Below are 288,358 nucleotides of genomic sequence, written 5' to 3' on the forward strand. Positions count from 1 at the left end.
CTTGGTTCCAGAGACCTAGCCTCAACCCTAGACAACTACAAGCAGATAATGAATGCCAAGAATAGGAAAATAGTTTTGCTTAGGGAGATGCCCCTAAACCCTTATCCAATACTAAGTGGTCAGGCCTGAAACCATATGCATACAATTAATGTTATACAGACTGAGTAGGCCGGTTCTAGTATGTACTTAGAAATATATGTACACACACACACACACACACACACACACACACACACACACATATGTATATCAACAATTAAAGAAATGGAGGCCATGAATTTGAGAGAGAGAGAGAGAGAGAGAGAGAGAGAGAGAGAGAGAATGAACTAGAAAGCACAATGGGGGTGAGTAGGAAGGATTAGAGGGAGGAAAGGAAAAGTGGAAACAATGTAATCATATTTTGATTTTAAGAATTAAAATTATTAATTCTTCCTTTAGGTGATGCTTGGAATAAAACTTTCTAGTTATATCTGTACTACCAGACTTTGTTTTTCCTCAAGAAAGACATGTAACAATGGTGGTAGAAGTAATTATTGTATATAACTACCAACTCACCTTTTTAAAATATGAGATATTAATCTTGAAATGGTGGGATAAGCCTTTAATTCCAGCATTTCGGAGGCAGAGACAGGTAGATTTTTGTGAGTTCAAGGCCAGCCTGGTCTAGATAGAAAGTTTCAGGAAAGTGAAGACTACATAGAGACCCTGTCACAGACAGACAGACAGACAGACAGACAGACAGATTCAATGGTGAGTATGATTGACTAATTTAGAAGAAAAAACAAATGCCTCTATTTATATACAGATTTTTGTAAAGCAAATATCCTTTCACAGAAAGAGAGATAAGTGATTAATGTCTTGAGCAATAAATAGTCCAAGAGTCAGGTTGGGCTCAGGCCAGAGATGCACGATGAGTTAATGAGAGACCTCCAAGAGACTACTTTACCCCATTCATGGTAATTTTTGTCCTCTTATACATAAGATGAAGGGGCTGGCTTAGATAAAGTCAAAGATTTAGTCTCACTCTGGCATTCTATTTTAAGACCCTGACCCTCAGTCAGTGTTACTTCAAATCCTCTCAAGTGACACACCAAGATGCAGATCGATGCAAAAGCAAGAGGTGTATTTTCCAGCACATCTGGATCAAGCTTCAATTAGTCCCTCAAGGAGAGTGACTAGAAGACAACACCAAATGGCTATTACAAACAGTTTTTATACTTTTTAGAGGCACGGGTTATATCAACAAGGGTACAGTTCAAACTAATTGGCTAAGTGTATTGACCTTTAAATCTATTGGCTAGCAAGCATGGGCAGATCATGACACACATTTGAACTCTACCTGGGATATTCCAGAGGGTCAGGTGACTATCAGTCTGTACATTCTGTGTTTTTTCTGAGAATTTCTTTTCTCAAGAATGTTACTGTGGGTGGAGAATGGAACTTGGTCTAGCCTAGACCCCGGGGTGGGAGGGGGAAGCTATAAGGAGGGTGTGGGACTGGAAAAAGCCCTTAGGGTCCCTCACTATTAGAAGACAATAGTGCTGAGCATAATGTGGACTTTGGAAGCCCTGGCAAAGAGGTTTTACAGGAGAAGAATTTTAGTAATTGGCCTAGAGACCGACCATTTTTGTGATATTTTTTTTCAAAGAATGTGGCAGGTTTTTGCCCTTGTCCTAAGAATCTGCCAGAGGCTCAATTCTCTGGACTAATATCATTGACAGAGGAAATGTCAAGACAGCCTCATATTGATCTTTCACTTGGTTATTAGTAATCTCTCTTATAAAGATCTACAATGAAAGGAGGAAGAGAAATAATTGCAAAATATACACTTAGAGGAGAAAAGGAACATCAGGGAAGGTGATGTTGGAGCCAAGTTCTGTGTTCACAGAGATGAGAAGTTTAAAGAAAAGCCTGATGTTAATGGAATAAAGGCAGTGGTGTTCTCAAGAAGAGACCCTACCCGGCTAGTCCTGACAATTGTGAAATGGAAAGCTTGTGCAGCAAAGAAGTCATCAGCAAGTCAAAGAGGATGGAAATGTCTGGGGTGGGTGGGGGAAGGGTCCAGCCCCAGCAAGAAGAAGAACTTGGCAGCTTCAGCTATGTTGTTCTGGATTTAGAGTCAAGAAGGATATGGGGAAGGGGTTGTGGAATCTTTCTCCATATCTAAGGAAAGCTGTCAGAACTACTGTTGTGGCAGGGGAGTCTTAATGGAGCTCCCGAAAGGCCATTTTATGACGCTGTCAGTGATTTTATTGGAGACCCCAATATATTGAGTGATGTTAGAGCCATGAGGTCTCTGCTGAGGAGAGCTGCATATATAATGTGAACCAGCCCAAGAGAGAGAAGTATCTCTAAACTAGTCAGAAAAGCTGGAAACGAAGAGCCATCTAGTAAGCCTTTAATATCAGGCATGAAGTTGCAAGGTTTATTTGGAATTTGCCCTGCTGGTTTTTCGTTTTGCTTTATTCCAGTATTTCTTCATTATATTCCCTTTGGAATGGTAATATATATTCTGTGTATGTTGGAAGTATATAACTTGACTTTGCTTTTACAGGGGTTACAATTAAGACAGTGTTTTGGGTCTCAGAAGAGATTTTGGACTTTAAAATAGTATTGAGAGTTTGATGGGTGCCAGGAGCCACCTAGAAGAAAATCTAGCAGGTGATCTTCCTAAAATGGTTTCACCATGGACTTTGAGTCATGATGAATGAGCCCTTCAAGACAAGGCTGAAGGGACTACAATTTAGGAAAGATTTCCTGCTACTAATGTACCTTTATTATTATATTAAATATATATAACAATCACTAGGTGTTAGTGGAGCAGATTTCTGAAGGTCAACAAAGATGTACTGTCTTATAGTGTTCCTATATTGATTTCCTAATTCTTTTTTTTTTTTTGGAGAATTTTTTATTGGATATTTTCTTTATTTACATTTCAAATGTTATTCCCTTTCCTGGTTTCCCTTCTGAAAAACACCTTCCCCCTATCCCTTCCCTCCTCTTGCTCACCAACCCACCCACTCCTGCTTCCTGGCCCTGGCATTCCCCCACACTGGGGCATAGAGCCTTCTTAGGACAAACGGCCTCTCCTCCATTGATGACCGACTACCCATCCTCTGCTACATATACAGCTGGAGCCATGAGTCCCACCATGTGTGCTCTTTGGTTGGGTGGTTTAGTCCCTGGGAGCTCTGGGGGTACTGGCTAGTTCATATTGTTGTTCCTCCTATGCAGCTGCAAACCCCTTCAGCTCCTTGGGTCCTTTCTCTAGCTCATTCATTGGGGACCCTATGCTCAGTCCAATGGATGGCTGTGAGCATCCACCTCTGTATTTGTGAGGCACTGGCGGAGCCTCTCAGGAGAGAGCTTTATCAGGCTCCTGTCAGCAAGCACTTGTCATCCACAATAGTGTCTGGGTTTGGTGATTGTAAGTGGGATGGATCCCCAAGTGAGTCAGTCCCTAGGTGGTCATTTCTTCAGTCTCTACTCCACACTTTGTCTTTGTAACTCCTTCCATGGGTGTTTTGTTACCCCCTTCTAAGATGGATAGAAATATCCACACTATGGTCTTCCTTCTTCTTGAGTTTCATGTGATTTGTGAATTGTATCTTGGGTATTCCAAGCTTCTGGGCTTCTGGGCTAATATCCACTTATCAGTGACTAATGACTTGTTTTGTGATTGGGTTACCTCACTCAGGATGATATCCTCCAGATACATCCATTTGCCTAAGAATTTCATAAATTCATTGTCTTTAATAGCTGAGTAGTACTCCATTGTGTAAATGTACCACATTTTCTGTATCCATTCTTCCGTTGAGGGGCATCTGAGTTCTTTCCAGCTTCTGGCTATTATAAATAAGGCTGCTATGAACATAGTGGAGCATGTGTCCTTATTCCATGTTGGAGCATCTTCTGAGTATATGCCCAGGGTATTGCTGGGTCCTCAGGTTGTACTATATCCAATTTCCTGAGGATCTGCCAAAGTGATTTCCAGGGTGGTTGTACCAGCTTGCAGTCCCACCAGCAATAGAGGAGTGTTCCTCTTTTTCCACATCCTCATCAGCATCTGCTGTCACCTGAATTTTTGATCTTAGCCATTCTGACTGGTGTGAGGTGGAATCTCAGGGTTATTTTGATTTGATGACTAAGGATGTTAAACATTTTTTTAGGTACTTCTCAGTTATTCGGTATTCCTCAGTTGAGAATTTTTTGTTTAGTTTTGTATCCCAATTTTTAATAGGGTATTTTTTTTCCTCTGGAGTTTAACTTCTTGAATTCTTTGTATATATTGGCTATTAGCCCTCTATCAGATGTAGGATTGGTGAAGATCTCTTCCCAATCTGTTGGTGGCCTTTTTGTATTCTTGACAGTGTCCTTTGCCTTACAGAAGCTTTGCAATTTTAGGAGGTCCCATTTGTTGATTCTTGATCTTACAGCACAAGTCATTGGTGTTCTGTTCTGGAATTTTTCTCCTGTGCCCATATGTTTGAGGCTCTTCTCACTTTCTCTTCTATAAGTTTCAGTGTATCTGGTTTTATGTGAAGGTCCTTGATCCACTTGGAGTTGAACTTTGTACAAGGAGATAAGAATGGGTTGATTTGCCTTTTTCTACACGCTAACCGCCAGCTGAGCCAGCACCATTTGTTGAAAATGCTGCCTTTTTCCACTGGATGGTTTTAGCTCCTTTGTCAAAGATCAAGTGACCATAAGTGTGTGGGTTCATTTCTGGGACTGTATTGGTACAGTGACAGGCAGGTAGATTTCTTAATTCTTAATGCTGATCCTTTAAGAATTACTAAAATTATACTAATAATTTTTAAGCTCTTTATAGTAGGACTGTTATTAAAATCCTCTCTGATATGAAAACTGCAATTAGAACTCTGCCAGTATTTAAATGTCAAGAGTTAATTGCTTCTGAGATAGAAAGCAGGCATTTACAACGCAGAACATATTCCAAGAGGCTGTAAAACAATTGTAGGTGCAAGGACAGAAGATAAAATATTGACTGGGTTTATTTATACAAAACTTCAATATTAACTTAGTCACAAAATTATAGTTTTTAACTCTTGTTGAAACTGTGGAGCTAGTGACAGATAATGGATGTCTAACTAGATAATTATTCTTAATGAAAATACATGTAAACATCTCTGTTGTGAACTTCTTATGCAATTTATTATTTGAGTTTATGTGTAAATTTTTAGTGAGTTTTTTTTTTTAAATAGGCTGCTTGGAAAAAACATGTGATCTATTCACCCAGAAAAAGTACAAAAACCTAGGAATGATTACATTGCATTGTGTTATGTTACAGAAGAAGGAGTTAGACAAGGCGTTAGAAGTAGAGGAAGATTAGGAAGAGGAAGGAGAAGGATAGCAGAGTAGAGTAACTTAGAAATTTATAGATTATAAAGTCTGATAGGTTCCCCCTTTTATTTTTTCTTAGAAATATAGATTATAATCCTTTTTAAAAGTGTCTCTTTTTTTTTTCTGTTCCTGCAAGTGACTTTCCCTAGATGAAGGGAAGTAAGTAAACTCTCAACCTTAGGGCTGGGTGATGAGTGGAAGACCTGTGGAGGACCTAAGGATCTCTTTACCGAATTTCCCCAACCCCCAGCCACTCACCGACCTTCCCCACCCCCCACAACAGCGATAGATGTTAATTCAACCAGAGACCTGAAGTTTCTGGGTTCAGAATAACTTAGAATGAAGATAGGTAAACATTATTATTATAATAAAAGCAAGTGTAATCTCTTGCAAGACCAAGTTTTGTTCCCACCAACTCTCTTTCCCCTCAGCTACCTTCAAGAGAGAGCCAGAGCTCCCAGGACTGGCCTCTGGCATATGGGGAATTTTGAAATTGGACTAAATACACTGTGTATTTTGAAATTGGACTAAATACACTGTGTGCTATGGATATAAGCTTATGGGGGCCAGGGAGTGGAATGTGGTGGTTCGAATGAGAAAGCTCCCCATAGCCTCATATGTTTCAATATCAGTCACTGGAATGGTTTGGGAAAAACTGGGAGGTATGGCCTTGTTGGAGGAGGTGTGTCATGACAGGTATCCCCACTTTCTCCCCACCTCTCTCTCTGTTGTCTTTGTGTCTCTGTGTCTGTCTCTTTCTCTTGGCTTGCAATTTGCTGATCATATGTGAGTTTTCAGCTACTTCTTCAGCACCATGCCTGTCTGCCTGCTGCCATACTCCCTGCCATGATGATAATGGCTTAACTCCTGAATTAAATGCTTTTTTTTCTATAAATGTTCCTGGTTATAGTGTTTCATCACAGAACAGTAACTAAGATAAATACTTTATCAATGATGGCCCCCACCTTTCCCAGCGTTCAAGGACATGAGTCTGGAAGTGTGTGTGTGTGTGTGTGTGTGTGTGTGTGTGTGTGTGTGTGTGTGTGATCTATGGAGTATAGACAAAGGTGTTAAATCCTTTAGAGCTGGGGTCACCAGCATTTGTGAATCACATGACATGGATGCTGGAAACCAAACTTAGAGTCTCTGCGAAAGCAATATACAGTCTTAACTAGTAAGCTATCTTTAGCTCCCTGCCTCAAGTACTTGTGTCATTATTGTCTTAAAAAACAAACAAACCCCATAGACATCATTTAGGCTGTGGTAAAGCACAGTAACATTACTCATAAGGATGGGTTTAATGGCCTACAAGCAATACTCAAGCTTTAGGGGAAGGGTCTGGGATAAGCCAAGCATAAATTCTGGGAGTTATGTGTGCAACCTGCCTTATCAGACAGCAAAGGATCACTAGGTTGTAAAACTACATCCATTCCTGGCATCCTAGGAGGAACAACTAAACATCTCATTTCTTTTTACTTTCTTTTTTTTTTCCCCGTTGGTTTTTGAGACAGGGTTTCTCTGTGTAGCTCTGGCTGGCCTCGAACTCGGAAATCCACCTGCCTCTGCCTCTCAAGTGCTGGGATGATTAAAGGCATGCACCACCACTGCCTAGCTTAACATCTCATTTGATTGAAGAGGTTAGCTGTGTGTTTAACTTTCCTGGCTTGTCCAGTGCTTATCTGTGTGCACAATGCCTTTTGCCCTCTAAATTTACCGACAGATTATGATCAAATAATCCTCTCTTTCCAAGGAAGCTATATTTTCCCATGGTCTCCTGTTGTTCTCTCCTCTATGGTCTAACTGTTGTATCCTCCCAGAATTACCATGTTGAAATGCCAACCTCACCATGTTATTAGGAGTTGGGGGAGCCTTGTGGGAGTGGATCACAAATTCTGCTCTCTGAAGAAACTTGGTGTTTTCATAAACTAGTCTGAGGCCCAGGAAGATTTACTCACCTTTTCTACCACTTAAGAGCACACTGAAAAGACACCTTTTATAAACCAGGAATGAAGCCCTCACCAGAGTTAGATATTTCATTATAAGACATCCTTGACGTAAATGATTCTTAACCTGATAGAGCAGTGCTAGCCAACAGGAATATAGTGTTAGCGATAGACATTTATGTGACGAGAATTTCTAGTTGCTACACTCAACAAAAGGAACAGGGCTGGGGATGTAGCTTAGTGGTAGTGCAGCTGAGTGGTCATGCAGGCTCAGTAGTAGAGCACTTACCTAGCGTGTGTAAGGCCGTGGATCCAATCCTCATCACTAAACTATGAAAATAAAAGTAAAAAATACACAGATGAAGTTGCTTTCAAAATACATTTCACTTAACCCACTATATTAAAAGAACACTCTTAATGTCTAACGAGTATAAAGCCAATACAAACCATTTTACGTTCTTATTTGAAAAAACACCAAGCCTTTCAAACCCAATATATTTCACATAACACATTTCAGTTTGTCCTTGGCACATTTCTAGATGTATATGTGGCTAGTTTGTGCCTAGTGTTTAGGACCATGTGCCTTCAGATCCACAGAGTCTCTGGATGTATTCTTCCAGAATAAATAGACTAAGCTCACGCTATTTTGGAAATCTTGCCAGGGCTCTTAGAACAGTTGCTGCAGTCTGTCCCTTAGAGCTGAGGTGAGGATCCTTGCTCTTATAACTCCTTAGACTTGGGAAGGATCCCGAGTTCCTGTCTCCAGCAAGTTGCCTTTGTTCTGGTAGCACACACAGGGGGACATGCTACCTACCTGTGTTAAAGTATGTCTTCCTTTTGTCTCTGGGATCTTGGCACTGACATCCTATACCACAAAGAACCCTCTTTCTTTTTACTTCCCTTCCAGTTGCCACAGGGATGCAGGAGGAAATTCATGGGAATAACCAGAACCACAGTTAATAGAGCCTTCTCACTTTAGCTGCCAGAGATAAACTGCAGGGCCTGTATCAGAGACACTTTGTGTTTCTGACAGGGGTTTATGGATCAGCAAGAAAGAGGATTTGTACTTAAGTATCAGGATATTCTCATGCTCTGCTAGTCATATTATTTACTCTTTTATCTCAGACATTGCCCTTCTCCTAGTCATTCGTCCTCTGTATCTTGACAAACTGCCTGCAAGAAATTAACAGGCATGCAAACCCTGGATGAGCAAAATTGATTCTCCTGTAATCTGTTCGTGAGGAGATCAGGACGTGGTTGAAGGGATTTTAATTTCAGAGCCGAAGTTGCTAGTCTGTCTTTTTGTCAGGCAATTAGTTCCACTGGCTGGGCATGAATGCTATGACTCAAAGTGCCAAGGGGACCAGGCATGGATGCTGCAGGAGCCTGCTCTGCTTCTTCCAACTTTGCCCATGCCAGCTTTTTTTTTTTTGTCTCTAGTTTATTTTGGGTAAGATTCTCAGATTCTCTCCTCAGCACCAGGCTATGTGGCTTTGTAAGGGCACTATGAGTCCCATGGTCAAAGGACACGCCTAGAAGCAAAGTTGTGTGCAAAGGCTCTAGACAAGTGCCTAAAGGAGACAGACAAGCCCTAGCAGGGTTATTGCTTATGAGTCTTATTAAAATCACAACATGTTATTTTAATTTTCAGCAATTTGAGGTGACAATTAGTCCTATCTTACATTGCTGAATTTGAAGGTGAGGGCCAGGGAGAGGCTACAATTTGTTAGTATCAGCTCTGTAAGAAATGTATGCTGCATTCACACATGGGTGCTCTTATTCCTGAACTATATTGGACACTCAGTAACTCACCGAAACCATTGCCTCTGGGACTCTGGAAATGAGCAATGTTTCTACAACTATATCTCAGCAAGATGCTTTTGACCATTGAGCAGGGACCAGTTTTACTTCCTCTAGTGTCCTCCAAGACCTAGATGCAGCTGGCCCATCGAGGCACAACAACACATAGACACCCCTATTTTCCCAGTGACCAAAGTGCAGCACCCCCTTTGATTCTCAAGATGACCATGAGAGGCATCTATGAAAGGCATTGTCCTTCTTTATATAGGTAGCAGAATCAAAGGCAGGGGTGGGCCTTATAATCCTAAAAGTAATCTAAATAAAGTTTGAAGCTGTTGCTTTAATTGTGTCAGGGCAACAACTTACCTGTAAGCTCCTGCAATCCAGTCTCTTTCCTGCATGTCTGTGTATCCACTCCTCTTCTTATAAGATGTGAACTATTTTTAAGATTACAGAAATTCCAAACCCACAATGCTGTCCCAGAGTCAAGTAGGGACCAATGAGTAGCAATGTCAAAGAAAACCACTTTCAAGCAACAATAGGGGTAAGCGAGCAAATGAGTGAATAACACAGTAGAAATATTTTCTTCAAATAGGCTGAGCTAATTATGGGGATCCATATAGGCTGAGCTAGTTATGAAGGTCTACTGTACATTGAACAAGTAGTTTTTAGGATAGAGGATACTATTTTTCAAAATGAACCATCCAAAAGAGCAAAACAACTCATTGCTTAAAGATATCAAAATGCAATTTTAAATGTCATGTATATAATATGTCAAGCTTAGAAGGTTAGTCATTGATTACCACAATTGACAATAATTTAATGAGGCAAGAGCAATGTTTGTATCAATATGGCATTTAAATAGCCCAAAGTAACTGTAATGTAGATAATAAACTAATTTAATTTACTAAGAACATTACATTTTCTTTGTACCATTTTTCAAGAAGCTTAAAATGTGTCTTGGAGCTTAAAATGCTTCTCTGAGTTAATAGCATGGCATTTAGCTATGCCAGGACCTTGGCAGTGCTTCTTCCTAAAGGAATAGAGAAATCAAAGGTTTGATATATTCAAGTTTTTATTATGATGTACAGCGTACAAAGCACTCTAAGTTCCTCTCTCTTGCCTGGGGATTGCCTCACTTATATTTTTAGGAAACTTAAAGAGGAGGAAGAAGAGAAAGGGGAGGAGGAAGAGGATGAGGAGGACAGAGACCATAAATATTGACTTATTGTCCTAAATTTTCCATGAAGCACAGAGTATCTTCAGAGTTAGGTACCAGAACCAGCTTCTCAGGGTGTGGACAATGTCCCTTCTATCAGTTCAGCACACTTACCCGGGATGAAGGTGGCTCTCATGCACTTGACATCCTCCAGGTCATATCTTAACCAATCTCATCTGGGGCAATGTCTGTCCCTCACGAAGACAGACTTCATACAGTTCAGGCATGGGGATCCCACGCACAGAGCTGAACACTTATTCTCCAATGGGGTGTCTGTCAGAGCTAGAACCCAAAAACAGTCATGACTGCCACACAGGCCTGCTCTCTAAGGCTCCTGGTCTACTGGAAACTCAGAACAATAGGCTGGCCGTGATGATAGACAGGGCTAGCCTTTGAATAAATGTATCCTAATGGTTGATGGCCTCCAGACTGTGGGACTATCAACAGGCAGTAATTCCCTGGGCTCCAGAGATGGGACTACTGGCAGAATGTTAGGTTACAAGGGTATGACTTTGAAGGGATATTGGGATTCTGGACTCTTTCTCCTTTCTGACTGTCATGAGGTGAGCAGTCCTCTTCTCCTGTGTGTCCCTTTCGCCATGCTATCAGAGGCCCAAAGCAATAGGTCCAAACATCTGTGGAATGAGACCTCTGGAGCAGGGAGCCCAAACACACCTTTCTTAGTTGCAAGTTGATCCTGTTATGTATTTTGTCAGCAAAAGAGCAGATTAACACAGTGATTAGTCAGTACTATATTGGGGCTAAGTAAACTGTTATGTTATTTAAACTTGGGGATTTAAAGACTCCCTAGGAAAATAACAGTAGGTAATATCAGAAAGTCTAAGTTAACATTGATTCAGGCACTAAGAGAGGGAAAGAAGGAAGCATAAGAAAGACTTCAGGGTTTAACTGAATAGTCTTAAGAGGCGTAATTTCCTTAAGAGGGAAATGCATTGTAAATGACTGAATTGGAAATTATAGCTTCTCCATTTAAGGTACTTACAAGCTACTCATTGCTGCTGTCTCAGACAATGTAATAGACCAAGTACATCACTAATTAAGTAGAGATGATATAGATAAATACAATGTCCAGCATCACAGAGTATCTTAGTAGGTATGGAAGATATATAGTTAACTTTTATTCACAGAAAGTTCTAGTAGGAATTACTGTAATATTAGCTGTCTATAGCCAGTCAATAATGTGCTATGAAGGTTGTGTCAAGGAATTCAGATTTGATTTTGTGGACAATGAGATGCCACTGAAGCATTTTATGTAGAGGAGATGGAATTACATTTGTAGTAGAAAGTCACTCTGTAAGAATTACAGAGAGGCAAGGCAATAAGTTAGGTATCAGTGAAGAGAAGGGGCAGGCATGGAGGCTGACCTCAGACTTGGGTAGCCAGTAAAGGATGTTATTAGTCTAGACAGGAAACAGAGAAGGCTAGATCTGGGGAGGAGTGATTAATTTAACTTTGCTTTGAGGTATCCAAATAAAAGTTGATGAAGAAATTCTAATATAAGATCTACAGCTCAAAGCACAAAATTGGTTTGCAGAGATTGTATTTTTGAATTCACCATGTCGGAAACAATTGAGGTCATGGGAACAGTTGGGTCCCTGAGGGAGCGAGTACAGAGAGACATGCTGTGACAGTCAAGAAGCATACCCAGAGAATCTTGATGGTGATGAGGCCAGCCTAGGAAGAGGAAGGCAGAAGGAGAACCTGGGGGTGGTGGTGGGTCTAAGAACTGAGACTATTTTAACAGTAGAAGATCATCACATGAACTGCCTCTGAATAAGTAGAGAGTTGCAAGTGTTGGTATGTTATAGAGAGGCCATTAGCAATTTGATAGAAGGCTCCTCTAGAATAATGCTGGGGATGGAGGGTGAAGGGTACTGGAGTAAGGAGAGGATAGGAGTAGAAGATGAAATGACACAAGATATCGAGAAGTCTATCAGGAACTTGGAGGTGAGAGAGTTTAAGACCTGAGGTCCTCTCTGTATTACTCCACCGCTGTGCCATGTTGCTCTCATAAAGACATCGATGCATTATTTGAAGCATGTTGAAGGTTCATCTGGGTCTTTTCTGTCTTTACCTCTTTACCATTCCAGGCATAGATCTTGTGCACAGAAAGATTCTGTTGATGTTTGCTTAATGACTTCCTAGCTTTCAGATTTCAGACTCAAGGCCGAAGTAAATGTGATATATATATGATTTTTGTAGGTTTTCCTATTTGACAATTCTTTTTTTAAAAAAAGATTTATTTATTTTATGCATATGAATACACCATTGCTCTTTTCAGACACACCAGAAAAGGGCATCAGATCTCATTACAGATGGTTGTGAGCCACCATGTGGTTGCTGGGAATTGAGCTCAGGACCTCTGGAAGAGCAGTCAGGGCTCTTAACCGCTGAGCCATCTCTCCAGCCCTTGACAATTGATTCTTAATGAAAAGGTCTCAGTTACACTTAAGAAAATGATGAAAAGTCTATGACTTAACCAAACCTCATATTTTTAGGAACCTGTGTGAATTGTGGAGAGCTCTGCTTTCAAATAGAACCAACAAAACAAAGGAAATGCATTTTAATAAAAAATTTTATTATGATTATTTACATCAGTTCCTTGATATGCATATAAATGTAAACTTTTATTGTTGGCGATATTTCACATATGGGTTATTTAAACTCAGAGTTGATAGTGTCATTTGAGTGTACAGGTAGTGAGAAATTTTATATTCACAGAATATACACACATGTGCATCCAGAGGTCGTTCCGTTTCAAGCCAGCGGTATGGACACTGTCCCGTTGACCCTGCTTCTGCTCCTCAGGTGCACGCTGACATCTGTCAGGTCCTCCACATGCTCCTCACTCTTCTTCTCCTTCAGGCTGTTGATAAATCTCAGTGTAATTTCATCCCACTCCTCCGGCAGTAGCATCAGGAGAAACCCGATACAGATGATGATGGTGGCAGCCAGGCGGACTACATTGAATATTACTTCTTGCTTAAGGAGATCTACAGCTAGGGAAGGAAAATATTACACGGGTCAAACCCTAGGACTGTACAGGAACCTCGCTGAAAAGCAGGGCTACATCTCAAGTCTCGCAAACACCATAATGGCTCTCTATCGCTCTCGATGCCCCCTTCCCGTTCCTTTGCTGTAAATCACACTTGCCCTTCAAGGCTCTGCTTAGAGGCTGTGTAATTGGACTTAGGGACCTCTTCGGTTTTCTCACTAAGCACTTACTTTTCCAGGTCAGCATACATTCATCTGTCTTCAAACACACTGGACCATTGCTGTTTTGTTTTTAATGACTCAAACCTGTCCTTTTCTGATCTTTTAAAAGTGCTGTCAGGTTTCAGGTTTGTTTGTTTATTTATTTATTTATTAGGTATTTTCTTCATTTACATTTCCAATGCTATCCCAAAAGTCCCCCATACCCTCCCCCCCAGCTCCCCTACCCACCCATCCCCACTTCTTGGCCCTGGCGTTCCCCTGTACTGAGGCATATAAAGTTTGCAAGACCAAGGGGCCTCTCTTTCCAATGATGGCCGACTAGGCCATCTTCTGCTACATATGCAGCTACAGACATGAGCTCCAGGGGATTTCAGGGTTTAATTGAGGAACAATTCATATAATTTAAAATCAACAACATTATGAAGTGAGTTTAGTACACTCACAATGTGGTGTGACCATTTTCCCCACCATAAGATTCCCTTGTCTCCTTCCATCCCACCCGTTCAGCTAACTTGTCCTTCAGACCTCTGGACACAGGGCTACGGTAAGAAGCCTTTTATAAAGAGCGCCACACCTCCAAGCCCTCAGCGCATTCGGTGCGCACATCTGAAATCGATTGTTTTTCCTGTGTTAGAATGATTCAGTTCCTCTGGTTTCCCACGCTGTGCGGTTTCCATGGTCTTGATGGTGGAAAGAAACTATGTCTCATTCAAGATCTGACACCAGTGTCAGCCCGGTTGCTGATATATGCTAAGCCATCAGAAGTTATTTGTTGAACAGATGAATCCGTGGATGAGTAAGTGAACTTCCTTGACAACCTCATTTCTCTCTGATTTTGTTTTCCTCTGAACATCGTATAGCCAGCTGTTGGACTTTATCTCACACAATTTTACACCTAATAATAAACTTCTTTGCAGAGGTCCTAGCTGTTTTGTGTATGCCTACCGTCTTTACTAATCTTATCTGTAACTGTCTTAAGGAAACAGTAATTAATTTCTTTTCTTGTACACAGTCCTGCTGACCACACAGTAAGTGCTCAATAAACACTGGCTAATTGTTTTGAAGGAAAAAAAAAAACCCAGAAGAAATGATTTCTTGACAGCTGGGATCACAGAATCTTAAAGTTGAAATGGCTGAACCGTCTGTCACCCAGAGGACTAATTTCTATGACTAGTTTCACTAGAAACTTCTTAGAAAAATATTAATAGCTTTTCCTCTTATCCTTGAAGCAAGACAAATTGCTTTTCCTGGAGGGTCACCTGCTCGGTCCCCTCTCCCCCAGAAGCACCCACAGCTCCCCAGGGATCATCTGGCGGGGAGCCAGTACCCGGTATGATGCTTGCACTTTCATTACTGACGACTTCGCAGTTGTGCGCTCAGATGCCTTTTGTTTCCATAGGACTTCCTCTAAAAATACCACAAAATTAGGTTGTCAGGGAAGTCACATGAAACCCAAATGATACATTTGGTATTTAATTCTAAAAGCACGTCCAAAAAACGAAACAAAACAAAAAAGCAAAAAACAAACAAACAAAAAAACCTCAAAAAACTAAACAGTGCCTTTGTAGCTGCAGATTTTAAATCCGGGGAGGCAAACTCTGTTGTTTGCAACCTTGTGATATTTAAAAACATCTTCTAAAGAAAGGGATGTAATTCTCGATTGTTAGAAGAAACAAGTCAGAGCATAAAGCAAACACACAGACCATGTTGTACCAGTACCTGCGTTTCCAGGGACGCTGAGCACTGTCCCAATGGAGATGAGGATTGGGTATGTCAGTACCACTCCAACATTGACCAGGATGTTGAATGCTGGAAAAAGAGGAGGGCAGACAGGATGAAGGGATTGGCTCACTGGTCTCTCAATCCATAAGAACCAGCACCTTTGCTAAACATGCTTTCTCAAGGGCCTGCACCTTTGTTCAATTAATCTCATTTTAGTGATGGATGGCTTGCTCTAGTCAGTTCAGTTCTTTGGTCCTCCTGTGCCACTCTGCCTGGGCTTTTGCCAGCCGGCTGACAGAGGAGTATGGGAGAGGCAAAGTCATCATTCTTCCACACCACATGTTAGCGCTGGAAGGGCAGTCTGGGGCTAGCCAGAGGCTGAAAACTGGGGACGGATCGAGCTTTGAGGCTCCTTTCTTGCTTACTTTGCTATTTGAGTCACATCCTGGGCACAGGCTCTGGTGCTAATGTCTAAGATAAGGTCTGTCCAAGGACAGCAGATCCTGTGTGTCCCTCCCCCATCCCCACCCTTTTCTTTCAAGGTCACGTGGGCAAGTAAAGCTGGGCTCAGTGATTCTCTGGAGTCTGGCGACTCTTTTTCCACCCCCATTGTGCAGAGGTCAACAGAGGTCAGGCCCACAGACTACACTGGTAGAGTAAGCTGGTGCTCTTTAATTGATACGTTTGGATTTCTTTCGTTAAAAGACCATTATTTAAAATAAACATCTAACCCGTTCAAAATAGACTATCAGTTTAATAGAGTTAAATTAAACTTTTCAGAGGTCGTAGAGATGAGTGTTCATACATACAAAAGTCTGTTTAATCTGAGATGGTCTCTATGAACATGGCTGAAGCATGTTGCCCATATTTTTGAAGATTCTAGACTCAAAGAATGTTCTAGAACTATTCCAATGAGGAGGGTGTATGTTTTTCTGTTGTCACCTATAATTAAGCTCACCAACTTAGTTATTCAGAGTCATTTGTTCCTGGAGATTGGAGGCAATGGGCTTGACCCTCCAAGACTCACAAGCACATAGCACCCACAGTTAAGACAGGGGCCTTCCTCAGCTTGTAAGGCTAAATGTGAATGAATATTCCAGCACCTTGAATCTTTCCTTAATCTCATAGAGTCGAATAGGTAAAATTCCAACAAGTTAGCAATTTACTGAATAAATCAAAGCTCTGCTGAATCTCCCATTTGTCATTTTATTGATTGGACTGCATTTTGGCAGACTGAGAGAACAGAGTGATGTTTTAAAACTGAGTCTTCCTTACTCAACAAGAGCTCAGATGGTTTCCATGAAATGTGTTGTCTATTTTCCTTAGTCCTTTAGGTGGAATAGTCTTTGATAACCCAAGGAAAATAATTTCTAATTCAATGTGTTCTCTATAGCATGGGCTCCAGCCTGAGTTTAAATGCAATTCAGATATGTCAGATAAATGTTTCAGACTGGCCTGTATTCAGACTAAGAGAACTCCCTGGAGGGCAGGTCATAGCCATAGCTGCAGGAGATGTGGAGTTCTGAGCACACACTGGTCTTTGTCTATCAGCTCTGCCTCTTAGACTAGTTCCAGCTAACTCACATGTCATTCCCATGGAGAAGAGAGGGTTGGGAATAAAAACACTAGCAGTGAAGCAGTAATGATCCCCAAATCCTGGAGAACATCGCTCAGGGAAGAGGCTGTCTCTTCAATTTGTCACAGCTCTGTTTGGGCACAATGGGCTCTGATGTGCACTGGTGGGCCTAACGGGGCAGCTGCAGTGGCAGCTGGAACCATGCCTGGTGGAGTGTGGAAACACACTGCTTGGAGAATCTTGGGTCTGACTGCCATGGGCAGCCCAGCCTGAGATGGCTTACATTAGCTGTGTCAGTGACTCTTATTGGTGGAGGGCTACTTTTCAGGGGGGCATGAATTCCATGCACATGGAAGTGGCCAAAGGGAAGTGACATTTTGGTTATGATTGGCTCCAGCTAGACTATTTCTGGCCAGGAAATGATCAGAGCAGTTTTAATTAGTATACTTTGATCTTATGGCAACACTACCAACTTCCAAATATACTATTGATTTTCACTCAACTTAGAGGTAATGAGAGATGATAACCATACAGTTTTGGCCTTGGGAAGCAGAACTCCAGGGACCAACATTTAATGCTTGATCTTTTTCTTGAATGTTTTCAGTTTAAGGACCTTCCCTGAGGGATCTAGACTGAAGTGGAAAAAGATGAGCCAATCGATGATCTTGCTGGAATCAGGACTTTTTTTTTTCCCTTGGAACTGCAGTATTGCTACTGTTTCCAGAGTCACGTTGGCTTAGAAGGTCAGGAGAAGGGCAATGCTGGCCCTGCAGGGCTAGTACATTGGGTAAATGTGGAACAAAAGAGTGATTGACACTGGGCAGTATATGCAAGAAGCAGAATGAAGCTGGCTTTATTCAGAATAAGCTCTGGGAATTGGGGTTTGCCGTTTTCAATAGCTTGGGAGGAGGAACAGGGTCCTCTTACATCAAGTACAGGTAGATGAACATCTGGAAAGTGGGAGCTGGGAGTTCAGCTCCAGAGTTTTAGGACACCTAAGGAAAGACTCTGGGTGACCTTTATTTGGCTTTCAAATGGGCACATTCTGCTTAGCCAGGGCCACCAAGCTCAGCACATGCTACGTTCTTTCTCTCCTGAAAGGGGATTCCTGGTGGATTCTCCATGCTCAGTAGAGTGGGCTGTTCCGTATGCAGGTATGAGCCTGTCATGTCCAGCTCTAAGATAAAGTAGATTTTAAACCGAGCCCTCTCAATGTGGTGCTTCAACTTCTTCATGATCTTCATCTCTCTTGAATTTTGTTCCCTTCCCTCCTGTCCCCTTGGCTCCTCTTCACTTCTTTGCTTCATGTCCATCTCAGCTGATCTCAGTGCTCTAGCTACTTTGAGCATTTGAATGCATCGGCCATTATTACTTCTGCCTGTCATACTATGCGCATAGGAAGAGTAATAAGTCACACACCACATTATGAAGACTAGATGAGGCTACCTAAAGGCCAGTGTTTTGACAGAGTGACCTGAGTTTCTAACTGGATACTTTAATTCACAGCAGCCACTCTGTGATGGATAGCTCTGAGATAATCACGCAAGAGCCTACCAAGAATCGTCCACACATTCAGTGACCATAACCAATGTAGTCTGGATCTGTGGAGCACAAGAGCAGCAAGTGAAGTCATCGCACTATAACCATCTGTTCAAGTGGAAGATCAAGTGACATGGAGAGTGGCAGGCACTTACCTAGCCATAGTCCCGCCATCCCACAGAGGCAGCCCCAGGGCAGCGCTGCGAAGGAGGACCAGTGCTCCACTTTGGTGAAATACAGGATGATGGGAGTGAAGGAGATAAAGATCAAATTGAAGAACCCCAAGGTGGAGACAAAGTGTGCAGCTTCACCGAAGTTGGCACTGCCCAGAAACATCTTAAACAGAACCTGGAAAGGAGAGAAACTCTTGAGAATCTTTGCTGCAGGACAAAAGTGAATTCTACTGAACTTACCGGCCTAGAGTTTAGGCTCCATGTCATCTGCCCTACTACCTCTGTATTACTAAATGGGATAGGGTGACAAAGAATTAAAATGCCCTACATTGTTCACAAGGTATAGGGACTGCCATGAAATTTATTTCTTGTGGTGTTATAAGTCTCTGGGGTTACTCAACACTATGACAACAAAATCATCAAGGTGGGCACAGGGTGAAGGACGAATGAAGGTTATATGAGCCCACACAAATCGAGTGCTGATATGCCATCAATTAATTCTCCCTTGCAACCATGGGATTCTTTGCATCTTTATTATGACAGATGCTGAGAACTAAGTGTTATTAGATTGCTAAGGCAAATACTGAGGCCTTAGATTTGTCGGCACTCTTCTCCCCAAGTTTAAGATGCCTTTACAAGAACTGTGTTACTCTCTGGATTAAAATGAATTTATTTTTCTGGGTTATAAGTTCATGTGTAGAGGCAGAAGATAGGTAGATGTGAAGGGATGCCATGAACTCACAGAATGGGCAGAAGGGGGGAGCCAAACCTGGTCTGTATTCTTGGCTTCTTAACCCCCTTTCCTCTTGCTAACCCACTAACAAGTATTGTCAAATGCAGCAGCAGATTGTCACTGCCTGGAATTAGGCTTCAGAAAAGAAAGAACTTTTATGTATGTTCATGACCATCATCACTCCTAGAATGAATGCATTTTGTAGTCTGGTAAGGAAAATTCTCTCTATACCAGCCATCCTGCTTTCACAGTAATTTTAGTACTGCTTTGGCTTTTAACGTCATATATGTGTGTGGCTTTTCTCTTAGAAGACTTAATCTTGCTGGTCTTTGGTCCCATCAACCATTTTAGTAGTGTTTCCATGGGGTGGGCTAGGCACTCATGGTAAATGAATGAACACTTGTCAAGCTTGTCACACAGAATCGGTGGGACCACTCCCTCAATTTATAAATGTGGAATCAGACTTTGTGTGCCTGGGCCACAGTGGTGGTGGGTAGGCAAGCCTCCAAGAGGGATGCAAAAGCCCATTTCTATCTTTTAGAATTTGTTCCATCCTTGCTTTTCATTTTATAGAAACTCTAGGAGAGGTGAAATTGGAATTGCCCTTTAGATACATCAGAAAGTTAGCTTTTAAAGAAGTTGAACTTTGGGAAAATAACCTTTTAGATTTGCTGTCGAAGACCTTGCTTCTGAAGTTATGTGTGGTGACCCCAGTGACATTTTCTTGAATGACAGGGAATCCAGGGGAGAAATTACACCAAGTACATACAGTGGTATAGAGAGTGTTTTCATTTTGGTAATGGCTTGGGTTCTGTGTAGTGTGGGCCCCCTATGTTGCAAAACTCACACTCTCAAATGATAGGTTATTATTTTTAATACCTCTATGGAGTCAAAATAATTACCATATACTCAAATAAAAAAAATGAAGAGGGGAGGAGTCACTTTCCTTACATTTTTGCTGTAAATGTCTGATAACTGGGGGTTGCCTTGGCTCCAGGCCAAGGCTGTAACCATGGCTACCTTACTAAGGCCTTGGAGAGTTATAAAATCTTTCAAAGCTTCAGTTCTCTCTTCCAGAAAGTACAAGGATCCATGGCATGTAAGGACATGTCAACAGGGTGAAATTTTCTGTTAGATGCCCAGCACACAAGTATTTTTTTTTAAAAGACACATTATTATTTAACACGCCTGCATTTTTCTAAGATTTTCATTGCTCTTCTTTATTTTGTTGCTTAATCCTAAACTATGAGTGACAGCTGACTATAGAGGAAGATACAGACCTACCTTATACAGTGCAGATGTGGAGGCTGAGCCTACGGCAAATGCCACACCGATGATGGAATCAGCGTGGAAATTATCCGCATACGCCATCATGACAATGCCCGTAATTGCCATTATTGCTGCGACAATCTGTCAAATGGAATGGAAGGAAACAAGAAAAAGTTATGATTTCTTATCCCAGATCAACCCATGTAAGCCCCATGAAAGCTGCTAAATCCTTCTTTGAGGCTAATTACCTCCTCCTTCATCAGTGTTAATATTTAAGAAGGGTCAGTATCCTTGTGATGTCCTTTATCCCTCTGGCTCCTCCATGGCCCACAGAGCCAACTAGCCAGTTGCCATAGGGGCTCATAGAGCCTAAGTGACAACCAGGGAGCCTGTATGGGTCTGACTTAGGTCCTCTGCATATATGGTGTGGAAGTGTAGCTTGGTGTTATTGTGGGAGCAGGGGCTATCTCTGAGTCTTTTGCTGAGTTTTGGGACCCTTTCCCTCCTACTGGGTTGCCTCGTGCAACGTTAATATGAGGGTCTGGGCCTAGTCTTATTGTAACTTTATATGCTGTGTTTGCTTGATAGCCCTGGGAGGCCTGTTCTTTTCTGAAGGGAAATAGAGAAGGAAGAGGGGGAGGAGGAAGAGGAGGAAGAAGAGGAGGAGGAGGAGGAAGGAAGAAGGGATGTGTGGAGGGGCTGGGAGGAGAGGAGGGAGGGGAAACTTTGGTGGGAGGGAGAAGGGAAAAATAGTAAAACATAAAATAAAGAAGGGTCAAAAGTATCAAAAAGAGACCAGTCTGCTCATGCCACAGACACGGTGGGTAGGGGAGTGGGGGGGGGAGGGTATGGGGGACTTTTTGGATAGCATTGGAAATGTAAATGAGGAAAATACCTAATAAAAATATATAAAAAAAAACAAAGAAAAAAGCTGTGCTGATTAATGACAAGCAACTTAGAATTTGTTTTATTCATCTTCCTTGACATTAATATCCTTGTTGGTGAAATGGATTTTCCAGGAAGCCATATCTAAGTATTTTCATGTATATTGAGTTCTTCAGACAATTCTGCACACATTTTAACCAGTTCGTTGGGGCTATGTGTGTCTATAGACATGCACACCATACTAAGACTTGATGAGGGAGATGTAATTTTGATAGAGCTGAGAGGAAAACCCTTGATGAAGGGCAGCAAGACCTCCCAGCAACATAGAGAGGAGCAAGCTAGGTCCGGATTGTTTGGGATGTCCTGTGATTCCTCTAACTACCTGTCTCTACATGCAAATTCATTCATTTCAAAAAAGATAAACCACAGAAAAGGAATTCCATTTAATTATGTTTTATTTTATTACCTTGCTAGAGCATTCTTTATCTTTACAAATAGAAATAGTAATAATTTGACCAAGGCTGTAACGATTGGTTGTAATGAGGTACAATACTGTTATGTTCAAGAGCTCATTCTACATGACCTGCTGTCTTGCACCTGCTTCATCAATTCTCCTGCCCTCGTGCCATTGGAAAGCACTTCAAAATTACTGCCAACAGTAAAACAAGAACCTCTCAATAGGAAGGATGGCTTTTCCTCACTGACTTTAAATTCAAGATGAGATCCCGTAAGAGATTAATTGTAGGAAGACTCAGTTCTGAGCATTTCAAAACCAGTGCCTCTGAATCTAGCTTTTAAACATCGGGGACATTCCAGGCCATTTTGAGTGCTATTAGTGCATGACTTATGATAACAAGGTGTGAGCCAAGACCTGAGGGCAGATTAGAGTGTGCTCCTGATGGCGTGTAACCCAACGATGCTTTTGTTTATGACCATCAGTGACAAGCACATGGTGGCCCCAGAATGGATCTACATTTAAGAACAAAACTCAGCAGGAATCCTTGGGAACAGACCCTATGTGTCAGCAGAAGTAGATCACCTTCATAACAAGTTACTGGGGAGATGAGCAAATGTTGACTATTTTTGCACTGCCAGGTGTCACCTGCCCATGTGTGTGTGTGTGTGTGTGTGTGTGTGTGTGTAAGATTTAAGGCATACAGTGGAAGGTGCTGGGCAGTTTTACATGTAAGAAATAATAGTAATAATGTAAATAAACCCAGGAGGGAGCCATCTGTATCTGAGAATTCTGCAAGGCAATGATTTGCTTTGACTGAGGATTTATCATTCAGCAAGGCACTCTACCCATTTTGGGCAGCCTCATTTCTGAGAAATAAAAAGGTGTATTGGTCAACTGCATTCTGATTTGATTTTGTGTTTAAATCATCTTTGCTACCTAATGGGTTCATAGGCAGAAAGAGTTCCCTCAGAACACTAATCTTGGAAGATTAAAAAAAAAAAGTTGCTGGCCAACTACCAGTTCTATTTTTTGATCAAGTAATTATATAAATACTTCAAACAGGGTTAATAAAATCGTGTTAATCCTAAGGAACTTGAGCAGGATTAGCTGTGTTTAGAAGGTAACTTTGGTATTTAGGCCATTGAGTGTTATATATAATTCTGGATGAAGGAAGCTAGAAAAAAAAATGTACTGCCAACAAGCAAAAACAATACAAAGCCCAAATCCAAAACAACCCTTGTCCAGAAACTGATGGACAGATGGTGCAATATTTTCAGGGCAAGCAGACATGGTGGCTCCTCCCTGTCTGCATTACCCAGAAGTTAAAAAAAAAAAAAGGTGTGAAGAGATTGCTATTGTATGTTTTCTCAAGGCAAGACTCAGATATGGCTAAAAATGACATAATTTTAAAGCAATTGGAAATTATAGTCATAGCAAGCCTCTTCAAGAGCTTGTGAAAATATTCACCTGAACTCTTCGAATTGACTTGACAATTACACCAGCATCTGTTTCAATTGCTTGCATGGGAAGAAGTGGCTTTCCCATTAGGGGGCCAGATAACACTTAGTTAAGGTCTGCGAGCATAAAAATCTGAGTATTAGGAGGTATTAGAAAACTCTTACCCACAAGAAAGGCAGTGATTTATAGGACATATAATATGTTCCTTTCAAGGAGATAAATGTCTTAATTTAAAATTTATAATAATCTGAACAGACAAAGTCTCTACTGTACATTCTAAGAAATTCTGTTTCTGATGGATACATCTGGAAGTTGAGAAATGGATCTCAACTTATCTTGAACATGTAGGAATGCCTTGGGTAGAAAGTCTATTTGGAACATTTCTTTAGATGGCCCTAGAATGGCTGTATTTAGCATGGCACCGCTGCTTTAAACTTCAAAGAGTAAACCATTCATATAACAAACACCCTGAGCACAGATCTAAGCCACACACATTTTTAGAATCAGTCTTCAAAGGCTTGGCCACTCATTCAATGGAAACAGAGAAGGACACTACTTAGCCCATTGGTCATGCACCCTCAGGAAGCCTGCATCTTAATCAAGCTCTCCTACAAGCTCATGAATATTGTGACCACGAAGGAAAACTGGGACACTCTACCTCCCATGAGAACCTCCTTGGGTGGGGAAAAAAAAAGCAGCATCTGGTGGGGCTACCAGTTGGCTTCTGAAAGCTTCTTCTGACAGATGACTCGAGGTTCAGTTTCCTAACCAACTACAAGTACCTAAGTAAGACAAGCAAAGCCATCATCATCCTTGGAATGTGGTTTGGGTGGGACTGTTAGGTAACACTGTGACCACAAAACTGACAGTGCTGTCATCTGGAACGTCCCAAAGCTCTCTATTCTCTTATGCCTGGTGCAGCTCCTTCACTTGAGTGCCCCAGGAAATGGATTCAGTCACCACATTTTCCCAGCATGCCAGCCAAGGGACATATCTTCTGAGGCAGCTAGCTACCTCTTTCTGTCCTTCAGAGAGCACTTAGCATTCACTCTCAGGGGACATTTGTAGAGGGCTATTAGACTATATGTGAGCCTGTTTCTAAAGCTAAGATGCTTGACACACTGAACCCATCTGCAGGAGAATCAAGCTTCTTTTACCTTTCAAAAAACTCACTGAGGTCTAGAGAAGCAACTCAATTTTGGCTGTTGGTGTTTTGGTGTATCTATACATTTTCCTTTTTCTGTGCAGGCCTTCAAAAGGCACAAGGATATGATTCTCCTTGTATTATCCGATACTCTGTGTTTCCCATTCACAAACAGTGCCCAGAATTATTTTCTGCCTAGCAATATCATCCACATTAGGGTCCAAGTCATCAGAAGGAACCTTTAGTCCACTCTTTTGCTATAAACTTCCTTATACGACCTTTACTGGTCTAAAAAAGAAACTGCAGCCTTAACACAGTTCTTTGCGGGCAATTCTGCCGTTTTGCAGTTTTATGAGTGTGGGAGAACCTCACTGGTTCACAGTGAATCCCTGGTTCCTAATCCTAGAACAAAGGTATTAAACTACATTGTTGACAGTGGCTGCCCTCAAGCTCAAGGTTATATGCCATGGTCTCAACTCTGCCGTCGAGAGCTGCATGACTTCCGAGAGCTGCATGACTTCAGCGTTTGGGCAGATTCGGGTCTATTTTCAAGGAACCACAGAATCCTTAAACAACTCTGAGTTAAGTTTAAAATTATGTAAAGAACTATCTCTTTTATTCTGAACTATAAATAGAACAAGAGATGAAAGATGAGAAATAAAAGAAGTCTAGGGATCTATAGCTATCAAGAAGAGGCAAGAAGTCCATAGGACACTTAAGGACTTAAGGGTTCTGCACCCCTGAATTTCAAATCCCTCCATGACTGTTTTTTATCTGTATAAAATCCACTTAAAAGTGAGATCACAAGAAGACCTGAATAGGAAAGAGGGAGGGGGGATCCCAGAAAGAAGGATTGACAACTGCATGGATGGACACAGTGCACACTGAGTTAACGATTAAGGATGCAGGCCTTGTGAGAATCAAATCTGACAGTGATCAGAACTTTGCTTTCTCCTTTCTTGGCTCCATTCATAAGGCTTTGTTCTGCCAAGCGGGGCCTAATGAGGATGAACCTACTGGTTATCTGATGTGGCTGGCCCTGGGAAGCGAGTCTGCACTGTGTCTGGACGAGCAGCTACCAAAAGCAGATGTAAACTAAAGGTCGTCTTGAGCCTTCTCTGAATGTTCAGGATTAGCACACTCCAGTGGCAGCTCAATTCTAGTGTCCCATGTCAGAGCCATTGTGGGCCCGTTTTAATTCAAAATACAGATTAAGAAACAAAAGAGTCAGTGCAGCTGATATTCTCCAGCCAGGGACTCTTGGAAAGTCACCAAAAGAGCTGCACTATATGACACAAGCTGTTTGGGAATAACATTATGCAGGGAGTATTTGGCTGTCACAGGGGCATATGTTGGAGAAACCTAAATTCATTCTGTCTATCTATTTGCTAAGAAGACTTGGAATCTGTTCAAGTGTCTGTCAACCACCAATTTTCTAAAATCTCTCCATTTCACTAATTTGAAAATGAAAAAATTGAAATAATGGTACAAAATGTAAGAGGGGATCAAGATGTCAAAGAAAGGCTTCAACATTAGTAGTTAATTCTCATTGAAATAAACAGGCACCAGTGACAGGGAGGGACTCTCTCAGTTAGAAGGGCATTCCTCTCTGTGTTCTTTGCGTCTGTGGTGCTGGTGACAGAGCTCAGGCTTTCCTACATACTAGACAGCACTTTCTAGGGGAGCAACTGCAGTGGTGTTTGTGTGATTTTAAGAAATCTAGTTAAGTGCATGGGATCTCAGAGGTAGGAAAACAACCACATTCAAGGCTGCAAGAGGTAGATTGTGGCTTTCTAATATTTTTGGAAGTATCAAGTTTACAAATTTCCACAGGATAAATAGAAATTACCTGTAAACAACTACTCCTAAAAGAGATGTTTAACATCTCATGGAATACCAATAAGTTGGATGACATGACTTTATAATAGAAAAATAATGAATAATATTTTTTCCTTTTAGGTGTACTTTAATCAATAGTCCAAAGAAACCAAGTATTAACAAATGATCCACAATGGTTAATCTATTATTATAGAAATATTATCCATTTGTGATCCAGATATGCTTATGCTTATTGATATTACCTCAATTTGAAGTATCTTTTTCTTCTTTGTGGGTGTCAAATATAAGGCTATACAATGGTCTATGTACATTATAAAAAGAAACGAAGAAAAAATGAAAGAAGGAAGTTTCTTATTTTATTTCTTATTAAATCTGTTTTTTCACTGTTCGTGTCAAGCTTCCACTCTGAATTTCTGAGCAGTGTCTCTCAAACTCAATCAGAGTTTTTGCAATTGCATGCTTACTTTCTTCTCTAAAGGGATAGAATCTTTCTATCACCAAGACTGGGCTTGAACTCCTGGTCTCAAGTATTCCTCCTGCTTCAGCCTTTGGAGGGACTGCTCCTTCAGGCTGCATCAGTGCACCCAGCTCTTAATTTTCTTTGAAAAAGAAAGCCTTTCAGCCAATGGTTGTCAGGCATGTTCTCTTCTCGTAGATGTCACTTTTAGCATTAGGAGAGAGGCAAGGACCTAGACATACTGTCAACAAGAACAAGATTTGGGTAGAAAAATACATTTCAAACCCCATCTTAGCTCTTCCGGAGGAGCATGCAGTGCATGATCTCGGTACTGCACAAGCAACACCCTCATGTGGTTTTCCTTGTAAAGCGTTATTGCCTTGATGTGGACAGGGTGGGGGTGGTGGTGGTTCCAGATATGAATGGGGTCTAGCTCCTGAAATCCACACAGATCCTGAGAAATCTGTTTCTAACATGGAATAACCACACAAAAATTCTATGTATCAGATATAATTATATTTTAAAAAATCACATATATTTATTTAAAAATCCGTGCTCGTACTAAAAGAAATAAACTCAAAACTGAGGTGTTAGGCACATGTTTAACATAGTTCAGTTAAGGATTTGCACCCCAAAGTACAAGTTGTTGCTTTTCTTTCCATTCCTAGATTAGTCACACTAGATATATGGCCACTTTTAATAGCATTCTGCCATTACCAGTGACTTTAATTACTGTTTGGCAATCTTTATCTACTTACACCAATATTAATTAAATCCATCTGGGTAAGGGCAGGCTGGGGGTTGTTCCAAAATATGTTGATTGACACAAGCAAATCACAATCTTTGCTGTGGCTTATTCTCTCAGACCCTTCTTTGCTGAGGACAAGGAATGGACTCGATAATAATTCTACAAGTTAATTCTAAATTAGGATCTCAATTTCTCAGTCTGGTTCAGGGCCTACTGCTGTAATCAACTGACTCCCCAGCAGAAACAGCCCTTTCTCCTCTCACGATGCTGTCACTGCCGGGCTTTCCTAACACATCTTCCAATTGCAATTTGTACTCAGAACCAGTGGGGCAAGTTTTAGAGAAACTCCAGGAAACAGCAGTGCGGTGATAAGATTTAGGAAGCAGGGAGGCACCGCGCATGGAATTAAGTGTGCCATTACCCGCACGCCCATGAACCTGTCCTTCAGCACAATCCAGGACAGCAAGAAGACAAAGGCTTTGTTGCAACAGAACAGAGCAGAGACATCAGTGGCCGTCAGCTTCTTTAAAGCCAGCAAATACAGGTAATTTGTCAAAGTCCACAGAATAGAAAAAGGAGCAGTTCTTTTAAGAAAGAGCTTCAGTGTCAGGCCATCTTCACCAAAAATCCGACTGCATTCCCTAGGAAAGAAAGAGAGGTTGATACACAGGCACTATTGCAGACCCGTCCCAACTGGCTGACTTGCCATGACCATTGTTAGGCAAGGGCACAAACACTGGGTGGGGTCCATCAGGCAACTCTGGAATCTGCTGAACCCTGGTTTGTCACCTGTCACCTTTAGGAAGTACCTCAGGCGGTCCTTGGAAAGAGCCCCCAGCTGCTCCACCAAGAACAGGACACTTTGCTCATCATATCCTTCTGAGTTGACCAGCCACTCTGCAGCCTTTGAAGGTCCTGGGAGAAGCCTGGAGAAACTCCAACATGGGCAGTCGACCAAAGTCACTAGCTACTGACAAAGCTTGAAGCTTCCCACGTGCAAAGGGGACGGGACCAAGGTGGCTGCTGTAGTGTAACTGGGCTGCGTGGGTGGCTCCCAGAAGCCTGTGGACAGGGAGCTTTTGTGTGTCCATCAAGCCTCCCACGCTTTGCGATTTAATTATTTCTGGGATACTGCTTCTTTGTAAGATCTCTCTTCAGTGACAAAGTTTAGTTTTCTTAAGGCAGAACAAAGAAAGTTTCTGTGACAACCCTAAAAAGTTAAGTGTGAGGCTCAGGGTGTACCTAAATGCTCACAAGCAGCGTCCAGTTTGAATTCAGTACATGAAAGTAGTCACTTCCTTCAGTGAAACCTTTGATTTGTTTGATTTATGATTAAATTGGCTACTCATCTTTTGGGGCCACTTTAATAAGTCATATTCAGACAGGAGCAGCAGTGGGGTGGTGACAGTGCCTAGCTTCTGTGGTCTGAAATGACTCCCTTTGGAAGTATACTGTAATTGCAATCACAAATATGAACACATAATATTTACTGGACAGTCATCATTTGCCAGCATGATATTTTTAAAAGTAGTATAAATATCTTGTTCAAAGCAACACTTTGCTAATATTTGGGCATATTTACAGGAGAATGCATTTTTATGGCTTAGACAGTACAAACAGTAGTTCAGCTTTTACTGAAGAGAGATCACTGTCCTGAAAGCACTTAACATAAGCTAAGTTTATGTTAAGGGATTTCTACAAATGAAGTAGCCTCCTGTTTGGGGATGCTGGAATGAAAGAGTGAGAAGGGCTCTAAGAACAGGGAGCTGAGCCGGAAATAACGAGTCACTGGGTAAACCCTGCTTGCATTTGAGTAGTTAAGGATGCTGGGGTTTCAGAAAGGTCAAAACTGTGTTATACACATATACACATATACACATGCATGCGTGCAAGCACACACACACACACTCTGAACCTTTGTCATGCAGGGAATTCTGTCTTGTGGGTTGTCTTTCATGTGAAATAGATCTTTAAATTGGGAGTTTTACTAAAAGGAAGATGAAATTTCCCAAAGGGAAGTTTTTACTTGACAGAGACACAACTTCACTGTAGGGAATCAATAAAGGCCAAAGCCTTCAGTAAAGCACACAGAAGTCTCACGTATCACACAGAAAAACTAATGGCCCCTTTGCAGCCCTGCAGCTGCTGGTGACAGTAAGTGGCAGCTTTGTGAAGAGGGTGAATGGCAATGCTTCCACACTGCCTCAGATGCAAGGTTTGCTCCTGGTAGGGTGGGGCATCTGCCTGGCCAGAAAGCAAGAAGGAGTTGAGAGTCCTTGGTTTATTATTTTATCCACCACCAGTAGATGCCTTTGTGAATACACATTTACCAAAGCACACGTAGAAAAACATTTATTAAATGGCTTTCTCTCTTCTTATTCCTGGCTCTGTGATGGTTCTTACCTGGAGACCATAGTCACCAGATGAGAATCTCAAGTCAAGCCAGTGGGGCGGGGAAGGAGCATAGTTCTCTAGGGATGGAGAGAGACAACTATCCAAGGGCAAAGTGGCCCACAAAGCTGATCACTAGCACAGGTTGTTCTGATCTAGCTGGTCACGTCACGCAGGTACTCAGTCTTTCCTTACTTCTCTGTCCACTCATTCCTCTCATTGCTGTCTACCTCCCCATATGAAACTGTTGTTGCAGACGACAGAAGTCTTCCTCTTATTCCTTCCCTTTCCACATTCTTAGTGACCCATGTGAAAATCTATGCAATGTAAGCCTTAGGTCTTGAGAAATGTGAACACTCAAAGAACGGGTATTTCCTAAGGAGCAATGAACAGTGTGCCTCTCTTTGGGGTGATGGGAACAGAATATCTGGATAAGAGGCAAAGTTTGGAATGAAGCCAGGGGCTGGGGAAATAATAAATTAGTTACACTCCCTGTATAGTAGCAGCTTTTAGTTATTAAGCACTGTCTGTATGTCAAGTGAGCACTTTTTATATACCAAATGGTGCTTTAAGCACATTTCATCACAGACTGCTGGATTTGACTCTCATTCTTTCTAGAGATTTTTTTTTTTTTTGCCCTGGTAATGAAGCATCTTTATTAAAGCTACAGCAAATAATTTCCTTTCTCTGTAAATTTCAAATGTACTTGAGGCACTTGAGTTCTGGCAGTATTTAATTGGAACAACAGATTCATCAAAATCCATTTCTAAGGGGACATATCTTATCACCTAGATTTGATACTTTATTGAAAATTCCTTTGATGTTAGTGATAAGAAAATAAAATCCCATGAAATTCTTCCATACTGTTGAGGAAAAAAAAATGAGAGATCGTCTGCAATGGGAAAATTCTGCCTTCAGACTTCCACACTCACTCATGCCCCCCTGTGCAGGCCTGAAAGCTTGAGAGCCCCTTTTTAGCAGATGCTGTTAATGAGTCTGCAGGGAAAAGAGATCAAAGATCCAAGAGTTTTTTGACCATGTTTCGCTCTCATTGTTCTCACTAGAGAACAGGCCTCTCACAGATAGTGTTCTCTGCTTCACAGTAAAAGTCCTTTGATTCGATTTCAGAAACTACCAGCTTTGCTCAAACTCTGCTGACAGGTGGAGGCATCTTGTCAAGGTACAGAGCCTGCAAAGCTCAGAGTTAGTCCGATAGGAGGGATGTGGGGGAGAGGCAGCTCATTCCTCAAGTCTCCTTTCAGCCTGCTGTAAATGTCTTAGCCTGGACAGAGCAGCGCAGCCTGCTTCACAGTGCTCTCACGATGCACTCCCTCCTCTTATCCTTTAATTGTTTTTATCACATGTGTTTCAAACCACAGGTGCTTTGCGGAAGAGCACAGACAGCAAGATATCTGGCACACAAACAATTATGGGGCTTTTCTTTTTTAAATAAAAGGTAATATTTATTGTTTTATTTTATTTTTTTAATTAAAAATTTAGATTTTTAAATTTTATTGTATATACATACCATGTATGTTCCTGGTACCCAAGGAGGTCAAAAGAAGGCATCAGATCCTCTGGAAGTGAAGTTATGGATGCCTGTAAGCTACCATTCGAGTTCTAGGAACTAAACCCAAGTCCTCTTCAAGAGCAACAAGTACTGTTAACCACTGGCCACTTCTCCAGCAGTCTTTTTGTTTCTTTAAATTAAACATTGATGGTCACATAGAGAGAACTAGCTCACAGTGTGATTTAACCATTCCCTCACACTTCCAGATAGGTGACAAGAAGTGGAAGTGTTTTAAAATCTAATCTCAGAATGTACCAATCATAATAGTCATTTCTGTTTGGTTGAGCACAGGGGAATAAAGAAGGCTTATTTGAGCTCCTGTGTGACACATTCATTGTCACTCTGGTGAAGATCAGGAACTGTGATCTCCTGAGGACACGGGCATGAGGACACAGGCATGAGCATTGTAGTCGCAAAGGTTGTTCTTCAGCTCTGGATTTTCCCTTTCTAACAAAGAAACTGTGTGAGTGTGCATGGGTGTGTGTGTGTGCGCGCGTGTGTGTGAATGTATGGAGAGGCAAGAAGATAGTTTTGGCTGTCATTCCCCAGTTACCATCCACCTTGTTTTTTGGGACAAGGTCTTTCACTGGTCTAGAGCTCACCAGGGAGGCTGGGCTTGTTGGCCTCTGAGTTCCAGGGTTCCTCTTGTCTCCATTTCCCCAGTGCTTGGATAACAAAATGCTCAACCAAGCTTATATATATATTTTTCCCTTTTCTTTTTTGTTCTGGTACAGAACTCAGATTCTCCTGTTTGCAAGGTAAACACTTTACCTGCTATAGTCTACAAACAAATAAGCAAAAAACCAAAAAAATAAAAAAACCCAAAAAACTAAAAGCAACCAAACAAAATAAATATGACCAAAACATTGCTTTTGCCTTCCAAGAGTGCTATACAGAGACTGACATTAGCCCTGTCAGGTTACTGAGCACTTCCAGAGACCTGACTTAGTACTAAACAAATACCAGAACCATTAGACAAGTAGGCTAGCCACCATTACACATATTTACCAAATAACACAAAGGCCCAAGTGTCCCACCAACAGAAATTGGCATCTCTTCAGGTTGCTCAGTGCTCAGCTTCCCATCTCAATAAGCAAGACAATTTCATCTGTTAAGGCATCAGAATGCTGGAAAAATTAAGCAAATGTTTGTGTAACAGCAATTAATTTTATTAATATAGGTTTTTTTTTCCCTCTAGAGTTTAGGACAGTTTGAACACATGACCTTCAGAGACAAATAAAAAAGAATCTGAATATAAATCAGGGTTCTATTCTGTACCGCTAACCTCAGGCCAGAACTTCAGCCTTTTGGAATTTGTTTCTGTTTTGTGTTAAGATGGAGATACTGACATCACCTGAATGTTTCTTACCATGATGATGGTGATGACCTGAGGTAAGGGACACAAAGTAAGGGGGCTCATCCTGCTTCCTCCCATTCATCACCAACCATAGAGCTCTCACTTCTTTATTTCCACAGTGAACTCCATTTATATCCTAAAGAGTTGAGAATTTGCACATTTGCATAAAACTTGTTTTGAAACATCTATAAATCATTGAACATGGAACCTACCTGAATTTTTTTATTGGCGACTGCTTTTCTTGAGCTGTGGCTAGATGGCCGGAATAATAGACTGGGAAAAACATAATGTTCCAGTTTGTTGAAAACCATGTCATGAAAAAGGGACAATAAAAATTCTTGTAAGTGATTTTTACAATTTGTGTGGTTCCAACCCAAGATGATGACACTGACAAGATGATCAAGAGTCCCCAGATGGTCTTCAGAACCATGGATGTGCAGGACAGGCATCGAGCCTTGAGTCCGTTTTCTTGGCTGCTGCTCTCAGGACGAGTCTGTGTCCCATCATCCCCTGAAAACGGGAGAGGAATACAGATGTGGAGGAGCAGTCAGATGTGTCAGCTTCTTTAAGAAGATGCGTGTAACTACAAGCCTGATTGACATGCCAGAGTTTGTCTTTTTTTTTTTTTTTTAGTTAGCACCAGAAGAGAACAATGATCCCCCTCCCACCCCCCCCAGCTTATACTTTTTATTTTACATTTTTGAGATTTTGCTTATTTTTATTTTATGAAATAAAAGTATGAGGTGTTTGACGTGTTTGATTTTGTAAGTATGAAGTCTACACACCATGTGCAGTGCTGGTGAAGGTTAGAAGAGGGTGTCTAATCCCTCTGGAGTCACAGAGAGTTGCAAGCCACCATGAGGATTCTAGGAATCGAATCCAGGTCTTCTGCAAGAGCAGCCGGTGCTCTTAACTGTTGAGCCACTTCTAGCACCCCACCCCCAACTCATTCTGTCTATGGACTTTGTTTTGCAGCTTCTGGTGTGGATGTGGACCCCACCAAGTAGGTAAAGATGCCCGTGCATGTGGAGACTGTTACACTGTAGGCAAGGTTTGCCTTTAAGAATATTCTACACCTCAGCTTCTAAAGACCTGTGGTGGGCCTCAACTAGCCCACGGGAATGTATTGGGGTTTGCTGCCCCTAGCAGAAGCTCTAAGGGACATCCAGAGATCTACCAGATCTCTTCCTCTTCCTCTCTGTCATTAAGACTGAAACTCTCCAATAGCCACTCTTTCAGCCTATGTTCAGGGGTGGGGGGTGGTTTGGGATAAAGTCAACTGAGCCAAACTAGCCCTGTATCCACCAACATGAAAAGTCGACAGAGGTAAATACTTGTTTTTGTACTCTACAGACATTTTTTAAAATGGTACCAGATGACTCTTAAACTGAAACCAGTGTGTCCCAAGAACAGAGCAAATGTGACTATACAAAGTCATTTCCCAACTTGTAACAAATTATTGTTCAATGTGTTTCAGGAAACACAGTAGGCTTTGTTTGAATTTTAACTTTTCCTAAGAAAATCTAGTTGCAATTTTCACATTAAAATAGTCAAAACTGTCTGGAGTTGATAGCCATCACTGCTCTTCCTTGTGATAGAAAAAAATAAGTTAGAAATGAATTCATGTACCTCGCAGGGACTAAGAAGGAGGACGGCCCCCCACCTGAGATCCTACATGGCAGCCTCTTGCAGGGACATAGAATTCTCTGCAAGATTTTCTTCTGTTTCTAGGAACTTAGCTGAGGCTTAAGGTCTATACTTGGAGTGGAAGTGTGACAGGTGGGACTTTTCTCACTCAGCCTTTCAAGAACCTGCCTGAACACGTTCCTACTACTTGATGAAGCAAAGCCCAACTCTCTCTCATACCCGTGAGGCTACAACCTTTACTGGGCTAATGCTTTCAAAAAAATGATCTTTGAAAGTAAATCCTTCACTTTGGAATATAAATGTGAACCCAGCACTTACTATGGAACTCCTTTGTCTTATAAGTAGTACCGAATTCTTGGGGTCTTGAGCAAGAGCAGGTGAAAACTGCCATTCTCTGATTTATTTATTCAATAAACTCTTTGGAGACTCTTAGATCTGGCTCTCTCCTTGGGTCTCAGGGATTCGGGGTGAAAAACTTGAGTTATAGTCTGGTGAAACACACCTGACTCAAGACGATAAGAGCCAGTTCATAGAGACAAGGTAGCATAAGGAAGAGAAACAACATGGTCGGGAGAAAGCTCCTTAATGCAGAGACACTGAAGTGAGGCAGGCAGCAGGACTTAGCTACTTCCCTTGACTATGAGCAGATATTATCACTCTTGATAACAGTTCTGCGAATGTCCTGTGACTGATGCAGAGAGGTAAAGGGAAAAGAAGGAAGATAAATAAAAATGCTGGAATCAGAGACTGTTGTGCCAGAAGGCCGGAAAAGAAACACATTTACAGACAAAAAGACCTGAGGCGTGCTCGCTTCAGCAGCACATATAGTAAAAAAAAAAAAAAAAAAAAGACCTGAGGCTTGGGTGAAAGGCTCTGCAAGTGAATATACTTCTAGGTGCCTCTGTTCTGAGCACACATTCAGTCTAGGCTTTATTCATATAAAATAATCTATTTATAAGTCAAAAGGACTCTAAAAGAGGCCTTTTAGTCATTTTCCTGCCTCTTTTTTACTTCTTACTATCTCTATTACGTTTCACAAACTGTCATTTTTTTTTTGCTCATTAAAAACAGTTTCTTAATATTCTGCTTTGTTTGTTTTCTTTAACCAGTCAGTTATTTTGAATAGTATGTTCTGCTGTTGTTTTTAATGCTGTTTGAAATTTGAAAGAGATTGTGGCATGTTGCCAGTCAAGCAAAGGGTCAAGAAAAGGTGGCTTGGGATGCAGACAGAGGAGGTACAGAGGAGCTGAGCAGGGAACCCAACTAGAGTATCTGACATCAGACAGGAGGGGGACACACTAGCCAGGCAAGATCCAGCAATGTTGGCAACTGGTGAACAAGATATGGGGAGGGAAGTGTTTGTTTTTGTTTGTTTGTTTTTTGTTTGTTTGTTTGTTTTTTGTTTTGTTTTGTTTTTTTCCTTTCTGGTAAGGTAGATGAATGGTCATTTGATGAGAAGATCAAAATGAATATGAACTTTGGGTTTTAGAGCATTCTGTGAGACAGGAAAAAAGGTGTCCAAGACTAAAAACTCACAGTCTTTAGCAGCAACTGATGAATCCAGCTGTATCTAGAAAGTTATACTTTGCTGGGAAGCCATGGATATAGCTGAGATCCATCTAGCAACCCAAGAGCTGGTGAGTTTTTGGGTGGATGTGAGGAAAGGCTGAAGGCCTTACATGACCAGAAAAATGCTAATCAGTTAAGTACCACCCAGGAACTTGGGGAGACTGGATTGGTGCCAGGGACTGGTCGTCCTGACAAGAGCAAAAGCACAGTCAGATTTTGATGAGTTTTGATTTTATATCATCCCTGAAGCCCAGAGCTGAGTTAAAAGAGGCTGGGGTTTAGCACTTGACGATGAGAAAATGAGCTACCTTGTAAATTTCATCAAATATCATCATATCAGAGTCAGAGATCACTATGCCGTAAGTTTTTTCATGACAGATTTTGGAGTTTGGTTTTCTATGACACAGTCTATCCCTGATAGATTGCATCTCCCTCTGCAGTCCTTCCTCTTCCCATTTGATGAGTCATTCATGCACTCACTCATAAGAGTCCCCAAAAGACTTCTGCCTTCTGTGCCCAAGGCAATGCTTTCCCTGGCGGTTTAGATGGCTATGCATTGCTACTGAAGAGAAGGTCACCCACATACCTGATCTGCTCTGTCTCTCCACTCTTCGACCACAAACTCCAGAGGATCCTCGGCTCTGAAGTTCAAGAATAGGAGCAGAAGAATCTTCCGTGACCGACAGAGGGGACAGTTGCCTGCTGATGCTGCTGTGTGAACTGGGGCAGTTGGGTCCTGGTTTGCATCGAGTAACTGATGATCTGGTGGTACCTGGAAAGATAGAGGGTACACCAGTTTGAGAACTTCTGAGCAGCAAAATCAGAAGTGCCTTCAAGGTGCTTGACAGTCAAGTACATGACCAAGTCAGTCTCAAAGAACTCATTTCTAAACCATAAATACACCCCCCATGAAGAAAATGCATATAGGCAGGCTCCCAGTCTCTTAGAGCCTCTTTTGATAGATTTGTTAAGTAGAGTTGAGTGTTTGGAGATGATGCTTGGGCGGGAACTTGCATTTCACATCGAAACTGTCGACAGAGCCAAACAGTTTAGTTAAGGAAAGGAAAGCATTGCGTTACATCTGCTTTCATCCCTTTCCTTCCTTAAGTGGCAAAGGTGCCAACAGCATTTCCTATCAAAGCTTACTTCATGCTTTTCTACCAGTTTCACAGCTAAAGTCCAATTTCACCCAGAGTCTTTATCCAGTGTGGTAGACAAAAACTCACACTTTATCCAGACAAAACCCCACAGCAGCCCACTCCTTTTCTGATTAGTGTTCTTTGTATCCCCAGCACAGGATGGGCTTCATGGGCTGTGCTTAGCACAGTTGTTTAGGAACTGTGCTCAAAGAGGCCCATCCCAACAATAACTGCGGCTGAACCCTCCATTCTTCAATCCCAAATGGTGCTATTAGCAACATCATGAGACAGATACAGGTGCATTACTATTGACCAGACTCCGGTCTTTATTTGAAACCCACTCGATTTTATCACTAATGTTCCTATTCTAGTATTACATCTAGGATGCTGTGTTACATCCAGTTACCACATCTCCTTAGTTGCCTGTTGTCCGTTACGGTAGATCACTTCCCCTAGTTTTAAATACTTTTGAAGGTTTTGAGGAGTGATGATAGTTTTGTAGCATTTCCCTCAAGTGAGATTTGTCCTGTGTTTTCTGCATGATAATATTGGGGATATGGGTTTGGGATACAGTGGAGAGATAGAATATCTATTTTTGATATGTTTGCTACCAGTATGCCATCTATGTCTGCTACCAGTATGATATCTTCAATAATGCTGACTTTGGACACATGGCTGAGGTAGGATTTATTATGTTTCTTTCTTTTTTTTTTTTTAAACAGAAAACATTTCTTTTAAAACTTTATTTATTTATTGTGTCTGGGTACTTTGGCTGGATGCATGCACGTTTGTGTACCACATTCATGCCTAGCTCTTGTAGAGGTAAGAAGAGGGTATTGGAACACATGGAACTGGAGTAGGTATGGTTGTGAGCTACTGTGTGGGTGCTGGGAATTGAGCCCAGGTCGTCTGGCAAAACAACCAATGCTCTTATCTGCTGAATCATCTCTCCACCCTCAATTCATCAGGCTTCTTGATTTCCCTTCTTGTACTTGATTTTCCAGGTAGTGAATAAGTCCTGTCACACTAAGGGATGAAAGGCAGAGGGTTTAGGCCACTTTATAGAGTGTTCTTTCTTGACTATTTGAAAGTCTTTCACAAATAAAACATTTCTTTCTTCATTCTTCCATTAACTTATTCAGTAATTTATACTGGTATGGACTGATATACATTTATTTTATACTTTGAGTTATAGTCAAACCTACATTGTTGATTTTTGCTCCAACTACTCAAGAGGCACTTCCAAGTCTCGCTGACATGCTTTCATTATATTGTTTATTTTTAGGCTCTGTTTAAAAATCCCTTAGTAACACAAGATTCTCTTTCTGGGCTTGCCTTTTATTGTTTCCGTCCCTCTCTTAGAAAGGATCCTTATATCCTTGAAGAATGGTGTTTAGAAGCCAGTTCTTCATTGTGAATGCGTTCATTGTTCCTGGCTTCCTATGATTTTGAGCCCTCACCTGTCAGAGCTTGAAAATATTGTGTACACATGTTAAGAATATATGTGTATGTATATGGAACCCTAGTCATACCTGTATATATGTGCCCTACAGTTTATATGGATTTTAGAATTTGAGTCAGATATTCTATGTACCACATGACCTTAAACATCATTTGTTCCTTCCATTGAGGATCTACCAAAGTGACTAGATACAGAATATCAGAATCAACTTAGACATGTATATACCAAGATGGGTGTACATCTCTCTTCACTCTTTGGACCTTTGTATTTGCTCTTCCTGGTAAGGCACGAGTTCCCTTATCACCAGTGGGAAGAAGAACATCTTTCTCTTTGTGCTGCAGTAGCCACGTCTTGATGTGTTTCTGCTAAGATGGCAGGAGATATCTAATGAAAACTGGAGTCTCGAACTACTAATGACATCCTTGTATATATTAGCTTTGGATTTCTCATGGCATATGTTAGGTGGACAACTATGGAAATCATCAGTCTTGCAGCTGAGAGGTAGCTGTGTCAAGGAAAAGGGAAGCTTGCATTCCTTAGCTCTCAAGAGCTAACAAGGATTAACCAGAAGAGTGTAAAGGCAGCCTTAACTCATTGTTTGCTTTGCTATTCAGTGATGTCCACCGACTTCATCTTGTGTTCTTTCCCTTTTATTTTTATTTTTTAATCCTGAAGAATGAATAGAGATGTCTAGAGGTTCAGTTAGCTGCATTCATCATCTATTTCTGTCTGTTCCAAGTTGGCCTGACTGAAGTGTATTCTTTAATAATGAATTTAAAATGTAGAGATACTCAAGAGATCACACACTGATATCGCTACTTAAAACAATGCCACGTGCTAAGAATTTTCAGGGTCTTGTTTTCATATCTAAAATGTTCACTGAACATTGTGCAAAGATGTTTCTAACTGAACTGTGTAAGTTTGGTGGCAAGAGACAGAGATTCACATGCACTTAATGACTGAGTCTTTTCCAAAAAAGGTTGATTCACAGATTCTCCTAGGGTCTTTCAAAATCGTCTCTTTTATCCTATGTGGTTCCATGGGGTGGGCCTCTTAATCATCTTTTAGGAAAATATTAGGTTTCCTTTTGTGCTTCTCCAGCATTTTTGATGGGAAGGAGGGAGTCTAGAAATATCCTGGGCTGCAGGGTAAGATGGAGTTGAGGCCATGATTGCCTAAATTTGGCAACATATGATAATTAGTGATTTTGTTGGTTTGTGGTTCAAGGCATCAAGCTCAAAGCATGTTAGCACAGGATCCACAACTCAGTGGTGTGTCGTCAACCCCCCCCCCAACGCCTCAGGTCTGCAAGCAATAGATTTGTAACCCACACAAACGATTTCTCTTCCTTTCTTGTTTTCCTTGGAAACATTAGATCCTGGCATCTGTGTCTCCATAGCACACAGCATAGCCAATTGCCAGCTGTCTCCTATTGCCTGCTTTGTAGAAGAGACTTGATGGGAGTTCATCTCCTAGAGACATTTTAGTTATTAATTCTAAAAAAAAAAAAAGTGAACCTTAAGGTATATGACTAGGCCTAGAGGCACACTAGGAGCTTAAGCCACAAAGCAGCCATCACCAATGTTGAAAATAAAGATACTGTCTTGTCCTACACCATCTTATACCAATCATTTAATATAAAACCAACTATGACAAAAATTCAATATTTAGAATACCACTTGAGATGCAACAAAACATCATAAATAAATCACATCTACTTTCTAAGCCACTAAGTGCCTGGTTGGAAGCAGGGTTTGCAAATGCATGCATAATATTCACTCCAATAGGCTCTGAGAATAAGCTATGTTAACGGTGCTAGGCACTAAGTCTCTCAGAGTAGGGTCAGGTCATTTGTCTACTCTCTCTTTAAGGCATGGCCATCATGGATGATTTAAAAAAATCTACCCAGGCAAGAGAATATTTTTTTCTTTAGTGATGGGGCTCTGCCTGCTCCCAAATTCAGTGGGGGCTCACCAGACAGTTAAGTACATATTATTAAGTAGGTTTGTGTCAGGGGCAAAGTCAGATAACTGAAGGATGCATTATCCTCCATGGCTACGTGGAGCTCTCAACTCAGTACTAAAGTTAGACGGGAGTGAATCTTGAACTGTGGGTTAGAGGGGAGTGAATCTTGGAACAGGGAGGCTGTATAGTTATAGCAAAAATGTCCCTGGAAAATGAACAATGCTTTACCAGACAGAGTTTTAAGCTGAGGAGCGGGCTATCTATTTAGAAGAAACTGAACACAGGAATACATGATTTGTGTACCATAGGGCCTAATAGTAAATAGCAAGACTTTGAGATAAGAGCACAAAAGACCATGGGCACTCTGGTTTTCTGCCTTTACCTGTTCCTTGAAAATGAAGTTCTGCCCAACTGGAATCAAAACAGCATGTAATAGTTAAACACGCAGGCTGTCTAAATCTAGGAAGATATGGCAGGAATCTAGATCAGCAATATCCAAGTGTAGATACTGAGCCCAAGCTGGCCATGTGAATCTCCATCCTTCTGCTTCCACTTCTGTTTGGATTACGTGGCTCACAGGAAGTACTCAGTAAGTACAGGTGATGGTGACTAAACGTGAGTAGGTACTTTTAGAACATTGACTTCATGCATTAGAATCTATTCTAAATTAGGTTAGGAAAGGGGGGAGTTTTCAGGAGTTTAGCAATTCAGGGACAGAATATCTAAGATGTCCCTGATTCAGGAACATCTGGAACAGCTATGGTACCATCTCTTCATAGTGTTAGCTTTCCTCGTAGTACCCGACTTCATTTCCTCTCATTTAACTGAGACTTGTCATGTGTGCAGAAATGGCAAGCTTTGGGGTTTTCTTTCTTACAGCTTTAAGCTTAAGAGAGAAACGTGGCTGCCTAGAGTAAAAAAAAAAATCTTGAAGAAACAGTGTATATTATACTGACTTCTCATCTAGCTCCATGGCTAGTTGTGGAAATATTGTAAAAAGCTCCCAGAAAAGACTGAAAAGTGCTAGGCAAAGGATTCCATAGGGATCTACTCTAAGGAGTTCAAAGCCAGAGGAAAAGAAGGAATCTCAGCTACTGACCAAGGGAGGGAATTGCTGAACATGTCTAATGTAAGGTGTGGTGTTTTAGATAAATGGAAAAGCCAAGGTGGTAAAGAACAACTAGAAAAAGTGAAAGGCAAAGTGCGAGGGCAGTTTCTGTGTGAGCAAAGATGATGTGGAAGATAACAGATCAAATCTGCAGTTATTGTTTAAACCAAGGACGCTACCAAGTGCCTTTATCTCCTATGGGCACAAAATCCAATGAAGCCTATGGCCTCACAAAATACTCTTCTGAGTTGCTCTGTCAACCTCATCTTAGCTTTCCCTAGATCATTAGATAGAGAGCATGTACAGATCTGGTGAGCATCAATCTTTTTCCCTCATATCCCCTCACAATCCCCTCACATCCTCTCGCGTGTTCATTATCTACCCAGAGCATTAGAATCTTTGGTGGATGATTCTTCTAACAGACTGTTTCAGATAATGTGTTAACTGAAACCAACTTCGAGATTTTCAAATAATTTTTGATGGATGGAAGAGCTGTGGTATTTTTCATGATGATGTTAACAGTCACCAAAGAAACACTGAAAACAGAAATAGAATTCTATACTTTTTTCTTGTATTTGTTGGCAGTCATCATTATCTGATGCTTTTTCTTACAGTAACATATAACATTTCGGCAAAAGACTAGGTAGAAGGCTATATTTCGTTAAGAAAATCATTTGTGTGCTAATGAGTGGCTTAAAAATGCAAAGTGCCTTTGGAGAAGAAGCAAGTTTGGTTCCCAGCACCTAGGTTAGGCAGTTCACAACTGCCTGTAACTGCAGCTCCAGGGAATTCAATGCTCTCTTTTGACCTCTGCAGGTACCAGCACACATATCTACACATACACATATACACATAATTAAAACTAAATCTTAAAAAGTAATTTGTGTTGAATTTCATAGACAAAATATATTTGACTGTAGTAGGATTATTGTCATCAATATTTGGATGGCATTTATAAAATTTTTCTGGTGTTTGCCTAAAGGTTCCCTTGTTCTTAGGTAAACACGTAGTATTAAGATTATTGAAAAGGGTTATCTCAGTAGGTGGTCCATGCACAGGTAATACTACAACTTTCCATTTTGATCTGTTTGTTTGTTTGTTTGTTTATTTATTTATCTATCTATTTATTTACTAATTATGTTTGTGGTACTCAAATCAGGATCTTGGGCACAGCAAGCCAATGCTTTACTTACCAACCACATTCCCAATACTGTGTTCTGTAAGAAACCAAAATGTTTCATCCCCAGCAATGGGATTTGTGCTTGTCACATGCTCTTCATTTCTTATAGCTGGTGATTTTTATTCACTTTACTATTATGTTTTCAACATACTATTTTTATTGATTATAAATATATTTTATTGATTTTTATTGATTATATAAATCAATATCTTGTTAAAAAATCTGCTATTTATATCTTTGTAATTTTTGTAGGTCCTATATATGCTATAGTTAAGAAATTAAAAGATGCTGGACCTCTCGAAGTGGAGTTACAGACAGTTGTGAGGTGCCATGTGGGTGCTTGGAATTGAACAAGGGTCCTCTGAAAGAAAAGCCATCTCAATCTCTGAGCCATCTCTCCAGCCCCATTTAAGAAGTTTGTGTTTAAAAAGACCTATTATTGTCTTATTCCAAATGTTAAGTGACTGAAAAGCTAGGTTTTCAAGATATGTATTTGAAAGATTTGGGTACTTGCACATTAAAAAGATACTTTTAAAATTGTTAATGGATTTTTAATTAAGTTTTATTTGCTTAAAATCTGTATGTGAAAGGAAAATCAATAGAATAGTCTCTTTATCCACATATCATCCCTAAAGCTGTGCTCATTTATTCTGCCTAGAATACTATGTATCCTGTGTATCTACAGTTGATATTAATACCAAAGAGTTAGCGCTGAAACTGATTTTTATGACAAAAAAAATGAATGTCTAGCACATAATTAACACCTATTATGTACCAAGAAGCTTCTCATACAAGATCTCCAGGCTGTTCAAGAATTCTGCAGGAAGGATTTTACTATCTCCATTTTACAGATGTGGACAGCAAATCTCTAACACCCAAAGCAAACGTTAACACTTAGTCAAAAATCACATCGTCTCTAGTATAGTTTCCATCTCAGTAAATCAGTTTTATGAAGACACTTTTACACACGAGACGCTGATGATCTTGTTGGAAAAACGATTTGAGATCCTTTTCTACCCGGGTCTTAGATCCTAGCCATTGGTAAAAGGAGACAAGTTTGGATAGAATGGAAGCTCAAAGGCGCTGCCAACACTGGTAAGATCTGGATTCTCACAAGCTAGGTTTGCTTCTGTGAATCACCTGCTAGCTTTACATTAGGTGACACACTGGCTTAGGTGACACACTGACTTTCTTCTATAGTGACTAGGCCTCTGATTCCCCTCTGCTGAAGTCTTGATTTCCTTATAACCTAAACGAGGTTGCTCATGTCACATAGGGTTATATATATGTAAAGGGACCAGCAATTCTTATGTGCCTTACTACCACTCTCATGCAATGTCCCCATTGCCCACCAACCTGGGGAAACACCTCAATATTGGCTCTAGAAAACCTCTGCTTACAAATTCCCTCCGGCACCTGCCAGAGTCAGGAGAATTGGCCCTGGGATCATGAGAGAGGGTGAGTTGACCCTGTCCCTTGAAGGCTGCAGCACTCAGGAGAGTGGTCCCTGCACCTTGCATGGGCAATACTGTAGTGCTGTACCTGATGGCAAAGTCACAGGTGAGACAGCCCCGAGGGTGTGATAAGAAAGCTGGTCCCCCCCCCCCCCCAGGGGCTGCAGCACTTGGTAGAGTAGGCCTCCTGCCTTGACTGGTCAGCACAGTGGAGCTGGTGGCTCTGGAGGTATGGGTGGAGGTCAGCCAGCCCTGATGGCATGAGAACAAGGGCATGAGAACCTGCCTCCTGCTGATGGCCACATTGGGTGACCTAGCCAGAGCAGTGCTGGGGAGCTCACCCTGGAGGTAGGATAAGGGAGAGCTGGTGGGCTGATCAGCTCTGCTACCAGATCTAGGTCTCTGAGATGGTTCGCCCCCAATTCTTTATCATCTATGAATGGTTGGGATGCCTGAAATGGCTAGTTCTGCTGATCCAAAGCTGCAGGATCTACACGATACAGGGCAACAACAGGATAACTGGGAGGAGTCCCCATGGGGATCTAATACTGATGGGGTCACAGAAGCCAGAGATCTTGAACCAGACCAATGACTCATTGCAATGAAGATTACAAGTGAAGATGAATGGAGAGAGGGGTAGACTGTGGGATACACAGTGACTCGCTATAGCTTACATGATGGAAAGTTTTCTATGCTTTGTTTTTGTTGTTGTTCATTTGTTGGTCTGTTTTTATATTGGGAGAGTTTGCAAGGGTAAAGGGTGGCTATGAGGGGATGGGGAGATGAGTGGTACTGGGTGCATGATGTGAAGCTCAAAAAGAAATCAATAAAACTTTTTAAAAATTTTAAAAATTCCCCTAGAGTTTTTTTTTTTTCCTGGAATGAATTCCCTTTCAAATAGCCCTGTCGAATTTCTTGATTGACAGATTTGACAGATGTTAATAAAGCAGCCTCCTCATTCATTATTAGTCCAAATCTCAGTTTTAAGAGAAACCTGTGATTCTTGGCCAGTTTCTGTGATGACCTGGTCATCAAAGTTGATTGTTGCTTAATGTGAGTCTATCTGTGCCTTAGCTTTCTGCTAAAAGCAGGGAAGAACAAGAAGGCACGGTGATTACCCTCATTTTGTTATGGTCCAGAAGGGGCAAAGCCAATTACAGAAGCAATTTTTGTAAAGTGAGCTAAATGCCAAGTGGGTGGAAAAGCTAGTCTCCGGGAGCCAATTCATAGTGCAGTCTCTCGCCAATGCTAATGGGCCACAAATACCTTCTCCTTTAGGAACTGGGCTTTTAAGCCAGAAGTTTATGTATTTGTTCACAGAATATATATGCCTTTCTCATTAGCAGGGGATAAAAAGGGCAGACATACCTGCTAGAGGAAGAGCTAATGTTTACACACACATCAATCACCTGAAGGGGAAGGCCATACTGAAGCCGGCAAACCAAACTGCTTAGGCAGTTCTTCTGTGGGTTAAGACATGATAGAAATAGAATTGTATTGCAGTTCTGCCACTGAGGACAACTAGAAAAGCTAAACAACCAGCATTAGGCCAAATTTATAACTGTTATGGGCACCTACACGTACCAGGTAGGTAGACAGAAATAGCCCTTGAACCCAAACTCACTTGACAAGTCCATGTCTGACACACACACAGAAACCTTGTTTTAGTTTTAGTTCCTGTTGCTATGATAAAATACAAGGCCAAAACCAACTTAAGTAGAATAGGTTCTTTCAGTTTTCTGATGCAGGTTCCAGTCCATGCTAGGGAAATCAAGCCATTAGGGGCTGATCACATTATATCGGTGGTCAGAGGAACACAACAATAAGTGTGTGCTTGCATACTTGGCTTGATTTCTTCATGTCATATAGTCCAGAATACCTTGTCCATGGTATCCTGCCACAATTAATATGGGTAAAGACCATATCAATTAACAATGTAATCAAGATAACCCACCAAAGGCATGCTCAGAAACCTGTCTCGAATGCGATTTTGGAGTTTTGTCAAGTAGCAGTTCTAACCATCACAGGAATCTTCCCCACTTAGTGAAACCCCGTATTCTCATCAAAGTAGATCTCAAACCACCTATCTGGATCCAGTGTCTACTTCATATATCACTACAAGTCATCCCCTCCAAAATTATTCCATCTCGGTCCATTTCTCATGTCGCTGAGTCTCATGAGTCTTCTAGGAACCCAAATCTGATTATTCTATTTCTGTGCTAAGTCCATTCAAATGGCAATGGGAGGTTATTTTGGTTCCATTGTTAATTGATGTGGGAAAACACATCTTAATTGTGGACAGGTCTATCCCCTGGCCAAAGAAGGAATATAGCGTAGTGGTAGAGTGCTTGCTTTATACATCGAGGGCCTGTATTTTGATCTCTGGAACCCATATGGAAAGCTGGGGTGATGGTGTCTGTTTATAAACCTAAAGAATAAAAGAGGGAATGTGGAGAAAGTCAGACTCCTGGAAGTTCATAAAGCAGCTTGCCCAGCTTACTTGGTGAAATTCTAGGCCAATCAGAAAGCCTATTTCAGATAAATGTGGAAGGCACATGGAGATTGACACCTGAGGTTGCCTTCTGACTTACACACCTGTGCTGTGCCCACATAACCTGTGCTCACCTGGGCTAAGACCCCACAGAAGCCACAAGGTAAAATGGTGGCTGTTTCCATTAGTTTTATGTTGGTGTGACACAAACTAGTGTCTTTTATGAAGAGGGACTCAGATGAAAATGCCTCCATGATATTGGCAAGTCTATGAGGCATTTTTTTTGTTTGTTTTGTTTTGTTTTGTTTTGTTTTGTTTTGTTTTTTTGAGACAGAGTTTCTCTGTGTAGCCCTGGCTGTCCTGGAACTCACTCTGTAGACCAGGGTGGTCTGGAACTCAGAAATCGGCCTGCCTCAGCCTCCCAAGTGCTGGGATTAAAGGCGTGTGCCACCACCGCCCAACTGAGGCATTTTTTGATTAATGATTTATATGGGAGGGCCCAGCCCATGTGGGCAGTGGGCCCCTGGGAAGGTGGTCTTGAGTTGTATACAAAAGCAGGCTGAGCAAGCCATAGAGCAAACCAGTAAGCAGCAAAATGCCCCCACAGACTCTGCTTTGGTTCCTGCCTCAAGGTTCTTGTCTTGAGTTCCTGCACTGCCCTCTTTCACAATAGACTGAAGCTGTAAGATGAAATAAGCCCTTTTCTCCTAGGTTGCTTATGGTCATGATGTTTATCACAGAAACAGAAACCCCAACTAAGACAGCAGGAAACTATGAAAAAAAACACCAGAAGGGTCAGGGGAAGGGAAGTATATTGTGTAAGAGTATAGAAAGCAATAGAAGAGAATAGGAGAAGGTGACTATGCACAGACAGTCTTTAATGGCGTAACAGCTACTGTCATTTTGGAAAGAGCACTGTTGGTAGAAAGGGTCACAGTTGAGCTGGTTAGAGATGAGAGGCACAAACAGGGAGTGAAAACAGCACACAGATGTGGAGAAATAGGAACCATTATTCAACAGAGCATATGGAGGTTTGAACATGTAGAAATTAAGTCAAACACAGAAATCTTATATATAAGTGGATGAAAGAGTAGATGTGTGGGTGAGTGTTGGCTGCATTGATGGACACATGAAAAGACAGCAAGTTCTAGGGAAGCTTTGTTAGAAGGGTATTTCTCATCCATAGTGCAAAAACCTTATGGAAGCCAAGTACAGTTTTGTGGTTTAACAGGAGACAAGATAGACTGTTTTTTTTTTTAACTCCTTTAACATTTTTCTACCTAGAATGCAGGGGAGCTGAGTTGGGGTTTTGTCATCTCCTGGCTCCCATAGCTATTGCAAAGCTTTCATCAAAATCTCAATCACAAAGATCATTTCTTGGCTGAAGATGAGGGGAGAAGATATTATAGGATTTGTTCTGTTCCTTTGGTAAGCAAACAGGGGTAAATTATCTCCTGGGAGTACTGTAGTCAGCCATGTGAGGCAAATTACAGCAGCTAAGCAAGTGTTAGGATTCCTAATGTGCTGTTACTGACAATGAGCGTAATATAAAGGTTTCCTTTTACAGTGTCATTATGCATGCTGTCTTCTTGAAAGCTTACATTTCTCTGCTAGAGTGAAAGATAATTCTTCTGATGTTCACACTGTCTGGAAGACAACTTAAGATTGCAACAACGGCCCTGGAATGAAATAAAAGGTACTGTTCATATTATCTTTCAAGTTTCTTGAAGCTGTCTCCTCTTCATATTCTCAATCTTCCGTCTCCCTCATTAGGCTCGTGCTGCCTTGGTTTTGAATAACCAAGTGTCCACGATTCTAGGCCTTAAGCTGTAGAGAGGAGTAGCCATCTAAGATATTAGTCAGTTTTGGAGAACAAGCAGGTCAACTCTGTCTTGTACACCTACAGCCAACAGGCTGATTTTCCTTGCTATGGTTTGGCAACACTGGTTACTTAGCCATGAACATTTACTGATGGCTTTTGTGATGGCTTGAGTGAGACTGTGACCAATAGCTTTATGCATTTGGATACTTGAGCCCCAGTTGGTGGTGCTATTTGGGGAGATTATGAAACCTTTAAGAGGTGCAGCCTTACCAGAGGAAGTGTGTCACTGAAGGTGGGCTTTGAGGGTTAATAGTTTCCTCATACTTCCTGTTCTGTCTCTTCTTCATTTGTTTTTATTTGCAAATAATTTTATAAGCGTTATTATAAAAGCCTTGTAAGTAAATAAAAACCCACACCAAAATTAACCAGACCCCAAGTCTATACAACTCCCTGCTTCCAGATCAACCTATATCTTATTTTTCTGATGTTGTGATAAGACACCATAACCAAGTCAACTTACAGAAGATTCAGTTTACTTGAGCCTTGCTTACAGTTTCAGAGGGTACAGTTCACGACCATCATGGCAGTGAGCATGGCAGCAGGTGGAAGGCATAACACTAGAATAGTGACTGAGAGCTAATATCTTGAAAAACAAGGAAAGAGGAGCATGGGGGTATACACACACACACACACACACACACACACACACACACACACAAAAGAGAGAGAGATAGAGAGACAGAGAGAAGGAAACAGAGACAGAGAGATACAGAAACAGAGACAGAGAAATACAAAGAGATACAGAGAGATACAGAGATAGATAGAGACAGACAGAGATAGAGACAGAGATAGAGACAGACAGAGACAGAGGCAGATAGAGACAGACAGAAATAGTCAAAGACAGAGACCAAGAACAAGACAGTGGCAGAGACAGAGAGGCAGGCACTGGGAATGACATAGACTTTTGAAATCTCAAATCCTCCTAGTAAAACATCTCCTCCATTAAGGCCACACCTCCCAACCCTTCCTAAATAGTTCCACCAACCAGAAGAACAAGTATTCAAATATGTGAGCCTATGGGCTACCACATAGCCAGCTTTCTGTTTCTTCAGGCCTGCCGTGCCTACCCTACTCTGGAGCCCAAAATAAACTCCTTTCTTAGGTTGTTTTTGGTCAGCATATTTTCTCATAGCAGCAGGAAAGTAACCAATATAGCTCTCTTGTGAACCCAGTATTGAACAAAGCTCTGGCCTCCCAAGACATCTTCCCATGGAAGATTACCCAGGGCTATTCTACGAATCCAAAGTCAGGATGTCATAGCTAGCTTATTTTAGCTTCTATTAAATTGCCTGTGTGCACTGCTCCTCCACCCCTCTAGCTAATCACTTACTTCATCTTCTGCCAAACTGCTTGCTTACATGAAGGCCACCCCTAAGCAGGTGACTGAGATGCCAGAATGTTGTTTCTGCCTTCAAAAGCACCATGCTCTGAATACTTGGGGCTACTCCTAGGACCCTGAATACCTGAGTATATTCCTAGCCAGCTGGAATAAAGAGTTTCAATTGGCTACGAACTGTGCTTGAATGGTCATCATTGGTAGGCTACCTGTAACATACTGGAGGTTCCACTATAATCCAAGTGACTGGACCCAGACACTTAGAGGCCCCATGATCTCCAGGAATAGAGACGAGTATGCTGACTAGAGAGGGCTCATAGGGAAAAAAAATGACCTGAGATGTTCCATAGCCACAAGAATATCCTCTTTGATCAATCACTGATGCCACTACCCAAAAGAAAAAGAAAAAGGTAAATCAAAAGTTATCTGGTCTGAACACCTCTGGAGTAAGTTTGGTCTATAAGATAGAGGAGGTTAGATAAGACTGTAGATACTGTGTCTAGGATCTGTATGAGACATCACCAGACTCCCCTGGTCTGTTCAGGTGTATGAATATGTGGTGGCCACCCCTTTTTTCTTTACTATGTGTCTATGTATGACTTTATCCCTCCTGTGTATCCTTCTGTCAATTCTGTTGGTTGGAGAAACATTGAAAATGGAAGGGGAACTGAGCCATTCTGAGACCATAGCCACAGATGCCTCTGAGGCAGTATACTGGTAGACTCACAAGGCAGGCCAGATGCCCATGCACTGTGGTACGCCACTACTAGTGATGATTATGGCCATACTACAGCTGGCTAATGCTGTTGTTGTTATAGTTCGTCCAGTGGCTCCTGAGCCACAAATGTAGCCACCAGTTCTCATAATAACCAATGGCTTTCTCTGGTATGAAACTCCCCCTCCAATCCTTGGTTTAAGTCCTGTGCCCCCGTGTTGTGGACCTGAATTTTTTAGGTGCAATCAGATCACCCTTGGAAACCCTAAGTGTCTAGCTCTTCTTTCAGCCCTGCCACAGGAAGAAGGAGATAGTTCTTGGAGCTACATACTCTGCTGCCTGACCTAAGCAGCTGGTTACACTGTGGAAGAAGAAAGCAATTCCCCAGTCCTACCTCAGGGAAAAGGAGAGGTTCAAATTCTTCCCTGACCATGGTCTATATGGTCTGTGTCACCTTTTCTCAGTGACTTGACTAATTGCATAATTGGTAGACCCAAACAATCCCGCCTCTTTTATGAGGATAAGAGCTACAGGCTCTTATCCATCTGTTGGAAAATGTTTTAAGATAAAAGGGTGTTGGAAGCTTTTTTTGTTTGTTTGTTTAAAATCAAACATTATTGGGAGGCCTAAAAGCAGCAGCTGGGAGATCTATCAGGTAACTTAAGGTAATTCTGGTCTCTAAGGGACCTGATGAATCATTTGCAGAGTTTCTGAAAGGCTCTGTGAGACATAGCAGGTATTTACTGGCACAGTCCCAGATGCCTCCGAAAATCAACCTTTTACCTCCTATGAACAGGAAATGAGACTTCTGGAAGACGGTGGGCCAATGCCTGGACTAAGTCTGCCTTTCAGCATGCTTCCTGGGGGTTCTCACCCTATTTCTCTGACCTGATTATGATGTAGGAAGGGAGGGCGAGGAAGAGCTCAGGGGAGCTGGATGCCAGTGCCCTGATCGGAAGGAAAAGAGTGAGAGAGAGAGAGAGAGAGAGAGAGAGAGAGAGAGAGAGAGAGAGAGAGAAGGAGGAGGAGGAGGAGGAGGAAGAGGAGGAGGAGGAAGAGGAGGAGGAGGAGGAAGAGAAGGGGAAGAGGAAGAGGAAGAGGAAGAGGAAGAGGAAGAAGAAGAAGAAGAAGAAGAAGAAGAAGAAGAAGAAGAAGAAGAAGAAGAAGAAGAAGAAGAAGAAGAAAAAAAGAGAGAGAGGGGGAGAGAAAACCTGAAAGAAAGGAGACACAGACCAGACATTTGGTATCTGTGTCAGTAGCCATGGTACCTTAGCTGACCATCTCAGAGTTGGCATTAGCCAGACCATGGATTCTTATTTCAGTTGGGCTAACAGTGGCACTCTGCATCCTCATTTGCATGTTCAACTAAGCTACTGGTCTCTAGGAACAAATACACCTGCCTAGAACAGGATGAGTCAATGATTTGACTTACTTGCATAAAACCAGGGAATGTGGTAGGGCAAGACAGTGCAAAGATTCCTCCATCTTGTTTTCTTGCTAAGGCCATTTCATATTTAACCAAATTTTGATCTCCTTGATGGAGAATCCCATGCAAGTTTACCCAACTCTATTTTATGAACCCAAGGTCAGGATGTCCTAGCTAACTTATTTTAGCTTCTATTAAATTGTCTATTTGTACAAATCTTCCACTCCACCTATTTGTTTATCTTAGCTTTTGACAAACTGCTTGCTTACATGAAGGTCACCCCCAAGCCAGTGATGAAATGCAAGGATGTTGTTTCTGCCTTCAGACACCTTATGTTCTGGACACTTGGCTACACCTTGGACCCTGAATATCAGAGCATAATGTTAGCCAGCTGGAATAAGGAGTTTCAATTGGCTATGAACTGTGTCTGAATGGTTACCTCTGGTGGGCTCCCTGTAACACCTTTTCTCTTGGGGAGGAAATAAAGATAATATTATATATAATGTTCATTTACTTTCATGTGTAAAGCCTTAAAAAAATCTCACTACACACGCTCAAGGACTATTTGTTAAGTGACTAATAAATAAACAAACATGATTAGAAATGTTGTAATTAAGGATAAAGACAAATATTTACTGTCATTATTATTATTACTACTATTACTATAATAATATGGATTATTATAGTATTATAATATAGAATATAATAATTATAGTAATAGTAAAAATAATAAAAAGTGTATTAATAATAATAATAATTATTATTATTACACTTTTAGCCCAGATTGGCTTTAAACTTACTGTGTAGAAGAGTCTGGCCTTGAACTCTTGATCCTTCTGCCTCTGTCTCCAAAGTACTGGGATTACAGGACTGTGCCACCATGCCTGGTATCAGTCTCCTCTTGTTTGGGATCCTTGATATCGCCATGAAAGAGTATTGGGTGCTCACTCCATATTTAGTAAATACTTGGGAAGTTGGGGTCTTAGTAGAAAAGTGAGCAAGCTCCAGATGCAATCAAGTGTCACCTCATATCTCTTTCTCTCTGAGAGGTAAGCACTGAATGAAGCTGCACAGACAGTTGCCATTAGACCCTCATGAACCTGGGAGCTAGGGTTAGTCCCAAGTGTCTAGAACACAGGGATGGCAGTGAGTATCTTTAATTCTAGCACTAAGAAGCAGAGGAAGGTATTTTTTTGACAGCTTGTGGACATTTTGTGGACAGCTTGTCCTACATAGAGAGTTTCAGGCCAGCTAGAGCTACATAGTGATGCCCTGTGTTAAAAAAAAAAGAAAGAAAAAAAGAAAGAATGAATGAATGAAAGAAAAGAAAATCTGGGCTGCAGAAGTGGGATTGTTTGACACTTATGCTTTTGACTCTTGGGAGAGCTGAGAGCATGCATGTGCTTAATCTTTTCAGGAGGACTCTGGGTTTCCTCCTTTTGGATGGAGGATGGACAAGCAAAGAGGTCTGATCAGCAGGTATGTGTAGCAGGTCTGGCTCCCAAAACCTTTTGGAAATTTTTAGTAGTGCCATAGAGAATTTATTGTATGTTTGGTTCCAGTAGTGGTTTAGGTCAAAGCGACTAGAAGTCTTATCTGTGGCAAAGGAATGAGTGCTAATCATTCCATCTGGAAGGTGGGACTTCATCTACTGTTCTTTCTCTTTCCTGCAATGTGTGGTTCATAGTCAACAAGCTTATAGGACATCCCTGGAGGTCTGGTTTCTTGAAGGATCATTTTCAACCTAAGAAGCTTGGGTAAACATCCAAGGAGATGTTTTCCTAGGACAAAATAGTCACCGGGGACTTTGTTCCATCTAAGGTTTAGCACAATGATATCTTTGCCCACCGCAGCTTCTACAGAGTTTGAATTGCAGCCCTATCTACTGAGATCATAAATTCTTTATACTGGTTTATACTGATCAGCCTGGCTTTAAGAGTCAGATGACCTGGGTGGAACGCTATCTTCACCTCTCATTGGAGAACAGGTTGTCTTCCCTCTCCTTGATTTAGGTTGTTTATTGGCAGAGGGAATGTTGTTATAAAAACTCACTAATATAGCGTGTCTGGTAATTATTTTATTTGCCCATGGACTGCTGGCTTTTTACCAGTTTTTACTAATTAAATTCTACAGAGAAATCAAGGCACAGGCAATCACTGACATGAAAACTGTTCCTTTGTTCTTTTGAATCAATTGAGAATTCTGTGCAAACGTAGACTGTGTGTTCACATCCTCCCCAGACATATGGCTTTCTAGGTGTGAATGCAACTCCACACAGAAACCAAGCTCTCTATTTTTCTCTGCTGATTGAGGTTTCACTACAGTTTAGCACCAAATCCCACTGGTGCATCCTAGTGCTGACATACTGTATATGTGTAAGAGAAAATCATGTAAAGCAAAACTAGCCTTTAAGTGAACTAAGAGATCATTGGATCAAATGGCTTTGTTATTATTTCCCAAGTGACTGGTAGAGAAGAAGCAGGGTTGATTTAAGGAGGAAGCTTTTGGTTATTACTGGAGAGGGTCCTCAGAGAAAATCTTGGGTCTTTTCCAGATGTTCTCAGCATTGACAGCCCACATCTTAATTCTGCTTTATCCATTCCCATCAAGCCCTAAAGCGGCCACTTTCTCCCAATCAGTATCACTTTTTTCCCCCTCAGTGATGACAAATGCTTATTTTATTTCATAATTGGTAGAGTTAAGTTTTTTCTCAAGGAATAAAATGGATGAAAGAGGAACAAAACCCACAGATTTAAACTAAGGCCCAGGTAGGAGAAATGGCTGTGGTGATCTGAATGAGAGCAGACACCACAGGCTCATACGTTTAAATGCTTGGTCCACAGTTGGTGGAACTATTTGGGAATGCTTAGAAGGTGTGGCCTCATTGAAAGAGGTGTGCCACTGGGAGTGGACTTTGAGGTTTCAAAGGCCCACACTGTTCTCAGCTCTCTATTTTTCTCTGCTTCCTGCTTGTGGATTGGATCTAATCCACTACACCAGTACCATGCCTGCCTGCCTGTCTGCTGCCATACTTCCTAACATGATGGTCAAGGACTCTAAGCCTCTGGAACTGTGTGTGAGTCTGCAAATTTAATACTTTATTTTATAAGTTGCCTTGGTCATGGTGTTTTGCCACAAGGAAAGAGAAGTATCTGAGACAATGGCCCAGTTGGTATGAGTTCTTGATACTGCTGTAGAGGACTGTGACTCAGTTCTCTATACCCAAACTGGGAGGCTTATCACCCACCTTTAATTCCAGTCATACGGGATCACACACCCTTTTCTGACCTCTATTGGCATTGGCATGTGTGTGGTGCACATATTGAGAAACAGGCATGCACACACACACACACACACACACACACACACACACACACACACACAAACACACCATAAACAAAAAAAATAATTAAAAGAAATAGGAAAAGTTGAAATAGAATTGGAAGCATGTAGACTTAAAAGTAGGTGTGTGTGTGTGTGTGTGTGTGTGTGTGTGTAATTCTACATCATGCAATCATTTTAATGACGAAACCAGCTGTCACAGCCGATAAAAATGGCATGTGAGTATTCTGATAAAATATCCTTGAAGGGGATATTTCAGCCAAAAACAACCCTCGAAATCAGATGGGTCATCAACCATGAGCATTTAGTTGCTCTTTCAAACACATGGTGGAGAGGGATCTGTAAGAGAGTGTGAGAAGAGGAGGCAAAGATGGGAAATCACTTCAACTTTCCTGATTCACATGTGTACAAACTTAAGAGGATCCTGTGACTTCATACCTGCTGGCATTGTTTCCAGCTCAGCAAAGCTCACCATCTCTGTTTGTACATCCAAAATAGTTTTTCACGTTTTTCACCTTCATTTCCCTTAAAAGTGGGTCTTCTCCAAGGAAGGATGTTTAGAATTAGACCCAGACACTGGGCACAACACTTTTCATAACACTTATCAAGGCAATAGAACCTTTCCTGGAGCCAAAAATGGTCACAAAAATCTCCCAAAAAGTAGGAAGAAGAGACTGAATTTCTTAAGTATAAAAGTGGCTTATAATCTGCTACACTTTAAAGAGTGTATTATCCAGAGAAAAATTCAACGGGACATGTATTAAGTTTATTAAAGCTAATCCTAAAGGCTTTCATCGGAGGATGTGGCTTTTAAAATCCATTACACACATTATGAACGGGGTCGTCTGGTAAAGCATGAAGCCTTACAGTGGCTCTCAACCTGTGAGTCGAGGCTTACATGTTTGGAGATTTTGACCCTTTCACTGGTGTCACCTAAAACCATTAACAGACACAGATTATGATTATTATTATGATTCATAGCAGTAGCAAAATTTCAGTTATGAAGTAGCTATGAAAATGATTTTATGGTTGGGGAGGTCACTATACCATGAGGAACTATATGTCTTAGAGGGCCACCATGTTAGGAAGGTTGAGAACTATTGGGAATATCATTTATTCACACAGGGTTGGATTTGACGTGTTCTTGTTTGGAAAGAATATCGTATCAGAAATTGGATTTCTGGAGCTAAGGCATGTGTCATGCAATCATGACGACTCAGAACCATGTAAAATCCCTGGTGCAGGCAGGGTCGGCAGACAGATTCGGAGGACTTTAACAATGAACAGTAGCATTCCATCTAACTGTGGATATCTCTGCTTGATTTTCCAGATATGAAACACAGAATAACTGTCATTTCCTCATAGCGAATCCCATAGGTCACATAGCATAAAGCTTACAAACTTTACCACTTTTAAGCCATGGTATCAAATGCTTTTGTACTGCTGTTGAAAAGTCACCACCACCTACCTTCAGAACTTCCATCTATTCAAACCAACACTCCATACTTGCCCACAGACTTTAACAGCATTTAACTTTATGTGCTTACAGCATCAGTGTGGCAGTGCTCATTTGGTGTGCTGCACAAAGTGTGGGGCGCTGGAGAATTTTGCAGAATTACAATGGGCAGGTGGAACTTTTAGAATGGTTAGTTTAATGCCAATGTGTCATGAGTCTGGCATAGCAAATTGTGAGTAAAGCCCTTATCCTACCTTGGACTACACTCAGAGTGTATTTGAATTTTGTATGAGGTACACACACCCTTTATGAAGAATATACCAAAAATAGATACTCAGCCACTGCAGGGAAGCACACCACAGGAACGCTGACAGATCAGCCTTCAGGGAAAGTGGAGGTGGGTTGGGTTGGGTCCTTCATCTTATCTGGGGATTAGCTCAGGTTTGCCTCTTAACTGTGTCCCCCATTGGCTGAGCATCTCAAATCTCATTTGTTCTCCATCTCATCTCTTTTCTGGCACTTTTACCCATCCTAACTTCCATGATTTTTCTTGCCTGTGTTTACTAGATTGCTACCCCTCAACTACAGTGCCTTCCTCACCTTGAGTAAGGATTAAATTTAACCTTTGTTCAACCTTACTTATAATTTGGATTTAAAAAATGCTCTGTACACTTGACTTTGAAACTCTAGCTATGGCTGGATTAAGAGCTCTATCAGTTAAGTTTGAACCCCAGAATCTATATCAAAAGTCTGGTGTGTAGCTCACACTTGTATAATCTGAAATACATTGTGCAGTCTGTGTCTGGCCAGCCAGGCTATCCATTTGGTCTGTTCCAGACAAGTGAAAGAAAGCGAGGGGAGGGGGTGGCATCTCAGCAAGGGGAATGGCAGCTGAGGTTGTTCTCTGTCCTTCACATACACACACACACACACACACACACACACACACACACACCTCTAGCCATGTATTGGAATACCAGCTAAGCCATTGTTCTTTAAGGTTCACATATAGCAAAAAGTATATAAGCTCTTATATGGACTCTATATCTAGATATTTGGATATCCTAGTCTCCAGGATATTTGGAGGCTTCACAAGGTCCCCAGGCTGTGAAATTATATCCAATCTGTAAATACTCTCACATATACTAAAAGATGATCCACAGTTCGCAGTGCATACTCTACAAAGAAGTGAGCACCAAAAAGACTTTTAGAGACTGACTGGTTTTAAATATCCAAAGCCATTTATTCTTGTATAGAAGGAAACAGAAGCACCATGAATGATGGTCACAGCAAATGTCCTTCCAGGCAAGAATATCAAAATACAACAGCAAAGATTTAGATTGGCATAGAGCTTATTATAGGAAAACTTTCAAAACAGCAATGGAGGAGTGGCCCTAGGGCCATGGTCTTTGAAGGAGGAGTGTAGTTTTCTTCTTTCAGTTTTTTTTGAAAACTAATGATTTTTTTCCTACTGTATTATAAGTTTTCTGTCTATGGGAATAGACAGCGGGACACAGAGTTATCAAGTGTTTTTTACTTCTCTCCCTAGACTTCCTGACAAACCAGCAGACAAAATTCCAAGCCCATCTGAAGACCACTGCAGCATGTGGGTTTGTATATAATAGCCACAGGTGGGAAAATGATGCATTTCTCTGCCAGCATTTCCAGCACAGGGCAGTGGTAGACTTCAAGTCCTGTATCTTGTTCTAGGACAGAAACAAAACTTCTACAAATATATGTTGGATAATTATTTGACAGAGCCCACACTAGGTTTAGATTTGTCATCTCAAAATGGGTCTAGAAGTAGGGTTTAGAGTAGTGAAATGAGACAGGGGAACAGAGAGTCTCCTCCAAGGCACAAGCATCCATGTGTGTGTCATGGATTATTTTAAAATTTCAGACATCTTTACTAAACAAAGATGCCTTAAAATGTCACCTCATTATGGCATCCAGTCCTTAGATTAACAACATGAACTTTGTTCGTTCTTTTGGAAATGTGATCATCTCAACAACTTCAACCACTCAGGCTAGCAAGATGGCTCATCTGTCAAGGGAAAGGTGCTTGGTATTCAGGCCTAGCAACCGGAGTTCAATCCTGGAGTCTACTTAAAGGTTAAAGTGGGCAAGATGTCAGCTGACTTCTACACACATAGAATATCAGGTGAACCCACATCCCTGTGTAATGCACTCTCACCACAAAAATAAATTAACAATCCAACTACTGTCTTCTTCTTAAAGATAAAGCTCTACACACTCATTTGGTTAGATTATTTTATGTTATTGTCATTTGTAATGAAAATTTGAAAGAAATATTCATTCTTAGCTATTACACTTAAGAACAGAAGTAATTTTTCTTATTTACTCATTGAACTCAAGTATAATATTTATATAGCTGCTTCAATAAAAGCAATTCTAAAATATTCCTTTACTAAATATACTAATGACCTATGAAACATGATATTTCAACTAGTATAAGGCATTGCTGTTAACAACTAAGAATTTTAATTCTCTTCCTTTAAAAATGCCTTCAATGAATTAATGTATTATACAATTCAATATTAATTATTCATTATGCAATTCAAAAGAACTAAGAGTTCCATCTTAATGCTTTAGATTCTTTGTTCTTTGGAAATAGAGACAGCCCAGACTCCCTTAGAATGTCTGGCATTCTCATAAAAATGACAATTCAATATGTAGATAAGCAAACATTTAATTTGATTTCTTTTGCATTCCTTTATTTCTCCAAGTCCAGGACTCTTACACAGAATTTTCACTTCATGTCTTTTTTTTTTCCCTCTAACAGTTAGGTAGATTACTAAAATATCATTGCAGTTAAAACCACAGAAGCCTGGGGGCTGGAAAGATGGCCCAGTGGCAAAGAGCACTAGCTGCTCGTCTAGAGGACCAGAATTGGCTTCTCATAACCAACAATGGGTGGCTCACAATTGTTTGTGACTCCCACTACATGGAATCCAAAGGCCCCTTCTGGCATCCATGGGCATTTTATAGGAGAGTTCATACTCTAAACTAATCTGAAACCTAAATAAGTAAATTCTAAGAGACTTTAAGATACTTTCTCTTTGGTGGGATCTGAAGTAATTTCCAAACTTATAACTGTATAAGTAAAATTAATTTAGACAGCTGACTTCCAATCATGGTTCATAGATACCCACTGAGAACTATGCTGTGGTGACCTTGATTGCAGGGAGCCGGGCAGAGGAGAGAACATATATGACAGGGACACAGGGATGTAGAAGACACCTTGCTTACAGAGTAGGCCTTCTCTTCAGAAGCAATTGGCCTCCCTCTTGATGCTTCCTCTGATTGGTTCTGCATCTCTGTTTAGAGCAGACATGGTGCTGCAGCTGGTGTCCTGATGCCCTTCTGAGGATGCTGCTGAGAGCTACAAGTGCTAATTTGCTGTTTCCTTGGAAACCATTTGCCACACAGTAAAACATCATTTGACCTCCACTACAATTTTTCTTTTAATCAACTGTTAGACATTGTGAGAATCTATGCAAAAAAATAAAAGGGAGAAATCAAGATCGCTTTTCTGTTAAAGTGTGAAAGGGGCCAGCATGAAGTGGTCATCCTTTCTAAAGGGCAAGATGGCCATGATACAACCAGAGTGTAGTGTGCCTGGAACATTCAGTGACGGCAACACCATGGTATCCTTTCTTCTGATGTTGATGAAAAGGATTTATATGGACCACACAGACAGATTTGAGTCACCATACACAGAAAAGAAAAACACATGTTCTCACTTAGGGAATCACAAAAATGACTGGACTGTATGCGTCAATTTACTCTCAACCAGCAAGGATGGATCTTGAGTCAGGAGGCAGGGGCAGACATGGAGAGGGCTTACACCCATGAGTGGAGAAAGATTCCTAGTGAGTGCTTACTGGACAGAGAGAAAAGCAGGCTGCTGACACCGCCCTCAGGAATACTTTTTAAGATCAATTATGTTTTTAGAGCAGTTTTAGGTTCCCAGCAAAATGGGGCAGAGGCTACAGGAATTTTCCTTGCCCTGTCCCCAGCAAGTCCCACCAATAAACATGTTTCAATTGATACAGTTACAAGAGCCATTGTTATCAGTTAAAGCTTATAATTTGCATTAACATCCCATCGCTCTCTCAATGCTAGACAATTTGAATACCTTTGCTAAGTATATAATGACATATAGCCACTCTTACAGTGTTATTTCCAATAGTTTCTGTATTGGTTACTTTTTCAGTACTGTTGGGACAAAATACACAATAGGACAACTCATGGTGAGAAAGATCCATTCAGGTTCATAGTTTCTGCTTGGTTGGAATATCATGGTGGCAAGAGGTTATGGTCAAGGTCATTTCTCACTGTATAATGGACAGGAAACAGAAATGGGAAAGGGATTGGTGGATAGGGACAACCTTTAAAAGCATATCTATAATGATCTACTTTCTTGAAGACTGTGCCTTGTAAAGTTTCCAGAATGCTCCCAAGTAGTGGCCACCAGCTGGGAGCCAGTACTCAACACATGAGCCTGTGGGGCCCAGTTCATGTTCAAATCTTAACTGTTAGAGTGAGCGGAGAAGCTCTGTGCTTTGCTTATGCATTCTTCCCCGCCCCACCTCTGAAGCAGTGTTTTACACATATATTTGAAACCACACAATCTGTGCCTCCATGATGCTGTCTCCCAACCTGACAGCTCCTTTCTTTTCACCATGGATTGGCATTCTGATGTTTGGATATGCCACCGCTTGTTTATTCTTCCTTACACTGGATATCATCTTGGCTTTTTTCTAGTTTAGGGAAATTATGAAAAAAAAAACCTGCTACAAACACAAGTGCATAAGGTTTCTGTATGGATATAAGTATTCAGCTTCTGAGGTTGAACAGCCAGGAGCATGAGTGATGTGTTGTATGGAGAGGACATGTTGGGCTTTGGTAAAACTGTCTTCCAAAGGTGTGTTACCATTAGGATCCCCCTGCAATGAATAAGAGCTCATGTGGCTTCCATACATAGCATTGCATCGTGGTATTTCATTGGCCTTATTAATATGTTTCCTCAATAACATCTGATGTGGAATGCCAAGCAGGAACTCTGCTGGTGTGTGCCTGGCACTCTCTGCTGATCATGTTTGAGGTTTGAAAAGTTCCTGAGCATAACTAGAGAGTAGACAGGACAGAGGGGTGAGTTCACATGAGCTCAGAGATAGTAACCAAGCCACATTTAAAATGCCACAGGAATTATTCCAGGAATTATAAACACATTTTTGGAAGCCCATGAGCTGTTTCAATGCCTGAGAGCAAATTTAAATAAGATCTGGAAGTTAAGAGTGGTGGAGTGGAGGTAGAGGCAAGAAGACTCCAGTATTAGAGAGGAATGTGACAAGATATGGTGATAGATCATTTCATGCAAGCCATTTGAGAATGGATGAGAGTATGTTAATAGCAAAAACCCAACCCCTAGTTATTGAAGCTCTCGATTTCAGTGTCTTTTACTGAACAATGGAAGAAAAGCTGATATGGCTGAGGAAGAGAAGCTGATATGGCTGAGGAAAAGCTGGCACAGTGCAGGTATAAGCCGGCTTAGTGATCTGTTTTTGTTTTTGTTTTGGTGTGTGTATATGTGTTAAGCTTGGGAGATTTATGAGAGAACCAACTCAGGGCTGTTGGATTAAGCAATCTGTTGCTGGCTAGATACCAATGGAATGGAGAAATATGCAAATTGTCTGCTGAGATATCTTAGCAGCTCCATGTTTGGGTGAGAGGAGCTAGCAGATAGGATTAGAAGAGGAACCCATGCTGAGTCCCAAGTCCACGAATTTAGAAACAAGGTGGAGGCGGAGCCATTCAAGGAGACCTATGCTGAACAAGTAGGCATCTGTAAGCCTGAAGTCAGGAAGGCCTCAAAGATAATAACCAAGCCACATTGGAAATGTCACAGGAATTTTTTCAGAAATTATAAACACATTCCTGGAAGCCAATGAGCTGTTTTGACGTCTGAGAACAAATTTAAGTAAGTTCTAGAAACTGGATCAGACAATTTGTGCCAACATGTACAACTATACAAGCATAGACAGTACCCAAAATCACTCGGTAATTCCTCAGCATGTGCAAACGTGAGTAAAGTCAGGGGAGATGGGGCTGCAACTCAGAGCATCCTAGCCTCACCAGGAGAAGTAAAACAGCTTTCACTTCTTGTTACTGATTTGTTAGTCTGGGTCTCACGTGACTTTAGCAGATGCTTCGAGAATACTCTGCCCTGAGCTGCCATAGAGAACCTCAATGATAGCTTCAAGTCATAGCCCTCAAATCTGAAGATGTTAAAGAGAGCAAAAGTGAGGTGCAGGTCTGTTCTCTGTAGAAAGGCAGCTTGCTTAAACCCAAGTGCTGCCCCCTCCAGGTGAAAATGGGAACAGCTGGGCAGGAACTGTTTAACAATAAGGGAGTCAGCTGTAGATGTAAACTGTACTAACATATTTAAAGATCTACTTGAAAGGACACTAGCTCACTTGAGTATGTGACTCTGGCAGGCCTTGCCCTTCCCCCCAATTCCTTTTGCTTTGCTAAAAAACATTAGATTGTATTCCTAAAGGTAGCAATTAAGGCCCATTCTCTTATTTGGCTACTTCTTCCTCCTGAAGCTGACTGTCAAGGTTCAGCTATCAAAGTACTGAAGTCTGGCAACCAAAAGCCTCCTTCAGCTCATGCAATTCACATGCCCAATTAAAGTTAAACACCTCATTCTAAGATGGGGTTTCCCCCTTTACCTTTATAAACTGCCATTTGCCCTTGGGTCACTTCTGTCTCCCCTCTGTCCAGAGACGGTTTTTTGTCATCCCCCCTCCCCCTGTACTGGCTGGTTTATGTGTCAACATGACACAGGCTGGAGTTATCATAGAGAAAGGAGCTTCAGTTGGAGAAGCGCCTCCATGGGATCCAGCTCTGGGGCATTTTCTTATAAGGGCAGAGGGCCCAATGTGGGTGGGACCATCTCTGAGCTGGTAGTCTTGGGTTCTATAAGAGAGAAAGCTGAGCAAGCCAGGGGAAGCAAGCAGTATGTAACATCCCTCCATGGCCTCTGTATTAGCTCCTGCTTCCTGACCTGCTTGAGTTCCAGTCCTGACTTCCTTGGTGATGATCTAATGTGGAAGTATAGGCTGAATAAACCCTATCCTCCCCAACTTGCTTCTTGGTCATGATGCTTGTGCAGGAATAGGAACCCTGATTAAGACACCCCCTCCCTTGCAAATACCCTTCCCCCTCTCTCTTTCTCCTCCCTTCCCCCTTCTTCCTTTCCCCCTCCCCCTCTTCCTCTGTCTCCTGTAGTTCTCTCTTATCTCTACCCTCTGTTCCTCTGGGGCAAATAAATCTCTTTTATGCTAAGAACTTGGTCTTGCAGTTCTGAGCCAGTACTGATCTCTTACACTACTTACTAGTATTTTTTTTCCCTATTTTTTTTTTTACAGTCCCAAGGCCATGGCCTCATGCCTTCTAGGAGAACATCCTATCATTGAGTGATACCCCTAAGCCATCACTTTCTACTGTTCATTGTGAAGGCACTGGAACAGAGGAACTGTCCCTGAGCTATTGAGTTTCCTGCAGCTCTGCTCTTCTTGGAGTTTACGCACTTCTTTAGAAAACTAACAGCCCAGGGAGACCACATCCCTGTAGCCATTACATGCCACTCTCCTACTATTAAGTGAGATGATGATGACTAATGTCTTTGCTTACAGATCAAAATAAACAGACAAACCTCAAAGGGGTTCATAGAAGTAATTTTTCATTTTAATGTTTTCCGAAGAAATAATCTAACAATTCTTTTATATCAGAATTCTAGGCTAAACATTGTCTAAGAATCAGGCATTGTTTCAAGTTCAGAAAATACAAAGTAAGAAGTCACCTGTATGATTTCTGTTCACAGTCTACTGACACATTTTCACAGATTGTCAGACAAAACTTTCTGCCTCATGCAGGTTAGATTTAGATTAAAAGTTGTTTATCCAACTGAAAGTTAACCAAACATTCTTTTTATTGTTTATAAGGTTAGGTAACCTGATAAATCATTAGGATGACAAGACTTTCAATGAACTCTTGGGCCAGTAGAGCCCTTTATTATATTTTATGTTATACAAGGTGCTTGATTGTCTACAGACGAAAAGCAAAATATAAGCTGGCATTTGTAAACCACATCATAAGCAGACAACAAAATACAAGAATTACATCAGGAAGAGTTGACCATCCTTCTGGTCTGGGGCAGTGCCCTGAGCAGACCTTGGGCACGAACTCCACAGCCAGTCCCACAACACCCAGAAGAAGCTCCACTCCTAGGCACTCAAATTTGCCCAGGATCATAGGATCACAGGATCACAGGATCAAAGGAGCTTGGTCACACCAGGATCTCAGGGTCCCAGAGGCAACTTGGCTACAAGGAGCTCTGACACACCCAGGATCTCAGGATCACAGAATCACAGGATCACAGAGACAGCTGAACTCTGAGAGTTCTGACACAACCAGGATCATAGGGAGGACAGACTCCAGTCAGATATAGTGAGGGCAGGCAGCACTAGAGATAACCAGATGGTAAGCATAAGAACATAAGGAATAAAACCCAAGGATACTTGGCATCATCAGGACCCAATTCTCCCACCATAGCAAGTCCTGGATACACCATCACACCTGAAAAGCAAGATTGGAATCTAAAATTACTTCCCAAGATGATGATGGAGGACTTTTAAAAGGACATAAATAACTCTCTTAAAGAAATACAGGAGAACACAGGTAAACAGCTCGAAGCCCTTAAAGGGGAAACACAAAAATCCCTTAAATAATTACAGGAAAACACAATCAAACAGGTGAAATAAATGAATAAAACCATCCAAGATCTAAAAATGGAAATAGAATCAATAAAGAAATCACAAAGGGAGACAACCCTGGAGTTAGAAAACCTAAGAAAGAGATTAGGAGTCACAGATGCAAGCATCACCAACAGAATACAAGAGATAGAAGAGAGAATCTCAGGTGCAGAAGTTACCATAGAAAACATTGACACAACAGTCAAAGAAAATGCAAAAAGCTCCTAACCCAAAACATCCAGGAAATCCAGGACACAATGAGAAGACCAAACCTAAAGAAAGAATATTAAAAGCAGCAAGGGAAAAAGGTCAAGTAACATATAAAGGCAGACCTATCAGAATTATACCAGGATTTTCAACACAGACTATGAAAGCTAGAAGATCCTGGGCAGATCTCATACAGAACGTCAGAGAACACAAATGCCAGCCCAGACTACTATACCCAACAAAACTCTTAACTACCATAAAGGAAGAAACCAAGATATTCCATGACAAAACCAAATTTACACATTATATTTTCATAAATTTAGCCCTACAAAGGATAATAGATGGAAAACACCGACACAAGGAGGGAAATCACACCCTGGGAAAAGCAAGAAAGTAATCTTTCAACAAACCCAAAAGAAGATAATCACATAATTCCATTTCTAACAACAAAAATAATAGGAATTAACAATCACTTTTCCTTAATAACTCCTAACATCAATGGACTTAATTCCCCAATAAAAAGACATAGACTAACAGACTGGATACATTAACAGGACTCAACATTTTCCTGCATACAGGAAACCCACCTCAGTAACAAAGACAGACACTACCTTAGAGCAAAAGGTTGGAAAACAATTTTCCAAGCAAATGGTCCCAAGAAATAAGCTGGGGTAGCCATTCCAATATTGAATAAAATCAACTTTCAACCAAAAGTTATCAAAAAAGATAAGGAAGGACACTTCATACTGATCAAAGGAAAAAAAATCTACCAAGAAGAATTCTCAGTTCTGAACATCTATGCTCCAAATGTAAGGGTACCCACATTCATAAAAGAAAGTTTACTAAAGCTCAAAGCACACATTGTACCCCATACAATAGTAGTGGGAGACTTCAACACCCACTCTCATCAATGGACTGATCATGGAAACAGAAACTAAACAGAGACACAGTGAAACTCACAGAAGTTATGAACCAAATGGATCTACCAGATATTTATAGAACATTTTATCCTTAAGCAAAAGAACATAACTTCTTCTCAGCATCTCATGGTACTTTCTCCAAAACTGATCATATAATCACAAAACAAGCCTCAACAGATACTACAAGATTGAAATAATTCCATGCACCCTATCAGATTACCACGGACTAAGGCTGGTCTTAAATAACAACAGAAAACTCACATACACATGGAAGCTGAACAAAACTATTCAGTGATAACTTGGTTTAGGAAGAAATAAAGACAGAAATTAAAGATTTTTTAGAATTTAATGAAAATGAAGATACATCATATCTAAACCTATGGGACACGATGAATTGGTAAGAGGAAAGCTCATAGCTCTAAGTGCTTCCAAAAAGAAACTGAAGAGAGCTTACATTAGCAGCACACCTGAAAGCTCTAGAAGAAAAAGAAGCAAATACACCCAAGAGGAGTAGACGACAGGAAATAATCAAACTCAGGGCTGAAATCAACCAAGTAGAAACAAAAAGAAATGTACAAAGAAGCAACAAAACCAGGAGCTGGTTCTCTGAGAAAATCAATAAGATAGATAAACCCTTATCCAGACTAACCAGAAGGCATAGAGACAGTATCCAAATGAATAAAATGAGAAATGAAAAGGGAAACATAACAACAGAATAAATCTTAAAATAATTATTCTGTTTGTTGAATATTAACAGTTGAAAATACTAAAAACATGTTCTACAAAAAAAGAGAAGAGCTTCCCCCTCAATCATCACATGTAAAACTTTTATTTACACAAGGAGCTATTCCCATTTGTCCCATTTGTCCTTGGACAAAGCAAGTGATCTTAGTTCCAGTTTACTGACAAGGGAATCAAAGCCTTGAGAAGGAAGTGGCTTGCTTGTGTGGGGAAACAATACATCTAAGCTCTGAAACAGTCTTTGAATGTCCAGCTCTTGGGTCTTCCCCTGAGAGGGTAGATGCTAGGATAAGAAGACCCTAAAGCTGGGCTCCTGTTTCATCTCTTCTGGATGAAGCCCTAAAGACAGAAAATAATACGGAATGTATCAAATGTTCCTCAGACCCTAATGTCATGACATGTTCTCTAATCACACTGTAAAGAGAAGTCATATCTGTGCTTCCTCACCTGCCCTATGGTGGAGAGGAGAGCTCCTCCATCCACAAAGATCGAGGGACAACAAATGGATTCTTGGGATGCTTGAGGTGGGCCCATTAGAATTTCAAGTTCATAAGTGATATAGAGACAAGCATCCCAAGGAGTCATTTGTAGGTGGAACTGCATTTCTAAGATGTTTCTGTGGGTTAGTGAGAGTAAGCAGCAGCACTGGTGGCAGTTAGTTTTCCTGATGACCAGGGTATGTGCAAGGGGCCCAGGAGTGACCTGGCATGGAGGTCTTCAAAGGACTCTTATGATAATAGCTACAAGAGGCATCGTGGCCATATGGAGGGTGGGAATAGGATTGGGGACACCTTCACTAGCCTGTGATGTGGGGAAGACGATTTTTGGGAATCCACTGAAGGACTCCACAGCCCTGTGAACTAACTACTGGGGTTATATCATTGTGTCTATATTGTAATCAAGGAAACCCAGCTGTACGCACAGGGGTATCTCCCAAATTCAGTGTTGGAGCTGGAGAAGTCTAGAGACTGGCTCATTAGATTCTTACTTTATTTCATTTTCATACAAGTCCACTACTATTCTACTGTTATTTTTATCCAGGTCTATAAACTATAAGTTCTTAATAACTGACTTACGCAGTCAAAGAGCCCCCACACAGACTGACTTTTCCTTTTCTGGATTGTGCTACAGAAGGAGACAGCTAACATTTTTTTCTCCAGTTTGGATGCATCCAGCCAGATTCCCTGTCCTACCCCCATAGGCTCTAGGGACAATTTTACAAACAACATAAATGAAAATAAAGCAATATAAAGCACTTTAAAGTAGAATCATCGGGCTTTGAATGCAGTCTCTGGCTTTATCTTAGTTTTTATCTAGTCCCTGGTGGCAGGTCTGTGGTGAAAAATGAAGAGGTAAGAAATAAAGATAATTTGGCTTTAACTTCTATAAGAAAAATATGAGTGTATAAATAGCCCACAGTCTCATGAAGTTTATATGGAAAAGATGCAAATACATGAAATGCAAATACAAATATATAAACTGTGATCCCCTGCAAGGAAGGTTTCTGCTAGGACCGCTGAACTAAAATCAGCATCAATCTTCTATGTTAATTGATTGAAGGGCTAAAAGTCACCTCCTCAAGGACTTACCACCATTAGATGACATCATTTAGACTATTCCAAATGACTGGTTTAATAACATGAACATCATTACAAATGCTTCCTGAGGAGATGAGGGCCTGAGGCCAGCTGAGCTGGTACTTTGGAGTCAAGTGAGAGGAAAGCAAGAGTCGTCTACTGCAGAGAAGGGCAGGTGACCAGAGGGAACAGAGTTTCCTCTTGTCTACACTGTTCCTCTGGATGGTGGATAGGTTTTCCAAGGAGAAGCTCTTCCCCATTTCACTGCATGGTTTGTAAAGCCATCTCTCCCAGTTAAGGAAGGGCTCATCTATCAGCTTGAGATGTAATTCTGTATCCCCATTGGAAAAGTTTCTGGTTAAACCTCAGGATTTTTGGGTTAAATCTTTAGGAATGGTAGTCTATAATTATCAAGTCCACTTACAACAGTAGATTACAAGTGTATGTTGTTAGGGTCATCTTTGTCATAGAGGATAGAAAGCAACAGTGTCCTTATTGTTTGGCCACTTGTGTCAAGCTTTAACCAAGTCAAACATGTCTCTCTGGACTTGTTAGTTTCATGAATCACTGGTGTGGTTTTTGTTGTTATTTATTTGTTTGCTTGCTTGTTTTGTTTTGTTTTGTTTTGTTTTTTGCTTTGTGTGTGTGTGTTTGATTGTAGAATGTAAACTCAGTTTGAATTAGGGACTTGCCACATGTAAATAAAGACAGTACTACCATTCCAATGGCCCTATGAATGGCTAGTGATGGTGACATTTGACCTAATCAGCTCTTACTGGCACTTAGAAAGCAATTAAAAACTGGCTCATTAGCTACATCAGAAAGCAAAGTTGCTTATACAGAATGCAACTTGACAGGAGCTAAGGAGAAAGAGCCTCACATCACCATGTTGCCTCATTAATGACACCAACAATTATCCTTCTCATTTTTCTTTCCTGAAACCATTTTCTCATTCCATTTTTACACACACACACACACACACACACACACACACACACACACACACCAAAAGAAATAAGAATCGCAGAGATCAGAGATGTCTCCCTCTCTTCTGCTTTCATGTTAATAAGGCATTTCTTTGCTTGGGAACAGTGTGAGGCTATATAGCTTCTGTGGCTTCATCATGATGTTCACTTTTTTTTTCTGCTCAGGAAAACACAGGGCCATTTCATCTGATCTAATGTTACATTTATTTGTTTTATCAGCACCAGAAAAAACCTTTGAAGTAGTCTTCATTTTGAAGCTGTTATAATTCATATGAAAATGATTTCAGGAACATATTGCCTTCTTGATGAGGGACTATATCATTTATTAGAGATATAGTAAAAGACAGGTATCAGATGACAACTGCCTACTATTAAGACTACCAGTAATAATCAACCTGCCTTAGGAAATTTGGTTTTTTAATGTTCTGGAGATTAGCATAGTCTGATTGGTCCATAGATACCTAGGAAATGGAAATGTCTTTCTGCTGATGGGGACCATTAGCATCATGAGGTTGTGAGGCATCCTCTCAATGTAGAAACTGATGGCATGACTGTTCCATGGTATGCGAAGGTTTTATTGGAGGGAGGAAGGGAGGGAGGGGGAGAAAGAGAGGGGGAGGAGGGAGGGAGAGGGAGAACAGCCAGAGACATCTGAAAGAACCCAGAGCAGAGAGAAAAAAGTGGACTGAACATTGAGCATGGCCAGCAGACTGGACATGGCCAGAGCTAACTGTAAGCAAAGGGAGAGCAGCAGAGGATAGTGAAGAAAAGAGAGAGCATAGTGAGACCAGCCGGAGCAGAAACCTAGAACAATGGGAACAGAGAACATAGAGCCAGGAGACCAGTGGCTGCATTGAAATGTATATAGCAAGTACTTGTGAGAAGGGATTGAGGGAGCCTGGAGCCAATTATGGACTTTGAGTTGCAGGCACCACAGGTGAATGTTAATTGGAGAGCCATAGGTCCCTTTTGCCAAAGGTGAAATAACTCCTTTTGGTAGTTGGGAGCTAGCTTCATAATTTCTTGAGAAGTGCTGGCTTTTATTTAAGCTCCAGTAATCCTCTTATAGTCCAGGTTGAGCTCATCTCAGAATATTTGGACTGTCTTTTGGAGTTTAGAGAACTGGAATTTCCTTTGCATATGGCACCCAAACCTTTCCTCAAGGCCAATTCTTTTCCTACCTTAAAAATCTCTCTTCTCCTTATAATATATCCCTTTCTTTGATCAAGACGAATTTCCTTCACACAGTACATCATCCAGTCTAGTTCTGAATGACAGGCATATGAGAGGAGGAAGGTTCAAATTATTCCCCAAGGGTCTCTACTGAGCAGTTCTCTAAAGGGAACTCTCTTGGCTCTCTCTCTCTCTCTCTCTCTCTCTCTCTCTCTCTCTCTCTCTCTCTCTCTCTCTCTGATATTTGCACGTGTGCATGCATGCATGTGTGTGTATTTATGTGCATGCAGTGGTGGTGTGCGTTATATTGGCATGCCATTATGTGGGTTCTGAGCTCATTGAGAAGGTGGCTATGGAAACAGGGTTGCCCACTTCCAAACCCAACCCATTTCAAACCCTAGCGTGTTTGTCTCTCCAAGCCCCTTGAATGAGCATGGTCTGCCCCCTCTAACTTTCTGGCAATAAGGGAATGGACGAGCAGAAGAGCTGGAAAGCCAGCTGTTCCAACAGAGGTCACTACTGTTTACTCTACAATATAAAAGTTCCTGCAAAGGGAAAGAGCAACAGGAAATTCAGCAAAGGGAAGTTCAGTCATGAAGAGAAAACTCGATCGGGAACTCTAGCAGACCTCCACAATCTTCCCACTTGCTGTGTGCTTGAAGCTATGAGAGCCCAATTTGGCGATGTCAACTCTATTGGTGGCCATTTGTTCTTTTACTTAGAAATCACACCCAAGGATACAGTCTGCTCTGCTCAGAACTTTCTCCTTAGGGAACTCTAGCTGGCTGCCTTAAAGGGGCTTCCCCAGTTTATTTCTGCGAATATTTTGAGTACCTGAATTGATTACATTTTGGTTACCCTCTCTTTTTCTCTCTCCTGTCCTTCCTTCTCTCCCCCTTCTTCTCTCTCTCATTACTCTTTTACTTTGGTTTGATATATACTGAATACACTCACTCTTTCAAAACAGACAGTATGGCTATTATAGATCATTTTGCGCCCATATGCACACAGTGTGCCTCTGTGCAAAGCTGAGTGAGGTAACAGGAAGAGCTTAGGTGTCTGCTTTATCGCTTCGTGCATTACTCCTTTGAGAAAGGGCTTCTTAGTGAACTTGGAGTGAGGCTGGCTAAAATCATACCCCAGGGTCCTCTGTCTTCACCCTCCATAACATCGGGGCTTATAAGAACATACATAGGTGTGTTAGTTTGCTTTCTGTTGCCTTAATGAACCATTGACCAAAACCAACTCAGAAGAAAGGATTTGTTTCAGCCTAGGTCCCAGGGACACGGAGGGAAGTTAAGACAGGAGCTCAAGGGAAGAATCAGGAGGCAAGGACTGAAACAGAAGCCGTGGAGTAACACTGCTTACTAATGTGCTCAGTTGCTTTTTATACACTGCAGGATCATCTGATCAGGGCTGGCACCACTTTAGTGAGCCGGGCCTTCCCACATTCACCATTAATCAAGAAAATGCCTCACAGACTTGCCTACTTCAATCTTCATGGAGCTGTTTTCTCAATTGAGGTTTCCTCTTTCCAGATGACCCCAGCTTTTATGTAAAGCTGACAAAACAAACAAAGGAACAAACAATTGACCATCATACATAACCACTGCTATTTCAAACACAGGTCCTCATACTTAAAACACGGAGCCATCTTTCTAGCCCATATGCGTGTTCCAGATACGTCTATTGACCCTCAGCACCACAAGCCCATGGTTTTCCTACCACTGTGGCAGCTCAAACTCTGTAAATCCCACCAAGCAGATGAGGAAACAGTAAAGAATCTAAACCTTATCCATCTACACACAGTGCTAAGTGAAACTAAATACAAAATGTCTCTGGATCTTAGAAAAAGGGGGGAAATCAGACAGTTTCAAGACAAGAAAACATACAGGTACACAGGGCCTTAATCAACTATAAAGTTAAGTATTTTCTGCCACTAATTATGAGTCAGACTGATTCTTCTGTTTATTTCTGTATTATCCCAATTGAAATAACTTGCAAAAAATCCCAGTAACAACTTTGTAAATGTGCCAAATTCTATTTCAAAGACTCAAAAACCCCACTTTTTTGCTATTCACTCAGCATTGCCCTTATTTTATGAAGAGAAGAATTGAGATTAAGAGATGTGAAATACAACAAACAAGGTTATATAGCAGTATAAGAAAATCACAATAATCCTGGTATATTGTGTTGGATAATACAATCCCCATAAATTTGGGTTTTGTACATTATTAGAAGAGTACTTAGAAAAATAATTTTATTAGCTCTTCAAAAGGGCCATTTGAGACAGTGAAGGAATCAAAGTGTGATAAATAATATTAAAATAAAAATAGAATGGACATAGACCTGATTGAAGACAGACAGTTTTGATAACAGGAAATTTATGATGTGCAGACTGTAGGAGGTTAGCTAACTTGTGAATGGATTGGTGAACAGGGCTTGAGTTTTGAGTACCAATGTTTTGTGGTCTTTTCATCAACTCATTTTTCATACTAGAAGACATTATTGCCAGAACAGAAAATCAATATTGTGTTATAGGAAGCAGATTTTACATAAACAAATACAGCAAGCATAAGAGGAAGCAAAGATGACCAGTCATGAGAGGTGAGACTTTTTCTGGTCAATAGCAGATTCACTGGCAGCATTTTAATTACTTTTTCAGAAGAAAGATGACCATGTAATAGTGATTTAAAAATAGAGGTGACCGGCAGGCCAGAAAACCAGGTAGGCTGTTTCCAAACCTTCTTCTCTCTGGGTGTTCTCCCAGACCCAATCCTTTGGTCTCTCTCACCTGCAGAACATCAGCTGCAGCCTTCCTTCCCCTCTACCCACATCTCCTGTGGATTTCACAGACCATCACCTCCTAAATGTTATCCCCCTACCCATTGTTGTATACCAGCATCTAAAACTAGTAGGTATTCTCTGTGAACATACCAGCTGAATGAGCCAATACAACAGGCAACACACAGCCATTCTCTAAAAAATCCAGAGAAGAAATAAAAACCAACGAACAACACACTGACTTAACAACAAATCTAGAAACCAACCCTAGAACTATAATCATCTCAAACCCAGATGCCTAGAAATAAAACAATCCATAACAGCCAGGGCATTATGTCTCCACTAGAGCCCAGCTATCTTACCACAGCAGACCCTGAACATCCAAACATAGCTGAAGCACAAGAAAAAGACCTTAAAACCAACTATATGAAGATGATAGAGACCCTTAAAGGGGAAATGAAAAAAATCCTTAAAGAAACCCAGGAAAACAGAAACAAACAATTGGAGGCAATGAATAAATACCTTAAAGAAAGCCAAGAAAAAAAGAAATAGTTGAAGGAAATAAACAAAACTTCTCAAGACCTGATATGGAAATAGAAGCACTGAGGGAAATCTGGATATGAAAATTTTAGGAATGTAAACAGGAAGTACAGAAGCAAGATTCACCAACAGAATACAAGAGATGGAAGATAAACTCTCAGGCATTGAGATATGTAAGAATGGATACATTAGTCAAAGAAAACGTTGAATCTAAAAAAATTCCTGACACAAAATATCTGGAAAATCTGTGACACTGTGAAAAGCACAAACTCAAGAATAATAGGAATAAAGGAAGGAGAAGAATCCCAAGTCAAAGGCCCAGAAAATATTTTCAACAAAAGTCATAGAAGAAATTTTTTCCTAACCTAAAGCCTATCAAGGTACAAGAAGGTACAAAACATCAAATAGACTGGACCAGAAAAGAAATTCTTCTTGGCATAAAATAATAAAAGCACTAAGCATATAGAACAAAGAAAAATATTAAAAGCTTCAAGGGATTCAAGCTACTCCTGGAGACCCGTTGATGCCTGTGGTGTCTGGTCTCTGAGGACCAGTTTGCTGTCTATGAAACCATGTTGATGTCCACAGTCATTGTTGCTATTAGAAATCATGTGGAGGTATATAATCTCTGCTGTTGCTGGCTGCTATGGGCAAGGAAACTTCTTTTGCAGTGGTATTGATGACGGCAGACTTATAACTGAGAGTGAGAGACATCGAAGGCTTATGTGACAACCTCCTCCAGACCCCCATCCAAGGGAAAAAACAGTCTAGACAGGTTATTAAGACTCCTTAAAAATTGTGATAAAGATGCTGAAGTATAGACTTCACAGTTAATGACTTCTCTTGGGGGTGGGGAAGGACTCAATTTTCCTAAAAGGGATTGGTCACTGGGAGTTTGACCAGGCTTCAATGAGTACATGGGCAACACAAATTGGACTTGGTGGGGAGAGCACAAGGGTGGAAGGGTAGACCTGGGAGAAATGGAAAGTTAGTGTGATTAGCATGCATTGTATGAAATTCCCAAGTAGTTATTAAAAATATTGTGTTGAGGGTAAAAAAAAAACTGCAAGGGAAAAAGATCAAGTAACATAAAAATACATACGTATTAGGATTACACCTGGTTTCCCAATTGGGAGACTAAAAACCAGAAAGGCCTGGACAATATGTGCTACAGGCTCTAAAAGCCCACAGATACCAGCCCAGACTACTATACCAAGCAAAGCTTTTAATCACCATAAATGAAGAAAATATGATCTTCTATGATGCAGTCAAGTTTAGACAATATATGTCTTCAAATCCAGCTCTACAGAAAGCACTAGAAGGAAAACACTAATGTACGGAGGTAAGCTACACCCATAAAATATAGGAAATAAATAATCTCATACTAGCTAAACCAAAAGAAGACACACACACACACACACACACACACACACACACACACACACACACGCACACACACCTCACCATTACTACCACCACCACCACCACCACCACCACCACTAACAACAACAACAATAACAACAACATAAGAATTAACAACCATTGGGAATTGATTTCTCTCAATATCAGTGGTCTCAATTTTCCAACAGAAAGAAACAGGCTAACAGCGTAAGACTCTGACAAACCTTAACTTACTGGGGACCCCCTGAGTGAACAATGCAGAGTCGGGAACTGGTGCAAAAGCAAGAGGAATTTCATTGTTCCAGCATGCTGGGGTTGTCCTGCACACAAAGGAGAGAGAATGACCAGGTGTGGTCCATTCAGAGAGTTTTTATACAGTTTTCAGAGCAGCAGCCATTAGGCACAATGTGATTGGCAGAAAAAAATGTGACTTTTAGGGAATGAGGTGGCAAGGACTTCCCTTGTCTGCAGGTGTCCACCCTGTGGAATGTGTCTTCGTGCCCTGGGCCTCCCCCACCCTCAGGTGGCAGTTGGTCAGTCCCCTCTGCCCCCTGTAGTCTGAGGAATGTAATTGGCCTCTCCCTTCTGAAGGGTAGCGGTGCCTAAATCTCCATGACCTTTCTCTTCCAGGAAGGGAGGGGTCTGGTGGAATTTTCCAAAGGTCCTGCACTGACCTCTTCAACAGAATGGATGCAAAGCCAGAATCCATCCTCTCCTATATCCAAGAAACACACCTCAGCATCATGGATAGACATTACACCAGGGTAAAGAGTTGGAAAAGATATACCAAACAAATGGACCTAAGAAGCAAGATGGTATGGCCATTTTAATACCTAAAAAAGGAAAAGAAAATAGACTTCAGACCAAAACTAATCAGAAGGTATGGGGAAGGACACTACATATACACCAAAGAAAAGGATTCACCAAGAAGACATTTTAATTCTTAACATCCATGCTCAAAGGGCACTCAAGTTTATAAAAGAGGTGCTACTGTAGCTTAAGTCACATATTGACCCTTGCACACTGAGAGTGGAAGATTTCAAAACTCCACTCTCACCAAGGGTCAGGTCATGTAGACAAAAACTAAACAGAGAAATGCTGGAGCTAACTGACTGGCTTTTGCATCAGTTCCTGACTCTGCATTGTTCACTCAGGGGGTCCCCAGTAAGTTAAGGCTTGTCAGAGTCTTACACTGTTAGCCTGTTTCTTTTTGTTGGAAAATTGAAACCACTGATATTGAGAGAAATCAATTCCCAATGGTTGTTAATTCTTATGCTGTTGTTGTTGTTAGTGGTGGTGGTGGTGGTAATGGAAAGGTGTGTGTGTGTGTGTGTGTGTGTGTGTGTGTGTGTGTGTGTGTATGTGTGTGTATGTATGTGTGTGTTTGACCTAATGGACCTAACAGATGTTTATAGAACATTTTACCCAAACACAAAAGAATATACTTTCTTTTTTGAACCTCATGGAACTTTCCTCAAAATTGACCACATACTCAATCACAAAGTCCCAACATATATAAGAAAATTGAAATTAAGTCCCAGCATCCTGACCACCAGAGATTATAGCTGGATATCACTAGCAACAGAAACAACAGAAAGCTAACAAATGTGTGGAAACTGAATAGTCCTCTACTGAAGGAAAAATATGTTAAGACAGAAATAAAGAAAGAAATTAAAAACTTCTAGAATTAAATAAAGATGAGTACACAGCATAGCTACAGTAATGGGACACAATGCAAGCTTTGCTAAGAGGAAAGTTCATAGCACTAAATACTTACATTAAAAAATTTGAAGTGGTTTCATACTAGCAACTTAATAGCACACCTGAAAGCCCTAGAATAAAGGGAAGTAAACACACTCAAGACAAATAAATGGCAAAAAAGAATCAAACTAAGGGCTGAAATCAATAATATAGAAACAGAGAGAATAATACATAGAGTCAATTAAACAAAGAGTTGTTTCTGAGAAAAACTCAACAAGATAGGCAAAATCTTATCCAAACTAATTAAAAGACAGAGAAAGAATATCCAAATTAACAAAATCAGTAATGAAAAGAAAAAGGAGGCATAACAACAGAAGCTGAGGAAATCCAGAGACTCCTAAGGTCATAGTTTAAAAACCTGTACTCCACTAAGCTGGAAAATTATAACTGATGATTTCTTAATTCCTAAAGATAATTTTGTAAGAGTTCAATGGGAGGAGAGGCCCTTGGTCCTGTGAAGGCTTGATGCCCCAGTGTATGGAAATGCCAGGGTGGGGAGGCAGGAGTGGGTGAGAGAACACCCTCATAGAAGCAGGGGGAGGAAGGATGGAATAGGGGATTTCCTGGGGAAACTGGGAAAGGGGATAACATTTGAAATGTAAATAAATAAAATATCTGACTAAAAAAATGAAAAAAAGAATTTTTAAATTATACTAATAATTATTAAGCCCTTTATAATAGGACTACTATTAAAGCTCTTTCTGATATGAAAACTGCAATTAGAACTCTGTCAGTCTTCATGCATAATGAATTAATTGCTTCTAAGATAGAGAACAGGCATTTTCAACTTAGAATACATTCCTTAGAGCTGTAAGATAATTAACCAAAAGTCATAAAAGGGAACTAACGACTTATTGTAAGGGCAAGGACAGAAGATAAAATATCGACTAGGCATATCTATACAAAACTTCAATGCTAACTTAGTTAGAAGAACAATTTTTAACTTTCAATGAACCCATGGAGCTAGTGACAGAAAATAAATGTCTAGTTAGATAACTACTCCTAATAGAAACACATGTAGACATCTCTGTTGTAAACTTCTTATTCAACTTATGACTTGAATATATGTTAAACTCGTGGTAACCTTTTGAATTAGATAGCATGTGAGGGTTCATAATCAGCCCAAATCTATAAATACGCATCCACTGCATAGACACAAATGCAGTCTCTATTCCTGTAATGTCTACATGTCTGGACTTCCTGACCCCAGCACTTCAGTAGAGCTTAATTACCTAGTTTTGTCTTATTATTTCGCCCCACAGTTGTCCATTAAGAAGTAAAATAGCAATAAATCCACTTTCTAGGGTGAAATGGGAAGGCGATTTTCAACCTTGTCGAGACGAACTTTTAATTAACCTCAGCTGCCAGTACCATTTCTTTCTTTGCTTTACTGTCACCATTGGTCACAAAGGCGGCAGTACTTACTGAAGAGTGAATGTGGGCGAAATTGACAGCTTCCTTGGGGGCTGGTTTCACAACGAACACAAACAATGGAGTTCTTTGCTCTTAAATCATTTTGATTTTTTTCTGCAAAATTAAAGATGTTTTGAATATTTAAAAGCACCCTAGTAATGGTGATCATTATATTTCATAAGATGTAGATTTTTTTTTCCTTCACTGGCTAACACCTCCCAAATCCACCCTTATCTTAGAAACTAATGAGCTCAGAATTGCTGTCAGCCATGGAACAGGTGTAGGGTCACTGACAATGTCTTTGAGTGTGTGTACTTTGTTGTAATTCCTACTGGCATTACCAGAAAACTTTCATCCTTTGATAATCTCTTTGAGTCTGCACATCGTTTAAGGACTATCTGAGCAAGCAAAGAGCATTGTGGGGGCTGTCTGAATGTTCTCATTAACACTGACAAAGATTCTCAGTCTGGCCAAATTTTAGTCAAGGCTCCTGGAGCTTGTCTGTACTTTAGGGTAAGATTAAGTTTTAACAGGAAACCTCCCAGGTTCTTTCAGCACAAGTCAGCTGTTCTCTGTATCTGACCATCCCGATAGAATGCTTCAGCCTTCGTCATTCCCACCTGGTATCTGATCACTACTTTCAGCCAGAGTCCTGTCAGATCACCTTAGCAGAAACACTGCAATATTTACTCTTAGAGATTTTCCATTCTTGACTCCCCCTCCATCCCCTGGGTAGCATTCAATCCCTACTTACCCATTTTGTGTTCAAAATTGAGTCCAGCTCTACATAGAGGTCTCCATTCCCTTACTGTAACAGTGCTAGATAAAATCTGATTTTAACCTGCTATCTGGGTGTGATTTTAATTTGTTAACACTTTCTGTTGAAGTATAACAAAACACAATGTTCTATGGGTATCAACAGCCCTGCAAAAAGTTCTGCACTTGATCTTAGCCAAAAGCCTGAGAAGCGATCCTGTAAAAGTTCTGAAGACAATCCTTGAGCGTTGTTCGAAAAATGGGTATAACCTCATCCCTCATGACAGTCAACACAGAGGAAGTTACAGTAAGGAGAACTCAGACATCCGCAAGTGAGCTGGAGAGTGACTTTTATGACTTAGGCATTTAACTTTTCATGTATCTGTAAGGTAGACAGATGTGAATTTTTGTCTCCAAATTAGTCCCTATGATCTCTTTCAATAAAGGTCCTATAAAAATCCAAACACAACATGACAGCAGTACGTACTGTGATTTATTGCTTATTTTTTGTTTTGTTTTAAAATGCTGGCATGTATTTTGGAGATAGGATCTAGCTTTGTAGCCCATGCTAGCTTCACATTTGTTACATAGTCCAGGATGCCACCAAACTTGTGAACCTCCTGCCTCAACGTATAAAGTGCTGGGACCACAGGGGAGTGCCACCAACTTCGTTAGTATGTCTGAAGTCTTAGGTTTGGTAACACATACTGATTTTCAATGTGAAAACCACGTGTATAAATCAGTAGTGCCCTCTTAGAGGGCATATTTGGGAAGCATTCTGAGATGGTGTCTAGACTCCATGGGCAGGGAGTTAGACATGCCAGGTGCAAACATGGGAGAAGAGGGATTCCTGGTACTTCAGCCTCTTCCTAACATAACATGTTCTTTGTCCTTCTCTCAATCTTCCGTTAAGAATACAAGCATAGTCTATTACCTTTTGTTTTTAAAAAGGTAGTTTTTTTAAAAGCATGTTTGCTTTTCTTCCCCACCCCTGCCCAGAAAAACAAAATCTACATTCCCTATGTCCAGAAAAACAAAATCTACATTCCCTATGACCTCCTCAGCACAGCCTGCACCTTCAGCCCCATCTGAATGCTCAGGCACAGTATGCATGGGATCATCTTCTACCAGCGAAGACTCAAATTTAACTTGGTAAATTTTTGTTTGCTAAATCTGTGAACTGTAGCTTTCACTCACACTTCTAGAGCCACTTGCTCTCCTTCCTCTTTGCTCCCTAAATGCCCAAGCATTTCACCCCCTCCTCCATCCCTCAGGCTACAACTGCATGGCCACGCTGCAGATGTCTTCCTGATTATTGACTGTAAACCAGCAACTCACTGGGTGCTTCTTGGACTTTTTCTGTCCCACCGTGGATCACAACTGCAGTTACTCTCTATTTGCCTTGCTCATGAGAGGGGCCCTGTGTGAGTTTCTTCTTGCTGTTGTAACAAATGGCTGAAATTTAGGGAGCTAAAATAGCTTATCTGGCAGAATGGCTAGTGGCAACTGTCACCTTTTGTAGGCTCCAGAGAGGAAGTAGTTCCTTCTTTCTTCAGAATTTAGAAGTCGTCTGCATTTTTGGTGGGTAGGGGCTCAAAACTGGGTAATCTCCCTGCTTTCATCAACATATCTTTTTCTGACTTCTGTCTCCCTCTTGAAGGAAATTTGTGGTTAGATCAAGCACACCCAAATACTCCAGGATAAGCTCTGCACAAAATCCTTCATTCATTCACGTTTACAAAGTCCCACTTGCTATGTAATGTAATATGCTTACAACTCCATGGGTTGTACATGGGCATCATGGAGGGATGATCATCCTGCCTCTAATGGCATTTTGTTAATTATACCATCGTACCGGGTGCTGTCATAGAACAGGCGCTAGATCTCTTTTGTTGCCTTACTTAGAAGCAAATAACACACCTTGGCATGATTTACTATAGAACCAAAAGGTACAGATAGTTTATCCATGGCCTCCTGGACTTCCTCTGGTTTCTCCTACAGTCCTTTCTAGTTTGCTTTCTAGGCACCTCTCGTCTAAAAGCCAGGTCCAGAACCCCTTTTCATGTTTAACCTCACTCTCTCCTATATGATCACCCAGGCCTGGGGCTTCAGCACTGACTTCAGCACTGTCTACTGCTGAGATTCGAAATGTCTCCAGCCATGATTTCACCTATAGCTTCTCCAAATCACATGTCTAGCTGCTGGCTTGATGTCCTTACCTGAATGTCTAATACAATTCCCAAATTTCCTGTGTCCTAGACAAACCTGTTGATCTTCTGATCCCCAACTGTGTTTCTTCTCTCAGGTATCTGCATCTCAACAAAGGACCGTGTCACCAGCCAGTTGACATTTTTCTCCCAGACATCCCACATCTTACTCACTGCATGTTCTGTTGTTTCTGTTGAAGCTGTACCCCAATCTATCTACTTCCCCTCACCTATGTCCAATGCCCAATCCATACCTCCTTCACCACTAGCTATCACTACCTGCTGACAGGTCTCTTTGCTTCCAGATCTTCATCACACTCACACTTATTCTCCACCCAGAAGCTGATGTGGTCTTTTTGCGTATCTTGTGGATTTCTTTTGCTTTTCCTTTTCCCATCTCCATGTAAAGTTCTGGACATAAGTAAGTTTTTAAATGGCTGAGCCTTAGCATATGCTCCTTCCTGTCTGACCATGTCTGACCTTCCTGTCTTCCATGGTGCCTCCCCGTAGAGGGGGAGCTGCACGCTCTGCACTCTCTGCAGTCTCAGAGCAAAGAGTCCCTTGTGGGGACCTTGGAAAGAAGTTTCAAGAGGAAAAAACAGATCTATTTGTTGTTAACTCTGAGCCCTAACATAAATCTTCAATAAATAATAAGAAACTCCATGAGCAGGCTTGCTAGCATTCTGAGCTTTTGTGTAGGTCCTACAGTTTCCTCAGCCATATTTAAAGCTAGTGCCTCCCTCTGGAAGCTGAAATCCAATCATGAGGAAGAATGCAACACCAGTGGTTTCAAAGCCCGTTTCTTCAGTTCGATTGGCTTCTTTCAGCAGAGGACAAGTTTGCCTTTAGAGATTCTAGCCACTTTTGTAGACAACTTTGGTTGTTGCAAATGTATGGGATGGATATTCCAACATGCAGCCATGGATGCTGATAAATATCCCATGATACAAAGGACAATGAGCTCGTCCACAAGTTAGACTTGCAAAATGCCAATAGAGCAGAGACCAAGGAAACCCTAACCCACACTACAGTGTACACACTATCCTCCAGGTTCCAGCTCTAATTCTGAGTATAAGAAGAGAAAAATTCAGTGCTATTGAGCCAGCTTGCTGACAGTTCATCTTGCAAATGATTTTTATGTAGAACGGTTTAACCAACTGCTTCATTTCTTTTGTATCTAGACCTGGGGCATGCCATGGGGGATTTTCTTCTTTTCCTCTAACCATTTTTCATCCCATTGACTTCCTTTACTTTGCAGCTAGTGCCTTCAGACTCTTGGAAGGCTGTATCCTTGCTATCAAAAAACAAAAACAAAAACAAAACCCAGGTACATATTCCTTAGAAAGTTCCATATCACCAAATTCACAAGGCCATTTACAAGTATTTCTTTAAAAGGCCTTTTAAGGCTACTACTAAATAAATTATATGTTCAATGTACTGGAACATTAGAGAAAAAGAATGAAATTCTTGTCATAAAGGGCTCACAATTACTTGCTGAGCCTGATAAAACAAGGCCTAAATGGTTACTTCAGTGTGGTAAGCACTGTCTGGTCTCATGGGGAAGAGAATCCACAAGGGACAATATTTCAGAAGAGCAGGTTGAACCTCCTTCCAGCACTGAAGAAGCAAGGACCTACAAGCATGGGGGACCATCACTCACTTTATCACTAAATGAGTCCTGTCACCATCTGCTCTTGGGTCTGTGTCCAACCTTGGCAGAGCTGCTCAGATCTGGCCCTTCAGTTTACCTCCCATCATTATACGTTTTGATTTCTTTAAATTCCTGGGAACAGAAGATTGCCTAGCTTGCTACTCAAGTGTGGCCTAGGTCCTTGGAAATACTTATTTTGACAAATGGCATGGAACAGCTGTTATCTGCTGCTACTTGTCCAAGAAAGGCTGTACAGAGAGGGTCAAATGTATCAGGGCTGGGGGCACAGCTGGTTAGTGACAGCTTTTGTGAGGCTACTGTAACAAAGGCCTACTGAGTAGTTTCAACAATAGAAGTGCATTGCTTTGCAATCCTGGAGTTTTGAGTCTGAAACCAGAGTATCAATAGAACTGGCTCCTCTGAGAGGTCTGAAGAATCCTGTTCACAGTTACCAGGATTCTATGGTCGGTTGGAAATCTGTGATGCTTTTAAAGAAGCATCCCTCCAAGTTCTGCCTTCATCTTTACACAGGCTCATGCCTGTGTGAATCCCCCTGCTCTGCCAGTTTCATAGGGTACACGCCAGAGTAGATGACTCTCCTCCCCCACACTGCTCTGGTCATCTCAACCTGTTAGAGATGTCAATAGCTTTGCTTCAAATATGCCTGTGCATCAAGGTTCAGGGAATTGGGACTTCAGCATGTGAGTTCTTGGAAGTCACAAATCAGCCCATCAAAGGAAGCTAGTGAAGCAAGGAAGGATTAAGAAGCTTCTAGATCTCTACTATTTAAAGGCAGAGGAAGACCAAATGCCTCCAAACCACTGAACAGGGCAGGTATGACATCCCTCTCAACTCTGTTTGCTATGGTGGTCCCCAGAGTTAAAACGAGGACTCGTGATTTTCTTCTGAGCTTCCAGCTAGCTGTTCTAGGAATGTCAGCCTCTGCTGTCAAGAGGTACCCTGTCAGTCAGTATGTTCTTTCAGATGCATCTGGAAAGTGGGCCAACAATGAACTAGCTCCAAGTTTATTCCCTTTTCTTTAAGACATAAAAAGAAAATGATAAACAAGTTATTAGTAGTTCCTTCCCATAATTGTGTGCTAGTTAACAAGTCAGTTGGGGCTCTGCTGGGGAAGGGAAGGCCACTGTGCCAAGTGTCATTGAGAGGAACAAGTCAGACAGCATATCAGTCTTAACTGTGAGGTGGATTGCTGAAAAATATAGTGCTCCAGCAAAACCCATTCTTGGTCTACGAGAACTGGTACTTTGTGACTGAAGGAGGATGTATTTAGGATGGTACAAGTGTAGCTTATTGGGGGCCTACAAACAAAGTGTGGTCCTGGAGGCAGCATAGTTAAATAGATCTGAAATCAAGTTTCAACTCAGAGAAGACTCTAAGTATAAACATAAGCCAAGTAACAGCTGAATCTCTCTCTCTCTCTCTCCCCCCCCCCCACTGGATTTCTCTTCTGCTCAGATGCCAGTTTTCAGGTTTGCTCTTTGCCTTCTATCTTTTTGTGGAAGTGAGAAGAGAGAAGGAAGAGGCAAGAAGATCCCACTATGACTGCCATCTGTTTTTGTCCTGGCTCTTGATAGATAATGCTGCCTGTATTAGAACATTGATTCAACTCTCCAGCACAGACTTTTCTGACATGGCCAGGAAAGCTGTAACTCAGAACTGAGTTACATGAGACACATAGCATGTGTCTCTTCCTTATGTTGATAAGTAATCTATATGAAGCCAACACATTGCTGGAAGGATGATCATAATAATATACACACAGTGAAGACCAGATCCTGGATCTGTACTGGCCCTGGTTCTTTTCCACTGGGACCCCAGTAACATCACATGTGAGACTCTGTAGCTATGGAAGTCCATGCTATCTATCGTTTGGGGTTGGATGGCTCTTCTCCCTACAGGCTGAAGTCCCTTCTTGCGAACCAGACCAGGGAACCAGGCTGTCACTGTTTATTTAGCATAATAATACTAATATATCTAAACATTCTAAAATACTTGAGGAAAGAAATCTAAGGTTAGGCTGATACCAAAACGAGAAATACTTTACTTGTCTGCTTGCCATTGATTGACTATCTTTAGCACCATGGTATAAATAAATAAAGGTACTGTACCACTTCGAGGAAGTTACTTAACTTTTCAAAGTCTCAAGTAAAATAGCTAGCAACAGAATAGTCTTTGAATCAAATGAGAATGGCCCTAAGATGTGTGTGGTGAAGTCTAGCCAGTGGCTGTTGTGATTAGGATTTTGGGCAAGTTGCTTTTCCCTTTAGAGACTCTTTTTCTTCTCCCAAATAAAGATCTTGCATCCCTAGTGTCACTCAATAAGAATGCTAGGCCTTCAAGGACTTGGATGAAAATCTCTCCGTGAAGTGAAAAGTATGCATTGTTTTACTTCTTCTTCTTCTCCTTTTTTTTTCAGAAAGAACGTTTGTTATGGCTTACCACAAAATATTTGTTTTTCTGATACCTCATTAATAAAACCAGTGCTGAGTGTGTACACTTTCAAACGTCTCGATTCATTATTTTAAGTGCCTCTTTATCAAGTGGAAACATCTGTGTTGAACCAACTCTGATTCAATGCTTGTCACTATGACAGGAGCATTTGTTAGATCTACAATAAATCTCTTCCCATGTCTGCATATGCTTAAGATGCTCAGCAATTAACTAGAGAGCAAGGAAACTCCAGTAGCCCAAAGAAGACAGCAGGCAGGACAGCAAAAGCTTAAACCTTGGGTTCCTAGACACCTCCTGATACTGCTCTTTAGTTTTAAATGCAGGGATACAATCCTGACTCCCAACCTGAGAAATTCCTAGTTTAAAACCATACATGGCTCTGGCTGCCAGGTCTCTTTAGAGAACTGCTGCGTGTGTTGAAGTCTGACTCAGTGGGCTATGTGCCATAAAAACACAGATATTGCCATCCCGTCAACCACAGCCCTGATACAGAACAAAACAAAACAAAACAAAACAACGACAGCAAAAAGCAGGTACAGAACAGCTTCCAGAATGGCAACTTGCAAGCCCACATAAGTTTATGAGTGACTGGATAAGCCCAGTGCTACCTCTGCTTCCACGTTTGAACACTGTGAGCTACAGGGCTACAGAGATGTGGAGAAAGAAATGTCAAATAGGCAGAAGTCAGCAAGATCCTCTTCCTGCTAAAAGAAGCAAAGGAGGGCCCAAGTCCTGGGGATCATTATTGGGGACACTCCTTCTCTCCTGGTGTGCACACCTAGTGTGACTCCTTCTGTATCTGTATAACTAAAAGAATTTGTACAAAGGATGGTGTGTCACTTTCAAGATTAATTTATAAGTGACCAGCCTCTGTGGCTGTTGTTTTTCATTGGGACACTTATTGAGAAACCAGTAGCCATATCGACAACAGCCCCAGGGAGATGCCAAGGCGGCTCTTCTGCCAGCCAGCATGCATGGGAAAGTATGCCCTTCAGCCTAGTCAAGCTCCTCAAACACTGTGACTCAACCTCCTAATGGATTTGGACTCCAAACAACAGAAATATCACATCTTAGATTCCTGACGCAGAAACTATGTGTAATCACAAATACTTGTAGCTATTTGATGTAAGTCTGTGTAATCTGGATATAGCAATGGAGAGCCAGTACATTCACTGTAGCAATGCATGCCAGTTTAGACTTTTCAGTTTCTGCTGCACTGTAGATATACTCAGAAAATCATTATTTCACTCAGAATTAAATTGAGAAGACCATCCTATCAAGACCCGTTGATAGCTTATCATCCTACGAATAACCCTTAAGGTTCCTCATCTTTACAGGTTCTTCATCTTCATCTGTAGAATGAAATGGATTAGTGCCAAAAAGCCTTGCTACTTAAGGTATTTTTAAAATCAATGAAGGGTTTCTGGGGTACACAGCTGATCATAAGGGTCACAGGCTAAGGGGAAGCACTGCGTGAGAACTGGATGGAGCCTTCCCCTAGATGGCATTTTATTACTGCCTATGACACACCAGTCCTGTGTGTACCTTGTACCTGATGGACCAGGAAAGCTTGAAAGCAGTAGTTCTCTACCTTCCCAATACCACAACCATATAATACAGAATGATTATATGGCGAATGATGTAACACAGGTAAAGGTGGGAGACTTTACCCATGCTGTGCTCACCCCAACCATAAAATTACTTCGTTGCTACTTCATTTGTCCAACAGTTTGCTACTGTTATGAATCATAATGTAAATATTTGATATTCAGGGTATCTGGTATGTGACCTCAAAAGGGTCATGAGCCATCATTGCTCTAGATCCTCTAGGACATATTTTATCAGTGTATTTTCCCAAGTCAACCTCGAGAAGTCAGACATATTGTTGGCATCAGGACCTCCCAAACGTATGACATCACATAGGCGACAGCATGACTTGCGACCTGCAATGCAGTTGCCAAGGCAACAGGCACCATATTCCCAATATCCACTTGGCTTGTCTCCCACCTTTACCTGTGTTACATCATTCTCCATATAAATAAGAACATCCCTCCCTCTCTCCCTCTTTCCCTCTTCTTTTTCTGCCACCACCTTCTCTCTCTTTCCCCAATAAAACCTCTTGCATGTGGAACTGCCTTGGCCTAGTGTGTTGTTGAGATGTGACCCGCCATTCTAACACATCACATATGACTCAACATTATTGATGTTTTGGTTTCTCTTCCACCTTTTTATGGACTTCTAAATGTGTATATAAAATGATCTTAATGATGACCATCTAAAATTGATGATGTAAACAAAAAAAATGATGTTAAAAGCAATAACCAGTAAGACTGACTACTAATCTTTTTTAAAAAATATTTATTTATTATTTATTATATATATATCTTAAGTACACTGTAGCTGACTTCAGACACACCAGCGGAGGGCATTAGATCTCATTACAGGTGGTTGTGAGCCACCATGTGGTTGCCGGGATTTGAACTCAGGACCTTCGGAAGAGCAGTCAGTGCTCTTAACTGCTGAGCCATCTCTCCAGCCCCCTAATCCTAATCTTATTGCTGTTAGAAGGCAGTCTACTGAAAGACTTGCATTGGGACCTCAGGCTCATAGCTGAAGAAAGATAAGTGACACAGACCTGCTGGTGGTGGGTCTTATGTCACAGAATCAGTACCCTTTCAGAAAACTTCACCAAATGTTAGAATCTCCAGGTAGATGTGTGAAAAGAATTTTCTGGGCTCCACTCTCCATGCTTTGATTCACTATATATGTAATGAGGTTGAGTAATCGGAATTCTAAAATGTTTCCAGAGTATGGGGATGTAATTTGATGTAGAACACTTGTGTAGCATGCACAGGTTCCAGCCCAGAGCCACAGCACACAACCATATGTAACAAAAATAAGGCTCTATGTAAAATCTGGACACACTGGTAACCATTCTCTGAGGCTCGAATGTAGAATTGCAAACACAAGGGCCATTAACAAGCCCAAGGCAGCAACATAGAGGATAGGGTCACATTATGAAGTGGTGGTTTGCAAAGTGCATTCATGGTTTAAAAGCCATTCAAAACAAAAGCTTTATTTTAAACATTGTGCAGTGCATGGGAAGTGTGATACCATATGCCAGATTTGAGTTACCACAGTTTACTACAGATGTACAACATGTTTTAAAAGAACCATAAATTTCATGTCATGCCAGAAGTCTATAACCATGTTCACTGTTTTTTTCTTTCTAATCACCCTTTTGATGAGGCTTCAAAAAATTAATTACTATGGTATTTTACTTTCTAGTGTCTATTGGAAGCAAGCTGATGTTGCCCTCTGGAAAAAGAGGATAAGACATCTTCTAAGAGCTGGCCAGCTATGTAGGGTAGTCCCTATTGTCCATCCAAACTCACTGTCCATTCTATTCCCCCTTCTATGCTCCCCAGATGACTTCTGGGGACTCTGTGAGCCAGACTCCATTGCCTTCCAGTTTCTAGTTGCTATTGGCCAATGTGAGGCACAGTGGGGGACAGTGAAAGGAGAGGGGGCCCTAAGCCCCGTCTGACAGTGCCTGTGCTCCTCTGAGTCAACATCTTCCATTTGGTGATGGCCTCCTAATGTTGACTGGAATGACCTTTTCCTAAATGCCACTGCTGAGCTGGTCATCTCTCGTCTAAGGGTAGAGACAGCTCCTGTGTTGACCTCCTTGGTGGTCCTCCTTAACTCTGATCAGCCCTTGGCAACTACTGCCATCACTTAGGAGATTCAGCAGTCAGTTCTGTTAAATGTGTCATTTACTCCTGTCCCAGACCCTACTCAACCCACAGTGTTACTATTCAACAGGTAGACTATACCCTATTACTATGGAAGTTATACAGTCCCCTCAGCAGGAACCAAAGACACAAGAAAAGTGTGGGCAATTTGTCTTTCAGTAAAACCAAACACTAAATGTGCTTTAATTATAGAATTAATATTTTTATCTGGCTTTTGATCAGCGATTCAATTCTAGAGTCAAGAGTTTGTGTTGCAGAAGTGGATGCTCACAGTCAGCTAATGGATGGATCATAGGGCTCCCAATGGAGGAGCTAGAGAAAGTAGCCAAGGAGCTAAAGGGATCTGCAACCCTATAGGTGGAACAACATTATGAACTAACCAGTACCCCGGAGCTCTTGACTCTAGGTGCATCTGTATCAAAAGATGGCCTAGTCGGCCATCACTGGAAAGAGAGGCCCATTGGACACGCAAACTTTATATGCCCCAGTACAGGGGAACACCAGGGCCAAAAAGGGGGAGTGGGTGGGCAGGGGAGTGGGGGTGGGTGGATATGGGGGACTTTTGGTATAGCATTGGAAATGTAAATGAGCTAAATACCTAATAAAAAATGGAAAAAAAAAAGAGTTTGTGTTGTTCAGAGGGACGCCAGACAATCAAAATATTGACTTTATCTAGAAGAATACTCCAGGGAGTCTCCTAATTGCTTATTCTTGTTATCAAAGGATGCTGGGCCCAACAACTTCTGTGTGCAATAATGGAAAGTGCTGAATAAATGACTTGTCTTCACATTGCAGGGAATGTGAGCCAGAAAGAAGTTGCATACCTAAAACCTCTATACAATTGCTCAGTGGTCTCAGGTTTCAGTGACTCATCTGGGAGAAGTGTCAATCCCAGTTCCATGAAATCTAGCAATGGAATCCACCATAGGTAAATATAAATGGAATTTGAAGTTCTCTACAAATTGGTCTGCTGGTGACATCATGAGGGACTCTCACAAAGAATGACATCAGTGCTATGCCTGTGAGAAGAGGGTAAGGAATACCCTGTGCCACCATGGAAAGCCTTGATTGAGAGACTGAAAATGAGCAGTTCCCAACCATGGCACAAGCCATACATGTGGTTTATTTGGCCCAGAGGGTCTTTTCATTAAAAAAAAAAAGCTGCTTATGGACACTGAACATTTGGTAGGTGTTTGCTTTTATTAAAAACTAAATTCTCACAGCCACATAATATTGTACATTTGATTAATTGATGGAAATATTCATGGTACAAATTAAGGGATTAGGGAGAAGGACTTAGTATTGATACAACCTAGAGACACATTCATTAGTCATAGATATGTTGATGGCTGTGCAGTTACTGGAGAGAGGCAAGCAGAGTGCACATTTAGGTCAGCCTGACATACAATGACTACATTAACCGTGATTTCATAGTTCCTAAGGAATGGCTTTGTCCAAAGACATTACCTTCTCTTTCACCAGAAGAGATGGCCGTTTAGGAAATGGAGATATGTGGGATGCTAAGAATTCTAGTTCTCAATCACGGGTTACTTAAAGTAGAGAACAAGCCTGTGTTTCCTTTTCCCACTGTGACCCTGAAATGCCTCTATAAAAACTAGACATTCTGGCCTTGAAGCTTGTCCCATGACCAAGGTGTGTAAGATCACAGTGGCAGAGGAGACCTGGGTTTGAGCATAGCATAACCAAATAATGAAATGCAAGAAATGATACTGATTTTACTGTAGTTCTCAAAAAAGGGGGGCAGGCACGGTTTATGTGCTCCCTGTTTCATGATGGGCTGATTTAATAACAGGAATCACATTGTGGTGAGGCTGAACCATCCTGGGGATCTTAACTTATTTTCCTTCCCTTTTGGATATAATTTACACATTTAAACCACACACATATTTCACCACTGCCGCCACCACCACTTCCATAACCAAGAAAATTTGGAAGTTTAAAGACAAAAAAGATAGGTGAATGCAAAACATTTTATTGTCTAATTCATATCATATTGACTCAGTTCATAATCCCCAATCCACTCACACCACAGCTCCATGTGCTAAATAACAACAGCGGATACTCAGCAAGGCAGACAGTTGTAGGTGTATGTACCACTTTCTTTAAATATCTTCATTTAATCTCTTGACAGCCTTTGAGGTAAAGACAGTCACTATCTAAATCTTAGGAATGAGGAAAATGAATGATAGAGTGCCCAGTCTATAAAACAAGATTCTTATGAGGTTATAGGTGACCTTGCTCAACCACCCTAGAAAGGAATATCTGATAGTCTGTCTCACCTTGGACTAACAATTTCAGGAAGGAGAGATTCTTAAGAGATCCTACAGCTGCAACAATGTCCTCATTCAAGCCCCTCAGCTGCAGAGGGTGGCAGCCAGCTTTTTCCCCTGGCAGATCCTTCAGTTTCCTGTGAGAGAGAGGCTGTTCCTTGCTGTGTATACAAATCAAGACAATCCCTATCTGTTGAAGGCCAGACTCTGGTCTCTTTCTACCTTCTGTCTCTAGGTTTCTTCAGAAATCTAACACTGAGGCTATAATGACTTCAGCTTTTTGTCAACCAGCACTCACGGCACCAGTCACACAGCCACAAGAGAAGAACCCAGTCAACATCTGAAGGTGGGAATTCTTCTCAGCTGCAGTAATATCACTGCTTGTTGAGCCCTTCCATTTCAGCTCTGAGGAACCCCCAGTTGAGGGCCAAGTTAACCTATATCCAAACTGTCAATCACATTGTGAAACTATAAGTGTTTGTTGTTATACAGCAATGGAAAACAGACAAAGGAACAATGAAACCAGGATTGTTCCCCCTCCTAAAAAAAAAAATGTCTGATTTGTTTTTCAACTGATAGTGTTTTCTCTGGAAGCAAAAGACAGGCAAGCCACCTATCAAAGTAGCTGAAGTATATCATTTATTTCCAGACAGTAAGTGTCCAGGGACCCATATGTACCTGGCATTCAGCTTAGTGGAAGAGAGATCTCTAGAGGCTACAAAGACACTGACCACTGTATCTGTCCACAGAGAGACAGAGACTACCAAGGAGCTTCAGTATGGAAAGTTGTAGAAAGGCAAAAACACATGGGAAGCTCTGGAGCAAGAACTGGAGCTATGAAGCCAGCCGTGGGAAGAATGAGCATAGACATCAAGTCAGACACATATTTGATTTTGATTATCCAGGATGAGGAAGAATAATCTAGGGCAATGAAAGAGAGTAGAGCAGGTTGTGCAGAACACCAAGATAACCCATAATAGCACTATACACAGAGACTCATGTGCTCTCCAGGTTTTGTAGGAATGACATAAGCCCAGGGAAGGGGAGAGAGGAAAAGAGGAAGTATTGCTGCTAAATCATATAGCATGAAGCCCCCAAATGCTGTTAAAGGGAGTGGCAAATTGAATGCTGGTTCCAAGCACCTTGCTGTTACATTGCAGGGAGGGAACAGATATAGCACTGCTATTTCTTCATATGGTAGAGGCAGACCTAGGGCCACCTTAGACTGTCCTCTCTGATAGTATGTAAATGGTCCATCACACATGTGCTCCTGATGCCGTTAGTTCCCCGAAGAACGCAAATGAATCATATCCCAACCAGATACTATTACAATGCTCATGGAAGTGGCTAAAAATGTAGGCAGCATCAATCACCGACAAAGTTATTGTGCCACTGGACCCCTCATACAGTAAGAATGAGAAATGACAATCTCTTTGGAAAAGGGTTTGAATTTCTGAAAAATTTAGCATATGTTTATTTTCTAACATAACAATTCTACTCCACCCACGATAACCTTCACCCCCAAATTGAAAACATACCTGTAAAAAGAAAAATAATCTTGCACAAGTATTATAGACATTTTATCCATAGTGGCCCAAACAAAAAGCAAACAGCAGACAAGAACAGAAAGAAAAGAAAACAAAACTAGACAGAGCCCAGACATTTCTCACTGGTAGAACAGAGAAATAAACTGTGGTACAGTAAGGTATTTCCCCATAATAAAACCAACACAGACTGCATGTTAAGAACCACAAAGGGTCCTTAACTTGTCCCTACTTGTAAGCTAACTGAGAGCCCACCACACTTTAATGCATGCTGAGAGAGGACAAGGACTCCTGCATCAGAGGCCGATGACTGCTGTGCACAGCTGCAGTGGATGCCAGAGGAAGCATCTTTTGTGGTGGGTAGTAAGCACACCTGCCCTTTGCTTCTCCAGGAGACAGACAGCACCTGTGTACTACAACGCATCTCAGGACACAAACATCTTTGAAAAATATGTTTCTACAAAGAGCAATATTTGCACCTCAGTTACCAAGATGTGAAGACATTTTATAGGTGGTGAATTGCTTATGTGCAAAATTCTAGACCAGTGTTTTCTGTGTAGTTGTTAGAGAGTCAGTTGTGGCAGGGTACTCTGTGAGAGAACTTTGGTTTATATAGGTGTGCAGGAGTGTGTATTTGTCAAAGCTTACTGAAGGTACACTTAAAATTTGCTTATTTCATCTCTAGTAAATTGACATACATTGTAGGAAGATATTAGGGTCCAGTTAATTATGACTTAGAGAGGATCACACAGTGCAGAAATAAGTTTCCCCACGGGATATTCATCTCTTACTAGCAGAGATGCATGACTCTAAGTGCAAGGATGTTTCTAGAGTAAGAAGTTGTAGAATACAACGATGCTCATTTAGAGAGGAGGTGTGCTGCTGCATGTAATTTGTGTTGGAACGTATCAAGAGTAGGCTGGAGAATGGATAGATAAAGGTATGAGTAAATGCATAGCTATGCATACAGCAAGCACAGTATGATGTTCGCCATGAAAATCTAGGTGGTTTATATATAAGTATTCTGTGTAAAATTGAGTGTGGGTGCTTGTTTGAAAGTAGTCCTAATTAAGATGCTGAAACAATAAGTGAAAATCTGTTAGAAAAGTAAGACGGTGACAAACAATGATCGATGGTCTTTGAAAAGCCACAAAAGAGGGAAATTGAATTATAGGGTTATTTGATACTTTTAAAAAATCATTGGCACATAAGCAAAATGAAAGAATATTATGGAAAATATTTATACTCTATCCAATGGCTGAGATGTTAAAAATAAGACTTCTCATAAAAAAGACTTCTCATAAATAATAAAGAAAAAGACTAGTGGCAATTAATGTAAGGATTACTGCTTGTAATATTAGCATTTAGGAATCTAAGCCTTAAGGATTGCCTGGGTACATGGTTAGCTTCAGGCCAGTCTTGGCTATTTAGCAAGACTCTATTCAACAAACTAACTTTACTAGCAAGCACTATAAATGAACACTTAATTAGAAAGGAACACAATATCAATACAATAACAAAATGTCTGGCATCATTAATAATCAAAGACGTAAACTAACTCATCAGTATTAGGAATCGACAAAGGCAATTTTAAATAACCATGATACAGAACAGGGTTAGGATGAGTTGAGGCTGACTGGCTAGCCTCCATGCCCGAGTTTGAATCCAGCTCCTCCAGGTAAAGAGTAGAGAGGTACTTAACCCGACTGTGTCTCAATCTCCTCATCTCTAACACTGAAAATCAGTAGTGTTTAAACTTAAGCTTTATGGGTTATATCCTAGGTATTCTGTACTTTTTGGCTAATATCCACTTATTAATGAGTACATACCATGCATGTCCTTTTGGGTCTGGGTTACCTCACTCAGATACTTTGGAAGATACTTTCTAGCCATCCATTTGTCTGCAAAACTCATGATTTCGTCATTCGTAATGGCTGAATAATATTCCACTGTGTAAATGAACCACATTTTCTGCATCCATTCTTTGTTTGAGGGATATCTGTGTTGTTTCCAGCTTCTGGCTACTACAAACAAGGCTGCTATGAACATGGTGGAACACATGTCCCTGTGGTATGGTGGGGCATCTTTTGGCTATATGCCCAAGAGTGGTATAGTTGGGTCTTCAGGTAGATCTATTTCTGATTTTCAGATTGATTTCCAGAATGATTGTACCAGTTTGTAATCCCACTAGCAAAGGAGGAGTGTTCCTTTTTCTCTACATCCTTGCAAGCATGTGCCCTCACCTGTGTTTTTTTATCTTAGCCATTCTGATTGGAGTAAGGTGGAATCTCAGGGTCATTTTGATTTGCATTTCTCTGATTACTAAGGACTTTGAACATTGCTTTAAGTGCTTCTTGGCCATTCGAGATTTCTCTGTTGTGAACTCTCTACTTAACTCTGTACACCATTTTAAAATTTTGTCATTTTTTTTTTTTGGAGGTTAGTTTCTTGAGTTTTTTGTATATTTTAGATATTAGCCCTCTATCGGATGTGGGGTTAGTGAAAATTTTCCCTACTCTGTAGGTTGCTGGTTTGTCCTGTTTGACTTTGTCTTATCCCTTACAGGATCTTTTCAGTTTCATGAGGTCTCATTTATCAATTTTTGATCTTAGAGCCTGAGCCATTGGAGTTCTGTTTAGGAAATGTCCCCACCATGCCAATGAGTTCAAGGCTCTTTCCCACTTTCTCTTCTATTAGATTCAGTGCATCTGGTTTTATGTTGAGGCCCTTGATCCACTTGGACTTGAGCTTTGTGTAAGGTGATAAATATGGATCTAGTTTCATTTTTCTACATACAGACTGCCGGCTAGACCAGCATTATTTATTGAAGATCCTTTCTTTTTTTCCATTGTATATTTTGGCTTCTTTGTCAAAGATCAAATTTCCATAGGTGTGTGGATTTAGTTTTGGGTCTTCAATTCTATTCCTTTGATCTATTTGTCTGTCTCTGTACCAATATCATACTGTAGTACTGCTTGAGGTCAGGGATGTTGATTTCCCCAGAATTTTTCTTATTGTTAGAAATTGGTTTTGCATTAGGGCATGACAAAGAAGTAAGTTTAGGCAGGAATCTGACATTGGGTGGAACAAAGAAGTCGGCTTCCGGCATGAAAGTGACTTTGGGCTAGGATGGGGAAGTAGGCTCAGATATCTTGATCGTCCTGATAAGCCCTTAGAAACAGTGATCCTGGGAGTGATCTTGGGACTTTGTTTATTGTCTTGTTTGTTCCTTGACTATTTGTATTTATTGCCTTGCTTGCTCCTCATTGTACTACTTGTCCTTAATACTTGCATGTAATTAAAGTGATATAAAATCAGATTGGGAAAAAAAATAAAACAGCCTTAGTCTCAGAACTGGGCTGACTCAGAAGTCTTCGATCAACTCTCAGTGGGCACTGTCCCTGGCTCAGCTCAGCAGCATCTTATACAGTCTATACTGCTGGAGATCTGCATGGCTTTTTGGAGGCCTTGCTCTTTCTAGGTCCCTTCATCAGTGAGAAAATTCTCCCTTCACATCTTTCTGTAACCCTTCCTCTTCATTTTTCTCTTTACTTTTAGGGGAGCCACGAGGAAGGTACCACTCTTCCACACTCACTTTGGAGGAGGTGTGGTAGGGTAGCTTGCATCCTCTCTCTGGAATACCATACCCACAGGGGTTCAGCAGCAGCAGCTCACTCCTTGGATGTTTCTATCACAGAAGGAGGAGCAGTCTCTATGATCATAGTCCCCATCCCTAGGAACTTAGAACAAGCTATTCTGGGCTCTTCTTTGGTAAATGGATCTTTGAATAAAAACCACCACCACCACCACTACCACCACTACCACCACCACCACCACCACCACCACCACCACCACCACCACCACCACCACCACAGTTCAGCTTTCCCTTCTAGAGGGCACCTTCACCTCTAAGGATGATCTTCCAGCAGCCTCACCGCTTCCCTGGGATCTGAGAAAGGGAGAGTGTTCCTTGTGTCATTCACAATAGAGTTGATAAGCAGATACTTGGGTTCCTCATCCGCCAGCCCTAGAATCCCTTGGGCTTCTGGCATAAACAGCACTTTTCATTTTCAGTTTAAGCCTAAACTGGACATCTGAATCTAGTGAAACTTTATATTACACTTTATATTACCCCATGACTTGAATATTCTAGAAATTTGGGTAAAGGACTATAAGTGGATTAATATATGTAATTTATGTGAGAAGAATCAGCTTCTTATCTTTCTGTAAGAGAGATGGGCTAGTTATGTCTTTATTAAGAATAAGGGTAAGCGGTTGCATTAGGAGCATGAGAAAGATGGTGAATCGTGAATCATCCAAGGCCCCCAACCTCTGGTGGCAGTGGCTGATGACTCTAACCCATCCTGCAGACTGAAAAGTCCAGGTCACGTGGGAAAGGAAGAGCAGTCAGGTATAGCCTCACAGGAAGAGCAGGGTCATCACTGGACCTGGCCACCAGACATCAGACCTCCAAATTTATTTTGCTGACTGGAGGGGATTTAATGATTTACAGCAGAGAATGTCTTTTGGCTAGAAATAGACAATTATAGTGGTTTTTAATTTTTTCCCATGACATGTAATTTCCTGCAAGTGAAAAGCATCCTGTTCAATGCTAATGTTTTTAAGTTTTTCCTCTTTTTATTTGGGATGCAAATATTTCCTAAGCAAGGCAGTTCTTTATCATCCTGAACAAAGTTTGGCAATAAATTCACAGTCAGTCTCTAGTTCTTCAATCTTTATAACGCAGGGTTATCATTACAAATTACATTTTGTGTGCAGGAATAGACTTGACACCAACACTATACACCAACGTTTAAATTTATCCATGCTAAAAAACAATCATTTGCTTGTTAGAAACTTGTCTTCAGAAATGTTTTTCTTCTAAACAACCAGGTGACCCTTCTCACTGCTGTATTCTGGCCAATAGAAATCTTACAAATAAAAAGAATGAATTTATGAAATTCCTAGGCAAATGGTTGGACCTGGAGGGCATCATCCTGAGTGAGGTAACACAATCACAAAAGAATTCAAATGATATGTACTCAGTGATAAGTGGATATTAGCCCAGAAACTTAGTATACCCAAGATATAAGAGACAATTTGAAAAACACATGAAACTGAAGAAGAACGAAGACCAAAGTGTGGACACTTTGCCCCTTCTTAGAATTGGAAACAATCACCCATGGAAGGAGTTACAGAGACAAAGTTTGGAGCTGAGACAAAAGGATGGACCATCTAGAGACTGCCATATCCAGGGATCCATCCCATAATTAGCCTCCAAACGATGACACCATTGCATACACTAGCAAGCATTTGCTGAAAGGACCCTGATATAGCTGTCTCTTGTGAGACTAGGCCGGAGCCTAGCAAACACAAAAGTGGATGCTAACAGTCAGCTATCGGATGGATCACAGGGCCCCCAATGGAGGAGCTAGAGAAAGTAATCAAGGAGCTAGAGAGAACTGCAACCCTGTAGGTGCAACAACATTATGAACTAACCAGTACTCCGGAGCTCTTGACTCTAGCTGCATATGTATCAAAAGATGGCCTAGTAAGCCATCATTAGAAAGAGAGCCCCATTGGACACACAAACTTTATATGCCCCAGTACAGGGGAATGCCAGGGCCAAAAAGTGGGAATGGGTGGGTAGGGGAGTGGGGGGGGGAGGTATGGGGGACTTTTGGGATAGCATTGGAAATGTAATTGAGGAAAATACGTAATAAAAAATATAAAAAAATTAAAAAAAATCTTACAATCTGATGCTCATCGAACTCAGAAATCAGACGACCACTACAATCATTTGAAATTCATGGGCAGGAAGAGTCAATAAGCTCACAAGAGAGTATCTGAGCAGATCTCCAATACATAAAGCGTGTGACCCTCGGTACATGTGACTTTCAGGTTTGTTGCCCAGAGCAACTTTATTCCTGGTTCTTGCTTGTATTTGAGATGGTCAAGTTTAGTAGAAATCAGAGTTCTAAGAAATAAGGCATAACCATAGCTTCTAGAATAAAACTTGGTGCCTAGTGCAGGCATTTATTCCTACAGAAGTATCTTATTTCTTTTTAAAAAATCTACAAAGAATTTGAAGCATACAGATGTCTGAAGGTTACTAAAGAATGCAATTACTTACCTGGCCCATATCTTGAAATTAACTCCTAAAGCTATTTATGTCAAATAAGCTATCCATAGACACATCTAAAGGATCTTATTTTCAGGCATGAGTTCAGCTATTCAGGGCAGTCTTGGAGATTTTAGAGAAAAAAAATCAAATTAGTCCAGCTGGACCAATAGCCAAAAGCCTTTAGAAACCTACAGTCCTTTTGGAAACAGCTCCCTGCTCTTCAGACTCTGCCACCTTAGAACATGGGTGCTTAACATGAGATCCCCTTTCTGATTGCTTTTGGCATGGGCTGCAGACAGGTGAGAATCCAGTTAGAAATGCATTGATATTACTCCGAAAACCTAAGGGAGAGTTCTGTCTCCTCTACCACATGTCAGAGAGGCTCACATATTCTGGCTGGGGGTGGAGGTTGTTGATAACGTAGATCAATGCTATGGCTGTAAAATGTAGACCCCACGATATAATGAAATTACAAAATATTCATGAAAGTGACTATCTGTCATCAGCTAGTAATAGATACTGTGCTCTCTTTCCACCACCTCCTCACTCCTTTCTTCCAGATTGGCATGACCCCACCCTGCAATGACTGAGTTATATTCCCTCTCTTAATTCACATCAGTTATAATCTTCAATGTCTCAGAATGTGAGCATGTTGAGACAATAATTGAGGTCACTAAGTCAAAAGAAGAGCATCAGCAAGATAGAACTTAAACCACTACAACCGATACCGTCAAGGAGAAGAGAGTAGGGCAGGCACGGAGAGAAGACCATGTGAAGATGACAGGGAGAAGACAGACACTAACACCCTGAGAGGAGAGACATCAACCCTGCTGACATCTTAATCTTGGATTTCTGGCCTCCAGGTCTGAGAGAAAATAAATTCTTTTATGTAAGCTATTCAGTTTGTAATACTTTGTTATGGTACCTATAGCAAGTTAATACAAAATTTCTTTTTATTACGTTTTTTTCTTTATATTTTCTTTCTATTGATTTAGGGGGGGCAGTGTGTGCTATTATAGTGAAAAGGTCAGCTAAGATACTTTGGGAAGGTCATGAAACACTTGTCCCTACAGAAGGGAGAGGTTAATTAACATTCCTCAGACCACAGTGTGGGAACTGACCTGTGGGTGGGACACATTCTACAGGATGGACCATTGCCACCTTCAGACAAGGGAAGTCCTTGCCACCTTATTCCCTAAAGACCAATCAGTTTAAAGGGCACACTGTTACACCAATCATATTGTACCTAGTTGCTGATACTCTATTCTGCCCCTGGAAACCATATAAAAACTCGCTGAATGGGCACCGGAGGGTCACCACCCCTCCTTCGGGTCTGGGACGACCGCAGTGCACTGGAACAATAAATTCCTCTTGCTTTTTGCATCAGTTCTGGCTCCACATGGTTCACTCAGGGGATCCTGGTAAGCTAAGGCTCCCCAGAGTCTTACAATAGGGGGCACATATATGTGTTCTATGTGCATATGTGGAGCTGAGAGGACAATGTTAAAGGATCTACCATGAAGGTCCCAGAGGTTAGGTGTAGTGTCTTGGTGTTCATCGGGCCATCTTGCCACTCCACAATACAAGATTTCACTGGTTGAAAATCTACATCTCAAACTAAATAGGTGAAAATGCATCAACATTTACAGCCACAGTAGTACCAAGGATAGATACTACATGAGGTATAATTGGAGAATATATTTTTGCTCAGCAGTTGGACTTGTTTAAATATGTTACCTGGGGCATGGGATGTAGCTCATTTGGTGAAGTATTTGACTAGCATGCACAAGGCTGTGGGTTAAAGGAGGTTTAAAGTCATTTTTAAGTATGTAGCAAGTTAGAACACAGTCTAGGATATATGAGACCAGTCTCATTTATCATTTTATTTATAAAGTAAAATAACCAAAACAGTGCAATTATGTGTAGTAGTTCCCCAGTAGGTAGCCCTTGTCTATCTTGTTCCTAACATGAAATGTATTCCTCATTCTGAGCATTATTTTTACTTCTCAAGTGTGTGATAAGCTCTTTGCAATTGCAGGTGTTACATCCTGGTTGGCTCCTTCATGCTTCTGTGCCAGCAGAATTAAGTCTTCCTGCACTGTATTCCTTTATCATCCAGCCAAAAAGGAGACACTCCCACAAGACAGAGGAGACTCTACTTGGGTGGGTATTGCCTTTCTACACTCTGAAATTTATCCTCTTTTCTCTTAGTATGAGCTATTAAGAACCAATTAACCAGTAGTGAGGTGGCTCTTCTCTACTTGTAGAAAGAGGAACTTAATGCATTGAAATGCCATTTCTGAGGGAAGCCTTAATTGTGGGGGAAAATTTCAATACTCTATGAAGGTCAGAACGGCTGTGTCCTCTTGTGAAAATTGTGCACTAGAGGGTGGATTGTCACACTGAAGACTATGGAGCCATTGATATGTGTTGCTCCAACAGAGGGGTGGTTCAGTTCTGGGTGCATGTTAGAGTCTCCTGAGAAATGCTGAAAAGATTCTAATAGTTTTCCTTTGAAGCCTGAGCTAATTAGTATAGAGTAGGGTACATTTCTTGGCATTTCCAAAATGTACCAGAAATGTAAGGATGGGCCATTAATGAGGAAAGGTGTGTGGGTGAAAAAGAGAGACAGACATGGTGAGAAGCTGAGGGATAGATGGAGCAAAAAGGACATTGATTTAGTTTTGTTCCTAACTACTGCGTTTAGACATGTGGGACCCTGCATTGCCTTTGAAAGCAGAACTTGGAATAAATTAGGTTTGATTGCAGCTAAGAGCATCGTATTACAGCCTTGGAAAAACAACTCAAATTGTCGCTTTGCGAATGGATGTTATCTTTAACTACAGCATCACTATGAGACAGCTTTATAAATTACAGGGTATAGTGGGTTATTTTGATGAGATTGTGGGTTCTCTATATTGCTTACTCAGACAGGGATAATAACAGAATACAACTGTGTATGTTTATAGTTTCAATTGAAGAAGCCCTTAAGGACGATCAAGACGAGATTAATGGTGATTGCATCTCCAGAGCATGTTTGTTCCATAACGAAGTTGGCACCACCTCAACTGCAGTTCATTGTCAAGGTGAGCAAGATTCTCTCTACAAGTAACAAGTTATCTACCCCTAACTGCAGCCCAGCTTGTGTGGCTGTTCTATCAACTTGATAAGATGAATTTGTTTAGCTCATTGAGTTGTTCAAATAATAAATACTTGGAACTCAAGTAGGATCGCAGTTGTGATAAAAGGCTCTCCATTGTTTTCCATCACAGATTAACATAATCTTGTTTTTCACAAGTCTAATTGGACACAAGAAGAACATTATTAAAATAGTGATACTGGCAACTTTTGGGAGAAGAATTAGTTTTCTTTAAGGAATTCCTAGTAAGTAGACATTTCTCCAGTAGAAGGCTCCCACGTTCTAGAGTATTTGAGCAGCACAGATTGGACTCTATGGGCTTTAAAATAAGTGAACAAATAAGTAAATAAACAGTAAAGCATTATATTGGGTTGGTAGGAAGGTAGTGGTGTGTGTGGGAAGATTTAGGGGAGGGATTAAATATGACCATTGTATGAATATATGATCATACATTGTATGAAATTCTTAAAGAATAAAAATATTACTTTAAAAATAAAAATGAAAACACCTTGTAATTACACCACACTGTTTTTCTTTTATAATAAATCTATCATTATAAAAAATAATAAAACTATTTCCTTTAGTAACTAATGGACTTATAACTGATGGGATCGATGCAGGAAAGCCGTTGGTTATTCATAGGAGACAATGAGGAAATAAAGTACAATAAAGTTTGAGCTGAACAAATTACTTTAGTATTTAATTTTCAACATTCAATGCTTTGTTTAATTTTTGTGGTTTGTTTAATGATAAGTTAATACACAGCATTAAAGCCAGCGACTGGTGAGCTAAAGAACAATGAACTGCAGTTACTATAATAAAGGCTGCAGATGGCATACTTAAAAAATGTTTAAAGGAGAACTGGAAAACTTACTTCCTAACCATGCAACTAAAACATGAATATGTTATGTATTAGTATATTTAGCAAGTTTTAGCACAACAATAAAGTCTATAACCCTATTAATCATGCTATAACAATATGAGGCTTAGTCCTGTGATGGCTAAAGAAACTTCACTTTATGATCGACATTCATCTTGGTACCAACTGGGCATATGTCTCTGACTCCAGTCCCTGGAAGATAAATTCCAGTACCCTTGACTCAGTGACCCTCCCAACCCAAAGTGTACAGCCATAGTTATCTATTCGTTATATTCAGACATTCAAGAACTATTTGGAAGTCACCCTGAGTACCTGATCTTGGCAGAGCAGAACAGCCTTGGCTTGTTTGTATAAATACTCAAGTTCTTTGTGGTTTTTACCTTTAAAAGCCCTTCCTTCAACCCCCTTCATATGACAATCTCTAATCTGGCTCCGTGATTGTTATCCTGCTACCAGCTCTAATAAACTTAACTAATTCTAATCCAGATTGAGCCAGTGATCTTTCCCCAGAGGCCATGAACTCCATAACAACATCAGAGAAAGAAGCCATGCATAGGGAAGTTGGCTGAGATGATGTTTAAGTTGCCATTACAACTGCAGTAACGAGCTCTTTATAAGCATAATACATGTAAATGACTGAGGAGAGCCTTAGCTTCTCCCTGGCCCCATCATTTCCTACACAAATATCCTATACAGACTTCAAACTCAGCATTTTTCAAATTGAAATTATTTTCTGCTGCTGGTCATTAAAGTGCTGGCTTCTGTTGACCTCAGCTAACAATATCATTCTCCAATCAAATTACATAATCTCCCTCCATTATTTACTTCTTTCCATCACCCTAACCCACTCACCCACTCCTTCAAAGATGCCTCCTACTTTTCTCTTGGGTCTCTTCCTCCACCCTTTAACTCATAGCCACAAGGTTACTTATGTGTTTGCCCATGTGATACCATGTAATGCCCATGTAGTGTGGGGAGCCGCACTCACATTTGCCATTACAAGATGGCGCTGACAGCTGTGTTCTAAGTAGTAAATAATCTGCACATGTGCAGGGGCAGTTTTCCCGCCATGTGCTCTGCCTTTCTCGTGATGACAACTGGGCCGATGGGCTGCAGCCAATCAGGGAGTGACACGTCCTAGGCGGAGGATAATTCTCCTTAAAAGGGACGGGGTTCTGGCACTCCTTCTCTTCGTCTCTTCGTCTCTTTCTCTTCGTCTTTTCCTCTGCTCTCTTCCTCTGCCTCTCTCCCTCTCTGCCCCTCTCTCTGCCTCTCTTTCTGCGTCTCTCTGCGTCTCTCTCTCTCTTCCTCTCTGCCTCTCTCTGCCGCGCTCTTCCTCTCTTGCTCCTGAGTAAGCAATAAAGCTTTGCCGCAGAAGATTCTGGTTTGTTGCATCTTTCCTGGCCGGTTGTGAACGCGGGTAAGAATGTAGAATGACAATCTTCTCCCAGAGGAGGGCTAAGCTGTTCCAGCGCTCATCCATTCTTAGGAACAAGGCACAGCTAAAACAACAAGGCACCAGCAAGGACAAAAATCCTGTCCTGAAATTGTCACCCCATTCCCACCATAGGAGCCATTTTTCCATCACATCAACAGATGACCCTCGTAAAAATAAAAACCGAACACTGACCACATCACTGTTTTGCCTAAGATTGTTCCACGGCTACTCAGCATATGTCTAACCAATTCATCCCAGTCTAAGATGTGGGGAATTCCACATTTTTTCTGTGCTACACATCTAATCTTTTTACACCTGATTTTTCTTTTTCTAAAATATCCTTACATACTTTCTGTTTTAATCATAAGCTGTTCTATCACAAACCCAAAGCATACACTTACATTGACATCTGACCAAGCTAGCATCCTTGGGAGGAATAAGACGTCCTCCCTGTTAGCACTGGCAGATACTTTCAGTGGGTAAATTACTTGGCAACAAGTATCAGTTACCTACTGTGTGCTGGAATATAAAATCAGAAAAGAGAGACGTTCATATTTTCATGGTGCTAATATTCAAATTCTGTGATACAGTTAGTCAATAAACAGAAAGAACAGTCCCTCTAGTGAGATGGGGACAGAGATCCAATCGGGACACTTGGAGCTGAGAATTGAAGGCACATGGAGCAAACGTGTCAGAAAATCATATTAGCTTAAACTATTCCTTTTTTGGTTTTACATTTACTTTCATGCCTTTGGTGTCCTTTAACTGTGACCCACCAAAAAGCAATGACCTCTTATTTGTTAGTGTAAATGAGGGTAGCACAGTGTCTGGCTTGCAGTAAGGAATCAATATACGTTCTATAAAAGAACTTAAGCAACAAAAGGAGTGTGTGAGGAAGGAAGGGAGAGAGGGAATGTATAAAGGACTGAAGAAGAGGAGGAAGGGATGGAGAGAAAATGAGGAAGACAGGAGTGGGAAGGAAAAGGACAACTTAACAAATCGGGAGATACAGGGAAGGGTGGGAGGGGAAAAGAATTTATGTTTTAGATGTTTCGGAAATAAACATAGAAACACTTTGGCTGAGTAAACATAATATTAATTATAGCCATTTGACCACTTACGTGAATTGTTGACCGTGTATGCATAATCTTATTAGTTTTCTACCACTATAACAAGGTTTGCCTCTAAATAATTTACCTTATGTTATAGCTGTCTACTCTGAGCAATTAATTCACTTCCTCTCTCCCTCTTCCTCTCCCTCCCCTTTCTCTGTTAGGAGTCAAATCCAGGACCTCCTTTATCAACAAATCCTTGTGAGAAATAGTTTCTGTTTGCTCATACTGGACAGATAGCTGCACCAACAAGATCCACATTGCCCAAAGTGCCCTCACTTACCTGTGTGAGCCGCCACCTCAAGGTGGAGCCAGTGGGCTAGGAAGTGATGGGGTTAGCTGAATTAATGCTTTCAGATAAACCCCTCACATATACTGCATTATATAAATTTTGGTGCCTACCTACTTAAGAAATTTAAACATAGCAAAAAAAAATTCTTACATGTTTCACTATTCCAAAAGCTATCTGACTAATTGGCCTTTCAACAATGAATATGAGAGCCTGTTGCAATTCTCATAGAGCAGACTGCTAAAAAGAAATAATAAATGCACCCCTTTGTTTTGGCACACAACTCCATCGTCAAGTAATTATATTTCTCTGAAAACAGTTAAAGTGAGCCAATGAGTGCTTTCAAGTCACATTTTTGTTTGGGTAAAACTTTCCATGAATACACAGTTGAAGTAGAGCTTGGCAGAAAATGGGCTGGAGCCTGAGTACAGGTGAGATGCTACTCTTTTCCCAAGAACCTTAAACTTACTTCACTTGATATCTGGGCTAAGTCAAGCCAGAAATAAAATAGTCTCATACAGCTCAACCCTTCAAGTTTAATCTGAAGCGTGTATCATAGAAAGGTGAGCAACTAAAGATGTGAAAGCCAAGAAAGCAGCAGCTTTCCAGTCACCTCTGAGGGAAACCAAGGGATTTGTTTATGTGACAGACATGACAGGGCTTCTGGATGCCGCTGAGAAGCACCCTTGGTTTCTCAGAGTGTGGCTACTAGAGTGTGCATAGATGAACCTGCTGACTACTGAAGTGTTTCTTGAACTTTGCACAAATGGGTTTGTACTGTATGCCTTGAGTGTCTTGCTTCCTTCATTCTATGTGATTTTGGTGAGATTCATGTGAATATTTTGTGTAGTTTCCCTGAGCTCATTTTCATCTTAGGAATATCTCACAGCTCATTATCTATTCTCTTATCAGTGGATATTTCATTTTTCTCATTTGTGAATAAACACATGCTCACCATGCAATACTTAGTTAAGAAAAAAACCAAAAGACAAAAACCATGGATTCTAGGGACTGGACTCAGCCCTTCATGTTCATAAGGCATGAATTTTACTGACTGAGCTATCTCCCCAGGTCAACCTTTTCTCATTATAAGTTAGTCAATCACCTCAGATATTTGGTAGAGGTGGGAAGCAAGCTAAAATGATATTTTATGGTCTTCTTTTCCTTTCTTTCATTGCTTTAGACCTTTATATAATAAGAACAGAAATAATGCTAGCGACATCTTTACCTAACCCTTGATCTTCTTCTCAAGGTACAATGAAAGCTTTAAACCTTTAATTATTGTGGTGGTTTGAATAAAAATGGCCTCCATAGGCTCATAGGGAGTGGCACTATCAGGAGATGTGGCTTTGTTGGAGGAAATATGTGTCACTGGGGGTGGGAGTGGGATTTGAGGTCTTATAAACTCAATCTAGGACTAATGTGTCTCTGTCTCTTCCTGCTGCCTATAGATCCAGATGTAGAACTCTTACTACCTCTCCAGCACCATGTCTGCCTGTGTGCTATCATGCTTTCTGCCATGACAATACCGGACTAAACCTCTGAACAAGTTAATTGTCAGTCCCAATTAAATGTTGTCCTGTGGTCATGGTATCTCTTCACAGTGATGGAAACCCTAACCAGGGCACTTATTACTTTAACATTTGTGATATATTTCTTGTCACAGAGTCCCAGATGATTTTTAATTTCTGGTCCCCAAATGAAGACTGATGGTTTGCTGTTTTCTTGTTATGTTTTTTATTTAGATTGCAGAGTAGTATTGGCTTCATAGAAAGCGCCCGGTGTTACTCTCTCTACTTCTAATTTTTTGAAGACATTGTGCAGAGTTGGTATTACTAATTCCTTAAATGACAGGTGCATTTTATGATTGAAATCATCTAGACCTAGTGAGTTTTAAATGATTTTAATATACATAAGGCAGTACATTTCTACTTCCTCTTTCTTTATCTTGGTGGTTTGTCTAGCCTTTTAAACATTTTCCATTTTGTCTGAGGATGTTTTGCATGGCCTAGGTGTATAGGTATATAAAATATATATATGTAAATAAAACCTCACTGAGAATGCATCATAAGCAAATTAATTTTAAAACAATTCTTTGGAATACATATAATTTTATCATTTGTTAAAGATGGAAGTAAATTTTCATTTTCATACTAGTAAGCTATGCTAATGAGTTTTACATAAGGGATTACATCATGGCTTTGTATTCAATGCTATAGGATAGAGAGCATCTTCAATGTTTGTTCAAAGATGATAAACATTGATTTTTTTTCCATTTTTTATTAGGTATTTAGCTCATTTACATTTCCAATGCTATACCAAAAGTCCCCTATACCCACCCACCCCCACTCCCCTACCCACCCACTCCCCCTTTTTGGCCCTGGCGTTCCCCTGTACTGGGGCATATAAAGTTTGCGTGTCCAATGGGCCTCTCTTTCCAGTGATGGCCGACTAGGCCATCTTTTGATACATATGCAGCTAGAGTCAAGAGCTCCGGGGTACTGGTTAGTTCATAATGTAAACATTGATTTTTATAATGCTTACTGCAGAGACTATGAATCACATAAATATGTAATATAATATAGCAAGAGTATGCTTAGAGATATTTCAGGAATTGTTGGAAATTCTGGCTAAACCCAAGTCAAAATTTATTTAATGATATCTTAATCTGAAATTCAAGTTAACATATAGCAATTTTTCCAATCATTTTCCTGCACTTAGTTACACAATCCTGCATTGAGTTATGTGAACCCATGGAATTTCAAACCACTAGTTTTGAAGCTGTAGTTTATGCCATTCTTATTATTTGTCCATTTTATCTATGTAGTTAGATAGTATTAAGGGGCTATTGTGATATTGGTAATTTTTGCCTTAACTTTTATTTTGGTTCATTTGTTTTGTACATTTGGTGACTTGTTTTTTAGTTTTATCTTTTCAGAGAATCAGTTTTTTGTTTCATTGATTTTCCTCTACTTTTATATTGTTTCAGTCTCTCTCTTTCTCTCTCTTTTTCTCCCTCTGTCTCTCTTTTTTCCTCTCTCTCTGTCTCTGTCTCTCTCTCTCTTGCTCTCTCTGTCTCTTCCTCCTAAAAAATTGTTCATTGATTTGGTTGGTTTTGAAACAATTTCTCACTGTATAATGAAGGTTGGTCTTGAATTTCTGGTTCTTTGGCCTCTGCTTCCTGGAAGTTGGAATTACAGGCTGTTCTACCATGCCTGGTCCAACTTGATATTTATTATTACTTGTTTTCTGCTTGATTTTGGGTTTTCTTCCTTTTCTCTTTTTTCAAACTTTCTTAATTTAGAAACCTAGACCATTGAGACATCTAAGGTTTCCAAATATAAGTATTTTATACAAATGAGTGCCTAAGAGGGATGGCTTTGGCACATCCCACAGATTTCAATGATTTTATTTTCATTCCATTTAAAATGCTTCAGGTCCCTTCTGACAGCCTCTTTGCCCATTTGGCATTTAGAAGTATGCTGACTCATTACAATATATTAGAACTATTCAGAGTCTTTGGTGCTTGTTTTAAGTTAAAGTCATTCATGAAAAATATGCTTAGTATGATTTCAATTTCAAAAAATTTTATGAGGATTTGTTTTATAGTGATTATGGAATATTTAGAAAATTTATGTTAGCAAAAATGTGCTCTATCAAAAGATTCCACAGAGCTTTCTTGCCTGTGTATGAACTAGACACCAATCAGAGGCTGAATGTTGCTCCCTTGATATTTGACTTGAGACTATGGTACTATGAAAAATAAATTTCTGTTGTTTACAAAGTAAAAACCATTTAAATCATTAAATGGAAGTACTACTTACATATAAAATAGAATTTGTTACTATAAAGAACTTGACTCTTGGGAGGCAGAGGCAGAGGCAGAGGCAGAGGCAGAGGCAGAGGCAGAGGCAGAGGCAGAGGCAGAGGCAGAGGCAGAGGCAGAGGCAGAGGCAGAGGCAGAGGCAGAGGCAGAGGCAGAGGCAGAGGCAGAGGCAGAGGCAGAGGCAGAGGCAGAGGCAGAGGCAGGCAGATCTATCTCTGTGAATTCAAGGTCAGCTTGGTCTATATAACAAAATCCAGGATAGCCAAGACTACATAGAGAGACCCTGTCTCAAAATACCCAACCCAACCCAACTCAACCCAACCCAAACCAAACCTAACCAAACAGAACTTGAATGTAAAATCTTTAAAAAAATCATTCCCTATGGATAAATAAGAGTTCAATATGCATTTTCAATGTACTCTATATAAGTAACCATATATAAATGTATATGTATATACATACATATATATGTTTATGTGAAGATGCATATAATACAAAGAGAAGAAAATAATACTATGAAGATGCTTTGTAATCTTCTATATAAGAAAGGCAAATTAGTGGCTGACACTAATAGTATTCTTCTTCAGACAAATCCATAGAAGTGTAACTGCTTTTGAAGGGTGAGCACCTTTAAAAAGGTTCTTAATGCATTCATCCCACTGTCCAACAAAGGCTTTTGATTTGGTCTTTTAGTTCATTACTACCATTGTACAGTGTGATAACATGGCATTTTGAAATCATTTTATGAAATCTTTCAAGATATGCCGCTGCTGAAGCTTACATGTCACACAGCATGCTGAGCAAGGTTCCAGCCCAGACCTCAGAGGGGGAACGTGTCATATCTGTAAACAAATCCTAGGAAGATGATAGCAGATACCAACAAAGCCAAAATGGGAATCCAGTTCTCCACTGATCTCCCTTGGAGTGTGTTGATCAATCTAGAAATCAGTGAACTGGTTAGGGACAGTGGGCCTCCAGGCACTCAGTTCTTTACCCAGGAAACAAAACTGCTTTCTGTAGGTGTGGATATTGTAGAGATGAAAATATTTTTTAGCAACAAACTGCCTATAAATATGTATTTCTACATGTACTCTTACATGTGTAGGAGGAATCCTGCTTTTCCCCACAAATACTTCCTAACTTAATGAAAAAGTCTACTTGATAAGAACAAAATAAAGATACAAGATTTAAGAACCTTTTTTTTTTCTTTTATAGAGCTCTTAAATCCCAATGACAATGTGCAGGGAGTTGGTAAAAAATGCCATGAAGAGTCCTTTAAGATTTTTTTTTTGTATTTTTTATTAGATATTTTCTTTATTTACATTTCAAATGTTATCCCCTTTACTAGTTTCCCCTCTGAAAACCCCCTATCCATTCCCCCTTCCCCTTGCTCACCAACCCACCCACTCCTGCTTCCTGACTCTGACATTCACCTATACTGGGGCAAGAACCCAGGGCCTCTCCTCCCATTGATGTCCGACTAGGCCATCCTCTGCTACTTATGCAGCTAGAGCCATGACTCCCACCTTGTGTTTTCTTTGTTTGGTGGTTTAGTCTCAGGGACCCTAGGGGGTATTGGTTAGTTCATATTGATGTTCCTCCTATAGGGCTGCAAACCCCTTCAGCTCCTTGGGTACTTCCTCTAGCTCCTTAACTGGGGACCCTGTGCTTCATCCAATGGATGGTTGTGAACATCCATTTCTGTATTTGTCAGGTACTGGTAGAGCCTCTCAGGAGACAGCAAGCTCTTGTTGGCATGCACAGTAGTCTGGCTTTGGTGGCTGTCTATGGGACGGATCCCCAGGTGGGGCAGTCTCTGGATTGCCTTTCCTTCAGTCTCTGCTTCACACTTTGTTTCTGTAACTCCTTCCATGGGTATTTTGTTCATCTTCTAAGAAGGGCTGAAGTATCTGTTTTCAATCCCATTTTCTCTTGAATAGAAAATATTCAAAAAATTCTGTGCAGTAATATATGACCCAATCCAAGAATCTCTTAAATGCAAAAATCTCTGGTTACTAGTAAACACACACAGACATATACATAAGCACACAAAGACACAGACACAGACACAGACACAGACACACACACACACACCCTGACTGGTTTATTAAACAAGTCCAGACTTTATTCTATATATTGAGCCAAGCCTCAAAAGTAGGTAGCTTGGGTCATTCATCTTGTAAGTCAGATTTTTCCATAGAATTCATTTAATCATATACTGAAGAGATATCATTCCAGGGCCACCATCTTTTTTTTTTTTATAATATATATATATAATTTTATTTTAATTAGGTATTTTCTTCATTTACGTTTCCATTGCTATCCCAAAAGTCCCCCATACCCCCCCACCCACTCCCCTACACAACCACTCCCACTTTTTGGCCCTGGTGTTCCCCTGTACTGAGGCGTATAGAGTTTGCAAGACCAATGGGCCTCTTTTTCCACTGATGGTTGACTAGGCCATCTTCTGATACATATGCAGCTAGAGACACAAGCTCAGGGGTGGGGAGGGGTAATGGTTAGTTCATATTGTTGTTCCACCTATAAGGTTGAAGACCCCTTTAGCTCCTTGGGTACTTTCCCTAGCTCCTCCATTGGGGGCCCTGTGATCCATCCAATAGCTGACTGTGAGCATCCACTTTTGTGTTTGCTAGGCCCCGGCATAGTCTTACAAGAGACAGCTCTATCAGGGTCCTTTCAGCAAAATCTTGCTAGTGTATGCAATGGTGTCAGCATTTGGAGGCTGATAATGGGATGGAACCCTGGATATGGCAGTCTCTAGATGGTCCATCCTTTTGTCTCAGCTCCAAATTTTGTCTCTGTAACTCCTTCCATGGGTGATTGTTTCCAATTCTAAGAAGGGGCAAAGTGTCCACACTTTGGTCTTCGTTCTTCTTCAGTTTCATGTGTTTTGCAAATTGTATCTTATATCTTGGCTATTCTAAGTTTCTGGGCTAACAGTGAGCACATATCATGTGAATTCTTTTGTGATTGGGTTACCTCACTCAGGATGGTGCCCTCCAGGTCCATCCATTTGCCTAGAAATTCATTCTTTTTAATAGCTGAGTAGTACTCCACTGTATAAATGTACCACATTTTCTGTATCCATTCCTCTGTTGAAGGGCATCTGGGTTCTTTCCAGCTTTTGGCTATTACAAATAAGGCTGCTATGAACATAGTTGAGCATGTGTCCTTCTTACCAGTTGGAGCATCTTCTGGATATATGCCCAGGAGAGGTATTGCGGGATCCTCTGGTAGTATTATGTCCAATTTTCTGAGGAACCACCAGACTGATTTCCAGAGTGGTTGTACAAGCTTGCAATTCCACCAACAATTGAGGAGTGTTCCTCTTTCTCCACATCCTCGCCAGCATCTGCTGTCACCTGAATTTTTGATCTTAGCTACTCTGACTGGAGTGAGGTGGAATCTCAGGGTTGTTTTGATTTGCATTTCCCTGATGATTAAGGATGCTGAACATTTTTTCAGGTGCTTCTCAGCCATTCGGTATTCCTCAGGTGAGAATTCTTTGTTTAGCTCTGAGCCCCATTTCTAATGGGGTTATTTGACTTTCTGGAGTCCACCTTCTTGAGTTCTTTATATATATTGGATATTAGTCAGGGCCACCATCTTACTTTAAGGAAACAATAGCATATCTGAACTGCCACACTCAAAAACCCCACACAGGAGGAAGAAACCAGATTGAGATGTCACCCATATTCCCTAATGGTAGGGTCCCTCAGCTCTTGGAGTCTGTGGGAGGCTGGTGACACCAGGAGATGGAAATAAGTTAGATAGGTTTCATCAGAAAGTGAACAGTTCTAGTTCTTGTCCTTGTCCCAAAGGAGAAAGCATTGTTGTTTCTGTCTAGGCCAGAGGCCAGAGATTCCAAGACTGAGTTCTTATTTCTTATTATCTCTTCTAAATGTGCACCCATGCCTTTATATGAGGGTGTCACTGAAACCCCATTAATGCCTCAAGGAGAATAGCCTTGTAATTGATATCCGGTTTTAGTGTTGAAAATAGGTTGTATATATTCCCCAACTTCAGCCCATTTTAAATATGTTATTATGATCTCAAATTTCAAGGGGTTACAATAGTTTTGGTGGCCCTAGAGAGTAGATACTAGGGTTCTGTTGAGGCCCTTTAAGGGAAAGCTGTTTCTTTTTGGTCAAAAGAATGGAGTCTACTAATGGTCTTGGGTGGAGGAGACATACCATTCTGATCTACTGCAAACATTAAAAAAAAATTATATATTGTTGTTTTCTCTCTCAAGAGTTGATCTAGCTAGGCTTGTCAATCATATGGCCAGGAATCCACCTAACAGGAAACCTGACTACCTAAAGAAATACTAAAGAGAAGAGTAATTATCCCTTTCGTGAATTAATACATTTATTCTTCTACAGGCCCTCCCTTGGTGCAGTCCCTTACAGAGACACTGACAGAGGTTCAGCTCTGCTAAACCTCAAACTCAGAATCCTCCAGCCTCTGGAGTGCTGAGATTATAGGCATATTCCAGTGTGTCTAGCTCTGTGAAATTCTTGTGTAAAATTAAGTCTAATTGTACAAATAACTTGTTTATTCTTTTTATTGTCTGCATTCTAGGAACATAAAGGAGACCAAATGTGGAACAAGAGCATAAGGAAGGCAGCCCTGATAGAACGCAGAAGCCTTTACTGCAGGGTGATGCATTTGGAAAGCCATTCACTTAAATTGGTAGGTAGTAGATCTGAGCCTGTCCTAGTCATTATACATCCTTATACTTTAAATAACGTGCTGTTACTGCTGGTAGCTCTGTATATCTGCCTAAGTGACAGGTAGGTATTCATGTGAAAATTCCAAGTAACTTTTTGTCATCTTTGATTTAGTTTAATAAAAGAGTTTATTCCACAAGTTGGTAATGATCGTTTGTCAAATTGTCTGCTCTGCACCTCTGTCAGAAGAGCTTATAATAACAGAAATGTGGAAAACATATCAACTTCTAATCAAAACATTTTAGGACTGAGGGTTTTCAAAGCTAATTTGTTCCAGACTAGTGAAGTATAGTACCAACCACACATCTTTTCTTTTCAAGGTGCTTTTCGTTATATTTCCCCTATGGTTTTCCATGAGACGGATCAATCTAATTCCCATATCCTCTATGAGCACATTTGAGCAGATGAGGCAGGTTAAACTTACACAGATAAAAAAGGAGCCCCCAGCTACTCTGTTAAGCATGTGCCATGCATGCAATTTAGAAGAAAACGGCTCTCATAGGTTCATAGGGTGTGACATTATTTAGGAGGTGTGGCCTTGTTGGAGGAAGTGTGTCATTGACAAGGAGGGGGCTTTCAGGTCTCATATGCTCAAGCCATGCTCAGTGTGGCAGCCTCTTCTAGCTGCCTATGAATCCAGATGTAGAACTCTCAGCTATGTCTTCAGTACTATGTCTGTCTGCATGCCACCATGCTTCCCACTATTACAATAATGGACAAGACCTTTGAACTGTAAGCCAGCCCCAGTTAAGTATTTTCCTTTATAAGAATTGTTGTAGTCATGGTGTATCTTCACAACAACAGACAGCATGGCACAACAACATCAACAACACAATAGAATTTTAGAATCATTCAGACCAAGTCAAATATTAGTTTTGCTACCTGCCAGCCTTTTAATATCCCCTGAATGTTATTTTTCTCACTTGTAAAATGTTGTGAATGGCACTGTCTTTGCAGGGATGAAGTTTGGTAACTGAGAAAGTAGAACCATAGAAACAGGCACAAAATAGAAGCTTGAATCTCTACCTGTTCCAATCTGCCTTTCATATCTTATTTAGAAAACATCAAATGACAATGACAGTATATCAGCATCTTTTGCTACTAGCCATGAACAAATTCCAGTGCACCAGGCTGCAGTGCAGGGCTCTCAGACAACACAAGGCAGGGCAAGTTCGATGTATGCAGCTCCCAGACAAACTGCTTGAAAAGTGGCCAACAGATACATCTGATTATTCCAGCCAAAACTATTTCTCTATGCTGGTCCTAACAGTAGGGAATGCCAGAGCATCTTGTTTTAGTAATGCAGAGAAAAAGCTCATGGGATAACCAGCGTAGGTGTCTGACTTCTTGTGGCTAGTTGGTAGAAAGTTTCTCATCACATCTTTCACTGGCCCTGTGACCCTCTGGCCCGAGGGTTCAAATCCAAGGTCCACACGTGGCTCTGATAACATTTCCATGGGACCTTGACTTCTATGGTCACATGGCCAAGGAACCTCTTAATAAGGTTAGAGCCAATGTCACATAGTGATGCTTGCCTTTTGACAGCTCTTGGACTGCCCAGAGCTCATCCTGCCCTTTTGAGGACTTCATGGTGACTGTTATTATATATCCTGGTGGCTTATGAGAGGATGTGGCTCCTTGACATTTTCTGAGCTGCCATCATTGGTCTGCTTGCAGAAGAGAAGGAAGAACTGATTCAGGAAGAGGAGGCAGAGGCATGTGCACTAGGGCTTTATAGTTTGGGATCTGGAGAGCGGCAGTAGGAAGTAGAAGCAAGGTGCACTCTCCCTACAGGTAAACTTGGACCTCTGTACAAATGAAGAGCTCACTTCTGCATATCTGCACGGGGAGTCAGCTAGATTGTCTCATTTAATGTCTCATTTCTTTTTGATGTTGTGTGTATATATATATATATATATATATATGTGTGTGTGTGTGTGTGTGTGTGTGTGTGTGTGTGTGTTTATGAGAGAGAGGGAGAGAGAGAGAGAGAGAGAGAGAGAGAGAGAGAGAGAGAGAGAGAGAGAGAGAGAGAGATCTCCTGCCCTTAGTTACTCTTCACCTGAAACACTTCAGAAGCTCTCCTTGCATACAGGTGGCCCGTCAAGACTTTCTGCTACAGAGTCAGTGAGGAATGCTTCTTAGCCAGGGCCTCTTTCCCAATTACAGCTAGACCACAGCCACCTCTGTGCTGGCCGTGGGTTGTCCCCAGGAATGCCCTAATTTGCTGAACAAATAAGGGCAGAGAATAATGTGAGGGTCTGTGCTGTCTACTCATCAGGCAGTGTTAGACAAGGCTCAGGAAACTGTTCTGGGAAGGACGGGAGTTGATGCGTGAGAAAGACTTGTAACAGAGCCTGGTTCTAACCTAGCACTGATTAGTTGTAGCAATCTGTGCCAGCATCTAATTTACAATACAATGAAACAAACAAGCAAACAAAACACCTGTGCAAGCATTCAAACAAGGCAATGGGGATTCACCCCACACCTGTTTACTAACTTAATGACTCAGGAGATATCAGCCACAAAGAAGCCCTTGGTCTAGAACAATAAGCAATAATTCTGATGCATAGACACTTACCATAAAATCTTCCATCACTTGTATATGAGTTGGGTTGATTCACATTTAACCCCTCCAACTTCTGTTTTCCACTACAAACTGTCTTTAGATTTTCCCACCATCCTTTGCTAGCTCCCTGAACTCTTTCATCCTTTCAGTTCTAAAACTTGTCCACAGATTCTTTAGTCAAAATCTTTAGACCGTGTCACCTGTCACCTGCTGAGGAACTGACACACTGTTTTAGTTTTGTTTTTTGTTTTTGTTTTTGTTTTTTGTTTTTGGTTTTTTTTGTTTGTTTTTTGTTTTTTGTTTTTGTAGATATTTTCTGAAAGTCAGTCTTTTCTCCCCACCTACAGGTTCTGAGAGTACCATTTGGCTTCTTTCTGCATTGTGTCTTCAACTTCACTGCTCTTTTCCATGTTGAAAGCAAGAAGCAAGCCAGGCGTGATGGCACAAGCCTTTAGTCCCAGCCCTCGGAGGCAGAGGCAGGCAGATTTCTGAGTTCCAGGCCAGCCTGGTCTACAAAGTGAGTTCCAGGACAGCCAGAGCTATACAGAGAAACCTTGTCTCAAAACACACACACACACACACACACACACACACACACACACACACACACACACACACACACACACACAGCAAGAAGCAATATATTTAGGCACAGAAAGGAGGGCTCACATGGCTAATTCAACTGTTTCCTCAAATGTAATCACCTTTCTTTCATTCACATCTCCTTTAAAATGAACAATTACAAACAGACCAGCAGAGAACCTCCCCGCCCCCATGCTGGAAACGTTTTCGATAACATCATTTATTCATTTAATATGTATTTGCTGAGTCTACCATACGGCAGGCCCCACCATAAGCAAGAAAAGAACAGCTGCCAACTAGACAAATGCTCTTCACCTTCCAGGATCTTACAGTGTGATGTTAAATACCCTGGGGAGGGGACATGGGTCACATGGCCAAACATGAAGAACATCCTGAAGAAGAAATTCAGAAGCTAGCTGAACATCTGTCAGGTGATGTAAGTTACTTTAAGTGGTTAAGAAAGCTTCTTGGAGGAAGTAAAGTTTAAGTTGAGGCCCAAAGGATGGAGGCTGGAATGTAAGAGGAAGGATGGAGAGGCCGAGAGGGATGGGGAGTATGTGCAAAGGGCAGGGAGGCAGGAGCTAGGGAAGGGGATCACATGTGAGTCTCTCTGGCTGTGGCAAAACAAGCTCAAGACGAGGCTCGAGAAGCAGCCTGATAATGAAGGACCTTGTTAGCAAGTTAATAATATAGGTTTTCTCTTAAGGCCAACACAAAACTATTGAGGACCTGTGAGAAAGGAAGCGTCATTACCAGGTTTTGAAAATCTCTCGCTGATGGCAGTGGAGGGGATGGATTGATGAGGGTATGCACGCGTGAGGGGAGACTGACTGACAGCCAGAAACCTTTAGCCGATAGCGGAGAGTAATAGTGGTACTACTGGAGAAATAGTGGTAATACTGGTGGTAATAGTGGAGAGAGAAAGCAGGATACAGCAATACTGAGGAAAGGGCCAGCTGGACATGGGGTTGGGAGGATATGGAGAATGAAGAAGGTAACATTTTCTCAATTCAACATTACAGAGCTTGGTAGATAGATAAATGAGGATATCACTTCCTGAGAAAGAAAACAGTCATGAAGGCTTTGCTGGAGCATTAGGGATTCTGTCCATTGGCTTAATAAAGAGAGAATAGTTAGGAGACTCTGGATCACATAAGAGATTCAATCATATCTACCTGTCAGCATGAGACAGCTGATGGATAATGATGATATACAATAGCGATACCTCTCTTCTGGGATCACCTTGATGTTTAAGGAGCCATCATCTGATGTGGTTCACTCTGAAACTTTATTGCAGCTTCCATCAATAAGACTCTGGGGAGGGAACAAAGGGGTGCGCATATCCGCACATACTTCAGCCAGTCAGCTCCAATCGTGGTATAGAAAAGGGACAAACTCCAGAAAAGAAACTCAAGCTACATGCAGCGCAGTGCTGAGATCAAATTAATCCCATGTGCCCCAGAGCTATTCTAGGATTATTGGGAAACACTCTTTCATTTAACCTAGAGCCTGCAGTGAAGTTCAAGTTTAAATCCTGCTTCACACTTATTTATGCTAACACTACGGAAGGCAAGGGTTAGAGCACAGTGCTTGTTTCTAATTTTAAATAAGAAGACAGGTTTCTCACTCTGGAGATGACTTAGGCAAACAGGTACACTGTGTGGCTTAGGGTGGGGCCACCCTAGATCCTCGATGCCTGCCAATTGTCTCTATCTTACACGGCAAAAAGGCCCTACAAGGGACACTGGATTTCTCTTTACCAGGGCCTGGGTGTCTGCACTTTATTTTCTTAGTGGCAAATGTCCCCTCTTCAGGCTCTGTCCTCTGCTGCGGAGTCCCAGGTTGACTGCTTTAATCCTGAAGCTAAACCACAGCTGTAACCTGAAATGGCATCAGTCTCCTACACAGCATGGTATTGTTGGTCTCAAAGTCTACAGTCTTATCCCGAAGGTCACTTCAAATGAGGGATTTAGTATACTTGGCTTCTGTCTGAAGTTGGTATGTTACTTGTATTGATGGAAATGTGCTGGCAGTGCACAGTAAAATCACGTATTTATAAGATACAGACCTGGTAGAGTTAGCTACTAGCTTAAGTTAATATTAGTCTACTAATTTAAGACTCATTCAAGATACTAACATAAATGCCTTTATTTATTATTTGTTTTTTTTATTCTTTCTGACAGCATCTCATGTAGGCTGGCCTTGAACTTCTTATGCAGCGTAGGTTGACTTGAATTTCTGAACTTCCTGCTTCCACTTCCTTTGCAAGTTCTGCAACTAAAGGTGTACACCACCATATCCAGGTTATGTACAACTGAGAATCGAATGCAGGATTTCCTCAGTAAGAAGAGTAAGCCCTCTACTAACGGAGCTCCATATCCAGCCCAATGATGTTGTGTGTGATTCTTCACACACAATATTTTCCATGTGAAGATACACGAACAGATTTGCTTTAGTGTGGATATTTTCTTTTTTTCCTCCAACCTCAGGGGAAAATTATACCTCACATTTAATTACCTTCTGTGCTTACTGCTATTTCGGAACTGCTTTAACAAATAGATGTGTTTTTTTTTTAAAGTAGAAAAGGAATATTTTGAATTTATGTGACATAATGATGAAAGAGCTTCTAAACTGCTGCTCAAAGTAGAAACAATTTATAATGTATTTAATAGAAGATTTAAAAATTTGGTCTTTGACTGGGTAGTTGTCATTGACTAGAACAATAATTCCCCATCCATGTTTTAAAATAAGCATTGTTCTTGATTTCATTTTCTATTTTCTAGTACCTTTAGCTTCTTGAGAGAGTATATGGTACGCTCGTGAAATACCATTCATGAGTAATCTTTGTTGTTCAGCTAGATTGAGAAGTACCTAGGAGATCAGTGAAGTACACTCCTGAGGGCTTCAGAGAGAATTAACCACTTGAGTGTGGGTGGTACCATCCCCCATAGTCTAGGGGCTGCACAGAATACAGAAAGAAAACAAAGAAACACTCACACCACTAGAATTCTCTGTGTACTTGCGGACTGCACTGCTATGAGCCGTTCAGTTCCACACTCTTCCCATTACAGCGCAGTGACACCCTTGAGGTGACACCCTTGAGGTGACCACACCCATAAGTCTTTCCTTCTTCAGTCGCTCTGCTCAGATGTTTGATGTGAGAGAAGGTGGTGACAAAGACTGTCGGCTAAGCCAGGGGCACCTGTCCTGAGCTCCTCCTCCTGGGTCTCAGCTCCATCCCCACTTCAACACATCTCCAAATCCTGCCCAGTGTCCTTCTTAAGTAACCTTTTATTTTCTGCATCGAGCTCTATCCTCATGGCTAAACCTTGGATTAAGCCTTACTTTTCATCAGCCCATCCTCCAGGACTCTGAGCTCATGTTTCTGCCTTGAATCTTTCTGCTCTTCAAGCTGTCCTGCACAGCACCCGGAAGTGCAGGCGTCCAAAAATACAGACCTCACTTCGTCCTTTCACAAGGTTTAAAGGTTGAAATGACACTAACTTGTCATATAACCCTATCTTCTTTGGTAATTTAGAATAGGCTAATGCACATTCTTTTATTCCAATCTTACTTGCTACTCTTAATTCATATTACACAGTACACAGCATAAAGTAGATGTTATACATGGGTGTCTTAAGCCATTTCAGGAAAACTAGACCCAAGCACTTACCAGACACACCAGACTCAGGGAAAGATGAACATCCCGTGCCTACATCCTATAAAGTGATGGGTGCTTATCATCACAATTGCATGACTGCACACCAACCTATCATGTGATACCTGGTGCATATGTCAAGGATGTGCATGGGTTTCGAGGGGGGGCAGGCAGGAATCAGGAAAGTGGATAACATTTGAAATGCAGATAAATAAAATATCTAATTTAAAAAAGGCAAAAAAAGCTGTAAACATACCCCCCCCAAAAAAAAACCAAAAAACCAAAAAACCAAACCTCAGTTCACAGTGCCCACCCATGCAGTACCAATTTAGATATGGTAAGAATGCTGTGTGAAAGATTCCACAGTGCTGACTTCAGGGTTCCAAACATTCACTCCATAGTCCTCTCTCTTTTGTATTGTGTGTGTTTTCCTTTGGTTCAGCCTCCTTGTAAACAGCAAATAAAATGATAGGGGAAAATGCAATCTGGTACCTGATTGTGTAGAAACAGAGATGACTTTGATTTTGTTCTTATGAGGCCTCTTCACTATGAATAACCTAAACTTAATAAACCAAAACAACAACAACAACAACAGCAACAACAACCCCAAACCAACAATACAAATCCGGCCACTGCCTGAGTTGATACAGCTCTGAAAAGCGATGGCGACACTGAATGAATTATTTCGTCTCTTTCTCTCTCTCTTTCATTATTTAGATCCACTGGCTTCTGCAGTGACAGGTACCTATATGTATCTTGTAAGTCTGTCAAAAAATACTGCAGTTGCCTTGTGAGCTGAGTCTGCAGATACAAAAGGGCCAGTGCCCTTTTAACAAAAGGATTTTAATCTTCAGACCAAAATATCATATCTAGGGTGCATTGTATTTGAGTTCCTGGCCATGATGCTAGGGTGCATTGCATTTGAGTGTAATGTTCAGAAAATGATTATTTTCCCTGCTAAACTTTTCAAAGAAGAGACTTTGAAAGCCAAAGAGATTGTTTGATGCCACCTCCTTAGTTTTATTGAGGGAAATATGACAACCCAGAGACTTTTGAGTCTCATGGCATAACCCGGGTGATATTTTGGGAGAAAGTAGAGATACACTTCACGAGGCCTCTTATTTAAAAGGTAGACAGCAGCCACTACCTTCATGTCTGCCTTCCATTAAACCCTGTGTGACAATTATGGTCCCTTGAAAATTTTTGAGCACCTGAATTATCTCCTAAAGTGACATGAATGATTTCATGAGCCTATTAGTAGGGTTAATCCAGACATTACCTTCCTCCTTGAGGTAAATCTAGTAGAATTGGCTTTGCAGGAGCCTCCCTCTCTTTTACAACAGCCAAAGGCAGACCTGTGGTCTTTCCTGGTAGGCAAGATGCTTAGATGTCCATCTTAGTCATGGTCTCTACTGGTGAGTATACTTTGAGAGCCACTTTCAGAGTGAAGGCATTCTCTTTTATATTTGCAATAAAATAATAAGACCTCATTTCTTTTAAGTCAGAACCAGGATTGATTTTTGCTACTCACAACTGAGATTCTAGCATATTCTGAAAGCAGACACACATACTAATGAAATTTTCCTGCGTGTGACCAAAGCAGAGAAAAGCTTAAATCTGCTGTCATTTGGGTTATAAGAGCTGATGGGGTTTTGTCAATATTATCTTGGAGTTTAAAAAAAGATCACTGAAACCAGAATCTTTTTAGAAGAATAAAAATTCAATTTCAAGATAAAATCCAGGATGAAAAAGCAGCACACATAGTCTAGCTAGACCCAGGGCTAGATTAAACTTCAAGAGAGAGCAGTAAAAATCAATCGGAGAGACATTATTATCATCTAGACACTCATTTAAAATACTTTCTCTATACTGTTATCTCCTCCCTGCTTAGTAGTTTCAGAGTGTTCAATGTTTCTGTTTGGAACTAAGTGTTTTGAAATGTAAAAGAGGATGAATTATACAATGATAAAATAAAAAATTATGTCAGAAAAAAAATCACTTCTACAGTTGTCTTCACTAAAATGCCTTTGAAGTATATCACCGCCTCTAGTGGTAAATATGCTGTAATTATAGGTTTTTGTTTCTCGAATTATAGACTAAATCAAAATTATGAAATTAAGGATGAAACAAATGACAAAAGGGACCTCATAAAGCTAAAAATGTCCCCTTCAGAAAAGGCAAGAATTGACCAAGTGAGGAGGAAGCCCAGAGAGTGGGAAAAAAATCTTTGTTAGTTACACATCTCATAGAGGATTAATGCTCAGAATATATAAAGAATATACAGAAACAAAAAGCAATCAAGGAAGCCAACAACAGAATTAAAAATGGGCTCTGGATCTGAACAAAGAGTTCTCAAATGAAGAAATAAAATGACTAAGACATATCTAAAAAGTCTTTAATATCCTTAACAATCAGAGAAATACAAATTAAAACTCCTTAATATTTCATTTTATTCCAGCCAGAATGGCCAAGATCAAGGAAACAACTGACAATAAATATTGGTGAGGATGTAGAGAAAGAGGACCATGATAGTGGGCTTGCAAACTGCTTCATATCTTAAGGAAGTCAGTGGGGAGAATTTTCAAAATGATGAAAACACATATGACCTATCTATACGGCTCCAGAGTATAGACTCAGAAGACTCAACATCCTTCTACAAAGATACTTTCTTCGTCATGTTTAATGCTGTTTTGGATATGGAAGCAGCATTGATGTCCATCAACCAATGAATAGGAAATGAAAATGTAATGTGTATTAGATAGTTTTATGTCAACCTGACCCAAGCTAAAGTCATTTGAGAGGAGGTAACATCAATAAAGAAAATGCCTCCATAAGATCAGGCTATAGGCAAGTCTTATAGCATTTTTCCTACTTAGTGATTGATGTGGAAGGGCACAGTCCATTGTTGGGGGGTTGGGGCAGGTAGTCCATTGTGAGTGATTTCATTCTGTACAAAGCAGGTTTCAGCAAGCCATGAAGATAAAGCCATTAGGTAGCACCCCTCCATAGCCTCTGCATCAGCTCCTGCCTCCAAGTTCCTGCCCTGCTTGAGTTCCTGCCCTCACTGCTTTCAATGATGAACTGTGATATGGAACTGTGAGTGAAATAAACCCTTTCCTGGAAGTTGCTTTTCATCCTGATTTTTCATCATAGCAATAGTAACCCTAACTAAAATACCATGCAAAGATTTATAAATGACCAACAAGTCTTTGGAAATCAGAAGTTGAGTCCCTGGCTACAGTGATCAGGCAGATGGGAATACAATACAAAGTTTAAGAGCTTCAACTGGACCAGCAGGAAGTACCTGAAATGAAAGGTTTTACAGACCAGTCTCATCTGGTTATACAACTGAAGTCAAGAGTCCTCTGATCTTCATTGGAAGGAAAATCTACTCAGAAAAGAACTATCTGGAACACTATACATTGAACTGTTGATATAAAAAGCTAGAAGTCACTGTCAATTTCTAACAGTTTAAAACAACTTTCAAAGTCTGTGCAGGAACCAAATGTTCACTTCAAAGTTCTCATTGTTTTCTGAAAACAAGCTACCTGCTCTTTCCATGAAAGGTTTTATATTTTTTGAAGAAAATTATCATGAGACCAAAACAGGAAAATGTACTTTGCAGGTTACAGTTTCTGCAGTTAAGACAAGAATAAGTTCCTGGTTTTCCATGTGATGTCCTTGCAAGTAAAGTTTTCTACTTGTAATTAAGAATAAGTTCCTGTTTTTTAGATCTGATGTAAACTGCAAAACTTGTGTTTCAACCTACACTAAGCTTGAGATCCCGTTCACATGACATACATCCTAACCCTTGTTCTGTCCCTTTCATTGAATCTTTCTAACAATGTAGAACATCCACCTCTCCCACCCCTGTGAACAATATATCTCTCCTCTGAAAGGGACTTCAAGAGGTTAATAGGGGTTGCTCTCTCAAATCCTGACTTAAGATGAACTAGGTGGCCAGTCCCAAGTGCACCCACAATACAGCTTACTCTAATTGAACAATCATGAATTTGGTTTTTCTCCTCATGATTCTCAGAGTTAAGAGTTCATAAATTGAGCTTTGGAATTAAAGGTTGAAGGAACAACAGGAATTCTGGTGTGACTATGAAGCCATAGAGGGGGCAGCAATCATCCAGAACTCCTAGAATACAGATATTTATCCCTAGACATGGCTAGCTTCAGTTGATATGTAGCTGGACTTAGCTTCTTCTAGTGTGAGCCAGTGGCCAGGTCACAAGACTATGTAGAGAATAGGTTATAGTCTGCTTGCCCCAAGTGTGCACTTTGAAATGTAAGTTTCGTACTGAGAAATGCAAGCAAAATTTTAAAATTCTGTTCCAGGAGCTGGAGAGATGGCTTAGTTGCTTAGTCTTAGTCTTTTGCTGCTCTTCCAGGCATTGGAAGTAAGTTCTCAGCACCTAACCTCACGAGGCCCACAACTGGCTGTGACTCCTGCTGCAGAAGACCCAAAGCCCTCTTCTGGCCTCTGAGGGCATTCGTTCCTCCCTCCCCCCCCCCCCGACAGACACAAACACATAAAGAAGTAAGATCTGTTCCAAAGAATGTCCATTTTCTTTAACAAAAACAAGACAAAAACTCATTGTGCTTTCTAAAACTGGCTTATGTAGTCAAACATAAGTAAAGAGATGTTCAAATGTACAGCAAATTTAAAATGGGAAAAACCCAAAATCTTAGATTTCTTTTTGAAAAATAAAATATACTTTTCCATCAATTAATTGATAATGTTACAGGAGATATTTTTGTATTAGAAGGCAAACACCAAACCTTTTAGGAATTTGTTTTGGTTTTGTGCTTTTGCTCCCATTTTATTATGGAAAAAAAAATCTCCAGGTACCTTCAGGCAACTTTAGTGTGGTTACCTCAGGACCTGGGTGTGACAAAAACACTTTACTGAAAGGACATGTTACAGAGGGCACTGCCACTACTAGTATTTGGAACACCAAACAAGGACACATGCTTGCTTCCTTTAGAATGAAAAGGAAAATGGGTTGAACTGGCCATGAAAGTTACCATGTGATCAGCTCTCAACTCGGGAGCTTAGCACTAAGGATCCCCATGCTCTACTTAGCAGCGTGCTCAGCATTTGGAGGCAGAGGCAGGAGGATCTCAAGTTGGAGGCCAACTAAGGCTACATAATGAGAAGTTGTCTAAAACATCATTAAAAAACAAACAAACAAACACTAATTTGGGGTAGGGAAAGCGCTAACTTAATAACATATAAGAAAACATTACCGGGTCTGTTCCTCAGAACCCCCACAAAAAAGGCCAGATGCAATGGTGTACACATGTAACCACAGTTCCGGGTTGGGGGTAGGGTAGGGCCAGATGTCCCTGGGGCTTAATGTCCAGACAACTTAATCTATTTAAGTGAGATACAGGCCAGTAAGGAATTCTACCTCAAAAAACAAAACAGGGCTTCTGGAGAGCAACACTCACTAACCCCTGGCCTCTACATACACCAACACAATACATGCACCACTACTGTACTAGGGTGACCTTTGCTGTGCTGAAATACCATGGCAAAAAGCAACTTGGAGAAGAAAGGGTTTATATATATTTTTATGATTACATACCACTGTTCATCATTGTAGGAAGTCAGGGCAGGAACTCAAACAGGGCAGAAACCTGGAGGTAGGAGCTGATGCAGAGGCCATGGAGGGGTGCTGCTTACTGGTTTGCTCCTTATAGCTGGCTCATTCTGCTTTCTTATAAATCCCAAGACCACCAGCCCAGGGATGGTGCCATCCACAATGGACTGTGTCCTCCCCAACTAATCTCTAATTAAGAAAATGCTATACAGGCTTGCTTATAGCCTATTTATTCTTCATTGATGTTCCCTGATGATTCTAGCTTATTCAACTTCACACACACACACACACACACACACACACACACACACACACACACACGGCAGGTGCTTTTTGAGGCAACAAGTCTCCCTAGAAAGATGGTGACATAGGTTGTAATTCACTAGATATTTAAAATCATGGTGATGTGGAAACCATGTTTGGAAGACAAACAGACCTGAGTTGGCATGGCGCCTCCTGTCTAAGCATCTACCTTGTCACTACAGGCCTATTATTAGTACCCAATAAAGTGACATAAAGTGTCAAGCACATCAGTGGTGCTTAATAGGCGTCTTCTTCTCTACATCATTTCTTCCCTGGATGAGTTTTCACACAATCACAAAGGAAACACATAGAGAAAGACATAAAGTCAGAAACCTGAGTGAAGTCCGGTCCTTCACTGGGGCGAGGCATCTTCTGAAATATCAGCATGGTAGAGTTTTTGCTATGTCCAGACTCCCTCCTCTGCAATTCATATGTCAGGAGGACCCAAGAATACACTGGGTTCAAAGACTGAGCTAGTGCAACACTGGAAGAGCCACTGCAGAGATTTATTGCAGTAAAATCTGCCACGTGTTCCTTTTAGTTACTCTCTCAAAAGACTATAACATATTTGGAAAATGGAAACAAAACAAAACCCAACCAACCAACCAATCATCCATCCAAACAAACAAAAAACCTTGCTAGAAAGGAAGAGACTCCTATGACAAGCAGAGAGGGAGAAACCCTTTAGTAGACCAGGCTCTTAATTACCTTTCTCTAGCTTAGTTCCCAGGCACAGTGGCAAATATTTCAAGTTAGGAATGTCTGGGAGGTTTCATTGCCTGTGAGCCCTTTGTGGAAAGCATATCCCCTAGCAGGCTGGTGCCTGTGATCAGCATCTCCCGGAGGAATAGCAGCCTCTCTGATCCTAACACTCACTCCCAAAGCAGGCAAGTTCTAACAGCTATAAAAGGCTATAAGGAACCAATAGCTATGAATACAACTCCTCCAATAAATACCTGCTATGTGATGGGTATCCACACTTGCGGCACTGACAACAGGGAACACTGAGCCATTTGAAGGTCTCTCTGGGATATACTTTTCAGCTGTACCACCCTTGGTAACTTTGTTGTATTTCCCCCTCAAAAACAGTGTGCTCTGCTTTCCTTCCTCCCTTCCATGTCCTACAGCCATGAAGACGGTTCTACTTCAAAAGCCCAAACATTAAAGCCATTTATTGAGGGTTTCTCAGTCACATAACCAGCTTCCCACTCACTGGGTTAAGACAACAGTGATTTATTACAGTTTTGACTCTGCAGGTTGGTGGAACTATTCCTACCGTGATTTCAGCTGAGCTCACTCACGCTCCTGCATTCAGAAGGTTTAAGATAGCCTCAAGTTACATCTGCACTTGACAGAGGTATTGGATTGGGTGACTCAGTTCTCTGCTTAGCTACACATCTTCATTATGTGGCGCTAACTTTTCTACATGACTGTGCTGGATAGTTTTATGTCACATTGACACAGCTAGAATTTTTTAGGAAGAGTGACTCTCAATTGAGAAAAATCCCTACACAATATTAGCCTACAGGGAAGTCTCTAGTGTATTTTCTTATTATTAGTGATTGATGTGAGAGGATCTAGCCCCTTGTGGGTGGTGCCACCTCTGGGCTGCTGGTCCTGATGCGTTTTTTTTTTTCTTTTCTCTTTTAAAGATTTATTTATTTATTATATGTAAGTACACTGTAGCTGTCTTCAGACACACCAGAAGAGGGCGTCAGATCTCATTACAGATGGTTGTGAGCCACCATGTGGTTGCTGGAATTTGAAATCAGGGCCTCTGGAAGAGCAGTCAGTGCTCTTAACTGCTGAGCCATCTCTCCAGCTCCCCTGATGTGTTTAAGAAAGCAGGCTTAACACATTCTGAAGAGCAAGCCAGTAAGCAACACTCCTCCATGGCCTCTGCTTCAGTTCCTGCCTCCAAGTTCTTGCCTTGGGTTTCTGCCCTGATTTCCCTAGACGATGACCTACAAGCTGTAAACTGAAAGAAACCCTTTCCTCCTCAAGTTGCTTTTGGCCATGATGTTTTATGAAAGCAATAGAAACTCTAACTAAGACATTCTCAGAACAGTACCTGTGCTCCAAGGACAGACAGCAAAAAGTGCAGGGTTTCTTAAGGGCTAACTGCAAGTCAGGTTGTTTACATAATACACAATGAAACAAGTCCAAAGGCTAGGTCATTTTCAGAGGTTGGAAAGTAGACTCTGTCTCTTGATGGGCAGAGGTGACAGACATGTTGTAAAACAAGGCAGCAAAGAAATATTACAATTACGTTTGAAAGCAGTCTACTGTAGAGAGTTCTAAAAACCAGGAGAAGCCACTTGTCTTGCCTGCTTAGATTGAAAAGAGCCCTTCTAAGCCCCAGACTCAGCCTCATGCCCCTGACTATGATCTTCTAGGACTTAGAGTCTAAGCCTTTGGTCTGAACTGTAACATGCTTCAGGGTTTGATTTCAGTCAGAGCCCTCTATCCCTATTTACAAGTAGATGTTTGAAGAAACAAAACAGCTACATCGTTCTTTGTTTCTTTTGTGCTTTTAGTTCTCTCTCTCTCTCTCCAAATTGAGAAAATGTGTGTGGTGTGGTGTGTGTTGATTTGGAAATCGAGGAGCCCAGAAAAATGCTCAAGGGCTGCCTGTGGAGGCCTTAGTTGGGATGGCACAGTAGTCATGTTTGCTTCCCCGATTGTCGCTGTAAGCAGAGCTCCTTCTCCATGCACTCAGCAAGTCCGACAGGAGCCAAGAAGTAACTGAACAGCAGCAGGTAGTGTCTCAAGCCTGGCTGGTACAAAACACCAGAGCACTGGCCTGTGCTGTGGCTACGTGCTGTGATCTAACTGTGAATCTGAAACATCTACCCTTTCTCACCTGTCACTGTCTGTGTGTCCATAGTACAACTGCCCACAGAATATGCAGAAGATGTGTTGATGTGTCTCTGCTGAGATAAAACAGGATGGGTGAAGCATGTGTGGCTCAGTGGCAAAGGGCTTGTCTAGTGTGAGTATTTCAGAGGCCTGGGGTTTGAGCTCCAGGTAGAGGAGAGGGAGAAGAAAGAATGAGAAAACAAACACAAACACACACACACAGACACCATGTTTTGAGATTTCTGATACTGTTCATGGGTTGGAGAAAAAGAGAGACGAGAGAGGGGGAGAGAGAGGAGAGAGAGAGAGAAGAGAGAGAAGAGTGAGAGTAGAGAGATAGAGGATATAAAGAATTTTACCCATTCCCAAAACATCTGTTCACTGGTTGTTGATCTTTTAATCAGTTACCGTAGGCAATGATCTAGCACAGTCATTGATCTCCACTTCTTCAATCAGTTCCCTAAGGGCCCATAATCCTTAGAATATCGTCTGCCTCCTTTTCAAGGCTAACTGAGGATAGGTATTTATTACATTGAAAAGAAACAGAAGTCTGCCACTACCTTTTGACTCTTGACTGTGAAGGCGGATGCTTCAAGGGTGAACCACGCCCACAACTGTGAGTGGTAACTGGAAAGGAGCTCCTGACAAGATGTGTCAGTTAGGCATCAGAGGTCAAATAAGTGCCCTGTAGTTATCAGGGCTTGCTGAAGCCTCCAGCTTTAGAACATTTGAGTGCAGCCTTCAGATTTAGACACACTACCACTCCTCTGAACTATTCTGTAGTCTGCTAATGCACAGTTTATTACTGTAAGCCATGCAGCATTAGGCTTTCTCAAAGAGGCTGAAATGCATACAGTTCCAGCAGGACGTAGCAGGGAAGTTGGAATGAAACTGCAGGGCCAGAAGCTTGGCAGCCACTGTCCCCAAGGCAAAGTGGTAGAATTAACCGTTTCCAAATGCTACTAATTGGATCTTACACTCCGAAGTAAATAGTGATAAGGTTTATTAGATTAAATATTCATAAGTGAATCAAGGTGGTCAGAAGAAAGAAAATTCTATAAGGGCAAGGATTTAAGCAGGCTGTGAGGAAGAATGCTTTGAGCAGGAATACCAATATATAAGCAATTTATGCATTAAGAAAAATTTGAGAGACATCCTAATTATGTCTGCAAGTCCTGGTTCAATAACTTATGAAGCTGATTCCTTAATCCAAAAATGCTGGTGCATTCCCCACTCTGGGAGAGATTACATTCCATCTGACCCCAGTGGAGTGCTGTCACACCTGCACCCACTTATTGATTCAACAAATTATCACTTGTGCCTATTTATATGGCCCTCATCCATCTCACTATCACAGGCAGTGGGAATCTAGACAGAAAGAAAATTGGCCCTGTCTTAGCGTGTGGAGTTTCTAATAGTCTACAGAGCTTGAAGGTTTTTCTTCAGGCAGTTCTACCCGAGTCTACCTACCTGGAAGGATTCTACCCTACTATGTTCTGGAAACCAGTGTCCTGGTGTGGGTTATTAAATGAAAAAGTATTTATGGAATAATGAAATGAACAGGCAGATGATATAATCAACCAGCCTTTCAGCTGAACTAACTCTTATTTCTCAAAAATCACTGGGATTCTTCCTGATTCCAGATTTAACATCTCCAATTGATTAAGATCCACAGGCAGGCCTTGTTTTATACTTTAAAAAAAAACCTTCCTAAGTACACACATATCTATCTTACATATACATTAAAAGCTGCAGCCAGCCTTGTGACTCAGGAAAACCTCAAAGTTGAGGGTAGCCTTCCTTCAGACTAACACAAAGACATTATTTTCAATCTCCCTTGTCAGCTTGTAAGAAATAATACTTTTCCTTTGTGCAGTTCACTGACTGAGAGCAGACTTTGCATAGACTACCCAGAACTCCATTTATTCGGAATCTCCAGAGAACATTTGTGGCTCACACAACTGTCTCAGTTACTTTTCAGTTGCTATGACAAAACACCATGGGTAAGGCAACTTATAACAGAAAGCATTGAACCAATGCTTTCCAGCCATTTCCAATTCCAGAGGGTTAGAGGCCATAGTGGCAGAGCAGAGGGATGGGAGCAGGAGCAGCTGAGAACTCCCATCACATCTCAAGAGCAGGAGGAGGAGAAATGCTCACACTGGAAATGGTGCAATGTTTGGACACCTCCAAGCCCATCCCCAGGGAAACCTCCTCCAACATGACAGCCTCTCCTAATCCCTCCCAAACTGTTCTTCCAACTGAGAATCACGTATTCAACCATATGAACCTATGGGATCCATTTTCATTCAATTCACCCTGCACGCTATGCTCAGAGGTAGGGTTTCTGGCTTCTAAGAATGGAACTCAGGAAAGAGAGTGTTGGCATTGAATCTATAAGATGCTCCCAGTGCTAATGACATCATCCAAAATTCCAAGTGTTACAAAATTTCCATAAGGGGCTGGAGAGATGGCTCAGAGGTTAAGAGATCTTGACTCCTCTTCCAGAGGTCCCGGGTTCAATTCCCTGCAACCACATGGTGGCTCACAACCACTAGTAAATGCCATCTGATGCCATCTTCTGGTGTGTCTGAAGAGAGTGACAGTGTACACATACATAAAATAAATAAATACATCTTTAAAAATTTTTTTCATAAAACACCCCTCAATCATCCAGCAGAAGGATTCACTATTTCTGAGCTCGTAGAGAAGCAAAATACTACAGAACCATTCAGTTCCCCAAGGTTCAGCTTTCACTCAAACTCTTCCCCCTCTGTCCCCTTGGTCACTAGAAAGTTTCTTTAGGTGATGTTATGGCTTGAATCTGAAATGTCCTCTTGCAAACTCATATTTGATACTCATGTTCCATAGCTAGGGAACTTTTAGCAGGTTAGTCTGGTTGGTCAACAGAGGCCACCGAGGTTGGGACATTGTAGGCTCTATGCACTCCTGAATTCTTTGCTTTCCCCTCTGTCATGATGTGAATAGACTTCTCCACCTGTTCCTACCATCATCAACTTCTCTGCCATGCTCTCCCTCTTGTGATGTACTGACACACCCAGGGTTCATGAGCTCAAAATAAACCTTCTCATACTTCAAGTTCTTTAAGTCAGGCATTGTCATAATGCAAAAACAACCAAAACGTGGAAAAGTGAAAGAAACTGGCTGTCTTAGTTAGGGTCTGATCGCTGTGATAAACATCAAAGCAACTGGGGAAGAAAGGGTTTATATTTCATTTACACTTCTGTTTCATAGTCCACCACAAATGGAGTCAGGACAGGAATTCAAACGGAAGAAAGCAGAGTCAGGAACTGATTCAGGGACCATGGACAAGTGCTGAGTTTTGGCTCAGTCTGCTTTCTCAGGGAACAGAGGACTACCAGCTCAGGGGTGGCCCCATTCACAGTGGACTGGGTCCTTCCCATCAATTACTCCTTACAGAAATGTCCTATAGCTGGGTCTTCTGGAGGCACTTTCTCAACTGAGGTTTCCTCCTTTCAGATGCCTCTAGCCTGTATCAAGTTGGCAGAAAACTAAGAAGCACGCTGCCATTGCTTAGCGGGACTTGTGTTCTTAAACACATAGCTAGTCTTCCACCAGGAAGTTCACGGTTTCCATAAGCAAGAACAGTGAGCTGTTTTAGCCACATCCTTTTGCTGTTGGTTGAGGTAATCAAAACAGCAGATTCCAAAGACCCTCTTCTCCTGAATGAGAACTACCGTCTCCCCATGTTCTGTTGGAATAAGATGAGCAGGGATGTTTGAGATGTGTGATTTATAAGAAGCTACCATGGGGTGGGGGGCTCAGCGAAAGCCTAGTTCCACTCCTTTGCTCTACTGATTCCACTCCTTACTTAACCTTATTGAGTTTCCTCACCTCAGACTCAGAAGTAGCAATTCCTACCTGTAAGTTAAAAGTGAAGAGAAAAATAATCAGTGTGGCTTAGCTCACACAGCACAGGCCTTTAGCAAATGCTAACAAAAATGTCCTACAGCTCTATTTTATTTAAACTGAGGGTCAGTGACAACCTGACTCTAGGGAAACTGGTACATCTATTTGGGATCATTGTTTTTTAAGTGGCAGAATTCTATTTTTGAGCTGGTTTAAAAACATCTATGATTGCTAGCCACATATTTCATTTTACAAGTATATACTGACACAATGTGGGTCATTTTATTTCGGGACTGTGGGTCCGTTTTTAATTGCCGCTGTGGTTTTTCTCCAGTGGCTTGAACATTTTGTCTCCACACAGGCTGAAACTCTTAAGAGACCAAAACTACTTGACACCTTGGAAATCCTCAAGGAATGCATGCTGGGAGAAAGATAAGAGTTAGCCATTCCAGAGTTTTAGCTGGCTGTTTGTTTTGGGGTGTGTGTGTGTGTGTGTGTGTGTGTGTGTGTGTGTGTGTGTATGTGATTGACTGATTGGTTGTTTTTGTCTCCCAGAGCTTTGTGCTGTTTCAAAATTACTCAAGGGATAGCTGCTTGTAAGCACCATTTATTAACCAGAAATGTAAGGACAGAGAAAATGTGTTTTTAAAAGACAAGAGGATTTCTATGAGTGGGTGAAGGATACATGCAGTCATGAGGATGCCTCCCAAGCCTGGATTCAATTCCATTTCTTTTAATTCCCTAAATTATTCTCTGTTCCTGTCTTTTCCCTCCCCTTCCCTTCCCTCTCCTCCCCTCCCTCTCCCCTCCCTTGCTCTCCCCTTCTATCTGTCTTTCTCTCTTTCTTCACCCTCTCTGTGTATAGTGTACCATCTTGCTAGTGTAAATGTGTGCTGCAAGTGTGTATGTGCGTGCACGCATGTAAAGGCCAGAGATTGACATTGTGAGTCTTTCCTAATCATTTGCCATCTTTATTTTTTGGAGACAAGGTCTTCCAGTAACTCCAAAGCTCATGCACTTGGCTATGGTGGCTGGCCAATAGAACCTCAGAGGTCTGCCTCGGTCAGCTTCCTCTGCTCTACCCCCTTGAATAGGGGTTCAGGCTACTACCATGGTGCCTGGCTTTTAACTGAAGATCTGACCTCACGTCCTCATGTTTGTGCAGCAGTCCTTTAACCAACTTAGCATCTTCCTGCTGGCCTTTTAACTCTGATTCTAAGGGCCCTGCAACCTCCCTCCTAGGGACAGGCTGCCTATGGCCATCTCCTATCTCCTGCTCCCAACAACAAAAGGAACCAGAAAGAAACTCTAAATAGGAAAACTTTAAGATATCCTGATCTCTAAATGAATTAAGAATGTAAAAAAAAATAAATAAAACTCAGTAATAACAATAAAGCTATAATATCTCTGAAATATTTTCTTTACTTTCTTGAGGGTTTTTTCCTAGAACAAATGATGAGTATCTGTGATGTGACTTCAGACATAAAAAAATAAAACTGAGGTCTCAAAAGGGCCGATGCTTACTGTGGGGGCTGAGTTGGACATATCACTGTCTGCAGCCTGCAGAAGGCAGAGGTGCACAGTTCCAAAGTGGTAAATTTGGGAGTACTCTATGTCCTTGAAAGTTCCTGCTGGCTTATTCCATGTTTCAGATGAGCACAAATGTGAAGGTTAGACTTTATCTTACAGAACTCTCTAAAGATGCATCTAATTTTGCCTCCCCATTTCTTTAAACATTTTCACGTGAAACATTTCTAACAGGTTATAAACCCAAAGAAGTGGATAATGGACCCCTATGAACCCAACATCCAGATTCATCCATGAGCTATCTGGGCCCAATCTTTCTCCCTTTATGCTCCTTCTCACTTCATCCTTGGGTTATTTTGAAAGAAATAATACAGTATATGATTTACTCATAAATATTTAATCCTGAATTTTAAAAATATTAGAATTCTGCCCTCTTGCCTAACCACAATACTGTCATGCTAGCTGAAAACATTCCTTGATGCCATTGAATATACACAGCACATCTCCCATTTGAATAAACATACATGGGTTAATTGTATACAAATGGATACATTAGCATGAAATTGACTAGTGACATCAGTAGAAACCCCAAATTCCCACACACCCTTAGTTAACCTTAAATGATCTGTGGAGAAGACTTTGCAGCGCAGAGCTGAAAGAACAAAGATGGCTGTTTCAGTAATGAACATGATCCATTTCCTGGGGCACTAGCTTCCCTAGTGTTCTTAAATAGCCCATTTAACCCATCCATTTAACTAAACATGATGGAAGGCCTGCACACAGAAAACAGAAAGCATTTTATTTTTAGGTTCAAGTTGTAGAACTATTTACCTGATGAAGAAACATCACAGAAACCCAATAAAGTCAGACTGACCCAGCTGGCAGTTGGCTAATCCACTGGTTTATTAAAGAAAAATTTCATCGTTGGTTAGAAAGAAATCAGGGTTGTGAAGCCTGGGAAGTGACAATGCTGAGGGCCGAGACTGGTCACATGTGAGCATTTGAGTCTATGGATTTTTTTTGTCCATGTATTTATCAGCATATTCAAGAACAGACCCATTTCTACCCAAGGACTTCTTGTGCTGCTCTTTTCTACCCACTGTTTCAAAATCATGATTCAAGAATCACACGCATCAGAGTCATCTGCAGTGGGAAGAGGGGCTCTTACAAACCCAGGAGCTCAGGCAAGAAAAGCTGGACTACGAATGCTGGATGCTGGGCTTGGGAATCTTGACATTAACAAAGCGGCCAAAGAAAGATTTCTTTGTGCTATGAGTTGAGAACCTTAGACACAGTCCCACATGCGTCCTGTAGGGTTAAGACACACTTTTAAAAAACGACTAGACCTGAAAGTATAGAGCTGTCATAAAGGTGAATTAAAATGGTTGCATACAAACATAGTGAATCTACAGGGAGCCAAACAGATTGGACTTATGAAGCTGTTAATTTGGGGTCACAGTTTGGGTAGTACAGAGTGGATGGCTTGTCATGGCCACCTTGTTGGCAGAATCCCAAGGTAGCCTCAGTTATCACATGGCAAGAGGCAGGGAGCATATTACGTGGATGCTTCTTTCTTATTTTACAAAGCCACCAACATTTAATAATAGGGCCCTACCCTATTGGCCTTATCCAATACTAATCACTCCCCAAAAGCCTGACCTCTAACACTGTGGTCTGGGTAAACTTTCACCTTCTCCATAATATCCACTGAGCATTCCATCTCAGCATGCAGGGGCTCACAGGATGATCAACCCATACTTAAAGCATAGGGGGCTCATATGAGGATCAACTAACACTGCAAACCTTAGACTCTGACCCTCAAATATTCAGTATGGAACAAAATTCCTTTCTAGTTCCTGTGCAGTGTGTTAGGAATTTATAAACACGAGGTCCACGTTTTACAAATGAAAAAAAAAACAAAACCCAGAAGCTCAGAGGAAAGACACTTCCAGCAGATGTACAGCTGGCAAGCAGTTGGCTTGGAATCCGAAGGCACCAAACAGGTGTACCTGATATCAATATTCACACTTTGCGATGCCAAGATTTATATATAAAGCTCAGAGTAGCTGCCATGAACCTGTTCCCAATTTTCTATTTTCAGGATTGAAAATAGATTTTAATGTTGCTGCTTTCTTGGTCATCCTCTGAGTTCAGGGGACAAGTTATGACAGGAGAGTGCTAAGCAAACTATGTGGCCAAACAGTAAAGTATAAAAGTGGACATTGTCGGGATAGCCAACAACGGTGAGTGGGTTTGTCTTATTGAGCGTAAAACACAGGCCAAGTTGAATGCCAAATGTGTAACAGCATTCTGTGTGACTCAAGCCACATGTAGATCTACAGAGCAAGCCTGTGCACTCCTTAACAGATTTGGGGAAAATATTAGACCCTTCCTTACAGATAGCTTGGGAAGTGCCAGGCTTTTGTGATTGAACAAGTTAAAGATGCAATATGTAGCTGTAGTTTGCTTCATGCTCACCCATGAGGTAGAGAGGATGTCAGCTGAGCAGCCTCTGAGAATCTTCCCAAGCCTTTCTGAGTCCACAGCTGCTGCTACTGGGGCTTATTCACTCAACAATGACCATCACATCAACTTCAGGCTGTGGTAGGTACTCAAACCAAGATCTCACGAACAAGTGGATATTAGCCCCCCCCCCCAAATGTACAGAATACCCAAGATACAGTCCACAGAACTCTAAAAGGTCAACAAGCTGAAGGGCCCAAGTGAGGATGTCACAGTCTCACTTGGGAGGGAGAAGAAAGCAATCACAAGTGGGGATGGAGGGAGGGATCTGGGAGGGAAAGTAGACAGGAAGGTTTTTGGGGGGAGAGGGGAACCTGATCTGGCATTGGGTGAGGGAAAAGGACTGAAGCCCTGAGGGCCAGCAGAAAGAATGGAAATAGGCAACCTCGGGAGGTAGGAGGTTGGGGGGCGGGGTTTCCATCAGAATGCACCAGAGACCTGGGAGGTTAGCAAGTTCTGTGGACTGTATTTTGAGTCCTCTCAGGACTCAAAGGAAGGGACCTTAGATGAAATGCCAGACAGTAGGGAGAGAGAACTTATAGAGCCCACCTCCAGCAGGAAGACAGGGCATCAAATGAGAGAGGGAGTTACCATCCAACAGTCAAAACTCTGACCCAGAATTGTTCCTGTCTGAACTACAGGGATAGAAATAGAGAGGAGCTTGAGGAAAAGAAGATCCAGCTCAAGGGGAGGTCCCAAGGTCTGACACTATTGCTGAGGCTATGGAGCACCAAAAATGGACCTAGCATGACCACACTCAGAAAGACCCAACAAGCAGCTGAAAGAGTTAGATGTAGATATTTGCACCCAACCAATGAACAGAAGCAGCTGACCCCTGTGGTTGAATTAGGGAAAGGCTGAAAGAAGCTGAGAAGGGTGATCCTGTAGGAGGACCAGCATTCTCAATTAATCTGGACCCCTGAGCTTCTCAAAATCTGGACCACCAAACAGGCAGCATACATCAGCTGATATGAGACCCCCAACACAAATACAGCAGAGGGCTGTGTTCAATCAGAGATAATTCACCTAACCCTCAAGAGACTGCAAGTCCCAGGGAGTTTAGAGGTCAGGTGGGGTGGAGGGTGGGGGTGGAGGACATCCACCTGGAGACAAGGGGTGGGGAGGAGTATGAGTTGGAGGGTGGCGGGGGCGGGGAGTGGGTGGGGAATAAAATCTAGAATTTAAAAAAAAAAAAAAAGAAAAAAAGATGTCTCTTAAGCCTTTAGGGAGCAGGATATAAAAGAAGGTGCCTGAGAGAGGATTTCCCTCCCAGGTACATAAAAATTGACTTTTTGCACCTAAATGCTGATGTTAATTATTGCATATGCATCTGTTACGATTATTGGTCTCTTGGTTGGCCTGGTGTTATCTTCTAGAAGCTGTGTGATTTAGAATGTGCCATTCACTTCCTCACAGGCCAATGCTTCTCTGTCCCCTTTCATCTCAAAGGTGCATCAGCTATGGAAGCCCTCACTAGACTGTGACACTGAAGATTTCTATAACAAACCTGGAGTCTAGGTGACTTATTTCATTTAATTAATTGAAACCATGCAAGTTACATATAGTTTTGCCCAGATTTCATAAGCAGGACTTTAGGACGAAGGGAAAGTTATTTGTGTGTGTGTGTGTGTGTGTGTGTGTGTGTAGAACAGTTAAAAGAAAGATCAAGGATTTGATTTCAAATTTTAATCACTTTGGGTAAATAAGCTATCTACCACCATCAATGACTCCAGTGGAGACAGGAGTGGGCAGGCACACAGGAGGATCAGGCATCCACAAATAAGGCTTCTAGGGCCTTGGGAAATCTTTAGTTCCCCACTCACTCAGAGCCTTTGCTTGGCCACTGTTCATTTGTATCTGCAAATGCAAAAGCAGAACTCTGTTTTATAAATGCAGGTTCCCTTGAGCCAGATATTCCAGAAAAGCCAACAGCACACGGTGCATCACCACCCACAGTGTTCTGCTTGACTTTAGCTGCTGGACCAGGTCTTTGTTTGGGTTAGTATTTGACAATGAAGGAAGTGTGAGGTTAAAAACACACAGAGAAACTAGAACTGTATTGCAAGAAATATGACAAAACAGAAAGATATTAGTTTTCAAAAACGATAGTGATTAAAAACTCTAGGCTCAAAATGGAAAAACCATGTGGCATTTATAAACCAGAACATGAAGAGGTTCTTTTGGGAAAGCATAGAGTTTGACTTATATTAAATTTTGAAAAAAAAAATCAGTATGAAGCACAAATCCAAATTCTTAAAACTACAAAAATGAAGCATTTGAAAACACTTTCCAGAAGTCTGATGCTTTTTGGTAAATACTTGTGTAGAGGAGGCAGGGGAGGCGTCGCTGTTCTGGGCTCCCAGGAAAGCTCATAGCTCCCTATTGCTTCGTTGGTGGAGTCAAGAGTTAAAAGGTCTTAGAAATATTGGAAGGGGTAAGGGAAGAATTCTTCAAATAATTTCTTACATTGTGATATGTTTTGTTGATTTTATTGCTCTAATTTTCTATTCCTTTTCAATATAGTTCACTTTCTTAAGAGCTTCCTTGACATGGACTGGGAAGTTTGCTTAGCAGCTAAGAGTGTTTGCCGCATAAGCATGGGGCCCTGAGGTCCTATCTCCAGACCCAACATATAAAGAGGTGGACATAGTTGTATGAGTACCAGTAATCTAAGAACTTTCCCGAAGGAAAGGAGTGGAGACAGGAGGATGCTGGAACTAACTGAACTATTCACTGAGACTCTTGTCACAGTGGAGAGTCATAAAGCAGATGTCTTCCCCTGGCCTCTGTGAGTGTGCAGAGGAGTATATACCCCTCTAAAAGTGCTCATCGACAACACACATACACCCCCACCCACACACACACACTCCAGAGACCATCCCTAAGAATTTTCATATATACTGCATTGAGGGCAACACCAAGAAGGAACTAAACAATGAACAGCCTTGCATCCAACTACCAGACCCTCTTCCAGGGTCACATGACTGCCTTGTTTGAACTCTTTTGTTTTATTGTCGGAGGCAGGAAGTACCTGTACCGTAACTGCTGGAAAGGAAGCTGTCCTTGAGGGCAGCTCTATCCATTTAGGATTTGTGCAACAAAGATTTCCCCTCTGTTTAGTCAAATCACCAGGACAACAGGGGAAAAAAAATCCCTTCACACATCCTTCATGCAGAGACAAGATCCTGTGCAATTACTACAGCAATGAGTCTAATCTTTCCTTTCAATGCGGCCTTCTGTGAGGATTATCCCCCAGGGCGGAATAGAACTTCCACTTGGGTCTCCTTCAACTGCTGCAGACTTGCCTGACAAGACAAACTTATTAAACTCCTCCTGTACTTAGGCAGATACTGCTCATGGTTGTAGGTAGCTGCCTGGAACCCCAGAGTCCTGTTCCTCGCATTCATGCTGTGCACTTGTCTACCTGACATTCTCAATCGACTTTAAAAAAAAAAAAAGGTTTCATTTTCCTTCTGCCTCGATCCCCAGAGAGTATTCAACCTCCCATGTCTCTTAGAAAATTCTATCTAACACAGACCTTTGGCATTCTAGGGGAAATGAAGATAAGAGACAGTGACTGAAAAGGGGAAGGAAAAGTCAGTATTTTCAGGAGGCAGGGGCATGGTCACAAAGTGGTCAGCAGCAGAGCGTGTCCTCGTTTTCCTCTAGTTCTCCTCTGGACTGAAGCCAGAGGAGGTAGGTGAGTGTGGAATGGCTGTCGGGGAGCCAGATGGGAGAGTGTTTTTGTTTTTCAGGGCTTGAGCCTAGGAAATGGGCTGTGATGTGCTAGGCAAGGGACAACTCAAAACCAACTGTGCCTTTCCAATGGCAGCAGGTGTTCCTCTGGTCTCTAGGGGCATGTGGCTCCAGTGGACATCAGTGTGAGGGGCAGGGCATGACAGAGGCAGTCTCAGGGCTTCATTAGTGAAGCTGAGCCACCTGTTTTCTGAACAAGAAAACTCAGCTACCAAAACCTAAGTCATAGTCCAGGGTATATGTAGTTCATGGCTCTCTGTCATGACACGGTCCCATGAGTCCTCCTTCCCCCCGACTTCGACTAGAGAAGAAGTGAGATAGTGAAACAATTGGGAATAGCCAACATAATCCAAAGGACTTGTGTGAAATGACAGTGCTGCCAGTAGACTGTGGGGTTGACAATGAATTCTTCCCTAACCCCTTGCAGGTGGGAGTTCATAAAGAAGATCAGACGGATTATAAATGAGAATAATAGACTTAGTTTGCTCATCTAAGCTTAGAGTCCTGTTACATTTTATGTGGTCTCAAGTGCTGCTCTGAAATTTCATCTACTCATTATACAAAAGCAGGAAGATGATGTGCGAAGACAAATTTCATGCATACATTTTTAAGCTTTAGTTTAATAGTTCCAAATTCCTCTTCAACAAATCTTTTTCTTTTTTCTTTTTGACTTGCATTTGACTACAGCAGTGGTTCTCAATTGGAGGGCTGTGATCCCTATAGGAGTCACATATCAGATATTTACATCATGATTCATAACAGTAGCAAAATTACAGTTATAACAAGAAGATACATTTTCTTGTGTGTGGGGGAGGGGGCGCACCACAACACGAGGAACTATATTAAAGGGTTTCAGCATTAGGAAGGAAGGTTGAGAACCACTGGATTACAGGTTTATGTCAACTGCTGTCTTGCTGGTTCTCAATTCTGCCAGGCTTTCAGGAAAGACGACACCTTTGTGTGCATGCTGTGAGGGATGAGTGTGCTAAGGGATTTGTCCAAGGTCACAGAGCTATGAGAAGAGTACCAAACTGGGAAACCTGGCCACAAGTCCCGTATTCAGAGCTCTCCAGACCATGCCATCCACTCCTTTCTTTTTTTTTTCCCTCCCATTTTTTTATTAGATTATTTTTTTTCATTTACATTTCAAATGCTATCCCGAAAGTCCCCTATACCCTCCCCCCCACCCTGCTCCCCTACCCACCCACTCCCACTTCATGGCCCTGGTGTTCTCCTGTCTTGGGGCATATAGCGTCCACTCCTCTCTGACATCTCACTGTCAGACTGCTAACACCCAGTTGAGGCAGCAGAGGGTTTCCTGCTCTGCTAATCCGAAGCCCCCCATGGCCAGAGAATTTCTTGTGGCAGTTGCTTTCTTTTCTCTTTCACTTGTTTCTGTTCTGATATATTGTTTCCTTGGATCTTCTTGCTTTGAATTCATTTTCTCCTCTTTGCTCTTCAATATCAACCAACCAGACTCCCCAATGCTTCCAGGGCCTAAACCACCAACGAAAGAGTACACATGGAGGGACCCATGGCTCCAGTTGCACACATAGCAGAGGATTACCTTATCTGGCATCAATGGGATTGGAGGCCATTATTCCTGGGGAGGCTCGATGCCCCAGTGTAGGGGAATTTTAGGGCTCTGAGGCAGGAGGGATGGGTGGGGGAACACCCTCATAGAAGCAGGGAGAATGGGGAAAGGGATAGGGAGGTTAACTGGGAAGGGGGATAACATTTGAAATGTAAATAAATAAATAACCAATAAAATAAAACTTAAAAAAGATGCACACTGAAAACATTGATTTGAGACCTTTTATTCCTTATAATAGTATTACTGGAGTTAGGTTTGTATTCTGGTAGAGCCCTAGGAAGCCAGGTTTAGTCACTGGTCCTCAATAAGCAAATTAAAAGAGTCAACTAGGTATGGTGGTATATGCCTTTGATTCCAGCACTCTGCAGGCAGAGGTGGGTAGATCTATATGAGCTTGAGGTCAGTCTGATCTATATAACAAGTTCCAGGCCAGCCAAGGCTACATAAGCCTAGTCTCCAAAAACTAAGATAAGTGACAAATTAGCCAAAGCAATAATGAAACACAGAAAAGAGTGATTTGTTCAATCTGTTCACATTGACAATAGGAACGAAGGAGATCCAGGGCTTCTCCAAGCACTTCTTCAGGGTCTCTGCCCAAGGTTTAAGGTTGAGTAGTGGGCAGAGTTCTACAAGCTAAAGCAGAACAATCCAAGGTGTGGTCCTGCCCTGGATGGATTACCTTTGGATTTCAGATCCCCCTGCAAGGATAATGACAAAGTTGTCATGAGACAAATTCCCCGACTCTGGCTAGCCTCACCTTTAGTTTTTCCCTTTTTTCAGCATGAAATTCTATTTCTATTCCTTGGGGTTTGTTGTTTCAACAGTCTGATAGCCAAAGTAAGTGGGTACAAACATCTTTTCAGAATACCCTCATTCCTGCCTGGAAGCCTATCAGAAAACAACAATCTAAGGTTATAAAATTTCCTCCAAATACTGTTCCAGCAGCATGTGGTGCTGACTTCCATTTTGTTCAAACTTCAGAGAAACTTTGGACTCCTTTTTTTCTAACTTTTTCCACTTCATTTCCAAATGTTTCAGGGAGAGATTCCAAATGTCTGCTTGTTATTGATTTCCAATTTAATTCCATTGAGAAAAAGACCTTTTCCACTTATGACTTAACATCCTTTTTGACTCAAGACTTGTTTCCATGATCAGAATGAAGTCTGTCTTGATGTGCTTTGGCATGCTCACTGTTTATAATGTATGGCATTTCAGAATTAGTTTAAATCTAACATCCTGCTGTTTGTTGTCTTGCTGTCTCGTCTGTTGTAGGTTCTGCTTCCGTTTTTTTTGTACTTCCTTCTTTCAGAGGGAGTAGGGGTTTTTATCATCCCAAGTCATTTCCATTGTTGCTTAATTAACTGTAAATGGGAGGATTCTCATTTCTTTATTCTAGTATTCTATTTGTCATTTTTAGTGCATACGTGCGCGTGAACACACACACACACACACACACACACACACACACACACACACACACACACACACACACATTCACATAACATTGTGACTTACCTTCAAACAATTATATGGCCAGGCAGTGGTGGCGCTCAACTTTAATCCCCGCACTTGGGAGGCAGAGGCAGGAGGATTTCTGAGTTCCAGGACAGCCAGGGCTACACAGAGAAATCCTGTCTCGAAAAACAAACAAACAAATAAACAAACAAAAACAAAAAAAACAAAACAAAACAACAACAACAAAAATAATTATATGATACAATGTGGAACTTTCCAGCGGTTTGCTTTCATCTCTTCTCTCCCATATTCTATGAAGTTTTATTTTATCATCTGTTGGGAACTGGTTCTAATGCTTTGCCTTAATTCTGCTCCCAAAAGCCGCTCTTCCTGATGCTGAGGGCCCCTATCCGCAGCTGGCTTCAATTAGTAATAAAGAGTTGCCATACAGCCAATGGCTGGCTGGGAGATGAAGGCAGGACGTTTAGATTGATCAGGCAAGGGACCAAGGAGAGAGGGAGAACAGGGAGAAAAACAGGAGAATCATGAAGGAGCAAAGAGAACAGACTTAAAGGCGTGTGTGTGTGTGTGTGTGTGTGTGTGTTTATTGGTGAATCCAGAAAGCTCTTGGACATGTGCAATGTGCGGGAGACCCGAGCCAAAGTGGTTTAACTGTTCCAGTGCTACAATCATCTTTATTTTTATTTAGGTACTCAATCCCACACTTCGCTGTTACATTATCCTTATTTTTATTTAGGTACTCAATCCCACACTTCGCTGTTACATTATCCTTATTTTTATTTAGGTACTCAATCCCACACTTCGCTGTTACATTATCCTTATTTTTATTTAGGTACTCAATCCCACACTTTGCTGTTACATTATCCTTAATGAACAATTACTTTTCGAGATAATTTAAAATGTATTTTAGTTCCTGTTGCTGTGACAGAGATCGACTACTAAGTTACAAATATTTTTATCCATGTATGCATGTATATATGTATGTATGTATGTATGTATGAATTTATTTATTTGTTTGTTTTTATTGTCTGGGAACAGGATATCATGTACCCCACACTGGTCTTAAAGTAGTTATATAAATGAAGATGGCCTCAAACCAACTCCTGATCCTCTTACTGAAGGGACTGATGTTGGCTCAGGACACTCAAGACCAAGTTCTCAGCACAAAAAGAGATTTATTTGCCCTAGAGGAACAAAAGGCAAGGAATAAGAGACAAAGACAAGAGACAGAGGAAGAGGGAGAAGGGGAAGGGAACAAAGGAGAGAGGAAAGATGTATTTGTCCAGGAGGACAAAGGACTGCATGTGGATAGGCAAATTGTTTATAAAGGTAAAAAGGGGGAAACCCTGTGTTAGGACAAGGTGTTTAATTGGGTGTGTTAATTAGGTGAGCCAAAGGGGACTTTTGATTGCTGGACTTCAATTGTTTGATAGCTGGACCTTGGTAGTCAGTCTCAGGAGGAAGAAGTAGCCAAATAAAGGAATAGACCTTGGAATAGCTTTAGGAAAGAAATCTAATGATTGTTAGTGCATCAGAGGGGATGGGGGAGAAGGGCAAGGCCTGCCAGAGTTATTTTTGCCAGGCTCGAGCTGGCCAGTGTCCTTCTACTGCCCCCACCTCCCAGGTCAGGAGCAGCTCTTTCTGAAAATATTCCTTACTTTCAGAAGCTGAGCTTTGCCATCCCTTACCTTGTATGTAAGTTAATAAATAGCTTGTCCTGTTCCCGTAAGCAACCATGTACTCAGTCTGTCTCCCTACTGTGTTTTAACCTGCTTAACTTGACTGTAAACAACATAACATGCCTTACTATGCCATGAGCATCCTATGGAACCATCTTCTAAAGGCTAAGCTAAATGCATTCTTTGATTTTAAATTATGTAGTCTTCCATGCCCTGACCAAGAAGGTCAGCCAAGAAAATTGTTCTAAAATTTTTTTGATTGAGATAAGAGTTTCCTCAATCTTTTCCCATATCACGTTTTCTGTGTTTTTCCATGCAAAGCTCTTTGTTGGGGACAGATAACAGACAACAGAGACAGAAGACACACGGAGAAAAATGAAGAATTCAAATCTGGGCTTCCTCTGCATGTATACGTGTGCATGTGCACATGTGTGTGTGTGTGTGTGTGTGTGTGTGTGTGTGTGTGTGTGTGTGTGTGTGAAAGAGACAGAGAGAGAGAGAGAGAGAGAGAGAGAGAGAGAGAGACTATTGTGCCCAAAGCTAAGGTAACTAGCATGCTGTGTTGCAGGTGGCCCATCTAGCCTTTTTTTTTATTTTGAGACACAATGCCATTAAATTACCCAAGCTGACCTTGAACTTACTTCGTGCCAGGCTGACCTAAATTGGCAATGTTCCTGCCTTAGCCTCCTGCAATCTGGGATTATAAGTATGAGCTACCAGGCCTATGTCATTTTTCTGTCTTGATGTTCTTATTTTGTCTGCTAATGCCAATGACTCTATTGGCTCTAGATCCATTTCCACTAGTGTTTTTGTCTATGATGCCCCTTTGTTCCTTGCACTTTTTTGCAGAAAGAAGTTCATGACACAGTCTTGCTCTCTATGCAGCAGAATACTATGCTGCAGATCTCTAGGTCTTAACCTTGCATCTTTCCCACTGAGCAAACAAGCTTTTGATATTAACCCCTGTCTTAGTTAGGGTTTTACTGCTGTGAACAGACACCATGACCAACGCAAGTCTTATAAAAAACAGCCTTTAATTGGGGCTGGCTTACAGGTTCAGAGGTTCAGTCCACTATCATCAAGGCAGAAGCATGGCAGTATCCAGGCAGGTATGGCTCAGGCAGAGCTGAGAGTTCTGTCTTCATCCAAAGGCTGCTAGTGGAAGACTGATTTCCAGGCAACTAGGGTGAGGATGTTAAGCCCACACCTACAGTGACACACCTACTCCAACCAGGTCACACCTATTCCAACAAGGCCACACCTCCAAATGGTGTCACTCCCTAGCCCAAGAATATACAAACCATCACATTCCTCTCCCTGGCCCCCATAGACTTGTTCAAACACATGAGTCTATGAGGGGCCAAACTTAAATATAGCATAATGCAAAATGCTGTTAGTCCAACTTTTAAAGTCCTCATAGTCTATAGCATTCTCAACAATGTTAAGAATCTAAAGTTCAAGGTCTCTTCTGAGGTTCATCCAATCACTTACTTGTAATCTCCAAAGAAAGACAGGAAACCAGCTGGGCAAATTCCAAACTCTGCATCTTCATGGCTGATGTCAAATCGGTCTTCCAATCTCCACTCCTTTTTCATCTTTGTTGACTTCAACAAACTGCTTTCTCCTGCGCTGGTGCCACTCCCTGTTAGCAGCTTTCCTCACCGTGTACCCCATGGCTCTGGCATCTTTAAAATCTTTGAGTCTCCAAGGCAATTTCAATGTTACAGCTTCTTGTTTCAGTGTCTTGGATTCCACTTGATCTTTTGGACTCCTCCTAAGTGCTGGTATCACTTCTCTAGCTCCACCCTCTGTAGCACTCTAAGCTCAGGTTGATCCACTCCACTATGGCTGCTGTTCTTGGTGATCATCCCATGGTAATGACATCTCCAATACACTGGGGTGTTCCACTCCAACTAGGCTTCACTAATAGCCTCTCATAGGCTCTCTTCATGGTGCCAAGCCTCAAATCCTTTGCATGACTCCTTCAGTCCTGGGCCATCAACTACAGCTGAGGCTATACCTTCTCCAATGGTCTTCCATGACCTCTCACAGTGCCAAGCCTCAGCTGTTCTTCATGACACCTTCATGCCTTCAAAACCAGTAGCAACTGGGTGATTCTTACCCATTACCAAGTCCAGCCGCAGCACGAGGTACTTGGCTATCTCTGGAACACAGCTTTTTTGTGCTCCCAGAAAACACTTCCCAGAAGATTTCACCTCAGTGATGCTGATCTCTTCATAATCACTGCTAATTCCTTAGCTCCAGCTAACCAGCATCAATTGTCCCAGTAGTTCCTTCCATTCTTAACTCTAGAGCCAGAGTCACGTGGCTGAAGCTGCCGAGTTCTGCTGCTTGCAGGAACTAGAACATGACCCACTTGTACTACTACATTGTCACTGTCTGGTTTTGTGTCAACTTGATACAGGCTAGAGTTATCACAGAGAAAGGAGCTTCAGTTGGGGAAGTGCCTCCAGGACATCCAGCTGTAAGGCATTTTCTCAATTAGTGATCAAATGGGGAGAGCCCCTTGTGGGTGGTGCCATCTCTGGTCTGGTAGTCTTGGGTTCTATAAGAAAGCAAGCTGAGCAAGCCAGGGGAGGCAAGCCAATAAAGAACATCACTCCATGGCCTCTGTATCAGGTTCTGCTACCTGACCTGCTTGAGTTCCAGTCCTGACTTCTTTCAGTGATGAACAGCAATGTGGAAATGTAAGCTGAATAACCCGTTTCCTCCCCAACTTTCTTCTTGGTCATGATGTTTTGTCCAGGAATAGAAACCCTGACTAAGACACACCCCTTACCAAAAAAATGCATGAAGAATGTTTTCTATGATTTTTAAAGGTTGCCTTTTCAGCCCATCGGCTTTGCTGTGTAGAACCTTGTAGTTTGATGGCAGTGCGTTTGTCTGTTCTTGTTTTTGTTGCTTGTGCTTTCGATGTCAGAGTCAAGAGATCTTTGGCAAGACCAAATGCCACCCACTCTTGACTTCAGCAAGGCCAAATGCCATCCACTCTTGCCTTTAATGCTTCGCTCTAAGGTTTCAGCTTCAAGACTATAAAATGCTACATCCCTTCACAACTCACTCTGTAGCACGTTCTCTGAATGCTGAATTTATATGAATGTGTGTGTGTGTATTTCATGCTTGGCCTGTAAGCAAGTTTTCATGATTAATGATTGCTGTGGGATGGCCTATCCCACTGGGGCCATTGCCAATCCTGGGGGCAGGTAGACTTGGGTGATATAGGAAAGCAGGCTGAGCAAGTTCCAGGGAGCAAGCCAGTAAGCAGCACTCCTCCATGGTCTCTGGTTCATTCAATTCTTCACTCCATGTTCCTTCATTGAATTCTTACTATGATTTCCCTTCATGAGAGACTTTAGCCAATAAAGTGTAATAAATCCTTCCTTTTCCAAGTTGCTTTTGTTTATCTCAGTAATAGAAAGCAAACTAAGATAAATTGTGTCTTAGGGTTTCCATTGCTGTGAAGAAACACCATGACAAAGGCAACCCTTATAAAGACAAACATTTAATTGGGGCTGGCTTACAGTTTCAGAGGTTCAGTCCATTATCATCATGGCAAGAGGAATGGCAGTGTGCAGGCAGACATGGTACTGGAGGATCTCAGAGTTCTATATCTTGATCCGAAAGCAGCCAGGAAGAGACCGTCTGCTGCTGACAGCCAGAAGGAGGCTCTATTTCACACCACATGGAGCCTGAACATAGGAGCTGCAAAGTCCACCTCCACGGTGACACACTTCCTAATAGTGCCACTCCCTGTGCCAAACATACTCAAACCACCACATATGGCAATGCAAATGAATTGACTGAAAGATACAAGTAATTTCTATCTGGAGGAAATGTGACTGTAGCTTCTCTGTTTTGTGGAATACTAACAACTTTTAAAGTCTAAATGAGCAATCTTAGTCAAGTGTCTTTTATTTCAGCAAATAGAAACATTTCTTTTCTTAAAGTTCTCTTTAAATCAGCCTTGTTGGCTAACTTCCCCATGGGTACGTTCTAGACATGTGTTCACTTTAGATTTTGTAAACCATATTTTTTACTATGTGCTTTTTATGTATTCTCCAGTATCCATATATCTAGCCTCAAGAGGTATCTTGATGTTCTATTTCTCCAGCTAATTTATATATAAATGTGATTCATATTTGTTTGTTTGTTTGTGTGTATGTGCTTGTGTGCTTACATGTCTGTGTATGAGGAGAGAGAGAGAGAGAAAGAGAGAGAGAGAGAGAGAATCTCTTTAATACAACTATGACATAGAGAATGGCAGAAGTGACACTACACAACTTGTAGAACTGGGGCACAAAAATCCTTCTATTATAGAGATTAATTGCATATGGAATTGCAGGTGTTATACCTCAAGAAGCCCAAGTCACAGGAAAGCTTGCATATGGGCACTCTAGTTCATTATTTTCTTAGATCTTCAGAAAATTGCCCAAACCAGCTGCCAACCATATGGTTGGTTCATTTTGAGTGTTCATATCAGTTGAACCTTCGAATGATTCTAGTCTCAGCTTCTATCAGACTGAAATTCGTTGAGACCTTCCAAACAAGAGGATTCCAGCTGAGCTCCACTAATCTGCAGAATCCTAGTAGATATAATAAATGTTTTTTTAAGTTCTGGGTTTTGGGATCATTAGTCATGTGACAGTGGGCCACTATTGCATATATCTTTCAGTCTCCTAGCAAGGACTCTAAGAACAAGAACATTTTTTGGTTTATGTTACCTGCAAATGGCTCAATGTAAATGCCACACTGTAAGTAATTGCAAGCTAAAATTACAGCCATTTCAGACCATCATTCCTCTAGGACATGAGCTAAATGGGATAAAAGTTCACAGCTCATTTGTAGCCATTCACTGCATAAATATTTGAAGATGATAAGCTGTGTTTTTGAGTGCTTCCTGATTTGAACTCTACTCTCCTAGGAATTCTGAATTTGCCTTTTCATCAAAGTAACCCTGCCTTTTATTGAGAGACAAAATTTTTGAAACACTACTTGGGGAAAAAACTTAAAAACATACTATTTAAAAATTGCAATCAGGGCATGAAGAGATTACTCAGAAATTAATAGCATTTTTTTTGTTTTGTTTTGTAGAAAACCTGGATTCAGTCCTCAGCACCCACATGTTTGTAATCCACTTCCAGGGGATTTAATGCCCTCTTCTGACCTTTATAGATTCCAGACACACATGTGGTACACTTACACACATACAGGCAAAATATCCATGCAAATAAAATAAAATAAAATAAAATAAAATAAAAACATTTAAAAACAAATAAAAAAGCTGTAAGTTGTTTTATATCTCTTGAGGAAAATGTAGATTGTCCTTTGGGGCAGATGAAACTTTGATTTAGATAAAGAAAAACTTTAATGATACAAAACTATTACAAAGACTCCTCTAGAGATAGAGAGGTTTCAGGCTGCCACGTCAAAGAGCAGAGTATTTTGAATAACAATGTAGAATTTATTTTATTGGCAAGCCACTCTCATTTTGTAGGCAAGATCTATAAAGCAATGATCTTCAAGGTTGAAACTATTCTTTCTCAAAGATTAATTTTTATTTATGTGTACAAATGTTTCAACTTTATGTGTTTGTATGTACCACAAGTGTGTAGTGTCTATGTAGACCTTACAAATGCATCCGGTCCCTTAGAACTGGAGTTACAGAAAGTTTTGAACCAACCCGTGGGTGCCAGGAACCAAACCTCAGTCCTCTGCAAAAGCAGCAAGTGCTCTTAACCTCTGAGACTCCTTCAGACTCCAAATTGCTTGTTATAACATATTAGAAATATTCCATATTATTTTATTATTAGTTTATTTGCCTATATAAAAACACAGAAGTGGAGGAAGTGTACCACCGTGTAGGCAGGCTTTGAGGGCTTCTGGTGCTCAAGCTCCACCCACAGTGGAATCCAGTCTCCTCCTGGCTGCATTTCGATCAAGATGTAGAACTCTGGGATCTTCCAGCACCAAGTCTGCCTACATGCTGCTATGCTTTCCACCATGACATGACGATAATGGACCAACCCTTGAAACTGTAAGCCAGCCCCAGTTAAATGTTTTCCTTTATGAAAACTACCTTAGTCATGATGCCTCTTCACAGCAATGAAACCCCAGCAAAGATGATCCTGTTTAGTGGTTATCTAATATTACCAAAAAGGTCAGAAGGAGCTTGAAAGACACTAGATTTGTTGGTGTCAGTCACCTGGAGAAGGGCCAGCCCAGGTGAACAGAAATGAGGACTCAGAAAGTAGGCCTCAAAGGAAGGTTAAGATATCCCCTTCAGACTCCTGTCAGTCAAATACAAAATAGTCATTCTTCAGTGACCAGGTCCTGAGAGAGGACTAGAGAATCAGAAGATAAGGAATCAGATAAACCTTGGATCAGGAGGTCATGAATAAGCTATGTTTTATGCTAAGCAAGCTTATTAAGAAGAACAACATCTTACATACTATTTCCAGGAAAGAAATGGGACAAAGCATAAACTATTGTACAATGGGATAAAGTCAGTGGGAAGCTAATCAAACCCATGGGAAACATGGGGAATCTCAAAAACCTCGCAGAGCAAACACACAGTGGCCTTGGGACTGATAGCCATAGGTCTTTTTGGTGGGAAGAGTTAGGTTTTCAGGATCTGAAGACACATTTCCTCTATGGGCCAGGCTATTACCAGCTCTGACAATCTTATTCCTGGTTTTAGAGGAGGTGTAATCCATCTCTCTAGATCAGGGCCTCAGGAAAAAGCTCCCAAGACTCTGGCCCCAGCCTATTACTAGCTCTGCCAAGTACATTTCAGGTTTTAGACAAGAAACTACATCCTTTTTTCATACACCAGGCCCTCAAGAAAATCCTTGGCTAAGCCCAGTGTTTAATTCTACATTGGAAACCATGAACCCAAACCTCTGGAGAACCTATAAGAAGTTTGAAACTAAAAAATAACAACTGTCTCCAAAATATTGTAACTTCTATGTCAATATTAATGTGTATAATTAAATGTCTGCGAAATACAGCATTGTGTCAACAACATTAATTGTTAAAATTTGTATTCATTAAGATGTCATTATACTTTGGAAGTAATTAATTGATCACATTATCTCATTTTGAGAGAAATGTCAGAAATGCACAATGATTGCCAAGAAATCGTTCCTAACCCTAAATTAAATGAGTTGCAAAACAATTAAAAAATACTCATGTCATCAGTATCAAATAAATATGGAAAGTGGATATGTGTCAGCATGGTTGATGGGAGGTAGAATGTGGTCTCATAAAGCCGGTGAATCTAGACACAATGATATTCCTAAGTGCTGAGCTAATTTCCCAGAACTTGTTCAGCGGTGGTAACATGTCTCCTTGCTCTAAGAAGCAACCAGGGCTACTTTAAAATTCTTTATCAATTTTATATGATTTAGGAATTTATATGAAGGTCAGACTCTTCCAGGTAGATACAGTCTCAACCAGGGCGAGAACTTCCCATGTGGGATAGAGTGTATTTCAACCACATATGGTTCCTTGTTCAGGTAGCACACCCACCAGTAGTGTTCTGAGGACACACCCACATCTGTGTATACTTGTTGGCTGTCTGTGCTTCATTTTCCCTTCAACAGTCTTGAAACCTTAGTTTCCAAAGAAAAACTTGACTTAGTCACTGTTTTCTTGTAGAAAATGAAGAAGTAAAAAGTCACATTTGGAACAAGATGGCCAAGGTAAACTTGTCTTAGCGCTGAAGACATTTATTTGTAATAGAGTAGTAATATGATAAAGGTTATTATCAGGACAGCTTGGTCCAAAACATGATAGCATAGAGGCTCACTAAAGAACATGTGACAATGCTCTAGAGCCCTGAAATTAACAGGGACATGTGTCAGCACAGTATGTGGTTATCAAATGGTGTGGCATGAGCCTTGTAAATAGAGTTCTTAAAATAAAGCTTAAATTTATCTTGTGGTCCCAGGTTATTGAAGCTAAGGAAAGATGATGACACTTTTCTATTACCGAGGCTCTAATATAACAAAAATGCTCAAGAACAGTAAACATGCTCACTAAAATATAAAAATAAATGTTTTACAACTTACTTTTAAATACCTCAGCAGTTACCTTAAATGTAAATAGATAATAAACTGGAAGACAGATTAGTTAGTAGCTAAATGAAACAGCTCATTTTTGTGCTTTTTATAGGAAATTCACTTAAAATTCAACAGCACATAGATTAAAAATAAAAGGAGAAAAAGGTCTTCCATGCAAATACAAAATTTCTCTAAAGTAGTATACACACACACACACACACACTCACACACACACACATACACAATTAACTTTCAAAGAACAGAAAAATGACTAAAACCATTAAGGAATGCCACCAAATTTCAGGAGGAACTCTCCACCAGGAAGACAAATGGCTGAGATCTGCATGCTGATCTGCAGAAGAGAGTAAGAGCTGAGCCTAACAATGGGCTTTTCAGCCCTTCATCCCCAGTGACATGCTTCCTTCAACAAAGCCACACTTACTTCAACTAGACCACATCCCCTAATCCTTCTAATTCTACCAAAGAGTTCTAGTCCCTGGTGACTAAGAATTCAAATATATGACCCTTTTAGAGTCATTCTTACTCAAACCACCATAGATTGTTTACTGAAATGTATCATATCCTGGACCCTAAAGCAAACCTAACCAACTTTTAAAATAGAAATTATAAAGTATATTCTCTGTCTATAATGTAATGAAGCCAGAAAGCAGTAAAACATAAAACACCAAAGTTCTATATAGCCTATGTAAGGAAGAACATGAAAGAAAACTTTAAGAGGGTTAGAGCCAAAATGAAAATATAAGCACCAAAATATGTATGCTTCATTTAAATCAGTATTGAGAGGAAACTTTTTTGTACCAAAATGCTTATACCAGGGATGCCGAAACAAGACTCAAATCAATCAAGAAATAAAAAAAAAAAGAAGAGAAATATAAAGCCAAACAGAGAGAGGTATGAGACTAAAGATAATAGCAGAAAGAAAAAAAGATAAAAATAGAAAAAAATAGTTTGTCAAAAAAGTCAGTAAAATTTAAATGCAGCAAACTGACAAAATAAAACTAAAGAAGATACAAATCACTAAAACCAAATATCAAGCAGAAAACATCACTCCAGATCATTTAGGCATTTAAAGGAAAAAAGCCTTAAACAACCCTTTAAGAGTATATGTCCAGCTTCCTCAAAAGCTCAGCCAAGATTTGATAGAGAACACAAATATTTCTTTTACCTCTAATGAAATACTTGTAGGAGAGTGTAGTAAGCAACAATCATTGAACAATTACTTAAAGCTTCTTGCAAAATAAGCTTTCATGTTCATATGACTTCACTGGAGAATTCTGCCAAATGTTCGAAGAAAATATCAGTTTTACATCTGCTTAAAAAAAAAACAGAATAAGATAGAATATTTTTCAACTTTGTGTAATGAAGCCAATGCTACTTTATTACAAAACCAGATAAAGACGGTACAAAAAGCACAAAACAAAATTTTAGGATTTTTCTATTGATTTTACCCATAGTAAAATACTTTTTTTCCTGGTTATCTGATAAAATACAGAAGTACACACACACACACACACACACAGAGACACACACACACACCTTCCAGCCTGAAATCTGGATTGAAGGCCTGTTGTCTGCCTCTAGATCTGAATCACAGGTATCCTGTCCATTTTTGGATTGTAATTCAAGTTCACAACTGATACTAGCATAAATATGTATGAACACACACACAAGTACACACACACAAGTACACACACACACACACACACACACATTTCAAGGCAGGTTATCTCTGAAATTATTTTTAAGAAAATCATATATAAAACTTTCTCAGCCTAAAGAATGAGGTTCCTATTAGGGTACAAGAAGTATACAGAACACTGCATAGACTGGACCAGAAGCAAAAATTTCCCATGTCATATAATAATCAAAACACTAAATGTGCAGAACAAAGAAAGGAAAGTAAAATCTGTAAGAGAAAAAGACAAAGTTACCTATAAAAGCAGACCCATTTGAATAATATCTGAATTCTCAGTGGAAACTCTGAAAGCCAGAAGGCCCAGGACCACAGATTCTAAAAGACCACAGATATCAGCACAAACTACTATACCAAGCACAATTATCTATCACAATCAATGGAGTGAAATTTTTCATGATAAAACTAAGTTTTAGCACTATCCATCTACCAGTTTATCTTTACATAAAGTGCCAGAAGAAAAACGTGAATCTGGAAAGGTTGCTGACACCTAAGAAAGCAAGGAATAAACAATCCCATATCAGCAAATAATAAGAATGAAGAACATCACATCATAGCAACAAAAGAACAAGAATCAATAAACTCTCAACACTAATGGCCTTAATGCCCCAAATGAAAAACCACAGACTAACAGATTGGATTAGAAAACAGGATCCAATTTTGTGGTTTATCCCAGAAACACACCTTACCATCAAAGTTAGACAGCTCTTAAAGCTAAAGGATGGAAAAAGATACTCTAAACAAATGGACCCAGGCAGGAATTTCCATTTTAGTATCTGGCAAAATAGACTTCAAAACAAAGCCAACCAAAAGATATAGGGAAGGACAATAAATACCCATCAAAGGAAAAATTCATAGAGAGGAGATTGTAATTCTATACATTTTTGTACTAAACACAAGGAATCCCAAGTTCATAAAAGCATACCAAAACAAAACAAACACTACTACAGCCAAAAACACATATTGATCCTCATATGTGATCACATAGTTATAGTGAGGTCCTTTAGTACCCAACTCTTATCCACTGATAGGTCATCCAGATACAAATTAAACAGAGAAATGATGTAGTTAAATAATGTGCTAAATCAAATGGTCCTAGCAGACAACTACACAACCCTGCATTTAAGCACTAAACAAAGCATTTTCTTCTTAGTAGTCGTTGGACACAAAACAAATATCAACTAACTAAAGAAAATTTAAATAACACTCTGTATCTTATCTGACCACCACAGATTAAAGCTGGATATCAATAACAACAGAGCCAGGAAGAAAGTATAGAAACTCATGGAAACTTAAGCAACTCTACTGAATAAAAATTGAATTAAAATGGAAATTAAGAAGGAAATTAAAAACTTTTAAAGAATTGAATGAAAAACAAAACACAACATACTCAAACCTATGAGAAACAATGGAGGTTCTAGGAGGCAAGTTCATAGCACTAAGTGCTTACATCACAAAAACAGGAGCGATCTCATGTTATCAACTTAATGATATATCTGTTGTCTTAGTCAGTGTTTGTTGCTATGAAGTAACACCATGATCATGGAAATTCTTACAAAGAAAAAACATTTAACTGGGGTTGGTGTACAAATAGATATTTTAGGCTATTATCATCATGGAGGGAAGCATGTTAGCATGCAGGCAGACATTAGTGCTGGAGAAAGAGCTGAGAGTTCTACATCTGGATGGGCAGGAAGAGATTGTGATACTGGGTCTGGCTTGAGCACTTGAAACCTCAAAGCCTATCCCCAGTGGCATACTTCCAACAAGGCCACAACAATTCCAAAAGAGCCACACCTCCTAATAGTGCCACTTTCTATGAGCCTACGGGAGCCATTTTCATGGAAACCACCACACCAGAATGTTCTAGAACAATAAAAAGAAATAGTGCTCAAAAAGAGCAGGAAGATAGGAGGAACAACAATATGAACTGACCAGTACCCCCCCCCAGAGCTGTGTCTCTAGTTGCATATGTAGTAGAGGATGGCCTAGTCGGCCATCAATGAGAGGAGAGGCCCTTGGTCTTGAGAAGATTATATGCCCCAGTACAGGGGAATGCCAGGGTCAGGTGGAGTGGGTGGGCTGGGGAGCAGGGGGAGGGTATAAGAGACTTTCGGGATAGCATTTGAAATGTAAATGAAGAAAATATTTAATAAAAAAAAGAAGAAAAAAGAGCAGGAAGAAATAACAAAAGGCATGAACAAAATCAATGAAATTGAAACAAAAAATGTGCAAAGAATGCAGAATTGGTTCTATGAGAAAATTAACAAGACTGACAAATCATTAGCCAAATTTACTGAAAGATAAAGAGAATACCAAAGTTAATAATATTAGATTTGAAAATTGGGACATTACAGTTGACAACAAGGACATCCAGTTTTCTTCCATGGAGTCTACTGAGTATATTGGTGGTATTCCAGGGCAGACCCCAATTTCAAGGAGTAGTTGGGCAACACAAAATGAGCCAATGGTATTTTTCTGGACTTTTTGTTTCATTTTTGTTCTGTTTTACTTCGTTGTGTTTTATCTGTCTTTTGCTTATTTGCTTTTTCATTTTTGTGTTTTGGTGTGGTTTTTTTTTTCCAAGTCTTTTGGTTTTTTGTTTCTTTTTTTGAGAGAAAGCAAGCATACAGTTGGGCAGATAGGGAGGCCAGGAGGATCTTGGAGAAGATCAAAATAGATCATGTTGAAAGTATCTTTAAGAAAATAAAAGTAATGTGTACCTCAAAATAGGAAAATTTCTGAAAGAGGCAACATTGGATTTCATTTCAGATCCTTTAAATATTCTTGATTGTAAGAGAAAATAAATTAAAAATAAAAATAATGAAACAATAAAACATGCTTTCCCTTCAAAGAGTAGGTCAGCTCATCTACTTCAGGAATGTCAGTATGAGGCATAATCTCTAAGAGTAGAACAACACATAGCCTGTACTAAGAGTCCATTTTACTGTTGTGCATTACACCTTGTTTAAATGCTCTTCTACTGCCTTCAGGGAGCTTCCATAAGCATGACAGCTATGGACCTCACGCACCTCTGGGGCCAGATATTTGTCCTTTTCAGGCATGATTGTTTTAAATCCAGTCACAAGACCTAACTAACATGTCTATGTTCCTTAATTTGCGTCTGTGTGAAAGCTGGTGGGTTTATTTAACTATCCCCATCATCATCACCACCACCAACATCATCACTGTCATCATCGTCATCACCATTACTACATATATAAAGAGATTTGAAAGGATGCTTTTCAGACGGTAATGCAAGTTAAAAACAAAACATAATTTAGGTATAGAATTGTAAGGTCTTTAGTTAGGATAGATGGTAGAATACTTTATCTAATTGATAAATATGGCGGACTAGGTGTTAATTGTATATCATACTTTGTAATTTACATAATTGTTATGGTTGTGCTCAATTTATGTCTGAGAGAAGAACATTTTTATTGGACAGAAAGGGTGAGATGTTAGGAATTGGTTCTAATGCTTTGTCTTAATTCGGCTCCCAAAAGCCACACTTTCAGACTCTGAGGGGCCCTGCGCAGCTGGCTTTGATTGGCAATAAAGGGTTGTTGTATAGCCAATGGCTGAGCAGGGAGACAGAGGCGGGACTTTTAGATCGCATAGGCAAGGGACTGAGGAAGGAGAGAATCAGCACAACTCAGAGGCAGAGCGATCAGATTTAATAGGTGAAGGAGAGAAATAATCCAGTAATGTAGGTGAAAACGAGAAGCGACCCTATAGAGGGGCTGCCCAGAAGGTAACAGGGCAGCAAAGATAAAATATAGATTTAGAAGGTGTTAAGCCAGGAATACCGGAGGAGAGTGTGTGCTTCCCCGGGGGAAGGTTTAGAAGTGCCCATCCATTAAGCTAGTCAAGTTATAGCAAAATTAGCTGGTGCGCGCGTTTTGTGTGTGTGTGTGTGTGTGTGTGTGTGTGTGTGTGTGTGTGTGTGTCTTTCATTCATAAATCCAGAGGTCTTGGGCAGATGCATTGCAGGTGACCTGTCAGGAGTCAAATCGGATTAACTATTCACATCACCACCACCATCATCATGCCTCAGAATAGTAAACAGTCTTCCAAAACTTTTGAGTCTGTATGGAACTAGACCCCAAAGCTTATGAAACATGTTTAATTTCAGTGCTACAATTCCTTCTGCTGTCTCTTCCTTTTAACAGTCAATAAATGGAAACCTGCCTTTCTCATTTTTGAAGAGGACTTTGCAATTTCTAGCTCATGGACATCTTATCTTCCCTGAGCAAGGTGACTCAGGACCAAAGGCAGGAGGGTGCTCAGATAAGCAGTCAACACTGAACCAGCAATGTCCTCTCGACAGTGCTGTCTGAAGTTTAGGGAGTCTGCAGCCATTCTTTACCCTTGGAAAAAAAATTGAAAAATGAATTTTCTATCCCCTTTGTGAAACTCAATGTAATATTAGTACCTGGAATGAGTTTCAGTTGCAATGTCATATAGCATGAAACTGAGGATTTTTGATTTTTTGTTTTAAAAGAACAATCATAGCTCCCATATTTTACTGATGCCTTGCATTAATTATCGAAAAATACCATCTGCCTCTTTTCCAAGAGCCCCAATCTGGATTTAGATGAGAAAGTACAATAAACATCCATCAGACACAAAAATCAAACTGTGAAAACACTAAGCCGCAGATATGTTCTGTGTACACAGAGTGGTTCTCAGGTGACTCATTTGGAACAATGAAATGGAAACCCCACTTCACCAAGAGAAGAGCCTGTTAAAACCCAGCTCCTCGATGAGAGGAAAGTGCACTTCAGGGGGCCATTCAGATGCAAGTGCTGAGGCTACAGCTTTGCGCATATGAAAAGTGGTGGCAGCGGGAAGACAAAGGCTTCCGAAGGACAGGGCATCTGTCCTGTTGTGCACTGTGTTAATGTGGTGATGTTTTGCCAACCTGCACGCGCTTGCATGTGTGTGTGTGTGTGTGTGTGTGTGTGTGTGTGTGTGTGTGTGTGTGTGAGTGTAATCAGGATGTGGAGATGGCTTGCATCATTTTACAGTTTGAAAAGTCAGGAGTAATTGTATTTCGGGCTTAAGAGCGATCTTGGAGGTCAGTGTCATCTTGTGATCGTCATCAGTACTCAAGGGAAACATGGAACAAAATCAAGAGTTCCAAGTGGCAGGTGGGAAAAGTGAGGGCAGAGCTTGGCCTTTGGCATTCTCTGCTCTCATAGTCTCTCCTGAGCTCCACAAGGACCCTGAACTGTGCAGATGGGGAATCTCTGGTGTAAAGGTGGCCTAGTCGACATGAGAGCTGAGCTGTATGTGACACCTTACAGATTGTTCTTCAGGGCAGTTTATTATCTCATAAGTCAGCACATGGAAGAGTAAACACTAGTAGCTATCTTTGTCTTAATGAGCTTACCTTGGTGGGAAGTACTCACACCCCACACTCTTTTGCTTGTCCTCCGTATTTGGAGAACAGACTTTCTGCGTTTCCAATTTCCTAATGAGAAACACGGATGCGCTCTTTTTCATGCCCAGAATCTCCACGGTCAATTTTAGATTTCAATTCAGGCTTCTCCTGTAGTCTCCCAGGAGCTCTACACCCCCTAACCAATTCCAGTGTTATTTCAGGGCCTGATGAGTTTTCTGGCATAAACGGATTCTCTCAGAGAGGATGGCCTTACTTCACATTCATCTTGTGCCTCTTCTCTTCCTTCCTCTAGTCTCTCTGAGTCCATTAAGTCAGACCTTATTACTCTCTCTGTACATACTGACTCTAAATTAACCTGACAGGACATCTCTCACCTTGCACATTTCACCTCCATTTGGGCTTATGACACACAGCTCCATTTAATAATTATAAACACTGTTAGGGACATGTGCAGGCTAGGCAAGCTTTCTGTTACTAAAGCTACCTACAGCCACTTTCTTGATATCAAGTCTCAGATTCTTCTGTAAGTGGGACCAAAGATACATTCTATAGTTTATAAGTTATTTCAGACAAAAACTGCTATGAGGGTAAAATGTAACTGTTAAACACTATTCTATGCAGTTCCACATTTTGTTTTGTTTTGTTTTGTTTTGTTTTGTTTTGTTTTGAGACATGGTTTCTCTCTGTGTAGCCCTGGCTGTCACTCTGTAGACCAGGATGGTCTCAAACTCACAGAGAGATCTTCCTGCCTCTTCCTTCTGAGTGCTACGATTAATGGCACTCTGCCTCCTAAGTACTGGGATTTAATCTGGTTTACACACTTTTCTTAAACATAGAAAAATGAGGGAGTGAGATTTATATTTTAATTGTGTGTATGTGTGTGTGTGAGAGAGAGAGAGAGGGAGAGGGGAGAGGGTGAGGGAGAGGGAGAGGGTGAGGGAGAGGGAGAGGAGGGAGAGGGAGAGGGAGAGGGAGAGGGAGAGGGAGAGGGAGAGGGAGAGGGAGAGGGAGAGGGAGAGGGAGAGGGAGAGGGAGAGGGAGAGGGAGAGGGAGAGGTGTGCTTCAGTGTATAGTTGGAGATCAAAGAGGACAAATTGAGGGACTTGGTTCTTTTCCTCCATTTTGTGTGTCCCAGAGACTGAGCTCAGGTTGCCAGCCTTGGCAGCAGACACTTTCCCTCACGGAGCCATTTTCCAGGCCAGGAGATGATATTTCTACTCAACAGACCAAGAAAGGATAGAGGTGAGTCTACCTACATAAATCTTCTATACATTTCCCCCCCCTAAAGTTACAGGCTCTCAAAACAAACAAACAAACAAACAAACAAACAAACAAACAAACAAACAAAACAAAACTGCCCAATAGTTTAAAAAGCACAGCTATATTTTTTCCAGAAACAGTAGCTATATTTCACAGAGCATATTCACAATCTCACTTAGCATAGCAGGCATTATCTTTAGCTTCCTTCTCTTTTTCTCAATGTCTTGTCTAGCATTGTCTATCTAGGCACATTTGCACATAGAAATATGGAAACATGTCAGAGAATCAACAGCAAAGAAATACACTCCAGGCTTATATAACACACTGCAGCACATGCTGCTAGTCACATTTTCCTGCTAGGGAGTGAAATGTCAGGCATAGTGACTTAATAAAAGGAGGGAAATTTTATTCTCATGTTTTCTCTTCTGATTCACAGAAGATATAGTCAAGATCAACCTCAGGAAATTATTTCTGTAATTAAAGCAAGTGGACAATGCCCAACTCTCTGAAGCACCCCTCCCAGAGACACGTATGCAAGATAACTAATATAGATTCGTTTATATTGAGAACTTAACAATGCACTAGGTATAGGGAGTATATACATTGACCATATACAACATCAACATTACAAGGAGTTGCTGTCAGGCCCATGTTATAGATGTGGTATCAGGCATCATTCCATTAAGGTTTGATAGTTTGCAGTTTGCTAAACATAACAATTATGGGTTGTTTTGGGTGCTCACGCATGCTGTGTCCCGTGATGTCACTCCAGCCTAGCCTTTGAACACACTCTCACTTTGCACCATATAGCTGCGATGCCCTACAATTCCAACAAAGGCTGCCGGAAACATTTTAGCTATGATTCGGGACTATTACAGGTTGTGAGTTGCAGTGCTTTTACTGTGTATACAAAGGTTTCTGGTTCTATAGAAATCTAAAGCCTTCATTATGGAAATCAGCGACTTTTGATATTTCTTCACCATCAAAGTATCAAACCAGTGTGACTTTGGATTCGATTGTATGAGAGGAGCAGACCATTAGGGTCAGGCTCTTGAAGCTTATCCACCACTGTCTCCAGCCTGTATATGCTGTGGTATAGATAGCCCCTGCCATACTTTCTTAATGCTATTGACTGAGCCTTTCCTCTATGACTTCTCTGCTGTGATAGTCTGAGGTCCTCTGAAACCATAAGCAGCAATAAATCCTTCCTCTTTCATTTGCTTCTGTCAGAAGTTTGGTCACAGAAATGTAAAACCAGTTAACACAGGAGTTTGATGAGGGAAGAGTAGTGTTGCTAATGTTACTGCACAGAAATCAGACCACGAGACTCTTAGGCCTTTGGGCCTAAGGCTTTGAAGGAGGAATGTGGCAGACTTTGAGGATGGAGACAGAAAGAGGAAATTTGAGGTCAGCATAACATACAGATCTTATTACAATTATTCCTCACTATTTTTAGCTAGGGTTATAGTGAGAATTGGGAGCAAAGGAGGTGTAGAAGGATTTTTGGAAACACCAAGTTTGGGAGCGCACATTTATTTAAGTCTGCAGACAAAGCACATGCAGATGAAGCAAGTGTAACTGTTAAAGAGATTTGTGTTATTACAGAGACACAAATACATTCTGCTTTGAGATAGAAGGAGAGGAGGCTTGACAGCAAACCTTCTCCCATTGAAGCTCACCTGGTGTAAAACTATAAGCCCATTCAAAAGATGTTTTGGAAAAGGGAGTGGAGGGGATGCCCAACTGGGATATATTTTCCCTGGTTTAGCTCTGCAAGCATCTAGACTCTCAGTTCTAGAGGCTGCTGCAGCTGTGTTCCAAAGGGGTGTGGCCAGGTAGCATCATCTTCTGCTCTCTGAAGACCTCGACTGTATTCATGTGCTGCTAGTTTTACAGGCATACAGAAAGGGATCATGGAGGCTCTCACGAGAATACATGAGACTAGGCAAATGTGTAGGAGGATTACGTCCCGTGTGGAGAGTCTCAGAATGGGCCGGCTGGACAGAAAACTTTGAAGGTTAAGACTGAGCTTTGATGAACCCCTGAGATGTCAGGGTGCCGAGAGTTTTGATTTTAAAGCTCTTCACATCTAAGCACTCTGAATCTCAGAAGAAATTTTGGGCTTTGGACCTGTGAACCGTCTTGAGTTTGTTAAACTGTGTGAGTTCTTGAAGTTTTGCTGAATGCATTTGCATTATCAAGTGGTCATAAATGTTTCAGGGCAATACAGAATGCCATAGTTTGAATCTGAAGAATTCCCCATGGGCTCATGTTTTGAAGGCTTGGTCTCCAGTTTATAGTGCTATTTAGAAGGCTTTGGAGCCTTTGGGAGGTGGTGGCCTGGCTGTCAAAAGTAGATTACAGTCTTTGAAGGTGATACCCACTCCTGATTTTTACCTACATTCTCTTTGATCTTGGTCTACCATGTTGTAAAGAACTCCTGCTACATGTTCTTACTGATCTTTCTCTGACTGAGCCATTTACTGTGATTTTTATGTTATCCTGAACTGAAAGCCTTTGGTGCCATAAACCAAAATAAGTACTCTCTCTACAATGCTGTCAAGTTACAGATATTCAATGCCCCTCTAAGGGTTACTCCTGATAGTTTGGCCAACCACAGTGCAGCTGTCAGAATTTCTAGCCAAAATTGCATAGTTAAACCCTTTAGCCAATGTGCTCATGTGTTTATCCAATGTGATAAGAAATTTCAACCTAGTTTATTGGCATACAGCACTAATCCCAGTACTCAGGAGGCAGAGGATCTTTGTGAGTTCAGGGGCAGCCTGGTCTACATAGTGAGCTCCCAGAGAGCTAGAATTATATAGTGAGACCCTGACTCAACAAAGACCAATACATAAGTTAATTAATTAACTGAAATAAAAGAATTCCCATATCAACCAAGACGCAGTTTCATGATTCAATCTGAAATTAAAGTCACCAGCAGCCACCTTCAAACCCAGCAAACCAGAAGTTACTAGATGGAGAAGATGAAATTTTATCCTTTTGATTAAAAAAAAGTACAGGAATATATGGGTTCAATTTCTAAACAGAATGAAATGAATGAAGTGATGCTTAAATTAAAATATGAACACATTTCCAGAGTAAAGTTATGCATAATTAAACGATTTCATCATTTGAATGTTTTAAGTTTTCATTTCTAGAGAATAAGAAGTCTCTACCCTGTGCTTCAGGCTTCATAACTAACAGTCACTGCTTGTTTTCATTGAGCTCAGGAAACTTCATTGTCTCAGCTAAAGAAGAAACTGTTAATTCTCTGTGCACCATCATTCTTATAGGACATCTTTACAGCTGGAGTCAGAAACAAGAGTGTTACTAGATACCATTAAAACAACAACAACAACAAAAACAAAAAACAAAAAACCCAAAACAACAACACATTTTCCATCTGTGTCTCTTGCTTCAGTTTGGCACATAATATGTCAAACTTGGGAGCAAAAGCATTAATAACAGAGTGAATGAGATACTAAGTAGCAGAAAGGCAACAGGAGCTCCTTAGGGCAGCAAACCCCAAACGAATTAATTGGGATTCCCCCACCCCCAATTATTCTTTCTTTCCTTTTAATGTAAGCATTGCCATTCTACTGAATTATGCCTTCTGAAGGAAGCAAGAAGGCACCCCTTTGTGTCCTGACCATAGAGTGATGAAGTAGTTAGATGCCAAGCTGAGGGGCACATGCACATGTGTGTGAGCACGCACACTCTTTCTCTTTACAAACAAACCTTGTTCAACGTTCATGTAATACCAGTTTGTCTGGGACTTTCATATGACAGAGAACATAAATTATTAGCGACTTTCTAAGGTTAGACATCTCTTGCCATTCAGGCAAAACACATAAACACATTAGTTTGAACTTGAACAAGTCTGAAATAGCAAAATCATACTAACCTCGTAGCTCTTTACTACATAGAGGAGTTTGTTACATGTCCAAAATTTTACGCAGAAAATGCTGCCCTACCGACCCAGTGAGACTGAGGACTCAGAAAAGCATTTTTCAAAGGCACCTTAGAAGTAGCTTGTTAACCTGACCTCCAGAAGACAAGTGAGTCTTCCCCAGAACCCAGCAGCCTGAGCTCTGTCACTTCAGCCAGAGGACTATAGATGCTGCTGCCTGCTGGGCACTTTGCAGGCAGGACTCATTCGTGTTCCTTCTGCCTCAGGTAATCTATTATTCTGTTTTTAGCATCTCCAGTGTAGGCAAGCCAGCTGGATTCCTCCTGGGAAGTGGCATTGAGCGTATTCATGGAGCACAGAATGAGACCAGACATCTGAGTTAAAGGGGAAGAGGGCCTGTAGAATGTCCTGCTCATTGTGGCCGTTAAAATATATTGTCCCTGACTAGTCTGTGTTCTTGTGCCAAGAGCTTAATGTCTTCAGACTTCAATGTCCTTATCTGTAAAATGACAGAATACTGCCTGGTGTCCAAAGGTTCTCTAGAGTGTACTTGCTTGAGGTGATAGGGCATTGTATACACATAAAATTTACAAAAAGCTATTTAAGAAGAAGAAGGAAATAAAAAAGGTTAAAGGTGCTTTGAGAATATACATAGAAAAACTCAAGTTGACTTATGCAAGTCAATACAGAAAAGAAAATATTAAATCTCCAAACAGCATGTTAAACACTGTGGTAAACAGAATTACTAGTGTCGGTTTGTCTCTTCCCTCTAATGGGCTCCTTGTCACACCTGAGGATAATGGAATGCATTTCTCATCCCATTCATATTGGACGCGGCGTGGGACTTGCTTTGATCAATGGGATAGTAGTGAAAGTAATACAGACTGAAGCTTAAAATGTGCTCGTGAGTTGGGGTTTCTATTCTGAGCTTCAGATATTGCCAGTGGGAAAATGTACCATAGTGGCCAATGTCAATGAGCCTGAATTCTAGAAATGAGCCCCTGGCACAGTCCTGAAGTAGCCCCATGCCCTGAAGCAAGCCCAGCTGAGTCTAGCTGAACAGCAAATCCCTCACTATGCTGTGCACACCACAAGCACATTGTATTGTTGTGAGCCAATGATACTCTGGTGCTGGGCCACAGCATCATTATAACAAAACCTGACAGGCAGACTCTGTGCAGGAGCAAAATATGAAAAAAGAATCAACTGCCTAGAGGGATCTAAGATATTAAACACCCAGCTATATAAAACCCAACCTATCGCAGAATTTAGAATGAGCTGTTTTCAACATGACTGCAAATGTGCCCAAAAAACAATGACATTGAATTGAAAACCACACACAGGTTGCAAGATCTTTTGTATCAAATTTAAATAAGCACAATTAATAATCCTATGTAGTTAGTTTGATGGCACAATTAATCCTTTATTGGATAAGAGGCAGAATTGTGGGAAAGATGTAAATTGTCCTGAAGTTTCATTTGGAGCATCTGTTCTTGTGCACTGCTGTATATTGCCTTCTCTATTTTCTCAGATAACAATGATGCAGATGTATGTCCTAATCCATGAAGCACAACAAATAAACTTTGTGAAACATATGCACGTATCTGCCCTATAGTTAAACGGTGTTCTTATCAGCTTGTCATCTGATTTTTATGCTCTCCTGCTGTTTGGAGCCAGGATATAGTCCTGGTCTGTCAATTTTAGGACTTATTTTTAATAAATGCAACAGTTTTAATTTTACCAAAATGAAGAGGATCAGAGGGTAAATGGAGTGGAGGACAATAGGCAAAAGCTTAGCCAAGTGTCAGAATATCACACACACACACACACACACACACACACACACACACACACACACACACACACCCTAAGAACAATGATGTAACTATTATTTTATGCTGCTGGGAAATAGGTTCTATAACTCTGGCAGTTTGGATATAAAATGTCCACTAGGCTCTTAAGTTGAGGACTTTAGTAGGTGGAGCATTGCTGGAGGAAGTACTTCAATTAAGGGAAATCTCGAGGCTTTATAGCTTGGTCCACTTCCTGTTCTCTCTGTTTCTTAAGTGTAAATGCAATGTGATCAGCCACCTTCTTGCTTTTATTGTGGTCCTTCCCTGCCTCCCTGCCATAATGAACTGTATCTCTTTAGAACTGTGAACCAAATTGAACCCTTTCCCCTTTAGGTTGTTTTTGTCAGATATTTTCTCACAACAATAGGAAAAGAAGCTAAGACAATAGGCAACTAAATTAAAACAAAGTTCCATGTTTGATAACCTATAACTTGCTATAATTGCATGCTTGTAATGTTAAGTGTAAAAAGCAGCATAGAAAATGCTTTGTATAGTAAGATCACAAGATGTAAAAGGGAAAGGTTTTGAAGTCTGGGTTTGGGAACATAATCGGAATCTTGGTAACACAATTGCTGTTTGGTGAAGTACTTTTAATTTCTGTTTTTCTGTATTTCCCATCTTTTTGTATTACATATCATTTGAAATTCCTTTTCCTAATAGATAATTTTGCTATTTTAAAACCTGATTTTTTCCATTGTTTAATATAGTTTGTTCGTCTTCTTTTACGTGTGTACCCAAAAGAGGTAAAAGAAATTAATGTTACATTAAAGTTTACATGCTTATATTGCATTAGTATAATACATTTTAAATTTGCAATGAAAGCTAGAAATTTTAAAATGTAGCACTCACCAGAATAATAAAATTACATAACTTGTACAAAAGAGCTAAAAGTGTTTTATAGCACAGTCATTGAAAATGAAAGTGTCAGTTTGTTATTGTGCCTTTTGACATTACAAACGACAGATTTCAAAGACATACTAATACATTTGTAATTATTTTTAACAGAACATGTTGTCTTAACTCAAAAGTTATATTAAAATAAATTGTAAATGTCATCTCAAAAAAATAAAGATGGAGTATTTTGCTAATCCAAGAGAACTTCAAAGACCATTAAATGAATATCTTGATATCTATTTCCTCAAAGACAAATGGAAACTGAAACATGGAATGATTTTCCTAAGGCCACACAGGCTAAAGTGTAGTGGTGCCAGACACTTCCTGATGTATGAATGTCTCTAAAGTGCACCATTGGAAGCTTGAAAATACCTCACCACTAACTGTGTAGAGAAGGTGGATTTCTTTCATACTGCAAAAGTGATTTTCTTAACCAATATTTAATATTTTAATTTCCAAACCAAACATTTGAAAAAACTAAAAGGACTTTGTACTTGGCTGTGGGGGGGGGGGGGAATTGTTACTAATGACTATTCTTAAAAAGTCTGCAAGAGTGTAATACTCATATTAAGTTTGTCCAAACAGGATATAAGAAAAAATGATACTGTTGCTTTTAGATTCATGAAAATATGTGAGCTTTTGACATTTGATCATTTTGTGTATTTAAAATTTAGTAGCATTGGTGCTGGAGAGATGGCAGTATAGGGTATGGGCTGTTCTTCCTGAGGACCGAAGTTTGTTTCCCTGCACCCACATGACAGTTCACAACCATCTCTAATTGCAGTTTCAGAGGATCTGATGTTCTCTTCCGGCTTTCCAAGACAGCAGGAATGTCTGCATTATACAGAAATACAGGCAGGCAAGAACATCCATATTTATAATAAAATACATACATAAAATAATAATAGCAATGATAATTTTTAAAAATCTGGCAACATTATGAAGAATAGACTTGTAAGCAATGTAAGCATACCTTTAAAAGCATTTAAGATAGTTTGTTGATATTTCATTAAATTAATGCAAAAACTACTGCTTCCCATTTCAAAGTTTTCCCTATATTTCTAGGAGGGTTGAGGAACAATTGTTGGAGTTTGTTTAATGTATACATTTTCTTTCGATCTATAAGAGCCAAGAAAGATTAAAATGACTTCCTATCTCTCCAACATATACATACCAATTACACCCTAACTGCTAAGATCATCCATTGATTTATTTCTTTTTGTAGAGCAGAACTGCATTATTTAATTTCATACCATGTTAAGGAGAAGGAACTTATGCCCACCTACATTGTGCCTACATTGTCTAGGCTAGTACTGACATTCTAGGCTCTGGTTGTTTGTTTGTTTGTTTGTTTTTTAATTTTTATTTTTTTAAACTGTTGAGTTTGTTTTAAAAATTAGTTAACTTTTATGGGCATTCATATTTTCTCTACATGCATGTCTATGTGATTGTATCAGATCCCCTGGAACTGGAATTAGAGACTGTGAGTTGCTGTGTGGCTGCTGAGAATTGAACCTGTGCTCTTACCGGCTGAGCCATCTCTCCGTGTGTGTGTGTGTGTGTGTGTGTGTGTGTGTGTGTGTGTGTGTGTGTGCGCGCGCGCGCACGTGCATCTGCATCCGCGTCTATGTGTATGAGCACATCTACACATACATACATGTACCTCTGTTCATTAAATGTGTACGTGGTGCCTATGGAAGTGGTGAGCCTTCATGTGGGTGTTGGGAATCAAACCTGGATCCTTTGCATGCTCTTAACCACTGAGCTAGCTCTCCAGCCCCCATTTTAGGTTCTTAATTTTAGAAGAGAGCCTTCGCAGGAGTAAGTTTGAGAACTTTACTAGGGAGAAACAGTTTCTTTTCCCTGCCTCTAAATGAATTTTTCCTAGGCACATTTCTGCCTATTTTACTCCTTCCACATCTGGGCCAGAGGAGCTGCAAACAGGAGGAGAGTCTGCAGGATAAATGGAAGCACATTCTCTGCTCTATTTAGTTCTTCTTCCTTCAAGAATTCATTGTCTTGGCTTCTCAATACCAGGATCTCTCCCTGGGAAGCCCTCCTTTGAACAATTATGCATGGTGAATGCTCTGTAGGGCAAGCTTAGTGTCTCTGCCAAACTCAGGACTCTCATTGTTAGCTACCTAGTTAGCCAACACTTTTGGCATCTTCTTGACTTTCCCATAGCGCACATGTCATATAGGCAGCCCCGTGTTTTTGGCCACATTTTTGTATCTTAATCTGCTCAGAAACCAACAATGCTGTAGTAAGGTATTTTGCTTCCTTCTCAGAAAGGCATTATCATTCATCACTTGTTGATTTGACAAAATTCCAAGCCAATCCTTGGCCTGACTTGTAAGGAAGCTATTACTCATCACTTAATATAGGAAACCCCCATGTGAGTGATTCATTCACCAACTCTATTACCTCTCCCATTATTTATTGATTTTTTTCATTTAAAATGTTCATATTTTTCCCTTTAAAGTATCGTGCTAAAAGGAAACCATTTCAATTAGATGAAAGGAAAATATATACCATTTGTCAAAAATTAATACACAAAATGCACAAAGCATTTGGCTCTATGCAAAGAACCATAAGAGCTGCTTTATAGGGACTAAATTGCCAGCTCCAGCTCCAGGACCTGTAATACCAGCACTGAGTGTGAAGAACGGGAAAGGGCTCATTGGCCAGCCAATCTAGTAAAGCAGAGAACTCCTGCTGTGTTCAGTGAGAAACCCTATTCAAAAAGTAGGGTGGGGCATCAATTGAGGAAGGTGTCTTAACACCACCACACGTGCCTGCACAGGTAAATGTGCGTGTGCCTGCGCCCCCCCCCCACACACACACTGAATAAATCTCTAAAGAATAGAAATGTGCTTCCAGGAGCTGACAGCATTACTCAAAGCCTGCATTACACCACGTTGTCTTCTAGCTCATGTTGACCATAATATCCCAGCTTTTCTCTCTCAGCCAGTCTGTCACTTTAACTGGTACACTGAATAAACGGGATTCAGGGGGCTTAATCAAAGCATTTGTTTTTCCTCAGCAGGCTTTAAAACTGGTCAAGTTCTGTCTTTAGGCTTTTAAAAATCACGCTTGGGTAAAAGAATATCTACCAGAACTGAAGATCACTATTGCGGGGCTGAAGAATGACTTAGTGGGTGACATGCATGCTGGAAAAGCCCAAGGTCCTAAGTCTGAACTCCTGGAACTCACATAAAGCTGGGCATCTTTAATTCCAGGGCTCCCATCATGGGATGAGAGGTAGAGACAAGAGTGTCACTCAGAAGCTCATTGGCCAGCTAGACTGGTATGCAGGAGAGCAGCAAACAAAGACATTACTTCAAAGAAGGTGGTGGATGAGGACCAACCCCCAAGGTTGTCCTATGACCTCCACATATACACTGTGACCTGTGTATGCCTGAACACACCCACATGCACACACATATACAAAACACAAGCACACACCATCACAACTGTAGTTAAAAATAAATTTCTGTCCTGAAAATTGTTCTGTTGCGTATAGAACATTCTGTGCAGACTTATTTCTGCTCACATGTCCTTCTCCCCATCCTGAATGAGTATCAAGCTGCTCTCCACCATAGGGAAAGAGTTGACAGTTAACACCTGTTGTGGACAAAGTGTATTGCAGGCAGGACATGGATGTTGCCATCTTGCAATCATGCCAGCTATGAGTGTCTGCGTGAGGCTCTCATTAGACTGAGCCCAGTGACATTCACTCATGGTAGGTAGGAGATGGTGTATACATCAGATGATGTAGAAGGCAGCCCATGAAGCTTCAAATGAGACCCATAAGGCATGTCTCCTCCCAGCAGACACATGAATGGCTAACATATATGTATACAAGACAATTGCTGGTGAAAAGACTCTTCTTTGATGGTATAGTGCATTTGAGTCACTCATGGTCCTTTTAGTAACTTTTCATCCATGGGTTTGTAAGCAGCAACAGTTAAACCTTTGGTGTACCAGGCTAGTCCTAGGTGGAAACACTCCTTTCTCATATTGTGGTGATATATCTGGAATGACTAAAATATGTCCTGTCTCTGTAGAAGAAGTCATGTAACACTTGGCACTCAAACAGGGATGTTACATAATTGAAGTTGAGCTTTAGAGAAACAATTGCTTTGCCTATACAAAGAATGACAAGACACACAACTGAAGGTAGGCCACCTGAGAGTAGAGCATCCCTGGGGACAATCCTGACATTGCTGTTCTTTTTCACAAGGCGTGGAATGCCATGCCTTCTTGTTGCAATAGTGGCTGCAATGTCCCTGTTAGAGAATGTGATTCATAGTGAGGTTCTTCCTCTAACAGTCCATGGAAGGGTGGCCATCTTCTATGATATTTGGTAAGTGCAGGGATACCATTAAAGTGGCTGACAGAGTGGAGAATATAATGCAGTCTCTGAAAGGAGCATAAATGGGGCATTATTGTGAGCATTCTATGATGGTGTCCCTTGTTGTGAATGATAAGACATAAAACTGAAACTCGGATGCCTTCCCAGAAAGAGGAATTACAATGAGAAAAAGACATGTGGATGCTATTCTACAACTAGCCTCTGATTTGGCAGGCAAGGGAGAAAAAAATGAAATGGGACGGAGATGTTGGCTTGTCACATCTTATGGCTGGGGTGGGTATAGAAGGGAGATTACCAATTAGATACATGCTAAATCATTCCTCCTAGGATCCAAAACAGACAGATTGCATTCATTTGTATAAGACTGGGAAATTCTAATGCTTTCAGGTAGCAAACCTTCTGTTTCTATGAGTCCTAAACACGAGGGTCTGAGAACATAAACAGAATATACATCTCCCAGAAGCATCTTGCCTACAAAGCAAGTGTCCCTGTAGGCAGCAGAGGCCTCCTTGGAGAGCTCCGCTGGAGAAAGAACTTGGTGAAGTCAAAGTGGGGATGTGGAGTTATGACTGGAGCAGCAGCTTCAGATTGGAGGTTGGCGCCACTCACTGCCGCAAGTCAGAGGGAGGAGGAGAGGGCAGAGTGTAAAAAGCAAGGGTTTCAGAGGAGAGATTCAGATTCCAATTCTCTACCTGGAGCTTGATGGGGAGTTACATAATCTTCTGAGGCTCAGTTTTTCATGTCAAGAAAAAGTCTTTTCAGGGTTGGTATGACAATTAAAAGAGTGAAAATTGACAACAACCAAGAAGCCTGATATTTTGCCTGGTGCATGCATAGCTGATGCTGAGCAAATAGCCTTCCCCTCCCCCCTCAGAGCTCACAACAGAAACCGAGACATATGGTGCAAAGTACCTTAGGTTTGCAAAATGCTTTAAACTTTTAAAACACCTTCACAGCTGTTTCCTTACTTTGTTTTATTAGGAATAAAAGGAAGGAAGGAAGACAAGGTAGGGTAGGATATAAAAAAAGAAAAGCCAGGAACTGGAGAAGCAACACAGGATGTTACATAACAAAAATGCAGGCCTCTAGCTCCACCAGACCTGAGGCTGTGGCATGCAGTGGTCTGCACAAGATTGCTGAGAGCCAGCCTTACAGATTAAGTCTATAGGAAACAGCGTTTACTTAAAACAACAGGTCAGATGTTTGAGTTTGCTGTGGGCTTGACCTAGAAATTAGTTTGGAGAAGAAAGAAATCTTCCTATTGCAACTATCATCAAGTGGAGCATTCGTGGTGCCTGGCCTTGCTGATCACTGATGTGTATTTCCCAGTGGGACCTCAGGGATGTGATACAGCAGGCTATCCTATTAAAACTTCCTAAATATAGCCTTCCACACGATGTTTGCTGGACCCTTTTACATCTCAAGATTCAAATCAAGTAAAAGCTTCACTATCGATAAGAAGGAGACCTGGCTGAAGCCCAAGTTGTACCCCACTTTTCCTTCCTCTCTAGACATACTTGCACAGAACCCGTCAACATTTCCCAGATCATGCTAAAGTGACATCATCTCGGGCAGCCAATACTGCTCCTCTGGCCTTTGACTGAGTCTTGAAAGCTGTAACCTAGAGAAATGGGTGTAACAAAAATACAGTAATATTACTAGTAGTATTATTACTGCAGCATCTATTTATTTCAGAGTATCTGGGGCAGATATCTGAGAGATACTGGCTGTAGCAGGTGGCCTTGCTTTGGGAACATGACAAAGTGAGACAAGGTGCTCCACGTCATGGAAGACACAGTGTCGATTCAGCCAGTGGTCAAGTATCCTGGGGCCGTGGGAAGTTGAAGTCAGTACAAGTTAACACCATTTTTGAAGCATGTAACTTGAGACAAGTCTGTTAACCTCAAGAGAAGCTGTTAAATAGACAGGAAAAGAGAACCATCATTTAAGAATCTTTCCAAAGTGAATTCACTGCAACTATAGAAAACACCAGGTGTACATTATAATTCTATGATATGCGGTGACTGTGTGGTCCCAAAAGGAGCAGCACTAGAGGTTCTAGGACCATGAGGAATTCATTTCCTCCCTAGGGATCATGAGATACTGACAGCCAAAAACAAGAAGCATCTGTGTAGTGGTCATTGTGTACTAGGTTCTGTCCTTAGTACTTCACATCAGTTGGTTTGTTAGATTCTCCATGCAATCTTCAGCAATGGGAGGATGTTCGTTGTAATTTTTTTCATAAATCAATTCAAAGCCAAGAGGTTGAGTAACTTGCCTGAGATCATTCAGACTCTGTGAAGGCCAGGCCCAAGCTAGGAACTCAGATACAGGACTCTCACTTTTCAGTATGAATATCTCAATATCATGGTAGTACCCAGCTCTCAGTCAGCAATCCCTTCCAGGGCATATTTTCTCACAGTTCCTGGTACCCAGTGTCTAATGAACATTAATAGATACGAAGAGCAGCTCAAATGAGTGTGTAGAGTAAAGCCCCGGAAGATATGTAGTCAGTGGGTTGACAGAGTGGGACAGTTCAGAGAAGCAAACAGTGGCCCAGATGATTATGGAAAGGAGTCAGACAGAGAGACTGCCAGGGCTGACTCTAAAGCAGAGTAGCAATGCAGAGCTCTTTACATTAAAAGAATGCCCTATACTAACCATACTTACAATGTTAATGAGTGATTTTTATTGATAGCAAAGTTGAAGTAAAAGAATAAATAGTAAGAGATAGATCAATAGATGATAGGGAAATGTTAGGTAGGTAGAAAGACAGACAGATAGATAAATAGATGACAGATAGATGATAGACAGATGATAGATAGACAGACAGCAAAATAACAGGAATTTATTTGGGGAGACCCATAAAAGCAGTCAATTGGCATTCCCAATAGAGCCCTGTGAAAGGTAACATTACCCTAACAGGTACTTATAAGCATCCAGCAGAAACTGCCTGGGGAAGTGAAGGCAGTCCGATAGAGTACTCGATTGAACTTTCTGTCTGAGATGAGCTTCCCATAGCTGAACTCGCACCTTTACTTGCCTACCATAGGCATTTTATACTATGGGATAAGCCAGTGATTCTCAACTTTCCTAATGCTGTGACCCCTTAAATGAATCTAATATGCATCCAATAATTCCTAATAATGAAGCTCTTCATGCTGTGGTGGACATAGACCACAAAATTATTTCTTGTTGCTACTTCATAACTGTAATTTGACTACTGTTATACATACCTACATTTTCTGATGGTCTTACATGACCCCTGTGAAAGGGTTGTTGGACCTCCAAAGGAGTCACAACCCACAGGTTGAGAATCACTGGGATAAACAATAGTATCTTCAGAACTGATTTTCCTTCCAGATATTCTCAGGAACACAATGGTTTTTAACAGCTACTGGTTTTTTTTCTATTCTTTTCTCTCCCTATTGCAGCGCTGGAGGGGTCATCCCATATTTAAACAAGACACCTATAAGAACCCTTTAAGATATCCATGCCTGGGTCCTCAGTGGGGTGAGGGTAAGCTCTGTTTCCAGTGAGCTCAAACAACATACGACAATTTGTCAATATAATGTGCATTACACCAAACATCACAGGCACAAAGACAGATGAAACTAGCAAATTGCCAGAGTTCTGAATGTTCCGGGGTTCACTGGTTAGTGAGTCATGCTGGGGCTTTCTGAAGTCTAGAAGTCTAGGTTTAGTCATGAGAATTAAACCAGTCTATGTTTTGCTGAAGGTAATGCTGTTAGCATTTCTGCCCCTTTGGAAGACCAGATGCAGCCAGAAGTGTCTAATGAACTTCATGTTCACCTTGCTGCTTGGAAACTAAATTTCTAAAAGCCAGAGAATGTGTCATTTGTACATTGACAGTCTCAGTTGTCATAGGCCTTTTGGTCACACAGAAGGCCATGGATATACATCAAGTTGATCAATATAGTTAATGAATATTTCCTACCTAGAGCCAGCATTTAAAGCAACAACAGAGAGACATTAGGAAACTGTATGACTTTATGACCATATGAGAGTGCATTCATACAGTCACTCTGATTTTCACTCAGCATGAATATAGATTGCATGGATGAGTCACTGTTTCACTATAAAATAGATTTGGGGCTAGAAGATTTTGCCCAATAGTAGGTTAAGGTGAGGATACTGTGCCTACTCCAAGTGAGATGAAGTTGCCCCGTGAGATCTGGTCTTTAAAACTGAAAGTGCTCTCAATTTCAGAGATTTTCATCTTTTGACAGGTTCATTGAGATGAAACCTTGTGTAAGTCAAGAAACACTTGAGCTATCAGTTTCCAAGTTTTCTTTTGCATAGTCACTGGCAAATGTTAAATAAGAAGAGGAAAAGGAAAACATGATAGCAAAATGGAAGAGTTAGAGCAGATTCTAAACAGACTACTTGTATATGAACTGTGTGGTAGACTCTTAAATACTAAAGCTGAGTCTTGGACCTCCTTGTAGTGGCTCAGAAGGTTAAGGTAGGAAGATTGCTATGGGTTCAAGGCCAGCTTGGACAATGTAGCAAATGCTAGGCTGTCTGGGTCTACATAGGAAGACTGTCTCAGGCAACAAAAGAAAGCGATAGCAGCAACAAAAGCATTCCTGTCCAGAGAAAGGGATAACCCCAAAATAGTGCATAAAATTTAATCTGGAAATATAAGATGGGTCAGTGGGTAAGAGTACTTGACACCACCCCTGATGATCTATGTTTAATACTCTGGAACTGACTTTCAACAAGTTTTCCTCTGACCACTATGTATGTGCCATGGTTGTGGACACACACTCATGCACAAGTACCCATCACCCATTTTCCGATGTCCAGCTCAGCACCAGTTCTTTGAGGAAAGCAGCAATAGGGTATGGAGTCAGTGGTGAGGTCAAAGTTTATTTATCTGTGGCAATTCTTCTGTCTAGAACTCTTTGCTATTCTAAGGTCAAAGCTATTGTCTTCTGATGATTAACTCCTGCTACTCAGCATCAGGGGATAAAGAGGAAAAGAGGGTTAATTGGGAGGGCTCTTTTCTTTCTGGCCTAAAGTCTTCTTGCTGGTCAGGCAAGAGGCTTAGAAACTCACTAACTCTTTGTGAACCAGGGAAAAAAGAAGAGAAGAAAAAGAAACTTCATTTACACAGATGCACAAATATATACATATATACCTGCTCATACATACATACATACATACATACATACATACATACATATACTCTTGTAGCACCTGACCATCTGTCTCATCAGCTCCACTAGTATTTATGCATACATAAATAATACTTACACATGTGTGTGTGTATATATATATATGTATATATATACACATACACATACACACACATATATGTATATGTATATTTTGTGGATGGGACAGAGCACCCCGAAGCCACACTTTATTCTTTTTCTCTGGCCATCTTATACCTTCTTAGACAAAGGTTCTTTAAAAAATTACCTCATAGATAAAACGTTACACAAAAGGGGAGTTGCAGATGGATGTAGACAGTGAGTTCAAAGAAATGTTTCATTCTATAAGTTCATTATAAGTTCAAAGCAACAGTTTCACATGGCCTCTTTTTATGATAGTGCACACCTGTGGCTTTATCCTTGGATTGACCTAGAATGAATGTTTTTCTTTGATTACAAATCTATCTCAAGCCTATTTCTCTTCTTAGTATAATTGTGAAAATTCATTTTATTCCTTATTATGCAGCCTTTACTATTATGAGGAGTGGTCACAGTTTATTCTTGGTTCTAATTTTGTTACATCTCTCTGGCAAAACAACTAAAACCATCTCATAAATCTTTCCTAAAATTATTTTAATCAAATCAGGAATTATATAAAGTCATTAATACATACAAACACCATTAATTAATGAAAGGCATTCTTCATGTTGATTTGCAGGGAAATTGCCCAATAGTGTGGGTTGATGCCCAGGAATCACTAGACTATGTAATAATTACAGGAAAGGCATATCAGTAGCAAGAAGCATTTTTAGAGTGCATCCGTTGCAGGCTATGAAAAATAGTGGGCCATCTCCAGAAATTTCACTTGCATGCCTTTAGCCTATCTTAGATGGCTTCTGAAACACCTTGGTTGCTTCCCCTGGGTCAGACATCTTATTCCTAGCAGCACACGAAATGTTCAAATGTTGCAAGTTCTGAGTGAATTAAATCAAATGATGAGCTACTGATGTTCTTCTGACCCAGAAAAGAAAATTTGGTGAGATTAGGTGGTTTTTTTTTGTTGTTTTTTTGTTTTTGTTTTTCAAATAGGAAATGGTGAATTAAGGTTAATGTAAAGTGCAAGTTGTCACTCTAAACATCTGAATGTCCACATGTGACATGGGACAGGGACAGAATTGTGGTGGGATATACATAGTGACTAAATGATAAGTGAGACTGAGTGTTCTTTCAAATAATCTTGCCATGAAAACTGAGAATCCCTGCTCTACAGAGAGAAAAGGAGAAAGAAAGAAAGAAAGAAAGAAAGAAAGAAAGAAAGAAAGAAAGAAAGAAAGAAAGGAAGGAAGGAAGGAAGGAAGAAAGAAAGAAAGGTAGGAAGGAAGGAAGGAAGGAAGGAAGGAAGGAAGGAAGAGTTTGGGAGTTCTTTGCATGACTAAATCCCAGTAAACATTTGTATCAAGCAAAATACATACAGTTTATGGCCCAATCCAGCCAGCTTCTTGTTTTCACACATAAAATTTCACTGCATCCAGCCACATTCATTTACTTCTACATTGTCTACAATGGTTTTTGCAACACTATAGCTGCTGAGCTGAAAAGTTGCAAGAGATAAAATGACCCCCAAAGCCACAAATATTGCTAAGCACTCTAGAGAAGATTTCCCAACCTTTAATTTAGAATAATGTCAATGTTACAGGTGCCAATTTCTTAGCAGCAGTTCAGCATGCTGAAAAACTCTTTTTTACCAACTCACAGCCCAGCTTCTTCAGACAGTAGAATCTAATTAGAGCCATTAAATATTTTTAGGCATTTGTATAGTTCACTCCTTGAATTGCCCATTGTTCTTACCAAAGGAATGCACATTGGGCATTAATAGGGAGAATAGAATGCAAGGATCTTGCTCTTAATGCTGGCAATCAACATGTGGTATCACAAACAGACCATATTTGTTATTATTATTGTATTTTCATAATAAATGAGTATTTGACACATGCCTGACTTCCATGATGGAACAAAACTTAGTCTAAGACATTAAAACACACAATAAAGAAATGGAAAACTATCCCATTAATTCTTAAGCTATAATATGTATATCTACCTCTGACGTTCAGCTAGCTATATCTTCAGCAGCTTGGCTCCCACAGTTCCCATATTTCTTTGATGATGTGTGACACTTCTCTGTGTCACATTTCTCCCTTGAGAACCCCTATTCATTGCTTTCCTTCCATTGTCTCAAGCTCCTTTTATATAAGATGCTTGACCAGCAGAAAGGCACAGCAATGGCACTACCATTCTCTCTGGCAACAGCTTTTCTTACTTCCTCTTGAAGGGAGGTAGTTTTTCCAGAAGGGAAATAAGAGAGTGGTAAGAAATCAATATTCAGTAATGAAAAAGGTGGGAAAGAAGGGGGAAGGGGCTAAGGATTACATGAGCAAAACCACATTCCAGCTATGCAGCAATAAAAGACAAACTGTCCGAAGAAAGGAAGTAATGGTACAATGGTTGGGCTACGCACAGGGCACACAACTTGGTCCTGTTATTCCCAGACATGCCTGACTTGTCTCAGAGAGGATGCACCTTCTGTTGTGTTTCATAAACTTGCTATTCACAGGGAATTACAGAGTTGGTGCTAATCTTTCTCTTAATCTGTACTGGACCCAATACTATCTTCAGAGGTACAACATCTTCCCGTGGTTTACTTTTCATTACGTAGAGCCCAAACACCTATCATACAGATGAGATGATTATGTACAAATAGTACATGCTGGAACAAAATCACATCAAATACTGACACTCAGACAGCAGTTCCCAACTCTCTTCAACTCTCATTCCTCCTTTTTATGCAGAATATGAATGCCCTTTGCATTGCATATTCTTAATATTCAGAAGTATCAGGACCTACCTGATTCAGGAATCTAGCATTTCATTCCTATGAACAAAGCATCTATTTATTATCTCAGAACCAGAAGTATGTTATGCATTTTAATAATAGAAAATGCTAATTTCATATCCTTGATGTACTGATGTCTTAATAACAAAACAATAGCGTCTGCTGTATGGATATTGAACCTCACACCTCTTTCATGTATACTGGTAAAGTAGCAAAACCAACAATCCCTATTCTCCACATAACCCATTTCCATCCACTAGCATTGAGGGCAGGAATGACAGGCACTAGTGTCTGGGACTAGGATAAGGATAAGATATCTGGGAGGCTAGGATAAGAATGAGATAGGTATGGTGCCTAGTGCATAGTTTAAGGGGCTACTCACTTTCATAATTGTGTAGACACAGAGTTAGTCATCTTTGGGCAGTAGGATGTGGGAGTTTGTAGGTAAGTGCTTCACCCTTCTCAAAAACCAAAGGTAAAGCTTGAGTTATATTGTAGAGCCTTGACTTCAGTTGTCCACAGCAATAAGGATTTAACAACAAACTTTTCTTTTGCTATTGCCTCGTTCCTCTGTCATTGTTCTGAAATTTTGCTCAGCTCCATAGAATCACTTTTCGATGCAATCATGAATGAGAACTTTCACTTTCTAGAAACAGTCAAGCCAAGACACTTGACCTTGAGATTTATTAAGAAAAGATGGCCATAGAAGGGGACTATGGACTTAGGGATGCACCAAGACCTGTCATCTTTGCCTTCAACTCTAGGAAATGGAAATGGGGTGTGTGCAGAACCGAGATTACTGGTTGTGTTACTTTATCAGTATACAGGAAAGAGAATGATCAGAATTGTGCAGTTGTGTTTTGGTTTACTCAAGCATAGGACACACTGTCAAGAATTCACTATGGGAAAATACAAGGAGGGGCACTTCGTTCTCATCAAAGGTAAAATCCTCCAAGAGGAACTCTCAATTCTGAATATCTATGCTCCAAATACAAGGGCAGCCACATTCATTAAAGAAACTTTAGTAAAGCTCAAAGCACACATTGCACCTCACACAATAATAGTGGGAGACTTCAACACACCACTTTCACCAATGGACAGATCATGGAAACAGAAACTAAACAGGGACACACTGAAACTAACAGAAGTGATGAAACAAATGAATCTGACAGATATCTACAGAACATTTTATCCTAAAACAAAAGGATATACCTTCTTCTCAGCACCTCACGGGACCTTCTCCAAAACTGACCACATAATAGGTCACAAAACAGGTCTCAACAGATTCAAAAATATTGAAATTGTCCCATGTATCCTATCAGATCACCATGCACTAAGAGTGATCTTCAATAACAAAAAAAAATAACAGAAAGCCAATACTCACGTGGAAACTGAACAACACTCTTCTCAATGATACCTTGGTCAAGGAAGGAATAAAGAAAGAAATTAAAGACTTTTTAGAGTTTAATGAAAATGAAGCCACAACGTACCCAAACCTTTGGGACACAATGAAAGCATTTCTAAGAGGGAAACTCATAGCTCTGAGTGCCTCCAAGAAGAAACGGGAGAGAGCACATACTAGCAGCTTGACAACACATCTAAAAGCTCTAGAAAAAAAGGAAGCAAATTCACCCAAGAGGAGTAGATGGCAGGAAATAATCAAACTCAGGGGTGAAATCAACCAAGTGGAAACAAGAAGAACTATTCAAAGAATTAACCAAACGAGGAGTTGGTTCTTTGAGAAAATCAACAAGATAGATAAACCCTTAGCTAGACTCACTAAAGGGCACAGGGACAAAATCCTAATTTACAAAATCAGAAATGTAAAGGGAGACATAACAACAGATCCTGAAGAAATCCAAAACACCATCAGATCCTTCTACAAAAGGCTATACTCAACAAAACTGGAAAACCTGGACAAAATGGACAAATTTCTGGACAGATACCAGGTACCAAAGTTGAATCAGGATCAAGTTGACCATCTAAACAGTCCCATATCACCTAAAGAAATAGAAGTAGTTATTAATAGTCTCCCAGCCAAAAAAAGCCCAGGACCAGACGGGTTTAGTGCAGAGTTCTATCAGACCTTCAAAGAAGATCTAATTCCAGTTCTGCACAAACTTTTTCACAAGATAGAAGTAGAAGGTACTCTACCCAACTCATTTTATGAAGCCACTATTACTCTGATACCTAAACCACAGAAAGATCCAACAAAGATAGAGAACTTCAGACCAATTTCTCTTATGAATATCGATGCAAAAATCCTCAATAAAATTCTCGCTAACCGAATCCAAGAACACATTAAAGCAATCATCCATCCTGACCAAGTAGGTTTTATTCCAGGGATGCAGGGATGGTTTAATATACGAAAATCCATCAATGTAATCCATTAAATAAACAAACTCAAAGACAAAAACCACATGATCATCTCGTTAGATGCAGAAAAAGCATTTGATAAGATCCAACACCCATTCATGATAAAAGTTCTGGAAAGATCAGGAATTCAAGGCCCATACCTAAACATGATAAAAGCAATCTACAGCAAACCAGTAGCCAACATCAAAGTAAATGGAGAGAAGCTGGAAGCAATCCCACTAAAATCAGGGACTAGATAAGGCTGCCCACTTTCTTCCTACCTTTTCAACATAGTACTTGAAGTATTAGCCAGAGCAATTCGACAACAAAAGGAGATCAAGGGGATACAAATTGGAAAGGAGGAAGTCAAAATATCACTTTTTGCAGATGATATGATAGTATATATAAGTGACCCTAAAAATTCCACCAGAGAACTCCTAAACCTGATAAACAGCTTCGGTGAAGTAGCTGGATATAAAATTAACTCAAACAAGTCAATGGCCTTTCTCTACACAAAGAATAAACAGGCTGAGAAAGAAATTAGGGAAACAACACCCTTCTCAATAGTCACAAATAATATAAAATATCTTGGCGTGACTCTAACTAAGGAAGTGAAAGATCTGTATGATAAAAACTTCAAGTCTCTGAAGAAAGAAATTAAAGAAGATCTCAGAAGATGGAAAGATCTCTCATGCTCATGGATTGGCAGGATCAACATTGTAAAAATGGCTATCTTGCCAAAAGCAATCTACAGATTCAATGCAATCCCCATCAAAATTCCAACTCAATTCTTCAACGAATTAGAAGGAGCAATTTGCAAATTCATCTGGAATAACAAAAAACCTAGGATAGCAAAAACTCTTCTCAAGGATAAAAGAACCTCTGGTGGAATCACCATGCCTGACCTAAAGCTTTACTACAGAGCAATTGTGATAAAAACTGCATGGTACTGGTATAGAGACAGACAAGTAGACCAATGGAATAGAATTGAAGACCCAGAAATGAACCCACACACCTATGGTCACTTGATCTTTGACAAGGGAGCTAAATCAATCCAGTGGAAGAAAGACAGCATTTTCAACAATTGGTGCTGGCACAACTGGTTGTTATCATGTAGAAGAATGCGAATCGATCCATACTTATCTCCTTGTACTAAGGTCAAATCTAAGTGGATCAAGGAACTTCACATAAAACCAGAGACACTGAAACTTATAGAGGAGAAAGTAGGGAAAAGCCTCGAAGATATGGGCACAGGGGAAAAATTCCTGAACAGAACAGCAATGGCTTGTGCTGTAAGATCGAGAATTGACAAATGGGACCTAATGAAACTCCAAAGTTTCTGCAAGGCAAAAGACACCGTCAATAAGACAAAGAGACCACCAACAGATTGGGAAAGGATCTTTATTTATCCTAAATCAGATAGGGGACTAATATCCAACATATATAAAGAACTCAAGAAGGTGGACTTCAGAAAATCAAATAACCCCATTAAAAAATGGGGCTCAGAACTGAACAAAGAATTCTCACCTGAGGAATACCGAATGGCAGAGAAGCACCTGAAAAAACGTTCAACATCCTTAATCATCAGGGAAATGCAAATCAAAACAACCCTGAGATTCCACCTCACACCAGTCAGAATGGCTAAGATCAAAAATTCAGGTGACAGCAGATGCTGGCGAGGATGTGGAGAAAGAGGAACACTCCTCCATTGTTGGTGGGATTGCAGGCTTGTACAACCACTCTGGAAATCAGTCTGGCGGTTCCTCAGAAAATTGGACATAGTACCACCAGAGGATCCAGCAATACCTCTCCTGGGCATATATCCAGAAGATGCCCCAACTGGTAAGAAGGACACATGCTCCACTATGTTCATAGCAGCCTTATTTATAATAGCCAGAAGCTGGAAAGAACCCAGATGCCCCTCAACAGAGGAATGGATACAGAAAATGTGGTACATCTACACAATGGAGTACTACTCAGCTATTAAAAAGAATGAATTTATGAAATTCCTAGCCAAATGGATGGACCTGGAGGGCATCATCCTGAGTGAGGTAACACATTCATAAAGAAACTCACACAATATCTACTCACTGATAAGTGGATATTAGCCCAAAACCTAGGATACCCAAGATATAAGATATAATTTCCTAAACACATGAAACTCAAGAAAAATGAAGACTGAAGTGTGGACACTATGCCCCTCCTTAGAAGTGGGAACAAAACACCCTTGGAAGGAGTTACAGAGACAAAGTTTGGAGCTGAGATGAAAGGATGGACCATGTAGAGACTGCCATATCCAGGGATCCACCCCATAATCAGCATCCAAACGCTGACACCATTGCATACACTAGCAAGGTTTTATCGAAAGGACCCAGATGTAGCTGTCTCTTGTGAGACTATGCCGGGGCCTAGCAAACACAGAAGTGGATGCTCACAGTCAGCTAATGGATGGATCACAGGGCTCCCAATGGAGGAGCTAGAGAAAGTACCCAAGGAGCTAAAGGGATCTGCAACCCTATAGGTGGATCAACATTATGAACTAACCAGTACCCCGGAGCTCTTGACTCTAGCTGCATATGTATCAAAAGATGGCCTAGTCGGCCATCACTGGAAAGAGAGGCCCATTGGACACGCAAACTTTATATGCCCCAGTACAGGGGAACGCCAGGGCCAAAAAGGGGGAGTGGGCGGGTAGGGGAGTGGGGGTGGGTGGGTATGGGGGACTTTTGGTATAGCATTGGAAATGTAAATGAGCTAAATACCTAATAAAAATGGAAAAAAAAAGAATTCACTATGGGATTTATGTTCTTTAAAGTAGAGCGAAAGACACCTCTGAGAGATTTCTCATGTTTATGCCAAGGCCATGGTCAGATGAAAATGGGTCAGAGACCTAGGCATAGAAAACTCTAAAAATCTTGAATATCTATTGCATTTTGAATTCTTCATACTTGCTGAACATCATCTGGGCAATGATATTGTCTCAGCTGGAGACCCTGACAAAACTTCACTTAAGGCAAGTACTTCATGTGATGAAGTTTGTCCATTTCAATAGAGACTCCTTTGCCTCTTATTCCATCCATAACAGGGTGAACTATATAGCCTGTAAAAGGGAATAAGTCCATGTTCTGGGAGGAATGAGGAGTAAAGCTCAAATAACTTCAGAATCTGGTGAAGTCTGCTGATAAGAATCCAGACATTGGGGAATACCGATCAGAATGGATCTCTGGGGATTTGATTCACTTAGTGAATGTAGAATGTGTGCCTCTTCTCTCTAGAACATTCCCATGTTTGTGATCTTGGTTTCTAAAGATTTGTTTGTTTGCTACCACTGGATACAGTCACAGCCCTTTGATGTGGAAGCTATGATAACTTTATGAGCTGTAGTCATATGGGTCCCTCAAGCACTCCAGAGAGCCTCCAGGCAAAGAAAAAGTCCTGGTCAGGGTCAACATTATTCACCTTGATCACTCTAGAGACCAAGGATTGATGCTATGCAGTCTGAGAAGAACTGAGGATGTTTGGATACCAGGAAATTCCTTACAGGAGAGGGTTGTCATTATGCTTCTATGCCTGGTAGTAATGTTCAATGGGATATTTCTGCAACCCTGGTCCAGCAGGTGCTAAAAATAAAAGTAAACAAAAGTTTAGACTTCCCAGGGATGCTGATGTGGGTTATTGACCAAATGAGCAAACGAGTGAGCAGCTTAGATCTGCTTAGCCACTGTGTCTGAGTGAATGGACTCTAGAATCGGTTACACAAGAGAGAGATGATGAGTATCAATTGCAGTCTCGGGACCAATTGCATGTGAAGACTGTGGCCTGTTCCAATAACCCAGCTGCTTTACACTTGTCAGAGGATTGCAGCAATTCTGCTGATAGCCTGAGAAAAAAGGCTTTTACGAAAAGCCCATAGCAAGTCTCACACTTAATGATAAAACCTTAAAATGCTGCTTAAGTGTAGTTGCGAATTCCTACTACTAAGATAGCTAATTAATACCCTACAGACATCCCAAGCAATAATGCAAAATCATGGAAAAATTGAGAAGAGTGAGAATTGGAAAAGAAGAGATAAAACAAACATCCACAGTATAATTGTCAGTATTAGAAAAGTGAGAAAACCTTTAAATACATTACTGGAATTGATAATGAGATAGGCTAAGTTGTGAAATAAAAGTTCTAAAACCAATAATTCATTCGCATTTATAACATTGGACATTAAGATAAAATTTAAAAAATTACACTATAGTGAAGTATGCAAAGATAATTTTATATGAAGCAATGTAAAAGGCTTATTTTTTTAAATGGAATGAACCTCCACATTATTCAAGCTTCTTATAAATCTACCATATTGATAAGGGAGCTGGGAAAATGTCTAATGGAACAGAGGGGTTACACACAGTCCTATTCCTACTGAAAAAACATGGCAATGGGGGGGGGGTTGTGTGTAGAATCACACCGGGTGGGGGGGGGGCTACATATATCAACAAACAGTGATGGTCAAACTGACTGCTTGTATGTTTAAGGAGGGAAATCATTCATATCACCCTGCACAAAACTCAACTCCAAATGGTGGCTCACACCTTTAATCCCAGCACTTGGGAGGCAGAGGCAGGCGGATTTCTGAGTTCGTGGCCAGCCTGGTCTACAGAGTGAGTTCCAGAGCAGCCAGGGCTACACAGAGAAACCCTGTCTCAAGATATCAAAATGAAATATCTTGAGATAACTAGCTATCTATGAGAGGAAAAGAATACATTTTGATCTCTATTATTACCCAGCTACATTCTACCTCTGAATTAATTCCTAGAACCTAAAGAGGAAGCCAGCACGCAGGATATCCAGCAGTCAGAGGAAGGTGGGAGCAGAGGCAAGTCTAGAGTGGGTAAGCAATGTGCCTGTCATAGAAGATTCCAGGCAGTTCTCACGGCGAGGAACCAGCTTGGGATCTGCTTACTACTCAGAGGAGCTCCTTAGAGTTTACGTTCTTGTCTTCAGCCTAGTCCTGGACCAGAGTACACAAACAGAAAAACAATCAGTACCCTCTAGCTTCCCGAGGCCGTGCAGATGGGTGTTTGACAGTGGAAGTCCCTGTGGGAAACCCTGGGGACCTGTAGACCTTGACTTCGTCTTGGGGCATGTTGCATTGTCTGATTTGGTCTCGTAACTTCCCCTGGAGCTAATTTCCCAGACTTTCACGTTACAGATTTTATCCCTTTCCTGTGTCCATTGGTACTTTTCTGTCAATTACATCATTATCCTGCAGTCTCACCTATGCAACAGTTGCTAAAATTAGATTCTATATCAAAAAAGAGAAAGAGAACAAATCAAAGTGATTATTGTGAAGAGCAGTGACTGTACTGCAGGTGAGAGGAGTTAGCAAACAGTAGTACACTTATTGTCTATGTTCATGTAAAGGTTCTAGTTCCTAACCATTGGCCTCTCTTTCCCTCATGTCACCCTTCTCCTTTCTCCCTCCATTCTTTCTCTCCATTTACAGGCTTTTAAAACGAAAATGTTTGGGTTGGAGAGATACCGCAGTGGTTAAAAGCATTGGTTGCTCTTCCAGAGGTCTTGAGTTCTACTCCCAAACACCACATGGTGTCTTACAACCATCTGTAATGGCATCTGATGCCTCTTCTGGTGTGCATGAAGACAGAGTATTCATATGCATAAAATAACTAAATAACATGTTCCCAGTTCTATATAAAATGAGTAATTCAATTTCATCAAAGAAATAGTATTGTTGTCCTAAGGACAAATGACCCAAATGTTCTTTAAAAAGGTTCCCTGGGTCTCTAGTTATTTCTTGCTGCAAATCAATATACCTTAAAAATTGTTGTGTCAAAGCATTTTCCTCAGTTATCCTGATTTGGGGTAGCATTTCCCACCAGTGTTGCTTCTGACTTTTCTTTGGATAGATTTATAAAGTCTGAGGCAACTTGGGTGTTTTTGTTCAGGTTTAGCCTCTTCTTATTCTGTAAGCTTGATCCCCGAGAGTTCCCAGACACCACACAGCCACCATACAGTGACAATTTATAAGCAAAATATACCCATCATGTAGATTTCTTTTGTGAAACCCAGGTTCAGGATTAAGACTGCCAAGATCTTACATCAGATCAGATCATGACATCTGTTTATATAAAACCAATAGCTTCTATGGCCTTTACATCATCATCCTCTTTCTTACCATATCCCCCAACCCTCATGTGATTTGGTATCTACTACTTTTCCAAATCATTTTATTGAGCTCTGTTCTTTACCCACCTCGGTCCAAACTTCTTTGTCTCCTCTCTGCCCAGATCATTCTTTCTGAGCTGCCTCAGCCTCTGTCAGTAGATTGGCCCACATGCTCTCTACTTAGCTTACCCTCAGGGCTGTTCGCACAACCCATAATGAGCTTATCTTTGATTTGCTTGTCATTGTTTGTATCTCTATCTAGTAAATAGATCTCTTGAATCCAGGATTAGAATTATTTTATAGTATGTGTGGACCATGCTCTAGGGGAACAGCAAGAATGTAAGGTATACAAAGATGCTGTAGACCTATAGTTTTTTTTTTTTAAACTGCTATAGCCTCAGTGCCCAGTACTGGGTGGTACTAATACACAATTAGTATTTATTAATGAAAGAATGAATAATCTAATAAATCTGAACCTAGTTTTCTATAATCTTGGCAGTCTGAGAAGGTTGCAATCTGATACTTTGTCAATCCTGCTCCTAACAGATTTCTATTTATGCACAGAAACCCAAAGCATAATAGCAATATCTTTATTTTGAGAAAAAAGTTTAGTTTTATAATCACTTGAAATATTATTTGATTGAATTATATAATTTTTTTGAACATAGACATACGCAAATTAGAAAATAGTCACTTTTAACTTCACTGTTTAGATAAATAATGGCCTAAGTATATACTTTAGTATTTTCTTTGCTTGCGTTCTTAGAAATGTTTTTCTTTGGACTGGAGAAATACACCATTAGTTAAGAACATTGGCTGGTTTTCTAGAGGACCCTAGTTTTGTTCCAAGCACCTTCAGGGCAGCTCAGAACCATCTCTAAGTTCAGTTCTCAGGGATTTGACATTCATTTTTGGCCTCTGTAGGCTCTATACACATATAGTGTTCATGCGATATACATTCAGGCAAAACACCCACATACATACAAATAAATAAATAAATAAATAAATAAATAAATAAATAAATAAATAAATAATGTCTTTCTTCTCTACAGTTTCTCAGTATGGAATTTCTAGTTGATTTTATACTATAGTTTCCCAGAATCAAGAAAAAAAATATTATAATCATTGTTAATAATTCAAGGATGTTGAAATAATGTTGATACTTTTAGGTTATTCCTACTAGCTTATTGCACTAAAATAATGTCACTTACAAACTTTCTAATCAGTTAATTAACAAAACAATACCACTAGATTTCAAAATTGTATCACAGGTAACTAGGTCAGAAACCTGCATTGCTAGAACTGAAAGTTAGTGTACACCTTCCATTCAGTCAGTGTTCAAGTAACAAGCACTTATTGAGCACCTCAGCAACTTGGTCAATAATGTTCTAGGACCTTTCAGCATGGCAACAGCAAAGACTCCATCTTCTCAGAGTTTGGATTAGTTGGAGGACAATAGATTGTAGATAGACACAGATAGTCATTAGGTAGGTAGATTGATGATAGATAAATTGTCATATAAATAGATGACAAATGGATAGATAGATAGATGCTACATAACATGTTATATAGCAAGTGCCTTTAAATAAAACAAAGTAAAGAATATTTAATATTATGTATGGTCATAATGTGAGTTTTTAAATGAGGTTATCACTTACTGAGACCTGAGAGAAGCAAGGAAGCCAAACATGAAGATGCCAGGAGAAAAGATGCCCCAACCAGGACAAAGCACCTACTGTAAAACTCCTCATCTGAGAATGAGTCTGGATTATTCTAGAAAGAGATCAAGTACAGTAGAGCTGTTGCTGAATAAGATGAAGCAGCAGAACAGAGTTGGGAGACAGTTCAGGGCTATGACAGCTGTTACAAGAACATGGGTTTTACGTTGAATAGGGCTAAATGGAGAAGACATTAAGTTACAGAAACACTCTTTGAGAGAAAAGCAGATCTGGATTATGGTGGAGATGGGTGCAGGTAGCAAGACTCAGGATATGCATTGATGATAGAAATAACAACATAGCATGTGTGCAGAGGATGGAGGACAGTCCCAAAATCTTAGGTCTGAGAAACTGGAAAGGTAGAGTTGTGATTTCTAGACAAATATATCAAAAGAGCAGAGGTCAGAGGTGGGGCACGGAATTTGAACTGTTCAATAAAATACTGTTTATACAATAAATTAACAATAAATTAATAAATAGATTGAACTTTTCAATAAAATACTGTTTATACAATAAAATAATTTCATTATTAATTACTTAGCTTGTTATTTTGCATATTTATCATAAAAAGTGATGAAATGGATTATGACATTTCCATATATGTATCTAATAGATACATATGACCTCCATTGCTTCCTCTGGACTTTGTTGCTTCTGGGAAGAATGCCATTGGACTTTTGGTAGGAACTGAATCTAATCCATGAATCACTTTCAGTAATATAGCAATTTTCACTCCACTGATTCTGCCAAGTCACGGACATGCTGTGTTTCTCCATCACCTGTTGTCTTCAATTTCTTTCCTCAATGTTCTGAAGTTTTCACCGCAGATATCTTTCACCTCTTTGGTTAAGTTTATTTGTAACTTTTGGCAGTAATAGGAGTTGGCAGGGGGAGTGCTGAGATAGGGCCTCTATGTAGTTCTGGCTCTCCTGGAATTTGGGACATAGACTAGGATAGCCTTAAACTCATAGAGATCCTCTGCCTGTGCCCCCAAGTCCTGCTGGGATTAAAGGTGTGTGACACCATGCCCAGCTATTTGTAGATATTTAAAAGGCTATGATAAATGATATTTTCTTCTTGATTTCTTTCTCAGCATATTTGTTATTGGTATATAGAAAAGCTTCTGAACTTTGTGTGTTGACTTTATATTCTGCTGCTCGCTTGAAGGTGTTTAGCTTATCTAAAAGTTTGCTAGTGGAGTCTCCAAGGTCTTTTATGTATGAACATAGTATCTGAAATTAGGGATGGTTTAAGACAACAACAATGGTTAAGCCTTAGGAATGCCTGAGAGATAATTATTTGGACACATTAAAGTAGGAAAGACAGGGAGCAGCATGAACAGTAAATGCAGGTGAGCAGAGAACTGTTTTAGTTTCATTTCTTATTGCTGTGACTAAAGACCTGATGAGAAGCAATCTAAGGGATGGAGGAATTATTCTGGTTTGTGGTTTGAGGGATCTAACCTACAGCAGAAGTAAAATCATGGTGGGAGAAGTGGCTCAAGACTAGAGCAATAGGAGCTCTCACATCCATAAGGACCACGAAGCAGAGAGTAATGAATCTGGCTTTCTCTTTTCTTATTTTTATTCAGTCTGATACTCTAGCCCATGGTGTGGATAGGATAGTAGGTTTTCCCTCTCCAAAAATACCCTTAAGGACGTACCCCAGGGTATGTCTCCTAGGTGATTTTCATTCCAATCAAGTTGACAAAGAAGGTTAGCCACTATTGGTATTAGATAAGTAACATAAATCATAAATAAAAAAATTATTCTTCTCTGATACTGGATGTGTTTATTTTAAAGGGTTTCTAAACAGCTATCTAAGGAATTTGATACTCTCTTCCTACCCACATACTGTAGCTTCCAAGAATGGATCAATTCACCAATAATTCACCCTCATAAGCTTTAAAGCATATTCTCTAATAAGAAAATAATTACTGATTTTTCTCCTGATGGAGTTATTTTCTATCCTCATATTAACTATAACTCCCTGAGTCCATAATAATGGATGGGGAGAGAACTTGGGGTTTTCAGCAAGTAGTCTATCTGTTCACTGAAGTTATAGAGAAAAAAGTTAGGAACTGATATAACCACCCCCCAAATGATACTCAAAAAAAGAGCAAAACAACAACAACAACAAAACCCCCCCCAAAACCAAAAATCCAAAAGCCAACTTGTTTAATGGGCCCTGGGTATCTGACTTTCTGAAGGCATGAGTGACTTCCTCAGCTAAAGACTCATTTCTTGGCTTTCAGCTGATAACCTGCTTTACATTTTGGTCAGGCAGGAGCTCTTCTATGAATCCCAAACCCCTCTAATTAGCTCTCCTCCCAAGCTGCTTCTCACACAACTTTTTTTTGCAAAAAGAAATCAAGAGCTCAGTACACAATACTGTAGCCTGTCCCCCAGCATGCTGCGCTCCTGTGCGTTCCAGCTGAGAGCCCTCTGTATAATTAGGCCTCGTGAACTTTGCTTGTACTCTTGAGTTTTTAGTAAGACTTTTTTTAAAAAAAACCCTAGAACAGGTGTTAGAGATTTCAATTTCTTTGATCTGGGAAGAAAAAGGAGACTGTTCAAAGCTCCACACAAGATTATTTGCCTAGGACTGAATCTATATAATCATATTAGAAATTATACATCGTGAATTGCAAATCCCATTGAAAGAGGATCTTCTAAATAGCATCTGGTAATCTGAAACTATAAGGAACTTCAGAAGAGGAGAGTAAATACAAAATATAGTCAATGGTATATTTAAAATTTGAAAAGACATAAAGATTGTCTTTCCCCAGCAGCAGAATTCCCTGCTCCAAGCATACCTCTCCCCCATAACCCTTCCTGTGGGCAAAAAATGGCTATGTCTCAAAGTATCTCTCAGAATTTTCCCTGGTCTTGGTGTTCATCTTCTCTAACAGGTTGCTAGTCATCTAGAAATCTTGGGCAGTGATTACAATGCTGTTTTTACACAAACTGCAAACTGAGCAACCTAAGAAACAAAGATGAGTGGAGTTCTGCAGGAACAAGACAAAACAAGAGTGTGTATCAATGATAACCAGGATTTCCCTGTATCCCAAGTCCACCCATGGTGCACTGTATCATGCTGTTAGAACTAGCTATTTTAAACAGCAGACCTCGTTCTTCCTCATGGAGGAAGTTAGTCTTGAATAGGCCTTAAAGATTTTTGATTTTTGACTACCTAGATAAAGTATGTGTCAAGTTCTATAGAACGCGTGAAACTTAGCCTGGTCTCCAAGCAAATAGATGTTACTAAGATAGTAATGCACAGATAAACAGCCTTTTGTAAACAAATGACCCATAAGCTGCAAAAGCTGTTAGAGGCATTGGAAGCAGATCAGCAGTAGTTAGGATTTCCACTGAAGAAGGAGAAAACTGGACAGCTGGGATTACTTTCACAAAACCGCTCTGGCAGAAGCAAAGACTCTATAGAAGTCTGGGGGGTTTGGGGGGTTGGCAGGGTAGTGAGGGTAGTAAGGATGGAGGAACTAAGCCAAACCTTGGATAATTCCCATAGAAGAGTCTCTCAACTCCTGAGCAACTATCACATTTAATAGGAAATATATTATTTTACCACCACCAAGGAAAGTCATTGCCTAGGGCCAGAAGACAAGCTAAAAGTTCTTCAGAGCTACAGAAAGCAGCTTTCAAACTTGCTACATCAGGAAGGCAGAGTAAAAGTTCCCTCTGGAACCTAAGAGGAAGGTGGGGTCCAGGCACCATGTTAGATATGCAATGCAAGAATGAAGGTGTCAGGCTGCCTGAGGCTGCATCTGTTGGTGCTATGAGTCCAGTTGCTAGTGTAACAGGGGCCATGTTACAGAAACCACTGGCTGTGGCTGGATGTTCTAACCCTTCAAACATGCAGTAAAAGGTTCTACTATTTCAAAGAAAGCTAGAACTCCGAGTGCTTGTTGGGAAAACTCCAAGAAAACAAAAAAAGAGTCTTGTGTCCTCACTTTCTTCAAAAAAACATGGAATTTTTCTTGGACTATGCTTTTGTGTCCCTCCCAGGTCTAGTAGATAGGAGTGAGTTTATTATGTATCAGATTATTCAAAATGTATCAGATTATTTAAAATGTATCAGATTATTTAAAATGTATCAGATTATTCATTACAACTGGTTATTGTCATTGCTTATATGCCTCCATTTAAAACATGGTTTTCATTGTGCAAATAGTCTGCCATGTAAGGCTTGTCTTTGGGACTGTACACTTTACTCAGGTGACTCTTCTTAACTCTCAGAGTATAAATTGTCTGATGCTCTAAATAAGGTTGGTTATTGCATAAGCCTTTAGTCTGCCTCATTTAGGGATTCCATCCTCCCAGGTCTCACTGCCTCTAGTGCAGTGACAGCTGTGAATATGAAGGAAAAAATGGGAGGGAAGGAAAGATGGATGGAAGGAAGATAGGAAGAAAAAAGGAAAGACAGACAGACAGACAGGAAATCATTGAAAGATCTCAGATTGTGTAGTCGGTGTCACTGACAGTTTAGAGGGTAGCAGCTCCATGGAAAGACGTGGTACAAACAATAATCTCACAGTAAACACAACTTAGAATGAAAGGAGAAGAGAGTAGAGAAACATGTACACATTTTCTTTTAATTCTTTTCATTTTTTAAAACAGGATCTCACTAGGCCTTGGCTGGCCTGAAGATCTGTCTGTCTCTGCCTCCCTGAGTATGAGGATTAAAGGTATATACCACCATTTTCATATTTTTTAAAATCATTGGATTCCATTATCTATTCTGTGTGGCAGGTGGGCACATGGGAGGCGGAGGATATCTTGCAAGAGCCAGGAAGCTTGCAGAAGCGTGTTTTCTCTCTCCTACCATTTGGGTCCTTTAGGCTGGCAAGTGTCTTTATCCAATTGAGTCCTTTTGACAGCCACTATTTTAATCCTAAAGATTGAATTTTGAAAAGGAGGAAGATGCTATGTATTTTTTCACTTTTTAAAAACTGCTAAATGTATCATGTTCTACCAACAATTAACAATGAAAGAAAAACCTCATAAACACTGCCTCAAGGAAAATGTTTATATAGTTTGAGTTCCTTTCCATACTCTCCCTTTGTTCCAGTTTAGTAACATTCAGCCTCGTAGTTAAAGCCAAATTACTCAGTCTCTATAAAACACAGTCTCCTGCATTGTAGCATGGCCTCCTCACTGAGCCACTGTGGGGATCGAATGAAATAATGTAAATGAATACTCCTTCCTAAATATTTCAAGGAAACCCTTTCCTTGAGGTACCCCAGAGCCGGGCAAGAAAATACTCCTTTCAGCCCAAGGATGGCAACCCAATACCTTATTATATTATGGAAAGCTTTAGAGATGTCTCTAGGAAGCCTCAAACCCTATCATGACAAAGACTGAGACTATCTAGAGGTAGAGAGTCATCCAAAGATTGATAAAGCCTCACTTTCTCCTCCTCTCCTCTCCTCTCCCCTCCCCTCCCCTCCCCTCCCCTCCCCTCCCCTCCCCTCCCCTCCCCTCTCCCCTCCTCTCTCCTCCCCACCTCCCCTCCTCTCCTTTCCTCTCCCCCCTCCCCTCCTCTCCTTTCTTTCCTTTCCTTTTTTCAAACCCAGGCTGACACCCAACTTTGAGTCTTTCTGCTTCCAACTCCCTAGAAATAGTCTTGTACCACCTAGCAAACTTCAGTGTGGCTGTTGACTGGTTTGGCAGTCACCACTTTTTTTCAATGAGAATACGTTACTTATTGCTGTGCTTTTAAATTACTTACTTTGTCAATAAGAAGAGATGCTGTCATGACACCCATGGTGCTGGATGATATTATGGCTATACAAAAAAAATCACACTATTTTTGATATTTACATGTGTGCACTCCCCCTAAATCCTCCACCCAGGACTACTTTGTCAGAGCCACTGTAACTGAATGTACAAGGTCCATCTTTCTGTCTCTGTCTGTGTGTCTGTGTTGGCTTATGTTATCGTCTCTCCGTATCTCTCCGTCTTTTCCTCTCTCTTTGTGTGTGTGTATTTATGTGATTGCACTTATGAGACACTTTCATGTACTTGTGGAGGCTAAGGGCCGCTCCTCGAGACTCATTCACTTTGTTAAGATGCCTCAGAGCATGGCTGTAGGGAGTTATCTTGAGTACATTGATGGAGGACGAAAGACCTTATCCCTATGAGGAGCACTATTCTGTAGGCACGGGATCTCAGACTATCTAAGATTTGGGAAAACAAGTTGAGTAGCAACATGCGTGTATGTACTAATCGGTCTCTGTTCTTGACTACATATATGCTGGAGACAGTTCCCTCAAGCTCCTGCCATTGTGACTTCCCACTACAGTGGACTGTAACATGGAACTGTGAGCAGTGATAAATCTTCTCTTCTTTAGACCCCTTCTGTCAAGGTTTTTTATCAGAGGAAACAAAACTAAGACACTCTCCAACCCCATAAGGTCCACTTCTACATAGATCGTCCGTGGAGAGAGTTTAATAGTGCTGGTATAGACAGTAACAGCTGCTTATTTTGGGTTCAAACAAAAATGGAATAAAGGCAAACCCACTATCTGATTATTAACAAGTCATTGCACCAGCGTTCTGTCAGATTTTATCATCTTCCTGCTCAGTTTTGATTTCCCCACTGTGTTCTCATATGACTTTCTACTTCATTTACCCCACACATGTCAATCAAGTCAGAGCTATGGTGGTGAGGGGCAGAGCTGGGAAGAAGAATTGGGGGCTGCACTTTTGATTCCTCTTCCTTCTCTCCTTACCCACAGACACCAAGTTCTACCACTGTCACTCCACAAAATTTCTAGCATCTTCTTCCATTGTATTATAATGTTGATTGTCCTGTGTATTTCCCCTCCTCAAAGTGGTTACAGTTGCTGGGAAGGAAATCTCCTGGTATGTCTCTAGTTTGTTTTCTCTCCAACAACTCTTGTGTGACAGTTATGTAGTCAAATCTGAGATTCCTCACTGTTTTAATAGTAAAACCTGAATCTCTTTGCTTGGCATTCAGAATGCAGGAGAGTTAGCCCCTCCTCCCCTCTTATAAAAACCATCTACTACTTTGCTGTATTTCTTTTCTAGGGGGAATTTCTCCACTGAGCACCTGGCAAGAAATGTAATAATAATAATTTTAAATTGGGGCAACCAACTGTACAAGCTAGATCATACTGTCCAATATACAGTCCCCAAAGCAGCGTCTAGTGATTTGGGCTCCTGATACTCATATTCCTGAGTGGTCTTTTCTCTGTAAGCATGGGATGGACCTAGTGATTTACTTCAATGATATAATACAGAAAGGTCTATGGTGTTCTCTTCTAAGGATGCCTGTGGTTTCTACCTTGCTTTCTCTCCATTCTTGCTTGCTTGTTTTGATGTTAGATACTCAGAGAAGCCCACACACAGGATCCTAAAGGAAGCTTAGCACTAATAGCTCATGAAGAGCTGGAACCTTCATCCAAAAGGTAGTAAGGAGCTAGATCCTACCCATAACCACATGAGAAGACCACAGAGGGAATAATTTCCAGTTCACTCTCAAGGTCACAGAAACTTTGGAAGAGTCTCAGACAGAACAACAGGACCAAACTAAGTCGTGCCTGTATTTCTGACCCATAGAAACTATGGAATATGGTTTGCTAGAAGCCTTTATGGTATAGGACAATTCATTAAGCAGTGACAGAGTATCAGTAGCTGCCTTTGCTGAACACACAATTAAAACATAATTTGATATTATAATAGGTAATTATCTCCTCATATCTAATTTCGGCGTGAGAATTAGAAGAAATATTTACTCATTTGACAGGCTTTAGAGAGTGTCTCCTCTGTGAGAAGCACTTCACATGGTCTTGGAGGAGAATACAAAGCCTAGGAAGGCTGGCAGCCTGCCATCAAGACACCGACAGTCTGAAGAAGACCATTTTAGGGAGTGTGCCAGAGTTGAAGTGTTTCAAAAGAGAATGCGAGAGGGTGTTGAAGGATATTGCAGTCTACCGGGGATGTGAACAAAACCCAAAACCAAACCATCATAAGGTGTCAAATGAGTACTGCACGCCAGGGGTGGGGAGGGTTGTCAACAAAATGAAGCTCCATTAGTACACAGAAGAAGGATGGCCACCCCATAGGAGGATCAGGGAACCACTGGAAATTTATCTACAAAGTATTGAGTGAGGAGGGTCCCAGAGGGCAGACACAACACTAAAAGCACAAAGCTGGAACACCCAGACTGAAAATAATAATGAATTAAATTCAAATTAAATGTATCTGCAAACCGACTTGCCCTTACCTGTGCACCAATACTTCGGTCCATTAGTCACTCTAAGTCCACTTGCAGTGAATGGGGAGGTAGGGGAGAAAAGTCAACTCATTTCCTGGGTTGTTCCTGGAGCCTTAGAAGGTGCCATTGAAGGGAAGGAGCCTGAATTCCCTTCATGTTAGCTTCCAGGTATGCGTGCCTCTGGGAATAGGCAAAAGACACTTGTCTTTTCCTCTGGGTTCAGATTTATAGCACCAGGTCAGGTGATGGTCAGGACCAGCACCTGGTTTTATGGAGCAACTTTACTGTGTTCTTCACTGACACTTTCCAGTTCTGATAACTATTGCTAGAATAACAAAACAGGTTAACAGAATAGGCATAATTTTTGATATTCCTCAGTTCCTTTGTGGAGGATGAAGTGTAAGAATCTGCTTCAAAATGCTCTTACAGACTCCGTGCAACACGTGAAATATAAACTATATGAAAATTGCCATGTGTGACATAAGAAGTTCATTGCAGGAGATGTTTGGTGCCTGGAAAGGTCACACTGTGTGCTGGCTAGTTTTATGTCAACTTGACACAAGCTAGTGTTATAAGAGAGGAGGAAGCCTTGTGGAGAAAATGCCTACAATAAATTGAGCTGCAGGCAAGCCATAGAGCTTTTTTTTTTTTTAATTAGATCTTGATGGATAAGGGCCTGGTCTATTGTGGGAGGCACCATTCCTGGGCTGTGGCCCTGGGTTTTATAAGAAAGCAGGTTGAGCAAGCCATGAGGAATCAGCTAGTAAGCAGCACTTATCCATAGCCTCTGCGTCAGCTCCTGCCTCCAGGTTCCTGCCCTGTTTGAGTTCTTGTCCTGATTTCTTTCAGTGATGGATAGTGACGGAGAGGCATAAGCAAAATAAACCCTTTACTCCTCAGGTTGCTTTGCTTGTAGTGTTTTGTAGGAGCCATAGTAACCCTAACGAGGATACACCACGACCAGTGGAGCTGAGACACAAACTCAGGACCTTTGGCGTCAGTGAAGCCTCATTTCAATAGCAGAAGGATGGATCCAGATTCAGAACTCAGTTTCATACTTGCTGTGTAACTCAGACAAATCACTTCTTTTTCTCGGAGCTTCATTTGCCCTATCAATAGAACGGAGATTATAAAGCGAAAGCTGCTGCATTATTGAAAGGATTAAAAGGCAGAACCTGTGTGCTTGGCATGGTGCCTCAACCTAGAGCTTTCTCAGTAAATGCAAGTCATCATGATGCTTACTGTTCTGTGCGCTTTACACTGAGCCAGAGGCAACCTGTCCTCACAGCTTGTCAGGAGTTACTTTGGGGCCACACGGTGCTTAGACTGTATTAATAAAAAGCAAAACCTGTCTGCAGTCTCTTCCCACCCCTGTTTCCACTGCTTTCCACTCAGATGTTGCTCCCTATACTGGTAGCTCAGGTTCAGGTATTTAAAACACTTCCTCCTTCACTGTCTTTTTCCACATGGACTTCAACCATGCCCCATTCCTTCAGGCTTCTGTACTTTCTAAAGTAACATGGCACTATAACCAATGTACTGCTTGTAAAACTAGACAATGCTCTTCCTTGCCCACCGCACTGCCCTGAAATCTCTTCATCTTACCAGGCAGCCCACACTTACACAGTCTGTCTGTCTGACTTGGAAAACCAGGAGATTGAATCAAGCTTGGTATACTGAATACAAAATTTAGGAATGAGGAGTAAAACTGATTTCCATACCCCCATCCCAAGGAATAGTTACAAAACTCACAAGGAGAAAAAGGATTGGGGAGGAGAGAAAAGACCCTGTAGGTGGTGCAGAAATAAAATATAATAATAATAATAATAATACATAATAATACATAATCAATATATTAGGTAGATCTGAAGAAAGACTAAGGTTTTCTTGTTAAAAATATATAGGAATGATTTTAAAATATACTATAAAACAACAGTGATGAATAAAGTATGGATTATTTTTATCACTGAGACAGACTAGAAAGATGAGAAGTAAACCTTTGCATATATGGATAGTTTCTTCATCAAGTGGTTTTGTGGACCTGGATATCTGAAGAAAAAGAAGAGAGGAGGAGGAGAAGGAATAGGAGGAGTAGAAGTAGCAGCAGAAAAAAAATCTGAAATTAGAAAAATTAGAAATTAAAACTTAAGCCTCTATATGTGGATTCTAACTGTTAAGCCTTCGATCAGCAGGCTATCCATATAACCACAGAGATTAGATATAGGGTAAGGGACTTGCGGAGAGTAGGTCATCTCCCCAGGAAAGGGAAATAGAATAGATTGGTCTTTCTTCCTCTTGAGCCTCATGTGGTCAGTGAGTTGTACCTTATTTGTGTATGTGTGTTTGTGTTCCTGGTTCCCACAGAGGACAGAAGAGGGCATCATATTCTTTGAAAGTGGTGCTGCAGATGGTTGTGAGCTACCACGTGGTGCTGGGAAATGGACAGAGTAGGCTCTCCGAGGAGCTGAGGCAGCCTTGAGTGAATGACAGGGACCAAAATGTCAAGACTCCCAGAGAACTGGCAAAGCCTTCTCTATGTGGGTCAGGCTTGGAATCGGCAAAGCCTTTTTCTGGTCTCAGTGTGAACGTCGGCAGTGTGTGCAAACAGCTTCTTCCACTTCTGTTTACAGCCGGAGACTGTTCTCCTGCAGACTTCATAGGAGACCAGCTAATGTCTCCCTCTGTGCCTACCTAACATGCCTAGGTTCCTTGTGCTTGTGCACTGCTATGCTCTAGCAGAGTGCACAGGGCCCACCTGACCTGTTGTTTCTTCTGTGTCACTGTCTTTTCTTTATTCTGTTGTCACTCCTAGCTAGGCCAAGGCACCAGACCTCAAGGATCACAGTAGCAGCCAGGGTCCCTAACCACTAAGCTTGCAACTGGCCGTTTTTCTAAGCGCACTCACATCAAAATGTTTTGAAGTCCTTTACTAAAAATGTCTAATTTCTTTCCATCAAGTTTGTAGAAATTTATTAACCCACTAAAAATGCAGAATGTTCATCTTATTGTAGCTCCATGCAAACAAGAAGCAAGCAAACAAACAACCCAAGAAAATAGAGAAGATGTGTTTTGGAATCAAGGGAGAGTATGATTTCTTGGACAAATCACTTTGGTGTCCCTTTCCCCCAAGTCATTGTAGGAATAACCATAAGTCACCCTAAGTATAGTTGCAGAGAGTGCTTTGTAGGGGTTTCTGGCTGTTTGTTGGTTTATCTTCTTTGTGGTACTAAAGGACATCCAGGCCCACGTGTATGCTAGGCAAGTGCTGGATCACTGAGCCGTAGCCCTACTCTGCAACGATGATTTTAAGTGATCTTTGTCATAAATTCTTTAGCTGGTAAATCAGCCAAACCACCATAGACCTTAACGTGCTCTAGCAGGGGTAGGAGTAGAGGTCAGCTGAGACTATGATTGTTTCTAAAAGAATCTACAGAGTAAAGACTTCAGTCAAAAACAGGAAACAGCCACCATTTCCTCTTGATCTCCAGAGAGGTCAAGGAGAGGAAGCTGGTAGGGAAGAAGTACAGGACACCTGACAACAGACACAGTCTACTAGGGCACAGGTGAACACCCCAACTTCACTCTCCTCCGGCCCCCATTTCTTCTTTTTAAACCACAGCTCTGTTCCCAAGGGCAGGTCAAGGGAGTTTGGTGGCTGTCGACAGAATATTTGTTCACCCTTTGCTGCTTAATCTTGAGGCCCAGTTTGACAGGATTTGAATCATTTCCACATATAGGGGTAAGGGCTTCAGTATATAGACTAGCCAGGTGCTATTATTATTCATTTTCCTCATTGATCCAAAAAGACATCAGACCAAAAGAAACCTAAGGAAGTATACTTGTTAGTTTTTGAAAACTTGTTCTCCGGGAAGAGTGAACCTCAACTGAGGAGCTGCCTCCAGTGGAATGGCCTTTAGATGTGATGGTGAGGCCATCTCTAGAGGTTTAACTGAGGAGGAAAGGCTCACTCTAAGCTGGGTGCTATTACCCAGGGGTAGGGTCATACACCTTGCTCCACTTCTTGGTTGCAGAGGCCATGTGACCAGCTGTGGCCCATGTTGCTTTTGGTCATGGTGTGTTATCACGCCACGTAAGCCAAATTTTACCTTTGTTCATAGTTTGAGGTTACAACTTGTCATGGTGGAAAAAAACACCGTGGAGAGAACAGCTGTGGCTGAGGCAGTCAAGCTGATTACAGGACATTGGGGAAGTAATTTGACTTAGAGGAGGTCACAAAAGAAGAGTCCCAGGATAGGATTCATAGCTATAGCCAAAAAAGGAAGAGACAAGATCTCTCCCCTCCCTTCCCTTCCCTTCCCTTCCCTTCCCTTCCCTTCCCTTCCCTTCCCCCCCTTCCCTTCCCTTCCCTTCCCTTCCCTTCCCTTCCCTTCCCTTCCCTTCCCTCCCCTTCTCCTCCCTTTCCCTTCCCTTCCCTTCCCTCCCCTCCCCCTCCCCTCCCCCTGTCCCTTTCCCTCCTTTCCACTATGAAGATTAAGTAAAAAGGCAACTATTTACAAAATACCAGACATCAAGATACTGACTCCTTAATATTACACTTTCCAGCCTCCATAAATGTACAAGATAGATCTTGTACATAGTCTAGGAGGTTTTGTTTGTTTGTTTGCTGGGTGTTTTTTGTTTGTTTGGTTTTGGTTTTGTTTGTTTGGTTTTGACAGCACTCCAAACTGAGACTAAGATTCTGGTAGATCTATTCATAAGGTACAGTCTCTCAAGCACACTTGGGGGGCGGGGGAGGTGGCAGCAAGGGAATCAAGGGAAGGGGTGAGGAAGGAGGGAAACTGAGGCTGTTCAGTGCAGGTGGCAATAAGAAGCTAGAGTGTTTGCAGTGTTGCAGCAATCTGCTTCACAAACTACTCAGTTATTAATCCACTGAGTGCTACTGTGTTCTGTGGGACCTCACGCAGCAAGAGGAATATTACCGTGTAATCATGCCCCTTATTTCAGGAATTTTAGGAGTGAAACCCCTGGTGCTTTCTTCTTCTCAAGAGGCTAGGGTATATTTGTGGGCCCAATATAGTCTCTACAAAACAGAAAATACATTAAGTGTATCTTTATATTACCCCAGCAGAAGAATGCATTCCGATAAGCAATGGAGTAAAACCCCTACTGGGGCTGAGTTTGGTGATTTTTTTTTTTTCAGACAAATGTACAGAGCAGTCATAATGTTTCATTTAAATGTGCACTGACCATAAGTGCACATCTGTGGCTTGCGAAGTGCTTGTTTTTTGGCACTGGAACTCTCTGAGCCAGAAAACAACTCTGGAAAATTGTCTTGAATCCTCACAAATGACTCAGAGTGCCACTGAGGCTTTAGCACACATTATTTAGCAAATCCATGAATCTCCAAGCCAGGAGATGTGGAAAACCATAGCAACCACGAGTAAGACCGGGGATGTGGCCAGTGCTTGAAGGACATGCTGGTGTGAACAGAAGCCCTTCTGGTGCTCAGAAACTCCTCTCTCCCAACCACCCCTTTGCACAGGGCCTTGTTCAGTCTCTGCAGACTCAGGACAGGAACTTGCAGTGGAATGATTTCAAGAATCTAGGTAGTTTGATTTCCCCTATTCAGATAGTCTAGGAAAATAACACCTAGAGTATTTAAGCAGCTTGCCCAAGGTTACAAAATGAACAATTTAAAGATGTAAAATGTCCTACTACCAAAGACTTGGTGCAACCATTTCAGCACCTGTGATTTTTTTTCATTAGTTATACAGATGGGATGGATAGGATGGATGACTTGTGATAGGGTGGAATATGATGTTATGACAGGGAATGAGGTGGGGTAGGATTTGTGGGGGTGGGATGTGGGTGGGTGGGGGTGGATGTGGTGGGATGGAATGTATGAGGGGGAGGATGGGATTTATTGACATGGGACAGGGTCCAACGGGATGGGATGTGGTGGAGTAGGGTATAGCATAATGGGAAGTAGTGAGATAGGATGGGATGGGGTGGGTGGACTGGAACTGGGAATCCAAGCTCCCTGCACTACTGCGATAGCAATAAAGTTGTGGTTACAGCCACTGAAATAAGTTCTGTGAAATCAAAATCAATCTTTGTACAATTAGTCTCACAGAAAAGGAAATTGTACATTTCATAGAAACTTAACCCTTCAGAAAACGTGATGAGGTGTTTCATATATTGCTTTCTGTGAGCACAGTCTACAAAGACCTAAGGTATTTTTCTTATAGGTGTTAGAGAATTTGTTCATTTATTTAATGAAAAATATTGTAAGAGCACCACAGCAGGTATTTCCTGAACAATGCTTATCAAGTGAACGTCTCTAGCACAAAGGTTACCTGCTTAGAACTAATAAGAACACAACTGATATAAAGCTCATTGCTAGTTGCTGGCATGGTCATTACCCTCATCATAATTTAATTTCGAGGTGATTTCACTGGAGAAAGAATTCTGAAATCTGCAGATTTTGAAGAGATTTTCTAAGGCTCATGCTTAGCTAGCACTTCATGTCCTGAGGTAATGAATGATACATGGAGTGTCCATCTCTGCATGAGAAGCTTGGTGTTCTGCTTTGCTTAGTTGTGGCTGTGCAGACAGAGTTCTGGAGAGCTGACTAGTGTTCTGGGATGGAGCCCAGGTATCAGCATGCTGTAAATATGCCCCATGTGATTCTTATAAAGCAAAGCATAGATGCCTGGGCTTCATCCCAGAATGACTGACTCAGAAGCACTGGACTTCGTGGCTTGGCACATCTCTGTTGTAAAAAATCTCTCCCTCCCCCTGTGTGATTCAAAAGCATTCTAAAGAGTGAAACATGTTCTCCTCAGCTAAGAGAGCTTTAAATCTCTCCACACCATTAGGGGTTTAACTTGGAGCAACAAACCATGTTAAATGAATATTTGAGTACAGACACCAGCCATACCCACAGCTACCCTCCTGTCAGTTTTCCAATTGGTATAAACACTCTTTGCTCTGTAGGGTAGCTGCTGTTTGTATTTAAATATACCACAGAGATTCTACAAGCAACTCTGATGCATCTTTTATCTGTTTAACTATTCGCAAATCACCTTTATGAACACTAGCTTCACACCAAATAATAATAAAAAATGTACATTAAGGAAAAACAAAACTATAACAACAGCTCCCACTTGTAAAGAATTTAATTTTACCTTAAGAATATTTCTGTTCCCTCTCTTTTTATATGTTAAGATAAATTTGAATCTACTTACAAAACCCTCTACTGAATTAAACAGAAAACATAAACACTTGACATAAAAAAAATAGCATTTCTTACTAATTAAGAGAACATCAGAGACAGACTCCAAACATTTTCTGAGAACAACTTGGCATCACGAAATCTACTTTCTTGTAGAAGTTGCTACTGAACATGTCTTAGAATTTCAGCACACAAGGCTAGATAGAAAGTTGGCTCAGTGGTCAAGAACACTGGCTGTTTTTCCAGAGGACCAGTGTTTGATTCCCATGCCCCACATGATGGTCCACAAACATCTGTAACTCCAGTTACATGGGAATCCATTGCCATTTTCTTCAGTAGGCACTTAATGTGGTGTATGATGCACATAGAATAATAAAATAATTTTTTAAAAGTATCAACACCAAAAGGAATGAGTTGGTCTAGTGGATAAATAAATCAAATTTGACTCAAGTACATATGACTGCAAAATGCTACAGTTCCTCAAAACAACTACAGTGTATGAGCATATTTGTGATTTTTCTTTCATCCTACACATTCATTCTCTTTATACAAGTTCTAGAAGAGAGCTGTAAAACAATATAGATTGCAGAGATCAAGGACTGAAAAATTCTATACTTGCTGGGACTTCAAGAGTGGTAAGCATGCAGTTTTAAACAGAGAAGAACATGGTTTTTTTTTTGCCTACAATTGAAATGAGGATGGCTGCAAAACTATCTCACTGGGGCTGGTCCCTCATCTCTGCCACTAGGGAAGGGAGGGGAGATGTCGGAATGGATGTTAGAAAGGATAGTGATATAACCAAACCATCTTTCTATTAATGGAAAGTCTCAGTACTGTGGAAGTGTGGCATATTTACTCCCACTAAAATTAGATCAAATCCTCCATGTCTGGCATAGCAGTACAGAGAGCTGCCTCTCAGAGACCCAAAATAGAATAGCTGAAGTGCTAGCAGACCAATGCAGACATTTCTGTTTGCTAGGAAAACTTGAAAACAGACCTGATGTTAGCCATTGTGTTTATGAGGTGACACATGCCTGGGGTAAGGAGGCCATCCCTCCTTTCCTCAGATGTTATCATCACAATATTCCTCCTTATTAAAGATAAATTTATTCAAAATGTCATGTCTCCAGTCAGACTTTGTAGTTCAGATACCATTGTGAAGCAATGTGACCGACAGCTACTTCTAAACTACTTGAACTCAGAACAGAATGGATGGAGAATAGAATTAGAGGCCAGTCCTAATGGAAAACTTTCTAAAGAAACTAACATTTCTAACTCCCCAACCCCAAGACTTTCTCAACACTCTTGAAAGGCAACAAATGACTGATTTGCATTTCACACCCTCACTGCCTCACTGTCTGTCAGCAGAATATTTTAAAATGACTGACAGGAAAGAGCAAGAGAAAGAACAACAGTAGCCTATAGTACGTTTATCTTATAATTAGGCACGAATGACTCAAAAATTGGCTCAAGAGAAGTGGCCTCTGCCGACGTTTTGCTACTTCTAACATCTTGGATTCATGGGGGATACCCCAAATTCAGCATGACTAAAACCTCCTTTGCCACTGATCATTTAAGGAGACTGCCTTCTGTCAACAGTTCCATCATTTTGCCATTAAATTCACACAGTTGTCCTGAGCCCATCTTATCCCCACACCAAGTCACAAGCCTTCACATAATTATTCACATTCCCTTATAGGGCCTCATAATGTACCTTGGAGTATGAGCACTTGGAGTATGTCCTCCAGGGGAACTGGGGAAACCTGTGTGCCTTCTCCTTTCACTTTCATTTGCAGTGTTTAGACTGAGAGATAAAGAGGATAGAGAAGTGTTCTAAGGAAATGTGTTAGAAAAGATTCTACAGAACAGAACTGTCCACATTAAGTAGATGAATGAGCACCAGGTACACCGAAAGCCACTGCTGACCTAACTGTGTGCATGCCAAGGAGGAAAGAGAAGGTTCTAACAGAACAGATCTCTAGCCACACAGTGAAGATGTTGGACTTCTAGTGGGCCAGTGTCTTATAGACCAGTAATTTGAATTACAACTATCTGCATACTGCTGATAATATTTTTATCTGCTTATTTTCCATGTTTAATTAATCTATTTAACACCAAAGTTTTATTTTAACTTTTAGACATTATCTATAGCCTATAATATATACAATAGAAGAAATGGTTTATGGTCATGTTTGTATATAAAATATTACTTCAAGTCTGTGCATCAAAGGCTTAGCTCCCAACTTGGGATGGTAATTACTTTTAAATGGCCTAAAAGAAAATTTTAGGTCACTTGGAGTATGTCCTCCTAGGAAACTGTGGATGGTCAGTCTCTTCTCTATTCACTCTCCTGCCACAGATGAGCATCTTTTACTCATGTCAGGTCTATGCTACTGTACACACAAAAGGAGCAGGGCTGGTCCACCACAAACCAAGGCCTCTAAACCATGAGACGAATAAGTATTTTTACCTCTAAGCATTGATATATCTCACTTATTTGCTAAAGTAATGGAAAAATTATCACATTATAATAAACTGCATGTGCCCAGGGCAACAAATGTCAACCAGTCCCCGTAACACATCATAATACCATCATCACACCTAAGAAAGTTAACTGCTTATGGTCTGTGCAGTAGCTGAGGGGCATGAGTGGGTTGGTGTTCCTGATATAGACAGGGGCTATTTTGATGTCTCTGGTAATGTTACCACTGAAGCCTATGTGGGGGTCTGTGTGGTCTTGTCTGCTGACAGATGCCATGTTGATGTCCATCCTGAGCGAGGTAACCCAATCACAAAGGAACTCACACAATATGTACTCAATGATAAGTGGATATTAGCCCAAAACCTAGGATACCCAAGATATAAGATACAATTTGCTAAACACATGAAACTCAAGAAAAATGAAGACTGAAGTGTGGACACTATGTCCCTCCTTAGAAGTGGAACAAAACACCCATGGAAGGAGTTACAGAGACAAAGTTTGGAGCTGAGACGATAGGATGGACCATGTAGAGACTGCCATATCCAGGGATCCACCCCATAATCAGCATCCAAACGCTGACACCATTGCATACACTAGCAAGGTTTTATCAAAAGGACCCAGATGTAGCTGTCTCTTGTGAGACTATGCCAGGGCCTAGCAAACACAGAAGTGGATGCTCACAGTCAGCTAATGGATGGATCACAGGGCTCCCAATGGAGGAACTAGAGAAAGTACCCAAGGAGCTAAAGGGATCTGCAACGCTATAGGTAGAACAACAATATGAACTAACCAGTACCCCGGAGCTCTTGGCTCTAGCTCCATATGTATCAAAAGATGGCCTAGTCGGCCATCACTGGAAAGAGAGGCCCATTGGACACGCAAACTTTATATGCCCCAGTACAGGGGAACGCCAGGGCCAAAAAGGGGGAGTGGGTGGGTAGGGGAGTGGGGGTGGGTGGGTATGGGGGACTTTTGGTATAGCATTGGAAATGTAAATGAGCTAAATACCTAATAAAAAATGAAAAAAAAAGAATTTCAACAGGAAAAAAAAAAGAGCAGCAAGTCCTCTTAACCATTGAGACATCTCTTTAGTCATCTAAAGTACCATTTCTTGAATTTCACTGTCATTCAAATTATTGCTACCTCTCCAAACCAACTTCCCCTAGCAAGAACTTCAGTGCCAGGCCTTGGGTCCTCACATGTACCTTCTTCTCTGAGTAAATTACTAAGCTTTCAATAAGGTCACAGGACAGTATTTTCTAGGTTATTCCTCACTGCTGGTCTCTCACCTGATCCACACAGTGCAGTGGGATGAAGTAAAGAGGCAGCAAGCAAACTCTAGAATGGAGGGTCTGTAAGTTTGCACAGAGGAAAAAGTCACTTTCAAGGAAGGCTCCAACAGGATGTGAAGGGAAGAGGTGAAGCCAGAGGAGTCAGTGGAGTTTACCAGGCAGGTAAAGAAAGATAAAGAAGGATGCTTCTGGATCCTTAAAATACCAGATTTCCCCCTAATGTGGCTTGTTTCCCAAATATTTCATGTATATAAACAGTCTTCTAGTTAAAATTAGCAGCACACATGCCTTCAGGTTTCAACCAACATGAATTTTGATAAAGAGACCAGAAAGGGAAAGCAAGAAATACAATAAATTAGAGTCAAACCAATATTTTTTTCCACAATACAGTACTCCATTATTGACCTGGTATGTGAAATATAATTTAACATTGCCTCTGACTTCGAGGTCCAGTGTTTGTTTAAATGCAATCTGGCTTGTGAGCTACACTTAAATGTAAAGAAAGTTTAATAATAATAATAATAATAATAATAATAATAATAATAATAATAAACAACCTTGGCAATTCAATCTCTCAACAGAACATAAAAAGCACATGTACCACATGACCAAGCACCAAAATAAATGTAGTCCAAGAACGGTTTTAAAAGAATGATCAGCTTACAATGTGCAGGGCATGGGGGATGTTATGGAAATGATAGATGTATAGGATATTTGTTCAGTGAAAGGCAGGGAAATACATGTCCATAACTAGTGAATAAGTCCATGTGACTGAAACAGTGAACTGAGGTTGGAAGAAGTAAAATTAAGAAACCAGAAAAATAGGAGAAGACAAATTTTTAAAAGTTCAGGCAAGGTCTCACTTGTATACCGAACTGAAATTGCTATGTAGACCAGGCTGGCCTTAAACTCACAGAGAGCGACCTGCTTCTGCCTCTCAGGTGATGGGATTAAAGGCATATGTCACCACACTGAGATCACAGCCTTTTTCAATACAAGGTCTCATTATGTAGTTCAGGCTTACCTCAAACCCTGTACTCCTGATCACTCCTGCCTCAACCTCCCAACTGCTGAGATTTCTAGTATGGGCTATCACAGCAGATAGAGACCACTTCTGAATCTGCCATGGATGAATCCACAAAGAAGAAAGAAGCTGCTTTTAGAACACGTAGGAACATATAAATACCACTGAGTAAATTTTAAACAATTAAGGGACCTTAGAGAAATTTTTTTTGTTTAAGGTCATTCTAGGAAGGTCCAGATGCTAATGACATGGTCGGTTTCACCCTTTCAAGGTTTACAGTTGTAAAGGTAATGAGCAAATGATCTAAATTTGAATACTGAACTTTAGTGCTTAGGAAGCTCATTCACCAAGACTTTTCTGTATTTGGCAGCAAAAATAGATCAAATATAAAACTTCACTATGTCTTCAAGTCATTTCCATGAGCTGTGTTTCATAGTTTTGGTGGCAGTAATTCTTGGCCCGACCTGAATATCAGAATCACCTGTTGGGCTTTGGAAAATTTTACATGCCTAGGATCCAGCCCCAGTGGTCTGAACCGAAGCTCAGGCATCAGAGTCTCTGAAGATCTCTCACAGAGGAGCCTAATGTAGAACCTGAACTAAGGACTGATATAGATGAGCAGGACTACACAACATCTCACCTTCTTTTCACAACTTCTTATCAAAGACCTAAAGATATTGTAGTCTCCTATCTTCCATCCAGATAACAGCTAGAAAGATACTAATGAGACAGTAATGGAAACATTGCACTGCAATTAATTCTTTGAGGGGCCCTTCTCTGTGTCACATGTGTTGCAGGCACAAAGGTCCTTGTGCCCACAGAGCAGTAGAGAACCAGGAATGTGAAACATTCAAGGGCCTCTCTGGAAAGGAGAAATTGCCTGCTTTCCTGCCAAAAGGCTGGGTGGGGACATTGTTAGAGACCTGATGATCTTTCAGCTATCTGTGAAGACAAACCTCACCCATCTTGTGCTATAGCAATAGATCTCACCCAGAATGTTTATCTCAGATGTTTCCCTCCCTAGATCATTATCCCCATCCTTAGGGGAGATGTCACATGTACTTTATAGCTTGCTGAACTCTATGTTGTCTCAGCCATAGACCACACTAGATTTTAGGTCTTTTAGCTATAGAACCCATACTTATGGTCACGTGTGCTTTATAAAGGAGTTTTGAAGTACTCAGTCTAATCTTTCCTCTGTACCTAGAGTTGGAATGGTTGTTGCCTAGAAACTCTTTCTCATACTGTACTGTATTTTACATATGCTGACAATGAATTGCATAGTGTCAGATTCCACAAGTCTGATTTGGGATGAGGAAGCCCATCTAAACTGAGTTTTCACCCTTCCCTCTTTGTCTCTCTGCAGTTCATTTTCCTGGCTGGACACCACAGGGACCCCCTCAAACATGTTGTATTTATCTGTTTCTTTGTTTTACTGATTTATTTGTTTATTTACTGATTTAAATCCTACAAAATCTAATATGGGAAGAATGTTTAATATTCTCAATTTTAAAGGTACAAAGCAAGACTAGAAAGTCAAAACTCAAACCCAGGAGTTTTCTGATCTAATATAAGTGTTCTTTATGGCTGCTCCACTAGATTGAATAATATCCAAACAAAGAATATCCAGTAATTCATTGGCTATGTGATTGACCATTGTCCCTAAGTCAGGCATTGTGCTCTCAGACACACACAATATGAACCAATATCCAAATTCTCAAAAGGAGGGCATGGATTTTAGAGTTCTAAAAGATAAAGTTTATCTCCAAGACTACACTGTAGAGGCTGAAAATGGGATGAACAACAAGCTTTGTGGAACAGAAAATAAACAAATATTTTGCTATCAGAAAATCAGGTTTTCTAGAGAGGGTTTTAAAGTGTAGGCTTGAGTGATGAAAACATACCAACGATGTCCTAGGAAATAAGCTATGGCCTATTCCCGAAGTCCAGGCTCTACGAATCTCAGTTTCTTTGTTCCTTTCAAGATGCTGAAGAGGATCCATTAGATTATCTCCTCATAGATCCCTAAGCAGAAACTGCTTGCTCCTAAGGATCACCAAAATGTCATTTGATATGGATTAATTTTCAATGCACTTCTAGAATACCAAACAATTCAAAAGAACAAATGTTTGCAACTGAGATGGCCATGGGTCCTTCCCTAGAAGGTCATTTTAAGCCTGTGGTTATTAATCTTTTTTTTTTTTTAAGGATAATGGCTGCCATTGAGAAACTAAAGAATCTTCTGAAGGGCCTCAGAACAATGCACAGCAAACCACGAGTATATCCTTAGATAAAGGTCACTACTTAATTTTTTTTTCACTTTATATCTATATTTTTAAAATGAAATCTAACTCAGAAACTGGTTAAACAAGAGACAAAAATACATTGTTTCACAGGGGCTCATCCACAATTTAGCAATTATATTTATTACAGAACTTTAAAATTATGTCAAAGTTAAGTTCTTAATAACAGTACATATACCACAAATTATTGGGATATCTGAGCATCAGATGATGCAAGCTAATTATAAAATGTAAGAAAGAGAAGTATATGGAAAATCGCCAGTACCAGGCAAAGGAGAAAAGGTTTTCATAGGCGTGTAGTCACTGTGAATAACTGGATCAGGAATGAAGACAAATTATCAGCCTCAAGAGTAAAAGACAAGGAGCCAACACAGACCTGGTGGAAGTGGAGTAGGGAAACCCAAATCTACCCATCAGCATTAAAGTTTGGAAGGTGTGATGGATTGAATATGCTTGGCCCATGGGAAGTGGTGCTATTAGGAGGTGTGGCCTTTTCAGAGGGGCTGTAGACTTGTTAGAGGAAGTGTGTCATTGTGGAGATGGGGCTTTGAGGTCTCACATATATGCTCAAGCCTGGCCAGTGTGATCCAGACTTTCCGCCTCGTTGCCTGTGGGAAACAGTCTCCCCCTGGCTGCCTTCAGGTCAAGATGTAGAACTCTGGGCCTCTCCAGCACCAAGTCTGCCTGCATGTGCTCTGCTTCTCGTGATGATAATAATGGACTGAACCTCTGAAACTGTAAGCCAGCCCAAATTAAAAGTTTTCCTTTGTAAGAGTTGTGTTGGTCATGGTGTCTCTTCACAGCAATGAAACCATACCTAAGACAGGAGGTACTAGTTCAAATACAACCAAGCCAGAGCCTGTACTTCAGCAGCCAAGTTTGGAACCAGAGGTTTGTTTGGTTTACATGGAACAGTACTGGGAGACACCAGTCTGTTCATGATTCTAAAAATTCCAGTTTCCTAAAGATCAAAAATTCATACGGTGAGCCATGGTCAAGTACAAATGGTGACAAATATTGAATGCTCAAACCCAGTGTTGGAGATTATAGACCCATGAAACTGAAGCCAGATGACTGACAGAGAGCTCCTACATAGTACAAGATATTGTCATTATTCTGAAAGCTTGGTGTCAGAGTCTATTCCAACAGACAGGATGAAAAGGTAGGACAAATCTTCAGCTAAATACTTAGAAAGTTTTATCTGGTGAATGTTGGGCCTTTTGGTATCTGGAAATTCAGCAGAGGATAGCTCTTAAACACTGAGCTATTGCTTTGCTTTATCACATTTTAGAAAAACAATAATCCATTTCCTGGTTAAAGCAAATTCATCACTAGATAATTTTTGTATTAAATTAGTTCTCTGTCTGTTTTCCCTCCTTTATCTCTCTAGTACAAATACTCCATTCTGTGCTGAGAATATGAAAAATGATAGAAAAATAATCAAGTTAAAAACTTTATAAATCTAGTGGAAAACTGCATGCTGACAGTATATCTATGATGTTTATTTAAAGAGTATTGCATGTGATTCTTACATTTTCAGAAACTACCTAATCTATGGACTCATAAAAAATGAAAAAAATTGTTTTTCTGATAAAAAGGCATTCTGAAATAGGTTAGAGAGTCAAAACAGCTAAACCTAAAGAGATTCTCCTTGTTAGAGGGCTAGAGATGTTGTATTTGCCTCCCCAGACCCAATCCCTGCCGGCCCCACGTTCCTTTACACCCTAGATGCTGAAAAGTTGAAGGCTCCCACTACAAGACTCCTTACTCTGACTTCTGTGATGTTTGGCCTATGGAGAGCACCTGGAGGCAATGGGGTATAAAGGAGAGAGTGCTATTATTGAGATCACCAGGAACTAGATTAACCCTAGAAATTCATGGAAGGTTATGGGTGACCTGCCCTTTACTATAGGTACTGTCAGGCAGTCCTTTCCACACAGTCATGCTTAGTGAAGTGTTCCCTCCCTATCTTTCCTCTAACCAACCAATTCAATTTGGGGGGTTATTTGCTTCCTACCATAACTTGGACTGAATATTGTTAAATATTGTTATTTTATAGCCTCTCCTTCCTTGGGCAGGTGTGTATGTGTGTGTGGGTAATGAAATACCCACAGACAATTCTGTTTGGATCAGTAGGGAATCTGCTAGTCCCAGGGGTACAGAAGAGGGGCTTGCTATTTCCTGGTTAAGTACTCAGAGAACAAGCCCAGATCTCCCTGTTTCTTAAATCAACTCATTCAAAAGTTGGGAGTGTCTGGATATTGTTAGGAAGAAAAAAAAAATCCACTGCACTTAAAACTACCAGCAAGGCACAGCAACAAGAAGGAAGACAAGAGAAATGGGTGGAACTGCCCTGAGTCATGGCTCATCTCTACTCAGAACTTTCCCTAAGTTAGAATATTTCTCTTAATTTTGTAATAAAAATCTTTAAGACTGACTTTGTACTTAGGTCCTGGAATAAGACTTTGCCAGAGATGTGTGTTGCATTCTACCAAAGACAAACTTGAAGTTTGGGCTCTTTCTCTAGACAATTCAGGTTTCTCTAGAGGAGAACATGTTTGGGAGGTAGCCTCCTCTGAGGTCAAGTTCTAACCCTGACACTTGACAACAGCCTTCGAGCCAGGCAACCTTTGTGAGCCACCATTTTCTCATATGTCACAGGATGCTAATGTAGCAGTTTGAAAAGCAGCTGTGAAATTGTGGGTGTTATGCCCATAATGGTTTAAACGGGCACAGCCGTAGAGCAATGGCTGAGACAACTTAAATCCCCTGTGTGACATAGTAACTTTAAGACTCTTGCCATTTCATCATGTTAGGGCCTTACAAACATTCAACCTTCATCCAGTCCTCAAAAGTTACTCTGAAAAGACTTCATCCTGATATTGATTATAATCCTATTATGACTGTGTATCCTATATAGGTGGATGAATGTTCTGTTAAAAGCTATGAGAATGTTAGCTATTCATTCATAGTGCAAGCTGTCTTAGTTAGGGTTTCTATTCATTCATAGTGTAAACTGTCTTAGTTAGGGTTTCTATTACTATGAAGAGACCAAGGCAACTTTTATAAAGGAAAACATTTAATTGGGTCTGACTTACAGTTTCAGAGGTTTAATCCACTATCAACATGGAAGGAAGTATGACAGTGTGTAAGCAGAGACTACCACATATGATGGGCCTGGCTTGAACATATGAGACCTCAAAGCCCATCTTTAAGGGCACACCCACTCCAACAAAGCCACACCTACAAATAGTGCCACTCTCCATGTGCTCATGGGGGGGGCATTTTTATTCAAACCACAACATAAGTGGAGATCTCCAAATTCCTGGTTTTCTTCTTGGATAAGCATTCTATGTGCTTTCTGTGCCAGATGCCATGTATACTGGGGTTTTGAATGTAGTAGCTTTACATACTGCATGTAACTTGAAAGAAGATAGAAGTCTCAAGATGGATTGAGCACCCATGTCTTCATTTTCTGTCCTTTATCAAGTCACTACATCAGGTCAGAATAGATATCTAAGCACGAAGGAACAGAGCTTGTCTTCTGATTTCCTAATTTTTGTGTTCTTCTCAGAAAAGAGCCTTAAACCACATTAAGAAGGCAGCTGTACATCCTATGCTCCCAACAAATATAATTGGAATGTAACAGAAATCAAAAGCAGTAATAAAGTCACGGAAGACTGCTTTACTAAAAACCACATAGGGACAGAGAGTGTAACTTACAATGTTTGTAGCAAATTTTGTTTCCCCAGTGTGCCGTTCTATTTGAAGTGGCTACCTCATGTCTGTCTTTGGCAGTAAATATGGAAAACTTAGAGGAAGACAAGCAGTTAAGCTATTTCAATTAAACACTGAGATCACATGTCCAAATCAGAGCATATACCTACCTCATTCTGAACTCTTCCTCAGATGCAGATCCCACCAGTTCTAATTCTCGATATCTAATCCATGTTCCACATAGCTGATGCGATACCTTCCCCATTGGCAAATAGTGGAGCTGCTTTCTAGGGCAAGCTGCTTGTTGGTTCCCACTTCCTTTCTTTTACTCTTGCATAAGCAACAAGCAGCCCACTGGCCTCTGAGTGGAAGTCATATGGATTTTCCCCGAAACCTATATACCAACCTTGAAGATACATTAGATCCACTATAAATATAAATGATTTCACAGTATGGCTTTTATAGTCAAGAATATTTCCTGAGGGACTGAAATGATGGCCCAGTGGCTAAGACTGCTATTCTTCCCAGAGAACCTGAGTTCAGTTCCCAGCACCTACATCAGGTGGCTTACAAGTGCCGGTAACTCCAGCCCCAGGGATCCAACACTCTTGCCCCCACAGACTCCTGCACAAACATGCATAGGTACACACATAGGCACATAAACAAATGGTAAAAAATTTAAGAGTGTTTCTTACATCATTCTAGATGATGAAACACAGTACCTGAGAACTCTCAAATGAATGCAAGGGTTAGTTATTCACAGTGGTTTTCATCACATGCTCTGACATTTAGGATGAATCCAAGTGCAGGTGATATGCGTGTGGGGAGGGCAGGTAGATTATGTAGAAATACACACTACTGACCCAACCCCTATCTGCCTGAGTCTACACAATGATTCTTTCCCTTAGAGAGGAGAAGATATAGAAACCCTGCTGTGACTGGCAAACGGAGAGGTACTTTCTTATCCAGTGACCTGCAGACTGGTCCTGGATGCCAGCTGTTACTAATCTATGGTAAATATAGAAATATAAAAAAAGTCCATGAAAGTAAATACTGAGAAACCAATACAGCAACTCAACACTACTATAACACCATGACAATTCAGTGTGTGGTTCTGTTTCCAAATATTAACTTTTATTGATTTTTCCCCAGACATTTGATCTATGATAAGTTGGAAATTTAGAATATAAGCTTGTTAGTGTAGAACCAGGTAGTTGAGGAACACAATCCTAGTCTCTGACCATGGCGTTGCTATTCACTAGTATCTCTTGAGAGAGCTTTAAGAAGTACTAAGACCTGGGTCTCCTCTATAAGAATTTGTTTGAACCAGGACAGAATGCATTGGAAACAAGGGATATTTTTAAGTCCAAGGTGTTTTGAATATGAAATGAAGCATTGGAGAATCTTTTGTTTCATAGCAGTAAGGGCTAAGAGATATATTTAAAGATTAGGGAACTGAGAATGTACATAAAAGTAATCCTTTATGTCTTGTTAATTTGCAATGTTAAAAAAGGACTTTATTATGTCAAGTTCACTTGTATTTCACTCTTGTTGTAAACAAAGGTAAAATGGGCCAGCATACTATGATATATAATTATGTGAGGTACAGTTATTTTTAATTTTCAGACAAAGTTTCACTCCATAGCTCTTGGCTGGCCTGGCAATGTCTATGTAGACTATATAGACCAAGCTGGACTCAAATTTGTAGAGAGCCACCTGCTTCTGCCTCCTTAATGTTGGTATTAGAGGCATATGTCATCACATTTGACTGCAAGATGCAATTTTTAAAGCAAAATGTATATGGAGATATGTCCTGTATAGAGAAATGAGCATAGACCTTAATAGTACAGCTCAATGACATTTTTGTAAATACATCTGTGTAACCAACATTCAGATCAAGAGACAATATAATATTATTTGCTCTCATGTTGTGATATCTAAAACAGCTTCCCACTGAGAGGAAATAGAGATATTGTACTCTGCCACTAACAATAGGCTATTTATTTTGGTTCATAAAAAAGTCTAATTCAAGTCAGAAAATTTCAAAGAAACAGAAAGTATCATAATCCTTTCTGGGAAAGATAGCAGATTGAATAATACATCCATCTAAATTCCTCATTTAGGAGATCCCACTAAAATTTCAATAAATGAATTTTAAAGGCATAAATTTGTAAGAATAAGAGAATCAAGAGAGAATATGGTTATGCAATTTTAGAAGCCAAAATTAAGAAATGTCTTGGCAGGTTGAGAAAACTGAAACATAAGCAGTGGGGAAACAACATGGAAATTCGTTCTTTTTACAACAAAGATTTTCTTTTTGTCTCCCCCTTCTTTTATTTTTATTTTTTTATTCGGCATTTTCTTTATTTACATTTCAAATATTATCTCCTTTCCTAGTTTCCCCTATACCCTCTCTGTCCCCCTGCTCCCCAACCCACCCACTCCTGCTTCCTGGCCCTGATATTCCCCTATACTGGGGCAAAGAACCTTCATAGGACCAAGGGCCTCTCCTCCCATTGATGACTGACTAGGCCATCCTCTGTTACATATGCACTAGAGCCATGAGTTCCACCATGTGTTTTCTCTGATTGGTGGTTTAGTCCCAGGGAGCTCTGGGGGTACTAGCTAGTTCATATTGTTGTTCCTCCTATGGGGCTGCAATCCCCTTCAGCTCCCTGGGTACTTTCTCTAGCTCCTTCATTGGGGACTCTGTGCTCTGTTCAATGGATGGATGTGAGCATCCATTTCTGTATTAGTCAGGCACTGGCAGAGCCTCTCAGGAGACAGTTATATAAGGCTTCTGTCAACAAGCTCTTGTTGGCATCCACAATAGTGTCTGGGTTTGGTGGTTGTTAATGGGGTGGATCCCCAGGTGGGGCAGTCTTGGGATGGTCATTCCTTCAGTCTCTGCTCTGAACTTTGTTTCTGTAACTCCTTCCATAGGCATATTGTTCCCCCTTCTAAGAAGAATCATGGTATCCACACTTTGCCTCAGAATTGTGGTCCTAGTTCCTGCTCATAGCAAATGGAAGTGGTGTTTGTAGCTAAGCCGATCTGGTATAACTGATGGCTTCTTAACCCCAACCCTAATTCTGCACAGCACTGAACTGACTGATCTCCCTTTTGTGTGGTCAATACAACAGCTTGGTTCTCCATGGATTTTCAAGCATAAGACTACAAGGACACCATGTATGAGTGAAGATTGGAGCAGTATATTAAAAGCATAGAAGAATTAAAAGAAACTATATACACTGTTCACTGGGACATGCAAGTTTCTTTCCAATTCATCTCACAGAATGTGGGTCATCGGGAGATTTAGAAAACCTTCTGTGATCCAAGAGAACAAATCTTAATGAAGTGATGCTGAATAGTCAAAAAAGCCCAATCATTGAACAATAAGTTCCTAGTAGACAGGTATCCATTGGGAACCATGACCTCTCTTACACTCCTACACATCCTGTGCAAGGGACGATGTTGGTTCTGCACATCTTCTCAAGAGCTTATTCAATGCACAGGTTTGGAAGGTTAAAAGCAAACAAAAAGCAAGCAAAGCAAAACGAAACCCAAACAAACAAACAAAACCCCAAAGTTCCATGTAGTAAAGAAGGGAAGTTTGTTACCTGTCACAATTACCTTGAGTTGTCAACCTGACATATCTGGTCAGGAAATCCTGGGTTGTATAAGGAAGTAGCTAAGCAAGCTGGGGAAACAAGCCAGTAAGTAGTGTTACTCCATGGTCTCCACTTAGGGTCATGCTTCTAGGTTCCTGTTTTGACCTCCTGCCCTGATTTCCCTCACACACACACACACACACACACACACACACACACACACACACACACACACTCTCTCTCTCTCTCTCTTTCTCTCTCTCTCTCTCTCTCTCTCTCTCTCTCTCTCAAACCCTTTCCACATTTCCAACTCAGGTTGCTTTTGGTCAGAGAGTTTGCTCACAGAAAGAAACAAACAAAAAACCCAAACAAAGATATTACCCAAAGTTCTCAAAGTCTGGATAGGTTTGCCTGAAGGTCATTATAAGTTACTGAGATTTGCCGAGCTCAGAATTTTTAGCTGTGAAACAAGTCGACAACATGTAGAGTCTACTGTTTTATCCATATTGTATTTGTGGAACTTGGTGTGAGTTAAGGGGAAGGTGAACATAAGGCCATGCTGTTTGCTGTACTGTGAGGGATAAGGTCCTTGGGCTCTGATCCAGGAGCTCGGCATATTTGTTAGAATACTTGAAACCTTAGCATGCAGACACAGTACCTTAAAAGAAGGGAAACATCAAGAACTCTTCTTAGTTCTTGACCACCAACTGTTATGGTTTAATTATGAGATGTTCCTTATCCTGCATTCAGGGCTTGGGTATCAGCTGATATGTTTGGTATGGAAAGCTGTGACCTAGTCAATGGAATTTGGATCCCAAGGGACCTCCTTGGAGAAAGTAGACCACCAAAAGCACGCCCTGGAGCCATATATGGTCATATGGCCTCTTCCTATAAAACCTTCTCTCTGCTCACTGTCCACCACAAAATAAAAACCTTTTTTTTCCTACCTATGGTAGCCTTTTGCTACCATACTGTTCTAACCAAGTGTGCCACCCCAAGCAACCATGAGTAGACTCCTCCAAAACTGCAAACCAAAATAAATATTTTTTTCCTTTAAGTTGATCTCCTAGATGATTTTGTCATGGTTATGATAAAACTCACCCTACATTGTCATGGATTCCAAATAGTTTTTGGATCTTTAATATAGAATATAAGCAGTTAAACAAACAAACAAACGCCAAACATTTCCAAGATTTCTAATGATGATAGACTTATTTTATTTATTTACTTATTATTTTTAATCTGTTTTTTAAACAGTCCAGTCTTTATACCCCTGACTGTTTCTGTTTAATGTAATTTGGAGAAAACTTTAAAAAATGTACTTATATCATTGGGAAAATAGGCATATGTTATACCCATCAAAAGAATAGTAGGCCTCATTTTAAAAGAAATATTCATAAAATAAAAGAGAGTTATCAAAACTTTAGTGAAACATTAAGTAAGAAAATTAATAGGCTTGAAATGAACAAATCTTTTGCAAAATACAGCACAGAAATAAGGTAAATAAGAGAGGAAAGATTTAGAGTCTGACTACTTCCTTATAGCAACAGCTACCAGGTCAGAAACATATCAATTTGCAACTTCCTATGATCCAAGAGAGCAAGTTTCTTTATTGCTTACCCAGTGTGAGTTGAGTTCCTTGTACTTGCAACATAAGCATTCAGACTGGTTGCTAAGTAGTACAACTATTCATCATGAGAAGAAACATTGGGAGTCAGTGTGACTTGGAAAAGGACAATAGACTAGTCCGTGGTGAGAACAGGGGATAAAAATGGAACCAATACCTTTATCAATCAATACCTTTATCAAATAAAATCCTCTCCTCAAATACACTCATTTACATTAATTTTGACATAAATATTAGAGATATCAGCAGCTTCTATTTTTTCCCCAGCAAAACTGAGTTCCTCACAAAGCCTTTATGTCTAGATTTTCTGTGAATGTTCCCAGAATGTTTGAAGGAAGTAGTCTGTGAGCCTTTTGGGAAACAGAAAAAGTTGCAATGCCAAGCAAAACCGTATCTTGTTATATAGGTTTGAAATATAGGTTGTGCTCCTTCAGAGATGAAGCTATCCTTACACGTCAATGCAACTTACTACCACCTTAAGCATCAGCATGGAGGAGCACCAGAAATACAGCCAATGACCTCACAAGAAACCCTCTCCATTGTTTTCCAAGTCAGCTCTATCAGAATCAGGATTTCAATCATTACCTTCTCCAGATGCTTTTAAAAGCAAGAAACATATAGGATTTTATAAAGATGAAGTATATAGAGATCAAGTATAAGAGTAGTATAGGACTCTCGTTAACTACCAGGAGGCTGTTGTGTTTATAGAAACCATGGTTTGAAGTTTTAGATGATGTTTAGGAAGATGTTTGTATTACCTTTCTAATAGCAGGGAGACCCACTCCTAGCAAAATTTAACAAGAAGAACATTCACCATTGACTTTGCTTGCTGGATGGTTAGGAAGTGAATGCATTTCTTCACTCAGAGCCTTACAGTGACCATTATAAGGTAGCTGAAAACCACAAATTCTTTTTGAGATACATTCCAAGGAAAAATGAGGTCCAGAAATAGAAATGTGTCATAGCATGTCTCTGAAGGAAAAGACAATGAAGCTGCCTGGATGTGTTGTCGTATGTTTGAATGCTAATGGCACTTAAATGACCTCAACTTTGAGACATGAATCGATCGCACCATCCCTGCTAATAAAGATGGCATAGTTGGTACAGAACTTTGCTCAATAACAATTTCATTGACTTGAGCGTTAATGAAATGTATGTGACTCATTCACTTTGAGGGGCTTTGGGAAATCCGGTGTTTGCTGAGGTCTTTTCCTGCAAAATAAGCTGTGAGATTTCTAATTTAATTTGTTACCTTATGTCCTTATGAGTCACTTTTAGAAGTTGTTAGGGTTTCATTAGATGGAAGACAGATGACTATCAAAGGTGGGCTGCAGGTCACAGTGCTTGGACCACTCCAAAGTTATTGTGTTCAAACTACTGACATTTTCTCACTAAAATCACCTTTTGAATAAAACAGGTTCTTTTTAAATTAACAAATTTGAGCTATTTCAATTTCTAGATAATATATATTAGGTATAATACATATATTCTACAATATATGTATTATGTAATACATGTATTATGTATAAAATATATGTGTTTCATACATAATAATAGAGTCTAAAAAGCCAATAAAATTCAATGGAATCATATTTTAATAATCTGCTCGCGGAAGTAAAAATTTCCACACAATAAAATAAACTGAATAAAAATCGACATATATATAATGTGTGCATTTGAAATGAATTATTGACTCACAGATTTACTTATATTTTCAAATATTTCTGTGTTGTTTCAAATATTAAACAGTTGAAATGTTCTACATGGTAGAAAATGTCTGAGATGCTACCTCATGTCATATCACGGATTCTTTCTAATATGACTTTACTTCTACATCATCTTGAAAACTAGTAGTTAAATTTTAAAATCTAATCCAACCCAAGCTATACACTATCCAGCAAGTTCACCTGGATAGTTTGCAATGATAATTGCCTTTTTGAATGCAATGTGTTAAATCCTAGGTGAGACAAAGGACAAGTGAATGTGGTAAGACGTCTTTCTTTCCAGGAAGAAAAGAGAGGATGAGTAGAAAAACTGGTACAAGCCAAATAAAACACAGGGCTTAATTAATACCAAAATACCAATATTAGTTTAATAGTGTTGACATGTGTAACAGTGATGTCATATTCACAGTGCACAAGTATAAGTGTGTAGAACAGAGCAAAGCTCTGTACTAAATTCATAACTTCTCTGTACACTTGACGATATCGCAAATAAAAAGGTTGGTTAAGTCTATTTGAATTTTTAACAAAGCTCATTCAACACAATTTAGAAAGTATACATGTACTGTTCTCTGTGCTAGACACACAATACTGAGCAAATGGGCCCATCCTTACCCTGAGGGGACTAAGAGCCTATCAGGCAGGGAACACATTAAACAGTCGCAAAATGCACATAACCTGTAATTGCAGCCTGCAGTAAGTGCTCTAGAGGCAAGGCACATGAGAAGATTGAAGTGCAGAGTGGAAAAGCCCTTTTCTGAGGTGATGACACTTAATATAAGACCTGGAAAGTGAGGAGGAGTACCGCCCCAGGTAGAGAGAAGGAAGGATCTGTCAGTCTGAGACATGGAAGGTTCTAGAGCCTGTACCAAGGTGACCCAGCATAAGGAGAGCAAGGAGGAGTCGGGTCAGCTGAAGAGACGTCTACTTAGGACTTTGTAGCCTGGGTTAAGAATATCACAGTTTTCTGAAGAGTTTCAGGAACCACTTGTAAACATTACTCTTCTGTTGTTGTATTAAAACACCGTGACCAAGGCGACTTACAGAAGAAAGAGTTTATTCTGACAATGGTTTCAGAAGGGTAAGAGTCTTTCAGTGCAGGAGGCACGTCAGTAAGCAGCAGGCAAGGCAGCCGAAGGAAGCTGAGGGCTCTTCAAATGCAGGCAGAGAACAGAGAGCAAGAGGAAGTGGCTAGAGGCTTTAGGTGTTCAAAGCCTACCTCTGGTACCATAATTCCATACGCAACTTCACACATCTAAAACCTCTCCAAAGTCTAACTGGGAGCCAAGTATTCAAATATCTGAACCTATGAGGGACATTCTCATTGAAATTGCTACACCACTGATGACCTTAACCAGAGGAATGGTAAGACCCAATTAAGGCTCTCGAAAGATCACCGTTAGACGGGCGTGATGGTGACACATACCTGTAGCCTGTCTTAGAAGGTGGAAACAGGAGAATTGCAAATTCTAGGTCAGCCTGAGCTATATAGCAAAACACTTTCTAAAATAATAACAATAACACATTATTTTAAATGACTGTGGCTACCAGTATGATGTGGATCAGAAAGATCAAACTGGGCAGTATCCACTTCATGTTAAATAATTGAAAACTAAATCCTCAACTTTGAAATATTTGTGTTCTTAAAAGATGTTGACAATTCTAATGATCCAATTTCAGGCATGCATTCCTCTTTTATAGAACCTGCCACTCTGACTCCAAGCAGAGATGGTGGTGCTTCAAGTAATTCCTAACTTCACTGGGTCTGAATCTTTCCTATGAAATGCCTAGAATTAAGCACAGCTGTAAAAAAACCTCAAGACAGACACCAAACATGTGTGCTAAGGTGCTACAATAAAACATGAATGCTCTGACAGCCTCGGGGTCCTCATCTTTACTAAGGCAAAAATAAATCTTACTTTGTGTGTCCAGTTTTCAAGACCAGGAAAACATTATTGACACCTCACTGGGGCCATCTTGGCTCTGGCCCAAGTCTAAAATTAGCAAACCCCAGGCTGCAGAAGACTGGAATTTTCAACCCCTGTTTAAAATATACAATGTTAAATGTCATCCTTGATTACAGTACACCGAGTCTGAAGGCACTGGTGTGTTACCCTCTCTGACCTAGAAAAAAAAATATGTCTTCAAAACTTGATTTAATCAGTGAACCTCAATAAAGCTTCATAAACATCCTGCAGTGCCAATGTGCAAACTCCACAAAAACTTCACTCACAGCAGAAACCTGCACTTTCCAAGTTTGTAGGATTGGACAGTCTCTATAGCATCACTAAATATAATCTAGATCAGTGTTAAAAGGCTATCAGGACCAGAAGAACATATTGAAACTTGGGGAAGAAGAAGGGGTCTTCATACATATGTCTGTATGTAGAAGCTAGAAACTATTCTCAATTCCTTCCCCGGGCACTGTCGACCTTGTTTTGTGAAACAAGGTCTCTCCTTGACTTGGAGTTCACGGGCTGGGCAGTGAGCCCCGAGCATTTGCTTATTATCTGCCTCTCCAAATCTGAAATTACAAGCACATGCACACCTAGCTTTACATGGGTTCTAGAGATCAAAACTCTATGTGGTCCATGTGACTGCATGGCAGAAACCTTACCTGTCTGAGCTGAATATCCAGTTTGAGATTGAATCGGGATTAAAGTCTATGCTTTAATAAAAACAAATGCATACAAAGCCCTGTGAAACAAATTGCTGTCAAGATGACTTTTTGGTTAACTGATGATCCTTTTTCCTAAAAGCTCTCTTGCTCCCCACATCAGTGATGCTGCAGGTCAGTCTGGTAGCCTGGATGAGGTAAGTCTGCCCTAACACAATCAATATCAGTTAGAGTATGTATGTGCCATAACTTGGAACAAAGAGTGGCTTTTCCCAGGAATCTGGATTTAGAAGAGATTCTTGCTCAATCTGTCTATGCTCTTGAATAGAGGACACATAAACACTAAAAGTGGTGGCAGTGACTATTTTTGACCATTTGGGCAAGGAAACAGAGAAGCCAGCCTGCTGCTAAGACAAGAATGAAGAACACCTACCAGCAAGGAGAGAGGGCTTCCTGTTTCCCCAGTCACAGGCAACTGCCTGAGTCCCACTTATAGCAATTTATCCCTGTCCTTGAAACCCATGTGGACACCACAGTACCTGTCAACAGCTCCTAAAACAAACATGTCATTACTAACATTCTGGGCCTTCCATTGTGTTTAGTTTAAAACGACCGAGAACCAGTTTTTCCAAGTTCTCTAAGCCAAGATTTCTGAAAGAATTCAATTCTGGCCTCTCAAAGCAGTTAAACAAACCATCATAAAATATTAAGTAGTTAAAAAAAAGGCAGGCCACATAAATGTGTGTGTGTGTGTGTGTGTGTGTGTGTGTGTGTGTGTGTGAATTATAGTTATAATGGTAACAACTATAGTTTCTATTTTTTATACCGGGGGCACCTGCTTAGAAAAGGGGATGTGGGATTGGGGATGGGGGTAGGATTGTGGGAGGGGGTGACCAGGAGGGGGGCAGTGAGCAGGATGTAAAGAGAATAAGTAAAAAAAATAATAAAATTTTAAAAACAGAGAAATGAAGGCCTACATACATTTAAGAAGATTAGAGAGAAATTAGGCAAATTATCAGTAGTTATGTTATGAAAGCAAAGCTATTTTTCTTCTTTATATTCCTCTATTTTTAGAAATAATTAAATGCTTTTTAACTTAAAACTGTAACTATAAAGAATACAAAGATATTTTTTAACCACAGCATAAAACAGCCTGTCTGTTATATTTACTGCTGTATAAATAGTGTTTAGAACGAACTCTTTTTAACATTCAATCTACATAGTAGAAGAACAATGCCACTTCCCAAAGACCATTACCAAATTTACCTTACCCATCACTTTCTCTGTCGCTGTTGCCTCTTTATCTGACCTGCACCCACTCAAAGTATATATCCTGCCTCTGTGAGCACACTCTTCCCTGATCCTCTCTCTGTCTCTGTCTCTGTCTCTGTCTCTGTCTCTGTCTCTGTCTCTGTCTCTGTCTCTGTCTCTGTCTCTGTCTCTGTCTCTGTCTCTGTCTCTCTGTCTCTCTGTCTCTCTGTATCTCTGTCTCTCTCTGTCAGTCTCTTTGTCTCTGTGTCTCTGTGTCTCTCTGTCTCTGTCTCTCTGTCTCTCTGTCTCTCTCTCTGTCAGTCTCTTTGTCTCTGTGTCTCTCTGTCTCTGTCTCTCTGTCTCTCTGTCTTTCTCTCTGTCACTCTCTCTGTCTCTGTGTCTCTCTGTCTCTGTCTCTGTCTCTGTCTCTACAGTCTCTCTTCCCACTTTGGTGCCTGAGTACTCACACCCCCACGCCTGCAGACTCATCGTGTTTCTTATTGATTTCTGGCTTAGTCTATGATACAAGCACTCTTGACAAATTATTTCCAGTCCATTTAAATAAAGTATGTCTTGGTACAGTCCAAGTAGGAATGCTTGGGTTACAGCATTGGATAAACCATAAATAGATAGAGGTGTAAGCAATATTCATAAACAGGTATCATTGTGAATGTGAAAATTGATAAATTGCCTTTAACATCTTAATAAAACAATTTTAGCAAAACCCACTCATAATGCAATGTTGAATGTGAATAAAAAGAAGCACATGATTTACTTAACAAACAATCGAGTGACTTCGGAACTATATATCTGTTCATTTTGTTTACTCTGAAATCTTGATAGCTTTCATATGCTGAATTGGACATTTAATAGCCTGGCATTTTATATACACTGTTTATTTAATCCTGTCAACCACTTGTGTGTGATGGCTAAGCTTGGTTGTCAACTTGACACATCTGGGGAGAAGGCCCCTCAGTTGAGGAGTTGCTTCCATCAGATTCATCTGTGCACATGTCTCTAGGAAATTTGGGGGGTTGCTAACTGATAAAGGAGGTGTAAAGAAAAGTAGCTGAACACATCTAGAAGCAAGCCAGTAAGTAGCACTTCTCTGTGGATCTGCTTCAGTCGCTGCCTCCAAGTTCCTGCTTGGACTCCTATCCTGGCTTCATTCACTAATGGACAATGACTTGTCAAATGAACTACACCCCTTTCCCCCAAATAGGTTTTGGTCAGTGTTATCACAGCAACAGAGGCAAAAATAATACACTGTGAAACAAATGTTATCCATCCCCCACCTTTTTTTTTCAGAAATAAAATTGTTGTCCTGAGAAATTAATCTTTGTGTGCAAATTTAAAAGGCTGCCAAGTGGCAAAGCAGAAGGATAGACTTATCTGTGTTTTCCTGTTGTCAGTTTATGGCCTTTGGGTTAGACCTCAGCCTCCACCAGGCAGCTGATTTGTATCAAAAACGGAATGCTAAAGCTAGTGTGGGTAACTAGTGGAAATATTTTATAGCATGTTTGTCTCGTTTATTATACATTTATGTTTTCAATACAAATATACATCACAATAAGCTACTACTCTGTACAACAGCATTGTAAAACTCTGCTGAGTGATGAATACCAATGGCACTATTTGTTACTATTTTTAAGATAGACCTCTCATATATAAAGAAGCACAAATCCTGTCACTAGCATGTATGCTAAACATGAACAGAAGTAAATATCTACTGTAATAATTTCACTAGTAAGTTTCAGTTGCATAACTCACCTGGTGCAAGTGCTTAGAGATATATTAATGTTGTGTCACACGGACCAATAAGACCATTTCCAAAGAGGGAGGTGGGGACTCTATTCTCTTGCTAAATTCTTTTCACAAATGTATACTGTTCTGTATTTTTAGCAACTATCTTTTATTTCTTCACTCAAACACAGAACATTTTAAGACATCCATAAGTGATCTGTTTATAAGAAGATAAAAGAGAGAAGGGATATGTTCTATGGTATGGGGGAAGAAGATATCTCATCGGGCCCATGCCAAGGCACCCCTTCCCCATGAGGGTCCAAGCACATGACAGTATAGCATAGAATAGAGTTTAATCAGGGCATGGGGAGGGCATAAGAGGGTAGTAGAGGCAGAGAAAGGCAGAGAGAGAGAGAGAGAGAGAGAGAGAGAGAGAGAGAGAGAGAGAGAGAGAGAGAGAGAGAGAGAGAGAGGCAAGCAGCCCCTTTTAGAGTGGGTCAGGCCTACCTGGCTATTGACAGGTAATTGTGGGGAGGAGCATACCTGATTATTGCCAGGAAACTGTGGGGTGGAGCTTAGACAGAGTGCTAACAATAAAGACGCATGTGTTCACAAGCTTTAATCCATCGGGTCAGAAGATTGCAGGCTGCTATTTGCTCTCCTCCAAACAGCAACATCCTCTTGATTCATTTGTTGGTGGTGATAATTTTTCTTGTCTTCCAATTACTACCATCCTGCATTCTTTCTCTTTCAATTGGAAGAAGTACTTTTTTTCAGGGAATACCAAAATCCTTCACTCACTAGTACAACAAACTTGACAGAGATGAGCAATTTGCCCAAGCTGAAATAAACATAAGTCCCTCTCCTCTCCAAGCTCTGAGACTCAGAAAGTCTCATGCAAAGCAACAGCCCCTGATAGCGGGCCAAGTGCTCCAGGAAAGGGTACACACAACACTGGAATTACAGAGGGAGGATTAACCCAGCCTGGGCCAGCAGACAATGTGTATAAGACAGCATTTAAAATAGAGCCTTCAAATATAAATAGGAGCTTCCCCTTCTGTGGAGGGCACCAGGGAGAGGAGCATCTGGGCCAGTGTATATAGTAAGACTGAGAAAGAAAAGCACATGGAGACAACAATGTCATTAAAACAGTGAGCTACTTCTTGATGAGATGCAGAGAGCACATGTAAAGACCAGATGGGATATGAGAAAGGAAAATTTAGGCCTAAAATGACATGTGATTAGTTAAGCAGGTTAAGAGATGCTGTATATATGAGAAAGGGTAGGTAAATTAAAATTCAATTATTAATAGAGACCAATAGGAGAAATGCTTTGTACAAAGTAAAAACATGTATGTGTGCAGTTATAAAAATATTTTGACAGGATGTATATACTAAAGTGTTAACACTAATCACCTCTTGGTGGTGGAATTATGAATAATTTTGTTCTCATCTCTCTTTGCTTCTGTGCCTTCCAGATTGTCTGCATTAAGTATGCATTATTTGGCACTTTGGATGGAGAGGACTGTGTGTACTAAAGTAGAAGACATTAGCTGGACTTTGATTGTGACATCCTAAAGAGTTTGGATTTTATTTCACAGAAAAGGAAAGACCGGTCCAGATATGTGATCAGGGAAGTTAGATGAACAGACTTTTATAGAAGGAAACATCAAGTAGCCATGCAGTGCTAGTGGGGCTTGAGACTGAGAAAAGATGTGATAGATACAGCCAATGCAGGGGCAGGAGGGATAGAAAGCACATGACTGGACTAGAATAGACAGGACGTATTAAGAAAGTAATAAGCAAAGGAAAGGGTTGAGTAGGGAAGAACTCCAGACCCCTGGGGCTGGATGATTAGTTCAGTACAGATATTGGAAGCTAACAGGCATAATGCAGAGGGGAAAGGTAGACTGATGGCTTTCTTCTATGTGTGACATGCCTGGAGGACATTCAGGTAGGTGTGCTACTAGAAAGTTTGGAATACGGGCCTGATATAGACAAAAGAGGGACCCAAGAGTACAGTTGCATAAGAGATAGAGAAGCCTATGAGTGAATCAACTCAACTGGATAAAGTGGAAAGCAGGAGCTTGAGAACTGCTAAGGGAAGGCAGCCACTGGCACTTCTCGAGAACCAAAGTGTCAGAAGTAGGTGCTATTCTTTTCCTCTTCTTTTCTACCAGCAATAATCGCACCTTGGATAAACCTCATTGGCTACAATACTGCCACTGTGCAAAGCTTTCTCTTCTTTTTGGATTGGAATATATTTTATACCTATTTCTGAGGCACAGTGAAGTGTTTTAATTTGTGTATGCATTGGGTAGATATCACATCAGATACACTGATCTGCCACCTTATATTTTACTATTTCTTGATGGTGAACATACTTAAATTCTTCTCTTCTAGAAGTGGGAAGAGTTCTTCTTTTGATAGAGCCTGCACAGAGCAAGGGGGTGGGGTTCATTATGAACCTTCAGCTGATGATAGAATATCACTATAGAACCCAGTCTCAAACAGCCTACCTAAAGAAAACAGGACAAGGACAAACACATGGGTCAAATAAAATAAAATAAAATAAAATAAAATAAAATAAAATAAAATAAAATAAAAGGCTCCTGCTCACTATCTGCACTCAACGATGGACTGGAAGGGTTTTAGAAGTTACTGATGGATCTTTCAGAGAAGGGTTGGACTCTCAAAAGCGAGGCTGACCTGCAGCAAGGCTGTGGTGAGAAGTGACCCAGACCTCTTTTGACAAACAGGGAGATTTACATCAACAGAGAAGTACTCCACATCCCATTTCATCCTACATCACAGCCCTCCCTTTAACCATATAACTCCTAACTTTATTTCCACTAATGTTTGATGATGCTGAGGCATTCAACTCCCCAGTCTTCTTATCTTTTCCCCAACTGTCCCTAATTGTGATTATCTCCTGTCTTCTCTGCTTCTGCTAGCTTTAAGCTCCATGTTCCCTTAATATAATTGCTTTGCCATGTTATTTTTTATTAAATCTGCTGGATAACCTTCTCCAACTCTGATTAAACCCTCTTTACTTGTTCTGAGCCTTTGCTGTGTCAATGAAGAAGACAGTATTGGCTACTCTGCATTTGAAACACAGATGATCCCAATACCCTGCTAGCTCATCTACTCATCTGTTTGTCTTAACGTTTCACGTTTTCTCATCAACAACCTCTATTGGCTCTTCTCCACTCTTACGCAGCTGATGGTTTTGCTTTCACCCAGGAGAAAACTAAAGCAATCAGAAGAGATTTTCAAAACACTTTTTGCCATTTCAGTGATCCAGAGCCTAATTCACATCTTTGACCTCTGTATATTCCTTTAAAAATAATGTAATTGCTGTATTCTCTCTCTCTCCAACATCACTAATTTGTGTCTCTTAAGTCATTTGTCTTGGCCTGCAAATGTGCTATTTACTTCAAGCTCATCTTTACCTACTGCCTTCATTTTTTCTGTTCCCTTTGCACAAAATAATCCTTGAAGAACCTATATTTACAGTTTCCAGTTTCCTCTGTTAAGTGTCTTTTATATGTAGTCTAGTGCATGTGATTGCATCCACCATCTCTTGTCTACAGTCTCATCAAGTCTCCATGGCCTTCCTTTGTCATGCGCACAGTCAGTTGTCAGCTTCATTATACTTGTCATTTTGAAGCACCAGGCTCCTCTAACCATTCCTCCTGAAGCATCATTGGTTTCTGCTGTATTTCACTCTCCTAAGTTACCCCCTACCTCCCCTGGAAGTGTGTGTTGGTCTCCTTGAATGGTTTCTATTTTTCCACCCAACCTCTAAATGTCATAGTGCTCCTGGGTTCTGTCCTTGTACCTCACCTCTTCTCTATATACACTTACTCTTTGGAGATTTCAACCAATCTCAGGCATTATACACTATTTAAATGCTAGAAAATCCCAAATGCTTCTCCAATCAGGCATCTTGGAACTCCAAACTTATTCTGCTTCTCCAACATACCAAGTATATCTAAAATGGTCTCCATCATTGATGCTTCCCACACTTCTGCTCATGACAACTTAAGCTTAGTCAAACCCTAAAACATAACCATAACTTTTGTTCTAACTTTTCTTACCAGTAACACATATAGTACACCAGGAGACTCTACTGGTTCTAACATCAAATGTGCCAGAGTCTGAACACTTACTTCCACCTCCAATGCTGTCTCTCCAGCCACCATCACCTCTCACCTAGGTTACCAAAATAATGCACTGGTGTGATTAATACTTTTGAAAAGCAAGCCAAGTTATCTTATTCCTCTTTCAAGACTCAAGCAAAGCTATCCATGCCATTCAGAGAGCATTACAAAAGACTGACAAGAGCCTATAAGGTCTTTTTTTTTTCTCCCAATTCCCTCTCCCCAGGAACTTCTCTCCATCTACTCTTCCAGTTGTTGTTCACTAGACTCTATTGTACAAGGCCTTCTTCCTGCTCATGTCACCCAGGTACATATCACTGGATGATAGCACTACCTGGAATGTCTCCCTCCTGATGTGCACATGGTTAATTCCTTCATATTTTCCACATCCTTGCTAAATGCTCCTATTTAGCATGGTGACACTACTTTGCCTCCCATAATTTTTACTCTTTTATCCTGTTTTCAGTCTTTAAAAAATCACCTTGACATATACAGGAATATTTATATGGTTATGTTCTGGTTCCTCCTCCATGAGAATTAAAATTCCAAAAATGAAAACTCTTTCTCATGTCTTTTTCAGACACATTCCTTACAGGAAAGAATTTCTCAATTAACAACTGATGAGGCAATGAGTCTTTCTCTACCTGGTCTCAGATAACTCAAGGTTACCCAGTATATTTTGGTCAGCCTTTACCCTGTTCTGCATATGCACATGCCTGTGTGTGTTTGTGTGTTTGATAAACTGCTCATTAAATCAAACTGTTATAATGGATCAGTGGCTCATAAAATACCTTAATTTTTAAATATTTGATTACATTTCTTTATTTCTTCAGCCTATCAGAGTTTGTTCTGGATGAGATACAAGTTGACAAATAGGATAGATTAACAAGCGGATCGATCTTGACATACTTTCACAAAACGGAGTATCCATCCATCTTCAAAGGGCAAACAGCATAGATCTCTAGAGAGTACCCCGTCCTGCAGATCTCACATGGGATGAGTCAGGAAGGGGGGAAGTAACCTCGTCTTCTCATATCTGCTATCCTTGCTGTAGCCTTTTCCTAAATAGATTCCTCCAGACTTGCCACAAGCTGTTGCTCAGTCCTGGTAGCAGCTAAATCAATTGACCATATTGTACTGGTTTGCTTCAATGTGTTTGTTTACTAGTTAAAGCCTGCATCAAGGGCAGGATTATTTCATGGTGTTTGGTTTCCTGGCCCTCTTCCAGCTCTCTCTCTCTCTCTCTCTCTCTCTCTCTCTCTCTCTCTCTCTCTCTCTCTCTCTCTCTCCCCACCCCCTCTCTGTATGTAAAATGACAATGGCTCTCTTGGTCTGAAATAGTGTACATACATTCTGAGAATTAATTTGACTACCCTGAGCTCTCTGTTCTGAGACTTGCTGTCTTTATAGTTTGAACCATGTGTCCTGAATTTAGGCAAATGCCCACCACTAATAACATGCCCAAAGCATTTTTATCCCTTTTCTGCTTCCAGTTACAGCCCGTTTTTGCCCTGTTATTGTCTTGCAAATGGAACATGTGCAGCTCTTTGTGCAAGTACAAAAATAAAATATGAACATGTTCTTATCTAAAATGCCACTTTCCCAGTATTCTTTCTGGGTTGCTCTTCATTAACCGAAGTACCATTGTCACGAAAATTATAATACCCTGCAATTTTAGAAAGAAGTTCTACATTCTCTTGACCACCCAAATGCCTGGTTTCTAGTTAAAATATTCAGAGGTGACATTCAAGTAATTTCTACAAGATCTAGTGAAGATTACAGTTCACATATCTAGGGTTAAAGAAGTCACCTAGTGCCAATAGGATAAAGAAAGAAAGAAAAAAAAAAAGAAAAAGAAAAACAACTACAAAAACTGAGCGTGTAGTAAAAAGATTTCAAAGAATGTTCCACAGCATGTGATTTTCCTTCCAGAAACTCTAACACTATATAATTACTTTTGTAAGGAAAATGAATAATGTAAGCGTCTACTGCTAGAAACAACTAGGCAGAAACATCTGAAGTAGATAGGCCTTTCTTGAGAGCAGATGAAATATTAAGCTGGAAAATATCTGTAGAATGGCCCACAGGACAGTGCTCTTGGTTTATTATTCAATGGAGAGACAGCACAGCCCTGGATGAAGTTACATTGGAAATGAAGTGCTTTCTCATCTATGTGTCAAGATTTGTGTGGGTCTTCTGCTTCACACAGAGCCTGTGATATTGATGGCATCCCAAACTGTCAAGGATAAATACCAATCAGGATGCATCTAAGGAGCGTCTGGTTAAAAATAACACCAGTTAAGAGCCTTCTTTTGCAACAGAAATGCTGTGATAAAGAAAACTGAAATTCCACCTGCATGGAAATTAAAGCATAGCTACTCTCCTAGTTCAGATTAAGGAATCAAACAAACGAACAAACAACAACAAACCAAAAAAATAAAAAAAATAATAAAAAAACCAAACCAAACAGGCTTCACTTTGGTGCTTAGCAGAACTAATCCTAGCAGATACAGTGGGGGGTTTGTGTGTCAGGGAAACAGAATGTGGAGACTAGAAACATAGAGACCCTCACTGCATCCCCAGCAACACGGTGTGTGTGTGTGTGTGTGTGTGTGTGTGTGTGTGTGTGTGTGTGTGTGTGTGTGTGTGTGTGTAGGAAGCGGTAGTGGATGAAACTGCTTCCAAAACCTGAGAGCAACTATGCAGACTGGCGTAATCTAGCCAGAATAAAGCTGAAATCCAGCAGCTCAGAGGTGGCCGCGTTGTGTGGAGGGTGTAGGTAGCTCCGCAATTCAGCCACTTAAGCAGGTTCTTTTCACTGCTCAGGGGGTAGAGAACCTTCTAAGGATGTTTTATCATGAACAATTATCGTGCTGGCAACATTTCAACAACCCCTGGTGAACAAGCTGACCCACCCAGCCAGTCTAACCTCAACCAACTAATGTCCCCCACAGTCTTCATCCCCAGCGTGGGGTAAGCACCCTGACACAGAGTCAAGCTTTCTGAGTGGGTATCCCAAGGGCTGATGGTCAGCTAGTGGAACAGCCATGTTAGCATCCTCCAGGCATAAATCAGCCTCCGGTAGGCTGACCGACGACAATCAGGAGCGCTTGCCCTGTCCTCTACACGCCTCTACCTCCAAGACTGAGACTGTCCCCAAACTCCTGGGTTCAAGCGCCCAGCCCCAATGGCTGCCTCGAGGTTCAGCACCGAGGACAGCGGACATCGGACATACTTTACTCCCTGAGGTCCTGGAGGCCAGGGCAGTGTTTGTGAGGGAGCAGACAATGCTGCAGGTGTCCCACCGCGCGCCTTCTGGCACCGCACCCCTGCCCCCTGTCTCCCTGTGCCCCTGTGCTCCTGAGCTCCCATCTCCCACCCGCAGTTCGCTCAGGACCGCCTCGCGGCGTCTTACTTTTCTGGCTGGAGTAACCCGGGTAATAGCCATAGTAGCCAGTAATCCGCAGGATCCGGTCCTCGATGGTGGCCACCCCGTTGGGGGCCGCCTTGACATCCATAGAGAACGCGGGGCGGCGGCTCCCGGAGCCGCGGGGCGTAGAGCAAAGCGCGGGGCCCGGGAGCTACTGCAGGTACCGCCGCCGCCGCCGCCGCCGCTGGTGCTGATGTTGCAGCTCGTGCTCCCGCGCCCCAGCTCTGATTCCACCGCTGGGCGCAGCTCTGGCTTCGCATCACAGCGGCGGCGGCAACGGCAGCGGCAGCGGAGCGGCCCCCACTCTGGCCGGCCTTTCTGTCAGCCTGGCAGCTCACCCGCCCGCCACCAGCTCACTGCTGCCCGAACAGCGCCCCCTCACCTCCGACGCCCACCCAGGTCTGGGACGCTTGTGGGCGCCCCACCTGGTCTCTGACTTTCACCGTTAACCCTTGTGCCAAAAGTAGACACCCCCAAGCCCACTTGAGGGAAGGACGGTGGCTAGATGCTCAAGGTGAACTGCTGTGGGTGGGAGACACTCACACAGAACTAGGGGTTAGCAATTCAAAAGATGCACACTGCAGTTTAGCACTTCTACCCTGCATTCGTTCCAGGCTCCTGCCCATTCCACCTTGGGTGTATGGATATGGAAAGCATTCACAGGCATTACTCGTTGCAACTTGTCTAGACATCCAAGGATCCTTTTTCTCCTTTTACCAACTGAGAAGGAGGAGGAGGAGGAAGAGGAGGAGGAGGGGAGGAGGAGGAGGAGGAAGAGGAGGAGGAGGAGGAGGAGGAGGAGGAGGAGGAGGAGGAGGAGGAGAAGAAGAAGAAGAAGAAGAAGAAGAAGAAGAAGAAGAAGAAGAAGAAGGAAGAAGAAGAAGAAGAAGAAGAAGAAGAAGGAGGAGAAGAGGAAGAAGAAGAGGAGAAGAAGAAGAAGAAGAAGAAGAAGAAGAAGAAGAAGAAGAAGAAGAAGAAGAAGAAGAAGAAGAAGAAGAAGAAGAAGAAGAAGAAGAAGAAGAATCTCGATCAGGTGGTGTGTGGATTATAATTACCCTAGTGAATGCAGAGATTTTAAGAGTTTAAGTCCTGTGTCTGATAGTCTACATGGGACCCCTACCTTCCAATAAACACAACAAAGGGTAGGACCATACATCTGAGCACAGCATATTCATTTGTCTAATTCTAAATATCCCACAATCTAAGAAAAAATATTTTCTTCTTTATTGTAAAACACATAAGAAGTAAGGGCTTTCAAACTGTATCTGAGCATACGAGCTATTGCCAAAGTCCAAAGACCAAAGAGAAACACTTTTTTTTCCTTTTGTTTTTTGTTTTGTTTTGTTTTTTGTTTTTTTTGTTTTGTTTTGTTTTTGTTTTTGTTTTTTTTTGTTTTTTTGTTTTTTTTTTCTGGAGACAGGGTTTCTCTGTGTAGCCCTGGCTGTCCTGGAACTCTCTCTGTAGACCAAGCTGGCCTCAAACTCAGAAATCAGCCTGCCTCTGTCTCCCAAGTGCTGGGATTAAAGCGTCACCACTGCCCGGCTACAGAAAGACTTATTATCTATGCAGAACATTCTAGAAGCTCTGTGATCAGGGTGAGCAGCCTTCACACCAATATGGCCCTTCTGAGTTGATGAGAAGTCCTAGAGTTAGCTGAATGCAAGGAGCAAAGGCTACCTTGTTCATAGATTTCAGTCCCTGTCTCTTAAGAAGTAATCCTCCAATCTCCATCGCAGAAGGGAAAATGAGAGGAGAGGGAAGGCCTTTATCAGCTGAGTAGAGGTCAGCTCCACCTTTCCTCAAGAAGTGTTTGACTTCCTGCCGATATTCACATTTCTAAAATTCATGAGGTGTGGGGGAGCAGAAATCAAGGTTGGTTTCTCAGTCCCTGCCCAAGGCTGCCCAGCATTTTTTCATTGTGTTATGGGCCCTTAAGAGAAAAAAAAAAAAAAAAAAAAAAGAAAAGAAAAGAAAAAAGGCAAGCTTTTGTCCTAAGATGAAATGGGCTTAAGTGGATAAAAATGCAGTATTAAATTTCACAGCGTGTTGATCATCTTTATTCAGACACAAAGCTCTACAAGGCATCTCGAGAAGAGACTGAATTTCATATGGTTGTGGCTGTGAACAGAGTCCTTAAAGAAACCAATTTCCAGCTGCACCCACCTGTTTACTGTTAGAGGCGAGAAAGGAGCTAATACACCAGACAGAGCCAAAGGGCTCTGTGACACTGAAGCAATGGGGGGAAAAGCTAAATATGTAAAGCTAAAAAGGAAGGATTATGTCCATCCCCACCCCAAAGTAATCTGTAGCTTGTTTGTGTTCGTCTTACTACTTGAATAGCAAATCATATATAGAATCCATTCATTGCACACAGAAAGGTATGTCAGTCACATTCATTTAAGATATTCCCTTTGTTTTCACATTTCTATAAAACATAAATTTCCCATATTTCATCTAGTATATATGTTATAACAGCACACACTAACATGTACATTTAATAAAAGAGAAATTGAGACATAAAAAGGCATCAAAAGTAACAGACATGTTAATATATAGAACTTGAAAGGAAACTGATTTTGTTCTATTAGTGCTTATAGTATTTATAGTCTGACTTAGAAATAAACTTTTAAATAGGAGAACAACTACAGATGTCTTTAATTATCTGTAAAAGGACAACTGAAATAATTAACAACAAGTTTGTTCAATGGAGGGAACTGAAAGTCATACACACACACACACACATACTGCTAGTAATAAGGTCTCACTTGCTTACAAATATAATAGTGGCTTTTAGCTTTCAGATATTCTTCTGGGCATTCTTTTAAAATTATAGAAATTATATGGAGGGAGGAATTTTAAAGCATTTTATTTGCTTGTGTGCTAAATCACTTTCCATAAGCAAAACAGATATTCATTTTTACAAAATTGCCCAAATCTCTTCTGAAAGAATTACAGACAGTTGTAATTCAACAAATGAAGATCAAAATACCTCATATTTCTCATGCTTATCCTTCACATAGCTTCTCTAGTCATTATAAATCATTATTCAATTTAAAAAATTCTCAACACCTTTTACAAAGATTTTTAAAATTATGTAAACATATGTGGAGGTGGGTATGTGTGAGTGAGAGTGCAGGTGGGGCCAGAGGTCAAAAAGCAGTATCTGATTGCATGAAACAGGAATTATAGTTGCAAACTTCTGACACAAAATCTTAGTCCTTTAGAAGAGCAGAAAATGCTTTTAATCATGGAGCTGTCTCTCTAGCTCCTGTCTGCTACATATTAGTCACATCTTCAAGGCACTTAACTGTGATTCTGAGTTTTGATATCTGGGACATATTTAATTTAGTGATCTGGTAGCTTAGATATGTATGCTAATTGGCTATAAAAAGCTATCTATGTTAGTAAAATTTATCAGATCATCTGGAAAGTAGTTCATGTGATCACGCACAATCACATGTGTACAAACACTGCACAGTAGTTAATGTGATGGGTATATCACACAATCACATGTACACATGCACTGATAAAAGGGGTGCAAATTGCTCCTCACTTTACTGAGAAATTGATGTAGTGTGACTTTTTTCTTTAGCTAAAAGTAAGTACTGTTCAGAGAGCCAAAATTGTTGAAGCTGTTCTTTCTGAGAAAAAAAAACCAACAACACTCTTTTAAACAATACTATGGGCTATTCACACAGTTGACCCCAAACAACTTAGATAATGTTAATTTTTTTTTTAATTTTGTTTTTTAATAGGTATTTATTGCATTTACATTTCCAATGCTATCCCAAAAGTCCCCCACCCGCTCCCCCACCCACTACCCCACCCATCCACTCCCACTTCTTGGCCCTGGCGTTCCCCTGTACTGAGGCAGATAAAGTTTGCACAACCAATGGGCCTCTCTTTCCACTGATGGCCAACTACGCCATCTTCTGATACATATGCAGCTAGAGACACAAGCTCTGGGAGTACTGGGTAGTTCATATGGTTGTTCCACCTATAGGGTTGCAGACCCCTTTAGCTCCTTGGCTACTTTCTCTAGCTCCTCCATTGGGAGCCCTGTGATCCATCCAATAGCTGACTGTGAGCATCCACTTCTGTGTTTGCTAGGCCCCAGCATAGTCTCACAAGAGACAGCTATATCTGGGTCCTTTCAGCAAAATCTTGCTAGTGTATGCAATGGTGTCAGCGTTTGTAGGCTGATTATGGGATGGATCCCGGATATGGCAGTCTCTAGACGGTCCATCCTTTTGTCTCAGCTCCAAACTTTGTCTCTGTAACTCCTTCCATGGGGGTTTTGCTCACAATTCTAAGAAGGGGCAAAGTGTCCACACTTTGGTCTTCGTTCTTCTTGAGTTTCACGGGTTTAGCAAATTGTATCTTATATCTTGGGTATTCTACGTTTCTGGGCTAATATCCACTTATCAGTGAGTACATATTGTGTGAGTTCTTTTGTGATTGGGTTACCTCACATGGGATGATGCTCTCCAGGTCCATCCATTTGCCTAGGAATTTCATAAATTCATTCTTTTTAACAGCTGAGTAGTACTCCATTGTGTAAATGTACCACATTTTTGTATCCATTCCTCTGTTGAGGGGCATCTGGGTTCTTTCCAGCTTCTGGCTATTACAAATAAAGCTGCTATGAACATAGTGGAGCATGTGTCCTTCTAACCAGGTGGAACATCTTCTGGATATATGCCCAAGAGAGGTATTGCAGGATCCTCCGGTAGTACTATGTCCAATTTTCTGAGGAACCATCAGACTGATTTCCAGAGTGGTTGTACAAGCTTGCAATCCCACCAACAATGGAGGAGTGTTCCTCTTTCTCCACATCCTCGCCAGCATCTGCTTTCACCTGAATTTTTGATCTTAGCCATTCTGACTGGTGTGAGGTGGAATCTCAGGGTTGTTTTGATTTGCATTTCCCTGAAGATTAAGGATGTTGAACATTTTTTCAGATGCTTCTCAGCCATTTGGTATTCCTCAGGTGAGAATTCTCTGTTTAGCTCTGAGCCCCATTTTTTTTAAATTAGCTATTTTCCACATTTACATTTCCAATGCTATCCCAAAAGTCCCCCATACCACCCCCACCCATCCACTCCCACTTTTTGGCCCTGGCCTTCCCCTGTACTGGGGCATATAAAGTTTGCAAGTCCAATGGGCCTTTCTTTCCAGAGATGGCCGGCTAGGCCATCTTTTGATACATATGCAGCTAGAGTCAAGAGCTCCGGGATACTGGTTAGTTCATAATGTTGTTCCACCTATAGGGTTGCAGATCCCTTTAGCTCCTTGGGTATTTTCTCTAGCTCCTCCATTGGGGGCCCTGTGATCCATCCAATAGGTAACTGTGAGCATCAATTTATGTGTTTGCTAGGCTCCGGCATAGTCTCACTAGAGACAGCTATATCAGGGTCCTATCAGCAAAATCTTGCTAGTGTATGCAATTGTGTCAGCGTTTGGAGGCTGATTATGGGATGGATCCCTGGATATGGCAGTTTTTTAATGGGGTTATTTGATTTTCTGGAGTCCACCTTCTTGAGTTCTTTATATATATTGGATATTAGTCCTCTATCTAATTTAGGGTAGGTAAAGATCCTTTCCCAATCTGTTGGTCACCATTTTCTCTTATTGATGGTGTCTTTTGCTTGCAGAAGCTTTGCAGTTTTATGAGGTCCCATTTGTCAATTCTTGATCATACAGCACAAGCCATTCCTGTTCTATTCAGGAATTTTTCCCTTGTGCCCATATCTTCGAGGCTTTCCCCCACTTTCTCCTCAATAAGTTTCACTGTCTCTGGTTTTACGTGGAGTTCCTTGATCCACTTAGATTTGACCTTAGTACAAGGAGATAGAATGGATCAATTCGAATTCTTCTACATGATAACCACCAGTTGTGTCAGCACCATTTGTTGAAAATGCTGCCTTTTTTTTCCACTGGATGGTTTTTGCTCCCTTGTCAAAGATCAAGTGACTATAGGTGTGTGGGTTCATTTCTGGGTCTTCAATTCTATTCCATTGGTCTACTTGTCTGTCGCTATACCAGTACCATGCAGTTTTTTATCACAATTGCTCTGTAGAACAGCTTTAGGTCAGGCATGGTGATTCCACCAGAGGTTCTTTTATCCTTGAGAAGAGTTTTTGCTATCCTAGGTTTTTTGTTATTCCAGATGAATCTGCCCATTTCCCTTTCTAATTCGTTGAAGAATTGAGTTGGAATTTTGATGGGGATTGCATTGAATCTGTAGATTGCTTTTGTCAAGATAGCCATTTTTACTATATTGATCCTGCCAATCCATGAGCATGGGAGATCTTTCCATCTTCTGAGAACTTTAATTTCTTTCTTCAGAGACTTAAAGTTCTTATCATACAGATCTTTCACTTCCTTAGTTAGAGTCATGCCAAGGTATTTTATATTATTTGTGACTATTGAGGAGGGTGTTGTTTCTCTAATTTCTTTCTCAGCCTGTTTATCCTTTGTGTAGAGAAAGGCCATTGACTTGTTTGAGTTAATTTTATATCCAGCTACTTCACTGAAGCTGTTTATCAGGCTTAGGAGTTCTCTGGTGGAATTTTTAGGGTCACTTATATATACTATTATATCATCTGCAAAAAGTGATATTTTGACCTCTTCCTTTCCAATTTGTATCCCCTTGATCTCCTTTTGTTGTCCAATTGCTCTGACTAGAACTTCAAGTACAATGCTGAATAGGTAGGGAGAAAGTGGGCAGCCTTGACTAGTCCCTGATTTTAGTGGAATGCTTCTAGCTTCTCACCATTTACTTTGATGTTGGCTACTGGTTTGCTGTAGATTGCTTTTATCATGTTTAGCTATGGGCCTTGAATTCCTGATCTTCCCAAGACTTTTATCATGAATGGGTGCTGGATTTTGTCAAATGCTTTCTCAGCATCTAACGAGATGATCATGTGGTTTTTGTCTTTGAGTTTGTTTATATACTGGATTACGTTGATCGATTTCCTTATATTGAACCATCTCTGCATCCCAGGGATGAAACCTACTTGGTCAGGATGGATGATTGTTTTGATGTGTTCTTGGATTCAGTTAGCGAGAACTTTATTGAAGATTTTTGTATTGATATTCATAAGGGAAATTGGTCTTTAGTTCTCTGTCTTTGTTGGGTATTTTTGTGGTTTAGGTATCAGAGTAATTGTGGCTTAATAGAATGAGTTGGGTAGAGTACCTTCTGTTTTTATTTTGTGGAATAGTTTGTGAAGAACTGGGATTAGATCTTCTTTGAAGGTCTGATAGAACTCTGCATTAAACCCATCTGGTCCTGGGCTCTTTTTGGTTGGGAGACTATTAATGACTGCTTCTATTTCTTTAGGAGATATAAGACTGTTTAGATCATTAACCTCATCTTAATTTGACTTTGGTACCTGGTATCTGTCTAGAAACTTGTCCATTTCATGAAGGTTCTCCAGTTTTGTTGAGTATAGCCTTTTGTTGAAGGATCTGATGGTGTTTTGGAATTGTACTGGTTAGTTTTGTGTCAACTTGACACAGCTGGAGTTATCACAGAGAAAGGAGCTTCAGTTGAGGAAATGCCTCCATGAGATCCAACTGTAAGGCATTTTCTCAATTAGTGATCAAGGGGGAAAGGCCCCTTGTGGGTGGGACCATCCCTGGGCTGGTAGTCTTGGGTTCTATAAGAGAGCAGGCTGAGCAAGCCAGTGGAGGCAAGCCAGTAAAGAACATCCCTCCATGACCTCTGCATCAGCTCCTGCTCCCTGACCTGCTTGAGTTCCAGTCCTGACTTCCTTTGGTGATGAACAGCAGCATGGAAGTATAAGCCGAATAAACCCTTTCCTCCCCAACTTGCTTCTTGGTCATGATGTTTGTGCAGGAATAGAAACCCTGACTAAGACAAATTGGTACCAGGAGTGGGGTATTCCTGTGAAAACCTGACCATGTTTTGGGGAGGACTGTGGAAGGACTTTGAGACTTTGGGCTTGAAGAGCTATTCTTTGTTAAGAGCTCTGAGATGTTGTGTAGGAGCTTGGAAGATAATGTTGAGAACAGTGCAGAAGATGGAGGTCTGGCTTGTGAAATTTCAGAGGGAAAATTAAAGACTTTTCAGGGCCATTGTTGTTTTGATTGTGAAGATTCTGTAGTTCTGGTTAGCTGGGGCTGAAGAATCAGCTGTGATTAACAAGATACCAGAACTACTAAAGCAAAAACTTTGCATTACTGGGACCATTGATGCTGGTTAGCTGGAGCTAAGAAATTAGCGGTGATTAAGAAGAGACCAGCATTGTTGAGGTGACATCTTCTGGGAACTGTTTTCTGAAAGCACAAAGAGGCTGTGTTCCAGAGATAGCCAAGGTTGTACTCCTTTTGCAGCGGAACTTGGTAATGTGTAAGGGTCACCCAGGTGATACTGGTTTTGAAGGCATGAAGGGGTCACGAAGAGCAGCTGAGGCTTGACACTGTGAGAGGCCATGGAAGGCCATTGGTGAAGGTGCAGCCGCAGTTGCAATTGAAGGCCCAGGACTGAAGGGGTCATGCAGTGTTTTGGAGATGCCAGTACTATGAGATGACCACCAAGAGCAGCAGCAGCAGTGGAGTACAGGCATCTGGAGCCTAGGGCATGGCTGGAAAAGTGACCCAAGCCCTTGGAGGAGCCCAGAAGATCGTGAGTTGGATCCCAGACATTGGATGGTTGGAGATTGATTTTTGCTTTTGATTGTGACTGTGCCCTGATATTTTCCCTCTTGAAGGAAGAAACTCTTTTAGTGGTGCCCACAGTTAAGAGACTTTTAATTGTAAAAAGACTTTGAATTTTAAAAGAAATGGATATTTTAAAGAGATTGAAATTTTAAGAGTATGTAAAGACTGTGGGACTTTTAAAGTTATTTAGATCTTGGGGATGAATAAGAATGTAAGGGTTGAGGCTTACTAGTGATGTGTTTGTGTGTCAAGTTGACAAGGGGTCAATTGTACTGGTTAGTTTTGTGTCAACTTGACACAGCTGGAGTTATCACAGAGAAAAGAGCTTCAGTTGAGGAAATGCCTCCATGAGATCCAACTGTAAGGCATTTTCTCAATTAGTGATCAAAGGGGAAAGGCCCCTTGTGGGTGGGACCATCCCTGGGCTGGTAGTCTTGGGTTCTATAAGAGAGCAGGCTGAGCAAGCCAGTGGAGGCAAGCCAGTAAAGAACATCCCTCCATGACCTCAGCATCAGCTCCTGCTCCCTGACCTGCTTGAGTTCCTGTCCTGACTTCCTTTGGTGATGAACAGCAGCATGGAAGTATAAGCAGAACAAACCCTTTCCTCCCCAACTTGCTTCTTGGTCATGATGTTTGTGCAGGAATAGAAACCCTGACTAAGACAGGATTTCTTCAGGATCTGTTGTTATGTCTCCCTTTTCATTTCTGATTTTGTTATTTAGGATGCTTTCCCTGTGCCCTCTAGTGAGTCTGGCTAAGGGTTTATCTATCTTATTGATTTTCTCAAAGAACCAGCTCCTCATTTGGTTGATTTTTTGAATAGTTCTTCTTGTTTCCACTTGGTTGATTTTGCCCCTGAGTTTGATTATTTCCTGCCATCTACTCCTCTTAGGTGAATTTGCTTCCTTTTGTTCTAGAGCTTTTAGGTGTGTTGTCAAGCTGCTAGTGTGTGCTCTCTCTAGTTTCTTTTTGGAGGCACTCAGAGCTATGAGTTTTCCTCTTAGAAATGCTTTCATTGTGTCCCATAAGTTTGTGTATATTGTGGCTTCATTTTCATTAAACTCTAAAAAGTCCTTAATTTCTTTCTTTATTCCTTCCTTGACCAAGGTATCATTGAGAAGAGTGTTGTTCAGTTTCCACGTGAATGTTGGCTTTCTATTATTTATTTTGTTATTGAAGATCAGCCTTAATCCATGGTGATCTGTTAGGATGTATGGGACAATTTCAATATTTTTGTATCTGTTGAGACTTGTTTTGTGACCAATATGTGGTCAATTTTGGAGAAGGTACAATGAGGTGCTGAGAAGAAGGTATATCCTTTTGTTTTAGGATAAAATGTTCTGTAGATATCTGTTAAGTCCATTTGTTTCATAACTTCTGTTAGTTTCACTGTGTCCCTGTTTGTTTCTGTTTCCATGATCTGTCCTTTGGTGAAAGTGGTATGTTGAAGTCTCCCACTATTATTGTGTGAGGCTCAATGTGTGCATTGAGCTTTACTAAAGTTTCTTTAATGAATGTGGCTGCCCTTGTATTTGGAGCAGAATATTCAGAATTGAGAGTTCCTCTTGGAAGATTTTACCTTTGATGAGTATGAAGTGCCACTCCTTGTCTTTTTTGATGACTTTGGATTGGAAGTCGATTTTATTTGATATTAGAATGGCTACTCCAGCTTGTTTCCTCAGACCATTTGCTTGGAAAATAATTTTCCAGCCTTTCATTCTGAGTTAGTGTCTGTCTTTTTCCCTGAGATGGGTTTCCTGTAAGCGGCAAAAAGTTGGGTCCTGTTTGTGTAGCCAGTCTGTTAGTCTATGTCTTTTTCTTGGGGAGTTGAGTCCATTGATATTAAGAGATATTAAGGAAAAGTAATTGTTGCTTCCTATTATTTTTATTGTTAACGTTGGTATTCTGTTCTTGTGGCTGTCTTCGTTTAGATTAGTTGAAGGATTACTTCCTTGTTTTTTCTAGGACATGGTTTCCATACTTGTATTTTTTATTTTTCTGTGATTATCCTTTGATGGGCTGGATTCGTGGAAAGATAATGTGTGAATTTGTTTCGGTCGTGGAGTACTTTGGTTTCTCCATCTACAGTAATTGAAAGTTTGGCTGAGTATAGTAGCCTGGGCTGGCATTTGTGTTCTCTTAGTGTCTGTATAACATCTGATCAGGATTGTCTGGCTTTCATAGTCTCTTGTGAAAAATCTTGTGTAATTCTGATAGGCTTGCCTTTATATGTTACTTGACCTTTTTCCCTTACTGCTTTTAATATTCTTTCTTTATTTAGTGCATTTGTTGTTCTGATTATTATGTGTCGGGAGGAATTTCTTTTATGGTCCAGTCTATTTGGAGTTCTGTAGGCTTCTTGTATGTTCATGGGCATCTCTTTCTTTAGGTTTGGGAAGTTTTCTTCTATAATTTTGTTGAAGATATTTCCTGACCCTTTGAGTTGAAAATCTTCATTCTCATCTACTCCTATTATCTGTATGTTTGGTCTTCTCATTGTGTCCTGGATTTCCTGGATGTTTTGAGTTAGGATCTTTTTGCATTTTGTATTTTCTTTGATTGTTGTGCCCATGTTCTCTATGGAATCTGCACCTGAGATTCTCTCTTCCATTTCTTGTATTCTGTTGCTGATGCTCGCATCTATGGTTCCAGATTTCTTTCCTAGGGTTTCTATCTCCGGCGTTGCCTCACTTTGGGTTTTATTTATTGTGTCTACTTCCCTTTTTAGGTCTAGTATTTTTGTTCATTTCTATGATCTGTTTGGATGTGTTTTCCTGTTTTTCTATAAAGACTTGCAACTCTTTAGCAGTGTTCTCCTGTATTTCTTTAAGTGAGTTATTAAAGACCTTCTTGATGTCTTCTACCATCATCATGAGATATGCCTTTAAATCTGGGTCTAGGTTTTTGGGTGTGTTGGGGTGCCCTGGACTGGCTGAGGTGGGAGTACTGGGTTCTGATAATGGTGAGTGGTCTTGGTTTTTGTTAGTAAGATTCTTACGTTTGCCTTTCGCCATCTGGTAAACTCTGGAGTCAGTTGTTATAGTTGTCTCTGGTTAGAGCTTGTTTCTCTAGTGATTCTTTTATTCTCTACCAGCAGACCTGGAAGTCTAGCTCTCTTCTGAGTTCCAGTGGTCAAAGCACTCTCTGCAGGCAAGCTCTCCTCTTTTAGGGAACGTGCACAGATATCTGGTGTTCAGACTTGCCTCCTGGCAGAAGATGAAGGCCCGAAACAGGACCTGTCCCAGAATCTGTTAGCTTCTGTAGTCCACACTCTCACTTGTGCAGACTAGTCTTGGTGGAGTCTGGGAGCCAAGATGTCTCCTGCAGATATCAGGCAAAACCCTCCCAGGCTGGGTGGACACCTATCCACTGGCAGGGAAGGTGCCGGGATGTTTGGAGCCCGAAAGGGGGCTGCCTCAGAAGCTTTGTGGCTCCCACCTGTCCCAGAAGCTGTTAGTTTCTGTAGTCCACACACTCACCTGTGCAGAGTAGTCTCAGTGGAGTCTGGGATCCAAGATGTCTCCCACAGATGCTCAGGCAAAGCCCTCTCAGGCTGGGCAGACACGAATGTTAATGTTTTAAGAAATATCTGGCTTTCAGTCAGTCAGAAAAGACTCTTGGGAAGGAACCATCACGGCCTTCATACTTCACTTTCAAGAAAGCTGTTTTCAATATTTAGCTATTACATCATCAGTTGTTCCATTTGGAATGCTTAAATGGTCTTTTTAGTCTAATTTTAGGCAAAGGCAAGCATTTTTAAATTGACTTTTCAGTTGAAAGGTGTTGGGGATCCAGAAATCTGGGTGTTTGTGTGAGAAGTTGGGACAGAGTCTTTTCTTTGACCTAAGGTGGCAGAATTGTTCCAGGGAATATTTTCCACTCTCATCTCCTTGGGAATGCACTGAATTTCTCCAGAGTAATTTCAACAAATTGAAATTTAAAATATGTCTACATTTTCTCTGTCTGTCTGTCTGTCTGCCTGTGTTTGCTCTTCTGCTTTATCACCAGCTCCCTTCTCCTCTCTTTCAGTGATGTGGGACAATGATTTGACATAAAGATATTGGAGCCAGAACATCATGGGTCCTCTGTGATCTCATCATTCTCCAACAGGGCAACTCTGGTAAGTCACTTAAATTATATATGATTTCCATTTACTTACCTTTACAATAGGAACAGTTGCACTTTGTACATCCCTACATAGCAGCATCAGGCACATCATAATCTTCATAAATGGTAGGTCCCCATTTTCTTCTATCCATACCTACAGCCCTCTGAGTTATTCACTCTCCTCTTCTGCAAAATTGGCTCATTACCTCTACTTCACACTATTTCTGTAGCAGTGAAGTTGATAGTATATAAAAACGTGACAGAAGCCTGGCTCCAAGGAGATGCACAAGAAATATTAATGTTGTTCTTCCAACCTTACCCATGCTTCATTTATTATTTATTACTTAATTCATACTTTAGCACCCTTAGGAGTTTTTGTATGGCAGTTACTTTCACAGGTCACCTTCAATTCTTTGAACCATGACAGGAGTCATGGGAGGCAAGTCTTGTTTATCCAAGGAAAAGCTGAGCTTCAGAGGAGATGGAGTCATTAATACTGCAAATTCTTCCCTGAAGTGGAAATTTCTGGTTTCTTTGGAGACTCAGTTGTGTTATGTGATACTTTTTTTCTGGAAACTGTCCTATAAGAGGATGTTTCTGCTGAAGCAGACACTTGAGATGATGTTTTACTGAGAACAGACAGGTGGTATTTTTCTGGAAGCAGCGTGGAAAAAAAAAAGCATGTGATATTTTGCTAGAGCAGATGCTTCAGAGAACGTGTTTGGAAAGGATATAAGTATAACCCAACAGACAGTGGACGATATTATGTGGCATTGGTATGCCTTACATTTTGCTGGTCATCATTGGGCTTTGTTGATATGGGTATTTGCTGATGACCCTGTATAATATTGGTGCGCCTTGTCATTCTTTGCTGGTCAATGTTTGTCATGACTTTATAGAGAGAAAAGCCACCAAAGACCTTCTGGTGATATTCTGGTGGCTTCTTGTTGCTTCTTTGGACTCCAACAAATTGACAGAGTTTCTTCTGGATGGACCTGCCATTGCTGACTCATGAATAGTGTTGGTGAGTTGATCAAGCTACTGCTGCTGACTCCTGTGAACTGAACTGCTGATATCCTGACAACGAACTGCTGATCCTGACAAAGAAGATGGGAATTGCTCCAAAGAACTATTTCTAAACAGGGTCACATCCTTCTTTGCTTTATTCATCTCTCTTTTCTACTACCTCTGGTGGGTGGTAGGTTAGAAGGGAGGTTAAAGCACTTAATAACACTTGTTAAAAGTAGGTTTTGAAAAAAACCAAAGCCTACACTTCCCATCCTTTAAAGACCTATAAGGTCAGGAAGAATTGGCTTCAGGAAGAGATAGGGGCAAAGACTAGTGAAGCTCAGTTCTAAGAGGAAACTCCCATGACACTGTGAAAATGTGTCAAGGAAGCAGAGTATCCTTGAAAGATCTCTGTGGTGTTCTGTGGGATGCTGTGGCATTTCCACTGGGCTTCTCACCCTCAGCCATCTCTGATGCCTCCTAGCTTGTCCAGAGCAGCAGAGATTGAATGAACTAGATCCCTGCAGTGCACAGAGGACTGAAATCTTAAGCATCTCCCTGGAGTTTGTACCCTCCAAAGATGTTCCAGGACTGCCTAGCTCTGAAACAGGTGCCCTAATAATACTGAGATTACATTTTCTACTGTTTTTTTTTAAGCAGGAATGGGAAGTTGGAGTAAGATTTACAGTAATTTAAAGTGAATAAGAATTTTTCAAACCTTTTTGAACAGCTGTGTTGGTGGTTATATTCTCAAACTTGCTACATACTCATTTTACAAATAAGCTTTTCTGTAATTTAAATGTCCAAACATGCTCTACAAGGCACAGTCTCAAGTGTGCTTTGTATTATTTATCACATGAAGTTTAACATCACATTAGCTGTAAAAATGCCAACCCTACTGAAGTAGTCATTAGTACTATTTGCCAAGTATTTATCCTCCTCCCACACTTTAGCCATTGGATAGAATTGCACTTCCTGCCCCCTTGTGGCTGTGGGAAGCTATGTGACTGAGGCTGGTTGTGATCAAAAGAGATGTGTCATCTCTGCAGAAGGTGGTACAAACACTTAAAGCGTTTTCTTTCCCTGGCATTGTGACTGACCATCAATATTCAAGATGATTTCAACACTTAGATGGAATGTTGTTAAAAAATTAAAAGGGAAAGGAATTTGAATCCCTTCTGTGAACCCTATATCTAATTTTAAATTATAATCTCTTTATTCCTTTGGGTTTTGGTTTGTTTTGTTTTCACTTCATTGGGAATTTGCTAAGAACTGGTCTAGACTTCTTTTTGTAGTCCTGATCAGCCCACTTATTCATAATCTTCATGCTTCAGCCTTCTGAGTGTTGGGATTACAGGCATACACCATCACACAAACTCCTCTTTTCCTAAGACATACTATACCTATTTAAGAATCATCCCTTCTTAAATTAATTCATCAGTAAACCATACAAAAGACAAATGTATATTGTTAGGATGAAACATCATAATTGGAACAGAAATCATAGAGAATAGAATGTTTAAAACTCATTAGAATACATCAGTAAGACAGAAATTCTACAACGTGTGCTCAATAAACCAACATTTGGAACATTAACTACTATTAAAAGAAATTTCAAGAAAGACCTGACTTTTGTGTCAAGAACTATTAATTTTTAGAAAATATATTCACAAGGTTTTATTTCATCATTAACTTCAATGTCTGTAATATTTGTCTAAAATGTTCTTTAACCATCATGAGATAATACAGAAGTGGAACACTGGGAAGTTCTCTTTCTTTCTCTGGCTACCAGATGATGCTGAAAGAGACTCCTGACAAATCAGAGACAGCTAGCTCTCAACGGAGGCATGGAAAGAGTTGGGCCAAATGTCTTCCATACTTTAGTTCTGTCTCTTAACCTTTGGAATGAGCAGCTCTGCATGGGTTTCTATGGGCTTTAGAAAAACAAGAGGCTGACAGCCAGAGGCTCCGTTGTTGATGCTGACATAAAAGTGTTACTCCTTGATTCAGAATTTGTAACCTAAAAGTTCAGGGCAGATGTAGCACTAGACCAAACTATAAGACCAGGAGATCAGAGCTGGTGCATATAGTCTTCTCCATTCTATTATTAATAGCTTGCCTTGAGGAATCAGTTATGCAGTCTCTTGTCCACAAAACCAAGCAATCAGTTTACTGTTCAGTTTGGATGTTAAATATTGCTCAATAAAATAACATGTACCCTACAAGAGCATGCTCTAGTATAGAAATCCCTACTGCTTTCTCTAGCTCTACTTTCTACAGAACACAAATGAAGACACTAATTTTTCAGGCTCTAATCATTCATTCCGGATTCTGAGTTGGAAACTAAGTGGAAAAATTGTGGTCATGTTGACAATGGGTATCATCTCAATGGCGTAAACTGTGAAAACATCTACTTTAATATGTCCATGGTTGAAATCATAGATGTAGTATTTTCCTGGTACTTATATAATCATAGCATGTAATCTGGTATATCCCCAAGGCTACCCAATAGCTATATCTAAAGGATGGAGGTCATATACACCATTGTCTAGTTAGGCCTTCATGTAGTGCCTTGTGGAAACCAAATCTCTCCCGAATTACAAGAAGAAAGGAAAGAGCCTAACCTAAAATTTAAAGTTCCCACAAGTTCTATCTTCCTGTGACCATTGAGAAACATTGCTGAGAACAAAGAGAAAATAAAATCAACTCAAATGCCAAGATATAGGAACATGGTTTAGCAAATCACAGTGAATCCTTTGTCTAGAATATTCTGAAAAACTTAATAACAACAAAGACCATGGAGCAGTTGGAAAAAATCTCAAGATTATTAATATGCTTCAAAATATTCTAATATATGATTTACTCATATAATTCATATTATAATGAACAGTTACACATACAACAAGCCAAAATAATGGTTTCCCAAGTCTGTTCTCCAGCATTTTATGTGTACTGCACCATCATGTGCTGCTATATGCTGGCTGTATGTTAATCTCTTCAATAATTGCAATTATCCTCATTCCAGCAAATGTCATGAGGTCTGACTAAAGGTCTCTAATTCTTCTATCTCTCCATGTTCTCATAAATAATAACTCAGAGCTTCATGACAACAAGTACATAGAAGCTTTTACAAATCCCAAAGAAGCCTTAAAATCCACAGATTCTTAAACAAATAAGGTACTCCAGTTTATACAGCAGCTCAGCTTCAACTATCAGTTTATTCTATGCAATAGAACCAAATGAAAAGAACAGCTGTGCTTGGGGGCCAGAAAGATGGCTCAGCAGTTAAGAGCACTGACTGCTCTTCCAGAGGTCCTGGGTTCACTTTTCAACAACCACATGGTGGCTCACAACCATCTGTTATGGGATCCAATGCCCTCTTCTGGTATGTCTGAAGACAGCTACAATGTACTTATATACATAAAGTAAATAAATAAATCTTTAAAAAAAAACCCAGCTGTGCTTGAGTGTTCCATACCTGCATAGATTTCAAGTTAAATTGAAACTCAAGATGTCTACTCCCCAGTCAGTCTATGTGAGTTGTATTTCTGCTGTGACTTAAACTTGCTAGGTTAACCAACTTGGCATCCAGTCATGCTGAAATGATGCTCTTCATCCTTTGGAGATGTAGTGTAGAAATAAAGAAAGCTAATATTTGGAAATGCATAGAGATATTCATCTTTTTATGTTTGTGGATGACATTTTCAGTATTTATTGTTAGAGTTAATACAGGCTCAATTTGACAAATTTCTTGGGATGCATAATTAGTTAAGTGATTTGGATTTCATCCTTTCCATATAATCTTTTGCTATCATGTGCAGGATACTTGTTCACCAATGTTTTCCTTGACTTAGGAGAAAACAAAATCATCAGCTGAGCATCCAGAAGAGAGAAAGTCCATGAGTGAGTGAATATTATTCTTTTCATCTTTTCTCTAACCCCCTTCTTTCCTTAATCCTGCAGGCTAGTAGGACTTTCTTATCACTGTGGTATCAACATTGTATTCCCATTCTCCAGCTTTTACTGCATACCAAACCTTGGTGACTTTATTGGCAACTTAAAACTATTGGTCAGTTGGTGACTCCAGGCTTGCTGATCTTGGTTTGGCTCACACAGGCACTGGTGTTAGCAAGTGGCCAGTTGAGAATTCATCTACTTCTTCAAAGTGTGCATAATTGAATATTAGTCTCCCAGCTTTGTGTTTTCATGAACAAGCTGGAATAACTTCCCATGTTGTAAAACAATGCACACTAGAAGACATGTGAGAGAAACCCAGTTCTCTGGTGACCCACAGGCTGGCAGGCAGAATCAATCTCTCTACCTTTCTAGTCTGTTCTTGCCTGGTAGTTTGATCAACAGAACAGTATTATGCAATATATTATAAATCCTTCTGGTTGATTGAATTGCTGCAAAGAAATAGGGCCATATCCAGATTCCATGACATCTAGCCATTGCAACTTAGAATCAGTTTTGCTACGAAGACTCATCAGTTTTGTGTTTTCTTTTTCTGTTCAATTTTTTTCATTTTGTTTTGTTTTTGCTTTCATTGTTGTTGTTTTGCTGTGCTTTTTATTTTCTTAGAATGTGATCTTTAGTAGAATTCCTTGATTCTAGATCAGCCCAAGTAATCTGACAGTGGTGAGTTAATTAAAGACCAATTTTATTAGCCAGAATTTTGAATTGAAAGGTTACCTGAAACAGTGATATAAGATCTGAATAGAAACAGAAGCCTTTTGCATGACATGTAATTACAAAGTCCCTGACTTCAAAATGGGGGTTTAAATGTCCAACACTCATATAGGCTGGGCCTACATAACATAGGCACAATCAGATGCCTAACAAGAAGACTAGGAATTTTGACTAAATGGGGCTGTTATGTCAGCCATGATTTTAGGACAGTCTTTGGTTACTGGTTGTGGGAAAATTTATTATAACCAGTAGCAAAGATCTGAAGACCACCCCTCCCCACCACATGTACTTATTTCTCATTTCTTAGAAGCACAAATACATTTTTAAAACCCATACTTCTTTTCTATAATTACAGACCCTGGCTGTTACAAGACAAAAAGAAAAAAAAAAGAGGGAGGAAATTATTTCTATGACTCAGAAAACTACTAACCCAATATAACCACATTTATATTTTTAAAATACCAATTTTAACAAAATACTCAAATATTCTAACATAAGAAAAACGTTAAAATGCTAGGTGAAAATAAATTACTATTTCAAAATCAGAAAACAGCTAGCTACTTCCAAAGTTATGATTAAATTATAACCCTAACAGAGGAAAACTGAGAAATACCTGTTTTTCCTTATTAAAGGAAGTGGAGCTTTTGCATTAAAAATTTTCAGCCATCCAACACTATGAGCTAACCTGAACCCCTGGGAACTCCCAGGGACTAAGCCACCAATCAAAGAGCATACAAAGAGCATGGGCTGGACCATGGCTCCTGACACATATGTATCAGAGGACTGCCTTGTCTGGCCTAATGGGAAGAGAATAAACCTAATCCTGTAGAGACTTGATGCCCCAGGGAAGGGGGATTCAAGAGGGAGTGAGGTGGGAGAGAGGGTGCGTGGGTAAGGGAGTACCCTCTCAGAGGCAAAGGGGATGAGGTGAAGAACTTTTAGAGGAGGGACCAGGAAGAAGGGAAATATTTGGAATTTATATAAATAAAATGATTTAAAATTTTTTCAGCCACATTTTTGACACACACGTGCATACACATATTTTCAATATTAACTGCCCACAGAGGCCAGAGAGGTTTATATCAATTACATTATATTCAGTTTCATCCCAGAAAGGAGTTAAAGTACAAGTTTTGAAACAATAATAATAATAACAAGGAAGTAAATGACTGGAAAGAATGTAAAATTCAAAGTAGAAGCCAGTAAACAAAACCAGAAAGAAGTCAACGGTGTCAAGCATGCCAACATATTTTGTTAGAAGCAACAATCATTTGTTTTAAGGCTTGCTTCCTAGACACCAAAGCACACTTTCTGCTTGTGGTTTCAAATACATACTGGTCAGAAGTTGATCATCAGGAGAAGAAAAAAAAATCATTTTTGATGAGAACACTGAGAGCAAGTTTTCACAGATCTGCCCCTAAAGAGAATCCCATTCGGTGTTCCAAACAGGACCCTGAAAAATAGGCCCCAGAAAATGGAGACTCCAGTAGGTCTGGTAGGACCATGACAAAGTACTGTGGGTACACATTGACAGTGTTCTTTATACATAGGCCCTACTAATCCCAAACCAAAGACAGGAGATAAGTGGATTACTTAACCTTCAGGTGATCTCCGCAAACATGGAGTGGTTCAAAAAGAGAAACATAAAAGCCATTCCCTACAGGTTTTTCTCTTATTTCTCAGTGTCATTAGACAAGGTTAGGTGACCTTCCTCCTAGTGTGGATTACTACCACAGCCTTCTGATTGGCTTTCTACTATTTTAGTGCCCCCCCCTTTAAATCATAATTTGTTTTCTCTAAAATAAAGCTATGTTTAAGTACCTGAATGGCCCAATGAAACTCTCAGAGTGAATCCTATCCTCCTAAAATTGGCTGCATGCTTTGGGCCTCCATCTACCTGTTTGTTCTCCACTCAGGGATAGTTCTCAGCCCATCTTTCTGAATGGACTTCTTTGAGGCCCCAAGAAGCTCATGCTTTCTTGCCCCTCAGGATTTTGTATGTGCTTTTCCCTCTGTCTTAAACACTCCTCAGCCATTTGACCTCTCCCATTGACTGGAGCTTTCTTTTCCCAATCCAGCACAGAAAGTGTTTCTTCAACAAAGGCCTCTTTGCCTGTTGATCTCCCTCTGTAGACCATAAACACTGCCTGCAGAGCACCTCAATCTCTTTCTTGATCATTTTAATACTAACCAGTACAATGCCAGAGGTGTTTAGTAGATATTTTCATATTTATTTATTAATTAGTCAATACTAGTTATCACAGAAAACTCTTTAGAACTAAATAGTCTGTGTTACTCCTTAAAGGAAGATCAATTGACTCCTTTAAGAATACACAAAGATTTTTTTTATAATGCTAAGAACACTGGAAAACCAGCTCAATGACATAAACTGAAACATGTATACTACTTCTGCTATTTCCACAAATGCAGGACTGAGATTTTCTTGTAAAAGAAGCTGTAAGCCAACAAGGACATATCCTAAGGCTCTGCTCTGTGTAGTCTAAAGCATGTACTATAAAAGCAATGCTTTTGGTCTTGATGAGTGAGTTTCTTAAACATATATCAAGCCAAAGTAAAAGAAGAAAGAGTGGTGGATACATATGAGGACAGACAGGCAAACACCATCAAATTAGGTATTCAACATATTCATCAGAAATCATCAGGAAAGTTCCATTGATGTAGTCAGCTGGTGTTTGCAATGGAGAGAGTCCTAGACAGAGGATAGTAACTCTTCAGGTGAGACATTCAAGTAAAAGAACAAATGCTAGCAGACAGAGATAAATATCAAACTGTGCACTCACAATATCTCATAGACACCAACTGGGGAAATGAAGCAGTCAGCTGGGGTTATCAACTGAGCTTTCACTCTCCATGGATAAACCTCCCATGCAGGCATTTTAATATTTGGGAGACAATAGCAACCTCTATTGGAAATGATTTGCCTTCCAGCTATCGTCTAGGACATGATGTTTTTATTCTTGGGATATTTTGCTGTTGTCTTCCCTTCTTGTCACAGAGTTAAGGGGACAGTCCACTGCAGAAAAGGGGCCTTGGAAGACACTTTGAGGTAGACAACTCTAGTTCCAGAGGTAGCTTCTCAGGGAGTTCAAGTAGCACGTGATAATGTACCAATACAATGCATATTACAACCCCCATATGTTACACTCTCAGCTCTCACTGCCATATCAAACTACAGATATCATCTTTTACCCAACCAAGCACTCAACAGCTAAGCTGGCTAGTACTGCAGGTTGTTCTTGAACTCTAGATTGAACTCTGTTCTCTTGGTATTTCACATTTCATGGATCTCTCCCAATGTCACTATTATTCTCCCCCAGGAAGACCTCTTTCAAGTCATAATTGTACCAACACTTCTATTAAAATATTTCTCGAGTCCCCTGGTGGCACTGGGACCATCCCCCCAATCCTTTGCATTCCATAATGCTTGGTACCTCCTCTGGGGATTTCTTCTCCATTCTATTGCAATTGATATTCTCACATCTGTCTTCTCTAATGGAGATCAAGAGGTATAAAGGAAGGTGTAAGTCAGAATTCCTTTTGATGTCTCCATTATCAAATGTTGCACCCAGAAGAGAGTAAGTAGAGAGGGTAAGAAGAGGGAGAAAGTAGAGAGGGTGGGCAGGACAAGGAAAAGAGGAGTAAGATAATTCTGTCCTTGCAAATATTTTCAGGGTTTCATCGTTTTCTGAAAATTTCTTTCATTCTGTAATGTTAATAAAATGTAAATTTTCTCCTGGAATCTTAGGGGATAGAACAAAATAAACACTTAAAGCAATTTGTATGGTGTGTGCATGCAGTAGAAACCCAATAAATGCAGAGCAATGTGAATGTAGGACATGCCATATGTGGAAAAGAACTGAGGGAGTCAGGATATGAAGGGCATATGTCCATTGCCCCAGCTGTGTTGAGGCAGGGTGTACTGCTTCAAGAATGAAGTCACTATCATAGGAAATTCACTGTCTTCTCTGAAGAATTACCTGATGGTTTATTAGCCAATAATGTATGTTTTAAATGTATAAGTAGATACAGAATGTTGTTAATATTTCCATCAGCATAGAAACTGATAACAAAGTACCACCGTTATAATTTTTACTTCTAAAATTATATTTTAATTCTTCAAGATTATAACCTTTCTTTGGCCCCTCCAAATCTTCTTCCCATATACCCCTCTCCACTCTTCTTCAAATTAATGGCTTTTAACAACTAAATGTTATCACAGTTTTGTATGTGGGTGTATGTGTGTGTGTGTGTGTGTGTGTGTGTGTGTGTGTGTGTGTATTCCTAAGTTTAACACATTCAGTCTATATAATGCTACTTGTATGCTTTTTCAGGGGTGACCATTTGGTACTGGACAACGAACTGGCATGCTCTTCCCCAGGTAAGATGACCTTTCTCACTCCCAGTGTTCCTTAGTTGTCTATACATTTTTTGTGTAGGGTTGAGAATTCCTGAGCTTTTCTCTGTCTACTTTGGCAGGTTCATTAGTGTCACCCTTATTCAGTTAACATTTGGCTAGTCATATTGGTAAGGCTTTAATGAACATAGCTTCTGACATTACTAGATGACATTCTCACAACAAAGATCCTCTGGCTCTTGTAGTCATTCTGATCCCTCTTTCATAATTGTCCTTGAGTCTTAGGTAGGGGAGTGTTTTGGAGATTGAGACTGGGCTCTACATCTCTGCATTTGGACTGGTTATGGTTTTCTGTAGTAGTCTACATTTGTTGCAAAGAGAAGTTTCCTTGGTGAGAGTTGAAGACTAACATCTATGGGTATAAGGACAAATGTTTATAGATTTTTGTTGGGGATTGTAATGTTTTAGTAAATTAGTGATTATAGATTTCTCTCTAATAACTCTGACTTCACTAGCACTATGTAGTTAGCTAGATTTTTAGTACTAGGTAGACATGGTTTCCCTTTTGTCCAATGGGTCGTAAGTCCAATTAGGGAGCTGTTAGCTACTGGTAAGATATGTGTGTCACTACTGCATCCTTAGAATTATAGTGTCATGCTCTTCATTGATGTGGTTCATAGCTGACTGTTGGCTACCAGGTAGATCAGATTCTGTGTGGTTCCTATCCCGGAAGTTTACATGTCACCTTCAATCACCTTGAAAGCTAGTTTTCAGGGAGGGGACATTCAATTCATTTCCAGTACAGGGGCCCTGTGTCTGAAGTGCATGTATCTTCAGCAACAGAAACTTAAGCAGAAACCTTCCATCTTTTGGGAGAAGCCAAATGCAACAGCAAAAGGCTATGTGTTTTGAGAATCCCTTGAACAGCCCTGTTCAAGAGCACAAAAGAGGGCTTCTCATGTCTGTTATTGAGGTTTGGTTAGGTGGGTTTTATCTCTTGGAGGGAGCATTGTTTGCCAAGATAATAAAGGTAGGTTTATTGAAATTATACTTATATATTTACACATTGTGTTACATGCATTAGATTTTGGTAAGCTATTAATAGTATGATTGTGTGTGGTTTCTTCCCATATCCTTATTATCTTACTTACCTCCCAACTTCTTTTGTATTTAACTCCTTCCCTTCACTAAGTATCCCCCTTTCTCATTTCCCTATCAGATCATGCGTATTGTAATATTGCCCTTTACCCTCTGTCCCATCATCTGTATCCTTGCACCATCCTCCCAAGGAGCTCTCCCTTTCCCATTTCACCTATTCCATGCACATTCCTTCCTAGTGTTCTCCATTCCCCTTCTTTGGGTAATGGTTCTGTTTTGCTTTCCTGGTTTTTGTAGTTACTACAGGCTATGGACTCGCCTCTGCAGATTTGGATCTAAGATCCTCCAACGAGAGAGAATATATGACTTTTGTTTTCTCCGTCTGGGTTATCTCACTTGATATTACATTTTCTAGTTTTATTCATCTACCGGGAAAGTTTATGATTTCATTTTTCTTTACAGCTGGATGTCATTGTGCGTATGCATCACATTTTCATTCTCCATTTGTCAGGTGAAGGATGCTTAGGTTGTTTCTGTTTTCTAGCTATTGTTTATAGAGCAGCAGTGAACAGGGCTGAGCAAATAAATGTCTTTAGAGTAGAATGTTAAGATTTTGGGGCATATTCTAAAGAGTGATATATCTGGGTCATATAGTGATTCTGTTGGTAAATTTTGAGAATTCTCCGTACCAGTTTCCACAGCAGCTGTACCTGTTTGCAATCCCACCAACAGTGAATAATGTTTCCCCCTTTACTCCATCTTCTCCAGCATTTGTTGTAGGTTGTTCCCTTGATCTTTGTCATTCTGACTGAATAAGATGAAATCTCAAGGTTGGTTTGATTTGAATTTCCACTATATATTTTAAAGAATTTAAAAAAATATGTGTATGTTCTGCATTCATGGATATATGTGCATCATATGTATGTCTGGTGCCTAAGAAGGCCAGAAGGCATCGAGTCTTCTGGAATTGGACTTACAGATGGTTTTAAGTGCTACATGGAAGCTGGGAAATTATCTCAGGTCCTCCACAAGAGTAGCCAATGCTCTTAATATCTAAGCTCTCTCTCTAGCACCCATTCTTAGATTGCACAGCCCCACCATGTTTCAAAATGTGGACAGTGAGCTGGTGAGATGGCTTAGATAGTGAAGGTGCCTGCAGTTAAGCCTGACGATTCCTGCCACGGACATGGTGAAAAGAGGGAACTGAGTTTCCAAAGTTGTCCTGGAATTTCCACAGATATTCACACACATACACATATTCACACTCATGAGTACATGTACACAAAATAAGTCAACAAAAATGTAATGATTTGGAAAAGATAAAACATGCAGCTCAATAGCTAGCAATTTTAAAACTAAGTGGTTTTGAAGTTATATAAGTTGTATAGTGACATTAATCTTTTTATATGAAACGAAATAATAAGACATTATTTTAAGAGCTGACATTTGCCAAATATGTTCAGAGTGTTCTTAGGAGACTGTTGTTCTGATTGTCTGGAGGCTTCATAGGGAGTGATTACCTTTAAACTTTTTTTTTTGTATTTCAAAGTTCAACACCCATCATTCCAGGTCTAGAAACTCAAATTTTTTGTACAAGTGTCAAACGAATTCTTTGGAAAAGAACTCATGCTAAACCAACTCAGTTAGGTCACTGTGTCCCAGTTAATCAGGGGATTTGCTACGGGATTACATCCATAATGGAAGCCAGGACACAGGTAGAAGGAGCAAACTGGTACAACCTGTACATGTTCCTCTTCCTTACAGATCAAATAAATAGTGAAGATATAAGCCGGAATTTGCTTATTGGATCTAGATCCAAAGAAAGCTGCTGTCTTTAAAAATGCAATGGAGTCAGTCCTAGTCAATATGACTCTCCCTAAGGCCATCAGCAAGCAATCTGAAACCAGATATTCTCAGAGTCCATGAGGACCACCTCTTCTTTCAGCTCACACTTTCCTCCTTAACATAATAAGACCATTAATCATATACTTCTACGGCCAGGTAACTAAATATTCCCACTCCCTCAAACACTTTGTCCATAAAACACCTTTTACACATAGCTCTGGGAGTTGATTTCTGTTTGAACTTCCTGACCATGGTAGGCACCTTTTGTCCTTTCTGCAGATGCCTTTCTCCAACACTTTACCATGATTTTGATGTGAAACAAAAGGTAGAGACAATATAAAAAAGATTTTATGAGATGAAGTAGTCCATACACACATATTATAATGCGGATGATCTTAATGCAGTTGGAATGATGACCAAAATAAGTAACCTCTGTAAGTTTCAGATTTTGTTTTAAAATGAGTGTAAAGCTGAATGTGGTGGCTCCCACCTGTACTCCCACTTTAGAGACAGATGCAGGAATAAACATAATGAGACTCTGACTCAAACAAACAAACAAAAACCCAACAAAAAATTAATGGATAAATAAAATGCATGTACTATTAAGAGTATCTGTGAAATGCTTGGTGTAAGGATTGAGTGAGGAAATGAAGCTCATTGTGTAGAGTAGGTCTTAAACAAATACTGATTCCTGGGTGGAGAAATGGCTTAGTGGGTAAGAGTGCTTGCTGTGTAAAGATGAAGTCCAGATTTGAATCCCAGGGCTCACATCAAAGATAGGCCTGGTCCCATCTATTTCTATAAGGCAGTCACTGAAGGAGATATAGTGAAGACTTCTGGGTCTGCTGGCTACAAGCTTAGCTGAAAAAGGTAAACTCTAAGTTTGTTAAAATACTCTGCCTAGTGGAACAAGGGAGTATGACAGAGAAGGACACCCAATGCCCTTCTCTCGTCTCTGCGGACATGGATAGGTATATGAACCTGAACACACATGTATACATAACCCATACACACTTGCACTAAACACACACACACACACACACACACACACACACACACACACACACAGAGATTCCCTTTACCTTAATGAAAGTTATCATATTAATGAAGATGGCAATATTGCTTATGCTTCAGTTAAGACATGCAGAGTTTGTCTTTGGCCAAGTTTGCTCCTTTGCTTTGTGTATAATTAGTATGGTCTTCTTGAGATCCTATTGCATAGATTTGGGGTTTTAAAAGTCTAGTCCAATCTGATTTTGAGCCTAATAAAACAGATGCTTTAAATAATCCCTCCAGGTATACTTAATTTTTAGGAGATTTTTCAAGTCTCCTTTTCATGATTCTTGTAGCTGCTCGTATTCAAATGTTAATTTGTGTCCCCCAAATTAGTTTGCACGAGAGGGTCTGTGCATAGCTTCTGGGAACCTGCCCTCAGTTAATTCTGATTGGTAACAATGTCAGCAGTCAATAGCTGAGGAGGACAGAAAGAGGCAGGATTTTAGGATTTCCCAGGCTTGGGACCTGGAGTAGGGAAGAGGAGACTGGTCATGCTTTAGGAGAGTGAGGATAGAGAAGACAGAGGCTGCCATGAGGCAGAGAAGCAAGGAGAGCACCCTGGGCTCTGGGCCAAGAGAGCATGGCCCAGAGGGCTGCACAAGTGGGTCTGGAGTGACCAAAATGGAACACAGAACTTAGTAAGTAATAACTCAGAATTATCAGAAGGTGGTACATTCTAGCAGCATTCTAGGAAGTCTCCCAGCTATTGTGTTGCTTAAGGCATATTAAAATATAAAGGCTGTGTGTGTGTGTGTGCCTTTTATTCAGGAAAATAAACCATTGAAGTGGGTACAAATTCTATACCAGGATTTATTAATTACATATTAACACAATTCTTTCTTAGTTTCTTTTCAGGGTGGCATACAGAGCTTCCTTGAGAGTGAAGCTTCTGAGTGATCTTGGCATCTTCTGGGATTCCTCTTATCTTCACTCTCCCACATGGCCTCCAACCAGTTCTAGCCTAGGTGGTAGGATTTCTGTGCAGGGAATTTTTGTGACCCCCCCCCCACTTCCTCAACCTACCCTTGGAGAGTAGTTCAGGTGTCCATTTCCTTCTGATATATACACCTGTCTCTTGGAAGAACTAAGGAATATTCTCTTTCCCTCCAGGATACACAGGAAACTCACCATCTAGCCATCTAGACATAGCCATATGTCTATCAAAGCACACTGCCTGCACTTTAGCCACTTGTACTTTATGCTGGAGCAGATTGGCCAGGCCAAGACCCTCTAGACATCCTAATGAAAGGTCGAGAAAAGTCCCTCTGCACATCCACCTTCTAATTCCTACATGATACCTCAGATGGGGGAGAGTTGAGAAAAAGAGGGAGAGAGAGAGGGAGAGAGAGAAGGAAAGAAAGAGAGAGATTTCTCAATTTAGTGTGTTTTATCATCTATCTATCTATCATCTATCTATATATCTATGTATCTATCTATGTATCTATCTGTCATCTATCTATATGTCTATTTATCTACTATCTATCTATCTATCTATCTATCTATCTATCTATCTATGTATCTATCTGTCATCTATCTATATGTCTATTTATCTATCATCTATCTATCTATCTATCTATCTATCTATCTATCTATCTACCTATCTACCTATCATCAATCATCTATCACTTTATCATCTATGTATGTATGTATGTAAGTATGTATGTATCCATCTATCCATCATCTCTATCTATCTACCATCTATCTAAACTCCCCTCTCTTTTTTTTATACGGCCTAGATGGGAAAGTATGTGAGCTTTTTATTTAGTTTACATCCTTGACATCTAGTGTGTGCAGCAGCAGGTTTCCTGGGTAAGCACTTAGAGGCAGAGTCTTCTCTGGCCTGGAAAAATGCTACAATCAAGATTCATTGGCCTATGATTAGTTTGTCAAAGGAAAGTCAGAGTGCTTCTACAAATCAGTCCTCTTTCTTCACATCTAAGGGTTCTGCAGACTTTTCTCTTGCTGTAGGTGTCATATTTCCACATTCTCCCACTGGGTGGTGAGCTTCAAAGGTATGATTTACATAATCATGCAAGGGCGTGATTTTTATTATAATGGACTTGTACCCAGTTATTTTCATCTTCCTGTATTCATTCCATAAACTACGTAATACTGCTGTTCTACCCAGGAAAGAGTGGTGCTCTTTCCAACTCTAACTTCAGATCTGACCATGTGAATTGTTTTGACTAGCATTATAATATAAGCAGGAGCAAGGGTAATCATGCAAGCCTTCTTGTACCTTCACTCTGTGAAGAAAGAGGATGAGGAGAAGAAGAAGAAAAAGAGGAAGAAAATAAAAGGAAGGGAGAAACAGCAGCTTCTGGACTGAAGAAGAGAGTGACTTGAAGCTTGAAGCAGGGTCCAGTCTACATAAGCCACGGCCAGTATCCTGCAGGTGTGTGGAAAATACATGCATGAAGGGTATGCCTGTGTGATTTACTATACCACATGACTGAAGAGCCAATGAATACAAGATGGAAGTTGGAAAACAACAGTTAAATATTTGCAAAATGTCATATCTATCTCATTTTAATGATCTTTAGATGATAAGCACTCCTGGGGCTGGTCACTTTTCAAAAGGCTGATTGCTCAAACTCTATGATAGAATGAGCCTAATACTAAAGTATCACTAACATTTTAATACCTAATCTCTCCAAAGGAAATACTATTACCAAATACCATCACCAAATGCAAATATTCCAAATCCTATCACCAAATCCTATCACCAAATACAAAAAATACAAATACCACGACTAAAAGCAACTTGGGTAGAAAGTGCTAATTTCAACTTACAAATCCCAGGACACAATCCATCATAGAAGGAAGTCAAGGCAAAAACTCAAGTATGAACTCAAGGATGGTGGCAAGAACTAAAGCATAGACTGTGATGGAACACTGCTTAGTGTCTTGCTTTCATTATAGCTTGCTCAATCTGCTTTCTTTCTCCTGTCAGGGAGCATGGCACTGCCAACAGTGGACTGGACCCTTCCACATTAATGGTTAATCAAGAATATGGCCCAATAACTTGCCATTCCTTCAGGCCATTCTGATGGAAGCATTTTCCCAATTGAGGCTCCTTCTCCCAGATGTGTTAAACTGACAAACATACAAAATATTAAGAGTCATGCTGGCTCTGTCAGCAGAGGCATGTGGCAGCTACTGGTTACATGGCATGACCAGGAATCAGATAGCTAGACCAGAAGCAGGATACCTGATAACCCTCAAGGCTTGCCTTCTGACACAGCTCCACCAGCCAGCCTTCCTGCTCCAAATGTTTCATGATGTCCCCAAATAGCACAACTATCCAAGGACAATGTATTTAAAGACAGGAGTCTGTGTGGGACATTTCATATAGGAGTCATATCAAGAGACAGTTTAAGCTCAAGTTGTAACAGGGTCTTATTTTTTTTAATAGGTGTCAACATTATTATCTAAAACCCATCTTTCATAACTCATTATCTTCTCTGGGAATGTGTGGCTAGGATGAGACAGTGACGGTGAAGGCTAGGTATATAGTCTCCACCTAAATATAGGTTTCATTTCCTTTAGTCTGTCTAGAATTATCTATTTTCTCACCAATATTCTTTTCTAAATCTTTGTACTTGATTGTCAGTGTTATTTATAAACTCCAACTAATTTTAAACTTTAAAAATCACAAATGTGAGGAGAAGGAAAAATTTTCCAACTAACAGGTCTACTGATGGAGTTAAGAATAGAAGTGGGTAAAATAACTTCCAAATTATAGCATCAGGTTCTTGTACTGTTGAAGCAGCTCTTCCAGATTTTCTAAGTTCGTCCTCAGCCTTTTAGTAATATTGACAAATCTTAAGTGCCTTTCTATAAAAACAGTGACTATAACTCTTTTGTAGACGCCTCTTATTTTCAGGATTCCAAATAAGCAAAGCTGAAGATGATCAGGACATCTGTTCTTCCTCAACAGGCTTTGGCTTCTAATTACTTATAAAATCACCTTTCACAGAATGCAAACTCAGCCAGGAGAGTATATATAGCCACAGGATTCAAAATAAGTTAAGTCGCCCACCCTTTCCTAGTGGGATAACCTCCAAATACTGGGTTTGAAATTCAATTACAATGTTCAAAACAGATGGGGGCTGTTTTCTGTTTAGTTTTCTTCCTGCTCAAGATAGTGGTTCTAAGCGATCTCTCTAAAGGGTACAGTTCTGAGTTTCCTAATGGGGCATTTTCGTACAGAAGCAGCCATTCCCTTCCCTAATTTCCAATGCTTCACATATGCCATGCCTCGACACAGGAATAAAAACATTCTACAGTGTGTCTGACAATTGCTTTCTCTGCAGTTGGGAAATCAGATATTAATAATTTCAGATCGGACACAGGGATGTATCTGCCATTATGACTAGCATTGGACAAAACAATGATAGCGAATGAACCCTATGCCCTGTTCAGCTTCAGAGAAGCAATAGTAAGAGGTCAGTCACTTTATAAAAGAACAGGGGAGATAGGAGCTTTCTTGTGGAGCTATGCACCCCTCCCCCGCCCCACAGTCCTGGCTGTGACATGGCTTCATAAACAACAGAAATGCCAGAGAATTCCTGTAGGACCCAGTAGCACATGTCGATGTTTCCTTAAAAAGAGCTCATTAAATACATATATTGTTTATCATTGTTGCCTGTGTTGTCATTTGGAAGCTCAAGTAGGAAAACCTGCTTCCAAGCTCACACAGGTTTTTGGCAGAACTAATTTCTAGAATTAGAGTGGAACTAATCCCCATGGAATTTTATTTTGTTTTTCTTTTATTTTGTTTTTCATATCACAATGTAACTCGGAAAAGGGGATCGCACTCCTTCTAGATTTGCGGCTTCTTCTAGACAAGAGGAAAAACATGGGGAGGAAGAAGCTCACATATTTCCTCACCATTCTCCTTCCCCCTCACCAAGAATTTGAGGAGGAAAAATTGCAATTTCCAAGTGTGTGCTGCTTTATTTGTACAGCTAAAGTCAGGAGCTCGCATATAAGGTTATGTCCTTTAGCAGAATTCCTTAAGCATTTGGCTACACAGGAGTAGCTAAAGGAACTAGTCAAAGCAGGAAAAAGGAAATATGCAAACAAGACTACTGTTTGCATAAGAATGGAAGAGTGGATTAGGTGTTATAAATACATCTAGGAAAGAGAAATGACTCCTAATGGGATAGGGATTCAGAGAAAGTCCTGTGGCAAATGAGCAAGAAACTTCAGAAGAGAACTGACTTAAGTAGCTGCCTGGACTATCATGGTTATGCAAACCTGTAATTTCAGCAAAAGGGAAGGCGAGGCAAAATGATCTTGATTGCAAGGTGGTTTGTTTTATACTCATTAAAAAAAAAAATCTGCTTTGAGTTCAGGACAGCAGTAGCCAGGGGGAGTATTTTCACCTTAATTCTGCCTTTCTGCTTGCAATGCTACCCCGTTGCATAGCCATTTGTTCTTCTCTATGTTGCTTCCAAACATTTGCTAAAAATCTGAACTCACTGAAGGCTTCAGGAAAGGAGCCTGGGAAGAGCTGAGGGATAAAGCAGTAAGGGCAGTGATTAATTTCTTTCTTCTTCATAGTGGAGTAAGACTCCGTTGTACACGCATACCCCTCTTTGTCTATCTGTCTGCTGGTGGACACCTAGATGGGTTCCACAGCTTTTACTTTATCTCTTCACACTTTCTTATGACAGAGTCTAAGTTAAGAAGGATCTAAGAGGACAGCAGGTGAGACCAGGCAAAGAAACATGGTCTTCATTATTTCTGCTTGCAACAGGAAATGTGAGTTTTCAGATGTACCTCCTAGTGGCTGTACTGTTTTTTCAACTAATACTTAATATCAATTTGTCTCTACAGAGTCTCCTTCTGGGTTGGAAACAGGGTGGTGAGAGCCATAGCCTTTGTTTACCATGGAGAGTCAGAATCTCTTGTAGAAGGGTAATAGCATGTGCTCTACTGCACATATTCATTTGAGGAATTAAATTAACATAATTGTGCTCCATGAGAACACAGTGTATTATTGTTGGCAAAATCATTATCTTAATTTTAGTAATACAACCTACCCAAGGAAGACTTGGGGAAGGCAGAGAACCACAATTGAGAAATTTGGCCTTTTACATTGTTTAAAATTAGAAAAAAAAAATGAACAATTTATCTCATTCTTATTTTGAAATTATTTTTATCTTATTGAATATAATAGATCTTTCAACAAAATTTATTAATTTTGTTCATACACATGCATAACACTTTCTTACTGCTCATACCTCAGATCCTTTCTTATCTCTGTTCCACTCCTTACAACACAGACATCCCCTTCATCCCTACCAGTCTCGTTCTCACATCCATGGCTTCTTAAGAAATCTTGTGACTTGTTTAACCAGGGCTCTGTGTGTGACTTTGAGTTTGGTATCAACATTGGAGCCCAACAGGGCTCATCAGTAAGTATGCAACTGAGGACAAGAACTTCTCATTCAGAATCCATCATCGGCCAATTATCAGTTCAGAAGGGTGGTATAGGGTCTTGTCTTAGTTACCTTTCTATAGATATGATAAATATGATTAAAACAAGATTTAAAAACAGGACTGTATTTTGGCTCATGGTTCTAAGGCAATACAGGTCTAAAATCATGGGAAAGCAACAGTAGTAGAAGGGGGAAGAAGGTGAGCAATTAGATCTCAATCAAAGAAGCACAAAGAAAGAGCAGTAAATGGGACAAGGCTACAGGCCTTCAAAACCCTCCTCCTTCAGCAAGGCTACACCTCCTTAGTTTCCATAGCCTTCTGAAATAGTGCCCCCAAGTTAAGACCAAATATTCAAGTAGATGAACCTATGGGAGATATTTCTCATTCAAACCACCGTGGGCTCGTGAGCTCTTCCTTAGTCTGTGATTGGCTGTTGACTGTCTACAAGTTCAGTCGTGGGTAGGCTCAGTGCAGCAACCTCAGCTACTGCTCACCATTGTGATAGTATGCCGTTGCTCTCCTCTCTCTCTTCTGGCTCATACATTCTCCGCTTCCTGAGCCTTAGAGAGAGTTGTTTAAATGTCCTCTTTAGAGCGAATTACTCAGCCATCACTTAACCTTGGCAGTTTAGACAGACGTGAATTTCTGCATTCAGCACCATTCCTGGAAAAAAAGACACTTCTGTGATTAAGGCTGAGATAGCATTTGTCTGTGAGTATAAAGATAAATATTTAGGAAGCATTTTAGCACCATGTCAATTTAGCTGCACATCAGTAGTAACTTTGCTCTTAGGGCCTGAGACCTCTTCTGTTGTGGGTTTTTGTATTATGAATTTACAACATAAAGCACAGATGCTATCCTGTGGAGCAGACCTCAAATCCAACCAGAGAGCAATTGGTTACCCTTGTAAGAGCCATGGCATTTTGTACCAGTGGGTACATCCTGCTTGGCAGATTTGTCTTCTAGTTACTCAGCTGTGAACACTATGATTTTTATTATGTGCCTTTTAGTGCTCTAAACATAGAAACTTGTCATTTAAAGTATCACACATTAGACAGCATCCACATTATGGTATATTGAATAACTGTTTGAAAGCTAAATGAAAATAGTTTGGGAAATGCACATGCCTTCTCTTCGTTCAAAGATTAATAGCTGAATGGCCACCATAAGCTTTCCCTGGTGTCAGTCACTGAGATAACAGTGTCAAACAAGACAGATAAGCCATATGCCTCAAATTACATTCTGCTCAGATATTTCAAATATGTTTGTTTTCTTCATTAAATACCAAACTGATGATAGTTCAGCTATTATTTATCAGCAACTTTTAGGTCTGCTCTAGATGAACTGGGAGGCTTCCTAAGGCAATTGATCAGTGACTTCGTCTGCAATCACACTGCATATTTGATGTGATGGCTCCTTTTGATTGTCAACTTTATTACCTCTGGGAGAACTACATCCCTAGCTGCTGCGCATACCTGGGAGAAATTTGTCTTGATTAGACATTTGAGGTGGGAAGACCCACCTTTAAATCTGACCAACTTCTTCTGGTGGCAGCCTATCTAAAGGACATGGAAGAAGGAAGCTTTTGTTCTTTGCCCACTTTCTCCCACTCTCACCGACAATTCATTTCTTCACTAGCATTAGAGGCCACTTCTTTGAGATTCTGACATATACTGAAGACTAGCTGAGATATTCAAACTTTTAGACCAACAGCTACTGAATTCTTGTACTTTTCATTGGGAGATAGCCATTGTTGAAATAGTCGGACCACAACTGTAAGACATTTTTAATAAATAATCCATGCCATCCACCTTGTTTCTCTAGAGAACCCTGACTAATACACTCGGGGAGGATCTTTATCACCTCTCTACGATGCAGTAGCAGGACACACTCAGTTTCCTGTACAGTGCCAGATTCAGCAACATCAGGCCACTAAGGAAGCATAAGCCATGCTGGCTGACTCTAACTAGAGTGAGCAGCACAAAACTTGAAATGCACCTTGCAGTATAGCTCCAAGCCATGTAACTCAGATGATCAGGGTCAGCACAGCAGGAAAAGCTGTCACTCAGCAGTCTCTGCCAGGTGATTCATGTTCAGCAAAAAACACTGGTCAGGCCAGGATGCTCAGGGGCAGAAAGCTCAGTTCAGGACAGGACCTACTAACATTGACACTTGCAGAATGCCATTGTGTTTCTGAAGTGTGTGTGTGTGTGGGCGGGTAGCTTCTGGCTAGAGTCAGTGCCCCTTAAGCTGCACTGATATGTGCATATCAGTAGGAAAAATACCAAGGTATTATCATAGATTTCATCTACATCATATACAATTATCTTAGACAAATTGTGCCCTAATTTTTGAAATGTCCCTTGTTAAGATGACTACTATTTTATAAGAAATATATTTTTATAGATATACAGATACTTACAAAATAATCTTTTATTAACTAATTACTTCATTCATTTATACCCCAAATGGTACCCACTTCCTGGTCCCCCTCTTATGGAGGCTCTCCACCATCCCCCACCCCCTCCTCCTCTGAGAGGGTGGAGTCCCCCTTAGGACCCCCCAACCCTGGTACATCCTCTTCCACTGAGGCCAGACAAGGCAACCCTGTTGGGAAACTGGATAGGCACAATCAGCCTACAGTTTCAGGGAGAGTGTCTGCTCCAGTTGTTGGGAGCCCCAAATAATTTTTTTTGGTTGCAGATTTTTTTAATGCTCCTTCAGAGAAATATACCTTAATGATATCTTAATAATGCTATCATTAGTCAGGCAGAGTGGCACATACCTATACACCCAGAACTGAGAAGGATTGCTACAGTTCAAGGCCAACCTGATCTACACAGTGAGTTCCTGCCTCAAGAAATAACCTATTCTTAATCTACTATTTTAGTGTTATACTAAATTATCATTCAGTAAATGATCATTGAGCCACTTACAGTACCGGGCACCAGGGATACAGTAATGAACAAGATGGACACACACAAAAAAACCCCTCCCATGTGAAGTTTCTGGTCTATGAACCAGGTGATCACTCACATTACCACTCAGAAATTATTTTCCCCACTGCCCTTTCACTATAGGCAATTCATTCTTCTTTAATCAGTTAATTTTGGATTTAGATGTTGATATTGGAATGGGTTATTGATTTGATGTAACCAAAAGAATGTTAGCAGTTGAGAAGTGAACACACTCCATCAATGTACTTTTCTTATGCATTTCCTCCATCTTCAGGAGAACAATGTGTCTTGGGCAACCACTGTCCAAAATGTATGAGACAAAATGTAAAGACATGGACCCACCCACAACCCGCAGGCAGACAAAACCCAGATACCTGGATGGACAGCAGTGGGGCGATCTACCAAGTTAGCAAAACTGAAGTCCCAGATCCCACAAGACTGAAAGTACTTGTAATTCAGTGAGTTCAGGGCTGGAGTGTACCACACTGTGATTGTGAGACTGATGCTCTAAGATGGAATCAAGAAAATGTCCTTTATTCTGAAAGCATGATTTTCCTCATATAATATAATGAAAACTATTATACCACAGAAGAGACATCTACACAAGCTGTTTTCCCATGTCCTCGCTATAACCTGTCTACTTTGTGGACTGACAGTTTAAGGAAACTGGAGAAGATACAGAAAATAGAGATAATTGCTATAAAATGTCCTATATGCCAGGCATGGAATTGCAGGGTAGCAGAGTGCTGGGTCCACAATCAAGTGTCTAAAAATACCACTGATTGATGTCAGAAGAGAAACATGAAGGGACAAAATAGTTTTAAAAACCACACACATGTAAACAAAGAGGAAGCAATTAAATCAGCTCTCTGAGTGGTTTTAGGTTAGACACAGGGGAAGAGCAGCAACTAAATCAGGTTTCTAGAGAAGGCTGTCCTTGCTAAACGTATCCCAGGAAAGGAGAAACCAAAGATGCAGGAGGCCTTATCAGTGTCAGAAGAATGAACCAACTGATGGATCTCTGGGTATTCCCAGGCTCTGAATTCTTTTATGAGGTAAAAATTCTCATCTACTTACTTTCCTACTGTGTCCTATAATTATCAAAAGATACTTAAACAAACAAATAAACAAACAAACAAGCAATATATCTTGTTGTGTCTAACTTTTCCTTGACTCACCACTTTCTTCATTTTTAAGTAGAAAGTACCCATTCACCAAACCTTCACAAAGCATCTATAACATCATGGCTGGCACTGCCTCACATGGTCCTAAGCTAGTTAAATCACCTGTTGGTGGAGGTACCATTCTGTGAGACGTGTGACAGCTCAGGTAAGGAAGAGCAATTCCAGTAACAGACTGACTGCTCTCGATTCTACTTAGGTGTGCAATTCTCCAAATACAGCAGAAAAGTCAATTTCAAATATTGTTTCATCATTACCAAATAGTCACTGTACAAAGTACAAGTGTCAGAATATTTTCATACATATATATCATGTGCTTTGCACAAATTCACTTCCCATTACTCTCTTGTATCATCTTAGTGAATTATGTGTGTGTGTTAGAATAAAGTAAAAAAAAAAAAACTCAGAGTTTTCAAAGGATGCCAAAATGTTTGAGAAAACAGTAGCATATATATTTAGTAATCATCTTCCAAAAATCTACATGTTCAGTTATTGCTCAAAGATTTTCCAATATTTTAAGGGAAAGTTAGTTTTGGGGATGTCTCTTAAATTTTTGGCTAAAGATATTCTCCTTCATCTTGTCACTCTCATCATTCCAGTGAGATCAGGAGGGTGTGATTTCTGAGCACACTGAGTGTGATTCATTGAAGCCATATTGTAGGGAGTGTCTGAGTTTAGCCTGTGTCTAGGACTTCTCATTTTGGAGAGAATGATGTTGAAATGCATTACGCAGCTAACACTTCTGATCTCACCAGAAACCATTTCCTCCATATACTTCTCCCCACTGTCTCCTGGAGGACTCTAAGAGTGACTGGCTGGCTGCACAACCAGGGTCAGCATGCAGAGGATGTGGCTGCCTATCGACCAAGCCCATTAGCACATTTATGGGCAGCTAAAAGGCTTGCCAAAAATAATTCTCCTCTTCTATCCATAGCTTCCAGAATCACTTGGCAGGAGAGAAACTGGCAGATGTTACAGGAGCAATTCATTTAAAACTTACAAAACCCATTATGGTTATCAATACCCAATCAGTCTCTGGAATGAAAGATAACAGGAGTATATTACACATTTTGTTCGCATGGAAGGAACAAATGAATTTGGTTAGAATTTTGATTTTAGCTGCAGCCTCTACTGGAACTTCCCAAGAAGTCATGAAGTTGTCATTGCATCCTGCAAAACCACACACACAGGATCTCCTGGGCATCATCTTTTCCCTATGAGCAATACTAATGTTTCTTGTTTTGTAGTTTTATCAAGGTTGCAACAACCTGAGATCTTACACAAGTAGGGACAGCTTTTTAAATGTTGACTTGTAAAAATCAGTCTGTGAACAGTTTTTATTATTGGCTGCAGTTTGTTTATATTATCCTGTCTCTTTCTTTAAAAAAAAAAGGTCAAAATCACCCAAAAATAAAAATAGAATTTATTTTTTTCCATTTTTTATTAGGTATTTAGCTCATTTACATTTCCAATGCTATACCAAAAGTCTCCCATACCCACCCACCCCCACTCCCCTACCCACCCACTCCCCCTTTTTGGCCCTGGCTTTCCCCTGTACTGGGGCATATAAAGTTTGCAAGTCCAATGGGCCTCTCTTTGCAGTGATGGCCGACTAGGCCATCTTTTGATACATATGCAGCTAGAGACAAGAGCTCCGGGGTACTGCTTAGTTCATATTGTTGTTCCACCTATAGGGTTGCAGTTCCCTTTAGTTCCTTGGGTGCTTTCTCTAGTTCCTCCATTGGGGGCCCTGTGGTCCATTCAATAGCTGACTGTGAACATCCACTTCTGTGTTTGCTAGGCCCTGGCATAGTCTCACAAGAGACAGCTATATCTGGGTCCTTTCAGCAAAATCTTGCTAGTGTATGCAATGGTGTCAGCGTTTGGAAGCTGATCATGGGATGGATCTCTGGATATGGCAATCACTAGATGGTCCATCCTTTCGTCACACTTCCAAATTTTGTCTCTGTAACAAAGGAACTCTCACAATATGTACTCACTGATAAGTGGATATTAGCCCAGAAACTTAGGATACCCAAGATATAAGATATAATTTGCTAAAAACATTAAACTCAAGAGAACGAAGACCAAAGTGTGGATACTTTGCCCCTTCTTAGAATAGGAAACAAAAATAGAATTTATTAAAGATAGAATATAGACAAGGGTCAAAATGCTTTCTGTCAGTGGATAACCACAGCTTGAATTTCTGTCACCTACTTAGGAGAGCTTTCTGGAAGCTCAGTGGAAGGACAGCAGGGAAGAAACCAAGTTTTGTTTCCTCTCCTGATGCCACTTTGGTGAGACACAGAAGCAACAAATTTCCTCCCTGGGTTCATTTTTGCCTCCCCCACCAGATGCATGCCACCTCCATGAGTCGGCTCTTTATCTGTGTGAAAAAAATACTAATTGCTAATGATGCAATATTCTCTCTCTCTCTCCCTCTCCCTCCCTCCCTCCCTCCCTCCCTCCCTCCCTCCCTCCCTCTCTCTCTCTCTCTCTCTCTCTCTCTCTCTCTTTCTCTCTCTCTCTCTCTCTCTCTGTGTGTAAGGTGTATGTAGTATTTCTTTTAAACTTGAGCTTGATTCTCTGAAGTAGATTTATCCCCCACCTTTCAAATTATTAAGCCAAGGCTTAAAGAATTTAAGAACTCTTCTTCAAGGTTAGATAACCAGTAACTTGAATAATTTAGGATTCAAATCCAACTTTATTATTCTCCAAAGCCCTAGCTCTCTGCCATGATGTAACACCACCTTACAAGAAGTCACTGAGTTATTTAAGAAGCTGTGTATCTGTCGGAACAATGTTCAAGAATAGAGTCATGTGAGGGGATTCTGAGTGTTTGTGAGAAAAAAATGCCAAGAACATGAGATAAGAATCTTGTGACTCAGAGCATGGAATTGTTCTCAGAGTTTTTGTGTTCCTCCCCTATGTGGCAGATAGGATAGGGTTTACTTCAGCTGTTACAATATATCAATTCATATACCTCTATGAAATAGCATTTTTTTTTTGCCTTGTGTGGCTTGTCTTTGTGATTGAACACCTTACTCTTGTGATCCTTCTGTGGCGTCTCTGAAAGGAGAAGACTTGCTTTTGGCTGCCATACTGATTCATCCTGGACAACATGACCCTCACATCTACATGACAAGAAAGTAAGCCATTCTTTGTCATCTGTCCCAGCTGTTTAGAAGCACTGTTTACCCTCCTCTCTTTAAAGAGTTAAATAACAATTTCAGATTAATAGGACTCTCTTCTCCATGGCAACCAAAAACTCTTTAGTGAAGGTGCTAGTGATTTCAACCTAAGTTTATCACATTCAAACCATTTCCCAATCTAAAATGATCAGTGAGATTTTATTTCAAGAAACTCTGCAGTATTTTGATTTACTTTTAAATTTAGGTAACTAAATTATCTGTAACAATAAACACTTGAACATTAATACAACTAAATGATGGGCATACACATGGAGACAGGGTGGGGTGGGGAGGAGGTGTGGGATGTGGAGCAGTTGGAGAGTGGATGGGGAGGGGGGTGGGGAATGGAATATGGAGTATAGAAAATGAATTAAAAATAAAATTAAATGAAAAAAGAAAAAATAACTCTCGATTTTTATAAATCATAATTTCATGTCTCAAGAAATGGCTCAAAAGAAAGAACTGTCCCTTTGTGGCACTATTTAGTAGCAAGCAAATACAAACTCAGGTGTTCAGCAAGAGTAAACTGCTCTGCAGCTGTTTCATTCGTGGCAAGCTTTGAAAGAAGAACATTTGGATCCTGGAACTGCATATATATATACACATACATATATATATATATATATATATCATTAAGTGGCAAAAACAGAACAAAACAACAATAATAAGTTTCATAAGATATAAATACATACACACATATATACATATATCTGTATATAAACATACACACATACATACACATGCACACACACACATATATTGAACTGTGGCAATGGCATTCCCTTGTGGTGATTCACTGAGCTGTGTATTTATGTACCTCTCTGTATTTCACTAAACTTATAACATGTGTTAATAAGTTTTTACCTCATTGCAGTGCTAAATTATTTATTGAAATAAAGAACTTTTACTCACCAAAAGCAAACAAACAACAAACAAAAACAAACATTAAATAATGCCAGTCATTTTTTTCATACTCCTCTTGTGGGTAAACTTAATGTATCATGTATCTTCACAAACTCTGAAAGTAAAGACACTTGGAAGTTTTAAGAATAGATAGAGTTAGTTGAAATTGGCTGCTAAAAAATTATGTAACTAAGGAGCTGACAAATTTTCTTCTCTTCAACATTTATCCTGAATCAGCATGCAAGCCTTTTCTTGTACTACCCACAGCCCCTAACAGTGCAAGCAGAAGAGTATGTAGTGAGTGCCTACTTCACACAGCATTGATTACAGTTGAAACTGTAACATGCAGGCATCTGAATGGGAGGCTGCCTGAGGACTAAGCAAAGTCATGCAGTGGGAAACAGTGTTAGGAAACTTTCTCAGCACTCCAATGCACAGCTCACATTTCAGTTAGTGGATAAGAGACCTGGCCCAAGCCTCCAGGATGGAGTTGGACTGGCCAAGAACTTGACCTATCAACCTGCCATTCTGGGGACCTCAGGTACTGTTTTAATAATATACTTGCCTATTTCTGCCATGTTTGAGAACCATTTCCTGAACATACAGTGCATCAAAGCCAACCAGTGATTGAAAGACTCGTCAGTGAGTGTCCCCAAAGCTAAGGAAGGGAATTCTGAGGATTCTGTGACCTCCTGTCCTGGTATTCTAAGTCAACCACACTCAATGGCACTCATGAGTTTATGCAACTGTCTTCCTATGCATGCTTTAAGAGTAGGTTTCATGCCCTCAATACATAATACATATTGATTAAATTAACACTGTCAAATTGAACTTTATTCAGCCTTCAAATACAACTTAGATAGATCAAAATAGTTCTTGTCAGACTCAGCAATTATACCCCTTAGAAAGCAGAGTAAATTCCTTTGAATATACAATGAGGAAAGCATAGGAAGACAACTGAGTATGCCTGTAGATCAAACAAATACCTTAACCATTACCATGGAGACAATCTGACTGTGGGTAGACATATGTACCTGCATATAATGGAAAACTGTACAGCAGCAAAAAAACAAATTACTAATGTATGGCATGCCATAAATGAATCTCATAAGCAAGATGATATGACACATTGTTCTATCAATATAAAATATGACTCCATTTCATATTCAGTTACAGGTAAGAACAATTTTGCTGCTAAGGGGTTGGAATAATGGTTTTCTTGGGAGAATATTAACTGGAAAGCTGTAACATTAGAAAATTTCTCTATCCTGATCTGGGCACTGTGCATAAGAATGTACATTTATATGCTCTTAAAATGCTCTCTTTCCAGACACTTCTGCCACTTTGGAAATGTTAGTGTGACATGTTGTCTTGGTATGTCAAGAGACTCCATGATAGGGTTAAAGCTCCTTACCATTGTGTCAGAAAACACATCCTTGCTCCATCTGCCAGATCTCCAGCTCTATTAAACTGTCAGCATGATAAATGATAAAGAGCAGGCATAGGGGCAGGGGCAGCTCCACAGTGAAATGCTGTGGTCATAAAACATGGAGATCTAAAAAGGACTTAGGCCAAATGCACAAACCATCCTTTCCCCCTTGCAAGGAAAGAATTAAGAGACTGGAGAATTGACTCCCAGGTCTAAGCAGAAGGCATATAGATCAGTCAGCCCCCAGCCCTGAGGCAGCTCATAGATCAGTGGTGTGCTATCCAGTGAACTCATCTCTGCTTTACCCAGTCCCCTTGGAGTTCCATGAAAACACCAATCAGTCACTTCATATAAAGATAGGGTACATAGAGCTTGTTACCCCGTTCATCCCTTTTGCTTATAAAAGTAAAAAAGAAATTTTTGAAATGGAAATATAATTTGGTTACTGGCTTCACTTGAAAGTTATCTCAACAGCTGCCTGGTCAATGCCTGGTCATCCTGTTCCTAAATGTGGCCTCAACATATGACCCAGTCTGTAAACAGGGTGAAAGCCATTGTTTTCTGAATGTTGGGGGTTTGAAATGAGTTTAAGTGAGTCTCATTTCAGTTTCCAGGTAATGCTGAGACAATATCAAAAAAAAACAAAACCAATATTAACTGGTAAAATAAACTAGATGCTACAAAAGTGCAAGAAAGTTAAAACAACTTTAAATATACCTTCTTCAGGTGTAGTGGGACTAATGGAAGCAATTTTGTAAGTAATCTCAATGCACATCAAGTCTGTAAAAGGAAACCAGGAAATTTGGTTATCCTAGGGAAAAATTAATAAGTAGTCAATAATAATTAGCATGTGTAGGGTGTTATTTACTTGACAGTTTAATCATGTCTGGTGGTGACAGAGTATGGAATCATCATAATGACAAAACTGGGCCTATTGAACTCAGAGTAATGCAGAAATTTCCTTTTCTGCTAAAGCTGTGCATGATTCCAAAGTCACTGGGCCTCCAGTGACAGCCTCTGAAACTGGCTTTAGTAGAATGGATGTGCTGTCTCATGGAAGAGTTCAGCAGAGGCTGAATGGCAGAGAGCTGTACGTGAGGGTTCACCACTGTAGGAGTTTCTCTGCCCCTCTCTGGGAACCACGTTAGTCTGTTGTGATGGAGTTCTCAGGTATTCTTCTTCAAGGTTGCAGGACATCCAGTCTCTTCACACACCAGTAGGAGTTACATGGATGTCTTCCCAACATCCTACATAGCCTTTAGTCCTGAATAGATCACAACTTAACTCATAACCTGATTGCTGTGGTTGTTGGTCTTGTGCTACAGCACACTTGAGAATCCAGCACAGAATATACTTTCCACATGATACCTTGGACTCATGGATAGGGTTGAAAGGAGGAAAATGTCTTTCTCAAAGAAGAGAGACAGAGCTCTAAAATATATTAAATGAAAACACTGTGCATCTTGTCAGTAAGATAATGACAGAAATGCCTAATCTACATTATCGAGGTATGAAGAATGCTTCCAAATTAAAAAAAAATAGGTTTCCACTAGCTGTATCATTTTATTCCTTGACAAGTATGTTGGCTATTCTTGGTCTTCAAGTTGACTACATCTGGAATTAATTAAAACACAAGTGACTGGATATACCTGTGGAAGGATTTTTATTAATTACATCACCCATCCAAAATATGAATCTTTTGAGGTGGGAAGATCCTCCTTAAATGTGGGCTGTACCTTCTGCTTGCAGCCTATAGAAAAGACTCAGAAAAAGGAAGAAGGAAGCTTCTGCTTTTTGCCTGATTGCCCTCGGTCTCATTGGCAAATTCATATATTCTTCAATTGAGGAATGTCTTCATGCTATTAGAGACTACATTAGGATTCCAGCATATACTGAAGACCAAAGGAGACATCCAGTCTCATAGACTGAAGAGCTACTGGATCTTGGAATTTTCATTGGGAAACAGCCATTTTTGGAAGAGTTAGACCGTAACCTGTAAGCTACTCTAATAAATCCCATATATATATATATATATATATATATATATATATATATATTATTCATTTTATGTACATATTCATTGTATGTATTCATCACAAATATGTATGTATTATATTATCTATCTATCTTCTATCTATCTATCTATCATCTATCTATCTATCTATCATCTATCTATCTATCTATCTATCTATCTATCTATCTATCTATCTATCTATCTATCTACCTATGTATCTGACAGAAGCCATCTAGGAAAAGCTATGGCAAACTATGGAGTTTCTGGGAGATGGCCCACCATTTTGCATGGCTGCAATAAATGCATTCTGGAGAGGCATGGCCCACATACTTTATCCCAGGATTGCTTCTCACTGCTGATATGTCTCTGCTGTCACTATTACATAGCCTACTGATTCCTGGGCATCAGCCCACTTTATTGTGCATATTTCCTACAGGCCAACATGAAGATAAACTTTCATGAATTAATGCTGTTTAGATGAATTAATAACTGTATAGCACTCCTAATTTGATTCAAATAACTTTAGGAAGAAAGTTTAAGGAGATGGTTTTTGTTTTGCCAGAAACATGTAATAAAGTTAGAATCAAGAATAGAATGTGCCCACTTGTCATAGAATAGTAAGGAAAGGATGCATAATAAGGATTACAATGAGCTTTCAGGAATTACACTGAGGAGAAATAGGCTTGGGACAGACTTGTGATCAAGGAAAAATATTTATTCTAGTTAAGTCCAAAGATGAAGCCAGAGGTGGGCACTATGATAAAGCAAGGCCACATCTGTTGCTTTGAACTTATAATGAGCTTGTAGAATGAGACACTGCTTTGAACTTACAATTGACATCATTCTGTAAGTTGCATTTTATGTAATATTTTATCTATAAGGTAATTTTATAAAAAACATTTGCCTAGGATGATATAATTTGCCAAAGAGAAGGAATAAAGTGTAGCTTTTGGGGCTCTTCTCCATCTACCAAATGTATATGTGTGCTTATGTCTGTCTATATGTATGTATGTACGTAGGTAGGTATATGTGTGTATATATAAGTGTGAATGTGCCCTTGTGAAATAGATGAAGCAGGTGATCAGGCCTGACCAGTGTGTGTGTGGGGGGGGGGCACCTATCTTCTTTTCTTCCTTTTCTCTTCTCTCTGGCTCATGAAGAGTTAATGAGCTCTGAGCCTCTGGGGGTGGGATGGAGGGGTAGGGGTAGGCCCTTGAGCCAGAGAGAAAAAAGCCCAAGTACCTAAGCTTTTTTCCCCCTTTATCCTCTGCTGCAGGATAAATTGCCAGAAGCCATCAGGTTTTTGAATAGCAGAGTTAAAGAGTTAAATTGCAAAAAGTAAGCAGCTTTTAACTCTGATTACTGACTTCATACTCCGCCTTTTTACTGCCTTCCTCAGGGAACTAAACACCAGGCTAGACCTCATCCCTCAGCATCTGTCTGTCTGTCTGTCTGTCTGTCTGTCTGTCTGTCTGTCTGTCTTATCTATTTCACACTGGTAACATAGAGGGAAATGAAAGGTCTAACCTGAGTGTTGACCTTGCTATATAACCACCATAAATGGTGCCAGGAACTTTACCTTTGAAATTCTATTAGCCCACCTTGCAGAAGAGTGTTTCCCAGAGCTACGGGGAGAAAGGAATAACCACACACTGTGTGAAACTCTCTGGCAACCATGGCATACTTCATTAGTACTAAAGCTTTTTCAAAATATAATGAATATAGCAAAACAATTACAGATGATGCCTGGATCTAATTGAGAAAAGATTTCAAAATAATCAGATGAGCGTTAAATCAAGAAAAGAAGGTCAGCATCCACCTTCCCAATCTAAATTTCTGCCCCCATAGACTTCAAAACACATCATCAAAGACAGACAACAGTCTACAGAGACGGCTTTACTACCTCCCACAGTTGAGTGGATGTCCCTAGGTTAGACACCCACTTGATTCCTGAACATCCATAAACACAAAACACCACAAAGCAAATAAACAAACATTTAAATGAAGAATCCCAATTTAAAAAGTTGTATATACACAAATAACTGAGCCATATGATCAAATATGTAATTCAAATTATGTAATTCAAATACATAGATTTTTGTGTATTTACACATTTACATAAAATATATATCATATTATATTTATGTTTTTCTAACTGGACTTCGATTTTTACAGAGGGAATTTGTCTAAATAGCTAACCTTTCTGCCACAAGTCTATTAAAAGTTAATTTTCTCTTGGAAGCATTAAATTCTGTACACAATGAACGCTTAGTAAAATCTAATTAATATTTAATTTAAAAGTCAGTTCACTGCCACAAGACAAGATTTACAAGAGTGGTCTAGAGCTTACTCATAAGCCTCTGAAAAGCTGGGCATGTGGCACAAGTCTTCAGAGGCAGCAGAGCTCTATGAGTTCAAGTCCTGATTTACATTGTGAGGACATTAGAAACACAGGTCACACATCTCCCGTGCTCCAGCAACACATCTTTCTCAACATATTTTTTTCCATAAATATTGTGAGTCTTAGGGTTGTTGCTGTGAAAAGAGACACCATGACAATGGCAACTCTTCCAAAAGAAAATGTTTCACTGGGACTGACTTAGAGTTCAGAGGTTTAGTCCGTTATCATCATGGTGGAACACATGGTGGGACACAGGCAGACATGGTGCTAGAAAGGTAGCTTAGAGTTCTACACCTGGATCTGCAGACAGCAGGAAAAGAGAGTGGCACTGGGCCTGGCTTGAGCATCTGAAAGCTCAAAGCCCACCCCCAGTGACACACTTTCTCCAACAAGGCCAGATCTACCTCAACAAGGCCACACATCCTAATAGTGCCAATCTCTAACGGCCTGTGAAGGTCATTTTTATTCAAACCATCACACTGTGATTCTGACTATGATGTGAAGTTTACAAGGTCTTCCCCTCAGAAACATAATTTACTAGTTGGAGATTGAGGAATATTCAGCCGAGAAAAAAGTGCTGCCATTATAGTTCTAGTTATTACCTTAGGAAAGTGGAGATACTCGGTATCGGAATAAAGAATAGATATAAATATTTAGGAATTTTATACCCTGATGCAACTCCACACTAATGTGTCTCACTGGCAGACCTATTAACCATTTAGCTTGGAATATGAGTTCTACACAAGCTGAATTATTTATTTCATCAGTACTGTGCCAACATCTCTGGAAGGCATATCTGCTGGTGGTAAAGTCCTGCTAATGTGAATTTGTAGTAGGAGAAAAAAAGCAACCAAAATCACTTTGTATCTCTCTCATACTCTAGGCTAGAAGAAAATTCTCAGTCTACTGAGAAAAATTTCAGTCAGTAGTGGCACTCATACCTCGAGGTTAACCAACAGCTCTTTAATCAGACTTAAGACCCGCTCAACAAGAAGGAAATGATACCTGGGAACTTAACCAACTAGCCAATCCCCCAGGGCTCATGAAGCCATAGAACC

General features: G+C 40.5%; 1 protein-coding gene, 1 long non-coding RNA gene and 1 pseudogene across 4 annotated transcripts; 1 reads left to right on the plus strand and 2 right to left on the minus strand.

Annotated features, from left to right (window-relative positions):
* Positions 1-12,901: 12,901 nt before the first annotated feature.
* Positions 12,902-240,220, minus strand: Slc35f4 (solute carrier family 35, member F4). 3 transcript variants are annotated; one of them, NM_029238.2, is made up of 8 exons: positions 239,894-240,220; positions 36,681-36,866; positions 33,091-33,388; positions 27,982-28,201; positions 20,588-20,713; positions 18,553-18,745; positions 15,280-15,369; positions 12,903-13,343 (listed from the first exon to the last, which is right to left on the minus strand). In NM_029238.2, exons 1-8 carry the CDS (start codon positions 239,994-239,996, stop codon positions 13,102-13,104), a joined length of 1,458 nt encoding a protein of 485 aa, NP_083514.1. In that variant the 5' UTR covers positions 239,997-240,220; the 3' UTR covers positions 12,903-13,101. The 3 variants fall into 3 exon arrangements, with proteins under 3 accessions (XP_030103948.1, XP_030103947.1, NP_083514.1); XM_030248088.1 differs by lacking the exons at positions 36,681-36,866; positions 239,894-240,220 and having other exon boundaries at positions 12,902-13,343; positions 33,091-33,151; positions 33,252-33,327; XM_030248087.1 differs by lacking the exons at positions 33,091-33,388; positions 36,681-36,866; positions 239,894-240,220 and adding an exon at positions 28,370-28,501 and having other exon boundaries at positions 12,902-13,343.
* Positions 100,508-103,319, plus strand: Gm52146. Its single transcript, XR_003951216.1, has 3 exons — positions 100,508-101,059; positions 102,235-102,359; positions 103,166-103,319. It is a non-coding gene; the product is annotated as a predicted gene, 52146 (long non-coding RNA).
* Positions 234,366-234,552, minus strand: Gm22116 (annotated as a pseudogene).
* Positions 240,221-288,358: the final 48,138 nt, after the last annotated feature.

Source organism: Mus musculus, chromosome 14 (assembly GCF_000001635.26).
Source record: "Mus musculus strain C57BL/6J chromosome 14, GRCm38.p6 C57BL/6J".
Taxonomy (NCBI): domain Eukaryota; kingdom Metazoa; phylum Chordata; class Mammalia; order Rodentia; family Muridae; genus Mus; species Mus musculus.

Excerpts from the sequence above, each read along its gene's own strand:
- Slc35f4 (NM_029238.2), bottom strand. The coding sequence starts at position 239,996 with ATGGATGTCAAGGCGGCCCCCAACGGGGTGGCCACCATCGAGGACCGG. Across the intron at positions 18,746-20,587 it reads CCACATCTGCACTGTATAAG|GTTCTGTTTAAGATGTTTCT; the intron begins GTAGGTCTGTAT and ends TCTCCTTTCCAG. Across the intron at positions 15,370-18,552 it reads GATGGCGGGACTATGGCTAG|CATTCAACATCCTGGTCAAT; the intron begins GTAAGTGCCTGC and ends CTCTTTTTCCAG.